Source organism: Pan troglodytes, chromosome 17 (assembly GCF_028858775.2).
Source record: "Pan troglodytes isolate AG18354 chromosome 17, NHGRI_mPanTro3-v2.0_pri, whole genome shotgun sequence".
Taxonomy (NCBI): Eukaryota; Metazoa; Chordata; class Mammalia; order Primates; family Hominidae; genus Pan; species Pan troglodytes.
Window position 1 is genome coordinate 34531217 of NC_072415.2, and position 217885 is coordinate 34749101.

The window sequence follows — 217885 nt, forward strand, 5'->3', positions numbered from 1 at the left end:
ATAAAGAGAGTATGTAGTCAAACTGAGTGTGAGGCTGCTCTTCCCAGTATGGAAGCAAAGGTTTGTTGACTAGGATAAACACAAATCAAAGTTAGGAGAGTTACTGCAGCTAGCAGTGGTGAAATTCTTGCTAATCTTGCTATTCCTATGCACAAAACTGTGGCAATATTTGTGTTGCCATTCACTCTGATGAAAGGCATATGCTTACCACCCAACCAGCCAGCCTTAGCAGCACAAATGAAAAACTGGGAGCTGTTTATGTTGGGTCCACCATTTGCTGTAGAAATGTGCCAGGGCTGAAATAAAGTCTTCATCAGGAAATTTCTGTCCATGCATGAACTTATCCTAGTTCCATGCTGACAGGGATGACATCACTATCCTGCTAAATAAACTCAAGAATAATTCTGAGAAGGCAAGAATCCTAACCATATTCTTTCTGTGCACATGATGGTGTTGGCCTTGGCTGGTATAGATGTGGCATAAACTGGGTAAGGCCCATGAAAAGCCCAAGGAATCTTTTAGTATTATGTTGTTAATAAGTTGAACTTACCGAAAGAATAAAGAATTTTTTAATTGAAATTGAGCGTAGTCTTGGAGACTACCTGAACTTGTAGTTGATGTCACAAATGAGGGTGGTCTTGGAGACCATACCCCCTTCACAGTTGGTGTCAACAGTGGGATTCTCTAGCGTGACCCTGACTCACTGAAACATGATTTGAGAAGAAGAATGAGAGGGCTGAGGCTGAAGAACCTTTGACTCCTGAATGACTACCTGGTCACCTATGGTATGGAACTACAGGTGTGTGGCAATCAGTTATTAGAGGCAAAATTACCAGTGGAATTTAGAGATAGCTCCAGCTTCCAAGGAGTTAGCTCACTGGATACTCAAGAAAATGTAAAATAATAAGAAATACGCTAAATATACAATCCATTGGCTTTGTTATCTATAATTGCTAAACTGAAAATAAAATAGTATTGGGGCAGATCCTGACTCTATACCAAGCTCAGGTCTTGTCAGTCTGAGATATGGCCACATCGTCTCAGGGCTGCTACCAAAGGGAAAAGTTATGCTGGGACAATAATAGGTAGCACCTCTATGACCTCCAGTCATTAAGGACGTGGCCAGTTTGGGGAAAGGCAAAACCAAGGAACTGGTGAAACCAAGGCGTACAATGTAAAAGTTATTTCATTTTGTGCATTGGTATCATCAAATTCCTGAGGAACCTTTACAAAAAGGGATTGTGAGTGAGTAACTTAGGGGATGTATCTTTGGTTTTGATTGCTGCAGAATGAAAGAGCACGTTTGGGTTGATATAAGACCTAGTTCACTATTGAACAATCATGGATGGCTATATGTGATCTAGACACACAGAAGGTTGTTCCTGAGAGGACAGCTAGCCTTGTGGACTGAATAAAAGTCACTATAAAGTTAGTTTATCCTGATAATGGGGGTCTGTCCAACTCCCCCTATACTTGCCAAATGGAAGACTCCAGACGAAGTAGCTAGTATGCCTTGTATGCAAGCCATGTTGGATTGACTTTATGATAATCTGGATATTCATCTACAGAATATGCCCCTTACCCAAGACATGGTAAATGCTGTGATTAAGGTAGTTACCTTTGCATCAGTACCCCATATAACATTATAGCTGCAATATGAAGAATAGTCTGCGAAGCTTCATCACATTTATTGTCTTAGTTTCCTTATGGGTTTTACAGATGCCAAAAAAATTAGAGTTAGTCAGAAGAAAATGGGGAAAGACAAAAAGGAGAGTCAGGAGAGTCAACCTTGCAGGTTGGTAATCTTTAGATGGTTGTTAAGAAATGGGATGAATAAAGCAGATAGTAATGGGTTGAAACAGAGGTCTTAATGTAGCACTACTGGAGGTTGGCTGGACCAATGGGCCCCCCTGCTGGTCCCCCAACATTAAAAGACCCCAAACAAATCTGCTCTGTTTACTCCATCTTGGAGGTTTTTGAAAAGCTGGAAGGGAAAGATGACAATGAGAAACTTGATCTCGAATCACCTGGAGAGATGGTCTGCCACATTAATAAAGATGAAAATTGACAGAGGGGCCAGGATCCTCTGGCTCAATCCCCGACTGAGAACCCAAGGGCAAATGTACATGTGGGTAAAATGACCTGTGGGGTCAAGGGAGAAAAGAATTTTCTAGGGCTTCTTGACATGGGATCCCAATGCTCTAGGATTCCAAAACCTGCTGGTGAAGTCATAATGGAATCTACAGTTAAATGAGAGGATAGGGGGATGCAGTGTTTGATGGGATTAAGGTGAAGATTGGATTAAAATGGAAATGTTTGAATGGATATTATGTAAAGTGGTTACATTTCTTGTCCTTGGACATCCCTTCCAGAGGAGGAAAGTTTGAGTAAGAATAAACCACAAATGGAGAGAACAAGAACTAGCAGTTGGGGATAAAGGAATGAATAAATGGGTTATTGCAATGAGGGAAATCCAATTTTACATTGGTGCCTTAAGAGAGGCTCAGAGGAACAGAATAATATTATCTCTTAGCACAATTATACTAGATACCCACACGGGTGAAGCTATGTATTTGTCACATTCATCTTGCTTCTGGAACCTGACAAGATGGAATAGAAGCCGGCAAACCTGAGTAGCGGTGCCCTGGGAGACATGCTGGTCATACAATATGATGAACTGGAGGAATGGTTAATGAGTGAGTAGAGCTCTAGTAATAAGTCAATACCTCTGACCCTTATTTTTCAGGTTTTATCTACTACAAAGGATATCACTTGGGAAGGAATTTCTTGAAACTGCTCCCAAGAGAGCCATTGGACCATGTGGTAAACAACTCCTAGCTGATGGATTATTGGGTAAAGATAAACCTGGATGATCCCATGCTCAGAAAGTTTCCTGATTATAATGAATAAGATGTAGCAGTGGCATGCCCAATATTCCATAGTATGCTATGCACAAATATACATCACCTTTGTTTTTGTGGATGGCAAGCTATTAAACAGAATAGGAAAGACCAGTGGGTTCCTGATGGGATTAGAGCAGTAGGTACCACGTAGTGATTCTGACTTCCTCTGGGAATAGCCCCACCCTGAGTTGAAGAAGGCTATAGCAGGCCTGGTATACAGAAACTAAATTATGTCTACCTGTATCTTGTATGGTGGACTCAGCATTTTGGGTACAAAATGTGTATTTTAGTTGCACTCAGGCTGTTAGTACCCAATGGCAACAACATGAATGGTAGAACACAGCACTGGCCTATGAGACAGAAACATGCTTTAGGGGAGACATCTTCTAGTTGAGGCTTCATTGGAGGAGCTGAATTTGCTTTTAGTGAGGAGTGGCATTTGGAGAAAAAGACTTATTAACTAGAATGAGCAGATTAAAGGGAATTCCCTTCCAGGAGGAATGCAAGAAATGACAGTCAGCCTGGACAGGTGATGAGGCTTTAGTGAAGTAGGACAGGCCAACTCACAAATAATGCTGGATAATGCTAGGACCCAGTGTTGGGAAAGCCTTGTACTCAGGCACAACAGGGTCTCTTCATTATTTTAATACTGACAGGGACTGAAGTAGCCATGGAACAATAGCCCTCCATTCTAGCTGTTGAGGCCCGCGAGGCACATGTATGGGAATCTTATGGCTCTTCACCTATGGGCGTCCTCTAGGAACACTTGCAATTTATGCTGAAGCAATGAGACTGCCCTTGCTCTAGGATAGATCAAAATAAGACATATCGTAAAGTACAGTTATCAGAGGGAGGAACTGTATGTATGTATCAGAGGGAGGAACAGTATGAACCACGGTCATACTGTGATATGGTATAACATTGGCACTGCTGGTAAGACTCAATTACCTTATGTAAATAGGTCTTATGATAACACTGATATTGATGATCAACTGTATTGGGAGATTTAGTTAGAATTTATGACAGGAGGCATTGGACCACAACAGACAGTCTAACAGTGTAATTTATGATGGAGACTTTGGCTCACGTGGTATCTGCTCTACCACAGGAAAGCCTCCAGAAGGGCTGGAGACTAAAGGTATCATCTCTACCTCTGGAGAGGCTGGAAACTAAAGGTCAGCTATGTGTGCAGTTAGCCATATCTGCAATAAAAACTCTGGACACCAGAGCTCGGGGTAGCTTCCCTGGCTGGTGGTATTCCATGCACAATGTCATATGTTATTTTCAGGAATATTAACACCATCCAGAATGCTATGGGGAGAAGACACAACTGGAAGCTCCATGTGGACAAACCTCCTGGACTCTGCCCCACATATCTCTTCCCTTGGCTGATTTGAATTTGTATCCTTTCACTGTGATAAACCACAACCAGATTATTACAGCTGTCAGCAAGTTCTTCTATTGAATTGTTGAAACTGAGGGTGGTCTTGGGAACCCCTGAACTCTACTGTTGGTGTCAGGAGTGAGGGAAGTCTTGTGGACTAGACTCCCTGACCTCACAGGTGCATTTTCCAACTTTATTTGGACATTCCCCAACAACATCATCCCCTTCTTCAAATATGTTTCTGCTACAAACATTATCCTTTAGATGGTTCCTTTGCTGCCATTATGACTATGGCGTAATCTGTAGTAAAGCACCATTAAGATGTTAATACAGATGTATGTGTGAATTAAAAAGTGATGCTAAATGCATAGTAACCAATTTACTTCACATTAATAATTTAGCTATTTTTATTTGTTTCTAAACAAAAAGCAAAGAGGATCCAGTCCAGAGAGCAGTTGCAACAGTGTGCACAATTTTTATTAAACCAAAATAAAAGTTCTTGGGCTATGGAAGTCACCTAAATTCACTTCTCTTTTCCTATGAACTTTCACTTTTTTTCCTTCCAACTCTAGTTAGAAGCTGACAGCTGACACGCCCTTCCCTCGTGCATTTTATCCTGGGACAAAATGAGAAGACATCCTTCAGTGCCCGTAAGTACTATTCCTTTTAGTAGGAAATCAAACACACCCCCTAACTGGAGTACTATTTATTCTATTCCATCTGTTTCACATAAGAGCAGTAAAGTGATTGGAGGTGAAATGAAAAGAAAGAAAATGGCAAGACATGGTGCACAAATAACTTTCAAAGACTCATAAATTGCACATCTTGAAGATCTTTATGCTTGAGAATACTGGGCATCTGTGATTCACAAAACACTTTACAAACTAATATTCTTGGCCCCCATTTTGTAACTGGCAAAAAAAGGAGGTAGGCAATAATAAGAACATTATTCAGAGTCATGGAGGAAGTCACGAAGAGCGCCAGATAGAGCCAGTTACCCTGGCAACATTCTTCTGTTTTTCCATTCCTGCATGCCTTGGTATTGGGTTTCAGTTGTGGTTCTTTAACTTATAGGCTGATCGTATATTCAGCTTTCACAATATGTCATGGGCATTTTCCTCTGGATTTGGCTGTCTGTCTCCTGATTCTCCTTTCACTAATTTCACTGTGTCAGATGTACCACTTCAGGAAAATATGGTTATATGACAATCTAAACATAGAAAGTAGACAAGACCACCTGGTGATGGTTCAAGTGCAAAAAGATTACTCACTTAAAAAAGAATTCACAAAATTCTTTTAATCATCTCTTCTAGGTCACCACAAGTGATTTAATTTAAAAAATTTACAAACAAGTTTGAGAAACATTTCTATTTCAAAAAGCAATGTCTTCAAACTTGCTGATACCCATTTCTTACTCAATTTTTTTGTGAGATTACAAGAAAAGAACTTAAAATATAAAATGATTATACAATAAATATAAGTATATAATAAGGTAATTTTAAATATACAAAGTCAAAATTGGTATACATTTTTATGCTTATAATCCTTGCAGAAGCTTAGAACAAATAGAAAATTTCAAACTATATACTCCCAAAAAAATATTTCCAAAAATGAAATTCAAAATACAATCTTTACCTTGATGTAGTGGATAATTTTTTTTTTTAAGTGGAAGGAAGTACTCTTTGTAAAAATAACTATGGTGCTGACGGCCATAGCATAGGTATCTGTATCTGGCAAGTATTTACCAGTGAGTGCTGTGTGATGGCTCAGTTTCATTATCATTTTCTCTAGTGGCACTCCTGAACAAACTTCCTTTGCATATCTGTTGGTCTTTGAGTGGCATGAACACATCATATGCTGTTGTGGTTTGGCTGTGTCCCTACCCAAATCTTATCTTGAATTCCCACATGTTGTAGGAGGGACCTGGTGGGAGGTAACTGAATCATGGGGGCAGGTCTTTCCCATGTTGTTCTTGTGATAGTGAATAAGCCTTATGAGATCTGATGGTTTTAAAAAGAGGAGTTCCTCTGCATAAACTCTCTCTGTTTGCCTGTTGCCATCCATGTAAGATGTGACTTGCTCCTCCTTGCCTTCCACCATGATTGTGAGGCCTCCCAAGCCATGTGGAATGTTAAGTCCATTAAACCTCTTTTTCTTCCCAGTCTCAGGTATGTCTTTATCAGCAGCATGAAAACAGACTAACACATATGCTTGCCAAGGACATCTCAATTTTTTTCTCATTAGCTCATCAACAAGAATTTACCAAGAAGAATTCTTCAATGCCAGTGAGATTCTGAAATCTCATAGTTGTACTCAATTATAAATTACTTATTCACATGATCCAGATTTTACATGGGTTAATTTTTTTTAGATAATCATCAGAATGAAAACATGACATTTTAAAAAGCACAAATAAGACTACAAAGATTGTTACATGTTCTCAGGATCCCTGAGTCCAGGTTGAGAAATGCTCTTTTAAAGACACCCAGACAAATGCATTTTGGTTTAACAATACTTGATCTACTAATAGTTCTCATCATGCAGTAATTTAAGTATTTCATTGTATTTTTATAAGAATTAATAAAATGTTATATGTGAAAATATTTTGCAAGTTATAAAGCATTGCAAATGTATGTAGTTAATTTTTTCTACCTCTTTCATTTCTTCCTCGAAGACTATGTAAGACATACCAGTCTTTTGATATATTTCCCTTTTAAAATTTTGTCGCCTTGGTCTTTTTCATTAGAGTATTGATCAGCTGTCATCTAGTACTTCAGAGGCAAACTTCACTGACTATTTACCACACTGACAGATACTGATAAACCCTTCGTGATTTCCTGGCTATTTGGCAAAGTGTTTGAAATAATGATTCAAAAGGGGGCTTCTTGAAAACCTCCTTTTGGAGTCTTAGAGGTTTAACTGATTCCACTGAATCTGATAATTGTGCTGTCTGCAAAGAAATACATGGGAGCAGTACATGGAGCTCAGGTTGTATGTATTGGGAACAGAAACACTTCAATCCTGCTAATTGTATTTAAAGCAGATGGGGAAAGGGAGCCAAACATCAGAGTTTGTTGTGCTGCAGACACTTAATACTCACTGTCCGGATTGCTGGCTTTATTTTCCCATTGTGTAGGGTGGAAACTGATGTTCAGAAAACTTCAATAATTTGACTAAAATCATAGAAGGAGATGGAGCAAGATTTGATCCCTGGTCCTGATTTCCAAGTGAATATCATTTCCCATATGTCTGGCTATGGAAGAGGGAATGAGAATGTAGGAAATGGCAAACCAGGGTCTTGGGCTGAGAAAATGGAGCTTCCCACACATTTACCAAATCATGTGTGGCCTCAAATCCAGTTCTCCAAGACAATTTCCTGCTCCCTACTCCCCTACCTCCCTTAGTTACATCCACGTTCCTCCATCATTGGCACCATCGTTCAGTGTCAGCTTCTTCCTGGAAAACTAGTTTGTCTTAAAAACTTGCTCAAAGACTGTTTTTCCCTCTCTTTCTCTCTTTCTAGGACTGACCTCTCTAACTCAGTAGTTAGACTCTTGAGTCCTTGAAATTGAGCACAGGTATGGGCTACCACAGGAACACCAATACAAATGCTAACATTTCCTGAGCGACTACAGTGGGCCGAGCACTGCATTAACTGCTTTATATGTATTATTTCATTTAATCCTCACCACAACCCTCTGTCGTTCCTACTATTATTGCCATTTTATAGATGAGAAAACGGAGGCACAGAAAGACCCAGCCATTTGTCCATGGTTACACAGCTGAAATAAGGCCATAGTAGACTAAAACCCATTGTCATTCCATCCCCAGGGCTTTGTGTTGTATTTCTGAGCAAACTTGGGTGAATTGTGACTATGGGTTCCTCGGCATGTGCTGCATTCTTCTGTTCTCCTGTCTCTGGTTGCAAAGTTCTGGTCCAGGAATCAAGTGTTCAACTTTCCATGCAGCTCCCATAGTACAGAACAGTTCTGAGCAAACAGCAAGTGTTTAGTGAACAGGGTTGACTTTTACTACATGAAACACTAATGTTCAGTTATGTACTTGTGAAGGCAGAGGGAAGTAGCATATTCCAAATGTCGTGTTGATCCTCAGAGTATATTAAAAGGGAAACCAGACTTTGTCTCAGAGAAACTAAACTAACATTAAATAATATTATGGGCTACATTGTGTTTTCCCTCTCCCTCATATAGATATGTTGAAATTCTAGCCCCCTGCCCCCATACCTCAGAATGTGACTGTATTTGGAGATAGGTCTTTAAAGAGGCAATTAAGGTAAGAGAAGTTCATTAGGCTGTGCCCTAATCCAATATGGCGATGTCCTTATAAGAAGAGATTAAGATACAGACACCCACAGAGGGAAGACCATGTAAAGACACAGAGAAGGTGGCCATCTGCAAGCCAAGGAGGAGAGAGGCCTCATGAGAAACCCACCTTGCCAACACCATGGGGAATAAATTTCTGTTGTTTAAGCTACTTGGTCTGTGGTATTTTGTGATGGCAGCCCTGAAAAACTGGTATAGACACCATTTGGGCAAAAAGATAAGAGCCTGCCTCTTTTTCTTGTGGTAAAGGGAGTTGGTGGGCATAGGGCTGCTGTTTGGGGCATACACACCATGACTCTGCAGGTACTCTTTCTGCTGGGAACCGGCCAGAGAGGAGGATATGAATTGGGATTGGGATCAGTAGAGGATGGAGTTTCTGTGACAGTCTCACACCAATTTGTTAGAGCACACTTACTTGTTCACCCAATAAATACTTACTACCCACCTATTATGTGTCCACCACAGTACTGGACCCTGATGATAAATTGTCCAAAATAAAATTTCCAGATGTTCTTCTCCCCACAGTCTCTGTGGATTTCTTCCTGGCCGGTGCACATTGAGTCTCCTTGTTCACTTTCTCTGGATGAAGCAGTTGTTATCAATCAGCATATTACAGCTTTCCATTCTTTTCCTTTATCTTCTTTTTGTTCTTGGTCTTAAGAATGGATAGCAGTCTAAAGTGCTGAGATATTATTTATGTCTTTGCTTTCAGCCCTGGAAGGAGCTTGATGGAATTATCAATGTTTCTCCTGTTTTCCTCCTAAGAAGGAAGCCAATTTTTATTCTGAGTTTTGAGCCACTAGCCTTAGGGATTTGCTAAGGGCTTTTTGTGCCAGAAGCAAAAGGAGAAGTTGTATATGAAAGTGGTGTGACTTGGAGAGTGAGTTTATCTCTCTGAGCCTCAAATGTTCCCATCTGGAAAATAGGAATAATTATGATGCTATCTCATAGGTTTGTTAGGAGGAAAAAAAAAGGTAATGCTTGGGAAGGTCTACATATATGTGCATATATATGTAATAACCATTCCTCGGGTGTTGCTTTTGGGGTCCATACTGACCATAACTTGTTTGGAAGACCAGGCCAATGACAAGGAAGAAATTGTGGGAAGCATTTAGGTGGATGAAGGAGTGCTTATTAGAGTGGGCAGATTTCTGGAGATTAAGAGACATTTTTTGGGGTGGGGATGGGGATGGGGATGGGGATGGGGGTAGGGGTAGGGTAACGGAGGGAGTTCCACAAGTTGTAGAGAACTGTGCTCTGCTCAAAGCCATGTCCTTGCTTGGGGCAGGAGGACTACAGCCACCAAGTGATGATGGAGCCTTGAGTGGAGTCACAGGATTTGTGTGGTTCATCCTGCGGTCATAGAGGGGATCACAGGAGGACAGCCTTGCGGCTTTAGTACCAGAGCACAGCACCTCTGCATAAGCATGTCTGGGTACTAAAAGGATGATGGGAAAGATGGGAAACTATGCACTGAAGGTCTGGGTCCTTCCCAGATTTTCTATATCCATTTTCAATTCCTGACTCCATTGAAGTACAAGAAAGCCCCAATAATGACCATTGCGGGGGACCTTGCCTGTTCTGAGACACTGGGCTGCAGAGATTTCACTTGATTTAGAGAAATAAAAACATGGTACTTTTTGTACCTAAGCATTGCACCCCAAGTTTATATTGATTGCAAGTATTTATTGGTTTTCGTTGTTGTTTATAAAAAATCTCAAAAAATTCAGTATGTAAAATTTGGAAAGTGGGGGAAAACAAAATAAAAATGAAAATTGCCTGTAAACTCACCACTTGGAAATAACAACTCTCGCTGAATATTTTTTGGGGTTTTACTATGTGTATATGCTACATATATCGTTACATCAGTGAGATTATACTGTGCACAGTCTATCCTATTTTCATTTAACAGTGTTATGAAGACTTTCTCATGTAATATAATACAGTTCTTCATGGAGAACATTTAAATGCTGAATGTTATTCAATTTTAAGGAACAAAATAGATGATTAATCCTTAGATCATTTAACTAAGTAGATTAATCCTTAGATAATTTAATCCTTTATTATTAGAAAGTTGGGTTTCCAGTTTTTTGCTCTGTTAAATAATATTGTTATGATTATCCTCACATAAATTTATGTTCCAGTCTTGTTTTCTGAGGAAGTTTACCTAAAACTTGTTATGTCTCTTATTTATTGTGTGATATTTTATTAGATTTTATTTTTGAGACAGAGTCTCACTCTGTCACCCAGGCTGGATTGCAGTGGTGCAATCTTGGCTCATTGCAAAACTCAGCCTCCTGGGCTCAAGTGATCCTCCCAGCTCAGCCTCCCTAGTAGCAGTGACTACAGGTGCATGCCACCATGCCTGGCTAATTTTTGTATTTTTTGTAGAGACAGGGTTTTACCATGTTATCCAGGCTGGTCTTGAACTCCTGAGCTCAAGCAATCTACCCACAGCCTCCCAAGGTGCTGGTATTACATATGTGAGACACTACTCCTGGCCTCATTTTATTTTTAAAAACCTCTTCCTGTGTTTTCTTAAACCCACACTAAACCCAAAACAATTTCTTCAAACAGCCTTTAGTTCTTCATTACATTTTCTCTCCACCAATTATCCCCAAAGACTCTCATTCTGAGATTGTTGAGAATCGTTTGTACCATTGGCAAGAGTAGGACAACTTACATGCAGTCATTTAAATTAAAGAGTTTCCTTAGCTGCAGCCAAACTGACACTCAAAATTCATCCAAAATCACAGTTATGTTGATTATTTGGTTCTGATATTGCTTTCGTATCTCACCATTCCCTACTTTTGTTGCTATCAGTGGGTCTACTGTTTTGCTCAGAATTGTCTTCAACAATGTTATAAAGGGCGCTGGTAGAGTAGCAAGATGGGTCTTCACCATCTCTTAGTTGGTTGTTGCTTTTCACTTTTTCCTGGAGGGGCAACATGTGTGTACATACGTGTGTCCACAGATAGTGTGTTGTACATATGTGTTTGTGGGCACTGCTAGAAAGGAGATTCCTGTAGTTGTTTTAGTTATGCAGACGCCCAAAATATCTGAAGCAGCACCAGACATTATCTCAAAGCATAATGGATACTCACAACATAACTAGCATATGTGTATGTTCCATCTCAAAATTCTATCCTTGTCTGCCATTTTCTTCTGTGTTAAATTTATGATTCTCCTGAGAGCCACAAATTCAATTAACAATAAGATAGAAAATACAACTCAATGGCATTATGGCCATAACAAAGCGAAGTCTACCTTCGCTGGTTTATGGTAGAAATGCTGGCTTGTCCAGGACAATCTTTCATAGAAGATGGATTTATCCATCCCTGACAGGTTCAGACCACTTCAGACCAAGCCTTGTTTTCCACAGTCAGAGTCAAAAGTGCATTTTCCTCGCTTCTGATGAAAAGTAACAAAGACTTTTGGTTTTAGGGACCAGAATGAGAGTGATTCTCTTTGAAGCTTTCACAAAGCCGAAAAGAATTTCACACCATTTTGAGTGCTGCAGGTGAAGAATTTAACAGCTGGTGGGAGTGCAAATTAGAGCCAATTATAATTTGATTGACCTGCCTTGACAGTAAACCTGTCTTCTCTAATTTAAAATGCCTAGCAGGATCCTCTCTGCCCTGGTAAGGTGGTGATTTCAAAGGAAGAGCAGCTCAAACTAGGAAATCCTTTAACAATGCTATGACAGTAATAAAGATTTATTTATATAGAGCTTTTTTTCTCTTGGACTAAAATTACTACATTCAAACCAAGGAATAGCATGGTGAGTACAGGAATGAAAAAGGACTGGGCTGGGTAGAAATGAGTCGTGGGGATGGTGGCCACAGAAGTAGAAAATGCATGAAAATTTAGGAAAGTTGTGGAGAAAGGGGAAAGTGTTTCAGTTCCCAAATGTAATGCCTGTTGTCATAATATTTGTAAAGAAACCAAATGTAGAATTAAAAAGTGTATTCTCCAAAATTGTTTTAAAATGGCATAAGAAAGCAAGTTTTATTCCTGTGTTTGATTTTAGAAGCTAATTTATCCTGTCGCCTTATTTAACTAGGTCAAAGGAGGCATAGAACTCTAGTTCAAACTCAACCTACTCATTCCCTACTTATTGACAATAGCTAGGGTTTAATTAACTATTTATACTTTATGAGAAAAAAGTTGGTGGATCTGCATTTCCTGCTTTGCCTTGAGTGAAATCTCCAAGTCTTTTCTATTGACCTCTAATTCTGATGCAGGTGATCTGCACACCCCATGCTCCAGGCTCTTGGAAGGTAGTGCTCCTGAAACCGTCCCCAAGAAAATTTTATAAAATAGATTAAGGGAAAAAATAAAATTCAGCTAGGCTTGCAGCTCAATTAGTGGTAATTATTAAGCCAGCTTGCCCTTTGTCTCACTTCCTTGTAGCTGGTTACTACTTACTACTCCAGGAAGACCTCCAGGATAATGTAGCCCTTGTCACAATATTCTTTGTTCTATAGATAAAATCTAAGACATTGTGAGATGATAAGCTTTCTGTTTGAGTTTCTCCTTTAGGTTCTGTATTCCAACAAAACTACCCATGCTAGCTGGTCTGAAGAGCCCAGTAGGAAGCTGACCCATGGAAGAATGCAGTTTCCACATCCTGTTGACTTCATCCCCTTACCATGACCAAACAATGACCCCAATTTTCTAGCTCCTTGCCCTCCATGATCTCCTTAGAGACCCTTGCCCAGAACCCTTTGATGAAATGGATTTGAGGCTTGAGAATCGCTCCTGTTACCTCCTTTGGCAGCCTTGCAATGATTAAACTCTTTCTCTGCTGCAAACCCTGTTGTCTCAGTGTATTAGTCTGCACAGCAGTATATTGCTGCACAGCAGATATAACAACCTGGCAGTCCTATAATACTCCCAGGAGCCAACTGTGTCACCATCAAACAGAGATTCAACAGATCTTCTCTCCAGTCCCACTCCTACAATTTAGGACTTAATTGATCTTGGGCATGTTGTCCTCTTTGAGTCTCAGTTCTTATCATTTGAAAAATGGAAATAATAAAATCTGCTTCATGGGGTATGGTGGTGATAGGTGAGATGCCATATGCAAAATGACTCGGCACAATGTCTGGCCCAGAGTAGCTCCCAGGAAACGGTGAGATTCTGTTTCTTCCTCTGAAAGGACTCCTTCACCTTCACTCCATCGCTAAGGTTGCCTGGCCTTCTTTCTTCTCTCTTCTTTCTCTCAGTGAACCTTCTGCAATGACCTGAGGGGAGACTGAGGGAGGGAAGTTGGGGAGAAGAAGTGCAGGTCTTGCCTCCTTGGTATGGTACTTAGAATGAATTTCACTAATTTCACTAAGTAACAATGTTCTTCCTGCTGATGAGATTTCATAATTCTAATATTTGGGTACACTGTATACGAAACATACTTTTGCAGTTGGCTTAGAAATCTTATCTTTTTATCATATGATTTATATAAAATGAAGTGAGGAAAGAAAGGAAAATGGCTGGCAGGGCATGGTGGTTCATGCCTGGAATCCCAGCCCTTTGGGAGGCTGAGGTGGGCAGATCATGAAGTCGGGAGTTTGAGACCAGCCTGGGAATATGGTGAAACTCCGTCTCTACTAAAAATACAAAAATTAGCTGGGCGTGGTGGTACACACCTGTAGTCCCAGCTACTTGGGAGGCTGAGGCAGAAGAATCGCTGGAACCCGGGAGATGGAGGTTGCAGTGAGCCGAGATCACACCACTGCATTCCAGCCTGGGTGACAGAGCGAGACTGTCTTTAAAAAAAAAAAAAAAAAAAAAAGCAAAAATGGGTGTAACAAAGGCCATGAACTTTACTTCATAGGAAAGGAGATGGACACTTTCATTTTTTGGATACACTATATACAGCCAGAGTTTTACTGCCTTAAATTTTATGACAAGTAAAGTTATCAATAGAAACAGAAGCCTGAATTCCAAACAATCAATTTAATGTACAAACTTCTGGATTTTAGCATGTAACTGTGTGTAACTGCATTCATGTCAATGGCTACAAATCATTGGGAAGCTTCTACATAAGGAGGCAGAATAAAGTGATGGGCTTTGTGACAGCACAACCTCTTTCCTTTTCACATTAATTCTGAATGAGGGTTAGGGTTTCTGGAAGTCTATTCTTTGTATAATGAGAGCTTTCCTCTATTACTATAAATGTGGCTCCTAGGGTCTCTTTCTACTAAAAAAATTACTACTAATAAAGATATATGTAGTGATGATTGTATGCATCCTTGTTCACATCTGTGAAACTGAAGTTTCTTGTGGGTAACACATCTGGCTTTAAAAAAATTACCTATAGGAATATTAAATGGTAAGCAAGGATCTCAGTAACCAGATTCTGGAGTGCAGCCAACCCCCAAGCAATGAAATGATGATTTCTGCAACCAGGCTTGACTGGGCTGGACCTGGGCAGATGACGGAGGGGAGCAGGAGGTGCAGGCAGCTGCTGTCTGGTGAACCGAAACGGGGCATTCACAAGGTGGGCAGACAGATGCCATAATGACCCACTAAAGAATACCCACATGCAGTACAACATAGCTGTGAAACGTGGAGAAACAATGGCAGCAGATGGACAAAAACCTGGCATGCAGCAGGCAGGGAGACGCAGCTCATTTATAGCAAAAAGTCCTGGGTGGTTCAGGGAGGGACAAGAATCCAGACCCATACCAAGCCTGTAAATAGCAACAGGCCCTGTAAGCGGCCTTCATCCTTTTCAAATATTTATTGACTGCTTGCTATGGGTCACATACTTGGCTATGGGTCACATACCTGGCGAGGTGCTGCACGAATGCGGGGATGAAGACAGGCTTATTGAGTTCAAGGAGTTTAGAATCCAATGGACACGCAGCGGGTTTCTGTTTATATGAGACCATTTGGGAATTATGTTGTGGTTCCTGGCATTCCAGGCATTTAACATTCTTCACAATTTGGTTCTTCTTTTTCTAGATCTTGGATGGCATAACTTCAAAACCAAGGGAGATGGAGGAGTTTTAGAGGAGTAGAAGGCTGCAAGCAAGAACTGATGCATTACATCTCCAGCCACCTCACTCTAAGATTGTCCTGTAGCTAAGACTGTTGAATGAGACTGTTGTTCTTCAGTTTGTAGCCACAAAGCACAGGGGCATCTCCCCAAGAATCCACTGCAGGGAGGATGAACAGCCCTTACCTGGATTTTCGCTTTATCTAAAAATATATTTGTAGAAGAAGGAGCTTTCCAGTTTCCAAATACAAAGGGCAATCTCCTCCTCTGTGTGTGCACGTGCAAACAAACACACTTCTACAAGTAAGCATTCTTCTTTATTATCATAGTCATCATCATCACTGGGTTGGCAACTAAAAACAAAACTACAAAACTCTCATGTTAGCAGTTGAGTAACTTTTAATAACCAGATACAAACCATTCTTCATTGTTTACAAGGGGCATTAAAAAGAAAAGGAGGTTGAACTGCAATGTGAAGTGTAGTTAAATATGTAGACATCTTGGATTCTAGAAGAGTTTGTAATGGATTAAAGGGTTAAGCTATGAAATTGTTGCCCTCTGTGATTTTTCCACACTAGAACAGACTGACATGGTTTGAAGCAGCTGGGCTTTAACCTATAGATAGGAGGACAGAGATGATTGCCTATGAAGCAATTATTAAAATAGCTGCATTTTGGCATGTTCTAGTTGAAAAGATTTAGTTTTACCTATATCACCTCATCATCACTAATTTAATCATCCTCAGAAGATGCAAAAATAATGATGTACATTTGACAAGTCTTATACAAAATTATGTTTCATAGCTTTGTGGTCAGAATTAAGCCATGTTCTAAAATACAAATGAATAGTCTACAGCCCACTAATTCCTAACTGTAAGTGTTAAGTCTATATAAAAATAAGAGACAAGCTTGTGATCAGGAATAGCTTCCAATTATGAAAAATTTAAATAAAAATAATAGAATGTGCTTAATTTATTTATCATATACAAAGTAGACATAGGTGACCAAAATGATTCATTATTTTTACGATTTTCATGGGAATAAGTTTGACAATATTAAGTGCTGGAGATAGAATATCAGGTAATCTTATATACTATTCATAGGAATGTACAACCATTTTGGAGAAGAGTTGGAGTTATCCAAAGAAAGCTGAAGATTTTCCTAACTTATAATTTTAAACATTGGCACATGCCCTCAAGTAACAGTTGCATACCTAAGGAGACATGTGTAAGTATTTTTACAGCAGCATTATTTATAATAGCCCAAATTGGAAATAACCTAAAATCATATGTTCTTACAAAGGAGTACTACACAACAGTGAAAGTAAATAAACTATAGCTAAATGTTATCTATCTTGAAGGCATTTATAAGAATAATGATGCTTTCACAAAGTAAATTGCAGAATGTTATATACAATGTGATACAATTCATGTAAGTTACCAAACATGCAACACAATACATAACATTGTCCAAGGATAAGTATAAATGCAGTAAAAGTATAAATAAATGTAGGATAATGATGCTTGCTTGAATATTCTGTATACTCTTTTGCATATCTTTAATATTATTTAATAAATGAATAGACAAATCAGTAATACAAAAAGCAAAGTCCAAGGGTGCCAGATTCGATTCAAGAGGTAGAATAAAACTGCTGGAGGAGAGGTGGAGATTGCAAGACATAAATGGGTTTAGAATTTTTTCCCTGTATTTTCCTCTGTGACAGTAGATATTAAGTTGCTATTTTCTTTAGAAAATAAGTTCAAAGAGGGAGACGATCCCCATTCCATATTTTTTTTTTCCCCAGACAGAGTCTTGTTCTGTTGCCCAGGCTGGAGTGCAGTGGCATGATCTTGGCTCACTGCAACCTCTGCTTCCTGAGTTGAAGCAATTCTCCTGTCTCAGCCTCATGAGTATCTGGGATTACAGGTGCCTGCCACCATGCTCGACTAATTTTTCTATTTTTAGTAGAGAAGGGGGTTTCACCATGTTGGCCAGGCTGGTCTTGAACTCCTGACCTCATGATCCACCCAAAGTGCTGGGATTACAGGCATGAGTCACCGAGCCTGGCCCTATTCCATTTTTTATCTATCACATTTTTTTTTTTTTATTCTGAGAGGGCATAAAGATATGGGGTTATGGAAGCAAGTCTTTCAGAAGGCCCTCCTCTTTGAGGGACATGATTAGTTCAGTATGTCTTAAGCAGATAATTTCTGAGTCAGTGTTATATTAGATTGGAACCAGATATTGATCAAACTGTGGCAGTGCTTAAATGTAAGCGTGAAGAGGTGAGACTGTGTCATAGACATTAGAGTGCTACTAATATATGTATGCATGTAGGGAAACAAGATAAGGATACATAAATTAATAGAGATAGGTACATATTTTTATATACAGCTATACATAAATACATAAGCATATATATCTTACACCTGTAAGTATGTGTCTATTATCTATCTATAATTATTTATGTCTATAATTATCACTACAATTATATATCCTCTTTAGAATTCTCTGACTTATCCAGGATTGGGATGGGGGTGGGGGGTAGAGTGTTGAAGAAAAGTTATAAAAATATTAGCTGGTGGGCCAGGCACGGTGGCTCACTCCTGTAATCTCAGCACTTTGGGAGGCCGAGGCGGGCAGATCACGAGGTCAGGAGATCGAGACCATCCTGGCTAACACAGTGAAATCCCGCCTCTACTAAAATTACAAAAACAAAATTAGCCGGGCGTGGTGGCAGGGGCCTGTAGTCGCAGCTACTGGGGAGGCTGAGGCAAGAGAATGGCGTGAACCCGGGAGGCGGAGGTTGCAGTGAGCCGAGATCGCGCCACTGCACTCCACCCTGGGTGACAGAGTGAGACTCCGTCTCAAAAAAAACAAAAAAATAGCCAGTTTCATTTCTTTTATTATAATATGAGAATGGAAAGTGTCACTTTAAAATGAAATGCCTATATTTAAATGGCATAGCATTAATAATTAATGGTAACTAATAGATTCTGCAAAGACCTTTAAAGATGAGAATGCCATATACTGGGTAATGAGAATGACTATTATTGATAAAAATAGCATTAACTTGTGAACACACAATTGGGAAGGGAGATATACAAAATCAGTTTTTCCTATGTAAAAACAGAGATTGATATTTCTAGCTGTGGAAGGTAAACTCAGAAATTAGCTCAGTATTTCATAATTCTTTTAGAGATGTGACATATACTTCTTAAAATATTTTGTAATTTTTTCCATCTTAAAAAAAGGTGTAGAATAACATATTTATTTGAGGAATTATTTTTGTTTTAATATCATAACATAAAGCCATAACAGGTGTTCAACAAATAATGATTGAAATAGCACATCTCTTCTAAAAATAGCGTCCTTATATTTGATCACACTTTTAAAAAATTCTTCTACCTATTTTTTCATTAATCACTTATAGAGCACCTATTACGTTTTGGGCATCATGCCAAACACCCCAAAGAAAACACACACAGGTAAAGTCCTTGGAGAGTCACAATCTGCGGGAGACAACAGAATGTAAACAGCTGAAATGTGATATGTAGTTTAAGGAGCAAGCTCTGAAAGGGCCATTAGATCAGTCTAGAGCAGAGTTTCTCAACCTTCACACTATTGACATTTTGGGCCAGGTAATTCTTTAGTGGGTGGCTGTCCTGTACATTGTGGGTTTAGTGAAAGTTCTGGCCCCTACCCACTAGCTGCCAGCAGCACTCTCCCGTATCAAAATGTCTCCACCGAAAATGTCTCCAGGTATTGCTGAGTATTTGGAGTGCTGGCGGTCAAAATGGCCTGTAGCTGAAAACGACTTCTCTAGAAAATCTACTTATATTTCAGAAATGAGAAAGATTTCTATAGATTTATTTTAAAATTATCACTATTATTTTAGCCATTTTTTTCATTCAGCCAAAATGCATGTTTTTTCTTTCTTTCTTTTTTTCTTTTTTTTTTTTTGAGACAGAGTCTCACTCTGTTGCCCAGGCTGGAGTATAGTGGTGCAATCTGGGCTCACTGCAACCTCTGCCTCCCGGGTTCAAGTGATTCTTCTGCCTCAGCCTCCCAAGTAGCTAGGACTACAAGCATGCGTCACCACGCCGGCTAATTTTTGTATTTTGAGTAGAGATGGGGTTTCACCATATTGGCCAGGCTGGTCTCGAACTCCTGACCTCAAGTGATCCGCCCGCCTGGGCCTCCCAAAGTGCTTAGCCAACATGCATGTATTGAGGAAGTATGGAAACTAGCATGGTTGGAGAAGATAGAGTGAAAACTTTCTCCTTTTATGGGACATTAAGGATATCAGAGATTCTGTGTGAAACTTGGCTACCTGGATAGTTTCAATATTGTTATGATTAAGAAGTGGGATGATCTAGAAAGAACGTGGCATGGATTACAAATTCCAAGAGGCAGGGATCAAATCTGTTTTTAAGAACTTTTATTGAGGAATGATTTAAATACCATGAAATGCACTCACTGTAAGTGGATAGAAGTTATACAAGTGTAGATAAATTCACACAGTTATGCAGTCATTACCATGATCCAGTTTTAAAACATTTTCATCATCCTGAAAGTTCCTGTGTGGATTTTTGCAGTCTACCCAGTTTCATGCATCCATCAATCTTTTTTTCTGTTATGTAGTTTCCCTTTTCTAGACATTTTATATAAATGAAATTATATAATACATAGCCATTACTCTCTGGCTTCTTTCAAGTAGCACAGGTGTTTTGAGGTCTAGCCATGTTGTTGAATGTTACCAGTAGTTTGTTCCTTTTTATTTATTCCATTGTATGAATACCAGATTTGGTTAATCCTTTCACTAATTGATAGCAGTTTGGATGGTTTTCAGTGTCTAGCTATTATGAATAATGCTAGTATGAACAATCTTCTTGTGGACATATTTTCATTTCTCTTTAGTAGATAACTCAGAATGAAATTGCTCAAGGTGAAATTGCTGAGTCATATGGAAACACTTTGCTAAACTGCTGAACTGTTTTCTAAACAGACCATTACATTTCATTCTCACCAACAATGTGTGCAGTTTCCAGTTTCTCTACTTCCTTGCCAACACTTGGTAGTGTCAGTCTGTTTGATTTTAGCCATTTCAATAATTTCATAGTGGTGTCTTTCTTTTTTTTTATTATACTTTAAGTTTTAGGGTACATGTGCACATTGTGCAGGTTATTTACATATGTATACATGTGCCATGCTGGTGCACTGCACCCACTAACTCGTCATCTAGCATTAGGTATATCTCCCAATGCTATCCCTCCCCCCTCCCCCACCCCACAACAGTCCCCAGAGTGTGATATTCCCCTTCCTGTGCCCATGTGATCTCATTGTTCAATTCCCACCTATGAGTGAGAATATGCAGTGTTTGGTTTTTTGTTCTTGCGATAGTTTACTGAGAATGATGTTTTCCAATTTCATCCATGTCCCTGCAAAGGACATGAACTCATCATTTTTTATGGCTGCATAGTATTCCATGGTGTATATGTGCCACATTTTCTTAATCCAGTCTATCATTGTTGGACTTTGGGTTGGTTCCAAGTCTTTGCTATTGTGAATAATGCTGCAATAAACATACGTGTGCATGTGTCTTTATAGCAGCATGATTTATAGTCCTTTGGGTATATACCCAGTAATGGGATGGCTGGGTTAAATGGTATTTCCAGTTCTAGATCCCTGAGGAATTGCCACACTGACTTCCACAATGGTTGAAGTAGTTTACAGTCCCACCAACAGTGTAAAAGTGTTCCTATTTCTCCACATCCTCTCCAGCACCTGTTGTTTCCTGACTTTTTAATGATTGCCATTCTAACTGGTGTGAGATGGTATCTCATTGTGGTTTTGATTTGCATTTGTCTGATGGCCAGTGATGATGAGCATTTTTTCATGTGTTTTTTGGCTGCATAAATGTCTTCTTTTGAGAAGTGTCTGTTCATGTCCTTCGCCCACTTTTTGATGGGGTTGTTTGTTTTTTTCTTGTAAATTTGTTTGAGTTCATTGTAGATTCTGGATATTAGCCCTTTGTCAGATGAGTAGGTTGCGAAAATTTTCTCCCATTTTGTAGGTTGCCTGTTCACTCTGATGGTAGTTTCTTTTGCTGTGCAGAAGCTCTTTAGTTTAATTACATCCCATTCGTCAATTTTGTTTTTTGTTGCCATTGCTTTTGGTGTTTGAGACACGAAGTCTTTGCCCATGCCTATGTCCTGAATGGTAATGCCTACGTTTTCTTCTAGGGTTTTTATGGTTTTAGGTCTAATGTTTAAGTCTTTAATCCATCTTGAATTGATTTTTGTATAAGGTGTAAGGAAGGGATCCAGTTTCAGCTTTCTACATATGGCTAGCCAGTTTTCCCAGCACCATTTATTAAATAGGGAATCCTTTCCCCATTGCTGGTTTTTCTCAGGTTTGTCAAAGATCAGATAGTTGTAGATATGTGGCGTTATTTCTGAGGGCTCTGTTCTGTTCCATTGATCTATATCTCTGTTTTGGTACCAGTACCATGCTGTTTTGGTTACTGTAGCCTTGTAGTATAGTTTGAAGTCAGGTAGTGTGATGCCTCCAGCTTTGTTCTTTTGGCTTAGGATTGACTTGGCGATGCGGACTCTTTTTTGGTTCCATATGAACTTTAAAGTAGTTTTTTCCAATTCTGTGAAGAAAGTCATTGGTAGCTTGATGGGGATGGCATTGAATCTGTAAATTACCTTGGGCAGTATGGCCATTTTCACGATATTGATTCTTCCTACCCATGAGCATGGAATGTTCTTCCATTTGTTTGTATCCTCTTTTATTTCCTTGAGCAGCGGTTTGTAGTTCTCCTTGAAGAGGTCCTTCACATCCCTTGTAAGTTGGATTCCTAGGTATTTTATTCTCTTTGAAGCAATTGTGAATGGGAGTTCACTCATGATTTGGCTCTCTGTTTGTCTGTTGTTGGTATATAAGAATGCTTGTGATTTTTGTACATTGATTTTGTATCCTGAGACTTTGCTGAAGTTGCTTATCAGCTTAAGGAGATTTTGGGCTGAGACAATGGGGTTTTCTAGATATACAATCATGTCGTCTGCAAACAGGGACAATTTGACTTCCTCTTTTCCTAATTGAATACCCTTTATTTCCTTCTCCTGCCTAATTGCCCTGGCCAGAACTTCCAACACTATGTTGAATAGGAGTGGTGAGAGAGGGCATCCCTGTCTTGCGCCAGTTTTCAAAGGGAATGCTTCCAGTTTTTGCCCATTCAGTATGATATTGTCTGTGGGTTTGTCATAGATAGCTCTTATTATTTTGAAATACGTCCCATCAATACCTAATTTATGGAGAGTTTTTAGCATGAAAAGTTGTTGAATTTTGTCAAAGGCTTTTTCTGCATCTATTGAGATAATCATGTGGTTTTTGTCTTTGGCTCTGTTTATATGCTGGATTACATTTTTTGATTTGCGTATATTGAACCAGCCTTGCATCCCAGGGATGAAGCCCACTTGATCATGGTGGATAAGCTTTTTGATGTGCTGCTGGATTCGTTTTGCCAGTATTTTATTGAGGATTTTTGCATCAATGTTCATCAAGGATATTGGTCTAAAATTCTCTTTTTTGGTTGTGTCTCTGCCCGGCTTTGGTATCAGAATGATGCTGGCCTCATAAAATGAGTTAGGGAGGATTCCCTCTTTTTCTATTGATTGGAATAGTTTCAGAAGGAATGGTACCAGTTCCTCCTTGTACCTCTGGTAGAATTCGGCTGTGAATCCATTTGGTCCTGGACTCTTTTTGGTTGGTAAGCTATTGATTATTGCCACAATTTCAGCTCCTGTTATTGGTCTATTCAGAGATTCAACTTCTTCCTGGTTTGGTCTTGGGAGAGTGTATGTGTCCAGGAATGTATCCATTTCTTCTAGATTTTCTAGTTTATTTGCATAGAGGTGTTTGTAGTATTCTCTGATGGTAGTTTGTATTTCTGTGGGATCGGTGGTGATATCACCTTTATCATTTTTTATTGCATCCATTAGATCCTTCTGTCTTTTTTTCTTTGTTAGTCTTGCTAGCGGTCTATCAATTTTGTTGATCCTTTCAAAAAACCAGCTCCTGCATTCATTAATTTTTTGAAGGGTTGTTTGTGTCTCTATTTCCTTCAGTTCTGCTCTGATCTTAGTTATTTCTTGCCTTCTGCTAGCTTTTGAATGTGTTTGCTCTTGCTTTTCTAGTTCTTTTAATTGTGATGTTAGGGTGTCAATTTTGGATCTTTCCTGCTTTCTCTTGTGGGCATTTAGTGTTATAAATTTCCCTCTACACACTGCTTTGAATGCGTCCCAGAGATTCTGGTATGTTGTGTCTTTGTTCTCATTGGTTTCAAAGAACATCTTTATTTCTGCCTTCATTTCTTTATGTACCCAGTAGTCATTCAGGAGCAGGTTGTTCAGTTTCCATGTAGTTGAGCGGTTTTGAGTGAGATTCTTAATCCTGAGTTCTAGTTTGATTGCACTGTGGTCTGAGAGATAGTTTGTTATAATTTGTTCTTTTACATTTGCTGAGGAGAGCTTTACTTCCAAGTATGTGGTCAATTTTGGAATAGGTGTGGTGTGGTGCTGAAAAAAATGTATATTCTGTTGATTTGGGGTGGAGAGTTCTGTAGCTGTCTATTAGGTCTGCTTGGTGTAGAGCTGAGTTCAATTCCTGGGTATCCTTGTTGACTTTCTGTCTCGTTGATCTGTCTAATGTTGACAGTGGGGTGTTAAAGTCTCCGATTATTAATGTGTGGGAGTCTAAGTCTCTTTGTAGGTCACTCAGGACTTGCTTTATGAATCTTGGTGCTCCTGTATTGGGTGCATATATATTTAGGATAGTTAGCTCTTCTTGTTGAATTGATCCCTTTACCATTATGTAATGGCCTTCTTTGTCTCTTTTGATCTTTGTTGGTTTAAAGTCTGTTTTATCAGAGACTAGGATTGCAACCCCTGCCTTTTTTTGTTTTCCATTTGCTTGGTAGATCTTCCTCCATCCTTTTATTTTGAGCCTATGTGTGTCTCTGCACATGAGATGGGTTTCCTGAATACAGCACACTGATAGGTCTTGACTCTTTATCCAATTTGCCAGTCTGTGTCTTTTAATTGGAGCATTTAGTCCATTTACATTTAAAGTTAATATTGTTATGTGTGAATTTGATCCTGTCATTATGATGTTAGCTGGTTATTTTGCTTGTTAGTTGATGCAGTTTCTTGCTGTCTCGATGGTCTTTACATTTTGGCATGATTTTGCAGCAGCTGGTACCGGTTGTTCCTTTCCATGTTTAATGCTTCCTTCAGGAGCTCTTTTAGGGCAGGCCTGGTGGTGACAAAAATCTCTCAGCATTTGCTTGTCTGTAAAGTATTTTATTTCTCCTTCGTTTATGAAGCTTAGTTTGGCTGGACATGAAATTCTGGGTTGAAAATTCTTGTCTTTAAGAATGTTGAATATTGGCCCCCACTCTCTTCTGGCTTGTAGGGTTTCTGCCGAGAGATCCGCTGTTAGTCTGATGGGCTTCCCTTTGAGGGTAACCCGACCTTTCTCTCTGGCTGCCCTTAACATTTTTTCCTTCATTTCAACTTTGGTGAATCTGACAATTATGTGTCTTGGAGTTGCTCTTCTTGAGGAGTATCTTTGTGGCGTTCTCTGTATTTCCTGAATCTGAACGTTGGCCTGCCTTGCTAGATTGGGGAAGTTCTCCTGGATAATATCCTGCAGAGTGTTTTCCAACTCGGTTCCATTCTCCCCATCACTTTCAGATACACCAATCAGACGTAGATTTGGTCTTTTCACATAGTCCCATATTTCTTGGAGGCTTTGCTCATTTCTTTTTATTCTTTTTTCTCTAAACTTCCCTTCTCACTTCATTTCATTCATTTCATCTTCCATCACTGATACCCTTTCTTCCAGTTGATCGCGTCGGCTCCTGAGGCTTCTGCATTCTTCACATAGTTCTCTTGCCTTGGTTTTCAGCTCCATCAGCTCCTTTAAGCACTTCTCTGTATTGGTTATTCTAGTTATACATTCTTCTAAATTTTTTTCAAAGTTTTCAACTTCTTTGCCTTTGGTTTGAATGTCCTCCCGTAGCTCAGAGTAATTTGATCATCTGAAGCCTTCTTCTCTCAGCTCGTCAAAATCATTCTCCATCCAGCTTTGTTCCGTTGCTGGTGAGGAACTGCGTTCCTTTGGAGGAGGGGAGGCACTCTGCTTTTTAGAGTTTCCAGTTTTTCTGTTCTGTTTTTTCCCCATCTTTGTGGTTTTATCTACTTTTGGTCTTTGATGATGGTGATGTACAGATGGGTTTTTGGTGTGGATGTCCTTTCTGTTTGTTAGTTTTCCTTCTAACAGACAAGACCCTCAGCTGCAGGTCTGTTGGAATACCCTGCCATTTGAGGTGTCAGTGTGACCCTGCTAGGGGGTGCCTCCCAGTTAGGCTGCTCAGGGGTCAGGGACCCACTTGAGGAGGCAGTCTGCCCGTTCTCAGATCTCCAGCTGTGTGCTGGGAGAACCACTGCTCTCTTCAAAGCTGTCAGACAGGGACATTTAAGTCTGCAGAGGTTACTGCTGTCTTTTTGTTTGTCTGTGCCCTGCCCCCAGAGGTGGAGCCTACAGAGGCAGGCAGGCCTCCTTGAGCTGTGGTGGGCTCCACCCAATTCGAGCTTCCCGCTGCTTTGTTTACCTAAGCAAGCCTGGGCAATGGCGGGCGCCCCTCCCCCAGCCTCGCTGCCGCTTTGCAGTTTGATCTCAGACTGCTGTGCTAGCAATCAGCGAGACTCCGTGGGCGTAGGACCCTCTAAGCCAGGTGCCGGATATAATCTCGTGGTGCGCCGTTTTTTAAGCCCGTCAGAAAAGCGCAGTATTCGGGTGGGAGTGACTCGATTTTCCAGGTGCCCTCCGTCACCCCTTTCTTTGACTTGGAAAGGGAACTCCTTGACCCCTTGCACTTCCCAAGTGAGGCAGTGCCTCGCCCTGCTTCGGCTCGCGCACGGTGCGCACACCCACTGACCTGCGCCCACTGTCTGGCACTCCCGAGAGAGATGAACCCGGTACCTCAGATGGAAATGCAGAAATCACCGTCTTCTGCGTCGCTCACGCTGGGAGCTGTAGACCAGAGCTGTTCCTATTCGGCCATCTTGGCTCCCAATCAGTGGTGTCTTTCATTGTAAGTTTGCATTTCCCTAATGACTAATGATTTTGAGCATTTTAAAATGTGCTTTTCTGCCATGTGTATGCCATCTTTGGGGAAGTATCCATTTAAATCTTTTGTGATTTTAAAATGTTGTCTTATTATTGAGTTGTAAGAGTGCTTTATATATTCTGAATAGAAGTCTTTTATGAAATGTATGTTTTGCAAATCTTCTTTCCCAGTCTGTGGCCTCTATTAATTTTCTAATGATGTCTTTTGAAAAGCAAAATTTTTATATTTGATAGAGTATAATTTATCAATTTTTTTCTTTTCTAATGATGCTTTTAATTTCATTAAAAAAAAAAATTGCCTAACCTAAGTGACAAAAATTTTCTCCTAGGAGTTTTATAGTTTAGCTCACTCTTAGTTCAGGCATCCATTTGCATTAATTTTTTTCTATGATGAGAGTTAAGGATCAAGCTTCTTAGTTTACTTTGTATATGAATGTCCAATTGTTCTAGCATACTTTCCGGAAAAGGCTATTCTTTCTCTGTTGAATCGCCTTGGCACTATGTTGAAATCAGTTGACCATATATGTTTTGGTTCATTTCTGAACTCTCTGTTCCATTTTTTATCTATATGACTATTCTTACAACCAGTACTGCATTGTCTTGCTTACTGTATAGCTTTACAGTAGGTTTTGAAATCAGTGAGTACAAATCCTAAGAATTTTTTATTCGTTTTCAAAATTGTTTCAGCTATTTAAGATCCTTTGTATCTCCATATTAATTTTATATCAACTTGTCATCAATTTCTAAAAAAAAAAAAAAATGCTGCTTTTGAAGCAGGGTCTCTCTCTGTCACCCAGGCAGGAGTGCAGTGGCACAATCACAGCTCATTGCAGCCTCGGTCTCCCGGGCTCCAACTACCCTCCTGCCTCCTTTTTTAATTTTTCATAGAGACAAGGTCTCACTATGTTGCCCAGGTTCAAATCCTGAGCTCAAGTGATCCTCCCGCATGGACCTCCCAAAGTGCTGAGATTGCAAGCGTGAGCCACTGTGCTCACACTTCCTGGGATTTTAATAAGAATTGTCTTGAATGGGAAGATCAATTTGGAGAGAATTCCCATCTTAATAATATTGAATCTTTCAACACACGAATGTGGTTTATCTTTCCACTATTTTAGGTCTCCTTTAAGTTTCGCCATTCCTTCAGTAAATTTATTTCTAGGTATTTTATTATTGTTGATGCTTTGTGAATGATTTCTTAATTGAGTTTTTGAATTGATTGGTGCTAATATATAAAAATGCCACTCACTGAATTTTGTATATTGGCCTTGTAATTGTGACATTACTAAATTTGTTTACTTACTCTAGTAGATTTTTTGGTAGATTCCTTAAGCTTTTCTGTATCAAAGATTATGTCTGTGTATAAAGATAGTTTTACATCTTCCTTTACAACATGCATGCCTTTTATTTATTTGTTTTGTTTTGTCCCACAGTGTTAAATAGAAATGGTGAGAGCATGCATTTCTCCCTTGTTCCTGATCTTAGGAGGATAACTTTCAGCCTTTAACCATGAAGGATGATGTTAGTTGCCAAAGTTTTCTGTAGACGTCCTTTATCCAGCTGAGGAAGTTCCCTTCATTCCTAATTTTATGAGAATTTATATAATGAATCAAATCATCAAATAATTGTTTTCTATATCTATTAAGATGATTAATTTTTTTGTTTATTCTATTACTATGGTATTTTATGTTAATTGATTTTAAGATGTTAAAACAACTTTGCAGTTCTGGGATACACTTCATTTGACCATTGAGTATAATCTTTTTCATATGCTTTTAGATTTTATTTGTTAATATTTCTCAAGGATTTAAAAATCTGTGTCCATGAAGGATATTGGGCTATAGCTTTCTTTTATTCTAATTCCTTTGTCTAGCATTAGTATCCAGCTAATAGTTGTTTCATAGAATACAATGGAAAGTATTCTCTCCTTTTCTATTTTCTGAAACAGGCTGCGTAGAATTAGTATTATATCTTTCTTAGATGTTTGAAAGAATTCATCAATGATGCCATCTGTGTGTGAACTTTGTGGAGAGAATTTAAATTACTAATTCAATTTCTTTACTTGGCATAAGTATATTCAAAATTTCTATTTACTCGAGTCAATTTTGATAATTTGTGTCTTTCTAGGAATTTGTCCATTTCATCTAAGTTAACAAATTCGTTGGCATAAAGTTGTTCATTATATTCTTTTATAAGCCTGTTAATTTCTGTAGTGTCTGTAGTCACATTCCCTCTTTTGTTTCCAAATTTGGAAAAATTTTTATCTCTCTTTGTTTCTTGACTGATGTCTAGCTAGCCTACTGTTTCAATTTTGTTGATCATATCAAAGAACCAACTTTTGATTTCATTGACTTTCTTCTATTGCTTTTTTCTATTTTCTAGTTCATGGCATTCTGCTCGGATTTTTATTATTTCCTTCCTAGTATTTTGTGCTTAATTTGCTTTCTTTTTCTAACTTCTCAAGATGAAGACTTGCATTATTGATGTAAGGTATTTCCCCCCTTCTAATAGAAGTATATAAAGCTCAAATTTCTCTCTAAGCAACATTTTAGCTGTGACACATAGATTTTGATATATTGGTTCTCATTTACATTCAGTTTATGATATTTTTGAATTTCCCTTATGATTTGTTATGTGAATCATGAGATATTGAGAAGTATGTTGTTTCATTTTGAAATATTTGGGGATTTCTAAGATTTCTGTCTGCTATTGAGAAGAATGTATATTCTGTTTTTGGGTTGAGGGGGTCTGTATTTGTCAGTTTGATCAAGTTGTTCAAGACTTGTGTATCCTTATAGATTTTCCGTTATGATCTTTCAGTTACTGAGATAGGAGTATTAAAGTCTCTCTATATAATTATTAAATAGTCCATTTCTCCTTTCAATCTGTTTTATGTAATTTTTTGGCCCTAGTGATAAGGTATATGCATATTTATGATTATTATATCTTCTGGTCATGTCAATACTTTTATCATTATGAAATGTCCCTCTTTGTCTCTAGCAATACATCTTTTCTTAAAGTCTGCTTTGTCTGATATTAGCATAGCCACTGTAATTCTCCTACAGTTACTCTATTCATGGAGTATAGTGAATATGTAAATTTAACATGTGAATATGTGAATTTATCATGTGTGAATTTAAGGTGTTTCTCTTGTAGACTGCATATAAATTGAATCTTGTTTGTTATTGTCTGATAATTTCTGCTTTTTGATTGGAGCATTGAGTTGATTAATATTTAATGTAATTATTGACATCATTGAATTATGCCTCCCATTTTGCTATTTTTTCCCTATAAGGTCCATGTCCTTTTTCTTGTTCCTCTATTCCTCTTTGGCTGACTATTTTGTGTTAAATAAATATTTTTTAGTGTGCCATTTTAAATCCTGTGTTTATTTTGTAGTCATAGCTTTTGAAAACTTAAAAATGTGGTTGCTTTAGAGATTACAATATTCAATTTTAATTTATGACAATCTCAGGTTAATACTGGTTTAATTTGAGAAGAGTATAGTAACTAATATAACTCAATTTTCTTGTTCCTTCTAGTATTATTATATATGTTATATCAATGTCAGGTATAAACCAAAAATATGGTGTTGTAATTAATGCCCTAAACAATGTTATGCCTATAAAAAATTAGTATAAGAAAAGAAAAAAACATATATGATCTTCAATCTTTAATATTTACCAATTTACTTGCCATTTCACATTCTCTTTATTTCTTTCTGGAGATTTCAGTTACTCTATTTCCTTTCATCTTGAAGAACTTAAATTTTAGTATGTATTGTAGCAAAGTTCTGCTATAAAGGAATTTTCTCATTTTGTCTACTTGGAACTTTCTTTACTTTAATTTCTTTTTGAACAATGATTTTACTGAATGTAGAATTTCAGGTTGACTTTTTTTTCTTTCAGTGCTTTGAATATGGTATTCCACTGCCCACTGGGTTACATTGTTTCAGATGAAAGTCAGTTGCTTATCCTGTTATTCTTTTGTCCAGGATTAGTCATTTTCTTTTGCTGCGTTAGAGATCTTCTCTTTGTTTTTGTCTTTTGGTAGTTTGACAATGATGTATCTCTATGTGGTTCTCTTTGTGCTTATTTTATCTGATGCTTGTTGAGCTTCTTGGATCTGTAAGTTAATGATTTTCAAGTTTTGGGAGATTTCAGCCATTATTTCTTCAGTGAATTTTCTGGACCTTTCCCTTGTCTTCTGCTGGAACTCCCATCACACATATGTTGAAATGCTTGATGTTATCTGGCAAGCCTTTGAGGATCTGTTTATTTTTCTCCCTTTATTTCTCTCTGTTCTTCAGATTTAACAGTTTCCATTTATCTATCTTCAAGTTTCCTCTTCTTTCTTTTGCCATTTCAACTTTGCAGTTGTTCCTAGCTGGTGATTTTTTTTTCTTTCAGTTATACTCTTAAACTCTAGAATTTCCATTTGGTTCTTTCATATAGCTTCTATTTCTCTGTGTGGACTTCTTACTTCTTGACCAGTTGTTAGCATATTTTTCTTTTATCCTTTGAGCATCATTTTCTCTAACTCTTTTTTGTTTATTGTTTTAGTTTACTTATTTGAACACATCTATAACAGCTGTGTAAAGTCTTGCCTGCTAAGCCTAACATCTAGGATCACTCAGAGTCAGTTTCTAAAAATTGTTTCCTCCCAAATCCTCCAAGTACAGGTCATACTTTCCTGTTTTTTACATGTCTAGTAATTTACATTGTGGAAAACCTCTCCCACACAATATGCAACTGCTGATGCCTTGGCCCATCTGTTTTTTCTATTTCTATTTTTTAACCTGGCTCTCTAGAGGTCACTCCTCTGTCTGTGTAGTTTAATGGTCAACTAATGGCTCAAGCTTCGTTCAAACACCTTGAACCTATTAGACTTCCATCCTGTGCCAATTGAGTTATGTGAGGAACATATGCAAAGTTGCAGCCAGTTCTCACGTCTCCCTTGGTTTATCACATTTCCTAAGGGACCTCTGGATCTCTCCTACACACGGGTAGTTTAGCCATCAGCCAGGGATGTGTGGAGAGCTTATCTCAGCCCTTTCATGATGTTCTAAATTCCAAGATTGCCTTATTAAATTTCTGGCTGGTCAGTCACTCACCTTAAACTGAGAAACAAGACCTAAGTCTAGAAAAGCTGCAGGTTTTTACAGTCTATTCCAAACCAAAGCTGCCATATTTAGGTGTGAATGTAATAGAAGTTTGTTCCTTCCCCTATACCCCAAGGCAAGCCTGCCTTCTTTGGCAGCAAAATCCCTTTCTAATTACAGCCCGCCTAGGTTGGTATGGCCATATTCTTGCCAATTGAACTGAGGAAGGGGAGCATAGGAACAGCCCAGGCAAGAGGCCACAGACTTCCATCATTCTTGCCCAAAAACTCAATCAGTTTTTGTGTATTAGAATAAATTCTGCTTAATTTATTTTTTGGCTTTGGTAGGTTTCTGCATGCCAAAACAAATTTTTTAAAAGACAGTTTTGTCCATTTTATGCTTGTTTTCTCTAAAGGAGGATACCTGACCTCTTCATTATTTCTATTTTCGAGGCAAGGTCTTGCTCTGTCACCTGGGCTGGAATGCAGCAGCATGATCATAGTTCACTACAAACTCAAACTCCTGGGCTCAAGTGATCCCCCACTTCAGCCTCTTGAGTAGCTGAGACTACAGCACACCCACACCTGGCTATTTTTTTGTTATATTTTGTAGAGACAGGGTCTTGCTATGCTGCCCAGACTTGTCTTCAACTCCTGGCTTCAAGCGATTCTCACTCTTTGACCTCCCAAAATACGGGGATTACAGGCATGAGCCACCATGCCTGGCCATTATTTTTATCTTTAAATTTTATAGGTACATAGTAAGTGTATATATTTATGTGGTACTTGAGATATCTTATGTTGCCAATACCAGAAGGTAAAATCTGCTTCTATAATAAATTTGCTAGAAAGTAGTATTTAATAAATATGTGTTGAGCATGATTTGTTGAAAGGCAGACTCTGTGCTGAAAAGCCTTCAGAGCATAATAAACTAAGTATCTCAAGATGCCAGGTTATTCTAGGAACAAAAATAAATGTTTGTCAAGTGAATACATGATCTAAAGCATCAGCCAACTTTTTCTTTGCTTTTATGAGAAATTGAGGAATAATAACCTAGAAACTCTTTTGAAGCTTTTTTTTTTTTTTTTTTTTTTTTTTTTTTTTTTTTTTGATGGAGTCTCGCTCTGTCACCCAGGCTGCAGTGCAGTGGCATGATCTTGGCTCACTGCAACCTCCGCCTCCTGGATTCAAGCAATTCTCCTGCCTCAGCCTCCCCAGTAGCTGGGACTACAGGCACCTGCCACCACGCCCGGCTAATTTTTTGTATTTTTAGTAGAGATGGGGTTTCACTGTGTTTCAATCTCCTGGCCTTGTGATCTGCCTGCCTTGGGCTCCCAAAGTGCTGGGATTACAGGCGTGAGCCACCACGCCTGGCCTGAAGCTTTGTTTTGATAATAAATGTATTGATTTATTTGAGCTATTATATTAGATTCTGCTAAGATAATAAAAATTCCGTACTCTTCTACATCTTAAGAAGCCTTTTGCAGAGGTTCAATATCACTTACTTTTCGTTTACATAAAAAAAGGCAGAGCAATTACAATATAGGTAACCTTTCCCTGTAAAGGTTCTTACCCTCTTCTAGTTCAAATTCTGCATGAGCTTGTTGGAAGTTTTGGTGATATTCACCAAATGTGTCAATAGGATGGTGCTGTGTTTAATTAATAAACGTTTCCATTTAGGGATTAAACAAATTCTAGCTGTGAAGGAAGCCATCTTCATAAAGCCAGGTATTTCTGAATTAGGTTGGTGGATTGGGTTTATTATCTCGCTAAAAGCTTCATTTAATCTGACACTATACATCAGAGGTCTCAGATTGACAGCCTGGATCCAGCCCAAAAACATGTTTTATTTGGCCTGCACAGTGTTCTAACAAACTCTCTTGTTATCATTTAAAAATCAGAGATCTTGTGCAGCAATATAGATTTTCTAATTTGAAGATCTCGCAACACAGCTTTGCTTCCCTGAGGCAACAGTTGGCCATCAGCCCTTTAGAAGGTCCTGGAGCTCTGCTCTCCAGCTCACCTCAGTCCTTGCCTAGCCCCACCTGATTCGCTTTTTAATGACCACCTGGCCCTGTAGACATTTGATTTCAAGATTTTTTGGGACTGTGAATTTCTCTAAGGCCAGGTGGCTACCCGGGGGATAAATTGGTCATCAGTGGAGGATTAAGCTGCATGTATTTATCATAAAAGAACTTGGATCAAATAAGAAGTATTTGAGCCAGGTTAGAGAATAATATTTTGCATCCAGAGTATATATCAGTGAAATCATTTAAAACTGAATTTGGAGAGATTTGGATAAAAAGTATTTGAGCCAGGTTAGGGAATAATTTTTTTCATCCACAGTATATATCAGTGAAATCATTTAAAACTGAATTTGGATAGATAGGAGGAATAAGTTCTAGTGTTCTATGCCAGTGTAGGATGACTATAGTTAACACTAATACATTAAATAGTTTCCAATAGCTAGAAGAAGGATATTGAATGTTCCCAGCACAAAGAAATGATAAATGTTTGAGATAATGGATATGTTAATTACCCTGATCTGATCAATATACATTATATGTATCAAAACACCACTATATACTCCATAAATATGTACAATCATTATGTCAATTAAAACAATTTTAAAAAATTTTTTAAAAATCTAAAAAGCCAAAATGGGGGTAGATGAAGAATAGCATTGCTGTATCTAAAATAATTAAATTGAAATAATATAAATGCAATGTATTTATTCATTTATTGTTCATTGATTCACAAAATATTTACAGATCGAGTGTTTCTGGTTCACCATCATCTCTCTCTAGGACCTGAAGTTCCTCATATATAATAACCATAATATAATAAGTATTCTATATCTAATAAACAAACTCTCCCATATACATTCTGTGGATAAATAAATGAATGAATTGCATCCATATTATTTCATTGCTCTAGAAAATGAGATAACTTGCTGGGCACGGTGGCTCACGTCTGTAATCCCAGCACTTTGGGAGGCCGAGGCGGGCGGATCACGAGGTCAGGAGATCGAGACCATCCTGGCTAACACGGTGAAACCCCGTCTCTACTAAAAATACAAAAAAAAAAAAAAATTAGCCGGGCGTGGTGGCGGGTGCCTGTAGTCCCAGCTACTCGGGAGGCAGAGGCAGGAGAATGGCGTGAACCTGGGAGGTGGAGCTTGCGGTGAGCCAAGATCGCGCCACTGCACTCCAGCCTGGGTGACAGAGTGAGACTCTGTTTCAAAAAAAAAAAAAAAAAAAAAAGAAAAAGAAAATGAGATAACTTACTTCCTCAATTTTCCCCTTCCCAGCAACCCCCAAATTTCTATTTTAATTGATTTAAAATTACTATCTAGTGTATTAGTAAATTTTTTCACACTTCGTTAGTGAAAAAAAAAAAATTTTTTTTAAAACCAACCTGAAATATTAGACTTTTTACCTGTAATTGGGTCTGAACAATCTAGTTCTCATAAAGCAGAAAAAACCGAAACTTGTGGAAGCAAGCAGCTTATTATCATGAAGAAGACTTCAGCCTTCCAGTTTCTGGATGAAACTAGGGGCAGTAATATTAGAAACCCGAGTGGACCCTTTGCCTGAGAAACATGTTCATCTCTTAGTAATTTGGACTAGAGAGCATGCAAAATATGCATCAATATAAAATCAACTAACACAGATTCCAGGGTCACAAGCCCAAATAACAGTAAGATCTGTAAATATCAAGGAAAACGTAGATTTAAAATTTCAGATCAGATTCATTCCTCCACTCACAGCTGATACATATTGTGGTCAGAAGCTGGAAGTAAGCCTATGCTCTAATTAACTCTGCTCTGGGAGGCGAGGCTCTCACGAGAGAGAGGAGAGAGACGGGGGTGGGGGGTGGAGAGGATTAGGAGCACTTCAGAGAAAAGATCTGAGAGAAAAGCCTGGGACTCTGCCACCCAGCTCCCTGGCCCCTGGGAGGAGCCGTGGCAGATATTTGGGATGAGGCAGCATGCTGGTCCCTCAGCAGCATCCTTATCACGTCAGCTGTGGTAAGTGATATTCTTGATACTTGCTGTTTTGCCAGAAGTTAGAATATCGCTTTTCTCTTGAATTGATACATGCTGCTTAGAAGCCACTGGGTTTCTTGGCATGTCTATTTAGAATTACAGATAACCCAGTAAAAATTTTCAAACATCATGTAACATGTATTATCAATCCAGGCACGTGTAGATATTTGGACTCACGGAGACAGAGGAGTGTCATGGAAAAAGCATTGCATCAGGAATCAGGAGGCCTGGGGCCTAATTGAATCTTTGATTGTAATGTGATTTTAGCAAGGGGGCTTAACTGCACGGAGGCACTGTCTTCTCTTCATGGGAGACCATCCCCGATCATTGCTGCTATCTCCATAAATCCCAAAGGGAAATGATACTCAGTCTATTCCAGAGCTGCAAGACTTACAATCTCCCGGTCAGGATTTTTAGGCTCTAATCCATGTAAGAGATCCTGGTCTTTTAGCAGAAATAGAAATGTCCTCAAGTAGGGCACGCTGTTAGAGAATTTTTAAAAATAAATTGGGAAGTCATTGGTAATTTGTAGTAAGAAGAAAGACTTGTTTTATAAATCAAAATGCCAGAGTCTAAAACGAGCAAGAATTCCAATTGCTGACTATGAATATTTGAATACAGCACTACTTTCTAATTGCTTCACTTGCTACAGAGAGAAATAAAACTGTGAGACTGTGAAGTGTATAAAGGATTCTACCGCTCTCCCGGGGCTCGGAGACCCACAGATTGGAGAAAGTAAGTGAGTGTCTTTCTGACCATTGAATTCCTCACTCTCACTGCAAGTTAGAAAGCTCTAAGGACTTTAATGAAACCAGTCTGCACGTCCTAAGAGAGTACTGAAACAGCTGGAGAGACAGCGCCACCTCGTGTCCACCTAAAAAAACTCCCTGGCAATCATCTTTGCGGAAATTGGCCCCAGTAACTTCCATGAAATAGGGCAAAGAAAATAAATCCATCAAAGCCGACTGGATAACAGAGAGAAATGCCAGCTGAAAGCATTTTTGACTGTTGATGACTTCAAAATCCAGGAAACTTAATCCTAGCCTTATGTTTCTTTCTCCGTGCCCAAAAGGCAGCCGAGCTCGTCACTAAACCAGGGGAGGTGAAACAGGTCACTAAGTTTATAATGTAGTTGGTTACTGGCTTTCATTTTTTCTCTGCATCCTGGCAGCAGGATACAGGCAGCTTGTTATAACTTAGAGGGGGCTCCTGGAAAGCCTGCTTGCTGGGTGTATTTCTGTAGGTGTGGGCTCACTGGGAATATTATTACCTCATGGAGTCACGAGTTTAATAGCATTTCTTCCACTTCATTCAGCACAGCACCAAGTTACAGTGACTCTGGCTGCAGCACATTGCAGACACACATTGTTCCCTGCAGCATCACGTCTTCACGGTCCCATGTGGGTCCCAACCGCGCTGCCTGCTCTTGCACACATGCGCCATTCTCACACCTGCAGGCTCTTTGGCGGGGTCTTCTCCACCTCCTACATCCCTAGCTGGTTTGCACCTCTCTCTACCCCTTTTCTCTCCCTTATTCTCCTACCTCCCTCTTCCCGCCGCCTTTCCTTCTACTCTGTCATAATGACTATCATTTGTGGCACCTGCCATCGCTTTGCACATCATTTGCCACTTGAGATATTTCTGCGTCTGTCTCGCAGCTTAGGAGACTGTGGCTCCTGGAGTTGAACACAATCAGGGGAGAGGAGTGCTCTGCTCTCCTCATGCCGCTTGCAGTCTCCTGAAGTCCTTGCCACCGAGGGAGCTTCACTAGCAATTACACTCCTGACCACCCGATGCCCCTCTGGCTCCTCTTAGAAGAGGAGAGGAGTGATTTCATCACCTGGTGAGTTCCTAAGGAGAACAGGGTTTGTGCAGCGCAGTCCCCAATGCCCTGCCCCCTACAGGAGTGAGGCCACCTGCAGACAGCCTGCATCTGGTGCACCTGTTCCTTCTCCCCATCTGTACATTTCACAGGGCCACTCCATCCCTGTGCTGCAGAGGAATGGGTGGGGGAGGCTGTCCAATCTGGAGGCTCAGGGGTGGGGAAGCCCACCCCACAGATAGAAACCATGACCTCCACCATCAACCCTGTCAGTAATGAAGGTATTTTCATTTCCCACCTCTCTTGCTGCAGACCTTTCATGTGTTCTTCACTGGGACACCTTGAACTCTTAACACTTAGGAAAACATTTTTTTTCTAATCCAGAGCAGAAAGTTTGGAAGTTTAAATTCTAACTTCACATGATTCAACACCAAATGAGGTTTTTTTTTTTTCTTTTTTAGTTCAGAACCAATTTGCTGTGATGTAGAGAATGTTCTGGATTGGCGATCAGAAGGTACGGGCTCTACATAGGGCTTGGAGCTTTCCAGCTTTGCAACTTTGAGTGAGAACCTGCTCTAGGCTTCGGTTTCCCCATCATGGCTTCTGTGATTCCAGGATCAAGAGTTGGCCATTTAGAGGTACCAAGAACAGGTGATGCTCACTTTTTAAGTCCTTCATCTACTTGAAATGAGCTACTGCTTGTTTAACTTTTCTCTTTTTGGAAAAGTTAATGCTTTTTCCAGAGACAGCAAATTCGTGGAGCATTTGTCTAGGACTCCCCCCAAATCCCTTCCCCTTCCCCCAGCCTCTATCACAGTTAAGAACAAGCCTCAGGCCTTCTTTATTTGTTGTTATTCACCCCGAGCATGGAGCTGCCAGTATGTTAGATTTTTTTTTTTTGAGCCCAAAATTGGGACACTTGGATTAACAAATTATTTTCTATTTGACTTGTAAATTTGTCCCAAAGTTACCCGCTTTGAATCACATCGAGGTATGCATTTACTACTTTGGCTTTATTGAGAAGAATGACATAATGTGAATTGTGGAGAAACTGTGGAGCTTAAAGTCACCTATAGGAAAGTAGAAGAGGCAGCAGTTCCATGGCCTCTGTTTTGCAAAGACAGGCAAGAATAGGAGGTGAGAAAGGGATGCAGTTTGTCCCCTCCCAACTGCAGCCTCACTCTTCACCTCAACCTCACTCTAGTTTTAAGTTATTTTAGTACCATTTTGAGTTATTATTTCCCTTGAAATAATTACTTGCTTCCTAAGACCTTGATACACTGAACACTACCCATACCAGATACAATCTACATTCTGAGTGGCCAACACCATATTTTCATCCCAAGTTCAAGTCCACCTCTCTTGCCACAGAAAAGAATGGGCTCTGTCCTGGACTTACAGGCAAGGGAAGAATTGGAGTGGAATGTGATTCATGGGATGCATGTTGGTTTTGATGCCATTCTAGAAAATTGACAGATATTGGCTCCTTTGTTCCTCCTTCTTTTTTCTTTGGTGAATTCATTTCTCCTCTCTGGTTAATGCCATCTATATGCTGTTAATTCAAAAACTGGTATCTCCATCCTGGACATGTCCTCCAAGTTGCAGACACACACACACACACACACACACACACACACACACACACACACACACAATATATATATATATATATTTATAAATATATATGCATATGATTATTGCCTCATCAGGAGGAGGAAACATTTGGATGCCTGACAGGAATCGCAAAGTTAGTAATCCCCAAACTAAGCTCCAGATATTTTCCTCCCAGGTCTGCTCTTTCCTAGCCTTCTTCATCTTTCATCTCAAAAAGTGGCTTCTTTCTGGCAGCTTGGGCCAAACCTTGGAGCCGTCTTGGACTGCTCTCTCTCACATCCCATATCTGATCTGTCACCAAATCTGGTCATCTCCACCTTCCAATTATACCCAGGTTTTGATCATTTTCTTTGCTTTCCCTGCTGCTACCTTGGTCTCAGCTGTCCACATCTGTTGCTTGGACATCTACAGTAGCCCCTAGCCAGTCTCCCTTGCTGCCTCCAATCCCTCTCAGCCCAGCAGCTTACATGATCCTGTTAAAACACATCAGATCATAGCACTCTGCTGAAAACCCTTCTGATGGCTGTCTATGTCATTCAGAGTAAAATCTGCTACATTGTACTCTTAGCTGCCTCTATTTCCTCTCTGCTCTCATCTCCTCATTCTGTTTCTGCCGCATTGATCTCTCTGCTTTTCTTTTTGCTAGGCATGCTCTCGCCCCGCATCTGTGCACTGACTGGGTCCTCTGCATGGATGCTCTTTCCTTGGAGTCCATGTCGCTCACGCCCCACCTCCTGCAGCTCTTTGCTCCAATGCGTGGCCCTCCTCTGGCTATTCTAAAATTGCACCCCTCACCACCAATTGTGTCCTTGCCACTATCTCTGCTTTATGCCCTTTGCATTTATTACTGTTTAATATACTCCGTATGCTACTTATTTATACTGTTTTCTCCAGAAGAAGGCAAGCTCTGTTAGGATGGGGTTATTCCCAGCTATGTTCCCAGCAAGTAGATCCAGGTGCTCAGTGAATATTTGTTGAATAATTGAATGAAGATGAGGGACAAATTGCAGATGAGGAGGAGAAAAGGGATGATGTAAGTGTTTCCCCTCATGTGGGCATCTGGAGATTGAGCAGGCAGTCACTCATTTCAGCAACGGCAGGTGGGCTTGTGATGGGGTTGGGAGGAGGAAGGAGACTCACTGGAGTGTCCTGCTCCAATGGGAGTTAACTCAAAACAGGACCATGTTCAGAAATCAGAAGCGATATTACTAGAGGTTTATTTTCTGCTTAGAGTTATTATTTAACTTCATTTGATTGAACAGACATTTACTGAGTAACTGCCTTGCCAGAGTGCTGGAGGCTGAGGGTACAATGGTCTCTGCTCTCATGTAGAGTAAGACTGAGGTGATAAATTCACATATAAATAGATCCTTCAGTATGGAGCAGTGCGTGCAGTGCTGAAGCACTCCATCCAGGGTCTACACTTCCTCCTAGTCTCTTCAGTCACTTTCTCCTTTGAATGTTTACCAGCTTGTGGAGGAGAGTATATCTGGACTGGCAGGGGGGGAAGGGAGAAACTGTGTGCATTTACTCAAGAAGCACCTCATGGATGAGAACCCTCAGGAAAGGTAATCGAGGACAATCATTGCCATATAATACTTTGATGGCCTGACCCCCTGTATTAAGGACTTACTGTTTACTTTGAATACATTTTAGAAATTTTCAGTGCCTAGTAACTCCTCTCTGCAAAGGGAAATTAATAAACCCTTCCTTCCACGAGAGGAGTAGTTTAGGGTGTGACTGGGTGAGCCTGTCTTCACCTTGATTCCTGTGAGTAACCTGCAGCTCACCCCTGCTCTGTCACAGCGTCATTTTGGGGTGTGGTTAGTCGTTTGTCTCTTCTGTCCTCTCTGGGAGACTGAATTCCTTCTTTAGCGGTTGGCTGGGCACACTGTGGACAGGGAAACTTCCTGAGCAAAACCAGAAGTATTTCTATGACTTGGTGTTTGAAACAAAGACAGCGCTTTGTTGAGAATGAAACATCCTCTTTGGGATTGAGTCTGCTTTTCTCAAGGGTTACTTTGAGCTCAAATGCTTAATCATCCTTCCTCCAGGTGCCAGAGATAATTTTTCCAGAAGGACTTTCCAGGCGTTTCTTCCCCACCACCCACAGTCTGGATCAAATGCCTCCTTCATGTGCCTCTAGCACCCCAAATTTCCTTTGTTCCAGCCCATCCAGAGTCAGACCAAACTTTTAGATGGAGCACAGTCCTCAGTACAGATAGAAGTCTGCCCAAGGCTTCTGACATCAGCCGTAAGTTTGGGGGTCTTTGGGGGTACCCTCACTTTAGACCTGCTGGCTACAAATTTAGGGGTCTCCATCCCTCAAGGCCCCCCCAGGCTTGATGATTCACTAGAGAGACTCACAGAAATCCCTGAAAACGCTGTATTTAACCAGGAAGAAGTCTGGGAGGTTTCCAAACTTGAAGCTTCCAGTGTCCTCAGGGATGTGTTACCTTCCCAGCAATGAGTAACAATGCACAGAGAGTATTGCCGAGCAGGGAAGATCTCCCAAGCTCAGCTTCCAGAGTGTTAACTGAGGCTTCTTTACATACACTGATTGATTCGATCATTGGCAGGCAGCTGAACTCAGTCTCCAGGCCTCATCCTTTCCCTGAAGGTCAGGCTGATATCTTAAGACTCATGCACCAACCTTCTAATCATACCGTTGGTCTTTTTGGCGTGGCCAGCCCCAGTCCTGAGTCATCTTGTTAGTGTCAGCTGCAGGTGTTGTCTGAGGGGTGCATCATGAATAACAAACATTCCAATCACTCAGAATCCCAAGGGTTTAGAGGTTATCTCCCCGGATCTGGGGACACAGGCCAGCCAGACTCTTTATTACACACAGTCCCTCCCACACTGTATTAGTGCATTTTTGTCTGTCTCTCTAATTAACCTCTTGAGGGCAGGGAATATGCTACCTTGTTCATCATTGTCTTTGTATTTAATGCAATGTAGATACAAAAAAATTGCCATATGAATGTGAAATAAAAGCAATTATTGGACAGATTTTATTCTGGCATTTATTTCAAACCATTACCATTAGAGAATTGCTCAAATCCTAAGGCAAGTATAGTTAAGGCAATTGTCCTGGTCTGGAATTTCTTTGTGTTTTATTTGGTTCCCTTTAGCCTACTGATTTTCTCCTAGATCTCGAGGTGGTCCACTCCTCACACTGATCCAAGCCACTTCCAGTCAAAATAACTAACTGTTTTCTTATACTGATATCAATATGCAGAGAGACAGTGTGGAGATTAACAGAGCCTCCATCAACTGTATTTACATAGCTCAAGTTCTTAGCTACTGCACAGATCTTTGCAAATGCTGGAACAATCAGTTTCCTTTCTTAAATGCTCACTCTGCAAGAAACTATCTGCTTTATTTGTTTTAATTCTTTTTGCTGCTATGGTGTAGCTAAAGTAATGCTGACATGTGGCAGGGAGGTTTCAACTGCTGTAACTTCCATTGAAATGAAAGCTACTTCCAGGCTTTATTATAGTCACTTTGTAAGGCAAAAAGTTTTCCCCATCTTTATGAGTCAAAGTACCTTTGTTCTGTGATTACCTTTTATGCTGCATTGTTAAATGTCTCCGTGGCTACCCAAAACACCCCTTCTCACTGGCTGTGGTAATCTATGATTCTAGCTTTAACCATTTTGTGCCAATGACTTTGTAGAGTATACACTGAGGATAATGGTAGAAAATGGGGGCAAAGGGGAATTAGACTATGGAGGAGCCATGGAAAGAAAACCATCCCTCTGGCCAGGCGTGGTGGCTGACGCCTGTAATCCTAGCACTTTGGGAGGCCGAGGCAGGTGGATCACAAGGTCAGGAGATTGAGACCATCCTGGCTAACACGGTGAAACCCCATCTCTACTAAAAATACAAAAAGTTAGCTGGGCGTGGTGGCATGCGCCTGTAATCCCAGCTACTCAGGAGGCTGAGGCAGGAGAATCGCTTGAACCCAGGAGGTGGAGGTTGTAGTGAGCCGAGATCACGCCACCGCACTCCAGCCTGGGTGACATGGCGAGACTCTGTCTCAAAAATAAAATAAAATAAATAGAAAACCATCCCTCTGAGGGGCTCTAGCAGGGAAGGAAGAATAGCTGCCAGCCATGAATACAAGGTGACTCTCCTGCTCCAGTAGGGGCTACTGGCATGTTCCCTGATAAGAGTTCCATGATGCCAACTGTGAAGTGGCATTTGCTTGCCAGCTGCAGAGCATGCATTCTTCCTGGACTTTGGCTTGCCCCTGAGTCTAGGAGACATTTGAGGAATGGGTGATGGGAAGAGGCAGGTGCTTTGTTGGGATGAAAGGAAAGCATTTAACCATTGTTGGCCTCATCTCAGGCTCCAATGCAAAGCAGCATCCGCATGAAGAGTTAAGACAGCTTAAGAACAGCTTAAGTATTCCACATTCTTTCCAGAAATTTTAGAAAATAAAGATAAGCAAAAGATGTTCTTATCCTTATATAACACTATAAAATATATGAAAAGGACCTGGGCTCTATCCAAGGTCATCAAATGTTCAAAGTCCAACTCTTGGAGAACCCGTGATGTGAGGGACCACGCTGATCCTTTTCTTCTTTTCACTTCTCTTTCTCTTCCTGTCCCCTTTGATACAGAACAATGCGAATATTGAGACAATGGGTCAGGCTACATGGCTTTTACAGGGCACACGCTGCTGGCTTGTGGTGTGCCACCTGAAGGGATGACAATTCTGTGACAGGCAGGGCTGAGGGGAGCCCAGGTCCCGGGCCAGATCCAACCCCTGGTGGAAACGCGCACTTGCTATTGTGTGTGTGTGTGGAGTAACAGTGACATCCTGTGGCCAGTCTGGTTGATCTAAGTGGCTCCTTTATAGATAAAGAAGACCGTTTTGTCTGCACTGAAAGGTGTGCATGCACTTTAGACAATGCACAAAAGAAAGAGGCAGTGCAGAATCGCCACCGCGAGCCTTCCAGCAGCTCGTTTTCAGCAGCTGTCTCTAACTTAGGTGGGGGAGATTCTTGGGACTGAGATGATGTCTGTTTCTATGCTTGATCAATTTAAATGTTACCATTTGAGTGTGGGGTGAGCCATAATAGTAACTGGGAGAACAGTGTGAGAAAATAGTGATAGGGAAGAGAAGAGCTTCTCTTTGTAAGACAGCCCTGTGGATTAATGCAGAATATAATGTGTTACTTTAAAATGCCTAAGTTGCTTGACATTTAGTATTTTATTTTTACAGTTTTTGGATGAAATAACTTCATTTTGACCTTATTTAAAGCAGAGGAGGGAGGGGTTGGAGAAGAAAACAACTCTGGTCTGAAGTTGTTCTACATGCTTACATAACCTGCAAACTATGTGCTTGGCTGGGCTTATCAGGGGCTGGGGAGTTTTGTGATTCCAAATCTCTAATGTGTAACCTCCCATAGTGTTAAATGGAGGTGAGGTGGAACCCCACTGTCACCTGGCTTGGCCATGATGAATGAGCCCTGTCAGGCCCATTGTCCGTGGGAACGTCCAGCACCGCACCCTCAATCTTCTTGTTTCTATCAAAAAGATGCCATTGCCCCCAAACATGCCTCAACCTGGCTCTTTCCTGGGTGTTCCCAGGGCCGCTGCTTACGGAATAAAGGCAAAGGCAGCTTGGAAGTAAAGAATTCACGCTAGGGAGTTACACAGACCTGGGTTCTAATTCCACCTCACCACTTGCTGGCTCCGAGACCTTGGGCAAATGCATTAACTGCCTGGAGTTCCACATTCATCAACTGCAGGACGGGGTCCATAATAAGTGCTTTTTTTCTTGGGATGTTGTAATGCATTTTAAATATATGCAACAATGCAGGGTCACCAGTGCACCTTGCCTGGGGCCCAGTTGGAACTCACACAGGTGAGCTTCTGCTACTGCTACTGTTGTAGACAGGCTGGTGTCCAGGGCTGAAGGCTAGTTGGGAGGAAGGCTCTCTGTCCCCTCTTCACTGAGATTCAGCAATAAGATCTCTGTGGTTGTTTGTTGAAGCAGGTTTGGGTTGAGGGCATAAAAGGCAGAAGTACATGTGTGTTGTGTTGTGTGTGTGTTTTGTGTGTGAGCTGTGCGTGTGTTGTATGTGTTTTTGTGTGTTGTATATGTGTAGTATGTGTGTTTTGTGTTTTTTGTGTTGTATGTATTTTTTGTGTGTTGTGTGTATGTGTGTATGTTTTTGTGCATTGTGTGTGTTGTGTGTGTGTGTGTGTCATTTGTGTGTTTGTGTGTGTTTTGTGTGTGCTGTGTGTATTGTGTTTTTTGTGTGTTGTGTGTGTTTTGTGTGTTTTTTGTGTTGTGGGTATGTGTGTGTTGTAGGTGTGTTGTGTGTGTGTTGTGTGTGTTGTATGTGTGGTTTGTGTGTGTTTGTGTGTTTTTTGTGTTGTGGGTATGTGTGTTTTTTGTGTTGTATGTTTTTTGTATGTTTGGGCTATGTGTGTGTTGCATGTGTGTTTTTTGTGTGTTGTATGTGTTTTGTGTGTTGTATGTATGTTCGTGTGTGTTGTATGTGCTTGTGTGTGTTGTGTGTTTGCGTGTATTGTATGTGTGTGTTTGTGTGTGTTGTATGTGTGTTTGTGTGTGTTGTATGTGTTTGTGTGTTGTATGTGTGTTGTATATGTGTTTTTGTGTGTGTTGAGTGTGTTTGTGTGTGTTGTGTGTGTTGTGTGTGTTGTGTGTGTGTTGTGTTTGTGTGTGTGTTGTGTGTGTTGTATGTGTGTGTTGTGTGTGTGTGTTGTATGTGTGTTTGTGTGTGTGTGTTGTGTGTGTGCTGTGTGTGTTTATTGGCCCATTCTTGCTGAAGCTCAGCATGAGCATGTTGCCACAGGAGGGTCAGATGTAAGGGCTACCCAGAGGTGATCTATAACACTTCCGATAGGAAAAGAAGAAATAAAACAGGGAAGGAATAGGAGTGAGGTAGCCAGGAAAATGCCAATAAAAGAAGGAAATGTAGGGGATTAGTGGAAATGAGGCTTTCAGCATTGAGAATTCTCCCAGGCCATTTTAAAGTTCTCCAAAATCATGATAACTTAATTCCTGTGTCAATAAGGGTTTCACACACTTTTTGTCTAATGGCAGAAGAAAGGACAAGGCGAAAGATTCCTTCCACAGGGCACAAATTATGCGTTTTGAGTTCTTGAGTGACTTAAGTGAGAGTATTAAAGTGATGGCTTGTGGCTGACCTACTCTCCTTCTAGTTGATCAGCCAACTGTGTGGAAGAAATTGATGATTTCTCAGTCCCCCTTAAGAGCACACGGCCTGTTTCCTAAGCTTCTCCCCTGCTCTTGTCCTCGTCTCCCTCTGTCTTTCTTAGCGGCTCCCAAATTTTGGAATGACTCTTGGCCTACACAGATGGCGTTTACTGACTTTGTCTCAAAACCTTTCTTGCCTTCCAATTCTGTCATAAGTTTCTTTATGCCTTATGGCAGCCGCCCTGTTTTACAAGTTTCTACTTGTGCTTGTGGCAGATGGATTTCCCACACCCTGGCTGGAAAAGACAATGAATGTGTTTGAGGATAGGTTTTTTAGGTGTCAATAATGATAACGGGAAAATGTCACAGTACCTATTGGAGACAGACTATGAAATTACTATACTTGGGATCCCCAGGGAAAAGAAAAAAGAAGAGTTGAAATCCTCAGAGGGTATTTGAGAGGCATCTTGGCTTGAAGACTTGACTGCTGTGACTTGGGAAAGCAGAGAAATAAAGCAAACCAAGTTTTTTACTTGCTTGGCTGGAGGTTTGTTTATCCTGATCATGTGAAGCCTGAGCCAGCAATTCCAATGATTTTAACTGCCCCTCGATGCTTCTCTGCATTTGGGCAGGGGAACTATTAGAATGGGCCAGTTAGCTCCTACTATGATGGGTGCAGGACACAGATTTCTCTTGGGAAACCAAAGCTTGAGGTTCCTGATAATATGAATAACAAAGCTAATTACACTTCAAATTATGTTTGAAAACAAATTAAACTCAGTTTTATACACTAATATTTACACCTTTAACTATTCGGCCCAGAAGAGTAGAGCAGTTCCAGGAAGGGCTTTGTGTAATCAGTTAATGCTCATATAGAAAGCTCCAGGGCAGCCCAGGGATGATGTGGGCACGTTCCAGTTGGCACCTTTCCTCTGTATCCTGCCTCTCGCTCTCTTCTTTCCCTTCTCATTCCCACACTACTACTTCCCAGTTTAATAAAAAGAGAGGGGGCTGAAGAGGCGCTGATGGGCAGGTGGCTCTTATGACGTTCCATCCCCTCCTTCTTGTGTCTTTGTCTCTGCAAAGATGTAGCCGACATTAAAGGGGATCAAGAGAGGGATCCCCTCTCCTGCTGGGCCCAAGTGAGTTGTGTTCTGACTTGTCTTCTGAGTGTCAGCCAGGATGCTTTTGGTTCCAAGGGACAGAAACCTCCATTCCCACTGGGTTAAGCAATAAAACACAATTTTTGGCTCCCGTATTTGCATAGTCTGTAAGTAGGGTATCTTCAGGGTGTCTCCAATGGTCCAAAAGCATAAACCAGGACCCAGTCTCTTTCCTTCTCTCTGTTCCAGCTTTTACATTATCAGCTTCATATTAGGACTGGATCCCTTCACAGTCACAGAATAGGTGCCAATGCCATTGGTGTGGCAATGTAACTCATTATCCATGAAGAGACAGAGAGAGAGAGAGAAAACACAAGTGAGCTCTTTTTTTTTTTGTGGGGGTGGGGGCTGGGGGGTGGGAAGAGATGTCTCAAGACCATGAAAATAAACCCCAGGCATTTCTTTGCTGAATTAATTTAAGTTCTATATCTCAACTAATTGCTAAATTGGATGTCTAGGGAGTGTTGGGTGCTAATTGGCTTATGCCAACAAGACCTAGCCCTGGAGCTGGAGGAGAAAGCAGGTGGGTAGAGAAGGAGAGGTGGCTCAAATAACATGCTGCTACTCAACGTGGAAGAGATGCCCATTACCTGTTCTTATTCCTTCTAAATAAACTCTACTTCATCTTCATGATCCAGTGTGATAACCCATTGATCTGTCATGTACGTAATACTAGGATTGGCAGGTATTGGCTTTATGAAATCAGTAACCTGTATTGTTGGTTATTTGTTTTGTATCCACAGAGGCTCCACAACTGTCTCCATTCAGGGCGGTTGTGTGCCTGGACATCTTTGGTACTGTCTATGCGCAGGGTCTCAGTAACTTAGCAAAGGATCAAAGATAGTGCTTTTCTTCTTCACCTAACTGTGGTAACATTTTCCTGGAACAGAACTGACATCCTAAGCGTGAAGCTTATTGGAATCTGGTAGGATGATAAAGGTATATATGCCACATGTTGGAAGTTTGAGTTAGAGAAATTTATTCTGTTCCGGAGTATCTGCTTGAGATATGGGCCATTGGCAGAGCAAAGCTGCCTCTTTAGACAGTGTGCTTCTCTGGGTTGAATTGGATATTTTATCAGTTCCTTTCTCTCCTTCCCCTTCTGTTACTTTATTTTGTACCAGAAAAGAGAAGGAAATCAATCCACTAGCACATCTGTGTTTAAATAGGTTTGGTTGTGAAACTTACAAGTGTACCAGGGACTGCATCTACTTCCTGCTGGAAAGCACAGAGGATGAGAAGAATTCTAGCACCAAGGCAAAAATAAAATACAGATTATCATTATTAAGTGCTTACATGGTTTACTAATGAAGCAAGTGAGAAGTGTCAGTTTAAATTTCCGCTATCACGTGGCAGTGGTGGTAATGGTTCGTCAAATGATAATGATGTTAACTGCTTGGTTTTCTGATGGAGAGGTGAAAGCCAGCTCTTAACTGCTGCTTTAAGATATTCTAGCATTCTCTAGCAGTGAAAGAGTTTGAAATGGCTATCACTGAATTATGATCATCATTTTAAATTTTCTCCACTAATGAAAATTGAGATGAGAAGCAAGACCTGAGCATGCGCTTTTCCACCTGGAGAGTAAGAAGAGACCTTGGGGAGAGTAGCGGTCACCACAACTGTAGGTTCAAGTCCTCTTCGTGGCAACTTCTAGGAGCTCCAGGCTTGTGATCTAGTGCAGAGCAGGTAATTGGGATTCCTGGAGGCCTGAGGGATGCCAGACTTGCTCACATCTTACAAGTGAAGAATAATTCATTCGCTCCTTCTCCTTAAAGGAGCAGGTTAACTTGGGTCTGGGTCTCTTAGTTCTTGATGTACTGATTTGTTCTTCAAAGGCTTGCATTCCTCCCTCAAGCAACTTAACACTTACAAAATTTCTCTTGCCAAACAACCTCTCTTTGTTTTACCCACGATTTCTGTAGCTATATTAATATATTGACTCACTTGTGCTAACCTGATGCAAGTCTGTTTCCTTAAGGTGAGTTTGCCTATGTCTGCTCTTATATGTGCCCAATCGTTTTTACAGTCGAAATATCAGAAGGCAGTTTTCTAAGATCTTTTTAGGGTGCACCTTATTTTTGACTTTCCTATCTGTCCTTGACCACTGCGCTTTTCCTTTCTGGTTTGCATTGTATCACTTCTTCTTGGCTCCCCTTGAACTCTTCTCGATCAGCTTCACCTCCACAACTCAGTTATTGAGTCAATCAACTGAATGCCTCTCCTTCAGGTGTCTGCTCCAAGCCTTCTCCATATCAGATAGGGCTGATGTCATTTGGGAAATTCCTCCTGTAACAAGCTGTCCCTGGAGAACCCTGGCAGATTAGGGAGAAGCCAAAGCCGCCAGTCTCCTGCAGGTATTTCCCACTTTTTCCTGCATGGCTTGGCATTATTTTCCCCTGTACTCTCACCCCGTACAGTAGTCTCTTTCCCCGACACTGGTCATCCTCCATGGCTACCTCTGTTTTGCAGGTTTGCTTTTCAGGGGCCAGCATTTTGTGTGCCTTTGAGAAAACCACAAAACTTTCCCCTCAGAAGGCTCTCTCTGGGCACCAGCCTGACCATGCTGGTGGTGTTAGGGATGAACGGTACCAGAATATGCCATCTTGAAATGTGCCACTTTGGTATAAGGATTATTTTGAGTTAAAGACAATTGGGAACCCGCAGACCCAGGAGAAGTTCTTTGCCTCCTCCTGTCTAAAAATAAAGATTTTCCCCCACCCCTTTTTTAAAGGAAATTTAGATTTATAAAGAAAATTTCCATGAGTAACAATGTCTCTCTGTGGGGAAGAGTGCTACTCCCAGGACCTCTCTCATCACCTGGGAGATTCTTATCTGCATGACAAGATGACCCTTACTTACCATTCGTTTCCTCCTCTCCCCTTCCCAAAACTTGTTTCCCTGCCCAGAAGCCCCAAATCCCTTTTCTTTGTTCAGCTTATGATGGTATGCCAGCTTCAAACATCTATAAGCTTCAATCAACTGGCCATCTCCTCGAGTCTTATTTCTTTGTGAAATTCCCACGCTTGCTTGCTCATGTACATAATTAAACTGTTTTTCCTCTTGTTAATGTCTTTTATCAGTTTGATTCTTGGAGCCAAGCCATTGAAACTAGGAGATTGGAAGGAAAAAGATTTTTCCTCCCCTACAGTGGCCATGGCAATTCATTCTGAGCTGGCATCCTTGAAAATGTCAATCTTATATGTGTATTATAAATATTTTGTCTCTAGCTGTCTTTCAAAAACTTTATTTCATGTGTATGTGACTGGGACTCCCGTCCTTGAAACTAACCTAGGTTTGCATTAAGACGTCAAGTGTTACTGTCATCTCAAGCCTCCTTCCATGTTATCTCTACCTCAAAAGGGGGTCATATTGAGCATCCCATTGCAGGAGCTCAAGCTTCCATAAAGATTCCATCCTAGATACCACAGTCCTTAAAGGCCAGTAGCTCCCTCTCAGGCTATCAGCCACTTTCTTCTCCATTGTCAAAAAGGTAGTAACAAGACTAATTGCATTTTCCAGGCTTTTCTTTTCTATTTAAGTTGGTGTGTGTCTTTATTCCTGCTTGGTAAAAGGAGTGTTGGGAATGTATCAGGAGGAGATGTGAAATGTAATTCTGCTAAGGCTAGAGAAATCCTGACTGAGTTGTAGCAAGAAAACAGCTTGTTAAACACCAGCTGAGGCAGAAGGTTTCGTCTCATTGGAACTCTACTTATTCAATGCTTGAACAGCTCTTAGAACAGCAGGAACCTGGGAGTGTCTCTGTATACAAAAGGCAAGCATGGTAGATGCTAAACTGGCATTCATTTATTGGAATCCATTTTGGGTACTTTTCCTATTTCTCTCCTGGGAAGACATTGTTGGTGGCATCTTTGAGTTAGATACAGTCATATTGCAGACACTTACATCTCTTGCTTGGAAGAAAGATAGGCCGGATTTGAAAATAAAGGTGATATTCCTGTCATAGCACTAACAAAAGATATTCTCACCAAAAAAGGAGTTTTTTGTTTTTTGTTTTTTTTTTTTTTTTGGTTTTTTAGACTGAGAAAAATGTCACATGTATTTGATCTGCATTTCAAAAGGTGGAATGCAACCACACGTTGCGTATATCAGTCATTGGAAGACTATCGTAGTCAACAAATTAATACAGACCATGTCTCCCTCCTCTACATTTTGTTGTTCTTGTGCACGCTATTGATTGATATACCTCAGGGAGAAGATTCTTCTGACTCAGACACTGAGCAAGTACCTAAAGAAAATATCAGCTTTAACAGGGACTCAAGGAAATAGCAGCAGCAGCGAAAAATCGCTAATCTTTCATTTATAAGACCTACTGAACATCTGGAAAGCATGCGGCTTCTTTAACCCCCGAAGTGCAGGAACAAATGAGCACCAAAGGGCAGCCCATGCTAATATGGTGACATTAATTTGAATACAATGGAGGGCCCTATAACAAACATCTTCAGAGCCATCTGGGTATTCCTTTACACCTTGCACCACTCCTTGGGGGCACTGGAGGTACAGCTTAATGGGAGAAGAAAATCTTTGGAAGTTGAAGAACAGGAAAGACATTCTTTCAAGAGCAGTAGTGAGTTAAAAAAATATAGTAATCAGAATGAAAAAAAATCAAGCAATTCATAGGAAAAATAGTTTTTAAATGATTCATGGGGGTGTTGACTGAAATTAATATTTATGTCTCTCCCTCACCCAGCATTGATAGCATTTTTAGCCAAATGTCAGTGTGTTTGTGAAAGAGTAGGAGAAACAACATGCATCAGGAATGACTAATGTGAAGTTCATACTGAGGGGAGAATATAGGCCTGACATTTAGTTGAAATGGTGCAACTTTTTCTATCACCTTTCCATGGGGCACACCATCTGAAGAGTGTTTAACTCCATTTAAAATATATAAGCATGGAGATTATAATATTTATTCTCTTTTGCTCCTCTCCATGGTCTCATGGGATAATGTAAACATGCTGTGGAGTTGCTTTGTATAGAAGCCTCAGACAAACAACCAATGCAAGAATTCTGTCATGCAGCAGTTGTAGCGGCCACTCCAAGTTTAGAAATAGGGAAATATTTCTAAACATGTCCTTTCCTACCATCCAAAAAGATTTCCCACTACCTCCTTAGAGCAGAGAGTGCACCCTGGCAGCGAGGGCCCAGATCTAGCTCACAGACTAGAATTGTTGGCTCACACAAGGTTTTAAACATTTTTTGCAGTAGTTGCCAACATGGACAAAAATATCCAGACTTTTGATTCCTTTTAAAAACTGGAAAAATATGGCAGTGGTGGTACCCACAATTTGACACAGCAAAAGACAATTGGAGTGGAGATTGGCTGGGACCTGAGGACACGGCATACCATCTCTTGCTGTGACACTCATTTACATTTGTTTGTAGGCATTTGAGTTTATAGGAAGCCACTGAAGATGTTTCTCAAAAACTTTGAGTAGCACACTGTATTAGTCAGGGTCCTCCAGGGAAACAGAACAAATATATATATATATATATATATATACACGCATATATATGCACGTATATATTATATATACACATATATGTGTATATATTATATATATGCATGTATATGCATATATATTATATATACACATAAAATACATGCATATGTACATATTATATGTTATATATATAGGTTCTGTTTAATGTTTTATATATGCATATATGTATATGTATATATGTATATGTATATATGTATATATGTATATGTATATATGTATATGTATATATGTATATATGTATATATGTGTATATGTGTATATATGTGTATATGTGTATATATGTATATATATAAAACATTAAACAGAACCTATATATAACATATAATATATACATATGCATGTCTTTTATATGTGTATATATAATAAATCCTTGTATATAAAAATAAATATGTATTATGAGGAATTAGCTCATGCAATTATGGAAGCTGAGAAATCTAGATCTGGAAGAGCCCATGGTATAGTTCCAACCCAAGTCTGAAGGCCTGATAGTCACAAGAGCCAATGGTCTAAATTCTGTCCATTCTGAAGGCAGAAGATTGATCTCCTAGCTCAATGACAGTTACTTAGAGAAAAAGAATTCTGTTTTTTTTGACAGAGTCTTGCTCTGTTGCAAGGCTGGAGTGTAGTGGTATGATCTCCGCTCACTGCAGCCTCCACCTCCTGGGTTCAAGCAATTCTCCTGCCTCAGCCTCCCAAGTAGCTGGGACTACAGGCGTGCACCACCATGCCCAGCTAATTTTTGTATTTTTAGTAGAAACGTGGTTTCACCATGTTGGCCAGGATGGTCTCAGTCTCTTGACCTCGTGATCTGTCTGCCTTGGCCTCCCAAAGTGCTGGGATTACAGGCGTGAGTCACCGCACCCAGCCAAGGAATTATTTCTTAGCCTTTTATTCTACTCAAGTCTTGAATGGATTTGATGAACCCACCACATTAGGGAGGACAGTCCATTTTACTCAGTCCACTAACTCAAACATTAATCCCATCCAGACACTCTCACAGACACACCCCCATTTAGTCAAATGTCTGGGTATCCCATGACCCAGTCTAGTTGACATAAAATTTAACCATCACATTCACCTAATAACTGCTTAGCTTAAATGAGTGCAGGGCAGGCCTCCTACATGTCTTTTATCTAAAACCCTGACAAGACCACTTGGTTAGGAATGCCTCTCAAGTCACAGGCATCTGGTATGAAGTAAGAAAGCTGGAGAAAAAGTTTCAAACAATAAGGTGGATCCCAGAAAAAGAAAACAACTATTAATTTCTCTGATGGTTTGAATATGTCCCCCAAAGTTCCTGTGTTTGAAATGTAATCCTTATTGCAACAGTGTTGGGAAATGGCACCTTTAAGAGGTGATTAGGTCATGAGGGTTCTACCCTCACAAATGGATTGATGTAATTTTTGTGGGAGTGGGTCCATTATCTCAAGAGTCGGTTTGTTATAAAAGTGAGTTGGCCCTCTCTCGCTCTTTCTCTCTCAAGCCCTCTTGCCATGTGCTACCTTTTGCCATGTTATGAAGGGGCCAGAAGGCCCTAACCAGATGCAGCCCCTCGCACTGGGACTTCCCAGGCTCTAGAACTGTGAGTCAAATAAACTTCTACTGTTTGTATATTACCCAGTCTGTAGCATTCTATTATAGCAGCACAAAACAGACTGAAACAATTTATTTCTCAAAGTTCTCTGTGTACCTTCACTTTTGATATCATAAATAGCTATGAAATAGGTGTGAAAATCTACCTATAACTGTGAAATTCAGATGTCCACACAGTGAGAATGGTTATTTCAGAAGCTTGTAATTCCATACTCAGTGGGATCCTGGGTAACTAATTAACTGGATGTGGGAGGCTTGCCCAGGATCTGGGTGCAGATTCTGAAAGTAGCACCACCCAGAAACTTCCCATGCAAACCCTGGTGAAAGTGCAAGGCTGCCCTTTTGGGACATGTCATTATCCATACTGGCTGATGCCCCTTGGGTGTTGGTGGTTAAGAAGGAGCAAAGCATAGCAGCTGGTACTTAAAGACAGTGAAAATCACAGTCAGAACGTTGTTCCAACATCTTAAAGATGGTGAAAACAATTTTAACTCAAAGGCAAATTTAAGGTCACAGGTAGCATCCCCAGTCTCCACTCACTGTGAATGAGTTGGGAGCAGATGCATCAGTTAAAGTAATTACTTTTCATGAAAAGCTTTAAAAAGAGGTAGCCACATACAACATGCTGTCTACCTCATGAGACATCAGAATGATAATACATTTTACTTTAGTTCTTTTTGTGGACTATTGTTTAAATATAACCATTGACAGTTTCTTTTTCTTCCTTTTGTAAGAAATATTTAAAATGAATGACCACTTGGTGGCTGATTTCCGTCAGTATTATTCTGTCATTTGACACATATCTTAAATCTCTGCCCCACTGGCTTTTGCTCAGTGTTCCTGCCTGCTCAGCCCCCACCTGGGCTGTGGGCATGCCTAGCAGGGCTGAGACAGAACCAGAAAACAGCTTTTCCACTGTCTCTCAATAAGAACTCTCTCTCTAGGGCCCTTGCATACCCCCTGCCCTTCAAAAGGGAAAGCGAACCTGTCCAGTGGGCATGAGTGGTCATGAATTAAGCGGTGCCAAGTGTTCAGCTCTCCACCGGGAGCAAAGTTCTCTGCCTCGTAGCATTCCTGGCCATCTGGGCTGGGAGATGGAGACCACTGTGGCACCAGAATAACCTTGGCCACTTCTTTTGCAACTTCTGCTTCAGGAATTGCCATGCCCAATGGTGTGGCATGTGACACAGGGGGCATGGATGCCATGTGACCTGGAGGGGCACTGTCCTATTCTCTCACCTCTAATGCCCCTCTTTCTCACATACTCACTTAACATTCTCTCTCATAAGCTGAGGGAAGGAGCTCTTTCTTACCAGGATGCGAGCTGGGCTGAGCGTGTATGTGCACACACAGACACACACACACATACATACACTGAAAATGCTTACCATCCTCACAGGAGCAAAAGGGCTCCCCACAATGGCAAGGTCAGGCTCCAACTTGCTGTGACCTGTGGGGAGCAAGGGGCCGTCAGGCTGGGGAGACAGTTTGATGAAGTCTGGAAGAGGAAAGGCTCTGGGGTTTATTCTGCTGAGCCTGGAGGTTTTACTGCATGTGTCTTCAGTTACCAATTTTTGCTTTGTCTTCATAAGCAAATTTCCTCTTTCACTATCTTTGCTGGCACCAGTAGCCACACATAACTAGTGGTTACTCCCAAAGACTCCAAGCATCATGTAACATACTATCTTTATTAGTTACATTGTATTTGATGATCTTTCATGATTTTCCAAGTTGACTAGATCCTTAAGGATTAATGAAACCAAAACGGTGTGTGTAAGGGAATACATGCTTCATCTCTCCTGCTGCCCCCGAGTCCAAGCTACTTAATTTATCACTAGTATGTGCAATAGTCTCCTAACTTGTCTTCCTGCTCTGATTTCATCTCCTTCAATCCATTCTCACATAGCAGCCAAAGTGATCTTTCAAAAATGCAAGTGGTATCTTTTCTTTCAAGTAATTGAACACATATTTATTGAACACCTACTATGTGCCAGGCACGGTTCCAGGTGCTAGGAACATTGTGGTGAATGACAGAGATGAAGATTTACTCTGTCTGCTTATGAGATGGACACTTTAATGGCCCCCACAGGTCAAAGGATAAAGCTACAAGCCTTAAAATGATTGAATACAAGACTATGCCTGATCTGACCTCTGCCTTACTCCCCAGCTTCATTTGGAACCTCTATCCCCAGCTTTTTTGCTTCCACCACAGTGGGGTATGCCAAGATCCTCTCCCTCAGAACCTCTGCACAGGCTGTTGGCTCTTCCCTACCCTGTCACCTACTTCACTGCCACATGCCTTTCGTATCTCAGTTCACTACCCCTTCCTCAGTGATGTCTTATGCAAACATCACTTGTCTGGTCAGTCCACACCCCCCCCCACCCTTGACTAAATGAGGGTCCCTTCTGACATTCTTTCTCTTAGCTCCCTGCCCTTTTATTTCATGACACTTATCATAGGATATGCTCCACGATCCCTATACTATATGATGACTGGTATCTCTGCCTTCACCACCAGACCGTATGCTCTGGCAGGTAAGAATCTGCTGTGTTTTTTATTTTGTTATATCACTTCTTAAGTAGTGTTTGGTAAAAATTGAAGAATGAATTAATGAAGGAATTTCAAAAAGTGAAAAGGACAAATGAACTAAAAATAGCTTTGTGCATATAGCTTAGAAATATTTAGATTTTTACAGAATTCTTTAATTTTTAATGTTTTTTATTTTTGAGAGAATGGCTTATCCAAAATCACACTCCATGACTGTTAGGAATTTAAAAAGGTCTGAGATTTTATCTATTTGCAAGCTACAAGTTAGCCTGTCACAGTTTCATGGATGCTGACAGAAGATAGGAGATTCCTGGGTCAGAGAAAATGGATTCTCATTACTCACAGAACAGCAAGCAGCATGAGCATCAGTGTGTTTGCATAAGTTTCCCTTCCTCTCAAGTCCCATAGAAATGATGGGGATTGCCCCAGATGGATATGCTACAGGAAAGCATTCCAGAGTTTAGGGAACCCAAATCTTTTACAATGGACAATAAGCATGCCTGCCCTTTGCTCCAGGAAAATATAAGCAAATTATCTTTTTTTTTTTCTGAAGGAAAACACTATCTCTATCTGTTTGCTTTATAAATGTCCTTGAAAAGATAGTCCTGGAGAAAGACAATTACTGCATTATTCACGGGATGTGCAGAAGCATTAGCGATATGTCAAGAATTTTCCCCCAACAATATTCACCCCTGATTTTTACACCATCTTGGATTCTGGTGATTTTTCCATGAGTATGCCAAATCTCTGGCCACTCTAATTAATCTGATTGACAGAGACCAGGGCCAAATCTAATCAACTGATTTCATGTAATGTTTAATTATGCCCACTATCAACAGGACAACTCCAAGCAGCAGGATGAGGGCAGCTTGTGGTATTGACCTCAACCATGGCCCCTGTGTCTTGGATCCAACCAGCTGGGCAAATTCCGTAAACCTAAAGGACTTAACTTTAAAAGTCAGGTGACTTTCTCCTTTGGTTTCCGTATTGACCTTTTCACTTGGCTGAGGAATTCATTCAGGTACAGCAGGATGTTTTAGTGATTGCTTAGACTTTGCTTTGACAAGAGAGGAGGAAGTCTAGGCCTGTTCTCTCATCATTAACAGCCCTGGCCAGTGAACTGAGGCTGATTTCAGTGCCTTCAAGACCCAAAGTGGTGTCATTAATCTCTTCAGCTAAGATAAATTTTGTACCACCATTTCTTTCCTTCCTTCCTTCCTTCCTTCCTTCCTCTCTCCTCCCTCCCTTCCTCCCTCCCTTTCTTTTTTCTTTTCTTTCTTTTCTTCCTTCCTTTCTCCCTTCCCTTCCTTTTCCTTCCTTCCTTCGTTACTTTCTTTTCTTTTTTTATTCTCATTCTTTTTTGAGACAGAATCTGATTCTGTTGCCCAGGCTGGAATGCAGTGGCATGATCATGGCTCACTGTATGCTCCAGTGATCCTCCCACCTCAGTATCCCAGGTAGCTGAGACTACAGGCATGCCCCATTATGCCTGGCTAATTTTTTTTTTTTTTTTTTTTTGGTAGAGACAGAATTTTACCATGTTGCCCAGGCTGGTCTTGAACTCCTGGGCTCAAGTGATCTGCCCACCTCAGCCTCCCTAAGGGCTGGGGTTATGGGTGTGAGCCACCACACCTTGCCACTGTACTATTTCTGGTTGGATGACTCCTATAGTAGAAAAAGCTGGCCTCAGTGTGGGCACAAATAACATACCCACCATCTCTCTGGGAATCTCTCCCAAATACCCAAGGGTAGCCTCATTTTGGAGAGCTCTCCACAGTCATATGAGAGCTATGTAATTTACTGGTGATATTTGCTTTAACAGCTGACTTGAAGTTTCTTATGGCCACCCCTGAGGTACCAGATTCCACACAATTTGTCTGAAATTTAACGGACTTCTGTGTCTGTCATTCTCCATCAGATAGCTCTAACAAGTCCAGCAAAACAGCAGGCGGTGGGGCCCAGTTTGTGTACCTTCCCTGCAAAACACCCTCACACCTCAGGATGTTTTTCTCACCACTATTTCCATAGCTGTCACTATTTCCATACCCGGCTTCTATACAACAAGTGTAGTTGCAGGAGTGTTCATGGTTCCCCTAAGAAGGAATCATTGTTTACAATAGATGCCCCTCTGCCTCCTCCTTCAGGTTGGACCTGTGGGAGTTGGAGGGCCCCAGCTGTCCGTGCTGTCAGCTTGGGATTCCATTTGGCTGGTGGACCTTAAGACTCCCAGTTCAGTTCCCATGTCCTTGTTTTTGGCCTGAGGACAGTCAGTCCAACCTGTCCTGTTGGTCCATGTTGCCAGACTGGAGGCGTTCATCTGCTGCATGGGATGACTGAGTGACAGCTGGGAAAAGAGTGATGAGGAAAACATCCAGAGGTGTTGAAAGGGTGTTTTGCAGGGGAGGTGCAGGAACTGGGGCTCTTCTCTGCTGTTTTGTTAGAACCATCTGGTGGAGAATGACAGGCATGGAAGTCAGTTAAATTTAAGGTGCTTGCGTCAGGTTGAGAGAGTGACACCAGGGCATTTTCTTTCAGGATCAAGGGTCCAGGGAAGTTTCCAAAAGACAAGTAGTATTAATCTCCCTCACTGCTCCATCCCTTCTGGATTCTGAGGTGTTCTCTTCTCCAGTGCCAAGGTTGTTATTCTTCTTCCATGGCTGCAAAACTAGTGTGTCCCATTCCAGGAGCTATAATATCACCTTAGAAACATCATCCTATATTCACACCCATGCCTTTCATTCAGAGAGGTCAAACGTGAGAAGGACAAGGGCATTTTTATGAAACTGGCAGAGACCCACCATGTGCCCTACTTTGGCACATGTGGGCCACTGTAGGGGACTCGGTGAGTAGTGTACTCAACCAGGCAGTCATCATCCTTATGCCCTCTTACCATGTCAGTCCAACAAGAGCCCCCAGGTGGCCAAACTAAAATCAAATTTAAGTCCTTCAGGCCCCCTTCTGCCTGTGCAGAAGATCATCCAGAGGGTGATCCAACCAGGCTTACCTAGGGTTGTTTTGGGGGGACTGAAAAAAGCATCATGCCCAGTAATGGTCAGGAAAGATCCAGAATTTTCAAAAGAGACTTATGTAAACCCTCATCCCTTACATCCTAATTATTACCCAGGAGGTGAAAGAGAACATAATCCCTTCCTGGGAACAGCCACATTCAATAGCCAAATTGTCTTAGGAAGGTATATATACTAGAAGAAGGTGATTGAGGTAAAGTCAGAAATATGAAAAAGCCTTTCCCAACTCAAAATAATACCATATACCTGTGGATGGCAGGGAGTGTAGACTGCCTATTCAATACCTTGACCACTAGCCTATAATTGGGTAGCTTTGTGATAAAAAGTTTACCATTATCAGACTACAAATGGTCCAGAAAGCCAAAAACATGATGCATCAACTTCAAGGGTTATGTGTAGCCTTCCTCACTGGGAGATAAAAGGATCAAGGCAGGAGTCACAAATTCTTTTGGCAGAAGTCACAAATCTGGCATGCAGTGGGACCTTCTGCACCAGAAACATAAAGTCCCTTGCTTTGTCCACAGTCCATGATGGTGGCCATGTTGCCGTGTCTGGGAAGATGAGAGATCATGGTGGCAATGGCAGCAATCTGGACATTGTAAACCCCATCAAAAGCTTGATTGCAGGCCCGTCTCATCAGAGCACAGACCCTTACTGTGGGCACCTATAGGAGCGATCCAGATGGTTTGATTAGCAGCCATGATATGTTTCCACATTTCATGACCCCAAAGCAGGGTGTCTTCAATCTGCCAGTCTGTAGTTGTGTAAATGGCAGACTGAATAGCTAAGCCATTGGCCACAGTCCAAGAGTTAGGAAAAATATACTATGGTTCATCAAAGGGAGTATTGGCTGGAGCTATGAGGATGGGTTTGAGTTCTGCCCACCGAGCAGAGCAACCACATCCTGGTTCTGCATAGCTGGCAGGGAGTTGAACAGCTGTTGGACACCATCAGGTTTTAGCTTAGCTGAACCATCAGTGAACCAGGCCCAGGCACTTAGGGGAAACTCTGTGAACCAAGGGCCTCACTGAACCAGTGGCTTTACTTCAGGTGGCAGAATGGGGAATAAAATTTTTCTCAAGGGACAGCTACTACTTTTTTGTATAAAGCCAAGATGCTTCTGGGGCCAGGCTCGCTTCGTACGTTTTTGACAAGAGGGGCTTGTTGGGCTCTTCTTACCTTGTTGGTCATTGAGTTCTAGTTCACTCATGCCAAACAAAGAACTATCAGAGAGTTACGAGGCCTCCTTGCATCAGGTGTTCAGTTTGGATGACAGCCCTACAGCAATCTCATAGCTTCTTTCCAAAATGCTTGTACCTGTTAATCATGTCGGGGAGGCAACAGGTCAAAAACCCCAAGGGGCATCTCTGAGTAGAATCTGCCTCCCTTTGCCAGAGACTCCAATAGGCAAGTTCATCAGTCACAGGGACTCGTGGCTCAAAGTGGCCTCATTAGGGTTGAGGGCTCCCCAAAAATACAACCAATTCTTTACATGTGGCTCTTTCTGACTGGGAGAATCCCCTTTGGAGCTTATGGGATGGGGAAGTACAAATATTTAATGTATGTATTGGTATTAGACATTCAGAGGTAGAAGCAACTACAGCTCCTGCCCAAAGACCCCACTCTCAACATCACCTTAGCTTCTCCCATCTACTGTGAACCTCACTCCAATCCCATCGATTGAATTTGAGTGCTCCCTTCTCCCGTGGGACCATGTGTAATCGTGACCTGGGCAGCTGTACTTAACAGCGTCATAACAGTTTTATTCCTTCTCCTCACCAAAGTTCCCCTGCACACTCATATGCGTGCATATGGTCTTTGATCTTGCTTGGGGACAGAGAGACTGCAGCCTCACCCCTAATCATCTTTTTCCTTAAAGAAGCTGAGGTCAGGACAGCGAGAGAGGGAGGGATCAGGACGTGTAGGGAGAGAGTGACTCTGAGTTAATAAGTAAGGCTTTGCATTTATTTTCATCTGAGAGTGGCCATTTGCTCTGAGCTCAACCAAACAAATTTGTAATGTCTTCAATCCACCTAAAATTCTTTGTCCTCATTGATGGCACCTTACGTTTCAGCTTTAGGGACTCCTGGGCTCAGCAGGGACAGCCATATTGCCTTTTGTCTGGGGTCATGGGCTTGCTACCCCATGATAACATTTCTTATAAAATTTATGTATTTATTTATATATTTATATATATAAATTTCAATAGCTTTTGGGATATAAGTTATTTTTTGGTTATGTGGATGAATTATGTGATGGTGAAGTCTGAGATTTTGGTGCATTCACCACCCAAGTAGTGTGTATTGTACCCGATATGTAGTTTTTTTTTATCCCCCACTCCTTTCCTACCCTGCCCTGCTTCTGTGTCATCAGTATCCGTTATACTACCCCCATGCCTTTGCATACCCATACCTGAGCTCCCAGTTATAAGTGAGAACATGTAGAACATATTTGGTTTTTCATTCCTGAGTCCCATGCTAACATTTCTTCCTCCTCTTTCCTGAGGGAGAGTGAGCAACAACAAATGCACCATTTGGGTGCTTGGTCAACCCTACCTATTTCTGCTCATCTTCTAAACGTTCATCAACATTCATTACTCTCCACTTGCTTACCACTTTAGTGAGTGCATTCTACCAGATCTCAGGGGGTCTTCACATACTCCCAAACATGCCCGGCAGGGTCCTTTTTCCTCTCATCCCCAATACTGTCAAGAGCTGAGGCGAGGTCTGAGATTTTTGCCATATTTCTCCATTTCACAAGTGAGGGACCAGAAAATAGGGCAGGCATGGATATGTTAAGTTGCTTGTCAATGTCACACAGTAATTAAGCTCTGAAGCCAGAATTTGAATCCATGCAGTTGCAAGCTGACATGGCAGCCTATCAGTTTCAAGGATGCTGGCAGAAGACACACAGTCCTGGATCTCACAACATGGCAAGAAGCAAGAGCATCAGCATATTTGTGTCAGTTCCCTTTGCCCCCAAGTCTCCCAGAGATGATAGGGATGGCCCCAGATGGATGCCTCTACATACAGTAGTTTGTATTACAGGAGAAGACTCTGGGATTAAGAAGCCCAAATCTGTCATAATGAACAGTAAAAGCAGGCCTACAGTTTACTCCAGAGGGAGTCCCTGTCTTTTTTCTTCCAAGGCTCTTTGCTTTATAAATGCCCTTCAACAAATAATTCTGAACAAAGGACAGTCAGTGCCCCCATTTGCAAGATGTGCAGCAATGCAAGATACCCAGGGTGAATTATATCCCAATAACAACTAATAATGGGTAATGGAAAGAGCTTGTTGAATTAATGAATGACTGAACAATCTAGACCTGGGTTCCAATCTCAACTCTACTGTTAACATCTTTGTAATCTTGGGAATGACTGAATTTTAGTTTCTTTATATATAAAATGATATATTAATAATAAGCTCTTTTCTGAGAGCTTACTATATGCCAAACACTGATCTAAGTACTTTTCACCTAGAATATTATCTTATTTATGATAACTCAGGAAATAGAAACAAGGATTTTTTCCATTTTATAAATGAGGCACTAGAAAATGGGGCAGACATGGATATGTTAAGTTGCTTGTCCATGTCACTCAGCTAGTAAGTCCTGAAGCCAGGATTTGAATCCATGTAGTTCACTCCAGTTTCAATGGTTTTACGCACTACCCTCCGCTCCCTACATGAGTCCTAATAACAGTATCTGCCTCTTTGGGGTGTTGTATGAGGATTGAAAGAATTGTTATGTGCTTAATAAAGGATGGTATTCTTTCTTTCTCTTTCTTCCTATGGCTGCTTATTAAAACAAACAACCCCTCACTCAATATCTTAGAATCTTCTTTTTTAGAAATGGTGATTATTACTTTACCAAGTAAAAGTGGAAAAATATGTCTCCCCAACAAAAGGGAGAAAGGCTGAACAGTGAGTACGGTGTGGTGATGGGGGGTTAGCATGAAGGAATTAAACCCAGCCCTCTCCAGGTTGAGGAAGAAGAGCCACCCACAATGGTGCCTGGACCCCCAGGTGTCTGTGAAAAGGCTACAGAACAGCAGATGCTGGCTCTGAAATACTTCTTCCTTCATCAACTCCAGATGAACCAACCCACAGAGAGAGCAGCCTGAAAGACTGTCTGAGAAATATTCAGAGAACTAACCATGAGGCCTCTAATTCATAGCAGCCTAGAACAAGCGGCATCTCTCTGTGCTCTTGTCTGGGTGTTGTTCTTGGGGTAATCTGAGCTGCCTGCTATCATCACCATATATAACAGTCCTGGCCTGGGGCTCCACTACAGCTCCAGAAAAGAAAAAAAAAAAAGTCTTGTGGTTTCAAAGGCAACTTGGCCCAAAATGTAACTGTTAAAAGCCTATAAATTTAGTGAATGTATAACAGCTAAATTTGAAACATATTTAATGGAGATATATTTATGTGCCATTAATTCTCTGGGAGGGTAATTTATGCATCCCTGTGTAACGTTGGCATTCAATAGATATTGACGTCACACTGCTTAGAATCATTTCAAACAGACACTTGGGCAAAATGGGTAAAATGACATTTGATGGATTTCATGATTCAATTATTCATTCCCAAGGTATGTATTTTCTTTATAATTACATGCTTTTTAGATAAATATGAAAGATTTTTGGTGTGGATTCAGAAATCTTAAAACTCTCATTGCATTTACTTGGCAATGGCCCCTGCTGGGACAAAGGCACTTTATTATAGATAAGTACTGTTAGCTGGGCTGGAATGAAAACTAGAGAAGAAGAGGCAAGGCACGCGCTTCCCATAGCACTTTCAATTTGCAGGTCCTGAGAAATCCTAAACCCCAACTAGAGAGAATGAATAGAAAACTCTGTTGTACTTGCTACTGCTTAAGAGAGGTAGAATTGTCCAAGCCAGAGGAATTATGTTGAGATTGTGCTCAGAATAGTACTTTGTACCTACCACTGTTACAGCACCTCTTTGTGTCTTGTTTCTTTACCGGCGTAAAACCCCTTCCAGTCAGTGGGCTCCTCGAGGGCCATGACCAGATCTAAGTCATCTTTGCATTCTGGCAACTGGAACAGAAGAGGCTCACAACGCATGCTTCTTCTTTTAGTTCTGGCCACCTTGCTTTTGCCATTCACATGGCTTTTGCAAAAGGTCTGCACAGCTACTTACCTTGTTTTATGCCCCTGGTTCTTTACTTACGTTCTTCTGTCTACCCGCAGTGCCGCATTCCCCATAGGTAGCTCTGTAACTTTTCTACTTGTCTTTAAGAACTCAGCTCAAAAAAAATTGTAGAGGCAGTGACCTGACACAGATGAGAGGGACTGTTGGTGAGGCAGTCTCAAAAATATGGGTTTTTTGGTCGGGTGCAGTCTCACGCCTGTAATCCCAGCACGTTTGGAGGCCAAGGTGGACAGATCACTTGAGGTTAGGAGTTCAAGACCAGCCTGGCCAACATAGTGAAACCCCGTCTCTACTAAAAATACAAAAATTAGCTGGGTGTGGTGGCGTGTGCCTGTAATGCCAGCTACTTTGGAGGCTAAGACAGGAGAATTGCCTGAACTCGGGAGGTGGAGGCTGCAGTGAGCTGAGATCATGCCACTGCACTCCAGCCTGGGCAACAGAAGGAGACCCTGTCTAAAAAAAAAAAAAAACCAAAAAATAAAAAATAAATTAAAAAGGGGGATGTGGGGTGGGGGGCTGTTTTCATGTTTTCTTGTCCAGGGTGTACCTATTTGAGAGGATGGTACTGCAAGCCACCTAGTCTAAGAGAAACTTTTTAGGTCCCTTCAATTCGTTTCCTTCTGTCTTCATTTGCATCCATTTGCATTTGGATGACTTAGTCTCCCATCTATTTTGGTTACAAGTAGAGAAGGTAGTGGGAAGTTTACAATAAACATCAGGCTCATAAGTTGATAGCATGCTATGTATATAAATCTTTCTTTGAACTTGGCTAATGTGCTTTTATACTATATATGAATGTCTTATCTGATCTACTTATCTATCTGTCTATCTCAGGCTCTGCAAGCTTGATTAATGTGAGTGTGCCCCTGAGCCATCCATTTGTTCTCTAGGTATTAACAATGTTTCTGACAATAAAATCCTGGGGCTTGGTGAATTCTTCTGCTCTGTGCTGAATTGTCTGGGTGACCAGCTTGCTGTCTCTATGTGCCAGCCCTTTACATTGCAGTGTGGTGTGCATTTTTCCTAATGGATCTACAACAGTAATCTAATCTAATGAACAGAAAGAAACAGGTTTAACAAAATACATAAAATAGAATAATAGAAAATAAATCAACAAAGAAGGTGCCCGTCTGTTTTCTTTTCTTTTTCTGTGAGTACTTAAAAAATTGAATTGCTAAATGATTGCTATGTGTCACAGGTTGTTAACATGTGTTCACAGATAATTACTAAACCAGCAATCCATTGATAGTGCAAATCTCAAATCAGAATGCCAAGTCCTTTTTTCCAGACTCTTGGAACTCTCACCTGGAATCTCTGAGCAAGTCTGAAATAGGAAAAGAATTAGGACTGTGAAAAGGGAGGGGATTTTGCGAGGCAGTTTTACATGGAGCTGCTGGTGTACTGTGCATCTTATGACCTCCCTCAAAAGGGTGGGTGGGTGCATCTGCCTCCTGACCCTGAGAAAAATGAGGAGACATTGCTGAGACCTAGAGAGCATGGAACTTGTTTCCTGAAGTTGGCTAACCTAAAGGGTGGAGTGCTGGGTAGCAGGAGAGATGGCTGCACCTGGGAGGTCCCAGCATACAGCATTATCTTCCTGACAGCAAGTGCAAAGAGCAGGTGGTACATTGGGATTGGCCACAGCACTTCCCCAATTTGCTGGGCAAAGTTCCTATGTTTTCCATTAGCCTGATGTTTGTACATTTCCCAAAGCCGTTGCAGAGAGAACCTATCTGGGGCTGCTTTTGTTGTTGTTGTCTGTTTGCTTTGTTTTTTTTTCTTTGTAAACTTTTAATCGAGGATAAATATGCATATAAATTCATATATATTCATGTGTATTAGTCTTAGTGAATTAAATTCATATATATGTAAATATGAATTTCATGTTCATATATATGAATTCAATTAGATTCATATACATATAAATATATATACACCTCTACAATGAAGCACATAGGAATTTTAAATTATTAAATATTTAACATCTACTACATATCCACAAGAATGAAAAATTAAAGCAAAAATTAAAAAAACCCAACAAAGTGGTGTAAGTAAGGAAAGAAAAATCAAGAAAAATATTTTAATGGTCTCAAAATCTGTGAATCATTAGAATGCTAGAGGAAGTTCCCAAAATAATTCTCTGAATGAAATATTTTAAAGTGTCACCAAGAGTCTTAATCCTAAGAACTTTGGAGAGACTCTGTCTCTTTAGTTTTCTTTAATATATGGCCTTGAAAGAAATATGCCGGTGCAATAAATGCTGACTAGAACAGGTGGGCTTTGCAGTTATGGTTTGCTATAGAATTAAAGGTAAATTCTAATGAACTGTGCAGAAGTATGACCTCATAACTAGGTAGGTAATGATATGGTCAATGCCAAAACACAGTTCTCAGAGAGAGCTGAAGCTTAAAGTTTGACATTTTATTTCTTTGTTCCATGGGTTTATTTTTTGAATTTCTTAATGACTGTGAGAGGAAGTAAATTAGTATCCTTAAATATCCATTGGCTAAAAGCAATAGCCATTGAAGCTCCACTAATGTGTTCAGTTTGCTTTGAACAATGCAAATAAAAAGCAGAATGTTCTACCCTAAAAAATTATTAAACATTTAAAAATTTAGCATATATAAAATTAACTTTTTAAAAATGTACAGCTGTATGCATGGATATGTACATATTAATGTAGCCACCACTATAATCAGGACACAGAGCAGTTCCACCACCCAAAAAAATTTCCCTCCTGCCACTCAAAATCCTCCTCGACTCCTGACCCCTGGCAACCACTGGTCTTTTCTGCAGCCCTGTAGTTTTGTCTTTTCCAGAATGTCATATAAATGGAATCACACAGCATGCAATCTTTTATGTTTTGCTTCTTTCTCTTAGCATAATGCTTTTGAGATTTATCCATGTTGTGTACATCAAGAATTCATTCCTTTTTATTGCTAGGTAGTGTTCCATTGTGTAGATGTACACAGTTCATTCAGCCACCTGTTGAAGTACGTTCGGATTGTTTCTAGTTTTTGACAATTATTAATAGACTGTACGAGTTTTTGTGTGAACATAAGTTTTCATTTCTCTAGGGTAAATACCTAGGTATGGGATTGCTGGGTTATATGGTAAGTGTATTTTAACTTTATAAGAAACTGACAAATAGTTTTCCAGAGTGGCTGTATTATTTTGCATTCCCACCAGCAATGTATGAGACTCCTGGTTTCTCTATATCCTTACCAGCACTTGGTCCTATCTTTTTGTTTGTTTGTTTTTTATTCTAGTCATTTTAGTAGGTGTGTAACGGTGTCCTTGTGTGGTTTTACTTTGCATTTCTCTATTAACTAATTATGTTGAACAGCATGTCTTTATTTGTCATCTATATATCTTCTCTAGTGAAATGCCTATTTAAATATTTTGCCCATTTGTGTATGTGTAAGTGGTGGTGTTTCTTTTGTGGAGTTTTGAGAGTTCTTTGTATATTCTGAATACAAGTCCTTTGTAAGGTACATGACTTGTAAATATTATCTGTAGCTTGCCTTTTCGTTGTCTTAACAATGTTTTTTACAGAGCAAGCATTTTTGTATTTGATAAAGCCATGTTTGTCTCTTTTTAAAAATAGGTTGTGCTTTTGGTGTCTTATTTAATAAGTTTGCATAGCCCAAGGGTTACTAGGATTTTCTTTTGGAAGTTCTATAGTTTTATATTTTATATTTAGATCTATGATCTAAATTTTTGTTTAAATCGTGAGGTACAGGTCAAGGTTCATTTTCTAACATGTGGATTCCAACTGTTTCAGCATCATTTGATGAAAGCTACTATGCTTTCTTTAATGAATTGTCTTTGCACCTTTGTCTAAAGTCAATCGGCCATATTTGCGTGGATCTATTTCTAGGCTTTCTATTGTTGCCCATTGATTTATGTGTCTAGCTCTTCACCAATACAACACTGTCTTGATGATTGTCACTTTAGAGTAAGTCTTAAAATAGGTTAGTGTGAGTACTCCAACTTTGATCTTCTTTTTCAAAATTATTTTAGCTATTCTAGTCACTTTGCTTTTTTATATAAGTACACGGATCATAGGTGTACAGTTTGCTTAACTTTTGGAAAAGTGAAAATCTCATGTAGTTACATCCAGATCAACACTGTGTATTATCAGCATCCCAAAAGTCTATTTCATACCCTTGGTAAGTTATTACCTCTCCACTGCCCACTACCCACCTTTGCCCATAGAAAACATTAATTCTGACTTCTACACCAAAGATTATATTTGTCTATTTTTGAAATTTATACAAATGGAATCATGCAATATATTCTCTTGGATGTCTGTGAGATAAGACATCTCTGAAATTCATCCTAATTATTACACGTGGCATAGTTTGTTTTTTGCATTGCTGACAATAGTATTAATTTTTAATAATACACCCTAATTCATGTATATATTCTGTTTTAATAAGAAATTTGGGTATTTTTAAGGCCATTAGAAATATTGCTGCTAAATCAAACCACAATGAGATACCATCTCATACCAGTCATAAAGGGTATTATTAAAAAGTAAAAAAATAACAGATGCTGGTAAGGTTGTAGAGAAAAGGGAATGCTTATACACTATTGGCAGAAGTGTAAATTAGTTCAACCATTGTGGAAAGCAGTGTGGCGATTCCTCAAACAGCTACAAACAGAACTACCATTCAACCCAGCAATCCCCTTACTGGGTATGTAACCAAAGGAACATAAATCGTTCTACCGTAAAGACACATGCACGCATATGTTGATTGCAGCACTATTCACAATAGCAAAGGCAAGGAATCAACCTAAATGGCCATCAATGGCAGATTGGATAAAGAAAATGTGGTATATATGCACCATGGAATACTATGCAACCATAAAAAAGAATAAGATCGTGTCCTTTGCAGGAACATGGATGGAGATGGAGGCCATTATCCTTAGCAAACTAACACAGGAACAGAAAACCAATACTGCATCTTCTCACTTATAAATGATGAGAACACAAAGAGGGGAACAGCACACAACTGGGGCCTGTTTGAGGGTGGAGGGTGGAAGGAGGGAGGGATCAGAAGACATAACTATTCAATACTAAGCTTAGCACTTGGGTGATGAAATAATCTGTACAACAAATGCCTGTGACACAAGTTTACCTATATAATAAACCTGCACATGTACCCTTGAACCTAAAATGAAAGTTAAAAAAAGAAATATTGATGCTAGAACGTATTTTTACATATCTTAGTGAATATATGCATACATTTCTGTTGAGTTGCCTAGAAAAGAAATCGCTGGGTTATGGAATCGCTTATGTTTAGCCTTAGTCTATATTGTCCAACAGTTCTGCAAAGTGACAGTCATAAATGTAGTCAGTAAATTTAGTCAAGTTTAGGATCATAAGTTTGTATTAACTTCTCTTTAAATATTTCCAGAATCTGTAGTGATAGCCTCTTTCTTGTTTTTAGTATTAGTCATATGTTTCTCATTCTTTTTTTTCTTGATTAGTCCTTGCTAAGTATTTATTAATTTTAATAGTATTTTCAAAGATTTGTTGCCTTTTTTTCTATTAGATGATTCCTTTCTATTTCAATAATTTTTGTTTTTATTTCTATTTTTCTCCCACCTACCTCCTTCTTTCTCTTGGGTTAATTTGCAGTTTTGCTAACTTGATGTGAATACCTGTGTTAGAGATGGTAAGTTTTTTTTTTCATTTCTAGTTTATGCATTTAAGACTACAAAATTCCCTCTAGCCTGTCTTTACTTGCAATAACATGTTTTCATCTAGGGTCATTTTCCTTGTGCCATTGTTGTTGTTGTCCCTTCTTGTTAAGTGCTCATTTGAAACTGTCTGCTCAGCCTTTATTTTTGAAAGCTATTTTCCTTGTGTACACAATTCTAGGTTGGCAACAATTTTCTTTTAGCTCTTTAAAGACATTTTTGTTCACTGTTTCTATTGAAAACTCAGCCATAGTTATATTGTATCTTTCTGAACATCATGTGTCTGTTTTCTGTCTCTTTATAAGATACTCTTTTTAGTGTTTGTGGGTTAGCTTTATCTGTATTTATTTTGCTCAGAATTTCTAGAATTTCAGTTTACTAATATCTTTTGCTTGTTTTGGAAAATTCTCACAATGTCTCTTCTGTTCAATTATCTCTCTCCTTTATAGACTACAGCTACACTTATGAAAGTTATTTTCATCATGTTTCATATGCCTCTTAAGCTCTTTTTCTGTGTTGTTTATTCTTTCCATTTCTCTGAAAAGTATCAACCTGAATATTTTCTACTGATATACATTCCAGATCACTAATTTTTTCTTCTGCTATATCTAATGTGCTTTTAAATCCAACTGAATTGCCATCCAAGTGAATTTTTAATTTCAGTGTTGTATTATTAAACTCTGCATTTTCTGATGATGTTAATGGATTTCAGTAGTTCGATGAAATTTTCCATCTTTTTGTCTATTTTGATTATGTTATTTATAGTTATTTGAAATTTTATGTCCAATAATTTGAACTTAAATATTTGCTTTTGAGCCTGTTTCTAAAGTCTGTTTTTTTAAACTGTTGTTTTTGGTAATTTGATCTTGTATTCTGGCATGCTTGGCAAATGTGACCAAATGGCAGACATTATAATGCCTGCCAAAAAATTGTAGATGCTATGGATGACATCTGCCTGTAGAGAGGATTTACTTTTCTTCTGACAGGCATATAGACCACAGGAAGATTATCTTGATCTATTGGATTTGGATTTCAGATTCAATATGAGGGTTTGTGAGAACTGGTCTTTTTTAGGTTCATCTTTATTCCTAGAGCCTATCCCTTCAAGGAGCTCAAGTGTGAGCCTGGTATGTTTATTAGAGATTCTCTTTCTTGGCAGGCTATGAACTTCAATTTTTTTCCAGCACCATGAGACTACTGAACTGTCTGCTTAGATTTTTAGCTTCTTAGCAGCTGCTTTTTACTTGTTTTCTTGGCAACTTGCCTCACACATGTGCAGCTAGAAGTTGGAAAATACCTCAAGGAAAAATTGCACATATAATACCCACTTTCCATCTCTGCAGTTAGCTTTTCTTTCAGATCATGAGTCCTCAAGTTGTAGCATCCTTGGTAGCCCTATCCACCAATTTTCAACTCCCCTGCCAATGAGACTGTTAGAAACTCTTGGCTGCTGATCTTTGTTCAGCATCTATGTTCCACAAAGCAAATTGGCAAATGCCCTGAGGGTGGCAAGTAGAAACTAGTGTAGTGTTCACTTCTGTCTGTTTTTCTTCTTTCCAGCATTTTGGTCTTTCAAGATCGAGGGACATTTGGAAGATATAATGGAACTCCCACAGGAAAGAGTTTATGTAGAGTAGATTGCAAGAAAACTCAGGGATGATGGTGAGGATTGAGTGGCAAATAGAGGAAACATTTCTAAAATTACAGAAGTTTCAGCTAGATGAAGCCTGGGAAGGGAGCCTCAGGTAAATTCACAAAAATGCCCATGAGAAAGAAAGAATCAGTTTTGAACATCTGCTTGGCCCAAAGAGTAAAAAACCATCTTAGGGCAGTCCTAATTTACATAAGGGAAGAGTTTTCTTATTCCTTTTTTTCCTCCCCTTTTCCCACACTCCAACCTATACTGAATTAGTAACAACAAATAGATAATGTGAACGAGAGTCAGGGAAAAAAAGAAAAGAAGTATCCAATCCTCCCTTCCCACTAAGATGCCAGCCTGCATTGTGTTTGTGTCAAAAGTAAACACAATATCATGGAATTGCCTATATTCTAAAATAATTCACTAGGTTTTGCCAACCCTGCTTCCAGTGGGTAAACAATTGTATCACTGAAGCTCAGGTTCCAGTTGGCTGTCCGTGGTGGCTGTATGGGGGCCCTTGGAATGCAGTTTGAAAGACAGAATGGTTCTTAAGTCTTAAAGCCCCATCCTGCCTGCAGAGGAACCTTGAAGAACAGAATTGAGCCCAATATGCTGATAGATTCTTTTCTGAATTCTAAACTTTTTCCATTCTTGCCTTTTTAATTCTATCTCATTTCTAAGCATAGAATAAATATAGCACTGAAAAAGGTGTTTGTGTCCCAGTGACAAATATAATCCATGTAATTGTTAAACGGGAAATTCCAGAATCCCCCTGTGGCCTTGCCTTCTATTAGGCAGGAAGAAGCATTCCCCCAAAGACAGACTTGACTAGAGCCTCGTGTCCCCAGAGGGCCTCACTGGAAGTTAGTCTTTGGAAGTTCTAGCATAAACATACTCCCACCCACCTGGCTCATGTACAGGCCATGAACAACTTGGCTTTTCTTCCCAGTAGAGCAATTTCTGTGTGAGTCACTTGTCTCCTTATTTGGGACTTTCTGCCTCAAGGGACCTTGAAGATCCATCCAATACTGTACTGAGAATGCACTCAGCAAACAATGAACAATAGAAAACCTACGAAAAAGACAGTCCCCTCCTCCATGTGGGCCTGGTACTTAGTTCAATGGAAACCAATAACCTAGGCCAAAGTAACACACAGATGCAAACACACAAGGGAATATGTTAGAAGATGAAAGTTTGTCTTTCTGAACAAAGAGACTCATCAATTCGGGTCTAGAAAACACAGTGTCCCAATGCTGGGAAGTCTTGGGCATTCTTCCATAGGAGCAGTCATAATCCCTAGACCCAACCTTCGCTGGAGCTGCTGTTGGAGAGCTGCCTGTTATGTACAGAATGGACACACTGCATAGAGCCAACACTTGAGAAGGCTAAGCAAAAAGACACAAGAGGGCTCATGGTGGTAGATTGGAGCATACAGGCAGTGGCCTTTCCTATAAGCATCCTTGGCTTGGTCCCAATGTCCTTAGTGAAGGTTTCAAAGTTTTGTCCTGATGCATTGGCATATCACAAATTATTTGGCTCTCTGCCTATTTTCAGATCACCATCATGGAGGAACTTCACTGAACAAGAAATATATCCCTTCACAAGCCAAGTACAGTAAATGAGTTTTTATGCTTGTGGAGTATTTTTAATATTGTGGGATAAGAAGGGCCTTTCCTTTTCTATCTTAATTTTCTGACTATGCAAACCATTATTAGTATCTTGGGGCCCCTGGAAATAGCTAAGGTCCCTATTGGTGCTTCCTTGACCATGGACCCACTAACATTTATCTGTCTAAAGTGAAAGGTATCTTTAATGATCCCAGCTGACATTTATTCAGTGCTTCTCACTCAGCTATCCCAAAGAGCTCTACAAGCTGATTTACGGGCTGTCCGCAGAGTGGAAGTGAATGGTAATGACCACAGTGATGATGATGGTGATGGATCACCCAGGCTCTGGTATTTGATATGTCATGTTGTTTCTGGGGCGTTTCCAATTTCCTGAACTTCCCAGTGATTAGAAGCGTAAGAGAGTGCTCCATCCATTTCATCTTGCATTTCTCAGTGGAGATGACTCTGATTGGAGCCTTGGGAGGCCTTAATTCTCGGTCCCCCTTATACAAATTTTAGTAATGAGCAGAGGGCAGACATTTTGCAATGCTACAAAGTTTGTCTGCATCTCTCCTCTTACAGAACATGGAGATGTGCACTCACCTCCTCTTTTGGAATGCCCTCAGCCACCTGAAATTCTCTGGGGCTTTTCTGCTCCATGGGGAAAAGGGAGGAGGCAGAAGCCAGAAGCCAGGATAAACTGTCAGTTTAGAAGGTTTATGGTGACATAATCAGGCACAGTGCTTTCTAATTTTTTTTAAGCCATAGGAAGCCCTGCTCCCTTTTCAAACAAAATCCTTTAGGGCATCAACATGTGAAGCAGATAAAACTGAGCTGTTCCACCCTAATCCTTCACCCTCACCCCACATCATGGTGGCCCCTGGGACCTGGATGGAAAACCTCTGGCTTCCTGGGGTTCTGGGCTGTGATCTGTACATAGGAGACCTGAATTTCTTTCTAGGGCTCCTCACAGACTTTTGAGTAAATTATTGACTATCTATGTGTTCTCTTTGTTCCATCTCTAAAATAGAGACTAAACAGTCTTCATTGAATATTACCATTGAGGCTTTTAAAGGTAGGGTGTAAATATGCCTGAACTGTAGTAATAATAGGGACAATATGATTTCAGGCATAGTTCTGAATGCTGTCCTTTATAACCTAATTTAATTCCTATAACCTCTCTATGGGGCAAGTACTATTAAATATTATTATCTCCATTTTAAATGGTGGAAACTGAGGCACAGAGAGGTTATACAAATTTCCCAAGGTCACTCATCTTGTAAGTGTTGTAGGCATGATTCAATACCAGGCAGCCTGATGCCAAAACCCCTTGATATGAACCCCTGACACTTGGTTTTAAAACTTGTTAGCATATTAGAATTGCTTAAAGAATTTAAAAAATTTCAGAAGACCAAGAAGTACCCTAGGCCAATTAAATTACAGTCTCTGTGTATGGAATATTAGTGACAGCATTTTTAAAAACTTCATTTATGGGTTGTGTTGGGTCCCCCCAAAAAGATATGTTGACACCCTCAACCTTGATACTTAAGAATGTGACCTTATTCCTAAATAGGTCATTGCAAGATGTAACTGCTAAAGTTAAATGAAGTCATATTGGAGTAGAGTGTGCCCTTAATCAATATGACTGGTGTCCTTATAAGCAGATGGCCGTGTGAAGTTGGGGCCTGGTGAGTTGTGATTGGCCTCTGATTAGAGCACAACATAGCCGGAGAAGAGAGTGTACACAAAAGAAAAGAAGTCCAGAATGGTAGGTGAAGGCAATTTTCTTTGGCTTCCAACTTCCCATCTTCTCCTGCTTTCCCCTATTTTTCTAGTCTCCATCTCAATCTTCTTTGCCACGTCATGCATGCCCTTGAAGCATTAGAATTCCTTAAAGCTTCATGGGAGAATGCCATGGGATGATGAAGACAGAGATTGGAGTCATGCATCTGCAAGCCAAGAAATGTACAAGATTGCTGGCAAACCACCAGAAGCTAGGAGCAGACAAGGAAGGATCCTCCCCTAAAGGTTTCAGAGGGAGCCAGGCCTTGCTGACATCTTGATTTCAGACTTCTATCCTCCAGAATGGTGAGACACTGAATTTCTGTTGTTTTAAGCCATCCAGTTAATAGTATGTTGTTATGGAAGCCTAGGAAACTAATACAGCTTCCTGAGTGATTTCAATGTGCAGACAGGTTTGAGAACAACTGCTATATTTCAGTTTCATTCCTTAAGAACCTATGGTGTGGCTGGGGAAAATCCCCTGTTAGATAATTTAGTCTTGATTAGGGCTGGTGCAAGTCATTTGTCATCCTATGCTAGTACTGGCTGTACCACCTTCTAAGGCATGGGCAGTGTTGACCAGGTGTATTTGAGAAGGAAGATAGTTGGCATTAGGGGAGAGTTAGAGAATCACTCCCAATGCTGCTGTTCACAGGGAAAAGTGTAGTGGTGGGAGTGACTATGGGTACAGAGTAAGAGGTGCCTGGCACAGGAGAGTTGAGGATGGACTGGTGCAGAATGAAGGTTTCCTTTACAGCCAGCACAGTATAATACTGCAAAAAAATGGTCACGGGAGATAGAGCACATTCAATAAGGCTACCTGCAATCTAGTGATGCAGGCACAGGTAAAATAGAGCCCTATGAGAGACCATTAAGGTGTTTGGAAGAAGGGATATTCAAATGCCTCACAGAGAAGGTGATGTTTAGGCCCAAGGGTCAGATTTGATCGCTGATATGGGTGAAGGCTGTTCCAGGCACAAGGAACACCTTGAGCAAAGGTGTGGAAGGAGAACGGGCAGAGTTAGGAGGCTGTTGAGTTGTGACTGGTCTCTGGTTAGAGCATAGCATAGCTGGGGAAGGGAGCTTGGGTACAAGAGAAGAAATCTAGAAAGGTAGATTAAGGCAATTTTCTTTTGGGATTTGAATATCATGATGAACGTTTCTTTGAACTTCACTTTGTAAGCAGAATGGAGTCAACAGAGGCTTTTGATCAGGGAAGAAACCCCGCCATTGACTTCAACGATCTTGATGACATTTCACAGGGGCTTTCTCCTGTGTCTGAGGTGGAAGTGTCTCATTTAATTTTTCCAATGACTTTATGAGATAGGTACTATCATTATCCCAATTTAATGTGTTTAGGAACTGAAACTAAGGAAATTTCCGTTACTGCTGAAGTCACATCATTGGTAAATATGGAAACCTGGATTTGAACCCTGGTTATCTGATTCCAGAGTCTGCAGGCTTAACTGACTTATCACTGAGGGTCTCCTTCATTGGTGTCAAAGAAAAATAGCCACACTGGCAGTGTGAGGCAGGTGGGTAGTGGATTGCAGGAGGAGAGGACAAGGATAGGCCAGCTATAATAGAAAGTGACTTTAGAATCATATGAAATATCTCAAAAGAAGGCCAGACAAGATTTAGCAACTGCCTGTATATTGAGAAATCCCCTGATTAAAGATAGTTTACTGGGAGAAAGATGATACCTTTATTGAACTAGAGAATGCAGGAAGAGGTGTGCATTGGGTGGTAGAAGATAAAGGGATGTTTTTGGACATTTTCAAAAACAAGTACTTACAGAATATCCATGTAGATGTTTGGGAAGTACACGGAAATGTAATTTAGACATAGCTATGCTGCAAGAGATGGATCACTGGACCTGATTCTGAGACTTTACGATTAGGATTGTGGAGACAGTGTAAGTGTGGTGCTTAAATCCATAAGCTCTGGAGCTCAACAGTTGGGTGGAATCTGTAACCAACTGTTTATTAGCTGTGTGTCCTTAGACAAGCCTCAGTTTCTTCGTCTGCAGAATGGGGATGCTAACTCAGATTCATATTTCATAGTACTGTGCAGAGGATGAAATGAGAGGAGCCACGTGGAGCACTTGGCACAAGACAAATGCTTAAGAAACAGGCATTGCATTTGTTTTTGCTTCTTGTAACCCAGAAAGATGCCCCTTGGCAATGCACCTCACTCTTCATCTCTTTTCCCTGCCAAGACCTTTCTGTGTCCACGTTAGAACTTAGTTTTCCTTGTTTAATCTTTCAACGTAGCAGCTTCCTTTTTCTTAAAGCTCAGTTTCTCTACTAACCCAGGATAATTTTTTTTTTTTTTTTTTTTTTTTTTTTTTTTACAGAGTCTTGCTCTGTCATGCAGGCTGGAGTGTAGTGGCGCCATCTCGGCTCACTGCAAGCTCTGCCTCTGGGGTTCATGCCATTCTGCCTCAGCCTCCTGAGTAGCTGGGACTACAGGTGCCCGCCACCACACCCAGCTAAATTTTTATATTTTTAGTAGAGATGGGGTTTCACCGTGTTAGCCAGGTTGGTCTTGATCTCCTGACCTTGTGATCTGCCCGCCTTGGCCTCCCAAAATGTTGGGATTACAGGTGTGAGCCACCGTGCCCTGCCAACCCAGGATAATCTTTTAGTGTTTCCTTTTTTCCTTTTTCTAGACTCAGTGTGGATGTGATTTTCTCCAGTGTAGCCACCTTATTTCACGGAGTTATGTGCCTTAGACTGAGGAGGGGACCAGGCAGCCCACGTTGCTCCGTTCCTCCTGTTACTTTTAATGGTACAGCTTATTTGTTTATTTCACAAGTTACCTCTGAGCATTCTTCAGCAGCAATTCAGGAATTTTCTTTGTATGCCTCACAAGCAGTGTCTGGTATATAACATAGACATATGTAGAACAGATATGAATAATAGTTGCTCTTCTTAGGCAGGATCTAGTGGAATCAGATAACAATAAGAAAAGCCTAAGATTGGTTTCCTACTCTTTTAGTACTAGAAGTGTCTATAACAAAGGAGAGAAGTGTGGAGGAAATGAGTTACTATCATCATTTCAATTATGATGCTAAGAGAAAGAAAAAGTTTTCACCCTCGAGAAAATAATGGACATGTTGTGTGGGTAGGGTCATCTGTCCCTGATGGTTTGGGGGCTGTCATTAGAAACCAGTTTGAAAGAATGATTGTGTGGGTCCCTACAATAGCCTCATAACTGAGGTCCTTTCCAGGGTTGCTCCTTCTTTCAGTCCATGCCAACCCCAAGCATTGCCTCAGTTTTGGCCGGGTGCAATGGCTCATGCCTGTAATCCCAGCACTTTGGGAGGCCGAGGCGAGTGGATCACCTGAGGTCAGGAGTTCAAGACCAGCCTGGCCAACATGCCGAAACTTCGCCTCTACTGAAAATACAAAAATTAGCTGGGCATGGTGGTGTGCACCTGTAATCCCAGCTACTCGGGAGGCTGAGGCAGGAGAATTGGTTGAACCCGGGAGGCAGAGGTTGCAGTGAGCCAAGATTGCACCATTGCACTCCAGCCTGGGCAACAAGAGCGAAAAGAAACTCCGTCTCAAAAAACAAACAAACAAACAAAAAACAAAAAAAGCCAAAAAAAAAAAAAAAAAAACCAACAACAAAAACAAAAACTCAACACTTTATCAAGTTACCCTCCAGCTAAAAATAGTTGTATGACTTCCCTGTGCCTAAAGAAGTGAGTACCAAAGTTTTTTGGTAGTCATCAAAGTGCTCTGCCCTCAGCTCCATCTCATCTCTCCACCCTTCTCTTTCTCACACCCCTTCCATCCAGTGCATCAGAGCTTCTTGCTACTCCTCATTCCCACCTCTATGTGTGGCCTTTATCTTTGTGCTATACACAAATATCCTCCGGAGTCAGCATCCATTTGCTGAGTGATCAGCAGTCCTAATAATTCTCTCATGCACTTTGCCTCCTAGATCAGCCCTACCCACCTGCCCTCCTGGCCCCCTTACTTTCCACAGACCCACAGCTTGCCTGCCTCCTACCCTACCCGCATACTCAAGTTAAAACTTGGATTATTTGCAAAAGATCAATAAGCAAACTAATGAAATACACGTAATTGAAAATAGAGTGTGGTCTGCAATGTTAAACAGTGGGTTGAGGGTGAAGGCTGTGGCCTTTGAGCTTTAGCTTTTCATAGCGTCTGGCTCAAGGTGGAATAGACTTTGTGAGAGCTACAATCTTCTAGGGGCCAAGCCTACATGTCTGGTAATGTAAAGGGCTTTAGAGAGGAGGTGTTAAGAATATCCTCATGATCTGAGAAAGTAGGACTCCTTAAACATTTAATGTAGTAACAGGAAGGAGCTTGAGAGAATCTTGTTCAGTAATTATTTGTGATCCTTCTGACTGCCTATCTGAGTCATTCTATCCACCAGTCAACTGGAATTTACCAGATTTCTCTGATCCTGGTTGTGTTGATTTATATAAACTATAGTGAGTTTCTTTTTGGACACAATGCTCCCTGGAATTAATCAAACTTTGGGTTTGTCTACCATAATCAGTTCGATAGTTGCTTTCTGCCCAAGGATGACTCCTTGCCTTCATTAAATCTGAAGGTTTCAGCTTTTGTTAGCACACACCATCTCAATCAATACAGGCAAGTGCAGCTGTCTCCTAAATGAGGATGTTAAGCCAAGGCCCCAATAACCACTGGTTACTAAATGCTTAATGATCTGCTTTGTGTGTCACAGCACCCTCATCACATTCAGTCTAGGGCCTTGAACCTACCTTAAAAAAATACTCTTTTCTAAAATTTACCCTGTTACTTACCATTTTTATTTTCCTTATTTAAGATTTTGTTATAATGCATCAGCACACTGCACTAGGAAACACAAAGTGGGACCCAAAATTTGGCAGAGCTGAGAACCATCAGCTCCACAGCACCTTCTGCCTTCAAGAGGGTAGCATTTCCTTAATATGGTGCCTATTAGTGCTGTTTACCAAATGTTCTCATCTCTCCTCATTCCAAGTATATACATGATATGAGTGTATTTCCTGACTCCCTTTTTGATGGTATCATGTGACTAGGTTTGGCCAATGAGCTGAAAAGATAAGCAACATGTGTCACTTCTTTGCTGGAGCATTAAGGTCAACATGAGACTCTTCCAGGTTCAATTTTCCCTTTGCTATTGTATCAGCCTGGGTTTTTCAGAGAAACATATATATTGTAAGGAATTGGTTCACACAGTTATAGAGGCTGAGAAGTCCTAAGATCTCTGGTTGGCAAGCTGGAGACCCAGGAGAGATGATGATGTATGTTCCAGCCTGAGTCTGAAAGCCTGAGGATGAGGAAAGCCAATGGCATAAGTTGGAGTCTAAGTTGGAGTCTAAGTTGTAGTTTAAGGCCAAGGACAGAAGACTAATGTCCCAGGTTAAAGACAATGAGGGACCAGGCGCAGTGGCTCACACCTGTAATCTCAGCCCTTTGGGAGGCTGAGGTGGGTGGATCACTTAAGATCAGGAGTTTGAGACCAGCCTGGCCAACATACTGAAACCCCATCTCTACTAATAATACCAAAAAAAAAAAAAAAAATAGCTGGGCATGATGGCGGGTGCCTGTAATCCCAGCTACTCAGGAGAATGAGGCAGGAGAATTGCTTGAACCCAGGAGGCAGAGGTTGCAGTGAGCTGAGATTGTGCCATTGTGCTCCAGCCTGGGCAACAAGAGCAAAACTCTGTCTCAAAAAAAAAAAAAAAAAAAGGACAATCAGGCAGAGAGAGGGCAAAGGCTCCCTTACTCAGACTTTTGCTCTTATCTAGGGCTATCTATCTATCTAGGGCTCAGATTAGATGAGGCACACTCATACTGGGGAGGACAGTCTGCTTTACCCAGTCTACTAGCTCAAACATTAATCTCACTTAGAAACATTCTCACAGATACACCCTGAATAATGTTTGACAACGTATCTGGGCATCCAGGCCCAGTCAAGTCGACACATACAATCCATCCCTTGTCAACTTGGCACCCACATGAATCTTCTTAAACCATACTTAATTTCCAAATAAAGACAATAACAAGGCTATAATTCCACCCAACATGATACAACTATCCTGCATACAACTGAAAACACAGTAACCTCTTCCCCAGAAAAAGACGTAAAATCCTTGAGAGATGTTTACCCTTCTCCTTGATATCCCATTCATGAAATAGTATTACATATAATTAACAATACTTAAATGTTATGATATAAAATCAGTACAGCTTATGCTACACGATAAGGGAATAAGGGAGGAAAGAAAACAAAGATTTTTACTCAGTACACATACACACACACACACACATATATATATTTATATATATTCACAACAAAATAAAAAGAAATACTCATGAAAATTACAGTCCTCATTTCTGCAACTGGTTATGTGGTCGTAGCTGCTGCTTGTAACTATCTTCTTCCACTACCCATTCCGTATTCCTTTGCCCTCTGCAAATGCCTCGGTTAGTCATGGTGTTTCATCTGATGGAGCTACCCAAACCTTTATTCCTGAAGGATCTGGGTTGTTGCGTATTCTATTGACCTTAATCCCAGGGCATGGTGATACTAAGAGATGCCTTCAGCGATCTCCTATATTCCAGACATACTCTTATTTACCTCCATTATATAGTAGCTGCCCAACTGACCCATGTTAGTCAGGATCAGTCACACCAGCCACCACAGTCACTTTCTTCTTTGCTTATTGATTCAAAGGCATGCAGAGTTCCAATTGGCCAGTGGCAGTGTGAATTTTCACACTGGAGTCAGTGTTTTGTCTCCTTTTAGAAGTGTTCCTTCCTTTGGAACTAAGACACCTAGGCTAGCAGAGCATTTTACTACTGGGTCACTAAGGTTAATAGTGAGTGGTGCCACTCCCATTTCTGCCCCTTCATTCCTGAACCTGTGAATCCTGGCTTTGGGAGAAACAGCACCATATATTAGATGCTGATTCAGAGCATGCAGCCTTCAGGAGAATCTTTCCCCAACCCTGCATGGTATTGCCACCTAGCTGGTATAACTGAATCTTCAAAAGGCTATTTTACCATTCTATTAAACCAGCTGCTTCAGGATGGTAGAGAATAAGGTAAGGCCATGAATTCCATGACCATGGGCCCTGGGCCCATCACTGCACATTAGTTGCTGTGAAGTGAGTTCTTCAACCAGAAGCTATGATGTATGGAATACAACGATGATAGATAAGGCACTCCATAAGCCTTTTTGGTGGAAGCATTGTGTGCAGGGAAGGAAAACCCATATCCAGAGTCAGTGTCTTTTCCAATAAGAACACATGTAAGCTCTTCCATGATGGAAGTGATGCAGTGATATCAACTGGCCTCCAGGTAGCTGTCTGACCACACCAGGGAACGGTGCTTATATTGTGGACTCAGTATTGGTCTCTGCTGTTGGCAGATTGGACACTCAGCAGTAGCTGTAGCTTGATTGGCCTTAGTGAGTGAAAGTCATGTTTGCTGAGCCCAGGGATAACCTACATCCCTGCCACCATGGCCACTTTGTTCGTGCCTTATTGGGTCATGAATAGGATGGCTGGGAAAATAGACTGACTAGTATCCACAAAATGGGTCATCCTATCCACTTGACTATTAAAATCCTCCTCTGCTGAGGTCACTTTTTGATGAGCATTCACATGAGATACAAATATATTTACATTTTTTGTGCATTCAGAGAGGTCTATCTACATACCTCTTTCCCAGATGCCATTGTCACCAACTTGCAAATCATGTTCCTTTTAAGTCTCTGACCATCCAGTAAAATCATTGGCTATAGCCCATGAATCAGTATATAATTACATGTCTTGCGATTTCTCCTTCCAAGCAAAATATGCAGCCAGGTACATTGCTCAAAGTTCTGCCCACCAGGAGGATTTCTCTTCACCACTGTCCTTCAGGGATATCTTAGGAAGGGGCTATAGTGGTGGAACTGTCCACTTCCAGGTGGGACCTGCATATCATGCAGAGCCATCTGTAAACCAGGCCTAAGCCAAGTCTTCTCTTTCTCCATCAACTGATTCTAGGGAACTCCCCATGAGGGTGTATGTGCAGGCTGGGAGAGAGAAGGCAATGTAGCAGGAGTGGGCACCATGGGCATTTGGACCACATCTTCATGTCACTTACTTGTGCCTTCAGGGCCTGTTCAGGCCTGATTGTGTATATACCACTTCTGTTTGATGGTGGAGTTCTGCTGTGTATGTCCAACTTTATGACTTGGTGGGTTAGATGAAATTCAGTGCATGATGGGTAGCTCAGGTTGCCTAGTAACCTGGTGGCCCATGTTTAAGCATTTAGTTTCTACTAAGGGCCAGTAGTAGATCAAGAACCGTTTCTCAAAAGGAGAGTAGTTATCCACAGAGGATGGCAGTGTTTTGTTCCAAAATCCTGAGGGCCTGAACTACAGTTCACCTATAGGGGCCTGTCTAATGCTCCAAACAGCATCTCCATTTACCACTGGCACCTCAAACACCATTGGATCTGCTGGATCATATGGCTCAAGTGTCTGAGCAGCTTGCACAGCAGCCTGGACCTTTTGCTGAGCCTTCTCTTATTCTTAGCCTCATTCAAAATTGGTAGGTTTTGGGTCATTCAATGAATGGGGTGGAGTAAGATACTCAAAGGAGGAATGTGTTGTCTCAAAACGTCCAAAGAGACCCACTTGGCATTTTGACTTTTTTTTTTTTGGTTGTAGGGGAGGTCAACTGCAACAACTTATCCTTCACTTTAGAAGGGATATCTTGACATACTGCGCACCATTGAACTCATACGAATTGCACTGAGGTGGAAGTCCCCTGAATTTTTGTCATATTTTTTCCCACCATCTGAACATGCAAATGTCTTACCAATAAGTCTAGAGTAGTTGCTACTTTTTGTTCACTAGGTCCAATCAGCATATTGTCATCAATGTAATAGACTGGTGTGACATCTTGTGGAAAGTAAAGGCAATCATGATCCTTGTGAGCTAAATTATGACATAGGGTAGAGTGTTGATATACTCCTGAGATAGGACAAGGTATATTGCTGGCCTTGTCAGCTGAAAGCAAACTGCTACTGGTGGGCCTTATAAACAGGTATGGAGAAGAAGGCATTTGCCAGATCAATGGCTGCATACCAAGTACCAGGGGATGTGTTAATTTGCTCAAGCAATGACACCACATCTGGTGCAGCAGCTGCACTTGAAGTTAACACCTGGTTAAGCTTGCAGTAATCCACTGTCATTCTCCAAGACACATCTGTCTTCAGCATAGGCCAGATAGGTGAGTTGAATGGGGATGTGGTGGGAATCACTACCTGTCTGGGTTCTCCAGAGAAACAGAGCCAATATGATGTCTCTATCTATATAACTACATCTACATCTGTATATCTATATACATGTTTATTACAAGGTATCGGCTCATACAATTACGAGGGCCGATAAATGCCATAATCTGCCATCTGCACACAGGGGACCCAGAAAAGCTGATGGTGTAGTTCCTGTCAGAGTCCAAATGCCTGAAAACCAGAGAGCCAATGGTTTATATTCCAGTTCAAGTCTAAAGGCCTGAGAACTGGGAATGTCAATGGTGAAGTCCTAGTCCAAAGGCAAGAGAATATCCAGGTCTCTGCTCAATCAGTCATGCAGAATGAATTCTCCATTCCTCTGCCTTTTGGTCTACACAGGACCCCAGTGTATTGGCTCCTGCCCACCCACATTGGGAAGGGCAATCAACTTTATTCAGTCTACCAACTCAAATGCTAATCTCTTCTGGAAATGCTCTCACAGACACACCCAGAATAATGTTTAATGAAATATCTGGACACCTCATGTCTCACTCAAGTTGACACATAAAATTAATGATCACATCACCTCTGATCTTTCAAGCCCTTGATGGTGCACTAATCTCTGTAATTCTTCCAGGAATGCAGTGCAGGTTGAGTATCTCAAATCCGAAATCCAAAATGCTCCAAAATCTAAACCTTAAACTGACTTGATGCTCCAAGGAAATGCTCATTGGAGCATTTTAAATTTTAGATTTTCAAATTTGGGATGCTGAACCAGTATGTATAATGCAAATATTCCAAAATTAAAAACAAATCCCAAGTAAAAAACTCTTCTGATCCCAAGCATTTTGCATAAGGGATACTGCATTTGAATTGCATTTGGTTTACTATTTTTCTATGTAGAGGTAGTTCCAGTGGCTTCCACTTGGCATTTCCCATCACAACAGCCCCCACTTTACAAGTCATGGAGTCAGTGTGGGGATTTTGCCACCTGCTGAGTAGATCTGCTCCAATTATGCATTCTGAAACTGAGGAAAGGCCACAGGATTGGTTTAGGGACTCACTGGATCCACTGTGGGATGGATCTGAGCTAAAACTCCATTTATCACCTGACCTCCATAAGCTCCTGTTCTAACTAGAGAGCCACAGTGACATTTTGAATTTTCTGGAATCAGTATCAGTTCAGAAACAGTGTTCAGTAGTCCCTGAAAGGCCTGATTATTTCTTTTATTTTCCCAATGTACAGTTACCCTAGTAAAAGGCAATAGGAATGTCCCCATTCCTACTTACAGAATCCTGCTGGGAGAAAGATTAACAGTACACATTTTTGGTAGTGTACTTGGGTCTTTCCTTGAGGGGATTCAACCTTCCATTTAGTCAAAGGGTTCTGGGTCTATAAACTGGCTCAAGTCTGGTAGTTGATTGGGGGGCTATGACTCTCTTTTTACTGTGATTTGAGTTAGATGTTTGTTCACTTGATCTAAAACTTTTCTGCTTATACAGATCAAGTAAGAATTTAGTGGGCATCTATCTATTTCACATTTAGGAACACTGTCATTAATTAGCTAACACCATAGATCTGAGTAAGTCAGACTATTCTGATTGCTGCTTTGACTCTACTATTACAGTTACCACACCCGCTTTGCCTCTGGCAATTGAGTGCTGCCACTTGGCCTTTGCCACCCCATCCCATTGCATTTAGATTTCCCAACTCTGTCTGCAGTCCATATTATCAGTTTTGACCTACAGAGAAGTGATTGCAGAACTCAACAAGGATGCTATGTTTCCTGTCACAAATTTACTTCTCACAATAGTGGTGAAAGATGTCTTATTGGAGGCCCATCTAACTCCCTGAGCTGCAACATTAAATGCAGAATCTCTGCTTGGTGGACTCTTGTCAATAAATTCAGACTGATCTAATTTAACATTCCTTCCACCATTATCCCACACCTTTAATATCCATTTCCACATATTAACCCAGATTTCTGGTTGTATAAATTAGAAAACTCAAGTAGTTCTGGAGTATAGCACATCTCCTCATGGGTCACAGTTTTTACCTCACCTGCAGGGGCCTTTTGTGACTTGAGTCTATTTATAGGTCAAGAATCAAGGACAGGTAGTAGAGGTGGGTCCTGAGGATAATCAGTATTGTCTTCCATGGCAACTGCGTCAGAGGAGGCCATTATAGTTTCCTTGGGCAATGAGGGGTTACTCCCCTCAGATGAGATTGGAGAAGCCACTATCCCCCTACCAGTGAGGGTGCTCCTACTGGGGATGAGGAGGTCCCTTCCACTGGTGGTGGGAAAGCCTCTTTCACTGGCAAAAAAGACTCATCACAATTTAAGGGCTCAATATCCCCACCTTCATCAGGGTCTTCTCACATGTCCCCATTCCTACTTACAGAACCTCATTCTTTCCTTATCAATGGTCTTACTCTAACAATAGATACCCTGTTAAGATGTGAGTTACATTTGTATTGTGATTCAGCCAGCCACAGGATGAGATTCTGCATTTGATTTTCAGCAATCTCAGCCCTGTGGCTACAGGAGATAAGGGTCTCCTTCAGAGCACACATAGATCTCTTCAGATTATTTATGCTTGAGCTGGAAATTCAAGTCCCTGAACTCATCTTTGTCTTTCACCACTTTGTTCAGCAATATTAGGAGCAATCAGCCTATTTAATAATAATACTAATTAGTTTTCCAAAAATGTTCAAAAGTATCATATACACAGTCACCCAACTCCTTATTCTTATAAATGGTTAATTAGGAGTATCCAATGATGATATTTTGTGTCCCTATTACCTGATCACTCTATGGCCTATCATTGCACTCTTTACTACTTGAAATAGAGTTACTAGTATCTTTAGATCTAATTGAATTAGAGAGCCAATTCCAGAAACTCTATAACAAATTTAGAAAACTCATCCTTAAAACTCTGTTCCTCTAGAATCATTCTTGGTACCTAAATTTGTATTAGTCTGCATTCTCCAGGGAAACAGAAGCATCTTTCTGTCTCTCTCCCTAGCCCTCCCCCCCACACATATAGTGTTTTGTATATAAAATACACATATAACATAAAGTGGTTTATTATAAGGAATTGGCTCATGCAGCTAAAGAGGCTGACAAGTCCCAAGATCTGCTGCTGGCAAGTTGGAGGCCCAGAAAAGCTGATGGTTTAGTTCTGGTCTGAGTCTGAAGGCCTGAGAATCAGGAGAGCTGACAGTGTAAATTCCAGTCTGAGCCAGAGGCCAAAGGTGGCAGAAGACTGACGTTCCAACTCAAAAATAATGAGCCAGCAAGCGCGCAAATGTTCCTTTACTCGGACTTTGTTCTATTCGGGTCTTCAATGGATTTCATGAAGCCCACCCACATTGTGGAGGGCAATCGGCTTTACTCAGTCTACAGATTCAAATGCTAATCTCTTCAGGAAATGCCCTCACAGACACACCCAGAATAATGTTTAACCAGATATCTGGGCACCCTGTGTCCCACTAAGTTACATCACAGGTACTATGGCTGACAATTCTCTAAACTTGGCAGCTCTGTCAGCCTTGGACATAGTGATGATAGCAGAGATTTAGAGCAGAGCCCTAGGCAGGCAGGTAGCATGAACAAGAAATCAACCTCTATTGTTTCCAGCTACTGGTGTTTTCCGGTTTTTGTTACTGTAGCATAACTTAACTTCTCTCAGTGAGATGGGCAGCTTGCAAGGTTAAAAAAACAAAACAAAACAAAACAAAAACTCTTGAAAGGTGTGTAAGGAGCACATTACTAATATATTCTTGCTAATCTGACAACTCCCAAATTTACATTCCTAACTCATACTTCTTATCTGGGCTCACACTTACCTGTCTAACTGCCCTCCTTGACACATCCACTTGGATGTCTCAAAAGATGCTTCAAAATCAGGCCTGGGGTGAACTTGTGAATATTTCCTAAACCTGGATTTTTTCCAGTCTTGTGTCACCTGTAGCACCAGCCTGGTCTCCGTTACTTCAGTCACTGTCATCATAAACTTCTCTCTCATTTCATGGGAAATCTAATGAGACATAATCTTTTCATCACAAAGCCTTGATGATTCTACCTCCAGAACATAACTTGTCTCTCTCCGCCCGCCTCCATCTTCATTGTCAACATTCTAGTCAATGCCACCACTACCCATCATTTAGATTACTACAGTAGCCCCCAGTGTTCTCTCCATCTCTCTTGTGTCTTTTCAACTGACTCTGCATAATAACCAGAAAGATCTTCAAAAAATATGAATAAGATCTTGTTTATACCCTTAATGGCTCCACATTGAAACTTAGAATAAATTTCTTACTGTGGCCTACAAGGTCCTGTGTGATCTGGATTCTCCTATCTCTCCAGCTTCATCTCTTACCTGTCTGGCCCTGACAACACTAACCATCTCTCAGTTGCTAGAACAAATCAAGTCTTTCAGGCATGAGGGGCTTTGCTGTTGCTGTTCCCTGTGGAATTCCCTTCTGTTGGCCTACAAATTGCTTATTCCTTTCTATCTCTTAGTCTCAGCTAAGCAAGATGAATAAGCTCTAGAGATCTGCTGTACAACACTGTACCTATGGTCAGTGACACTGTACTGTATGCTTAAAATTTGTTAAGAGGGTAGATCTCATGTCAGTGTGTTTATTACAATAAAAAGGGTAGGTCTCACTGTTATTTTCCAATTGTTCCTATTCATTTCTTTGAGAGTACTTACCACAACGTGCAAATTCATTTAATTCACTTAATTCATTTTTTATGTGTGCATTGTTATTTTCACTAGAATGAAATCTTCAAGGGGACAAGAGTCTCATCAATCTTGTCATCATGACAATCCTGGTATCCTGTGAAATGAAAATATGTAGAATGTTTTCATAATATGTTTGAATGAATGGATGAATGAATGAATGAATGAATGAATCCTTATTTCACAAATGAAGATAAGACTTAGGAGGCACATGACTTGCCCAAAATACACACTGAGTGGCAAGGCTGGGTCTCCAATCACATTTTCAAACCCTGCCGTCTGTGCTTTGATTCCACATAACATAGACTTTCATGTTGCCACCTGAAAAGCAGAAAAAGGTAATGTTCTTGAAATCCATTTTTTACCAGAATCCTGTGTACGCTTCCCTTTTCCCTCACCACTAAAACGGGTGGCTTTGCAACACCAGCAGCCTGGCTAGTTTATTCATTTTTCATATTATAAAATGTTATTAAACTGCACCACACAGATAAGTACTAGAAAAATTGCCAGGTTATTTTCCTAACATAAAATTAGCCAATTTGCCTGTGTATGGGATTGGAAGGGATGCAAAGCATCCCATTCAAGTGATTAACCTCTTAGTTAATAAAAGCAACAATTTCATGTGTATAAATAATATAATAAAAGAACATTCATATCAAAGTTATGTAGCCCTCCCCTTCCTGTGTTCATCTCCTTAATTGGTAAATAATTCATCAAACTCTGAAATGAATTGTGTTCCCACCCACATTTCTTCATCCAATTATCATGAAATAGGAAAGCAGGCTCTTTCTCCCTTTGGAAGGCATGAGATAATAAAATTGTTCAGGGCTTTCCTGAGCCTGTGCTAGGATAGATATAGAACCCAGCTGGCATGGGCCTTGTCAGGTAACTGAGCAGTGCTTCTTGAGGCTCAGAAGAACTGAGCTTGTCCTTTCAGTTTGACCTCCTGCACCCAAAGTTCATGTATTTGTCTTTCCACTAGAGTGCCCATAAATATTACCTGTTGTGAGTGTGACTTTCAATAGAAGAAAGAGGCTGTGTGAAAGAAGCCAGTTGGCTGAAAATTTTAATATGACTTTTGCATCAAATGTGTTGCACAGATCCATTTTTACAATGCTGATGAGCCACAATTCCTGGACACAGAAATGTCCTTTTATGTTGTAAATTATGTAAGATTATTGCTGAAAGTTTCTTGTGGGAGCTATAATTTTTTCCCCTTTGGACTTCTTCATGTGTGGAAAAAACCCTACATTAGATATAAATTAATATACTCTTGGGCTGATGACCTTTGGTTTTTTGCCTTTTACCTTTAAATTAAGGTAGAATAATGCCCAACATAGTGCAATTTGCCTTTGCAAAACTCTTATATGTATGTCACTATAATTCCCAAGGATGGTCTTGCTAATAAATCCCATTAAAAAATCCCTTTTTTGAATCGTTTTCGTTCCTCTCATGAGTTCTGTTTAGAATTTTATCACTATCATATGCAACAGCGTTAACTTTGTCATAGATAGATCACAGAGGTTGTGTACTGAACTTACAATAGCAGTGTTTATACCTGGGGTTTCTTTATTTTCCCTCCAATGCATTAGAGTTTTATGGAAAAAGATAAAACAGTTACTGCCTCCTTTACCACAGCTTTTTGAATAGCCTCTTCAGTTTGAAGTTTATGGATGCCGAAAAATCATCTTAATTTGCAGATTGTGGAAGCACTGTTTTCTGGGCCTTAGTCTATAGCCAAGCAAAGGGGGAAATGGAAATGTCAGCAGCAGCATTTATGATGGACTCGGTGGGGAAACTTTTCCTTTTGAGTCAAGATGGCGCGAATTACCCAAGTGGGCTGGTGAAATGTTGTGAATGAGATTCAGCCATGAGCTTTCATTCTTCTTCATTGTCAGTTGGTCAATTGCAATATTCAGCTTTACCTTTTGTACAATTTGAAGTTGTAGCCTATATTTTTGCTTAAAAATGATAGCTTGAAGACAAGACATTTTAATTCCTCTCTAAAAATGTCCCCTTCTCTTTTCAAATAAATAAGCTATTCTTCACTCTTGCTTGAGAAACGGTATTGTGAAATTCTGGTTATTTCTGCTACTTACGGCTGCTCTACAGAGACAAAGACATTTCTGTAGAAATGAACAATGGGAAAAGAACTATACCGGAATTAGATTGACTGGACTTGCTCAAGCAACTATGTCTTAATCTTAATTAGCCAGCTTTTGACATCTGGATGCGGGAATTGCCGGCTCTGTCACATGAGGACTTTATAATCAGTGTCCTAGGGGTGGCTATCCTGAGAATTTTTCTCTGTAGAGTAAATTCTTTCTATCAGACACTGTACACAATATCCCAATCCACAGCAGTGAAACTTTGATCAAGGTCAGGACAAATGGACTTGGAGGAATTTCTAGTTGAGAAGGGCAGCTATTTTTTTCTGTGACTGGCAGGAGAGCAGCTTTTCTTTATTTGGGAAGGGCATACTCTAAGAGCAAGGTGCAGATTTGGGGGTGGTCTTCCCATGGCATGCTGAGCACGAAGGCCTGCCTGTCTAGCCAGACTGATCAGCAGAAACAGCTTTCTTCTCCTCAGATCCATCTCCAATCTGATGATTAGCAGCGCTCAGCTAAGGATTAGAGAAGAGACAGTCTGCTGCCAACAAACCCTTTTTCTAAGCAAGATCGTGAAACACACAACACTTGTAACATTGATTTTGGTGGCCCTCTCCCAGACCCCCCAGTATCCCTCCTCCTGCCAGGTCTCCACCTCTCTTGGTTGCTTTTTCTCCTTTTGCCTCATCTTCAAAATCTAGCTAGCCATTGTCCTGGTCCTTTAAAAGTCCTGATCTCACCACCTTGATAGTAGAAAGGGACCAGGGAACTAACATGTACCAACCTTCTATGGTAACCAGCCCTTGTTTAAGAAGATACAGCTGCGCTTGCATTTGAGCCGCAGTTACACATATAAGCCATCTCTATTTTACGGATGAGAATACTGCGTTTCCCAGTTGCCTAACAGCACACAGCAAGTAGAGTCAGAATTGGAATAAAGTGTCTCTGACTTCAAGGACTATGCCCACCTTACCCTTTCTGCTTCATCCCTGCAAGGTTACATAATTTCTTAAACCCAGTTAAAATTCACTTATTCACATATAACATTTTATAGGATGAAGTTTTCAGTCTGAGACAGGTTGACAGGAGAGAGCTTTCTGATCAGACTAACTTCAGACCCAGAAGGCAGGGAGTCCCTCAAATCCTTCCACATGGCAGGCTGCCTCCTCTGTCTTTACTCATAGGTCCAGTTTTGACAGGGACCAGGTCATGACCCAAAAAAATGTGGCTGATTTTGTATAATTTCTGTTTCATTAGGTGACATTTTGCCCTGCTTTCTGTGACTCTGATATTTCATGTAGATTTACACATTTGCCTTCCTAACTCAGGCCCTATTCATCCACTCCAGAAATTACCTGGACTGCCGTGTTCTGACATAGCCTGGTTCTCCACCAGTGGTCTCACCTAGTGCCCTTTGGCTCTGTTGTAAGTATGTGGTTCATTTGCAATCATGTTTCCATTGTCTCACTGTTGTAATGTTCTAAAACTCTGCCCACTCTTTTTTCACAGTTCCTTATTCCTTTTTCTGCCCATTACATTTGTGCTATTGGCTCCATCTTCCTTCTCGCATTCTCCAGTATTGACATATACTTTTTTTTTTTATACCTGATGGATGCAACAGGGTGTTAAGTGGGATTTTTCTTGTGGTCTGAGAGCTAGAACCCAAACCCGAGAACAGGTATGCATTAATTGTCTTCATCTTCTAAAGGGATCTGTATTAGTCTGCTCCAGCTCCTTAACAAAGTACCACAGACTGGGTGGCTTATACAACAGACATTTATTTCCTCTCAGTTATGGAGGCTAGAAGTTCAAGATCAAGATGCCAGCAGGGTTAGTTTTTTGTGTGGCCAATGTCCTTGGCTTGCAGACAGGCACATTCTCACTGTCTTTACGTGGTCTTCCCTCTCTGTGTGTCTATGTCCTTATCACCCCTTCTTATAAGGGCACCAGTCACATAGAATTAGGGCCCACTCAATGGCCTCATTTAACCTTAATTACCTCTGTAAAGGCCCAATCTCCGAATACAGTTACATTCTGAGGTACTGGGGGTTCGGACTTCAACATGTGAATTTTGAGGAGACACCATTCAGTTCATAACAGGATCCAATGGTAAAGGTGTCTGGATAGCTCCTTGGGGCTTCTTAAAAGGTAACCATGCTGGTGGGGCATGGTGGCTCATGCCTGTAATCCCAGCACTTTGGGAGGCCGAGGCAGGTGGATCACCTGAGGTCAGGAGTTCAAGACCGGCCTGGGCAGCATGGTGAAACCCTGTCACTACTAAAAATACAAAAATTGGCTGGATTCAGTGGCACATGCCTGTAATCCCAGCTACTCAGGAGGCTGACGGAGGAGAATCACTTGAGCCTTGGAGGCGGAGGTTGCAGTGAGTCGAGATTGCGCCATTGCACTCCAGCCTGGGTGACAGAATGAGACTCCATCTCAAAAAAAAGAAAGGGACCATGTCTTTTTGTGCTACCTTCACAATCATTCCACCCCACATATATGTAGGAGAAAATCACTGGGTGGGTAAGTGAAGCGGGGACAGGGAGTTGGTCAGCTGGAGTGCAGTATCTGTAGTAAAGAGATTTCCTCTTCCTTTCCTGTGGGGGTGCTGACCTCCTTTGCCTACAAGCCGCATGAGGGAAATACCAAGAGTATTACTGGTAAGGATTGGATGTGCCTATAAGGAGTGGTGACTGTCATCCCAGCCCTGGCTCGGTGCTTGCAGAGTCTGCTCTAGTGCTTTCTGGTGGAGAGGAGTTGGTATGAGGAGAAAGCTCTTGAGAAGGTCAGCTACTGTCTTTGAAGTTTGGAGGTCCCCATGACCTAGTGACCATTGCCCATTTTGGTTTCCCTTTAATCTTCAAAGGCACAAAGCTTGCTGGGATAAATAGTAGAAAGAGACTGGAAGAAGATGGGGATACCTTTCAAATGCCAATTCCCTGAATCCCTTGGAGGGCACAGAGAATCTGCATTGGTCTCAAGAACTCAAAAGAAGAACCATGGGGATTAAAAAGGAGGCACGAATCATAAAACATTCAGGTGATTAACAAGAGTTAGCCCTGCCTCCTTCCAGAGAGAAGGTTTGGGGGCACTGAACAGTGGCAGGGACCAAAGAAAGGTGTGACTGTCCACCCTCTCTGAAGGGGTCCTTCTCAGTATTGGGAACTGTCCCAAGAAAACCATGGACACTATTTACACATGGGGGAGCACTGCACAGAAGATGACCCCAAACCAAGCCAGAGGAAGACCACTCCCAGAAGTCAGCCAATTATATGAGATAATATCTGCTATCTCTTCCATCCTTCTTCCTGACTTCAGCACATGGAATGGGCTAGAGATCTAGATGGAAGAGGAATGTGAGGTGTCCCCAGAACAGACTAGATCCTCCACTCCAACCCTAAGGTTGAGGAGGAAGAGAATTGAGAAGACGATGTAACTGTCCTCTTGGGCTGATGCCTCACTACCTCTTAGTAAGTGGAAAAATTAAATATCAATTTGGAGAAGAGATCACAATGTTGGACTATACTGGGATGAGTATTTAATAGCTGAAAATGCCTGGAAAGCTGTGAGTTTTGCTGGGATATTTGAGGTTGGAAATGGAGATTTGACATCAAGGTGAAGGCAGCAATTTGAGAACAATAAAACCATTGTATCTAAATGCAGTTCAGACCATTCAGTCATAAATTGTATTTGATTGCCGTTGAAAAGCCACAATGAATGTTATTGTTTGGCAAGAATAATTCCGTCGGTCATTCCAAGTCACTGGTTAGATTTTAGGTACAATTGGATTAAAATAGATCATTAGGAAGCACATTTCTCATTATTCAGGATGGATTTAGCTGATTCACAACTTCAGTTGCAAGAGATTAGACTGCAAAATTAGAGATTAGGTTGAAATATATTAGACTGAAAATTTCATTTTTTATTTTAGTTTGCCTTCTCCCAGACAGTGTGTTGACGTGGAAGCTGTCAGGGCTCAGAAGATCTGGGGTCTAATGGCTCCATCCATAACCACCTATATCAAAGCAGTCACATCTTAGGAACTTATGGTATCTTGATTTCTTTCCATTGTTACCCTAATTCAGTAAGCATTCGCAAAGTCTCTTATGAGGATAGCGGCTTTAGAATTAGACCATGTAGGTTAGAATCCAGGGGCTATAATTTACTGGCTGTGTGATCTTGGTCAAGCTACTTATCCTTTCTGAGGCACTGTTTTCTCATCTTTAAATGTGGATGTGGCAATTGAACTGGGCCACAAAGAATCAGTAGAATCTCCTCTGTAAAATGGAGTATTTGAACTATGTGATGTTTAAAACCTCTTCAATTCTAAAAGCCTATTCTATATAACCCCACAGGGAAGAGAATGGATTTCAACAGAATCGTGTGGCTTCAGATGATAAAGAAGTAAGAATTTCCAGGTTAGATATCAGATATAATACTTACAGAGGTTCTGGATTTGTCCTCCTAATTAAAAAAATAAACTAGTGACTTGTCTGATTGTATAATTTTGCTATCATTCTGCTGAAAGTTAGAGATGAAGTGAATCAGTAGTTTTCAAACATGAGTCCAAGAATGGGCAGCATTTGATTCACCTGTGGAGGTTTTTATAGTATTATCAAAATCTGTATTTGTTGATTTCTTATCTACTTTTTTGGGGTCAATTACTGAGTGTTAAAATCTCCAACTCTAACTGTGGATTTGTCTCATTGTTTTTTACTTCTGACACTTTTTGCTTCAAGTATTTTGGAACTTTATTATTAGGTGTATACACATTTAGGATTTTTTTCTTGAATTGAACCCTTTTATCATTATGAAATGTCCCTATTTATCTCTGTCTTGTCTTGAAGTATGCTTTGTCTGATACCTATATAGCCACTCCAGCTTCCTCCTGATTAGTGTTTGCATAATACATTCTTTCTATCCTCTTACTTTTAACCAATATGTATCTTTCTGTTTAAAACTTCATCTCTTTTAAACAGTATGCATTTGGGTCTTTTCATCTAGTCTAATAATCTCTGCCTTTTAATTACAGTGATTAATCCATTTAGATATAATGCAATTATTAATGTAATTAGATTTAAGTTTATCATCTTGCTATTTGTTTTCTATTTGTTCCATCTATTGTTTGCCCCTTTTTTTCCTCTCCTTTTCTGCCTGCTTTTGGATTATTTTCAGTATTGCATTTTATCTCTACTATTGGTTTATAAGCTATAGATATTTGATTTATTTTTAAAATTGTTGTTCTGGATTACAACGTGCATCCCTAATTTATCAGAATCTACCTTGAATTCCCATTATGCCACTTCCAATATACAGAATTAAAAAATGTATACTTCAATTTTCTCCTATTGTAATCATACTTTCTGTTATGTATGTTATTGATCTAGTTTGAATTTGTGTCCCCACCCAAATCTCATGTCAAATTGGAGGAGGGGCCTGGTGGGAGGTGGTTGGATCATGGCGGAAGATTTCCCCCTTGCTGTTCTTGTGAGAGTGAGTGAGTTCTCATGAGATCTGATGGTTTAAAAGTGTGTGGCCCTTCCCCCCTTCCTCTTTCTCTTCTGCTACCATGTGAAGAAAGTCTTTGGTTTCCCTTCACCTTCTGCCATGACTGTAAGTTTCCTGAGGCCTCCCAGACATGCTTCCTGTTAAGCCTGTGGAAATGAGTCAATTAAACCTCTTTTCTTCATAAATTACCCAGTCTCAGGTAGTTCTTTATAGCAGAGTGAAAATGGACTAATACAGTTATAAATTATAAAATACATTGTTAATATTTTTACCTTAAACATCAACTATCTAAATAAGGAAATTTTAAAAACAGGCAAAAATATTTTTGTTGGCTCACATATTTATTATTTTTAGGACTTTTCACTTTTTTACATAGAATTGAGTTCTGATATCATTTCACTTCAGCCTGAAGAAATTCCTTTAATAACTTTTGTAGAGCAAGTCTGTTGTTGATAAATTCTCCCAGCTAATGTTTATCTAAAACTATCTTTTTCTGTCACTTTTGAAAGGTAATTTTAGCTGGATATAGAATTCTAGGTTGATACCTATTTCTCTTTTGGCAGTTAAAAGATGCTATCTCATTGTCTTTTGCCTTGCACTATTTCTGAAGAGAAATCACCTTCCATTCTTATCATTGTTGTCCTGACTGTAATATGTCTTTTGTATCTGGATATTTTTAAGATTTTCTCATTATATTTAATGTTCAGTAATATCACTATAATATGCTTAGGGTTTCCTTTTTACCTACTCTTCTTGGGATCTTTTGAAGCTTCTTGTATCTGTGGGTTGATATCAAATTTGAAATATATTTGGTCATTATTTCTTGTAATACATTTTTTTTCTACCCCAGTGTCTTTCTAATCTGCCTGAATCTCTCTCTCTCCTTTTATTCTGGTACTCCAATTACACACATGTTAGCCCATTTGATATTATTTACTAGGTCACTGAGGCCCTGTTCATTTTCCCTCCAGTATTTTTCTTTTAGTGTTTAAGTTTGGAGAGTTTCTAATCACCTAAGTGTGCTTATCATCTCTTCTGCAGTCTCCAATGTGTTGTCAAGCTTATCCATTGAATTTTTATTTTTGGATATTATACTAATTCTAAAATTTCCATTTGGTTCTTTATAAACAGTTTCTGTTCCTTTCCATAGAGTCCTTATCTGATTACTCATATATCCACCTTTTCCATTAAATTACTGAATATATTTATAATAGCTGTTTTAAAATAATTTTCTGCTAATTCCAGTAATTAACTGTGTTACCTCTGGGTCTATTTATATTGCTGGGATTTCTCTTAGTTATGAATCACACTTTCTTGCTTTTATGCATGTCTAATAATTTTTATTATGTGTTAGACACTGTGGATATTACATCATTGAAAATATGCCCCCCCCCTGCCCATTTCTATAAAGAAAGTTGCATTTTGTACTGTTGGAAAGCTCTTAGTGGTAAAACAGCTTGACCTGTTGAGGCTTGGCTTCAGGCTCTGTTAGAGAGGTCTAGAGTAATCCTACAACTAAGGTCTGGTCTTTTTTGGGTCTTAACAGACCCAAACAGAGTTTTTAGAGCATTCTTTACACTCTGGCTGGTCAGAACTTCAGCATCTCCCAGTCCTGTGCACCTTCAAAATGTCCATTCTGTTCCCAATGCTTTGGTAGCTGTTGTCTGCTAGCTCTCACAGAGTCTAACTTTGTAATTGTGCAAATTAATATTTGATCAATAATTTAAGGAAACCCTTATGCAGATTTCTGAGGGTCCATCTATTTGCAGTTATCTGCTCTCTGGTGTTCACACCACACATTCTAATTGTCTCTGCAAATTTAAATTCTATTTGAACTTAGGAATAAAAGGTACCTTAAATAAAAGGCAACATTGTAATTTAAAGATGAATTATATCTCTATAGTTAGAAAAATTTAGCTGTTATTTCTTTCTCCTTAATAATAATTTTCCTGAAATCTGCAAGTTGGCAATATCTTTCCTAGGAATATCATTATTTTGCAGATGATTTCTAATAATAACTACAATTAAAATCTTAGTATAAGTTAGTCACTGTGTTGACTGCTTTCTGTAGGTTATCTCACTTAATTGATACTCCCCTTGATAAGACCTGTGACTGGCTTGATTTTCCTGTACTAATTTATAAGTGTCCCCAGACAGAAAGCCAAGGTGAACGTGGAACTCGGTTTTTTTGTTTTTCTCATTCTCTGTATGTTGTAAAATACATGAAAACAGTTACTTCATATATTTTTGTCCAGTTTTATAGTTGACTATAGTGGGTAGGTGTGATACTTCTTACTTTGTTACTGCTGTAATCCTGAGGAACTTTTTGAATACGTAGATTTTAACATTCTGCCAAAACTTACTGATTCAGAATCTCCAAAGTGATCCTAGAAAGTGGCTTCTGTGGTTGGGATGTTGGTCTCCTCCAAACCTCATGTTGAAATTTGATCCCCCATGTTGGAGGTGGGGCCTAGTGGGAGGTGTTTGGGTCATGGGGGCAGATCTCTCATGAATAGATTAATGCTCTCCATGTGGGGTAAGTGAGTTTTCACTCTATTCGGTGCCCTCAAGAGCTAGTTGTTAAAAAAAAGCCTGGCATCTCCTCCCTCTCTCTCTTGCTTCCTCTCTTGCCATGTGATCTCAGTACACACCAGCTCCCGTTCCCCTTCCACTGTGGGCGGAAGTAGCCTAAACATCACATGCACATGCCCGATCTTGAACTCTCCAGCCATCAGAATCATGAGCCAAATAAATCTTTTTTCTTTATAAATTACCCAGCCTCAGGTTTTTCTTTATAGCAACACAAAATGGACCAAGACAAGTATTCATCTTTCTTCTGATATGCAGTCAGGATTTGGACTCACTAATGCATCTGACCTTTCCAGGTAACATCAGGCCCTGATTGCTCTGGCCTTAGAGCATCTTGAAGAGCTTCATTTAAGAATTTCTACTGATATATCTTTTACCATATCCCACTGGGAGATCAATTATGCATTAGCTGGGCTTCTCCATTACAAAGAATTCCTCAATTTCCAGACTATTTTCAATCTTTAGAGTTCTTTATTTCTAATAATCTTCCTAAATTAGAATAAACAATTCCTTATATTCTTAGTGTTTATGCCTTCAAAGTTTAGTAGACATTTATTTTGTCCCCTGTCGGTCATCATTTAACTAGATTATACACATTTAATTATTTTAATGTACCCTCATAAATCAACCCTTAAACTCCCCAATCATTCTGGTTGCAAGAGCTTGTCCTTTCTCTGGATGAGGAAGGCCAGAACAGGACATCTTTCTTCTGCCCTGTTTTCCTGAGGAATAGGACTGATATCCCATCTTCCTCAGTCATAGCCTCTGATCTGGAATATTCATTCTATGTATTTGCAGACTTTTCATTACTATCGGTTCTATTTTAATTATATTGTAAATAATTTTCAAGTTCTTAATCTTCCTTCTTTCACTGAATAATAGTATTTAAGGTTTTATTCTTAGTTTAAAAATTTAAAATACTTTCGCATTCCTCAAGTGGAATGAATCCATTAAAAATCCTGTGTGTGTAATTAAACAATCTTAGTGTCCCTAGATTTCTCTGTCATTTCTGGCACCTGGCATTCCTTCCTTGGAGGTTTTCAATTGTGGACTGTAATACTTCCAGAATAATGAGAATTTCGATTCCACAAATCACCCAAAGCCAAACATCAGTTTCTTTGGCCAGTAAAGCATGCCCGGTTCGCTGATGGCTTTCAGAGGGGCTGACAAAAAGCCTTAGATAATGCACTGAGTATGGTACTGTTTAAGGCCATCGCAGTGTGCTGTAATTATTGTGGCAGGCTCCTTCCTGTCTAGAATATCTCCCCGAACAGTCGGTAGTGTGTCTTGGGGTTGACAGGTGGCTAGATTCCCCTCTGTGTTAGTGACTATGTTAGATGTTGCCAGGAGAATTTAAAGCAACATACACAGCATCTTAGCACTTGAATTGTTCTGATTTTCCCCTCAGCTCTGTGCAATATGCATTTCTTAGACACATGCAAGAGAAAAGCCTCCTTTCCCCTTTTTTTCCTGAGAGCCCTCCTCACCAAGGCACATCCTCCAATTTGCTGGCTGCCCCCAGGAGCCATCCTCACTGTGTCCCCCGACATTCCTGTGCCCATGTTTTATGCAAAGATGTGAGCAGCTGGCCACCAAACCCCTGAGAGTCTGGGTCTTTTGTGTTCCAAAGCCTCTTCTCTGCCTTCTTTTCCCTCCCCTCCTGGCTTCCAGGCCATGTGATCTTTCCCTCACCACTCCCCTGTGTCAGTATTCACTGGATATGGTCTGTGTGCTTTACATGCCAGGCAGCAGTGCTGAGGAATGCTGAACTTTCCTAAAACGTGGTTGATAAACACAGGGAGTGGTGTCACAGAATGTCTCATGCTTAATAGGTCCTCTTGGCTGAGGCTTTGTTAAAACCTTCTGAAGAAGTGCCATATTACCAGGCAGAAATCTAAAGAGCCACTCCAGCATAGTGGACGGAATACAGGGGTCGAAAGACAGTGCCTGTCATGAGGCTTAATTCAAATACTGTATATAAAATTCTAAAATTTGACTGCTTAGGTTTTAATCCCAGTTCTATCACTTACTATCTTGTGACCTTGGTCAAGGTCACTTGTCCTCAGATGTTTCATCAGCAAGTAGAACTACTCTGTAATAATAGTTCCCACACCAGGCTTGTGATAAAGATTTAGTGAATTTATATATATATATAAATATATGGTGAATTTATATATATATGTGTGTGTGTGTATATATGTGTATATATATATACACATATATACACACACATTTAAAAAATGTCTAGCATGTCATAGGTGCATAATAAATGCTCAAGAAAAAGTAGTTAAAATAGTAGTAATAATATAATTATTTTTATTGTTAGGCACCTCAACAATTTACCAGCTCCTGTATATAACTTAATGACTTCAGTGGTCTAGGATAGCTCATAAATTTGTAGGCATAGAGAACAAATTAAAGTTCCAGTCCATGTTCTAGGTCTCATTGTGACACAGTTCCTGGTGGGAGGGACCCTTGTGTTGACTGGTCATGCCATTTGACCAAGATGCTGTATTATCTCACTCCCTGAAAACAAAGGCATAGAACTCAAGATTCAGAGTGTGGCTAATATGAAGCATGGAGGTCTTCCTTCTGCCCTGATATAGGGAAATTAAAGCAGGAAGATAGACTTGCTGGTAAGTTTAAATAATCCTGAGTCACAGAGGAAAACATAGCCTCTATATCTGTGCCTAAAGTCATCCAATACCTTCCTGTTTTGAGCAAATTCAGGAAAAATAAAAGGGCCACTCTCAAAGACAGAAATACAGTCTTTTAAAAAAACAAAAGTGGGCCCAGATGTGTGTGTTGCCTCATACCTATAATCTCAGCACTTTGTGGGGGTCGAGGTGGGAGGATCGCCTGAGGCCCGGAGTTCAAGACCAGCCTGGGCAACATAACAAGACCCCATCTCCACAATAAATTTTAAAAAATTAGCCAGGTGTGATGGCATGCACCTATTGTCCCAGCCATTCAGGAGGCTGAGGTGGGGGGATCTTCTGAGCCCAGGAGTTCAAGGATGTAGTGGGCTATGATTGTGCCACTGCACTCCAGCCTGGGTGACAGAGCAAGACTCCATCTCAATTAAAAATAATTTTAATTTTTTTAACTTAAATTTAAAAAAACAAAGTAGGGGTTAATTTACTGCTCATTCAGTAGGAAGTCAGCCTTCTAGAGGTGTTGGACAATGGTAGGAAAGCCTCCAAAATTGAAAGAGGCTGTTGGAAGGGGTTAGGCATGGAGAAATGTTTCTAGAAGCCTGTCTTCCCATACCTTGGACAGCGAAGCCGACTTGTTGTCCAAGCCCTCTTTGCCTTGTGCCCATTTAGGGAACTGTACTCTTTACTGCCATTGGTGCTCATTGCAAGAACTGCTCTCATGAACGAAGAGGCAGGACTGGCTTTGTGCAGGACTCAGGCCTCCAGGGTGGGGCATAGTCAAAGTTAGTGTTCCTCTTTGGAAAGAGGGGTGATGTTCATCAGAATGGAATCTGCCTCAAAGAGAAGTTCATGTGGCTCAGTTCAAGGGCTGGCTGAGAATCGAGCTGCCTCTGATTTCATCTGACCCTGAGAGAGAAGATAGAGATGCACTCCTGTCTCCTATTTATCATTCTCAATGGGAACTGTGTGGGCAGCTTCCATTACGCCAGGCCAAATTTAGACGAATGAAAAGGTCGACTAAGTAATTATTGATTTTATATGTGTGCATAAATTAGAGCATGGAGTCCTTTAGTCACTGCTAAAAATAAGCCTTCTATGGATTGGGTTTGGGAGACAGAGGGCCGATGTAACAAGGATAAAGCAATAGCTCTGGTGGTAAATCTGTACGTTAGATAACTATTTCCTTATGGTTGTCATGATAGTTCAGGATGTAAAAAACATCAGCCAGTGGAGCATGTTGGATATCGGTGAGAGGACTGGACGAGGCAGACCAGAACCGTTCTTTCTCTTTAATCATAAAAATGATATTGGCCATAATCCTTTTAGCAACAAGCTTTTCTCAAGCAGCAGAGACTTATGAATGCTATTCTGAGGAGAACTAGTCAATATATTCATTTTCTTTTAATTATGCAGCTGCAGCAGCAAGTTGTGCATGAGTTTTATGGAGCTTTGCAAATTTGCCGTCGGTTCTGGGAAGTAGAGAATTTATTTGTATACTGTGGAGCAATTTGCTCTGGTTAGAGGAGAGAAACCATACCCTTCCATCTTAAAAATGAAGAGCTGGTATTTGAGTGGGAAATTCCAAGAATCTAATAATCAAATCAGCCAAGGCTGTTAATTAAAATTGATGAGTATTTAGCATTTATGTAACACTCTAGAATCTTGTACTGCTGGAAAATTACCAATTGCCTGAAGTTTGCAACTGTTAACATGCTTATAAGGGGAGAACATTCTGGTGATAAAAGAAGAAAATATTTTGTTATCAAACATGGTACACTTGTGTGAATATGGCTTTACAAGTTTTAGAGATAAGTCTAGCTAAATTTTACAAGTATCTGAACTCTGTTTGGATTTCAGTGGTTCAAAGTCAATTTAGGCATTATATGTGCATCTTAAATTCGAGGTTACAGTAATTCTCTCTTCTTCTTGGTTAGTAGTTCCTGTGATACAGAGAAGCAAAAATGTCTTGTTCAAGCTCAACTTGTTATTCCTTAGAAGTAGCCTCAAGGGGGAGTAGATTGCTACACTCTGCTGATCTAATGGGCCACAGTAGCTCCCAAATTGAAGAAATGAGGATTGGCATGTCAAGGAAGAGGGGTAGCTGAAAGGCGGCGGTGGCCTGTGAATGGAAATTATAACCTCCAGACCCACATGACCCTCAAAAGTAGGTCAGCTCTGCTGTAGGCTCCAGTCCCCATCCTGATCAGCACTAAGTCAGTCTTGCTACTCATCCAGGTGTGACCTTGACCTTGCACTCCAGTTTTCATAAAGGGGCTCGTCCCTTGAGCAGAATATCTGGTCTCTACTTTGTATCCTCATCCTGGTATCTGTGTCCTTGTCCTGCCCCTTGTGGGTAATCTGTCTAATGCCCTAGTCCGTTTAGAATTGTCTTCATTGCCAGTTCTTTACCCAAAATCTAAAGGTCTACAGCCTTCCCTGTCTCTTAACTCCTGCTGGACTAGATATTACTGGCTTCTAGAATCTTCATGTTATCCTTTGAATGGATTGGGATACCCTCTGCTCCCTGGCGTTGGCCATCTCTTCCCTCCCCCTACTTCATGCCAACTAGCAGCCTGGACAGACGTTTATTATCATACACTTTCCAAAGTGCATGTCCAATGTCCAGCAGAATGCCTAGTTCATACTAGGCATTCAACAAATAAATGAATTCATTCAAATAAATAAATTTATTCTCCCTGCCGGCCAGGCCTTCCTTCCAGTATTTTCTGGCAAGGTCCATCATCTCAGAGGTTTCTAGATCTCAGCTCACTCCAGTTTGCCCAGGTTGTCTTGCCCTACCATGAGCTGGGACACAGCACCAAGATATCACACATCTTAGGTAAATTGGTGTCATTGGCAAGATGTGTCCTCAGTTCCTCGTTTTTCTCTCCAGGCTCTTTTTTTTTTTTTGGCCTTCTCTAGTTACATCTTCTCCATTTCCTCCTAGTTCTCCCTCAGAAACTCCAGGATAAATTTTATTTGATGAAATCAATTCATACCAAAGTGCTGATAACTAACAATTTTGGGCAGTTAAGCCAGTAAACTTCAAGGTATAGCCCTGGGTTGTAGTTAGTGAGCCAAGAGGAAGCTCAACCTTGGAATTATAGGAATGTTTTTAGAAACGGGATATTTAGCCTAGAGAAGAAGCATTGTAGGAAGGTCACAGCAGCTATTTTCAAATATATATATCTTTCCAATGTGTGAAAGGCAGAATACATCTATATTGTGCAAACAAGAATGGATGATGATCTGTCCTGAGGGTAGTGAGTGCACTGTTCCTGGAAGTTGAGCCTAGTGCTCCTTCAGACCCAGCCGAGAAAGCCTGGTCCTGGGTGACAGTGTGGGATAGCGACGTGGTGGATGCCTCGTTCTTGATCCTTCTCACCTCATGTAGGAGTATAAACCCAGGCTGAATGGCACCAAAAGCATTTTCCCAGCTGGGTCTTATCCTCACAATTCTGCAGCTAGTTCCCATTTCTCCTGTCCAAGTGGTGTTCCTACATGCTTGCTTCTATGACAGATGGAATGTCGTGAACATTGTGGTTGCCTCTCTTGTCCAGTTATAATAATCCCATTCTCCTGGTCAAAAATTGGTTTAAAAAATTATGTGGCGCAATCCTGGCCAATGCATTTGAGAGAAGTCTTTTAGGTTAGGGATAGTGGTCCTGGGAAGGGTTTCCTTTCTTCCAAGAAAGGAAGACAGGGTCTACCTCATTCCCCCTAGAAGTGGTTGTGTCAGTTTGTAATGCCTGAACTTCAGCAACAATCTTTCCCTGGCCTGATGTAGAAGCCAGAGCCATGGATTCTTCACGATGAGATTCAGGAAGCTTCTTTAACTCCTTTGAAAATCATGAAAGATTTTCAAAGAATCTTTGTGAGAAGAATCAAGTACAACTTCTAATTAGATTGGTTCAAACCATACTGTGTCTGGTCTTGTGTTTTCTAGAAAGATGGTATCATTTTCTTTGTTCTTCCCCGTGGGGGAAACCAGGAAAATATTATAATTTTCATGTTGAAGTTAGTGTACCATAGTTGTAATATGTATCTTCAGTAGCTTTCTTTTAATCAGTACTTAGATTAAAACAAAACTGAGTCTAGTTAATCACCAAATGTAAAGCAGCCCATCATGAAGACATGGCCACACAGAGTGTGCCACACACAGTGGCCATGGCCAGTTGATTTTTCTCCGTGACAGAGATGGAGCTTAAGATAGTTATCCTTTGAATGGATCGGTATACTCTGTGTTTCCTGGGTTGGCCATCTCTTCCCCCAACCCCCACTTTCATGCCAACTAGTCACCCGGACAGACATTTACTATCATGCATTTTCCAAGGTGCATATCCAACATTCTCTTCACTCCCAAATCCTGGGGACAGGAAGAAACTGTTGAACATTTTGAATCACCAAATCAAATGTGACAAAATCTCTGCTAAGGTTTGGCTAAGAATGTAGAATGTGAATTAGAAGATGGATTTGAAAGTACCTTGCAAATTACAATGTGCTGGACACACAGAAGGCATCATTGTTGGGAGTGTTGCTTCCTGGAATAGTAAAAGCAGCCCCGATTTAAGGAAGGCATCTAGAATCATCTGTTTTCTAGCTGACTACTCAGGTAAGTACTTACGGGGCTTCCTCTTTGACAAGAGAATCAGATGGTTTATCTGAATTAGTAAAGGGCTACCGGGAAGGTAGGTGGCTCGGCTCTCACATCAGGAGTGAGTTGAAGTTATTGGCTGCTGCTACATCTTTATACACAGCTCACAATCCCATTGCAGCATGTCACATCTGATATGGGATAATGCAATGTGACTAATGTAATCAGATGTGAAGTGCACTACAGCAACATGTCAAGTTGGAAAATTTGAAAAGAGAAATAGGCTTCTCTCTAAATCATGGTTGGGTTCTTTTTCTCAGCTGGAGGGCTCTGTTTTCAGACAGGAGAGTTTTCTGTGGTGACCTTCTGGCCAAGGGCACATGTCAGGAGGGCCAGCCTTTCCCGAAGGTGGTGACCCTGGGCACATGAACTGGATCATCATGGATTGACCCCCACCTGCCTTTCAAACCAACATACGTCACCTCTTTTCAAAACAAGGCATTCACTCCAGAGGTGTATGCTGCAAAGCTCTGATTGCTCAGAAAATGAAAGGTAGTCTATCAATTTCACAAAGATTTAGGAATTGTATGCCTGGAAACTAATCAGGTTTCAAAGGAGGAATTTTAAGGACCTGAAATGGTTGAGTAAAGGCAATGTCATTCAAGTATGTGTACAGTTTTCCAAAATAATAAGTAATATGGATACATAATTTTTGGTATATTTGTAAAATGATCTGTCAACTTTCTTTATAAGCTTCCTGTACATAGTGGGGTGGGTGATCTTTATGACCCTGTCTCATTGACAAGTATGAGTTACGGGAAAGGACTCTGTGGCTTGGTTTAGTGGAGACATCCAGTCTCTTCTTCCCCAGATGAGGCATAGTGCTTGTGCTCTCTCTCTCTCTCTCTGTTTCTCTCTCTCTCTCCTCATTCCCACCCCTCTCCCTCTTTGAAGCCACATTTACATTTCTAAGATGTATATAAGGGTTAAGGAGCAAAGAGAAGCTCAGAGACAATGGCTCAGTCAATTCTAACAAATACAATGTCTTCATCAGTGGTGTAAAATGGAGCTCCTCTGTGTGAGGCAGGTGCAGGGAGGGTGCCAGGCCCCACCTACCACCCTACCAATCCCAGCTTGCAAACCACTGCCCTAGGGCATAGGATCAGAGACTGCAGAAGTTTCATGGTGAAAGTTCATTTCACTCTCTCATGGCACAGTTGGGAAATGAGCCCAGAGAAGGCTGAAAGTGTCCTAAGCTCACCAGGCTTTGCTGGGAATAGAACTTGGCCATTCCATCCTCCCAGACCAGCGCTGTTTTCACTGTGCTGTGGATACTTAAGCTCTCTCTCACCATCCCTTTTTGTGCAGATCTGCTTTTATAGTGGGCCCAGGAGGCAGCAGGACAAAGCCAATTCCTTCCATGGACTCATCCCTCTCTCCACTCCCTCCCTTATATTTGCATCCTGTCCATCAGAGGGCACAGTTGCCCTGATGAAGGCACAATCAAGATGGGAAACAAGAATTTTGTCAGCCACTTCCATGGACCCCCTATTTTGCTGCACAGTTCCTCTTTCATGCCTCCTACCCTGCTTGCTCTCTCTGTCCGTCAGACTCTGCCTGCCTTCCCCAAGTCCTTTCCTCCATAGAGCTGTACCCTACTCCCATTGCAGTCCTTCCATATCTTAGCCCCTGCCTGCCTTTACCTTGGCCTCCCCTACCCCTCCATTAAATCCTACCTCTCCCGTGTACCATTTTATTGGAGCCTGCCCTTTGCTCAGTGATAGCTGGCTAATATGAGAAACTAATCTGTTTTAATGTTTTAATGTGTTACCACTCGCTAGCCTCTGCTAGCAACTTAATGAGATTTTGAGTTTTGCTTGTCTCATCACAGGTCCTCTATTCAATTATAAACTCGGTGAGGGGGAAGTGCCATTTGCTATTTCTTCCTTAACTCCCATAGCAGCCACAGAGTGCTGGACTCGGAGTACTCTACATTGACGTTGTTGAATGAATTAAAGGAAGGGGGAAGTAGGTGGCTAGACCTGAGTGGAGAGAAGGTAAACAAATACTATGACACAGTTGTTTTTCAGGCAATGCCAGTAAAATAGATTGGCAAGAGAAACTGGCAAGTCCTTCCTAAAAAGAAGTTTCAAAATAACCAGAGAGCATGCATGAACTCAACTCAATCTTCAATAAACTTTGCTTTAACTAAACAGCAGCAACAAAACCAATAATACTATACATTAACTATTTGGCTAAAAACCAGTCCTGAAATCAAAGGTTTCTGGTGTGTGTTCCATCTTTAAGAGTCCAAAGCAAAAATGCAGACAAAATGTATGTGTCATTAAGCCCCATGGGTACTGCAGAAATGCATTACCTGCAGGTTTGGTGAATGTAGTTTCTTGCAAGTTGAAATACAGGGAATGAAGAATCCAGCATGGCACTGCCCAGTAGAACTCTCTGTGCTGGAAATGTTTCTGTCCCTGCCCTGTTCAAGACAGTAGCCACAGGGCACTTGAAATGTAGCTAGCAGGACTGAAAATTTAAATTTTTTCACTTTCGTTTAGTTTTACTTTACAAAGTTAAAAAACAACTTCATATTTAAATAGCCTTACATCATTTAAATAACCTTCTTACTTGAAGTGTTCTCCAAAGATTGGGAATTCTGGGATAATAATAATTATGTGATTTTTAGACAATAATAATTATATTATTTTGAATAATTTTTTCATTACATGACAGAATAATATCTACTATTAAAGATGCGGAATCTCAAGATCCATCCATGAGCTACTGAATCTTCAGTTTAATAAGGTTCCAGGTGATTCCTAAACACCTTAAAGTTTGAGATGTCCTTCTCCAGATCAATGGATCTCATCCCCATTCGAATCACCTGGAGAACTAGAATCACCTGGATGGTTTTAAAACAGTTCTGATGCCTGGTCTCCACCATGGGCCAACTGAATCAGAAATCAGCTTGGCCACCCACTAGTCTGAGGAAGGAATTCTCCTTAGAATTTGTTTAAGAAACTTAAAAAGGTTGGAGTATATATGCAATAAGGAAATGAAAAGGATTGAATGACACTTAAAAATGTAGACAATTTTACATCAAAGAGCCACAAGTATGCATGTTAGTCTCAAATAGTGTACTCAGAAAAGAGGAACACAGCTGTCATATTGAAAATATTCTCTTTACCCATCAAAATCAGAAACACTCTTAAGGCATGATAAGTGGTTAGTTTCTCTTAGCCTAGGAGGCCTGGTCTTGGTTTGGGGAGCATTGGGTTGGAGCTTATGTGATGTTAGTGCCCAGGCAGCCGAGGAATGTTACTAGTTTTAAGAGTCCAGGACTGTTCAGTCAGGGTGAAGTTGAGCACATTGAGCCCAGTAAAAAAGGAAAGGGGGGATTGAGAAGATGACAGATGACTCCAGGGCCCTTGAAGAAATTCATGTGACTCCAGGAGACATGAATTTCCATGGGAACCATGTGCTAGGATATGTGACCCAAAGTGAAGGATCAATTTTTCAGACACCAAAGACACACACAAACAAGTCCTAGCTTCAGGCAGAGAGGAGCAGGAGAGTCCTCATTCATGTTGGTCAGAAGATTTCAGTGGGAAAGGCTGTCTGCAGGCTGTACCTTTTTACTGAGAGGACTTAGATTTGGGAACATCCTCACTGCTTTCCATCCACCATCCAAGCTCAGTGAGCCTAGAACACCATTCAAGGAATGTTCTGGGCCCTTCTCTTGGGCTGTATTTGGGAAGGTAGGAAGTTACTATGGTGGTTGAAAACAATCCTCTTTCTGATCTCTTCCTTTTCTGATAAGGAACACGTTTCATTATGATTTGTGCTGTAAAATAATTACCTTTTTGTGCTGAAGTCAAAATTTTCAAAACAGTATTGTATAAATGAGGATCGAAAATGTAAGTTTCATAATGGACCAGGAATAGGCCTGCAGACCATGGGAAGGGGTTGAATATGCCATGCTGGAAGGGTACCATGGAATAAACCACCTACTTAGATAAGGAAGGTCAAAAGGGGCATTCATCCTGATTGCAACTAAATTCAACAATAAGTTTTTATTAAATAGTTGCAGAGTGCACACACTGTTCAGGTACTGGAGATACAGTGGTGAACAAAGCAGAAAGTCTTATGACCTCTTGTTACTTACCGACTAGTCAGTGGCCCCAGATGTAAAACATGCAGATAAATAAATATATATTATAATGAACACCTACAAATTGAGATAAGGCCTCTAAAAGAGAATTACAAAAAAGAGAACACAGGAGGCTGGTAATTTAAATTTTGGCAGAAAGGATTAGAAAATAAGATGGTGGGTTTCACTTAACAGTCAGAAAGCCTCATACAGATTTGGACCCATCAGAAATAATGACAAACCTAACTATGAATGGTCAATTAAAGATGAGGATTAAAAATACATTTATGCACTAGTTAAGGAAGGGTTGAGAATAAATGCAGTGTCAAACTGAGGGGCCTAACCCACTATGAGCAGAATTCAGTGCTCTTGGTCAAAGATGACAGAGAAGGTTGAAGCTGAGAAAACTCTTCTAAGGTGGGGAGTGAAAGGATTTGTTGGTCAACAGTGAAGCTCAAGTGCAAGCAAAAGCCGCAGGAGCAGATGCAAACACAATGCACCATTGAGGCAAAGCTATCTCTTACATTCTTCCTGCTATGGCTTGGCCAGTCAGCAGCTGGGAGGCTCAAGGTCTACTGGACAACACCCTTTCCCAAGACCTGGAGGATTCTGCCAGAGAATACAACCCTAGAGTCATAAAAGTTTGGTGACACAGGGACTACAGTGTGCATCTATTCCAACACCCCATCTGATTTCACCATGGACCTCAGGATTTCTTTCTTGGTCACCAGATAAACCCACACTGACTGACTGGGCTCTGATTGGAGGTCTCAATTGCTCTGGTCCTTAAAATTCCAGCCCTTAGACTTGACCCACTTATCTCTGACTTATTCTGTTAACTTGAAGCTTACTCGCCGGTATGTGTGAAGGCTGGGTCCAGCCACAGGTTTTAGGATAGTGCCAGGGCCTACCCTTATAGTGACCACATGCCCTCTACATCCCTCCCAAGGCTTATTTCTGTTACAAAATCCTCTGTTTTGGGCAAACAAACCTATTCATAGCTCAGCGGGTACCTCGTGAACATCCTTGGCTCTTCACTTTTGTAACAGGGCCATGGCATCTCTACATTCTTTCAATCGTTTAAGACCCAGCTTAAATTCCAGCTCCTATAAGAAGTATTCCTGACCACCTCCGTTTTCTATATGTTCATGAGTAATACAGTATATCATTGTAAGCACTGTTGGGTATCAGAAACTAGTGTAATTGGCACATTGAATAAGGAAGGCTCATGGAGTATAATAAAAAAGTCATTTACTTTTGCCTCTCACAGACCATGCCAGCTTGTTCACTCCTCTACCCATTTATTTATTTATTAATTCATTCACTAAATAGAAGTTTGTTGAATGTTTACAATGTCCAGGCATTATTCGAAAATCTGGGGTACAGTACTAAACAAAATACAAATGCTTGCACTTGGGGAGCTTATAATCCCGTGGAGAAAAAGAAAAACAAAACAAGATATAAAAGTACAACACTGGCCAGGTGCAGTGGCTCATGCCTGTAATCCAGGCACTTTGGAAGGCCGAGGAGGGTGGATCACCTGAGGTCAGGAGTTCAAGACCAGCCTGGCCAACATGGTGAAACCCTGTCTCTACAAAAACTACAATAATTAGCTGGGCGTGGTGGCACATGCCTGTAATCCCAGCTACTCTGGAGACTGAGGCAGGAGACACTTGAACCCAGGAGGCAGAGGATGCAGTGAACCAAGATTGTGCCACTGCATTCCAGCCTGGGCAACAGAGTGAGACTCTGCCTCAAAAAAAAAAAAGTACAACACTTCGTATGTTAGATAAACATGCTAAGGGTATAAATAATACAGGACAAGGAGACATACAATGTCAGCATTTTTAGGACAAAAAAGCCTCCTCTCCCTGACAGACTGTCTTTGGATTAGAGACCTGAAAACAATGAGCATGGTAGCTAACAGACGCCTGGTGGAGAGGCACCCAGGCAGAAGGGACTGCAGGTGAAGAGGCTTTGAGGTGGGACTTCTGCTACTCCAAGGTGACATAAGCAATCCTCAGGCTTGGTAGTGTTTCAAGCTGGCCTTTGTCTTACAGGGCATTTTTTTGAGTGCTTTTAAGAGTTTCCCCTAGTTCTCTTGATATGGAGAACAAATCCCTTCTAGGTTGCTTATGGCTCTTTCCTTAAGCCCCAGGAATCCCACATCTCACTCTCTCACAGGTGTCACTGCCACCTTCCCGGCAGCCCTCTTGGGCAGTTTCTAATGATCTCATGCTGACAGCATGCTAGCCTGCCAGTCTGTGGCCTTAGATTTTCCAGCCAGCAGTTAGATATCATCCCAATGGATCCCCCTGCTCTTTGGATGGACATATTAAGTTTCTGCAGGGATGCTGGGATCCTGTTAAACAGCAGGAAGAAAAAGTAAAAAGAAGGAAGCACATCTTCCTTTTGGTGAGAAGGCAAAACATTCGACATTCTTTTAATCATCAAAGTGTTTTTTTCAGTCTCTTCAACTTGTTTTTCTCAGCTGAAGTGGGCAATCATCAAAGAGTCACAAAATGGTTTTAAGCTTTCTTTTACAAGTCTTGCTTGGTGATTTCAAACCTCATTTTGTCATGGCATATACATTTGATGGGGAAGATAGCTAGCTAGTGTTATAGTACTTCAGGCTCACTGATCACATCCTTTGGGAATACCCAATACTTCTAGCACACAGTAGGTTCTTGGTAACTACTTAATGAGGAAGATGATGTGCTTTCTGGGTATATATTTGGTGGAGAAGCTCAGCTAAAAATCATGCCATTTAATATTTTAGGACTATGTTTGAAAGTCTGCAAATGGGAGGTGCTGATGAGTACCCAGCTGACTGCTATACAAAGCTTCTCTGATCTGCGGCAGTTACTGTCTCCACCACTCATTTGGTACTTAACACGTACTGCTCTGAGTTGTTATTTTAATTAATATCTAATTACAAAGCAACACGTGAATAGACTATCCATATAAGTATTTAAAATATTACATTTTGGGGACTCAGAAAACAGTGCCCCAAAATGGAAACCTGAGAAACAACCTCAGAAGCAAAAGTGTCTCTGTGACCCTCTCCTGCCCTCCTGACTCTCAGTCTCATTCTCCCCCAAGGCTAGCCGTAGAAACCCCAAGGTGGGTCATGGAAACCAGAACGTCTTTTTCCCAAAGCCGGCCATAAAACCTAAAAATATTACGCTAACTTTCCCTCCACCTGTCTGTGTAAAAACTGGCCATAAAGAAATGATCTGGCCTACCTTGTTTGATTGTAGGTCATAAAACCCCCATTCCAGAGGGAGTCTTGCCCAACACCCAGAAGGAAGGAATGCTTGTTCAGAGAGGCGAAGGAGAATCCAGACACACAGGCCTTGCTGGGTCTCCCGACTCAGTCTATTAATTTAGATCATATCCTTTTTGTTCAATCATATTTCTATATGGCTGTCCATACTTTGTTGAACCCAAGCATAAAAATGGACAATTTCCCCCATATCTTTGGGTCTTCATTTTGAAGGCTTCCATGTACACATTAAATAAATTTATATGCCTTTTCTCCAATTAATCTGTCTTTTGTGAGTTTATTTTTCAACAAATCTTCAGAGGGTTAAGGGAATGCTTTCCACAGGCTCCAACAAACATAGAGTTGAATCCCTTTCCACCACCCTTTAGCAATATATGAAAATTCATTATTTTTATGTACATTTTGTTATTTAATCTTTTAATTCATCTCTAGCTAGTATTCCAGTCCCTCAGGCTCACCAATCATATCCTTTATGAATACCCAATAATTCTAATACATAGTAGGTGCTTGATAACTGCTTGATGAGGAGGGTGATGTGCTTTCTGGGTATGAAATCTTATGACTAAGTAGATTTGGAGTTGAAATCATACCTTAACACAATCATATTCTCCTATATGTGAAGATATAATTTTATACAAAAAGTATAAAACATTTATTATTACTCTATGTCATGTTGACCCTGTTGACTTGCTTCTTAGATAGTTTTCTGCAATTAATTGGCATTGAGACTTCCGTCCTGGTCTGTAGCCTTCAAAGAAAAGTTCAACTTTGAGACTGATTCGAGGGGACATTTTTCTATTTTTGTTTATCTGCTCACATATCTATTCATTACAACATTTTGTTATTTAAACAAATCAATACAAATTTATTTAATGTGTACATGGAATGAGGACCCAAAAATATAGGGCAAATTGTCCTTTTTTATGCTTACGTTCAACAAAGTATGGACAGGACAGCTGTGTAGAAACATGATTGAACAAAAGGTATGATCTAACATTATTCGACTGAGTGGGGAGACCCAGAAAGACCTGTCTGTCTTAAGTTCTGATGTGTAAAGAACTTGGATGTTATCACTTCCATCCTTACAACAAGAAAACACTGTACAAATGGAAAACCAATAACATTTCTTGTACTCATCAAAGAACTGAATGTGTAGGGTATACCTCAACCCTGAAACCTGGAGAGACAGGCATATCCAGAGAGGCACATCTGAGATCTGTGTACCTGGAGTAAAGCTGCTGGAGCTGTAAGCTGTCAGAACACTCAAATGCTCATTCTGATGAATTCCTAGAGGCTGAGTGTGGACTAGCTAGAGAGGGAGAAGCTCCTGGGGATTGCAGTCTTGAGGGGAAGCTCTCACTTTCATGGGCTTTATCTCCAGGGACCCTACCAGGTTCTCACAGCTAAGATCTGGGAAAGATTCCCTCATGGTTCTGGACAAAATACGAGAAGAAAAATTATTATGAAATACACAAAGAGGCAATATAGGGAGATACCATCTCTACAAAAAAAAAAAATAAAAAATTAGCCAGGCACAATGGTGTGTACCTGTGGTTCCAGCTACTTAGGAGGCTGAGGTAGGATGATCACTTGGGCCTGGGAGATCGAGGCTATAGTGAGCTGTGATCATACCATTGTCTTCCAGTCTGGGTGACAGAGTGAGACTCTGTCTCAAAGGAAGAGAGAGAGAGAGACAAAGAGAGAGAGAAGAGAAGAGAAGGAAGGAAGGAAGACACAAAGAGACTTCTCTATAACAAAGGCCTACTCCTTAGGAAAAAAGACTTTACTAGATAGAGCCTTATCCCAGTTGAGGAGGGGCATTCATCCCATTCTAGCACCCTCTAGCCTTCCTGTCTCACCTGAGGAGATGTGGGGGCGACAAAGAACAGTCAACAGAGGTCATGTTTTCAAGGAAATAGACTGTGAACACTGCATCCAGAGAAAGGAATACAGATCAGATGAGAAAAAAGCGATACCGTGGGAGAAACACTTATGAAGGTCACAGCCCCCAAATACAAACCCACTAAAAGATTGAGATTTAATTGGGAGATTATTTAATACTTCCTTTTGGACACTTTACCACCGTATCAGCAGGGCTCCAGCATAGTAACAGTGGATGACAGCTGAAAGAGCTGCAGGACACAGGCTCTCTCTGAGGAAGAGTACTTAGGGAAGCCCAAGGTCAAGAGGAAAGACAAAAATGACACTACAGGAATTTGAATCTCTGGAGCTAACGGCTACTGAGAACATTAAACATAGCCCAACTCCCAGACAGATTAACACAAATCCTCAATGCTAAAGGCCTATTTATCTGGGTTCATTTTACCCAATATAACATGTCCTGCTTTTAACAAAAACCTACAAAGCATGCCAAAACGCAAATGAAAACACAGTTTGAAAAGACAAAGTAATCATCAGAACTAGATTCAGATATGACACAGATGTTAGAATTATCAGGCAGGGAATCTAAATAACTGTGTTAGGGGTTTTAATGGAAAAAGTAAACAATATGTAAGAAAAGATGGGTAATATAAGAAAAGAGATAGAAAGTCTTAGAAAAAATCAAAAGGACGTTTTTGAAATAAAAAAAACCGTAAGAAAATTAAATGCCTTCAATGAGATCACCAGTAGACTCAGCACAGAGTTGATAGAGAATCAGTGGGCTTGAAGATAATGAAATACAACAGAAAAGGGAATTAAAAACAAAAAAAAATGACCATCCAAGAACTGTGGGACAAGTTTAGAAGGTGTAACACACCAAGGGGAAGAAGGAGAGAACAGAGTAGAAAAAATCCTTGAAGTAATAATGGCTGATAACTTTCCAAAGTTATGATAGACATCAAATCATGGATCCAGGAAGCTCAGAGAACACTATCCAGGATTTAAAAAAAAATTCCACACCAAGACCTATCATAATCAAACTGCAGAAAACCAAAGACAAAGAGAAAATCTTGAAAGAAGTAAGAAGTGGGAAAAACACTTTATCTGTAGAAGAAGAAAGATAAGAAATACAATAAGCTTCTCATTAGAAACCATGAATGCAAGAAGAGTGAGGAATGGAACATTTAATGTGTTGAAAGAAACAGACCACCAACCTAGAATTCTATATCCAGCAAAATTATCCTTCAAAAGTGAAGGAGAACTAAAGACCTCAAACAAAAACTGAGAGAATTTATCACCAACAGACCTGCCCTGCAGGAAGTGGTAAAAAAAAAAAAAAAAGTTCTTCAGCAGACAGAAAATAATATAGGTCAGAAGCGGAGTGCTAGAGAAGGAATAAATAAACCACCTGTCCCCAAGTGAATAGAATCACATCTGTCTCAGCATAAGCACATGTCTGATCTGTGAATGATGACTGTGTTTTAAGGAAAGAGTCTATACTCTTGCACTCTTGCAGTATGGTTTAAAAATGTTATACAATAGTTTTGATTTTTTTTTCCAATTCTTGCCAGCAGGAAGTCAAGTTTTGGTTTCTTATAGGCTTGTAAATAGTGAATAGAAAGTTTAGAACTGATACAAAAATATTGAATTTGCAATTTATAAAAGCTATGAATCTTACCTACATCTGCATATGCACATTGTACATGTAAATGTATTCTAGTGACAAGATATGGGATAAGTAAAGGGTTTACATAGTGGAAGGTACAATTTAGAAAAGAAAATGCTTTAGTAAATTCCTCAATTAAAAAAAAGCTTTGTTAAACAATGTTGCCAAATATTATAGTTAAGGACTTTACATAGGAAGTGTTTAAAGAAAATAAAATCTCAGCTAAACATTGGTATATTTTTAACACACAGTTTTTGAGATCCTTCTATGTGTTAGCTGACAGAGATACCAATATGATTAAGCCCTGATGAAGATGAGAAGCTAATTGTATGGAGGTGCCATTTGGTATCTTACACGATAACTGTTAGTATTTCAGTTACAGCTTAATATGCTCCCTGTTGAGTTGCAAAAGCATATTAAATTAGAGGCAGCTTGATGACAGGGACAGACCATGTGTCTAGATAGCTCCACTCTTGGCACAGTGCCTAACACGTAATAGGTGCACAACAAATGTTTGTTAAATGGAAGTTTACAGGGTTGGCAAATTACCACCTGCAGGACAAATCTAGCCTTTGGGATAAATCCGACCTGTGTTCTGTTTTCGTAAGGCTCTCAGGCTGAGAATGTTTTATGCATTTTTAAGGCACTGTATACACACACACACACACACACACACACAAGATTAATGTGACAGACCTTATGTGGCCACAAACCCTAAAGTATTTATTTCGCCCTTTACAGAAAACATTTGCTGACCTCTGCTTGATTGAGGTATTCCTTTTAACTCTTCCTGAACTTTGTCTTGGAGTAAGGTTTCTCCTTGTGTAATTATATGACCCCTTGGCACAGGCTTGCCAAAGTGATCTTCCTCAGCTGCCAGCTACATCCCAGGAATAAATGGTTGGCACACCCAACTTGGGCTGTAGTCCGCTTCACATGACCCTCTGAACTTGCCTGCTTAATCAGCAAACAGGTTGTGCCATTCTCTTTGGTTTCCTGGTAACCCTTTACTACACAATCAAAGGAAAAAAGACCACTTGTGACATCAATGTCCCACATGAGGATTCTGCCCATGTAGAAGAGTTCCCAGATTGCTTTTTCATCTTATCAGTTTTTATCTTTTGTTGTTTCCTTCTTAACAGTGCACATGCCTATTCCCTCCCATCAACTGTTCAATCTTTAGCAACATTTATAGCTCCCTGACCATGGATACAAACTATTTCAACTAGACACTCACCAACTTGTCAGAAAAAGCCTGTAGTTCCTACAATACAGTAGAATTAAAATTTGTTTAAAGAGTTTTGTGAAAAGTAAACAAAAACTAAACCAACACATAAGATTATAGTACATAATTTGATATGTATGTGTTTTAACTAAACTATATGACCTTCCAGGGCAGACATTTTTTTTTCTCTGTTCCCCATTGCTAATTTCAACACATGCTCAATAAAGACTGATTAAATGAGGTGTGTCTGAGGCTCTGTGAGGGCAACCTATTTGTCAATCCAAAACACAAACCAATTAATAAAGATATGCGGTCATTTTGCATCCTCAAACTAGAATTCTGGAACAAAGCTCCTGAATATACAAGTGATGAATATTTAGACTTGAACTTTTCACTGTAGCCAATGGAGGGAAAATCCTTTGCACAGTGGGGTGTAATACTGAATTTTTATGGGTCTCCAGAGCATTGCCGATTCAGGGGATATGCAAGTAACCTCTAACTCTTTTCAGAACTTGCCATTTAGTTCACTTTTATTATTTGTTTTTCTGGGAACCAAAGGTCAAACTTGTTATATTTGCACCGTACCACCTATATGGGAATGACTGAGATCAACAGAGCCCTGGATCGTCATCTTTCCGGCACTTCGCCAAAGCAGCGGGGATGCCAGACCTTCCCTTCCTCGTGGGGACTTTGGAACTTTTGTTGGGTCTCTGTGAGCCTGAGTACACCACTAGCTCTGTTTTTCACTCAGAGTTCTTATTTTTAAGGCCATCTATTAATTTTTGCTCAGACTCTCCCCAAATGCTCTCTTGCTCCACTGCACAAGGTCTTACCGAAGATAAAAGACATAGATGTGTGAAAAAAGGAGGGATCTTGTTTTTCCCCCCGTCTCTCAAGGCCTTATTTATGGGTTTCAGATGGTGGCAGGGATGTTTATATGAACCTTACCCAAACTGCCTGAACCTCCTGGGCCTGCAAATATCAGGCTGCAAATTTCATGAGAGTAGAACTTTTTTCCAGGATGGGGGAGGGGTGGCTAAGATTTCCTGTACTTCCTGTTTTAGAGCTGCTGGAATTGAGACAAAAACTGTATTTCAGGATTTCAGTACCTGGCCCCAGCTGGAATCTGGACATACAGATGTGCACAAAGAAGAAACACATGTGCACACACATTCACACACACACAAATACCTAGAAAGGGGCATGGTATGTGTAGGTACTCACAAAAATTTACTTAAAACACACAGATGGTACTTTCCATTTTGAGTAAAATGGAATCAAATTCCAAAACATTTTCATAAAGGTTTTTCAAAGTTTCAAAACCAAACCAAACAACAATCCGATTTGGGGGAAACGGGTGAGTTCATTACAATTTTATCCAGATTCTCATGAATGTACTAGAGAAAAAAGATGGAGAGAAACAAACAAAGAAACCCAAATCCAACAACTTGTAAATGTAATGTATGAAAGCCAGGAGCAGCGATGGCCTGGTACTGCCAACAATTGTGGGGCTTTGTCCACCTAAATGGTTCTTAAATGAATGAATTTGGGGCGTCCTTTCTGCGACGTGGCAGATACTTCTCACCTGGGCTGAGATGAATCCAGGCAGCAGGATTCTCCTCAGAGGACATGGACACTGCTCTGCTAAATTCCATATACATGTATATGGGGCGAAGGAGAAGGTTAAAAAAGAGTCAGGGTGGAGGCAGATGCAAAACCACAAATTAGGTGATGCGTTGGATTAGCCTTCGAGTCCCTGCCTGGCTGTCAAAGGCTGACTGTAAAGATGTGATGTTGATACCAAGCAGGTTATTGCTTGCAGAGCAGCACCCCCAAACATGTGCATCCTTGAAAGGACTGGCCTATGTGCAGATGTTGAGCCAGCAGGTTATTAACGTGCAGTGCAAACAGGACCGGTCCGTGGAACACAGGGAAGGCGTGCCTGAAAGGGAGAGTCAAAGTTTCCAGTAACCACTTTCAGTTGGCAGAACTCTGATTGGAACCATGTGACAATTTTAGGCGATGTACCATAGGCAGCCAATTTATTACATATGGCAGTATGATTAATGGTATCAAATGCCTTTTTTTGGTAACATCCAAGAACACTCCGCCAGCCAACTGCTTGGAGTCCAAGGCAGGGAAAATCTGTTCCATGAATTTAAAGTCAGGCAGATGAGGTTAAATGAGAGAGGGCCAGAAGCCAAGGCAATGATTACAAAGTAAGTTGTTCAAAAAAGAGCAGAATGTTTTAAATCTGGTCTTGAACAAATCCCATGCAGTCCCCACCTACCCGACCTATTTTTCTCTTTGCCTTTCTCCCCTTGCTTCTTGATGTGAAAACCCTCATAGCTACATTCTTGAGGACATTTCTAAAACCAGGCTGTCTTCCACTTGCCCAGAGACTTTTCCAGGCCCAGGCAAATCTGCACGTGACCACTGTCTGGATCTTTCTTTGGAATCCTATGTCGGGGGTAGCAGCAGAGACCTACAGATGGGGTGGGGCACTTGCTGTGCTAGGTGTCCTAGGGGAGGGCCTCCCAGCTGCATCACACTCTCGTTGATGGTTAGGAGGCCCTTCTGCCCTCTTCTGTCTGTGAGTTGGGTTTCCTTGAACTTCCAACATCATCACAAATGACTAGGAAGAAACTGTGGCACCCATGGGGAGACGTGCAGAGGCAGGGACCTGTGAGGAAGGTTGCTTACCATTTGGGAATTGAAGAATGAGCATACAGAGGAGGGAAGAAGCAGAGAGAGTCTCAGGATGTGACTTGGTCTCCAAAGTGAGCCCACACAACATGCAATAGGTGCTTACTATGTATTTGTTAAATAAATGTGTACTATCACCACATTCTTTGGTGTTTTCTGGTGGACATCTGCCTGTTTTGTCAAAGTTGTGAGTCGTTGCCTTCTGAAAATAATTTTATAAAAAGACAAACACATTTTGACTGAGGGCCCACCAGGCACTAGTAGGTGGGATAATTTATGTATTTGTTAATTTTATTTCAGACTGTTTTCACTTATTTACTAGATAATGTATAATTGATACAATTTATTTTTATTCTTATGGGCTACAGATTGGTAGTGTGTGGTTGTATCTAACAGGGCAAACTGATCACTAACCCTGTGTTTCATGGATTAATTTTTTTCCTTTTTTGTAAAAACTGAATCTGGTCTATTATTTGGGGGTTCATTCTATTACTTGGGGCTCAGTTTTCAAGCCGTCAATTTGGTATGCTCTTTAGACCTTGCGTAAAAGTCCTAGATTACATCTTTGCCAAAGCTTTTTTTCCCTATAAAAAGAGAATTTAATATGAAAATCATGAGTAGTCATGAAATGTATGGAAGTCAGGTGACTCCGATTCAGGCAGGAGAGTAAAGATGTGTTCAAAGTGAAACAAAAGGGTCTTGAAAGTGAGATTGAGCCATAACATGGGGCAACTGGGCAATTGCACCATGACTGCCACCCCTGAGGACGGAGGCGTAGCCTTAAATCAAGATGATGTTGCTTAGCTTGCTCTGTTGGAGGTTTTCAACCCATTCTGACCTACTGTGTATGCAAAGGCTCCGTGACAGATAGGGGTTGACTGTATTCTGGTAACTCCCTCTTTTGAACATCACTGTTCATTCATTGAAAATGATATAAAAACCAAGATTTAATACTGACCCTCCTCCAACTCCCTTCCTCCACCATCTTTAAAATGAAACCCAGACACTTCCTTCCTCCGAAACATAATTATTTCTGCTGAGTGAATCACGCTCACTTTTAAATAAAAATTCACCTTTGCTACGTATGCTTTGAAGGTCAAAATGGAGCAGTCTGCAGAACTGCTAGAATAAACAAATCAGCCTGTTGGTTATAATGGGCCAAGAGTCGATTTTCTTTTTAGTTCTCTCCTGGAGTGTAGCAACACAACATTGTCCCCTTGGATTAGTTTCCCATTGCTGCTATAACAAATTGCCCCAAACTTGGCTCCAAACAACACAAATTTGTTATCTTCCAGTTCTGAAGGTCAAAGGTCTGCAATAGGTTTCACTGGGCTGAGACTATATGTTGGTAGGGCTGTGCTCCCTTCTGGAGGTTCTAATGGGGAATCTATTTCCTTCTTCCTTTTAAAAACTCTTTCCTCCTTGTTTAAAAGCCCTTTGCAGCTTCTAGAGGTTGCCACATACTTTGGTTCATGCCCCTTCCTCCACCTTCAAAGCCAGCAGCATAGCATCTTCAAATCCCTAACTCTGCCTCTGTTGCCACGTCTCCTCTGACTCCCATCCTCATGTTTCTCTATTATAAGGACCTTGTTATTTCATCGGTATGCTCTGATAATCCAGGATAATCTCCTGTCTCAAAATTGGTAATTTAATCCCATCTTCAAAGTCCTTTCTGCTGCATCAGGTAACATATTGACAGGTTCTGGGTATTAGGATAGAGCCACCTTTAGAGGGCCATTATTCTGCCTACCATTATGATGCAGGAAAGAAGAGGAAAAACCCTCAGAAAATCATATGACAAGGTTGTGATGAAAAACAAAGAGGCAGCCAGCAAATCTCTGCTTAGCACTTCTACCAGGAAGCTCTCTCAACCCCCTTGCTTTGTTGCTTTCCTGGCTCACTCTGTGTACTTCATTCATAACTTAACTGAAAGCAGGACTTCGTGGAAATAGAATAATAGTGCTAATTGAGTGCTTATTCTGCGCCAAGCCGTTACTTAGTTCATTCTCACAAGGGGTAGGTGCTATTATTCTCTTAGCTTTACTGATGACAAAATGGAAGCGTAGAGGAGTTAAGTAACTTGCCCAATAAAGCACAATTGGTAAATAACAGAATAAAGCAAGATTTGGATCTGTGTCTGTAGGATTCCACAACCCCCATACTTGACCGCTGCATTTTTCTGCCTTAAGTTTAACGAAGGAAAGGAAAGTAAATGGGGGAGGTTGTCAGGGAATTTGCATTTTTTTTCTTTCTTCATCTTAAGTCAGCCCTTTACAAGTACATAATCTACAGCCCTACCTCATATTCTTGTGTTTGTTGTTAACCACTCACTGCCTGTTACACTATGTCTTTGATTCCCAGTACTATTCGCTAACTGGGTCCCTAGTCTAGGCCTAAATGGGTCGCAGGGATCTATTCTATGTGTCTTCTTGAGCCTAATTCTTATCCACCAGGGTCTTAGAAACTGGAGAGAATCTAGCTGTTCAGTGACTAATAACTGTATACCACCACTGCCTAATTTTCTTTCTTTTTTGAGAAAAATATTGAACCCTGAACATCAACAGGATTTCCAGGATTGCCAAATTAATAAAAGCCTAGTCGTATATGAATTTATATTTTCAGGATGTTGTCTTTGGACCCTAATTATGCTAATGCAGTTGTAATACTAAATTTGAAATCAAAAGAAATTCTAAAATATAAAAGGGAAGCTAAGCTAAAACAGTCCTGCAACAGACTACAATCACCGGTAAAAAACAGTTTTCGGCTAACATCGAGATAGAGAGAATGACTTTTACACACGTTGTTCTGCAATCCAGAGAAATTCTAATCTTTAAAGGATTTTAAATCCAAGAGATATAACTAGGCAGTCATGGGACCCATTCCACTAGCCAAAATTCACCTCTCTAAAGCAGTCACAGCTTATACAGTGTAATAGAATTGACAGATGTCAGACCCTGGTGAGGGAATATAATCATTGCCAAACCTTCCTGAAAGGAACTTTTGCTGCAAGTGTTGGGGACAAGTAATTCAAGATGTAAAATCTGCAGATAGCCCCAAAGTGGCATTGTCTGCCTCAGGCTCCACAGCACTTTCTGGGAATTAAAAAAAAAGAAAAGAAAAGAAAAGAAAGCATTACTTTTGACTAATTATTAAGATAAACATTTATTTCATTAAGAATAATAATAATGCCACCTCTGAAACAAAAGACTCTTACAATCAGAAAACATTGCAAACAAAATCATGGCCTAGAGCAAATTTCTGGTTCTTTAGGTTGCAAATCTTTTTCTGTAGAACCTACAAATTTTCCAGGAACATATATGAAAAATAAAATTTTACATTTGAGGTCCTGATTGGCAAAGTTGATCCATTTATAAAACCCATCTTTTGTGCAGATAAACCCCACAAAAGGATTATAACCTTAGAATGTACTTTTATAAAAATTGCAATTTCCCCCATCTTTATCATTGCTATTGGCTGGAATATTTGGGATAAAAAGATTTGCATTTTCCCCAGGTTTTTTGCTTTTATCTTTCCAGAGTTCCAACAGAGTCATGGTGAGGTAGCTTCCTGTCTTTCTGATTTATCCAAAGATGCCCCTCTTCTATTGGAGCTGTGATTCATTGATTCTTTTCTCTGGGACTGAGGGGGCCAAAGTGAAGTTTTAACGTTCTCTGAAACTTGCTTTTGAATAAGCTCAGAGGAAGAGAAGCAGACTGTGGCTCATTTCATTTTCATTCTTGTATCATTTTCACTATACATCAAATAGGTGTTGAAGCCACTTTTGTAAACGTCAACCCAATGAATATAAATATAAATATAGATATAAATAAATCTATGTAAATATAGATATATATAAATATAGATATTTAATATAAATAAATAATAGGTATATAGATAAATATAGATATAGATATAAAATCGCCAATATTTTGTTTTTTTTTAAGAGATAAGGTCTCACTTTCTCACCTGGGCTGGAGTGCAATCATAGCTCACTGTAGCCTCAACCTCCCGGGCTCAAATGATCCTCCTGCTTCCGCCTCCCAAAGTGCTGAGATGACAGATACATGAGTCACCGTATCTGGCATCCAACAATTTTAAAAGCAGGGATTTGAGCAGGTGAAATTTATAGGCAACATTCGCCTCCCATATTTTCCTTGTACCAGTGGTTCTCAAACTTGAGCATACTTCAGAACGACCTGACAGGCTTTTAAAAATGCAGGTGGCCAAGCCCCACCCTCTGATTCAGGGGGTCTGGGGTGGGACTGGAGAATTTGCTCTTCCAAGTTTCTCCAGGAAGGTGCTGATGCTGCTAGTCTGAAGACCTCACTTGAGAACCACAGCTCCACACCATCAACGGGAATGGAGAGGCTTATTTTAAGAATATTTACTTAGAGATTTTATTATGGGGAGAAAAACATGTGCAGTAAAGAAATTTTCAAGTACATATTATGGGTTAGGAACTGTTTTGTGCACTTTATATACATTACCTCATTCAATTGTCAGTGACCCTTGGGAGTAGGTATTTTTATTACCTCCATTGTACAGATGGAGAAAGTGAGGCTGAGCAGGTTAAAGGACTTGCCTGAGGTGACCCAGCTGGAGGCGGATGGGGATGCAGAGCCTGTTTCTCAGACTCCCAGCTGGTATCCTTAACCTCCTCCCAATATTGCCGCCCAGGTGCTTGTTTAAAAATCTGATGATGTGTTTCTGTAGAAATATAACTCTCATCCCAAATCAGACTCCTCGCTAAAGTTGCATGGTCTAGAAGACTTGCAAACCCAGGGGCAGAAAGGGTGTGTTGTGGCTGGTGCGTGGTTTCCCAGAGTGGGCTCACCATGGAGAAATATTTCCATAACAAAGGCAAGTTGTCCTCCCCGAGAAGAGCGGGCAGGGAGTTGCAAGTGTCTGCCTGTGATGTGATCCACATTTAATGCTTATCTGGGTGAGAGGGAATTTGATTAGAGCAAATACAAAGCCCAATTCAGAGAACAAAACCACTAATTCAAAGGTGGTTTTCCTACGGATGTAAAATACTTCAAGCCTGTTAAAAGGACTGAAGAGAATTCCACCGAGGAGTGCCTTATATTGTGTCTGATTTCTCAGATCCAAGCACCACCAGGCTGTGTGGGTGTCTGCGGGGCATGGGGAGCTGGCATGGCTGGGCCACTAACAGCACTGGCAGGCACTGTCTAGCCTGAAGGGGACACAGTTTCAGGCATGGGGACGAGGGAGGCCGTTTGTCCTACAGACCCCTTTTCCACCCCTGACCTACCCCCTCTGATGAAGCCTCTGTTTGCATCTGGTGGCTTCTCAGCCTAGAAGCATTCGAGCACTGCAGTGCCCTGATATGTTTGTTTTCCTTTCGGCTAATTTTATCAAGGTCTGGGGTCATGATTAGCCAGATCACAAAAGTAAGAGCTCATTAATATGTATCAGCGCCAAACCCTATGATTTCATCTGTTAATTTGATCTTGTTTTTCCTTGTTTATGGCAATTAAATCAGACCTTGATAAATCTGAAAATGAAAAAAAGAAGCCACCAGCAAGCACAGCTATTATGATCACTCATTAGAAAGCCAAGCAGACTCTCTGATAAATCGTGCCAGGGTTTTTAAGGACTAGATGATTACCTGCTTAAACAGCATGGAAGCTACCAGTAAAATGTAGCAAAATGATTAAAGAAAAAAAAAACCACCCCCATTACATCCAAGTGTAACAGATGGACAGTTGTACTTTGGGGAATGTTCCCGGACCATGTCTCCTCCCCTTCAAGCTAGGGAGGGCAGAAGCCACGGGCCCTCCTGGGCACAGAGGAGAGACAGCTTCCCTTCCTCGCTCCCTCCCTGGCCCTCCCCCATATCCTCCTGGTGACTGAGGGAGAATTGCTCAGCTGCCACTAAGGCCTCACTCCAAACTGTGTGATGGTTAAGAAAAGCGCTAAGTACTGGGGAGGTGAATAGGTGGGAGGAGGTGGGCAGAGCTGGGATATGTCGGTAAATGACAAGATGGATGTGACCTTTCCTGTCACAAATGAGGCCGGGTGTCACTATGGTGGAACGCTTGTCATTCTTTTTGGCCCCTCTGTGTCTGAAAGCCTGTCCTCTGTTCGGGGAGCCACCACTGTATAGATTCTCATGGGATGCTGAACTGCCTTCTACAATTGAAGTTGAAAATGCCAACAGCTTGCCTTCCCAGTTTCCCTGCTAGGACATGGACACTGTCCTTTCCAGCATCAGGGTCCTTGAAGAACCCCTTATTTCTGCTTGCAGGACATTAGGATTCCTGGAGCCACTGTGGGTAGCAGCTTTAGGGTCTTGGTGGTAGATTTCCTCTCTGCAAGAGTTCAGTGTTGGGATTTGGGACATAATCCCCCACATGTGGTTCTCCAGGCATCCTAGTGTGCCTGTGAACTAATCAATATTTTAAGAACCAAACTTTGTGCTTAACTTGATCAGCGTTGGTTTCTGTTGCTTACAGTTAAGAACCCTGACATTCAGAAAGGAAGTGAGAGCAGCTTGTGCCCAAGGGGTGAGCTGGTACTTGTGCCAGTGCAGACAGCCAGTGCAGGGGCCAGCTCCTCATCTCCAGAGTGGCACATCCTACCCTATTTCCAAGGGGCTGGGGCAGGTGGGAATGGGGCTCAGACCCCCTTCTCATATGGCCTCAGGCTCAGTCACATTTGAAAGGGGCTCAGCTGAGTGTTTCCAGGGAAAGGTTTTATTTCTAGGAAAGTTTTCTTTTAAATCAGTCTCCTTGTCCCTATATAATCACGCTATTTCTTTAAGCTCCTCCATAGCAATCTGGCCCTATTTGTCTCTGAGGTCTGTGCAGGGATCCGTGTGCAGCCAACTTGGCATCTTGCTGTCTTCTGGTCCCTTCACACCTTGGTATGGCTTGTCCCAGTGCCTGCAGGTCTGTTTGCTTGAAGAGCATCCAGCTCCTCCGATCCCTTTGTCTTTCAGCCTTTCTTCCCATTTTTGGTCCTCCTGCTAGGCCCATGAGCATGTTAAAAATGGATCTCCTAAAGATCATTGTCTGTATTTGCTGACTTCTCTTCTTTCCTTCAATTCAGGGGTCTGACCTTTCTTATGTTTGCTTCTGCAGTCTCTCTCTCTCTCTCTCTCTCTCTCTCTCTCTCCCTCTCTCCCCCCCCTCCCTCCCTCCCTCCCTCCTCCCCCCCTCCCTCCCTCCCTCCCCTCCCTCCCTCCCTCCCTCCCTCTCTTTCTCTCCCTCGATTTTTAGATTCTTGTCTGGTTTCTGGTCATTTGGCTTTTTCTGACTTCCATAGTAGAAAATTTACTGATACCCTCCAAACCCTGATTTGAGAATTTTGGCCTGCTGATTTGTCTTTTCAGTAGGGTATCTAGATAGCCAAAATCCCATCACTGCACAATTCTGACCCAAAGGAGCTTTGTGAGGTTATCAGCGAACTTATCATCCACAATCTTAATTTCCAATTACCTGCGTTTTTCAGACATTTTCCTTACTTACTATTGAAGGTTACTCAGTACCTCACGAAATCCCCTCAGATTATTTTTGGGGGCCCTGAGGAGGTTTCACTCCACATGAACAGTGCCTGTCTACCAGGCGGGCTCCATCAGTTATTTTTCTTATCTACTCTGGCTCCCTTCACTGATATCTGCTGCCAGGAGTTCTGCTTCCTATGAAGGAGCATGGACCTGCCTTGTCGATGACTTCAGTAGCACAGTGGCCCCAACAGGGCCCTGTGGTCGTGGGGCTGTGCTGTGGCTGTCAGGCACTGCCCCACAGGCCCTCTCCATGCCATAGTGTACTGTGGCCTCTCCTACTTTGGAAGGTGGGACACCTCTTTCCCTTTTTGTACAGTGCTTTGCCAGGGTCTTGATGGAGAGGTGTTTTGGTAAAAATACAAATCAACATTTTAGTTTTTGTTTACATTTCTTTCTTTCCTCTAAGTTCTCACCTTTCTCTTCCAATGCTGGAAGATTTACTATCAGAAAGAAAAAAAAAATATCTGTCTGACTCTGTCTTCCATGAAGAAGTCTTTGCAGAAGGCTAGTGGCCTTGTTTCTCAGGCAAGTAAATTTCTGGAGAACTGCCCTGCCAGCCAATCCAACTTGACTGGTCCTGACCAAGTAGAGATGGACAGAGCTCAGTTCAAACAAAAGAGTTTCCCACATCTGTTAGGAGGTCTAGATTTTGGCCATGATACTGCTAAAATTCTTTTTTTGGATTTGGGAAACTCTAGTAACTAACTGATAGGGCTTAGGCTTTGGACTATGTAGGTGCATGCTTTTCAACATGTAAATATCCTGGAGCACTAAGACTACCTCAAGCCTTAGTCCCTCCTGCCTCTTCCTAGCCTCTCTGAAAATCTATGGTCATTTCAGGATAGAAGTCAACCAAGTATTCCATTCTGCCACCTCCCTGACTTCTGTGTCTTGGGACTACCCTCCTACTTTTCATATTTCATTCTGCATTTCTTCTTGTCGCTTTTGTCATACTTGTAACCTAAAAAGGTGACTGTGTGATTCATTATTTAATGCCCATCTTCCTTGGGAGGGCAAGGAGGGGAGGGCTGTGCCTGCTCATTTACTGCTGTATTTTCAGTGTGTAAAGCTTTGCCTGGCATTTGACACTCAATAGGAGCTCAATAAATATTTGCTGAATAATTGCATGAATATCGACAATTCTGTAATTATAATTGTTATGCTGAACTAAAAACTCTTGTTTTGGGGAAAACAGAGTGAACTTGATTCTTTTCCTTTCAGTGGTTCCTTGGGGGTGGAGAGAAGAGATGAGTCTATGGGGATAGTTTCTCTATTACATAAAGTCATCTCAGGCCTACTGTACCTGTCTCTACCCAGGATTATCACCCCCTAAAGAGTTGTAGCGGTTGGTGAGAATAATAACTATAAGGCTATAATCAGGGCTATTCCCAGACAAAATTATGAAGTTAGAGATGTTTATTTTTGAGATGTAAAGCCTCCCAGCAATATTAAACAAGCTCTTAGTATTATCTTCAAAAATTCAGAATCCACAGCAGCCATAGCTCTGGAAAATGGTTTTGTAAAAGCCACCATTACCAGCTACTGGCACATCACAACCAGAGTTATATATTATATGAACACATGGAAGTATGCTCATGAACATGTTTACAAGTAGCAAGGATTTCTCAACCATATTTCTCCAAATCCTTGAAGACTTACTTTCCACTGCGACTGTGTCCTTTCCAGAGTGGAATTGGCCACATCCCTTTTTAGACCATGGTGGGTGGAGGAGAGAGGCATTTATTGCTCACCAGATACTCTTCTGCTCTTCTACATTTCCCAGCCCCCTACAATCAAGTGTGTCTGGAAACATGACTTTCAGAGGCCAGTGGACTGTGCAAAGAAATGATATGCATCGCTTCCTGGCCGAAGCACTGAGGGCCCTCCAGTTCTCTCTCCTGCTGTGACAGCTGAGGAAGCCTTGTGCTAAGACATTGGGGCGTCCATCAGCCTTAGACCCTGAGCAGAGCTGCCTGCTAACCCATGATGGACATACAGCACAGATGAGAAATCAATGTTTGTTTCAATGCGTGTCCACTGGATTTCTATTCAGATGGTTCAACTGAAGAGACGTTAGTGTAGGTTTTACTGACAGGTGCGAGCAGGTTGAGAAACTCAACAAGAGGTTTTAAGACACCCAGAGATGAGAAATGGAGAAGGCCTGACCACCTCTAGGTCTGAAGGAACAAGGAGGAGATAACTGTGTGATTGGAGCCCCAGGGGCAGCTTGAGCCATGGAGGTAAAACCTGGAGAAGAAACACTCATTCTGCTGGAATCGCGGTGTCGAAGGAAGGAGGCAACAGGGAAGAAACACGCAGAGGTGCTTAGCGGTGTGCCTCCTTTAGGAGCCCAACCAGTAGCCATGGGGCACATGGGCTTGGGTGATAGAGTCCATAAGTCTCCGTCTCAAGGGCCACAGTAAAGGGCAGAGAATGGAGCAGGGCAGATGAGGCCAATGGAGGGTGTCTGACACAAAGAGGATAAGGCAGCCCAGCCTGACTCAGACCTGTCCCTCTCACTATGTCTTTGGGCTCGTGGGGCTTCTATTGTCTGCATCACCCCCTTGAGCTGTACATTGCCTCCCACTATGGATTGTCAGCTGCTTGAAAGCCAACATAGTGCTGCATTCTTTTCATATCCCTAGTATCCTGCCCTGCACCTGCAATATCTTGTTACATATCAACTTAGAAATATGCCAGATATCAATGTTGAAGTGCATGGCTAACTTCCTTCTATGAGATGCCATATATATATATATATATATATATATATATATATTTTTTTTTTTTTTTTTTTTTTTTTTTTTGAGACAGGGTCTTGCTCTGTTGCCCAGGCTGGAGTGCAGTGGTGCAATCACAGCTCACTATAACCTTGACCTCCTAGGCTCAAGGGACTCCCACCTAAGCCTCCCAAGTAGCTGGGACTACAGGTGCACACCACCATCCCTGGCTTATTTTTTGATTTTTTGTAGAGATGGAGTCTTAATATGTTGCCTAGGCTGGTCTCAAACTCCCGAGCTCAAGTGAGCCACCCACCTCAGTCTCCCAAAGTGCTGGGATTATAGGCGTGAGTCACAGTGTCTGGCCCTCAAGATGCTATATTAACACCAGGCTATTGTTTTCATGTGCAAAGTGTAAAGACCCAAATTTGGCGAATTAACAGAATCACTTTGAGATTTGTGCCTTAAGTGATTCTGTTGATTTGCCAAGTATTTTAGTTATACAGGCAGCAGAGAATAAAAGCTATTAATCAGGGCATACATTTGTACTTCCTGATTATGGGTTGATACCGGGGAACAATAGGAAGGTAGAGCCCCAGGACTTGGAAATAAGATTGCCCTCTGAGAATTAAAGCAAAACTTTAATGTATAACAGATTAAAGAAGAAATGGACAACATTATCTGAAAGAAACAGTGTCTCCCAGGCCAAGGTGGAACAGGGCCTGCTGAAATTCTTGTGTAACTATTTGTGACTCCAATATTAGCTGGGGCCATGTGGGTTTTTGAGATTTAGCTAAAATTGCCTCAAACGCCCTTTCCCAATTCTTTGGGGATTGCAATGCTTTCCCCAAGATTTCTGTGAATTCCCAGGAGCTTGAATTCTCGTGTCACTCTGCCTCCGAGTTCCTGCCCTTCTGGAGTTCTTGATTCTACTTGTGTCTCCAGACTGGGGCTTCTCTCTTCCCCCTGCTTCCCAGGATTCTAAGAACAACTACACAGGGCCTTTGTGAGTGGCAGACTTTACCCATTTTGAGGTGAAGGAGAAAGTTTTATATCATAGACTTAGAAACATTTAAAGTTGGATTTTATATATTCACTTTCTCAAAGAGACCATAGCTACTCTGTGACTGGCGATTCCTCCCCGACTCACGTTCTTCCAAAGACTCCATCCTTCACTGGCCCCTACTTCCTGTTCTTCTTGAACTCTTCCTCCATTTTATCTTTGCTCTCCTCTGTGCTTCGTTTTTGTTTTGTTCTATTTATTTTTTAAAATTAACTTTTCCAAATGACACACTGCATGAATACAACTCATTTAAAAATACAGAGGTACGTAGATATAAAATACCACTCTTTCCAGCATTAGCTATTGCTCATATTTTTAAATTTTGCCAATCTTATTAGTAGAACATGATATCACCTTGTTGCTTTAATTGGCATTTTCCAGATTACTAGTGAGAGTAATTTTTCCTATATTCTTTATTGGCCCTTTGAGTTCCTTCTGTGAATCATGACTTTATATTCTTTGCCTTCGAGGCTAATCACTTCTGTCTCCACCAGCAAATCCCTTGAGGTGATCACATCAAATTACTGTCGCCGTGTGGGACCTGCCTGGTGACTCACTAGACTTCTCTAAGAGACATTCTCGCCATCTCCTGTCTACCACCTTCAATAACAATCACATCCTTCTGTTAAGGGTCCTTAATTTTGATTGTTGCAAAATAGAATGAATTTTTTAAACCTATCAGTCTTGGGGAGCAGTGTGGCCAATGTAAACCTCGTCAATATGGAGGCAGTTACCTGAAGCTCCAGAACTGACTCAAATTTTGGGTAGAATTAGTGTTCAGTTGGTTCACAATAGTACCTGATTGTTGTATAGGAAGACCATACAATTGGGGTTGCCTAGAATAGTGCTGGTTTAAGCATGCTCCCCTGGGGTTCCGTCCAGATGGGACCCACTTTCACTCTCTTTTGCAAGTGAAAAGGTCACCTTATCCTTTGTATGGCCTTCAGCAAGTTACTTGGTTTAGGATCCTGTTATCACACAAATGATTAATAGACACACATATGCTGTGGCACTATTTTAAAAATGACTAGTCCATGAGTTTTATAAAAGTTGACAATATGGCAGTCTGTAACTAAGGGTTTATGTTAAACACAGACTTACGGAACTAGAGAATTTTTGAGCTGACATGAAACATAACTTAATTCAGTGTTTTACTGAGGTCTCTGAGTCTTTGAAAAGCTCATGGAAATTGTGGACCTTCTTGCAGGAAGATGCACACTCATACCCACACTAAGGTTTCATACATTTCAGGGTGTCCACAAAGGCTCTGAAACTCAGGGGACCCAGATTAATAACTACTCAAATTTGTCATGTAAATGAATACATTGAGATTCAGAGAGGCTAAATGATATGTCAAAAGAAGAAAGGATTAGAAGGAGAAATAGGCATAGGGTCCCATGGTTTCTATTTTGGGCTTCTTTTTCCTGGTCTCCCTCCTATTGTGGGAGTGTCAGTGAGAAGTTAAAGCTATAGAAGAGCTTTCTGCATGGGATGTTATGAAGAATCTGAAATATTCTTTTTGAAAGCAAAGCATGAGTTGACTCTGTTCTCAGTGACTACTTCTCAGATCACTTATGGAGTTCTCATTAACGTTTATGATGCAATACCTACTGGTTAGCAGGTTTTGCTGAATGGATGCTTCAAAAACTCAGGTCCCAACTTGCTTGCTGCCCCAATCTCACATCTATTGCCCCAGTCACCAGAAATGAGAGAAACAAGAAGCCCCTCTAAGAGGGTGTGGGTCCCCAAGCATGGGAAGAAAGGAAAATCTTGAGTTCCTTCAGGGGAAATTCCAGGCACCTAGCTAGCCCTGAGAAGTAAATAAGCAACTTGGTAAGCAAGAAGGTAATAGTAGCCTACAACAGTAGCCAAGGAAGTTAGAGTCAGGAGATGTTTGGCTCCCCTACAGAAACTGAAGAGAACATCTTCACATATGTCCCTGAGTTGTTTCTCGGAAACCCACACCCCCACCAAATGGATCTGTAGACTTCAGATAAGGGGAAACTGAGGCCTGAACTCTGACTGCCATTCTTTGTTCTAAATTTCTTCCTGAAGATTCTGGAGGGAGTCACAGCCACGAGCCAGAGCTAACATTCTTTCCTAACAACCCCAAATTTTTATCTTTTTATTTTTATTTTTGAGACAGAGTCTCACTCTTTCACCCAGGCTGGAGTGCAGTGACACAATCTCGGCTCACTGCAACCTCCACCTTCTGGATTCAAGCAATTCTCCTGCCTCAGCCTCCAGAGTAGCTGGGATTATAGGCGCGCACCACCAAACCTGGCTAATTTTTGTATTTTTAGTAGAGATGGGGTTTTGCCATGTTGGCCAGGCCAGTCTCAAACTCCTCACCTCATGTGATCCACCCACCTTGGCCTCCCAAAGTGCTGGGATTACAGGTGTGAGCCACTGTGCCCTGCCCCAAAATTTTAAACAAAGCTTCTCTTCCTTAACCAATGGCAAATCAGAAAGTCTTTGAATCTACCTATGACTTGTAAGCTCCACTTCAAGATAGCCCACCCTTGTAACCTCCGTGTATTGATTTATGATTTTGCCCCTAATGTCTGCTTTCCTGAAATTTCCCCCTGCCTTTAAAAACCCTTACTTGCAAGTGATCAGAGAGGTCGGGACTTAAGCATTAGCTGCCCAATCTTCTTGCTTGGTGCCTGCAAATAAATGTCTTTCTTTCTCCCACTGCAAACCTTGGTGTGGATGTTTTGGCTTTACTCTGCCAGGACAGCCAACCTGAGTTTGGTTGATAATGGAAACACTTGCTGTTCCTTTCAACGGTGTGTCCTTTCACTCTTGATTTTGCTCACTTTCATTTCCTTTGCCTAACAATCCCTACTCATTCGTGAAGATGTTCTTAATGGTAAATTCACTTTCTCTTGAGAGTCTTCCTAACATTCCTAGCAGGGGTGGTAGCTTTTTCCAGAACAATGTCTAATTTAGGTTTGCCTCCCAGCAACTAGGCCAGTGCTTAGCATATAGAATATCCACCAAATATTTGTCAAATAATATAAATGAATAAATCCTTATAGGGTTTTTTTTAAATCTCAATGTATCAGACAAAATCTAAGTCAGGAGTTGGTATGCTTCTCTTGCTTTTGTAGAGCTTACTTCTTATTGCTTGAGCTTTCTTCATTTTATAGGTCAGTGTAGCATTTTACAGATCCAACAGTCCTTTTTCTTTTTTTTTAGGATTAACTCAGAAAAACTTCACTCATTTGCTTGACCTGCAGTGCCTACAGTCACAATTTTGGAGTGAGTTAAAAAATATTGGTGGATAAATTGCTGTGCTTCCCGGAGGGGAGGGGAAGCATATGAACTCCTTGCCAGGCTTCTATGGCCTGGGGCACCACAAAAGACCTTTTCTTTTTTTCTTTTCCCAGGTATCTATGTCAAAAATAATTTGCCAAGGAGCCAAAATCTTCATCTGTTTATGGCTTCACAGCCGATGAAAAATGCAGGATCATTAGAAGCTAATTACTGCTTTCATGGCAATATTTATCACAAAAGCTAATTTGATCTTCCAGAACCCACTTTGGGGGCTAGCAGAGCCCATTACTAAGAAGTATTATAAAGTTTTTTTTTTTTTTTAGTTATACAACAACTTCACTAACAAACCCAAACCAAGTGGGGGAGACAACAGACTGGCATGGCCTGACATCTCAATGGTTTCCAACTGGCCCAAGTAATTTCTAAAATAGTTTGTTTAAAAAGCATTCCTCTCCACTTAGAGGAAGATGTTTCAAAGATTCATATATGGAAAATTCAATTGAGTATGCCTTTTTGTGTATCCTGAAGAATTGATTATTTTTAAATGCAGTTAAATAGCTTACATAAAAGACATAAAGATACATTGAAAGAGGATCCTGAGTCCTAAATTTCCAGCTCTCCGAACTATTTGCTGATCTCTATGTTTTCCTGCTATTGCTTTTGCCTTCTTTGCATATATTGTTGCCTTCTGAATGTGAAGCTATTTGGATTTGTATTTCATTCACTTGTTCATTCAACGAATAGATGCTGGGGAGACAAAGGAATGTATTTCATGGTTTATACTTTAGTTTTGGAGATATGAGGCATGAGAAAAATGATAAATTAAAATGCAGAAGATATCACGGGACTAGCATATAAGTTCAGAGAGGGAGAGATCAGTGTTGTATAAGGAAAAAAGCATGGGATTTGAAGGCAGAAAGCCTGGGTTTGAGGTTTGACTCCACCTTTACCCTGAACCTCAATGTCTTCATCTGTAAAATGGGATAATAAAATCTACTCTAATGATCTCAGGCTATTCACTCTCATGAATTCTCAGGCTGTGAGGATTCTAAGGGATCTGAGAGAAATTTATGAAGCAGAAAACTTGCTTCATTATCATAATCTTCTCCTCATCTTCTTATCACCTCTTAAACTCACTGGTTTGATCTAGAAGAAGTCAGGGAAGGCTTCTTGAAGGAGATGAAAGTGATTGAGTGAAAGGTGGCAAACTAAAGGCCATACAGCGTTAGGACCTTACAGATGTTATCAGGAAAAAGTGCATTATAGCATTTCATGTTTTTCTGGAAGAAAAATCTGTGGCTACTAGTTGTAATTATTCACCTTGTCATTGGTTTTGGCAATAATTCAACTTTACAGGATCTCATACTTCCTATCTTTGCAGGAAGATTTCCTTTTTACATATCTGTGAGTGCAATTGATGAAATTGGCAAAGAGAGGTCCTTGGTGAGACTGCTGCAAATCTACTTTCCTAAAGAAAGGCCCAGCTGGGCATGCCTAGATTTTTCTTATATAATCCCTTATGATGCTCCTGGGTCTCTGTCTGTCTTTCAACTTTGCTTTTGTTTTGCTGCATCTGCTGATACCAGAGAGGGGCTACATAGAACAAGCACTAGATAAGAAAGGAGGATGAACCTAGGTCCTGGTTCTGGATCAGCCACTAACCACCTGTGTGTTCTTGGGCAGATCATCTGAACTCTCTGAGTCTGCTCTTAATAAATGGGCGTGAGATTATCAAATTTCTAAGCTCCCTTCTAGGTCCAAACTCTATGAGTTTTTGTTAAGAATCATTATTTGGGTTAAAAGACATCCTAGGAGAGTTTATTTTAACAAAAATATTGAGGTTGCTATACCTTTCCTCAGACATTAAGGGGCTTTGGATGTTCACAGGTAAAACCTTAGAGGTCAGGATCTGTGTCTTACTATCTTAAACCTCCTATCGTGCCCAGCAAGGTGCCCTGCACTTAGCAAACATTATGTCTATTGATGGCTGGATGAAAGAACAACTTTCCCTCCAAAAGGAGGTAGCTTTTCTACAAAGAGAAACGTTTATATCTCACTTTGGAGAGGCTGGTCATTGTGGCCAGCTCTTATATTAGACAGCAGCTTTAAATACAATGTGTAGTGACTGTAACCCAGCCTGGGACATTAAATTCCTTGACAGCAGGGACCACACTTTATTCATTTTGACATACCCCACAGTGCCTAGCATGGGGCTTTGTAAATGGTAGGTTCTCAATTAATCTCTATTCAATTGACTTCAGTCGACTCTATAAAAGCCATTTGTTTTCATCCAATCACTCTCTCCATTTATTCAGTCAGTCTTGAAAATGTGGAAAAAACAAAAAAAGTTCTCCATTTCTGTTTCCCTTGTCAAAGTACATTGGTAGCATTTAGGTTTCCAATAATAGTTAATCTTGTACAGACACTCTGTCCTTTTTAAAACCATTTCTCTTTCTATACTCCCCTGATCACAGGGGAAAAGAGGGGCAAAGAAAATCCTCCTTCTAAACCATCCCCTGAGAGCCACTGCAAGTTCAGATTGTCATGAAAATGAGCGAGAATGGAACACAGAGGAGGGAGGGGATTTCTATTCCATTTGTTCTCTTATTCCTGTTGTAACTGTAGGGACCAAACCATCTACACTGATTAGTTTTAGGATCTAAGTCCCCACACTGCCTGATGAGGGTGGTCCTCTTGATGAAATCCAAAGAGGCCTCCCATGAAATATGCAATTCTCACAGTGCCTTAAAGACTGTGTTTTGAGTGTTTGCTTCAAAACACAGTGGCATGCCAAAGATGGATAGAAGGCAATTGACAGAGATGAACAAAAATTCAATATCTTTCCCCTCAAAAAATCACATACTAATGTCCCTCCTCCTCCACCCCAACCTGGTTCCTTCCTGTAAACCTCATATTGGTGAAGTGCCACACCATTTGCCACGTCGTCAATGCCAGAAGGCTAGAAGTTACCCCCCACTCCTCGCTGTCAAACCCCATATGCAATCAGTTGTTGACTACAGGAGACTCCATCTCAGAAATACTGCGCAAAACTCTTCCTGCTTTCCCAAGGCTTTTGCAATCTAGCTCCAGCCTACCTTTTCCCTTGGGAAAAGTAGCCTTCCTTCCGAACGCCTGGTTCTTGAGCTGTGGGTTTGCAGCCATGCCTTTTCATGACTTTTGCCTTTGTGCACATTCTCTTTCTGCAAGGCGTTCTTGCCTTGAAGAGCTCATCCTATTGTTTTCTCAAGACTCACTTCTAGTGTGAAGTTTTTCCAGCCTATCTCATCCTTCAGCCTCTCACAGCCTCCAAGCCCCCTTCACACCCCCAATGCATCATCATTCTGTCACAGTGCTCATCACGTTACAATACAATTCTTTGTGAATGGCTCTCTGTTTCCTACATCAATGGAAGCTCCTAGATACAGAGTCTATGGCTCCACATCTCTATCCTCAAGGACTCAACAGGGGTCTGGTACATAGAAGATAATCAATAAATCAATCAATGCTTGGTAAGTAAATGATTTGGGGATAGGTGAGAGTGGGGGATAGGAATGAACAGAAATTAAAGTAGAGAAACTACGGCTAGAGCACAGAAGGTGTTGTTTCCTCTTCAACAAACTGTATATAATTTTTTAAAGTAAGAAAAAAAAGGTAATGTTTGCCTAGGATTAGCTTAGAAAATGAAAAGGGAGTTAGAAGTGCAATATTTTTTGGAGAAGGCATACGCTCCAGACCTGCTCACAGAGCACCTAATGCTGGGAAAGAACACAGAGGCAAAACTTCTTTCTTATTTCCCTTGCAAATGCTTGTTTTTCTTTCTTTTTCCATAATCCTTTACCATTTGGAGGACACTCGTTAATCTGCAAAGCAAGCCCCCTTTCCAGGCCATTAGTGCCAGGACGATGTGAAATAGAAGCCAGCCTGGGCCATTAGTGCTATGGTCATTTAAAACACCAACCCGTTCAGGTTATTAGCGAGCCAGGGCAATTTGAGTGAACAACCTGTCCAGGCAATTAATGCCAAGGTAATTTAAAGTGCCACACCATTCACAGTCCTGTGAATTAGCAAGGAGTCTTCCATTTTACAAATGGAGCTTACGGCTCCTTGGGCACATCCGGGGGCTTTCTCAGGGTCAGGGAAAAACCCGACCACTGAACAGCTCTCACATACTGTCCTTGTGGTTGGTCCTCTTGCCTTCAGACAGGCAAGACCTTTCTGGACCTCAGACCTATGGGTGGATGTTAAACCACAAATCTTGGAGGCTGGCTTCTGTGCCCAGTGGCATCCTGTACAAAGTGTTGGGCCACCGTGAGTTCCTTCCCCACAGCATCGGAGCACATATTGTAATGCAGATTGTACGCCCCCTCGAGAGTCGGAGCACCATTCACCAGCTTCTGCAGTGACCCCAGAGAGTGCCAGTGTGTGCCAGCTGCCTGGGTATCACATAGACCAGCCACACTCTTGGCACGCAGGAGGGGGTTGGGTGCCATCTCCCATTTTCTGCAAAATCCAGCCTAGAAGCACAGATGAGCTCTGTGTTCCAGGGTGTTCCTGAAGAGATTAGTGTTGTTGTCTGTCACACACATCATGATTGAATCTGGGGAAGTTTGAGGAAGGCGCAGGGGAAGGCCAGCTGGCTCAAGTGGACCCCTTCTGCCTGTCTGCCTGCCTGCCTCTGAGGGAGATTTTCAGGTGGCTTATCAGAGCTGGCTCGCAGAAACACGGCCCTTCCAGGTCGGCTGCGGAATGTGGGGTCAGGAACCATAAACTGCAGTGTGAGATGAGGGCTGTCAGCTTAGCGGAAGGCAGAAAGCATCAATCATTTTTATGAGGTGCTTTGACCTTGCAGGATAGCCAAAACAACTTCGCAGACCCTAAAACATTCTTAAGTTACTTACGATTATTCTAATAATTATTCAGTCCGTACGAAGCTCTTTTGCTGAAATTCGTCCTGTATTGTCTCTTATTAGTTACTGTGATTAATCATTCCCATTCAGCAGTGGAGTTTAATCCATTCATTTAAAAACCTTTGTTAAACACATGTTCAGGCAACGCACTAGGAACTCTGCAGTGGAGTTAAATAGGAAAGGCCTCTGCCTCCAGGAGTTTACAATCTTATTAGATTTCTCTATCAAATCCTTTGTGGCACTAGTCATAAGTACAGATAAATTCCACAGATTTCAGAAGAAAGGTGGCCAAAAAAAGACATCAGAATTCGGGGAAAGAATGACAATAATTTAAATCAGGGGATTAAAATAGAGAAGGACTACAAAACAATTCTGTGATGGCTTGAAATATGATCTAAAGCAAATTGAATTTTTTCAGGATCTATTGAACACCCAGATCCTGGAGTCTGATCCGCAGCTGCAGCTACTCCAGGGTGTTTCGTGGCAGGGAGGAGGCAAGCTGAATTCCCAGACACAGAGAACTTTCAATGGGGAAACTGAAAAATACCAGCAATAAGTTTGGTTTTAACTGATGTTTTCTATCTATTAGAGAGAGGCTTACTAAGTGTTCACATGTAGATAAATCCTTCGGACTATTTGCTCATAAACAATAAGGATTTTGTTCAACCAGTTCATTATGAAGACAAATGAGGCCATGAAAACTTTGTTTTCTCAATGTCCTTCCTACCTACTCTTTTCTATTTGCTAAAATCCTTCAAGGTCAAGATCAAATGCTGTCCCCTCCTTGAAAGTTTCTTAAATCTTCTTCTAGGAACCCACATTACTTTGTAATTTTATTATGGCAGAGATTTTTTTTCATTTTTGTTTTTTGAGATGGAGTTTTGCTCTTGTTGTCCAGGCTGGAGTGCAATGGAGTGATCTCGGCTCACTGCAACCTCCACCTCCTGTGTTCAAGCAATTCTCCTGCCTCAGCCTCTGGAGTAGCTGGGATTACAGGTGCCTACCAGCATGCATGGCTAATTTTTTGTATATTTAGTAGAGATGGGGTTTCACCATATTGGCCAGGCTGGTCTCAAACTCCTGATCTCAGGTGATCCACCCATATGGCAGTGATTTCTTTTTGACTGGTGGAAACCAAACAGATTAAAATGTTTCTTACTGTTTTATCCAAAAATTCCAACATTTTCAAGCATCCACATTTCCAGACTGCCTCTTTCAGCCAGAAATATAACAAAACTTTATCAAAATATGTCTTGATTTTTTATTTAGAGTCTGTGATCTATGATTATAGTTATTTACAAATATGTTTCCACTTTTAATAATAACTTTCATATGGGCCATGATAGGTATTTCTCATCTTTTATTATCTGAAAGTATGCCTAGCACTGTGCTTCACACATACCAGTTATTAAGAAAGGTTCTGTAATATTGAATTGAATCTGCTTTCTATAACTTGTATATTAAATGCATGAGATTCAATAGGATACAAACAGGAAATGGCTTTATTTTTCCTCAACTATCACTTCCATCTTTGGGCAAATATCCTTTCTCTGCACCTGTGTAATGTCTTCAAAGTCACTTTCACTTATACAAAAACTCCCATTTTGATAGTTAAGATTCACATTCAGTTATTAAAAAGTCCAGTATAGTCATATTTAAAATTTCCATCTCACATCCAATTAAAAATTTCTCCCTTCTCCTTTGCTCAAGCCTAATGCATGGTTGGGGGACCTGCAATGGGTCTTTGGGATTTCAGCCTAAGTTCTGTGAAAATCCATAATCCAAATGGAGAGAAAAGAGATACCTTGGGCACATAAGGTAATGTGCTTGGGTCTACTTGCTTTATGTGAACAAAAACCAAGATTAAGGTCTAGTTTAAACTACCTTTAACTGTTGAATTTTTCATGGGTTTATAATGTGCTGATGACTACAGCAACTTTTACAACTTTAACCACCCAGGCACCAAATCCAAATATTATTGCAGCACGGAATAGAAGTATCCTTTGCAGGGAAGAGGCTAATAAAACTTTTGCTTTGCATTCTGAATATAGAATTAGCATCTGACAATCCCCTTGGAATTATAACTCTTGCATTGTTACGCGCTAAATAGCTACACTTGTCTTGTTAATAAAATCATAGTAATTGAGTAGCATTTTCATTAAGACAGGAGTGTGGTTCATTTTGAAGATAGATAAAAAAACAACCTGGAGATTCCATCGAAACTGCTGCTTCATTCAGATTGCACAGAACCCATATTAATGGGAAATTGTTCTGAACAAACATACCAGAAAGTCATCTGCCATTGCCCCCTCTGGGGTCAGCACTGTATGAATCCCTGTCTTGGGGGGTTATCAGGTGTTCTTCAGTTTCTGGGCTGCCTCATTAGCTGGCAAAGTAGCTGCACATATGTATTTTAGAGACCCACTTAGCATCCCTTGAGTACATAGAACTGCCCCAGATCTGACAGTATCCTAGAGCAGAAGTAGACACAGACAGGGCTTCACTGAAGATGTTCCCCCAGCCACACTGAATAATTTAAGAAACTCCACACATGCACACTGAGCAAATCACAGTTAATAACAGATCCCCCGTGATCTCATAGAGCCTGATGTAGAATCCAGAGTCAAGGTTTGGTATGGATTCTTCCCCTCCAAGGATGAGCAGGGTGAGCTAACTTTTTAGATACAGCCATAGATAGGTGTCTCCGAGGACCCCCTCACAGACTGCTTGACCTCTGTGTGCATTCTCGGCACACCTGCACCTAGTAACAAGATCAGTCTTGTTACTAGTTTATGTGGTTGTGTGGCAGGCTTTGGATGGAGATGATGGAGCATCTTGGCAAGTTTTACACATCCGAACAACAGGTCCTCCCTGACCGTGAAGTGTGGAGAAGGCTGAGGGATAAGTAGCACCTTAAAGTCTAAGTAATAGCCTTTATATGTATTTGCACAGCCCCTCACCTTCAAATAAAACTAGGCAAATATAAAAGGAAATTAGGTTGCTAGCCAGTTTATATCTCAATGAAGACTAACATACCATTCCAGGACTCTAAGACTATGCTTCCTTGAGCCATAGATATCATCAGGGTATTTGGCAGCATCGATGGGGCTAGATACCCAGCCCAACACAAAGCTACAGCGGAAATTTCACACAGATGCAAGTTATAGTTCCTATTCCCTAGAACCTCAAAATGTGTCCATTCTTTTGCTATTTCCTTGGCAAATATTTGTTTACTATCAAACTAGGTGCTGAAGAGACGAAGAAAGATTAATTGACTAATGTTGTTTTCATAGTGTGATGGAAAGAGCTTTGGAGTCAGTCAGCCATGCATTTTAATTGTGATGCTGCACTCACCATCTTTGTGGTCTTTGGTAAGTTAGTCACCCTCTCCGAGTGTCAGCAGCCTCAGCTATATTAAAGAGTTGAGGTCCACCTTTTGAATTTGGTGAGGGTTAGATGAGCCCCTGCCTATGAAATACCTAGCTTGGTGCCTGGCACATAGTAGGTGTGTTGTAGGTCCTATTCCCCAGGAAACAGACTCTCAGATTCTGAGACTGGTATGCAGATGAGTGCTGGGGAGTGCTTTCAGAAGGAGTCCTTGGAGGGAGGCAGGACTGGGCTGAAGGAGAAGCTGACTAGGAACAGAGAGCTGAGCCTTTTCCTTGGGAGCTGCAGAGCTCAGCAACTGGCCCATTAGAGATATCCTGAGGCAAGGGGACCTTTGTCCTTTGTCCCCTTGCACTGGCTTCCTGCCTTCAGGGAGGAAGCATAACCTTGCGTGAGGCAGCTTCTGTCAATGGGAGGCAATCCCTGGTGTAGGCAGACAATATCCCCTGTCTGCCCAAAGGCAGAGCACCACAGATCCTGGCAGAGCACCACCGTACTCAAAGTACTCAATGACCATGAGCTGTCTTCTGCAAAATTCTAGATGGCTAGAGCTCAGTGGAGCAGATGAGGCATGAGCAGGAACACTGCTGAATATCAAGTGTGTGTGTCTTAGAGGAAGCACAGGCACAATGTTACGAAATTCAGAGAGGGCTTTTAGCTGGGGTCACTCAGAGAAGGCTTGAGAGATACGCATTTGAATCAGTGTAAGAAAAACAGTGTAAGAAAAGTATTTCGTTCTTGTGATAGTTTACTGAGAATGATGATTTCCAATTTCATCCATGTCCCTACAAAGGACATGAACTCATCATTTTTTATGGCTGCATAGTATTCCATGGTGTATATGTGCCACATTTTCTTAATCCAGTCTATCATTGTTGGACATTTGGGTTGGTTCCAAGTCTTTGCCATTGTGAATAGTGCCGCAGTAAACATACGTGTGCATGGAAATCATCATTCTTAGTAAACTATCGCAAGAACAAAAAACCAAACACCACATATTCTCACTCATAGGTGGGAATTGAACAATGAGAACACATGGACACAGGAAGGGGAACATCACACTCCGGGGACTGTTGTGGGGTGGGGGGAGGGGGGGAGGGATAGCATTGGGAGATATACCTAATGCTAGATGATGAGTTAGTGGGTGCAGCGCAGCTGAATGTCACATGTATGCATATGTAACTAACCTGCACATTGTGCACATGTACCCTAAAACTTAAAGTATAATAATAATAATAATAATAATAATAATAAAAAGAAAGCATTCATTGTGTGGGACATAGACAAGAGTGCTGAGCAATGTCAGTGGAAAGGGAGACTAGGAAGAGCTGGAGAAGTTGGGGAAAGTTTTGTGGTGGAGTGTCTCTGTGTTGACTCATCAGTATCCTTCCCTGTGCTTATTAACAACTAAGGTCTTGGGATCCACTGGGACCTACTGTGTCTGAATTGGGAATATGCATTTTATAACCCACCTGGTCAATTCTGATGCATGCTGAAAGTTTGGAAACCCTGATTAGCAGCTTTAACTCATCTTAGTCTTACTCATTCTTTAGAACTCAGGCCAAGTGCTGTCTCATTAACTTGTTGAGCACTTGTGACAGTCAAGCTGCTGTACTCAGCCATAGCGAAATACCAGATTCTCTGTCATCAGGGGCTCACGATCTAATGAGAAGGCAGGAATGTAAACAAATCATATGGGATAAAGATGGGCAAGTATTATTCTGTGGGAGGATGACTTTGGAGCTATGTAGATCTGAGTAGTAATTCACGAGTTTCCTAGCTCTGTGGTTTGGATAAAATCCAGAACAAAAGTGGGGGATTAACTTTGGATAATAGAAGAAACTCCAATTCCTCTTGGATGGAGTGAAAGAAATATTTCTAAATCCTCTTAGCCTCATCTTTAAGTACTAAAACATAAAGACATGCAAACTTGGTTTTTTTGTTTGTTTGTTTGTTTTGAGATGGAGTCTTGCTGTGTCGCCCAGGCTAGAGTGCAGTGGCACAATCTTGGCTCACTGCAACCTCCGCCTCCCAGGTTCAAGCTATTCTCCTGCCTCAGCCTCCCAAGTAGCTGGGATTACAGGCGCCTGCCACTGCACCCGGCTAATTTTTTTGTGTTTTTAGTAGAGACGGGGTTTCACCATGTTGGCTGGACTGGTCTCGAACTCCTGACCTCGTGATCCACCCGCCTCCGCCTCCCAAAGTGCTGGGATTACAGGCGTGAGCCACCACACCCGGCCAAGACATGCAAACTTTTTAAGATTAAATTGCATTCCCAAGAGCCCCTTCCTTTTATCCAAGAAGGCATTTAGCCCCCAATTATTCTTCCAGTTATTCTGTAGTACCGACAGTCTACGTGGTGCTCATCATGTTCTTCCTGTTCTGTTCCCCTTGAGGAGGTCCAGGGCTTGTGAGACCACTCAAGGAAGGCTCACCACTACCACTGTGGTCATCCCTGGTGCTTCTAGAGCTGCGGACCTCAGCTTGCCAGAGAGAAGCCAGGCAGGTCCATGGAGAGGAAGAGAGAAGGTGGCCAGCTCCTGTTCTTAGGTCACACTCTGTCCCATGGGCCCAAGTCAATTATCATGTCCAGAGTCTTAGAGTCTCCTGTGGACAGTTTCTGGTATTTAGTTATGCCTCAAATCCGAAAGACTCTCAAGATCATAAAAATCTGTCAATTTCCAGCTCTCATATATCTAAAGCATGGGGGCATAAACTCAGTCCAAAAGTCAGGAAGGGAATAGAGACTGGATAATTCCTCATTGTCCTCTCCTCCCCTCAGCTGAAATGCATTTCCAGAAGCAACAGTCCACCTTGATATCACAATTTTCCTGGTTCCCCTGCTTCTTGCAGCAACAGTGTCTTGGGACATCTCGTTCTTTTAGCAGAATCTCTTTGCCTTACTTTTTCACTGCTAAAATGTCCATCAAAGCACTTGTCCATAAACCATATGGATGGTCTGCAGAATGACAGAATCAGGGGCCACTGATTCCAACTTGGGGCAATCAAGGAGGCTTCAGGGAGGCAGTGCCCTCGATCTGGGAATAGCAGGCCAGGCAGTGAGGAGGTGGAGAGGCAGCTCAGGATAGGCTCTGGAGTCTGAGAGCCCTGAGTTCAAATCCTGTGCTGCCTCTTTTTTCAGCCACATGAGCTTGGGCCAGTTTCATGGTCATCTCTTTCCAGTTGGAGTCCATGGCACCCCCCTCCAGTGAACCAGAAAGCTACTCAAACTTTAAAAAATGCTCTGGTTATTTATAGTATTCTAGGGCCAATTTTGATCTCAAGGTTCCTGTCCTTCCCCTCCCTTTAGCTGTCAAGGGAGAAACTCCTTATGGTCTAGCAAGTTGGAGTGAAGTGCCAAGATCATGGCCATAGGAGAAGGTGTAGTCTCACCCACCATGGGTAGCTTTGAGGATTACAACCTTTTAATTTGTTACAGAAGTAAGAGTAGGGGCAGATGAAGAAAAGTTTGTAAGGTTATAGGGAAATTTATACCCCTTCCCTATAATATAATCATCATAAAAGCTAATATTTACCGAGTACTTATTATGAGAAAGGTATAGTATTAAGTGTGGGTTAAATGAAATAATGGATTACCTTACTAACCCTACATCAATGTTAAGAGATCGGTATTATCGGCCAGGCGCGGTGGCTCACACCTGTAATCCCAGCACGTTGGGAGGCCAAGGCGGGCGGATCACGAGGTCAGGAGTTGGAGACCATCCTGGTTAACACGGTGAAACCTCGTCTCTACTAAAAATACAAAAAATTAGCGGGGTGCAGTGGTGGGCGCCTGTAGTCCCAGCTACTCGGGAGGCTGAGGCGGGAGAATGGTGTGAACCCAGGAGGCAGAGCTTGCAGTGAGCCAAGATCGCGCCACTGCACTCCAGCCTGGGGGACAGAGAGAGACTCCATTTCAAAAAAAAAAAAAAAAAAAAAGAGATATGTATTATCCTATTAATTTCCCCTAATGAAATGTAAATTCCATGAATGCAGGGACCTTGTTTAGCTTGTCTCCCGTTATATTCCTAGGACTAAGATGAGTACTTGGCACATAAATACCTACTATGGTCTAAATGTCTGTGTCTCCCCAAATTCACATGGTGAACTTCTATGAGTACAAAAATATGGTTAGAATGAATAAGATCTAGTATTTGGTAGCACAACAGGATGACTACAGTCAACAATAATTTATTGTACATTTACAAATAACTAAATGAATATAATTGGAATGTTCATAACACAAAGAAATGATAAATGAGTGAGGTGATGGATACACCATTTATTTTGATGTGGTAAAAATCTCATTTACCCCATAAATATATATACCTACTATGTACCTACAAAAATGAAAAATTAAAAAAAAGAAAGAAATCCTAACCTCCAAGGTGGTAGTATTAGGAGGTGGGGCCTTGAGTAGTGATTAGGTCAGGAAGGTGGAGCCCTCATTAATGAAATTAATGTACTTATAAAATAGGTCCAAGGGAGCTCATTTGCTCCTCCTACCGTGTGAGGACACAGCAAGTAGGTGCCATCTGTGAACCAGAAAGCAAGCCCTCACCAGACGCCAACTTTGCTAGCATCTTGATCTTGGATTTCCTAACCTCTAGAGCTGTGGGAAATACATTTCAGTTGTTTGCAAGCCACTCAGTCTATGGTATTTTGTTATAGCAACCCAAATAGACTATGACAATACCCAAATGGTATTTGCTAACTGGATAAATGATCACCTTTTTCTTATAGATGAAGACCCTAATGTTATAGAACTTAGGTGACTTGACCCTAAGCAGCCTGACTCAGCGTCTGCTGCTCTGAGCCACTCACTAGACCACTCCACATGTTGGTGAGCTTCAAGGGGGAGTAGAAGGCTGGAAAATCTGTGGTAAAGTTTCAGAATGGCTGGTACAAAGAGTACAAGAAGAGGGTGGCCTGAGAGAGACAAAAAGATCGCCTCGCATTTGAAAGCCCTCCAGACATCGACATCTCTGTCAATTCGCAGTTGTGAGACAGGAGTTTATTCATAATTCTGCTGGTTAACCCTTAGAAGAGGAAGCCATGTGTATGTGTGTGTGTGTGTGTGTGCCTATGTGTGTATGTATGTAGGTGTATGTGTGTATGTGTATATCTGTGTGTGTCTGTATTTGTGTGTGTATGCATGTACGTGTGTGTATGTGTGTATGCATGTCTGTATGTGTATATGTGTCTGTGTATGTCTATGTGTATATGTGTGTTTGTATATGTGTGTATGTGTGTGTGTATATGTGCATACGCGTGTGTGTGTGTGTCTGTGTGTGTTTGTGGCTGTGTGTGTGTGTGTTTGGGATGAGGTGGGGGGAGGTGAAGGGAAAGCAGTGGACAGAGGCATTGCATTGATTGTTAGGTTAACAGAGCACCAGGCAACAAGCTTCCTAACAGAGCACTCTGTAAACAAAAATATAAAGTTGGTTATGTGCGGTCTAAGCTCACACAGGTAATCAATGGAAGAGCCAGGATTAAATATGCATCCAAAGACCCCCAGCCAGGGAGGAGATAGCTTTCTTCTTATTTACTCAAGCAGACATTCCGTTACCCAGTCAGACTTGACAACAGATTGCTTTTTACAGGGAGTACCTACCTCATAGGACCAGTGTTCCAAATGGTAAAATACACCCAGTGAATGGAGAGGTGTGTAGCAAGGATACCCTCTCCCTTCACAGGCAGATAGCTTTGTATCTACACTTAGCATCAGCAGGCTTCACTCCACCCTGCCAAGCTTGCTGAGGGCAGGGATGGGTTTTATTGCTCTTCGTTCTCCCTCCACACCAGAATAATTCCTGGTGTTCTATAGGTGCTCAGGAAAACACACATTTCATTAACCTGAATTAGTCCCTGAAGCCAGCTGTGCAGAATCCATATCTGTGGAAGCCCTGTGGCTGAGCACCCCATCTCTTCGCTCCCCTTCTCCCTGTGCATGGGCCTGGGTAAGAACCACAGCATTTCAGAGACATGAGGCATGGCCCTGTCTGAGAACTCCTACACTGCCCAGCACAATCCGTAGTAAAACACTGACCTGCAGAATAACTTTCCACTTCCTGCATATCCCATCTTGAGACATTCCTTCCGAAGCTTTAGCTGAAGATTTCGTAACCGCCCTCCAGAGCAGTGGTTCTTTATTCTTTCGTCTCTCTCACACCCCCACCTTCTTTCTTGACTTTGATCTTCTCCTCGCTCACCTTATATTCCTTTAATGCATCTATCTCTGGCCTTCTTCCTCATTTCCCTGAGGCAGTTGTAGTAAAGTGACATGAGTGCTCTACTCGGGGTCAGGAGGCTTCGGCTTTGCTCTGCCTCTTTCTTGTGCCTGCGCCAGGAAGTTGTTCAGCTTCTTGAAGCCTTGTTTTCTTCTCCCACTAAATGAGATGATCCATGTAGGTATTCAATGATACTTTCATTAGCTATGGAGTTGTTGGGAGATTAAATAGGACAGTGTTTGTGAAGCCTTGCAGATACAAAGCTCAAAGTACACATTAGGCATTATTATGACTTTCTATCTTTATTTTTTCTTCCGTGTTGTTTTCTCAAAGATCATTCTTAAGGATACTGGAACGATATACAAAGAAAGGACAGGACAGAAATTAGAATGTTCACCAGGGGAAATGCTTAGATTCTTAGAGACAAACTCAGCTCATTGGAGGGCTGAGCCTGAGTGAGGCTCCTTCAGAAACTGGATGAAGCGATGCACATCTATTTATGCAGCATTTCTTTATACATTTATGAGCTTCCGAGTATAAATGTATATGTATTATGAACTTGACTCACATATTAAACTATTTAATATGAGAATATTTAATAATCTTGTGAGATGAGGAAGAGATATGAGAAAGGGAGGGAAAAGAGAGAAAGAAAGTGAGTCAGGAGAAATGAAAGAGGGTCATGGATGGTTGGTGCCCAAGCACAAGAGGGAAAGGGAGAGAGAAAAGAGATGGGAGGGAGAGCCCCGGGCTCGGGGAGCAGCAGTGGCAGGATTGTCAGCCAGCTACTGAGAGAGAAGATCCTGGAGCTGGTAAGAAGCTGACTGAATATGTGTTGGACATGGCATGTGGCCTTTTATGAAACAGATTGGATATTTAGAAAGTGAAGCTTTCAAAGTCTGTCTTTCTGGCCTTTGAGGTTCCTTTAGTTTCTGTCATTAAGGAGTCTCCTCTTGAGATGTAGCATACATATTTTTCCCCAACAAGGCCCTAGTTGAAGTGAAAGTAGATTGCCTTGAGGGGAAAGCACACTAGTTCAGTTCTTGCACTGCTATAAAGAAATAACCAAGATTGGGTAATTTATAAAGAACAGAGGTTTAATTGGCTCACAGTTCTGCAGATTGTACAGGAGGCATAGTGGCTTCTGCTGCTGGGGAGGCCTCAGGAAACTTACAACCATGGCGAAAGGCCAAGCAGAAGCAGGCACGTTTTACGTGGTTGGAGCAGGAGAAAGCAGGGAAGGTGCCGCCACACACTTTTAAACAACCAGATCTCACAAGAACTCACTATCACAACAGCACCAAGAGGGATGGTGTTAAACCATGAAGAACCACCCCCATGATCCAATCACTTCCCATCAGGCCCCACCTCCAACAGTGGGGATTATAGTTAGACATGAGGTTTGGTGGGGACACAGATCCAAACCACATCATCCATGATTACTTATTACTGTTGTTTTAGGATAGCTCCCTTTCAAACAGGGGAGCAACACAGCTGGTGTTTAGGAGCTCAGACCCTGGAGTGTAGACTTCCTGTGAGTTCAAGGCCAGGATCCATCATCACAAGTTGCCAGACTTGGGTGGTTCACTCCACTTCTCAGGGTCTCATTTCCTCCATATGTAAAGTCTCAAGTTTATGCCTCTCTGACTTCACTTTTTTTTTTTTTTTTTTTTTGAGACAAAGTCTCACTCTGTCACCCAGGCTGGAGTGCAGTGGCACAATCTTGGCTCACTACAACCTCCGCCTCCCAGGTTCAAGTGATTATCCTGCCTCAGCCTCCCAGCTGGGACTACAGGCACGTGCCACCATGCCTGGCTAATTTTTGTATTTTTTTTAGTAGAGATGGGATTTCACCATATTGCCCAGGCTGGTCTCGAACTCCTGACCTTGTGATCTGCCCGCTTCGGCCTCCCAAAGTGCTGAGATTACAGGCGTGAGCCACCACACCCAGCCTCTTTTTTTTTTTTTTTTTTTTTTTGAGACAGAGTCTCACTCTGTCTCCCAGGCTGGAATGCAGTGGTATGAGCTCGACTCACGGCAAACTCTGCCTCTGGGATTCAAGCGATTCTTCTGCCTCAGCCTCCTGAGTAGCTGGGATTACAGAGGCATACGACCATGCCCAGCTAATTTTTGTATTTTCAGTAGAGACAGGGTTTCACCATGTTGGCCAGGCTGGTCTTGAACTCCTGTCCTCAAGTGATCCACACCCCTCGGCTTCCCAAAGTGCTGGGATTACAGGCATGAGCCACCCTGCCCGGCCCTCTCTGGTTTCATTTTCATAGTTGCCTGCCTCATTCTGCCAGTGCTCACAGGGCAGGAGATGACCATCCATTCTGGCTTCCCCATCAATGGTAAGAATGACGGCTTCAATGCTGTCTCATTTACCATGTTGAAACCTCAAGGAGAAACGCTTTTGACTTAAGGATTGAGAAAACCCGAAATGTCTTTAGCTATTAGGATGTTATTGATGACTCATTTGTAATATCTCTGGAGTCTGATTGAAAAGGATTTATTAAGCTATGTTGCATAATATAGTAGGATTCTACATTTAATAAGTATGTGCTCTCACTCTGTGTGTATATATATATATATATATATATATTTCTATCTATCTATTCAACTGTCATCAATCTATTCATCCATCTCTTGTAATCTATTGTAATCTCATACTTATTTGTACGTTGTTGAATTAATGTCTATTTCACTTACCAGATGGGATACTTCAAGACTACAGGAGCCACATCTGTCTCATTCACTCTAAGTCAGCTCTGTTTGCAACAAGGCCAGGTGTAGTAGGTGCTCATAACACTGTGCTGAATGAATGAGTGATCCATGTAACCCTCTTACCCAGTCCCAGTCATTCTTCATTCCTTCATTCCTTGCTTACTCTTTCTTGTACTGCAATGGCTTTTTAATTTTTGATTTTTTAATTGAGATATGATTCACATGCCATAAAATCCACTCATTTAAAGTGCACAATTCCGTGGCTTTTAGTATATGCACCCAGTGGTACAACCATCACCACTACCTGTTTCCAGAACATTACCGTCTCCCCAGAAGAAACCTCATACCCATTAGCAGTCATTCACCATTTTCCCTTCCCCCTGCCCATCACAGTCAGCAATCTACTTTCTGTCTCTATGGATTTTCCTATTTTGGGTATTTCAAACAAATTGAATCATTCAATTTGTGGTATTTTGTGCCTGGATCTTTTACATAGCATAATGTTTTCAAAGTTTATCCATGTTGTAGCAAGTATCAGTACTTCATTCCCTTTTACGGCCAGATATGTTCCATTTTATGGATATACCACATTTTGTTTATCCATTCAACAGTGGATGGACATTTGGGTAGCTTCCCCTCTTAGGCTATTATGTATAATGCTTCTATGAACGTCCCTCTACAGGTTTTTGGGTGGACATGTTTTCAATTTTCTTGGGTATATCTCTAAGACTGCAATTGCTAGCTCATTGTTTTATTTAATTTTTGTAGGTGTCTCCCTAGATCTTACTTTTGGTTCACTATTTCCCCTTTTTGTTGTCCTTTGGTTAGAACAGAAGAGGCAGGAATCTCAGCCATCAGCTGATTGCACCTTGCCGTGTATGTGGGCTAGCTGACTGTAGTGGGAACATGGACTCACTGAATTATGGGAGTTCCCTGCAGTAGGCAGCCCTCCATTGCAACCAGAGCTATACCTGAGTATTGGGAACCACACAGACAGGGCTAGTCATTTTATTCCCTACCACTTAACTGTTACCTCATTTATTCCCAGCAAGTCCCTAATGAATAGTCTTAAAGATGGTTTAGCACGCCATGGCTCCTTAATGGCACATCTTAGTCACAACCCCATGGACCAGCCTGACTCCACAGGACAGGGATGAAGAAGTTCCCTTTTGCATTGCAAAGGAGTGATCTGGAATCTTGAAACTTCTTTCTCAGCAGAGCAATAGTGGAGGAAATCAGCGGTGGGTTTGTCTGGGTGTGCTGACCATCAGAATACTTCTTGGCTGTCAGCAAGTCCAAAGTTGTGCTAGGGAATGATAATGTCTGATGCCCAGATAAAAGGTTCCAATCAATGAGAGGAAACTTGTCTATGCAATGGAAAACCTTTCACTGTGTCTGACAGAAGCAGGAGAGCAAAGTCATAAAAAAAAAAAGAACAAAAATTTGTTTGCCAATTCCCTGAAAGGCCCCTTTTAAGTATCAAGATTCCCAGAGCTGGGGGGGTGGAGATCTCAGATGTCATCCAATAGGTTATTAATGTTTCAAGGATTGCAGAATCATAAAAGTTAAATATGGAGAGTAGCTATTAAGCCTTCTAATCTCTCCACTGCCAATACCCACCTTTTCCTCCTTCCTCTCCAGGTAGGCTGTCAGATCTGGTTTAAAACAATGCCCATGACAGGGCTTCCTCTTTTGCTGCAATTGTCTCTGGTGAGATTTGACAGGAAGTTGGCCAGAATGATTTCCTACATCAAGGACATGAGAGGCAGAAGTGAGAGGCTTTCTTGTGTGAAGCTCTGTAGCAAGGCAGCGCCTCCTGGGGAAGGAGAAGCTGGAATCCATAGCCTCAAAGACATTAGAGGCAGGCAGTTAAGTGAAGTGTCTGAGTGTGGAGTTGGTCCTACCCTTGCTTGGTCATACGGGGTAGGTGCCTACCTTCATGGTTTGATTTGAGATATGCCTAGGGGCTCTCTTCCTCCTCTCAGCTTGTGCATGACTATCAAAACCCACCAGTAGCAATTCTTTCCTCTGGGTTAAGACATGATTTCTTATTAAACTGAAAATACTCCTGGGAAAAAGAATACGTTAAACCCGATAATCACTCACCTCAAGATATATTTAAGCATCAGATCCTTTTCAAACAGCAGTTTCTGAAGACAAATTTTGATGAGACTGGGGTGGGAGCAGGGTGGAAATGTGGAGAGGAAAATTGACGTTACAGTAGAAGCGCATTCTCTGGCAAGCTTGCGTCTCCGGGCGGCAGAAGGTACTTGTTGGAAAGGAAGCTCAAACCACATAAAGGGCAAGTCCACACTCACCTTTGGCATCATATTGACTCTAACCAGTTCCTTGGTCAGTTATCCATCCCCACACATCATGCCCACTACTGCCAGCTAGTCCAGCATGCACCCTGAGGTGAGTGAGCACTAAGGCTGCCTCTCTATGCATCCTTCTTTCCTAACCCAGCTGCCCTCTGCCTGGCCAGAACAGTGCACAGACATCAAAACAACTCTGCACCTCCATTTCACTTGGAGGTCTGAGTGAATTTCCAACCTGCTTCATGCCGCTGATAGTATAGCAGGAATCTGGGTCTGCAGACAGAAGTTGCAGCTAGCCTCTTTATCCAAATATGTGGCAGGCAGAATAATTATCTCCCCCACTCCCAAGACATTCTGGTTCTCATCCCCAAAACTGGGGAGTAGTTACTTTACATGGCAAAAGGGACTTTGCAGATGTCATTAAGTTAAGGACTTTGAGATGAGGAAAGTGACCTAGATTTTTTAGGTGGACCCAATGTAATCACAAGGATTCTTAAAGACAGAAAAATTGGCCCAGCTGTGGCCAGAAAGAGACATGGATGGAGGCTGTGGTAGGAGGAATGCTTGAGCCCAGGAGTTCGAGTCTAGCCTGGGCAAGATAGTGAGACCCTGTCTCTACAACAAACAAACAAACCAACAGTTCAAATAAATAAGTACATTTAATTAAATAAAAAAGAAAGAGACATGATGATGGAAAAGGGATCAGGGAAAATCAATGCTGCTGGCTTTGGAGTTGGAAGAAGGGGACCATAAGCTGCGGAATGCAGAAAAAAGAAGGAAAAGGATTCTCCCCAAAGCTTCCAGAATCACAGCCCTGCTGACACCTGGATTTTAGGCCAATAAGACCTGTATTGGATTTCTGACCTACAGAACTGCAAGATAATAAATCTGTGTTGTTTTAAGCCACTAAGTTTGTGGTAGTTTGTTCCAGCAGCAAAAGAAAACAAAATGCCATTAGGAAGATTGAGATGAGTTCATCCCTCTGTCTCCCTCATCCCCATCCACCTGGGTCAGTTCCAAAATAAAGGCTGCCCTGCCATGTCCCCTCCTATACATTCATGCCCATTTAGCTTTCCTCTTCCTCACCCAACTTATCCACCAAAACTTTCTGCTCTGCCCTTTGAGACCCCCTTCAATGGTGATAGATACTGAGTACTGAGCATTTATTTTTATATACTATCTTATGTACTCTTCATGCATTATAAAACACTTCAGTTCGACGTGTATGGAAACGAAGGCTTAGAGAGGCAAAGAACCTTGCCCAAGGCCACTCAGCAGGGAGTGCCAGAGGTGAGGTTCAAATCCAGATCCGCCTCTGTGTTCTTGGCCTCTATTCCAATGCTTCCCATGGGCCATGCCATGGGTTAATAGCTCCACGGGGTACGGATGTGCGTTAGGAGGAAAAAGGACTCTGTGGCCTGGGGTCCAGGCCTAACTTTCTATTTTCTCATTGCTGCTGCTGAGAACACTGCTTACAAGGAGCCTGGACCTTTGGGGGATCCCCTCAGTCTCTCTAACCCTGTCTTCTACTGCTCCCTTGCTCTCTTATCCTGGCATGGCTGTACCTGCAAATGCTTCACATCTGGGTAAATCCAACAATCTGCCTTTGCCATTGTTTTAGAAATTTTTGGGTTGGAGGTAACAGAAACCTCCTTCAGTCAACCTAAGAGAATTTTAGAAAAAAAATCTCAGGCTCCTATTTGTGGTCTCTTCTCCACTCGGCCACCTGCCATCCTCTTGGGGCTTTTGAGTTTGTGCCGTGGATCCATCTGGGCCTTGCTTCATAATTCTCTCCATTGGCACCTTTGTTATCCACCCACATGGAGAACAATTCACCTAAGACAGATCCGTTCTGAAACATCAAGCTCCAGCATCCAGCCCTCTTCCCAGCTTCCTTTCTCCTTCCAGCTTCCTCCTTCCTGTATTCCCTCAACATCTGTTCTTCCCTAAAACCTTCAAGCCCTTGGTCCTCCCTTCCTCTCATGTCTATTAGGCCCATCTTGGCTTTTCTAGATGCACATTAGAATCATCTCTCTCACCCCAAACTGCTAAACACAGATGTTCGGAGGCTGGGGAGCAGGCAGTAGTATTGAAACCTCCCCAGTGATCTTGATGCACAGTCACGATTGAGAACACTGCTTACAAGGAGCCTGGACCTTTGGGGGATCCCCTCAGTCTCTCTAGCCCTCTCTTCTACTCCCTTGCTCTCTTCTCCTGGCATGGCTGTACCTGCAAATGCTTCACATCTGGGTAAATCCAACAATCTGCCTTTGCCATTGTTTTAATTAGAAATTTTTGGGTTGTAAGTAACAGAAACCACCTTCAGTCAACCTAAGAGAATTTTAGAAAAAAAAAAATCATAAAAAAGCTGCAGGGATGCAGCTAGGGTTCTGAGTGGCCTAGAAATAGGGGCTGGAGTACTACAGGAAGTCTAGGAAATTATCTGTATCATCATCTCCATTTCTCTTTGTGCTTCTGCCCCTGTCTCTTTTCTTGCTGCATTCTTTTTTCTTTTTATCCTCGTGGTAAGAATGGCTTCCACCAGTAATTTCTGAATTTACAGTTTCAGAGAAGGTAGACTGAGATGGAAGCTTTTAGATCCAGTTTTAAATTCCTGAGGGAAGGGTTCTGATATACCAAGATGGGATCAGTTTCATGCTGCAGGATCAGTCAATTGTGGCACAGTCATGGCTGCTATACCTACATGAACAGAAGGGATAGTGATCGCTGCAGTACTTGGAAAATTGGAGGATGGGAGGGAGAACTGTACAGCCAAAACAACAGCAGGGATACTGAATATCATAGAGGAAATTCACCCAAATACAAGGGGTGGTGCCATTGCAAAGTTTCTTTTACAGTGTCATCTGGGTCCTTGACAGACTTCAACAATCCTTTCATTCATTTATAGTCAGTAATTTCTCAGTCACCTAAGCTGATTCCAAACCTTCCCCAAATCTTCCCACTACCTTCTACTTTATAGAAAACTTGGAAACCACAGGGCACAAAGTCCAACTCTCAGTTATTTCTCTCTGAGAAACCAATCTATGCTCACACCTCCGGTCTCATAGCTTTTCTCCTGTGCCTTCCTGTTCTATCACTCTGTCCCTCTATGATATGTCTTCACCTGCTTTTCCTACAGGTTCTTGCCCCTTCACCGGTAACTACAACCATGGTGCACCCTCTCCCACATATCTCCCTATGGCCCTAACTCGCTCTTACTTGCTTCACAGGCTGACTTCTGCCTTCAGATGTGAATTTCCTAATTAATCCTTAGTACACTCCTTGTGGCTTCTGCCTGTTCTGCCCCTCCTAGCACAAATGACCTCGTAATTGCACAACACAATGGGTTATTTTCAGACTTTGTCTTAATGTGCGCTCTGCTGCATTTGGCATGATCTTCTAAACATGTCTCAAATACTTTCTTTTCTTTCTGTCCCTGTGGCCATGTCAGGCCCTCTTCAAATCTCCCCTGAACTGCTGCAACAGTATTCTTCATGACTTCCTACTTTAGTCTTACCCATCTCTAGTGGCCTTTAGTGGCCTTTCCACCTTTAGTTTTAGTCACTTATTGCTATTAAAGTTATTTTTCTTAAAAAAAGAAAGTCTGATCACACCACTTTCCCACTTTCAATACTCTTATCATTCTCTGTAGCCCACCAGATGGGTTCAAAATCCTTAACGTGGAATACAAACCATTTATGACCTGAACCCCTCCTACCTGTCCAGTCTCATCTCTCCCCTCCCTTCTGTCTCCTGTGCCTACTCGAACTTAGCTGCTTGTAGCGCCCTCCACATGCCACACTCCTGCACGTCCTATTCCTCCCACCACTCTGCCCTGCCGTTTTCCTATGTCTTTCCTTCTCAGCTGAACGCCCTGCCTTGTTGAAGCCTTTCCTGACTGCTCCAGGCAGAGTTCCTTGTTCTCCTGTTTTTGATCCCTATGTCCCTGTATGTTTCTCAATTGTAGGGCTTCTCACGCTGCATATTTATGATTTCTTTACACGTCAGCTTTTCCCACAAGATCATAGGCTCCTCTAGTGCAAAGAAGGGGGTTTAGCCACTCTTAGGCAATAAATATGTAATAAACAAATGAATAAATGGGGAAGGGGTATCCATGGAGACTGGGTTGGAAAGTGAGGCAACACTCATTGACATAGGAGACTGAGCCAAAAACATGCGGACAGTCTCTACCTTCTCGATTCTATCCCCTGATTGACATTTAGCCTGTTTGCTTGCTGTTGTTGCATATACCTGAATACCTGATTCAGGTAAACAGCATGTCCTTCTATTCACATCTGCTTCCTTTGATAGCTTCTATCAAGGTATCGCTCAGCTTCTTCTGACTTCTACCTCTTTACTTTTCTCCTTAAAATCCAATTTTGAAAAGCAAGTTGAGGAGTTCAGCCACTGAAAGATCTTCATTGATTTATTTTTCCCTTCCTTATTTATTAATGGGACCACTTTCTCCTTTATATTTCTTTTTTCTCTCTGATGTATTTGTAAAAGCTCCGCTCCCACCTCTTAACCTGATGCATTAGATTAGCCCAGCCTTTGGGTTTCCTTCTCTCATCTTTTCCTTTCCATCCATTCTGACTCTAGTTGAGATACTTTTATGTCTTCTTCCCTAAATCCCTGTGTCCAGAAAAATTTTCAGCTCATATGAAACCGTCATGTGGATCCTGGAAGTAATCAAACTGCTGACTTCCTCATCCCTGCATTTTGCTCTTTCATAAATGACCTCGAGTCTTGATTAGCATGTGGTTTAGAGTGCAGTCTTGGAGCCTGTCTGCTGGGGTTCAGATCTCACTTCTACCACTTACTGACTGTGTGGCCTTGCTGAAATTACTGAAGCTCAAATTGCTTGTGCCTTAGTTTCCTCTTCTGCAAAAATGGGCTTAATAATATCTACCTCCTGAGGTTGTGTTGAGGATTAAGTTTTTTGAAAGCTATAACATATTGAGAAGAGTGCCTGGCCCAGAGTAGCCTTCTGTGGGTATTAATTCTTTCTACTGTTTCACCTTCACCTCCTCCCTCACCTTCCTTCTACTGTATAGAGTGTGCTCTCTGGTTGGTTGGCATGAAGCATTCAGGAATTGACTCCTCTGGTTAGAACACATGTTTCTTGATACTATCTGTATGTAATGACCAGAGGATGAACACAGACACAAACAAAAGCCAGGCCCTGTTTACAAACCCTGGGGATTATAACAAAAGCAAAATGAAAATGACCTTTTATCAAGTGCTTACAGGGTTAGGCACTATGATAAGTGCCTTACATAGTTTATTTTATATGATTTCTTTCTTACAGCAACTCTTTAAGGTAGAAATCATATCTTCATATTTTATAGAGGTGGGAGTTGAACTGTTGTAAGGTTAAAGTTCTTGTCCGACGTCACACAGTAGCAAGTAGCAAAACTGGAATTGGAACCCAGGTTGGCCTGGCTGTAAAGACCCCACCCTTCATCACATGGCTAGACTCTGTCCCAAATAAGAGTGTTGTGATTGTTATTCCATGATCTGGTATAAAGTAATTTCAAGAAGGAAGTAGAGGCTGGGCATGGTGGCTCATGCTTGTAATCCCAGCACTTTGGGAGGCTGAGTGGGCAGATCACGAGGTCAGAAGATGGAGACCATCCTGGCTAACGTGGTGAAACCCTGTCTCTACTAAAAATATAAAAAATTAGCCAGGCATGGTGGTGCGCGCCTGTAGTCCCAGCTACTCGGGAGGCTGAGGCAGGAGAATGGCGTGAACCTGGGAGGCGGAGCTTGCAGTGAGCTGAGATCGTGCCACTGCACTCCAGCCTGGGTGACAGAGTGAGACTCCGTCTCAAAAACACAAACAAACAAACAAAAACAAAACAAAGAAGGAACTAGAGCCAGCATACCATTGTTCTATTGTAAGTGAGAGGTGAGGTGGGCTTGGATGAATGGGTGGCGGTAGAATGGAGGTAAACCAGTGAATCTGGGAGTAAGTACTTCGTCTCCCACTGCCCCCGGGTTGGGGGAGGGATTGGGATGCAGCAGAAACCACCCAGCACAGGGCCCTGACATTTTACAGTTGCTCAGGGAATGTCAGTGGGGTGAACACAGGAATGCACTAAAAGTAGCTGGGGTGGGGCATTGGCAGCTCTTGGGGCTGGGCTCACCTTGGGAGGGGGGCGGGGTACTGTGGGTGCAGGAGGCCCCAGAGGGAGTCAGCGCTCTGCTTCAGGGCATGTGCAGGACACCACAGTGGTGGGGCTCATCAGGAGCAGAAGTGCTGGGTAAAGGAGAGAAGGTCCAGGGACCTGCAGAGGCCACCTGCTGTCGCCAGCTGCTTGGGGAGGGTTGGGTTTATGAGGAGGAGTCAAGCGAGGCCACACCCTCCACTTCCATCATTGGTGACAGTGATGGCAGGTGGGGGAGGGGCAGCTTTATGATTCTCACATTGGCTCCAGAAGCTTTGGGTGAATGCTGAGGGGCAGGTGGCTAACCTGGGCCAAACTACCTGCAAAAGCATGTCTGATTCTGCCTAGAATTTAGAATGACTAATTTGAGATGGCCAGGTCACCCAGTGGAGCCTTGTTGTTAAGAGGGTGACTCTGGGAGCTCTTCCCAAATCCAAATGCCTTGTGGTGACCACCGACACTGTGGGGCTCTGGCCTCTACCCCACGCCTCTCCTGGCTGCACCTCCCTGAGGGCCTTTCTTCCGTCCCTCCGATGAGTCTGTGCCCTTGCTATTCCATCTGCCTACAACTGTCATCTCTGCCTTCAGGACGGACAGACTCCTTTGTCTAATTCTAATCTCAACTCCAATATCGCCTCCCAGGTTGGCTTTTCTCAGCACCTCATTAACACAGAGCCCTACCCCCATCAGTCTTTCTCACACCAGCCTGTTTTATTTTATTTCTAGCATTTGTTGTCATCTCGGAGTATTTGGTTTGTTTGTTTACTTGCTTAATCTGCCTTCTCCATGAGTTTAAGCTCTATGGGAGCAAAAGCTTTGTCTGCTTTGTTCATTGTTCCTACATTAAGTTCTTAGAGAAGCACCCAGCCCATAGTAGGTACTCAATAATTATCTTCGCAACAAATGAACGAATGAATCTGAGCATCACCCCTAATGCACCAAACTCAGTTTAATGTGAACAAACTCAGTCTCTGTTGTGTTAAGGGTTTACCTGGATTCTGGTTCAGAATTCTAGAAGGCAGTTTTATAAATATAAAACAATAGAATTTAGTTGAACGTGATGTCAGGAAGAGAGGTGAATTTTCATGAGATCACAGAAGGGAGAGAATAACCCACATGATTACAAAAGACTGCAAAATAATTTGGTGTAAATTGAAAAAGGCATGCTACTGAGCAGAATTTTAATAAATATTATGTCTGCTTATTTCTCTACTTAACAAAGAGAAAAGCCACCTTGATGCTTGTTTGGTGTTCAGCACTTAAAAAGTTCAACACTGAAAATCAGCGAGAGAAATGTATTCCTGCCTATTCATTTGGAAATGCTCCTGTGGAGAATTTCCTCTTCACGGTTTTACTGCTTAGAACACATTTTAGTTCTTTCCTGAAGCAGCTTTACTTTCTCTTTTCTTATTTTAAGGAAACATAATCAACTGTGCTGCTTCTCAAATGCCTCAATCGAGTAGCCATGACCAGAAAGACCCATTCATCCTTACAGTTTCAGCTTTGCCCTGCTTCAGAGCAAGTTCCTTACTTATTTCTGTTACTTGGACTCCTGGTCTTTTGGGGGGTTCCATTTATTCTCTTGCTTCCAGGATATCTAAGTCCTGTCTACCCTTGAAATTGAACGCACCCAAATAGCTCTTTGTCTAACAGTCAGAATCAACACCCCTTCTCAAATTCCCAAATTAACTTCAGAAATTCCCCTTCTCACTTAGTCTCTGGGAAGTATGATCTGGGGTCCCTTCTCACTCCTTTTCCCTCAGGAGCGTGTTATGAACAGTGTCGAAGGCCTCCCGCTTTTTGTGGGGCTGGAAGGCTCCTAAGGCCCTCCTAATTTTCCTTGGGCCTATTGCTATTCCTTTTATGTCACTCCATGCCCGCTAGCATCTGCCCTTCTCATTCACAGCCTGGGCCTGAGCCTCTGCACTTGGGCTGGTCGATGAGAATTATTGTTGTGCCTAAGCTGTTCTGTTTCTGTACCACTTTCCTTAGCCTGTCCACTCAAAGGAGCAGATCTACCATTAATGGGGATGCTGGCCCTAAGATTTCTTGGCAGGATCTGCCCTGCCTCGCATGCATGTGCCAGTGATCCCCCGACCTGTGGTTTCAACCTCCCCAGTCCCTCATTTATGCAGGAACAGTCAAAGCCAGGTATACACTTCATGCTTATAACTTCTGAAATGCTTTACTTTTAAAACTATTAATACTTAAGAACAACAAGACTTGCAAAAATTCCTTTAAAATAGGCTACTTCTTGGCCGGGCACGGTGGCTCACACCTGTAATCCCAGAAGTTTGGGAGGCTGAGGCGGGTGGATCACGAGGTCAGGAGTTCAAGACCAGTCTGGCCAAGATGGTGAAACCCCGTCTCTACTAAAAATGCAAAAATCAGCTGGGCACAGTGGCAGGCACCTGTAATCCCAGCTACTCGGGAGGCTGAGGCAGGAGAATCGCTTGAACCTGGGGGGCAGAAGTTGCAGTAAGCCAAGATCGTGCCACTGCACTCCAGCCTGGGTGACAGAGTGAGACTCTGTTTAAAAAAAAAAAAAAAAAAGGCTCCTTCTCATTCTCAATATCTAGGACAGGTTTAGATAGTTTATTTCGTTTAAAAAATATGTATTGAAAATCTAGTGCATCCAGGCACCGAGCTAGATGCTGAGGAGTGCAAATAAATGGGAAACCTACAGTTCTTTAAAGCTGAAACTTGAACATTGAGTAGGGGCTAGGGAAGCAAAAGGAGTGGAGGTATGGGGATAGTGCACCAGGTAGAGAAAACAGCATGGAAAAGATTGGAAGAGAGCTGGGTGTGGTGGCTCATGCCTGTAATCCCAGCACTTTGGGAGACCAAGGCAGGTGGATCACCTTGGTCTCAGAAGTTCGAGACCAGCCTGGCCAACATGGTGAAACCCTGTCTCTACTAAAAATACAAAAAATTAGCCAGGCATGGTGGTGGGCAGCTGTAATCCCAGCTACTCAGGAGACTGGGGCAGGAGAATTGCTTGAATCCAGGAGGCAGAGGTTGTAGTGAGCTGAGATCGTGCCACTGCCCTCCAGCCTGGGCAACAAGAGTGAAACTCAATCTCAAAATAAAATAAAATACAAGATTTGAAGAGGAGCAAGATTATTTTAATGGTGAAACTTAATGAGGGCCAGGGCTCTTGAGCAAAATGAATCAGTGAGTGAGAATGGTAGAGATGATATGAGGTTAAAGAAATGGTCAAGACAACTTTGTAGAGCATGTTTGAAATTTGTAACAGACAAAGTTATTGATGCTACTTAAGCAGGGAGTGATGTGATTGTACTTGCAATTTTAAAAAGACCTTTCTGGAGAATGGGTTAGAAAGAGTAGAGTGTGGAATCAGTAACAGCAGTTAGAAAGCAATCAAAGGTGTTTTAGGGTGCAGGGGAGGTAGAAAAGATGAGGAAAAGTGGATCCGTTTAAGAGATAGTTTGGAGATAACCAGAAGTAACCATGAAGCTTCAGCGTTGCATAAGATGGGTGGAGGGAGAGATAGTGGTGTCAGAATAAGCCTTAGATTTCTTCCTTGAGTGCTTGCTATAGAGAGAGGTCTTTTTTTTATATGGTTAAGATTTAAGGAGGAACAGATTTGGAAGCTGGAGAGCAAATGCTAAATTTGAGACAGGTTGAGTTTAAGATGTCTTAAATACAATGGGAAAATGTCATGTTAATGGTTTGCTATTTAGATCTGGGGAGGAAATAAAAATCTGGGGACATTGGCATAATGATGGCATTTAAAAATCATGAGAGTTGGTGAGATTGTTTACAAGGAGAGAGAAAAAGGCTCCCAGTATCTAGTTTGTCTTGATCTACACGATGTTAAATAACTGGTCAATTTTATCAGTAAATAAACAATTTCATTTTGGCTTGAATTATCTGTTTAACTAAATTGACCTGTTCATCTGGTAACACTAGGAACTTCTGATATAGACATGGCAGCATAAATTAACATTTCCCCATTCCTTTTTTGGAACTGGTCTCCTATAACAATACAGAGAAAGAAAATTAGTTTAACTGTCTCTTTTTTATGTTGTTATTGTTGTTGTTGTAAAACTAGAAGACAGAGGCAGTATTTGGACTCCAAAATACATAAAAGAGCTGCTGAAAGTGACTCAGATATAGCAGAAGCCAAGTGGAAGAAAGAGAAGAGAAACACGGAGAATACAGAGAAGGTCTCGAGATATCAGGTCTCAGAAAGTACCAGAAAGAAAACACTTCTTGATACCAAGGGGCTCCTTCTCAGTAGTATACATTTACATGTTTTCACTTGGGATCTTATTTGGTTCAGAGAAGCAGAGGAGGTGGGACCCTACAAAGAATGACACAGACGTGTCATACCGGCAGGAAGCCGCCATATCTATGGCAGTCGAGAAGAAAGGCCTTTGGGTTCTAAAACCTGCCAACTGGAGGATGGCCCTGACTTCTCTCTCACCTACAGGAAACTCCTGGATAGAGTTGGTCCAGCAAATCTAGCTCATTCAATAATGAGCAATCAAAATACATTAGTACAACATTGATATAGAGACTATTAAAGATACAGGAGAAACAAGTAGCAGTAGAAAAAAAGATCCATCTAAAACCTGTTCCTATAGAATTCATAAAAATTTTGAGTAAACGTTTTGCTCTGAATTAAAAAAAAAGAGAAATAATTGCCTTTATGAATAAAAACCCCAAAGGAAGCATGTGAGAAATCAGAGAAGCTAGGGTAACACAACAGAAGGAGACGATGTGTGAGCTGGCAGGAAAGAAATAGAGAAACACCCTCGAAACTGTCACGGAAAAAAAGGGCAAAATTGTAAAGAGCATAAAGAATTGACAGCACTGAAAATATAGTAAAGAACATAGAACATAGAAGGGAGGAACACTAACAAAATAAATGCAAACAAAATGAGAGTCTAAAAGGAGTAAAGAGAAAAAAAAAAAAAGATAGCGGTGGAAGACAGAAGGGGGCAATCCAAAATTCACAGGGGCAGAGTCTCCAAAGACAAAAACCCAAACAATGAAACTTTGAAAATGAAAAACATACTTAAAATGGCAGAACCAAGATTGCTATATTAATCAATATAAATGAGCTTAACTCTCCTACTTAAAAAAAAAAAATCCAGCTTAATTTCAAAAGGAACACCTGATTGTGGACAAGAGATAATCCTAAAACAAAGTGACTGAAAAAAGGTTGGAAATAGACAAATAGGCACAAATACACCAGCAAATGACAGCAATAAGAAAGCAGAGGTTGAGATCTTAATATCAGCCTAGGCAGAATGCAGGGGAAAAAGCATTAATGGAATCAAAAAAGGAATTTGAAGATACTAATGTGTGCAGTAATGTGTAATGAAGATACCACACTGATGAAATCTGCACACTGACTAGCGTAGTCTCAGTATTCATCAAGCAGAAATAACAGAAAATAAAGAAGAAAAGATGGAAACACACTAAAAATAGGAGACTTTAAAATTTTTTAATTGGACAAATTAAGAAGAACAGCCAACTAAAGTTAGCACTGAAACTTAAAAAACAAAAATCTTCCATTAGAAATTTAAAAATTTGCTCCTTAACAATTCTTGAGTCAACAAGGAAATGAAAACCCAAGTTAGAAAACAGTGATAATTAAGGAATTACCTATCAGCATCTAAGGGACACAGCAAAGCAGTGTTCAGAAAAAGACATAAATACATTAATCAAAAAGAAAGAGTGAACATAAATGAATTCAGGAGTGGTATCTGTAAGCTCCATCAACACGTACTCTCAGCCTCCTGTCCAGGTAGAATGATGTCAAATTCAGCCTAAGTATTTAAGTGAAAGCCAGTTTTACTCTCCCACAGACACTAAGTACATAGGTACATGTTTCTCATTTTGAAATATCGGATAGCCTCTCTTTTGCCACTTTTTGGAGAAATGGGCTTATCAGGCTTGCAGAAAGAATTCACTAAACAGTTCTCTCCTCCTCTCTCCCCCAGATGAACATGAAATGAAGAGGTAAAGGGATGTATGGGTATGAAAAATGATGGTATACTCAAAACAGGACAATTGTGGAAGGAGTATTTCTGTTCACACAGGTGTGGGTGAGGGCAGTGATTGTCAACCTTGGCTGACTTTAGAATTATCTAGAGAGCTTTTAGAAACTATCAATGACCCTAGTCTTTCCTTTTGTAGCATTTTATAGCAATTTATGATTATTTGATCAATGTCTGTTTTTCTGAAGACTGTATGTTTTGTGGGAACAAGAACCGCATCCATTTGGACCAACCCTTCCTGCCCTATCCTGGGTCTAGTTCAGTGCCTGCTCAGTCACTTGGGAATTTTTAATTGCATTGGTCTTAGGCAAAGGCCTGTAATTGGGATTTTAAAGAACTCCCCTGCGGTTCTACTAAGCAGTAGGGTTGGGACTACTGGTGTCAGGGATCCTATAGTAACGTGGAGATGAGTACAGTCACCTGGGGCGAGGAGTAGCCTGGCCGTGACTACTCCCCCAAAGGGATCAGCAGAGGGAATGGTTATGGGAACCTGAAGTATAGACCAGGCCACCTTGAGGGGAGCAGTAACATTTGATCAAGGAACCAAACCAAGAAACAGACGTACAGGGAGAGAGCCCAACCTCGTTCTCCTCTCTCCTAGGATTCTGTTCCCCATTAGCTGAAGCCAGCTGGAAGCCTGAGGGGACAGAAGCACCAATGCTGTTGGCACCATCAGTTTTGGTGGAGTTACATGTGGCATTCACTTCACATTGGCCAAGTAGCAAATCCTGGCTCTACCGTTTACTGGCCATGTAACCTTAGACAAATCATTTGGACAATTTCCTCATCTGCAAAATAGGGGTAATAATTCCTTCAGAGGGTCGCTGTGAGGCTATGATGAGATAAGATATGCAGGAGGAAAGATGTCTGGTTTAAGATCTTAGCTAAAAATGAATCACCCTGTATTTTGGCAAAAAAAAAAAAAAAGGGTAACTTTCAGGGTGAATGTTACCTGAATAAATTCTCCTTTCCCTCACTAGAATTAATTCACTTTTGGGCAATGGTTCTCAGACTGTTTGGAAAGGCAGCAGGCTTAGCAGTTAAGGGCTCCAGGCCCAAAGTCGGAGTTAGAATTTGAGCTCTGCCACTGACTAGTGATGTAACCTTGGGGATTTAACTTAACCTCAGTTTCAGCATCTGTAAAATGGGGATGGAAATAGAATCTTCCTCATAAGGGATTTGAGGATTAATTAACATCATGCATGTACAGGGCTTACCATACTACCCGGCATTTCATAAGCACACAATAAATTTTAACTACTCTTATTAAGTTTTGGAGAACAACGGAGCCTGATGAGCTACATTTTGTGCTTCAAAATTAATAAATACAGTCAGATTCATAAATAGAACATTCTCAATTTTGTTTTTCCCTTCAGTATATTTAAAATCTTTAGTGATAACTAGTTTGTTGTCAAATGTGTGGGGAAAGAGAGGATGCTGCTTATTCCAGTGGTTTTAGCTTCCCACAGACTGAACTTGAAGAGTATTTTCTGGGTGAGCCATATGGAGAGTTTTAACTTTACTGAGAGAGTCATAGTGCCGAGAATTTCCTGAGTGCTTCTTGTGTGTATCTCACAACTACCCTATGAGGCTGAGGTTCCAAATCCATATTTAAAATCTCTAAGGTTGTCCATATATTATCCATCTTTTAATAAATTATTCAAAATAAATAAGTAATAAGTTAATATGATAGAATAAAATCTCAGTATTTTGTTGTGTTCTATAATCTCCCCCATCTTTCATTTGGTCACTTGAATGAACACACTGAGGGTTATTATTTGATTATTTCCCATGCCGTACTGTTAAATCGCCCATTATGGCAATAGGGCCTGGAGTTTTGCTATTATATATTTTTACTTAGCAAAGGGCTACACACACATACACACGTATGCACGCACACACGCATGCACAGGTATACACTTCCTAAAGTTAATATTAAATGACCGGAAAGTTTTCAGAGTACATGAATAAGTGTACTGTTCTTCCTACCAGTCCTATCTTGCTTCTAGCACAGTGAAATTTGGCCTGCTATCTGCTTAGCACAAGGCTCAGCAAATCCTTGTTGAACAAAAGGAAATTATGTTGAATTCTCCAACATCCTTGCAATTGCCCAACAGTTAAATCTATCCCGGTTTCTCTTCTTTCTTTCTTTAGGGTTCTCCTAACCAGTTTAGCGTTGCTGACCTATGTTTCCCTGTTCTGACCACTTCCTCTCTCAGCTCATTGATAAAGATTTTTCCATAGGAGGCCAACCCGGGTATGCCTAACTATTATGACCAAGGAAAGGGTCTAGTCTCCTTTGTTTATGAGCTGTCTGAGCCTACCAGGGAGGTCATGACTTTAAAAATATTTTCCCTACTCTGAATGGTGGGTGGAATCAATCTAGGCTTTTGGCACAGAGGCCTAGAGGAGTCTTTGAAGCCGACTTTGCCTGCGGTAAAGAAGCCTGTCTCTTGCTTTCCTATTCCCAGTCTGTTGAGCGTCTTCTGATGGGGCCACTGTTGTGTGGGGAGGGGAAGAAGCCTCCCTGATTCGAGGAGAAACTGGAGTGTTCGCACCACCCTGATGAGGGATACAAATATATTTGCCCCTGGTGAGCTGTTTGTAATTAATGCGTGCTTTGTGGTTTTAATCTTTCTTTAATCTGTAAAGCTATAAAAATTTACAGCTCAATTTTAGAATCAAGAAAAAAGCTAAATTGCACAGCTCAGTCCTTAAAGTTAACCATTTCACAAGATCACAATTGCAAGGAGAGTGTCCGCAGAGGCTCTTCCCGTGCTGTTCCATTATCTTTTCTCAGTGGTCTTGTTTTGTCCCTTATCCAGAAGTCACTGGAAACAGGAGAACCATCTCTCTACCTGTTTCTGTCTCACAAACACACACAGTGCCCCAAAGAAAATAAACAATACAGTACATGGTCTATAAAGCAAAGGGAAGAAAAGAACATCTTAGGTAAATACCAGACTACTTATTTTATGATTTTTAAATGTCATTTTTGCTCCAATATTGACTTTTTTTTACGGAGGATGAATTATAGATCCTGCAGCACTGGGAGAGACCAGGGTTTCCTTTCTTCGACACAGCTGGTCAAGTTAAGAATTGAAGTCGTGGTAATTAGTTACGAGTTTCTTAGTATGGAAGTCCAGACTGCTGAGAGAACCCTGCGAGGTGACCCCTCCGGGGAAGACAATACACCCGGGAAAGGACCGGAATGGGCAACGAAGAAGCACAAAACAACATCCCAATCTTGTTGCTACAAACAGATGTTGCCGCGGGCGCTCGCTTGCAAGAACGAAATACAATACAATCCCTCATTTGTCTGACCAGGTTTCTCTCTCCAAGAATTGGTTTCGAGGCAAATTATTTCAGGGTTGCACAGGCTGGTAAAAGGCAGTGGAATTGGAAGCTATCGTCCTTGGCGACCTCAAGTCTCAGAAATGATGCTGTGAAAGTGAAAGGGGTTGAACAGGGGTCAGGGGGAGACTTGGAGCCAGAAACCAGGTCACAAGGAAGGAGGGGGCGGCCAGACTTCCAAGAAGAGGTTTTGAGAAACTAGCTAGAGGGAGCGGGTGTGAATTAAGATTCCTGGAAGGAGGTCATGGGAGGCTAAGGGGGAAAGAAAGAGAAAACTAAGTTAGTATCAACCCTGCCCTTCCCGAGATTTTGATTGTTCTCTCAGTGCCTATACAGACAGAGAAATGCAGGCTTAAAGAAATGGAGATTGCATTAGGGAAATTCAATTTGCCAAGACAAAAAGAAGTTCATTCAGATGAAAAGGGGTTAGGATTTGGTGAGGGGAAAGCCCTTTTGTTTTGTTTAGAAGAGTTTGTTTTTTTGTTTTTGTTTTTGTTTTTTAATAAAGTGTATATTAACTTGCCCTATTTTCCAACTTGCTTGTGAAGGCAAGTGAGTCAACTGTATTCTTATATGTTTTGCCAAAAAACATTATTATTCTATTAGAAGTTAAAGGCAAACACTACTACAAACCTGTAATTACTTAAATCTTGAATTTATTGCTCTCCATCTATTTTCCTTAATCTAACTGCTTCTATAACAATAAGCCATTATTGTTGTTGTTGTTGTTTTAGAGATAGTGTCTCGCTCTGTCACCCAGGCTGGAGTGCAGTGGCACTAACATACCTCACTGTAACCTTGAACTCTGGGGCTCAAGGGATCCTCTGGCCTCAGCCTCCCAAGTAGCTGGGACTACAGGCATGTGCCACCACACCTGGAGAAAAGTTTTTAATTTTTTTAAATTAATTTTTTAGCTTTTTGTAGGAAGGAGGTCTTGCTATGTTGCCCAGGCTGGTCTTGAATTACTGGCCTCAAGCGATCCTCCCGCCTCGACCTCCGAGAACACTGGGATTAAAAGCATGAGCATAAGAAGCCATTTTGAGGGCAAGCAATACTACTGAGAATAGATATTTGTTGAAAACCAATTGTATGCCTAGCACTGCATTTGTAACAATAATACTAACCAGTGCCTATATAGCACATCTATCTATCTATCTATCTATCTATCTATCTATCTATCTATCTATCCATCCATCTATCTACCTATCATCATATATCTATGCTAGGTGCCAGGCTTATTTTATGAGGTCTACATGTAATATTAACCCCATGACAACCCTATAATATAGGTACTATTTTTACCTGCTCTTTACAGATGAGAAAACCATGGCTCAGTGAAGTTAATGACTTGCCCCAAAATTATGTAGCTAGTGAGTGACAGAACCAGTGTTTCGGTCAGACTGCTGGGTTTCAGAGTCTGGGCTGCCAACCATGACACTCATTTCTTTTCATGGTAATTTCATGCCTTTCAAAGTAGGTAGTGTTATCATCATTCCCAGATAAAGAGATTGAGATTCAGAGATTAAATAATTTAACCAAGATTGCCTAGTAAGTGGGAAAGCCAGAATTCAAATCCAAGCCTATTGGAATCCCATCTTGGAGGGAGAGCAGTAGCTGAAATGCTTTAGACCTGTGTGTTTTAAACTTTAACGTACACAGAGATTGCCTGGGGGATCTTGTTAAATGCAGGTTATGATTCCATAGGTCTAGAGTGGGGCCTAATATTCTGCATTTCCAACAAGCTACCAGTTGATATTGATGTTGCTGTACCATAGGACAACAATTTGCAAAGTAAGGCTTTAAGAGCTAGGAGCCATAAAACAGAAGGTGTTTCTAAGCTGTTCCCCCATCCTTGCTCTGGTGAACATGGAGGTGGCAAATTTAGCTTGGGATTCTGCAGTTTAAAATAAACTCACTATTTTCTTTCCTTAATCATCATATACTGCCATTGAGATTCGGGGAGTTTCTTTCATAAGTGTAACCACTTATACTCTTTTTGATTTTAAAAAAAACCATGTCATTATTAGATTCATCCTAAATGTCACCACTTTCTTCATAAAATATCTCTTTAAATTTCTTTTACATACATGCATTCCCTTTCGATTTGCATTTATGTCCTTTTGTTCTGATCTACCTAATAAACTCAAACTGATCATCAACCAAAAATTTATGACATGTTGAATTTAATACTTCATTCAGATTGTTTCCTAATCACCTACTTTTAGAACTAAATCTGGAATCCAATTTTGTCCATTTCTCTTCAAGCAGAAGATCCTTCATTTGGTTAGTTATCTTGAGTTTCCTGTGGAATTTGTACCCTCCAACTTATGTCTGTCTTTCTTTTCTCTGTAAACACCATAACTAGATTCTGAACCTGAAATCTATATGTCAACTGTGGCCTACCCAACCCCCTAGAAGGCAATAGAACAATATCTTGGAATTTATGATTTATGCCAAGCCCCCTTGTCAGCCTCACTTCTACTGCCAACTGAGCTGAAAATTGAAATTCTGGTTCAGTCTGTAGAGTCAGACTCTGTTCTTCTGTTGTGTTAACTAATTCATTGCTAACCTTAGCTGCAGTGTTGTGCTTACTCAAGAGCATCTCATATTAAAGACTTTAAATGTCATTTACAATCTCTTTATTCCTTTCCCTCATTGATCAAACTTATCCAGAGCAACAATTATTTCCTTCTGGGTGCTAATTTTTTCCTCCATTTCATGGCACTTTCAAACAAAGCTTGCAGGCACACTGCAATCCTTCATTAACTGAAAACATGCAAAGTGCACAAGCCCTTCCAATGGAAAGTGCAATGCAAAAGCCAAATGAGGTAAATTGCATTACTTGACCGGCCCTGGGACAGTTTAAAGAGTGTTACATATTAATACGCTGCCAAGTCTCAAGATGATGGGAAGATTCTCATCAGAACCCAAGGCAGTTATTGAAGAGGAGACCACCCCTGCTGCACACAAATGCAGTCTTGCTGATAATCACTGATGGACTTATGATGAAAAATAATAAAAAATATTGTTCAATGGGGGAAAAAATGATAGAAGAGGTCAACCAGGGTCACCATGGCTAGGCATCCCCTCAACTAATTTCTAATTAATACATTCATGATCTTTGTTTATAGCCACTCATTTCATTTTATCATCATGCCTAGTATATGTGTAACTGTTTGTATTTGAAATTATTACCCTTGCTATATTGTGTACCTTACTATATTCTGTCACCTAGAAATTCTGTCTCACCATAATTTATTTCTCTGGCCGTAATATGTTTGAATTACAGTTATCCTAGGGAGTTTCTTTTGGTTATGCCTACAGAGGTGGAGCAGCAGTACGGGAAGACAATTGCAGACAAAAGTCACAGCTTTTAAAAATCCATCCACGGTATTAAGAAAGGAGTTCCTGGCCAGGCGCTGTGGCTCACGCCTGTAATCCCAGCACTTTGGGAGGCCGAGGCGGGCAGATCACGAGGTCAGGAGATGGAGACCATCTTGGCTAACACGGTGAAACCCCGTCTCTACTAAAAATACAAACAATTAGCCGGGCGTGGTGGCAGGCGCCTGTAGTCTCAGCTATTCGGGAGGCTGAGGCAGGAGAATGGCATGAACCCGGGAGACGAAGCTTGCAGTGAGCCGAGATTGCACCACTGCACTCCAGCCTGGGTGACAAAAGGAGACCCTGTCTCAAAAAAAAAAAAAAAAAAATGTTCCTGGAATAATTTTGAGTCACTCTGTGCCTCGTCCCTGACTCCTGCCTTCCATAGCTGTAATGTCTTCAGTTCCTGACCCAGCTTTTCCCTGGAGTTTGGAATTCTGATTGCCCTTGGAACAGTTTTTTTTTTTTTTTGAGATGGAGTCTCACTCTGTCGCCAGGCTGGAGTGCAGTGGCGCGATCTCAGCTCACTGCAACCTCCGCCTCCTGGGTCCAAGTGATTCTGCCTCAGTCTTCCAAGTAGCTGGGACTACAGGCATGTGCCACCACACCCGGCTAATTTTTGTATTTTTAGTACAGATGAGGTTTCACCGTGTTGGCCAGAATGGTCTCAATCTCATGACCTCGTGATCCGCCTGCCTCGATCTCCGAAAGTGCTGGGATTACAGGCCTAAGCCACAGCGCCTGGCCATCCTTGGAACAGTTTTGCCCCTTATTGGGAACTCCCAAAACTAATTGCTCAGCTCACTGCCCAAGCGGCTGACTTTTCTGGATTGCAGAGCACACATGATCGTGTGGCCCTCACAATTGAATGTTCATGTCCCTGGACTTTGGCTCTGTCCAGGCTCCGTGATCACACTGGGTGCAACAATTTGGTTATTTTAAAAATGGAAAGTACCCCCAAAACTTTAAGGTTAGGTTGACTTCTACAATATCAATTCATCTTCATTTAGGAAATGTCTGCTAAGTTGTCTTACCATGTTAAGACTAATCTTGAACCAGACGTGGGGGCTCACGCCTTAATCCCAGCACTTTGGGAGGCAGAGGGGGGCAGATGTCTTGAGCTCAGGAGTTTGAGACCATCCTGGCCATCACGGTGAAATTCCGTCACTACAAAAATACAAAAATTAGCCGAGTGTGGTGGGACGTCCCTGGAGTCCCAGCTACTCTGGAGGCTGAGGTGGGAGGATCGCTTGAACTAGGGAGGCAGAGGTTGCAGTGAGCCAAAATTGCACCACTGCACTCCAGCCTGGGTGACAGAGTGAGACCCTATCCCCCCAACCAAAAAAAGACTAATCTTGTTTGGGTGCATCTTGCCTGCTGGAGTTGTCAGAGTGACCACCAGCATTGCCCTCAGCCCTCTGAATGACTGATTCACACCACCGTTCTGCTCTTCTGCATATGCAAACCTCAGGAAGGAGTCCCAACGTGGGGAACTAAAGACGCATTAAATGCCTTCATGGGGTCAGGGAAGAGTGGCCAAGGTTAATGTGCTCAGGTCCCTGCTCTCTTTTCACGCCTCTTCTCTATTGTGCTGCAAGCATCATGTCTGCAGGAATGTGTTGTGACCAGAATACACAATACAGATCCCACAGCATGTGACTGACAGTGTTATTTAGTCAGTGGTCCAAAAAGAACCCTAGCCAACATCTCTAGAGCCCAGGAAAGCCATGAGATCCTGGAGGCAATTATTACAATCAGTGTGTTCCTCCCTCCTGTAGATGACAGTAAAAATGGTATTTAGAAAACACCTTGGCTATTGCTTCTGAATTGAGAAAGCCCCTCTACAGATATCTCAAAGGGGCTGTGAACTCTGCCCCAAATATCCCTCTGCCCCTCTCACCAGAACCTGTTAAGTTCTCCATGTCTCCAAGTTCAGCAGTGACAGGAGAGTGATGCATCCCTATTGTCACCTTTTGACTGATTCTTTTGTCTACAGAAGGCCTTCTATGAGCTGGGATAGTTTGCAAGATGCTGTTTTCTTCACCAAGATGGGTGATGATGGTTAAACTCACACATGGACTTCCAGGCAATGTTCCTCACTGGGGAGACATATAGGCAAACACATTAATGTATATATTTAATTGGGTTATAATCTATTGACCATAGATACTAAGGCACTGAGCAAGCAATTAACAAAACAGCTTTGACTAAATATAGTTAGCACTAAATATAGTTGGTTAATTGGTATTTAATATGCTTATTAAATGTCAATTAAGTATCTTTAGCAATGAATTGGTACCTAATTAACTTACTATAGCTATCCTGTTACTTGACATTTGAACAGCTAAATATTCTTTACAAGTTTAATGTTTTAATAAGAAACAAATTATCTATGTATTGCTCATGAATTTTTCAGTTAGTTTAATGGGATTTAAATGTATCTCCCAACTTGGATTCATGCTTTTCTTATAATCAACGTATAGTTTACATTTCAGATTTCTTTTAAACTTGGAGGGCTGATTATGTGAGAGAAAAAAGCTATAGAAGTAGCTTATAAGAAGTGTTCTAATGTTGTTTCTACCACCGGACAATCTGTGTTTATCTTAGACATATTATTTCACCGCTTCAGAGGCTCAATTTCCTCATCTGCTATGTGGCATTAAGAATAAATGTTGGAATTGTTGAAAACCCAAATTCTATAAAACACATGCAAGCACTTAAATAAGCAAGATATCTTCTTAAAAATAATGATGAAAAATTCTTAGGAAGCTTTAGTGTGTAATCATTATAATAACTAAATCTTCATGTACAAAACCTTAAGATAATTTATTATTGGAATAGAAATCCAATGGCATCATTTTCTGAGTTGTCCCGAAATAATATAAACTTGCTTTTATTAAATCCCCGGTTGGGAGGGGCATCTGAGCTGTGAGGTGCCTGGGTTGCTCTTCCAAACACACATGCCTTTCTCTTTATCTCGTCATCTCTTTATTGGCTCTTACTCACGATCCCGTTTACTTTATTAGTTTGAGAGTGTAGCAAACTGTTGGTCTTTTAGCCAGAAATTGTTGGCCTGTGACTGTGGCTCTATCATCTCAGATATGTTATATTTAAAAATTTTTATTTGCTTAGTTTATGGTCTTAACTGACCTCTGTGTTAATTCCTCTATTTACTTGTACTCAATGGCTTCTTGATGATTCATCATCTTAGCAGCTTTTCTCAGGGCTGTTGGTAGCATGCAGCAATGAAAGCATTTTGTCTGCATTTACGTTCACTTGTTTACATCTTCTTCACTACATAAACAAGGGCTCTTTTATTAAACCCTTGCAATAATTTTAGTGCCAATTATCCTATCTTGGCTCACTACACCAGAGTCTTCACACTCATCAAACATTTGCTTTACTTAAGCTATAACTATGATAAATTAAAAAAAAGAAGTACTTGGTGTCTCTCCCTCAGCCTTTGTTGTTGGGTCTTTCCTAAATGATTTCATGGCTTGTACTTATTCTATTTTTCAAAGTCTTTATGGTTTCAAACTATGGCCATTATTACTGACTAATTTATAGAGGTTGCAGTCAGCCTTGTCGTAGCGGCTTAACCCAGTTTTGTTTCCAGGGGCAATATACATTGTTGAAGTTAATTGTTCCCTAACCACTTTTTCCATATGGCAGAGTGAGTCTCTCTGTAATAGCTTTGGAATGATTTATCCAACGTGTGTCATTATGCCTTGGATATTGCTTGGGAAGTCTCTTGAATCTTTGTTGGGCCATAACGTATTTCCAAGTGGATATGTTGAAACTGCTACCTTAAACCCACCAATTGCCTTAATTTTGTTGCCTGCATTAAGATCAGTTTGTAATATTTTCTCCACAAGTGAATTAAATGTTATTATCCTTATTATCATTATTGATGCTATCATTGTACAGGTGCAAAAATATTTCTATTTCCACTGTTTCTGAATCTTCCTCTATGGATCTACAGTTAGTGATTAGTACTATATTAATCATTCATTAACATATTTGGAGTTCCCTATTCATGCTGGAAACTAGTACAGGCTTTCAGTAAAGTTAGAAGCGACAGAGGATTGTGTGCTACCTCAATAGGCTTAGACAGTGTAGTACAGTGTTTAAAACCAGGCTCAAAAGAGAGAGATACAGTCTCTCACCTCCACTGCACTAGTGGTGGGAACCTGGAAAAGTGTCTCCTAGCTGTGATTTCTGCCTCTACATAGGAGAGAAAAAAATAGTACTTACTATATAGGGCTGGTAAGGATTATAGGGGGTGGTGTGCTTAAGGTATCAAGTATGACACCTTGCAAATGACAAGCTCTCAATAAAAGGTCAACTATTATTGACCAACATTAAACAATATTAAGTGTGATTTAAGCAGACAGAAGAACAAGAAGACACTTTAAAAAATATCTATGGCTTTATTAACATCCAAGGAAAAAGATAATAAATGACAGTGAGGCCAGATGCTGGGTGCATAGATCATGAAAACATTAGCCACCAAAGCACCTGGCTGCTTCACTGACACTTCCTTAGTCAACTGCAGAAGAGCAAAAAGAAAAAAAAATAATTTATTTTCCTATCTCTGTATAATGAACTCTCTTGGCTGCATTGTTTGAAACAGTGAAGAAGTTTTGATATTTGCAGCATACTTCATGGTTTGAAAATGTTGATATATATGTATTCTAACTTGAGTATGTCAGGCCAGTAGAACAAAGACATTCCAATTTCCATGTCAAGGTGATAACTGGATTATTTAGGTGTCAAAAGTACAAAATGTGTATTAAACCTCTCTCTGCCTTGGTGTAATGATATTCTGTATGGGAGACGTATACACAATAGTCCTGTACAAGTCAAACAAATAAGCGTGATCTGCACCAGGGCAATGGAGTAGGACAAGCGCTTATGAATCAGACACTTAACATTCAAAGAGAGACGGGCTCACTAAAGCTGACTGCTAAGATGGAGTCTTTAAAATGTGCTTAACTGCATGTGTCAGTTCATTCACGAAGGTTTTTACATTAAAAAAGAGAGCTACTTTATGAAACCAGCTATCAAGTAGAATCTACACCACTTCATCACGTTTCACTCTGAGTTTATAGCAGAAAAACACACACACACATAGAGACACACACACACATGCATGCCCACACAATCCATCCTGGGAGTAACATTAAAGCAATTCAGTCACTGAGTGTTGAGCATCTGTTGTGGCCAGGCAGGCACTGTGCTAGGCTCTGGGGAGCCACAGATGAAGAAGACAAGGAGCTTGTGATCTAACAATGGAAACAGAGGCTTATGTTTATTTCTTCCCACAGTGATCCATGCAATACCAAACAAAGGGCTTTGGGAACACAGAGGACGTAGTAAGAAATTCTGCTAGGTGGTGGGTGAGGGATACAAAGAGAGAGGGGAACATATTGGTAAAGAATGTATACAATTCTATCTTTTAAAACTTAATGCTATTTATATTTCTAAATCTATGAAATTTCAAAACCAATACCTGTGGAATTGAAACCTTCAGTATAGTCTGCCACATGTGCCAGCATATCTGTCATAATGCCACCAAAAGTGATTATAGGTTACAGTGAAGATTGAAATAAGATAGAACCGCATTGAAAAGTCATTTTGACAAAACTCTACTTCTCTCTTCATATTGGTTGGTTGTTCAATCAAAATGAGCAGTTATTTTGGTGTTAAACGAAGAAAGATATTTGCAACTGAGAAAATTACCTGGTATCACATGCTTGTTATAATATTAACTAACTTCTCACCACCTCTCAGAAAATTTAATTAGCATTGACATGAATTGACAAGCTCTCGCCCTAAATCTGCTTCCATTAAAAAATAATTACATTTATTAGTGTTATTGAACACATAGTTTATCCAATACAATCCTTCTGACTTCCTGAAGCTTGTCGGGTACCTGAGCTACTGCAATGGCATGCCTACTCAGCTATCCGTTTCCAAATGTTTCCCATTGTAACCATTCACCACACTGCCTTTGGGGTATGCTTTCCTTCCAAAAGACGGATCCATTCATATCACCTCCTTGCTTCAGAACCTTCTGTGATTCCTGATGTCTAATAGAATAAAGCCTAGATGTGTTATCCTGGCATTCAAGACAATTCATGTTTTGATATCAACCTAACTTTCCTGTCTCAAGTTCTGCCAATCTCAGTGATGCACTCCTGTCACCACTAACTACTTACTGTCCTTTGAGCCCTTTACTGTTCTTGCCCCTCTAGCCACCCATGCTTGTTAACTTGCTTCTTTATGCGAAAGCCCTCTTGTCTCATTTTCTGCTGCTATGTGACCTTACACTTTAAGACCCAGATAAATTGTTACATTTGGGACATTTTTTCTGACCCTCCCTCTCAAAAGTTAATTGGATATGACCTTAACATGGTGCACATATTTCTGTCGAAGCTCATGTACATATCTCTCTCGAAGCAGGTATTCCTTCTTTGTGTTGCAGTTATGCATTTGTGGACATCTCTCTCTCTCCTTAATTAGAATCACCTTATACATCTCAAGAATAGGGACAATGTTATTCATTTTTATATACTCAGGGCCTATCAGGTTCCTCAGGTTTTCTTCTATAAATAAACAGTATATAGTCCAGCATCATTATCCTTACATCACAAAAGAGGGATCCGTGCTCAGAGAGGTTAGCGAACTTGGCTGAGGTCATACAAGTCCTGAACCCTTGGTCACACTTCACAGTGTCAACTGTTCACCATCATGTCTACAGATTTAAGGTTTTCTAGGAGTGCTCCTTTATCATCTGATTGACTTTTTTTCACATAGTACACAATTGTAGGCATTTTGTTAGTTCGTTAGGGCCACCATAACAAAGCACCATAGACAGGATGACTTAATTAAAAGGTATTTATTTCCTCACAGTTCTGGAGGCTGGAAGTCCAAGATCAAAGTGTCAGAAGGGTAGTTTTTTTTTCCTGAGGCCTCTCTCCTTGGCTTGTAGATGTAGATGGTCATTTTCTCCCTGTTTCCCCACATGGTCTTCCTCTTGTGTGTGTCTATGTCCTAATCTCTCCTTTTTATAAGGACACCAGTCACACTGTATTTAGGTCTACCTTAACAACTTCATTTTAACTTAATTATCTCCTTAAAGACTCTGTCTCCAAATACAGTCACATTCTGAGGTACTGGAGATTCAAACTTCAACAGATAAATTTTGGGGGCACGCAATTCAGCCCATAACAGATACCTCATTTATGCCAGGCATCACGGTAAATGCTAAACTGAGCAATCTTTGAGGCTGACCCTACCGATGTTCATAAAGTTGGTAACAAATCACGTACTATCATTTTCATTGACCCTTAAGCATTTATGGTAGGGGAGGAGGCACAATAGAAACTGCAGATACAGTTTTCTTGGAAATTAATTAACTGGAAAAATGATTTTTTCATCTCATTTTCCCTTTGACACTGTCAGAATCTCCAACCACCCTGGAGTCCTTTGCTCCAGAGAGACGTCAGAGAAGGTGCCCTGTTCTAATTGTCAGAAACCCTGTATTAGAATGTCTTGACTGACAACGCCACAAGTATGCTTACCACCTCAGTATTTATGATTTTCCTTGTAATTCTTGCTCTGACTGCAAATGGTTAATATTGTAAAATCACCAAAGTAAGGGAAACTGCTAAAATTTACAGAGCAAATTAGGAGTGCAGCATGAATTGGAAATCTCTTCCCCTAAGTGCCTGAGTTCTTTCCTTAATGCTGTGAATCATGGAATAAAGGACTTTAGGTAAAAGGCTGGAAAGTTTTCTCTTCCTATAGTCAAAGGGGCCAAGATTTCTCATGCCTTCTGAAGGCAACATATCCTGTAAATGATGACAATACTGGTCACAGCCTTAATGCCCACATAAAAGAGCAATTGTGAGACAGTCACCTTCCTCCAGTCGTCTCTTCAAGTCCCTTGCGTGTCTCGATCACTTTTAAATCACCACACTCTTTCTTCTCTGCGGCAACGGTGAACCCAGAAGGCCCAAACATCTAAAACATCTTCTCCCCAGGGCTTCTTCTAACTCAATAAGAAAGTTTAAAACTCCTGACAAAGTCTCCTGTCTTTTTCTCCCTTCATGTTCCCTCCAGCGTCTTCCGTTTCTATTTCCCTCTGTGATGTGAAGTATTACAGATTCAGAAATACAATGTTTTGTGAATACTGGAGAACTCAAAGACCAAAGAGGCAATGAGCAAACACACAACACACTATCTGAGACAATAAAGCACTAGACAAGGTTTAGAGGTGTGACCTTGCACAGCTGGGTTCAGGGTGCAAAAATCAGGCATAGGAAAATTTTACCAGGGGGGTCCAGGCATAAATAAGTGTCTTAGTCTATTTTGTGCTGATATTACAGAATACCTGAGAGTGGGTAATGTATAATGAACAGAGATTTATTTAGCTCATGGTTCTGGTGGCTGGAAAGTCCTAGATTGAGGGATTGCATCTGGAGGGGGCCTTCTTGATGCATCATAACATGGTGGAAAGCATCACATGGGCAAGAGAGAGGGGTCCAAACTTGCTTTTATAATACACCTACTCTTACAATAAGGAAGGCAGAGCCCTCAAGACCAAATTCCGTTTTAAAAGTTTTACCTTGCAACATTGTTGCATTGAGGATTAAGTTTCCAGCACAGAACTTTGAGGAGCACATACAAACCATAGCAATAAGTAAGACCTATAGTGTTTTAGAAATGTCCAGCCAATACCTGCATGCTTTATGACTGTCTTCATAGCTTTCTTTTCCTTGGATTTTTTCATATACTTACAACTTATATGGAAACCTTCTGTTGCTTAATAAATGTCTCTACTTTATAAAACACTGTATTTCTGAGCCAGCTTTGCCATTTTTAGTTGTTTCGAGAAGTCCTTGACTATCCTTTCCTTTATTCTGCTTTCTCTATTAGTGAGACTACATTTCTTCCCTTCTTGTGGGAATGTCATAATTAGTTACTGGGCCTTCTAGTATCAGGTTAAGAGAAGATAGGGGGAGGGGATAAAAATAGAGTTGGTAAACCCAGTGAGGGCTACTGGCAGGAGACTAACCTTCACAGAGTGAGATATATGTGTTTGCTTGTGGATTTTACTATTGAGTTGGTGCAAAAGTAATCAATGGTTTTTGCCATTGAAAGTAATGGCAGAAACCACAATTTTTTTGCACCAACCTAATATTTTGAAAAGTAATCTGGGACTACCAATACGAAACAAGTTTTGTATGAAGGAAACCAAACCCAGTGTTCAGAATCCTCCTAATTTCTTTCTCTCCCTTCTTTTCTTGCGTACGAAGCTTTCCACCTCCCTCCACTCAGCTTGAGAAATGTCTAAAGTGGGAATAACTGGAAAGGACCACCTGTGGGAATTTAAAGGACCCAAGAGAAGGCTTAAGCCTTGTCTACTGCCATGTAGGTCAGAGGCAGGAGCAGCTTCAGGAAAGGGCATGGGGAGAAGGGGGCAACAGGAGAAACAAAGGGACTGTCTTTGTTGTGCTTTCCTGCCTGGAACGTGTCCACATAGGTATTTCCAGAGAGCCTGGGCCCAGGGCTCCTGCCTGGTACAAAGCGATAGGCTGGCTTGACCAGAGGGAGAACCGCCCACATTTTTACATTTCCTTCCCTGCTCTTCCTCTCCTATCTGGTATGATATAAATGGAAATCTTGAGTCATAAACTTCTTGTGTCTTCTCTGTAGTTCTGATCCCAGCTGGCTGCAAACCAGATGTTTCATCTTAAATAGGTAGTTTTTACCTCTCAGGGCTCCAGTTTCCTCATTTGTGAAATTGAGCTAACAATACTTACTTTGCAGGTTTGTCGTGAGGATTAAATTGAAAAGCCACAGGAAAGAACCTAAAAGCTTGTCTGGTATGCAGTAGGCACTCACTGTGTGTCTATTGTTGAGGGCAGAGATGGTTTTCCTCTCAATCCCTCCAGGCCACAGCATGTCAGACAGTTCCCTGTACAAAGCAGGTGCTGGACAAATGTTAAATAAAGTAGGTCATAAAGCTGTGCCTTTGAGGAACCATGGAGCTCCACATGTGGGTTTCTCTGTTCCCTGATGCTCTCTCTGCCCGACCCCACACACACCCTTCCCTCAGGCCACTGGGGAACAACAACTTTGAACTTAGCTGTGGTTTCATTACTCTATGTTTCTTCTATGCAGCTATGCTGAAAGGCACATTTCCTTCTTTACTCAGTTCCACACACACCCTTTTAAATTCAGCTTGAATGTCCCTTCTTCTGGGAAGCTTTCCCTGACTCCTGCCACCCATTCAGGGTGTCCCTTTTCTGTGCTGCCACAGCACAAATGACACTCCACTGTCCTGGTCAAGGGAATTGTCTTTTTGCCCCATCGGCCCAAGGGCACTCCTTGTGCTCTGCTGAATGAACGTCCCCAGGGCTAGAGCCAGGGCCGAAAACAGAGAGAGAACCTTAAAAAGGACCTTTCGTGACCAAATGCAGGGCCAAACGAATGAACGTGACAATGTGGCTCTTTAATAGTGATGGAGTTTGAGTCATAAGCTGAATCACATTTCAGCAGATTGGGCCATCAACACAGCCCAGTGGCCCTGGAGGACAAGAAGTCTGTGGCCACAGGAAGGTGGAGAAGTTTCTGAAAATGCATTCCTCTTCTCCTCACAAACACACACTATGCCAGAGTTATGCAGAAAAAGGAAATGTTCAACATGTTGCAAATGGAAGAAACTAGAGGAAACGATGTTCTCCATTCCACCCAATACTACCTCCCTTAGTACTATTTGCGGGAATAATGGATGTGGCACTGTCAGAGCCAGATGGATGCGTCCCTAAAGGACGTGCAAGCTTGGCTGTGAGTCCGCAAATCCCTCACTGTTGAGAACTACCCAGGGCATACCTTGCTTTCAGGAATCACTGCAAATGGAATGTTATGGACTATTACGATAATCAATTAATAATCAATTAGTTTAGTAATCTTCTCTTGTAGAAAACCTGCTTAAACCATGATGAATCATGCAAACTCACTCAGGGCTGAAAGATGATAGAGTGGAGGAAAAAGTAGCTTTGCAGTTTACACACACACACACACACACACACACACACACACACACAAAGAAAGAAGGAAAGAAAAAAAAAAACTTAGAAAACAAATCCCCAAGCTTGACTGTCTCTGGAAAATGAATTCCACAGGCACTGACTCCAAGATGTTTTATCGAATGTGCTTTAGACTTGTAGGTGATGCATTGTCCCTCAGAGTCATTAAAAGAAACCCAGATAGCTGTAACGCAGCTTAGCTTCCAAGAAGTGCAGACTGTCCACACTTGTACTTCCACACAATATATGGTTATTGTTAGATGTGAACATCCCCACATGCTGCCTGGATGGGGGTCTCTTTGTCTTTTATTCAGATGTGGGATAAGGATGCTTTCAGCACAGCAAGATGACAGCCATGTCTCCCCACTCAGAGCAGCCCCACAGTCCAAGCACAAGACAGAAACGAAAAGTTCCTTTGTTTGTAAGGCAATGCCCATCTTTTGTCATTCAGGCCCCCAAAGCTAAGGTATGTGCGGATCATTTTAGAATAATTTCAGTACTTTCTAAAAGACACAATCTCTACTAATTTTTTGGTCAGGAATGATGTTAGGAAAGCTTTATAATCTATTGTTGTGGGCAGTATACACTGAAGGCATTTAGGGCTGTGCTAAGAAAAAAATAACGTGGGTTTGTATTTCATTGGAAACAGAATGGTCATTATCCAGAATCCAGATGACGGCTCCCTTTGTGACACTGCTTTGGGTGGGGGGGGGGGGGTGTCCAACAAAAACCCTGCCCTTTCTACAAAAGACACTGGCCGAGAAATCCTCAAGGGAATGCTACGCTGACTTCTCAGACTTTGGGGACGCAGCCTCAGGCATTTTGTGTTCAGGATGCTGAACCTCAGAGCAGGATCTCACTTCATTTTTTTGGCAGAGAGGGCAGGGAATGTTGATGACTGAAGATTTGCCCGAACGGAAGCCAACAGGGTGGCAAAGTTTACTGATCCCACTGCAACCCTGGCCCCCAGGGAGTGCCTGATTACATCTTAATGTTTTTCTAATGTATCTCAGCATCACAGCAGTAGATATTTCTTTGCAGAGAAACCGTGCAAGACGTTGTACATCCTGGGCGGGGAGGGTAATTCCTGTCCCCTGGAACCTCAGCTTCTTCTAGAACATCTAAAGAGGAAGCCAATATTTTAAGACTCAGAGATACTTTTGAGTAGAACATTTTTATTTTCCATGCTTCCCTTTTCTTCTAACTGACCTGTCTATCCTCTGTGGTGTGTGGGCGTGGGTGATTGTGTACTAAAATGATGGTGTGAGTGGTCTTTTCCATTCCTGTTATGAACAATTGTGGAGTAAATAATTTTCACCTCCTGCTCCCAAGAATTGTGTTTTCTCATTTGCAACATGCTGATTAAAATGGTTGAACTGAATACATTTTTATATAAATGCACATTTTAAGGATTTATTTTAAGCCTGAGATTATCATTATTTTCTTTCATCACTCATTTCTGGTGACACTTAAACCAACAACTCTATGGAAGGGACCAGCAGATGTCACTGTAGTTCTGTTCATTCATCTCTTCTCTTGACGGGATTCAAGTTCTATCCTTTTGGGCACAGCCGATCACGTTTCTTATTTAATCAAAGCATAATGCATCATAACATTTGTAATTTTGTGTTGTTGTTGTTCGTTCATTGTGTGTGGAATCGGATACATATCTTTGCAAACAGAGATACAAACTATAAAGTAGCCCAGATACCCCCAATGAGGTGTAGATATCAAAGGCCCTGCTGAGGAGCCATGATAAGGCGTAGGGACAAAAGAGCAGTGAGGGGCATGTGCACAGTGAACCCCATTCCGATGGACAGCCTCAGGACTGAAGAAGGACACATTCTGTCCATTCTTATGAAGGGCTTTCAGGGAGAGGCAGCTGGGTGCCAATGCTGGGTACAAGGGAAGATCTCATGTCCAGGGATGGCGGAGACCTGCTCATTAGCAGGGAGGAGAACAAGAATTGGAAACCTGGTGATTCTTAAGGGATGAAGTTTCTGGGGTCCAGTGTTCTCTTCTCTGAATTTAAAAAATCACTGCAGAGTCGTGTGTAAAGAAAGATTCATGTGTTAATTTCGAGTCTTGGTTCAGTGGAAGGTATGGTATAGTGTCTGGGAAAGTTGGTGTTTGAGGAAGAGAGGCTGAACACAAAATGAAGAAAGCAAGACTATCTGCTTGACTTTGCCTCCCACATAACAGAAAGAAAGTCAATGTTGAGTTAAAAAATCAGAAAGGGCTTTGTTTGGAAAGTAATCACATCTCTTCTGCTAAAGAGAAAACATTTTTCGGCCCTTACTTTTAGTAACTTTATGTATAACAGGTGAAGAACATGGATGAACCATGATATGTTACTTATTCACAGAGGCTGGCCTTATGCCAAGATCACTTAGGAATAAGTCAATGGAATCCTAGAGCCTGTGACAGGAGCTGTGCTAATGGGATGAGCCCTCTTAACAGAAGTCATCATACCCCCCTACTGCCAAATCATTCAGCTCCCCCATTAGCAAAAGCTGGGCTTTTATGAACTGATGTCCTTTCTAGATGGACACATTTGATGGAAGGTGTGTGTCTTGGATGAAGTCTTCCTGCTCACCCCATCAATCAGTATCTCCCACACATATATGCAGTTGCTGAGGAAGGGGTTGAATTATCCAATAATATAGCCAGTCCTAGTTCTACCTTACATGTTGCTATTTTGATTTAATTTTTATCTAAGAAGTTTAAGCCAAAGTCATCTTTTGAAAACCAGATTCTCTGCTAGGCATTTTTCTTTCCCTTCCTCCCCTCCTCCTCCATCTTTGTAGTACTAGCCTGCAAAATGACTTCCAATGAATGATTACTCATGCCTTTGTGTCATCTCCTTCTACACTGCATCAGACTTGGTCTGTATTACCAATGAAATATGGTGGAAATGATGGTGTAAATTTCTAAAGCTAGATCATAAAGGACATCATAGCTTCCACTTTTCTTCCTCTCGGTTCACTCATTCTGGGGGAAGTCAGCTGCCATGACATAAAGACACCCCAGCAGCATATGGAGAGGTCCATGTGAGAGGAACTGACGCCTCCTGCCAACAGCTGTCACCAACTTTTCAGCCATGTGAATGAGCCATCTTGAAAGTGGTCCTTCAGCCCCAGTCAAGCCTTCAGATGACCATAGTTCCATCTGACATCTTGACTGCAACTTCATGAGAGACTCTGAGCTAAAACCATCCAGTTGAGCTGTTCCCAAGTCCCTGACCCCCTGAAACTGTGAGAGATTATAAAGATGTTTTTCTTGTTTTAGAGATCCAGGACTACGGTGAAGTAAGCCAGGTACCTAGGGTACAAATTTAAGGAATCAATCACTCTCAAGGTGATGAACATGCAGGGTCACTAGCCTCACCTGTGTTTTAAGTCATTAAGTAATTTGTACTAAGCTATAGATAAGTGATACAGTCGGTCTTCTTCTCCTCTTCCTCTTCCTTCTTCTTCTTTCTTTGCCCCTTTGTTGTATTGCATTCATCTAGGCTCATTCTGACCTCCTAGAGTTTTGTCAATTATTTCTCTTCAGGCTTCCTGCTACCAGAAGCTGTGTTGTAACTAACCTCCTAGAGATACCTCATTTGATTTAGGGTCCAATAGTGTAGTCCTTTATGTTAACCAATTAATTTAGAAAACAAAAGAGCCACAACCATCATGCAGTCTCTACATTTCTAGTATTGATACATACTAATGGCATCTTTATCAGGTGTTATCATATCAAGAAGATATTAATGCCTCTCTGCTACCACAAGTCGTGATAGTAGAGAACATTTTTCATGATGTGAAACAATGGGTTTGTGGTTTAGAACACAGCCTGGAGTCACTGGGGGGATGAAGTAATAGCTAAAGTTAATGTAGGTCAATAAGAACCAGAGGCTTTTCAGTAAAGACAGGGTGGCCAAAGACAAAGACTTTCATGAGAGGATCAAGGACAAACATCTAATTCAAAACCATAGAGCAGCTAATGTCAAATGCTTGCTCAAACTTTAGTTGAGCAGAGATTGATAGATCCTACTGCAAGACTAACATTTTCTGATCACTTCCAGAATGTGTCTACATACTCAATGACAACAAAATACACATTTTCAGCCCACTTTTTTTTTTCTGATTCCAAAAGATTCATGTGACTATAGAGCTGTAAATGAAAGCGGGCCATTTATTTTATTCTTTTGCCTTTTGGCAAGTTTGAAGTTCTTTCTATGCTTTTGTTAAAGATCATACTTCCAGCAAATCCAATGCAGTTCGGGAGCCCTTCTAGGTTCACCTACACTACCAAGGTGGTAAGGAATCATCAACATCTTATTCAGTTGAATGATTACTCACACAATGTACCCTGGAAAAGTGTTTTTAACAAAGATATGCTCAGATGTGCTGAGAGGTGATGAAAATAAAATGAAGGGGACCAGCGTGCTCTTATTCCCCTTGAAAGATTTAGTACCACTGGTGTATTATTAAATCTGAAGACAAAGCAAACTCCTAGCAAACACTGAAAGGAACCAGTATTTAAGTATAATAATAAGTAATAATAATAGTAACAAGAAGAAGGAGAACAAGGTGAGTAAAGAACAATAGCACCAGCCACATCTATTGAGCATCAACCATCCAGGCACTGTCTTGTGTGCTTTGTATGGCTTTACCTATATAATGGTCACAACAACCCAGTGAAAGACCCCACTGCTACGTACCCTGAGAGAGCACACTGAGACACACACAGAAATAAGGTAATCAGAGATCAGACCTGCCAATAAGAGGTAGATTCAGGAAGGACTGTGATGTTTGAGGCTACCAATGAGACAGTTATTTTCTTTAGATGTTTTGTTATTTTCTCTTGATACTATTGTTGAAGTTCTTGAATATAATCCCTTCTAAAGTGATGCCTTACTCAGCACTACTCAATGACTGGCAGCAGCCATAACCATAAAGGCCAGAGTTGGGGAATTACAGAAGAACCCTTGATCAGGATGGGCAGAAGAAAGACAGCCCACCACAAAGATTCATTGACAATAGCCTCAAGCAACATGCAACAGATAGCTTAGAGAACTTGATAATTAGCAGTGACAAAAAGATTGATTTGTCATCAGAGACTGATTTGTGAGGAAAGGACACAGTCAATGTTCTTTTTGACACCCATAGCTAAAGCCACCAGTCAAAGAGAGTCTTTGAATATGACAAAGAACTTGGGGAAAAGGTCATCCTTTTAGTTTCTTCATGTATTTTAATAACAAATTCAGCATCAGCACCCCCACCACTAGAGTGTAAGCTCTTTGAAAGGCTGAATCATTTGATCTTCAGCACCAAACATAATATCTAGCACCCAATAGCCATTTAAATATATTGGCTTGATATTTGAGTGGGAAAAATAATAATATACTCACAGCCAATGAACCACAACTAACCCAAGATGGCCTATGGCCTCTAGGCTTTGGCACCAGAAAGGCCTCGGTTGAAATCTAGACTCTGCCACTTCCTGGATGTGCAACTGGAGAAATGACTGAACCATTCTAGACCTCAATTTTCTTACTTATTAAAAAAGGGGGTAATTGCAGTATATATTTCATGGACATATTTTGAAGGTGCAATTATGAAGAAATGATTGAGAACATGGACTTTGGAACAGACTGCATGGAATTGAATTCTTGCTCTGTCTCTTAATCAGACATATATAGGCCCAGGTAAATTATTTAACATTGCCATGGCTCAGTTTCCTTCTCTGTAAAACAGTGAAAATTATAATACCTACCTCATGGTTGTTGTGTTTGTTTTGGAGAAGCAATACCTCATGGGGTTTTTGCAAGGAGTAAGTTAATGAATACAAAATGCATAGAAATATGTCTGGCACATAGTAAGTTCTATGTAAGTGTTCACTATGATAGTTAAGTCACAGGATGCTTTTAAAGCTCATGGCAAAGTGCCCTGCACGCTGTAAATGCTCAATAAATTGTTGTAACTGCATATTTTACTCATAATAATTAACATTAGCTGAAAGGAGGGGGTTGTCTAATGTGAAACGTGAATGAATTGCAAATTGCTAAACTGTTGCAACTTTAATAAAACTATTATCTATTTCCTGGCAGTGACACTGTAAATTAAACTATTCGCTCATCAAGTGGCTGTTTCCTGGGATTTTTCAAGTTTCTTTTAACATCCACCATTTCTTCTGGCTAATGTCACATGTTGACTTGTTAGAGATGATCATTTTAGTGATGATCAGTGTTGAACCTTAGACTCAGCACAAATACCCTCTATATTTTATGGGTCATATCTCTGAGACTTTAGCAATACTTATCTGGGGGACTCTTCCTTAAAGGCATACATTCTTATTTTATTGTGCCCATTTTTCTCAAAAGCAATTTTGGACTGCAAAGCCAATGCATGCAGAGGTATTGCAGAATTAGAGTGGTATGGCACATTTGGACCCTGCAGAGAAGCCTGTAGGACCAGAACTTTGTCTCTTCTTTTATAGGAAGAAGCAGTTTACCAGGTTCTTATTCTTATTCTCAATGGACCAGCTGGGCCAGGGCTGGTTTTCAATGCAGACTCTCTCTTTTGCTCTTGCTGTGTATCGGAAGGATTCCCCGCTGGTTGCTTGTCAGGTGCAGGCTCTTGGCAACCTGGAGCCAAGCTCAGTGGAAGCGCATGTTTCCAGCTACGGCATCGCCATTGACAGGAAGGGCTGGCATGTATCACTTTTCAGCATCCAACCAGGTGATTGCTTCCCCAAAGGTGGGAACAGGTGCTTCTCCAATCTCTCCACTGTGCCTTGTTTCCTCCAGTCAGGCTGTTTGGTGGGCTGCCCTTTAGTAAAATCCACTTAGGTGGCAACTGGCCGGCATTTTATTTCACCTATGAGAGCTGGTCTTTGCATTGTAGAATATGTCACCAATCATGCCACTTTCTTGGAATAAACAAACATTTCACTTAAACTAGCCCATGTTATAGAAAGTCCATCATCATTAGAGGATTTTTTGTAAAAAAAAGGAATCGTGCTCAAAAATGCAATTTCTTTGGGGAGGGGAAGTATTTTAAAAGTCATTGCCAGCCATGGAGAACTTAATGTGAATTAACTATCAGGGTTAAGAGTGTGGGCTCTGGAGCCAGACCATCAAGATGTGGCCCTTCCTACCTATGTATTTGTTGAAGAAATGCCCAAGGGGACACCTGCTTCAGGAAGAACAGTGGGCTCTTGTTCAGCTTCCATTATTCTGCAGATACTCAGAAGCCAAATTTCCCCAGGATCATAAAACAGCACTGCCTTCATCCTGACTGTAGTCTGTACTGACTTCTTGAATGAGGGGTCATCGAACAAGAGGGACGCACATGGGCCTTGCTCAAGGGGTAGTCAGAATGGTTTACTTGATAAGCTCACCCTCTAGAAATCCAAACAGGGAGAGGCTAAGATCCTTAGCCCATAAGAGTTTTAGGAGAGAGAATGTGAGCGTTAACATTCTCTCCTTAAACAGGAGACTTTCATAATGGCCCCACAGGGTGACTGTTTGATTTGCCTGTTTGTTTCTGCTGGGTGGTTTGGAGAAGAGCTTTTCAAATGTAGGGGCCTTGTGCTGGTTTTTAGGGTTTGTAAGGCAGAGGGCTCCTGGGAAGACTGTGTTCCACTCTGCCATCCAGCTCGCGTGGAGGATAGCCCCAGGGACAGAGCATGGAGGCAACAGTCAAGCAAAGAGGAAGGTTGGTGTAGAGACAGGAGAAGGCTTAAGTTCCACAGCAAGAAAGGTGAGTTCAAGCTGGACCCCATAGCATAGGTTGGCACCCTGATTGTCACTTGCTTCTTCCTTTAGCTCCATGTTAGCGTTCAGTTTGCCTAAGGATCAATCATTCTTAGCTGCCCAAGAGAGGAACTCATTGTTTCTTCAAGGAAATTCAGTAGACATAAAGAATATATATCTCTATGCACATACACATATGCACACATATATACACACATACATATATATATGAATACACATATTTATTTATAAAAAATACATGTCATTGACAGAAGCCCTTTTATTTCCCAGGAAAATTGTATTTTAAAAGATTATTAGGTAATAAGAAGCCAGACTCATGGGTCTGGCTCTAGCTTGAGACATTTCAGGCATTAAAGCCTTAAGGAGGAACTATTTTATTTGCAGAGAAATTGCAAAAGAAGAGGGAAAAATATGAGTCTGTTTGGATGAATCCATTCTCTACAAGATAAAACGCAGACCAATACAAAGCTGTTGTGTTGAGCTGATCCCCTCTGCCAATTGATGTACATTGTTGTGGCCTTCCTAAGACCCTTCAAACAGCACCACAGAGGCTGCTGTCTCTTTTACCTGAAAGGCCAGCCTTGTGTGCAGCCAGCTGACCATGAAAAACTAAACATCCTTGACAGACAGTAAATTCCATTAAGGCAGGAACTATACCCATCCTTGAGCATAAATTCCAAATGTTTAGTTCAGAGCTCTGTGCCTCATGGTCACTTAATAAATATTTGCTGAGTTGTTGACATACTACTAGGAAGAGATGTGTCCATGAAAATAAGCATGCACAGCATTTATCTATGTAACCTTGGGCCCATTCATGAGCTTTTTGGATTACTGTTTCCTCATCTGTAAATAATGTGGTGCTTAACATTTATTAGGTTCCAAACCTGTGCCAGGCATTGAGCTAAGCATTTTATAGTCATGATCTCATTGAATCCTTAAAACATACCTATAGAGTATAAACTATTATTATTTTACAGATGAGAAGACTCCAGCGTAAAGAAACTCCAGGTCATTGAGTGGGTAATTAGCAGAGTGATGAGATGAAGACAGGAGTCTGGCTCATGAGTTCATGATTTACCTGATACACTGCAACAGGGATAACAAGGCCTCCTGTAACTAATTTTTTTATGTACCCAGTCAACATATTTCTGGGAAGTGCCTTCTTGGCTCCAGGGTTCCCCAGAGGCGTGAGGTGAATTCAGCAAGAGAAGGAGGGCAAAGGTTCTTGGGTTAGGAATGCTCTTGGCTGCAAGTAACAGAACATCTAACTGACTATGCCTAGCGGGCAGTAGGCTTTCCAGAAATGGTGGTCCTGCTGCTGCATCTTTGGGCATTAACCACCCTGAGAATCTTTGGCTGTCAGAACTGCACTTTCTTAGGCCTTTTCAGGGGCGGCAGCAATAGTGGTGAAAAGCAAGAAGTATGAGTCTCCTAGCTTTGAATCCTTGCGGAATCCACCAAGGCTGACCAGGTAAAGTCTTTTCTTCCCTCCCACCCTCATGAGAAATGCCTCCCTGTGGGTAGAAAACACAGACATCCTCTGAATGGTGAAATCAGAGGAGCCCTGGCTCTTCTAATAATAACTTTTCATTTCCTGAAATGCCTGCAGCCCATTTCTGTGAAACCAGGCCAGGAGTAACTAACTAGAAGAGCAATGGTTTGAGATTTTTTAAATTACTATTGGTGAAACCTCCTGATAGTTCCCTTCATTATTTAAAATTAATTTTTTTCAGGTTACCATGCAAAATAGGGACTGTGGTGATTGAATATTTGGCTGCTTGTAAGGACCTGTGTTTTTCACTATTGCCTCTATTGTGTTCTATTGGGCTATATTCTGAAAGGAGGTTAAAATATCTCTGCTAGCCACCCCTTATACCCCATTTTTATGGCCAGTGATAATGTTCTCATTGAAGCCTCCATCACCCCATGGGCATCACAATAGCCTCCCACCTTATCTCTCCCCCTTTAATCTATTCTGCTCCCTACCACCGAATTAGTCTTTCTAAAATGCTGCTTTCCTTATGTCATTGCTTTGCTTATAAAACTTTGTGGCTCCTCTCTTCTTGATGAATAAACCCTAGACTGTTCAGCCAGGCATTCTGATCCTCCACTCTCAGTCCCTTCTTTCCCCCTCATTCCCCAGTGAGAGCTCATTCCTCCCACTAAGCAGATCCTCTGCCCTGAATACACCGTGCGTAGTTCTATTTTTGCTCCTCTGCACATCTCTTCACTTGGAGTTCTCTTCTCTTCCTCTCCCGCTCTCCTATTCAACCTATGGTTGAAAACTCTCTTCAACAGTGTAGAACTGTAGACTACTCTGGCCAGTCTTGATCTTCTTCAGCAATCTCTCTTTCTTACTCACAGATATTCTATAGTCCTTCTTGTCCTGGGACATTTTCATGGCCAGTGATGATTTAACATATGCTGGATGAACTTATTACTTGTATCTCCTGGACTACACTATATAATTTTCCCTGTTTCTTGTCCCCAGATTAATTGATGATGCTTGTCATAGTATTGTGAGTAACTACAGAGATAGTTTTTGAGTTAGACACACGATGGCAGACATTATTAATTGCCTATTCAGTCCCCTTCCTTACTGATGGAGTCTGACTTTATTCAGTGTAGCAGCATGCCCCACCTGGGTGGTTTAATCTCAAGCAAAAGCTAATTGCAATACTCATAAGTATTTCCTAGCTTCTTTTGCAGCTAGGAGTGGCCACACAATGTTGTAATGGTAAGTATGCTAAAGGTCTCTGGGAAGGGCTTTGTTTCCTGATAAAGGGCACAGTGTTTGAGGAGAATGTTATTGATGCTGAATATTTCACTCTACCTGCTTTGATTGTGATTTGGATGTTTGGGGCCTATGCTAATCATTTTGCAACTATGAGGCAATGAGCCTGAGAATGAAAATTCAACACACTGCTCATGGTAAACAGAGAAACAGGAAAAACCTAGGTGCTCAGTGTCTTTGTTGAACCACTATGTCAACATGCAACCACCTCTCAATTTCCTGCATGTGAGATAATTAAGTGTCTTTAATACTTAAGCCATTGTTAGATAGATATTCTGTTACTTGCAGCTGAAAGCATTCCTAACTTGTACAACCAACTTAATATTTCTAGAGCCTTGAACAATGCATGAACATTATAAATCTAATCAAATGCTTTGAACCCATACAGGAGAAGATACTGTGATATTTTATAAAAAGTAATCTTCAAGAAATTAACATCATATGCATATACATCTAGGTATACTCTATCGACAATGTAAATAAGCCTTTTCAATGACAATCTTAAAAATATTAAATCATAACCATAAGAATCTATTAGGTAATAGGTTAGCTGAGCAAGGGGAAACAAACAGTGTAGTAGAATGAATGCATTTAAAAAATTTTTGAACTCACTTTTTTAAACACCAAATTCTTAGCTCTAAAAAAACTCACTAATACTTACACATTAATTTATTTTACTATTTGTTAGGGAAACCAGCATTCCCTTGGTCTCATGTTTTTTCAGAGGGCTTCTGCCAAAATAACACTTCTGGCCTTTCTTTATGCCCTTAATCATTTACTTTCATGGAAAGAGTAAGTTACCTGATAGATATGTTTGGAAAAAAAATTCTGGGCATACTCCATCCACCATATCTCTTGGCCTCTCTGTTTCTGGTGGGGCAATTTGATCTCTGGATATGAACATCTCTGCCAATCCACACAGTAAAAAGTTTCATGAATCTTGATCTCCTCCTCCATAGGTGAGGCCAGCAGTTTGAATGGACAAGTTCAAATCCAAGGGGATGTATTAGGAAACCCAGTTGTGGCCATTAGTCAAGCATTACTCTCTGATTTAGCTTTATTAGTAATTAAGTTGATATTTTGATCTCCATCAATCTCTCTCCTGTGTCGAATTCGCAACTGTTTCCAAACATAGGAAGGGAAAAGAAATTTTTTATTAATTGGTGACCTGGAATGCCAACTTAGAGCCACAAGTGTTGTATTCTTCTAGGATGTTTCTTACTTATCAGAGAAGTCTATCTTCTCATTTTGGAATAATAATATTACTTTATCTGATTAGTCATTTGTGTATTCATTTATTCAATGATTATTTATTGAGTATTTATATACTACAAACATGCTGAATATATAGTGGTCAGCACAAACAGATAAGCATAAGAATACTACTATACTATTATATATATTCTACTATATATACATACACACGTATACACATATGTACGAATATACATACGTATATACATATATATATACACAATTAGACTATACTGAGTGCCACTAAAGAGTGACACAAAGGACACATTTCATGAAAACAGATAATAAAGAGATTTTATTTAATTAGGAAAATCAACAAAGGCTTCTCTGAGGAAGTAATAATCAATTAAGCAGGGATCTGAGGAATGACTTGTTATTAACTAGTTGAAGGGGGCAGGAAATACTATTCTAGCCCCATGTAAAAGCCCTGTGATGGAAAGGAGTATGGCAAGAACAATGGAATTAAAGGAGTCCACAGTGGATTGAGAAGGAGATAAAGCGATACTGGAGATGAGGTTGGAGAGATAGGTAGGGGTCAAATCATGCAGAACCGTGAAGGCCACATTAAGTAAGAAGTTTGGATTTTTCTTAAGAGCAAGGTGAAAGCTGTCAGCTTGGCAGGAGGTCAGGCAGATGAGGTGGTTTGGACTAGGGTGGTAGTGATAAAGTCAGAGAAGGAGCCACCTTGGATAAATATTTAGAAGATAAATTTCTTCTCAATATTTAGAACAACTCAGTCATAGGCAGGATGGGATGCACAGGAAGTGTCAAGGGTGACATCTAGGTTTCTAGCTTGTACGTCTAGATAGATGGGGGCCGTTTACTGAGAGAAGAACTCTTTGGAGAATACCGTATTTGGGAGGAAAGATGATGAGTTTGGTTTTGGACCTGTTGAGTCTGATATCAGGCTTTTAGACACAGAAGAAAAGATCCAGTAGGTAGTTCAATTTATGGGTCTTGAGAGGAAAAAGGTGATCTGGGCTGGATAAGTTATGTATACACGGTCAGTGAATAAGTTACGTACACATGGCGATTAAAACAGTACATTTGGATGAACTTATCTGGAAAAGTTTACAGAAACTAGAGTCAAAGACCAAGACCTACAAAATTCCAGCATTTAATGATGAGACAGTGAAGAATCTGCCTGAAAAGGAGAATAACAACTAGAAATGACAGAGATAAGAAGAAAATCAGTAGAATACCACATAAACCAGGGGGGAATGCTTAAGGAAGGGTGATGTGCTTAACTGTGGAACATCGCCAAGACAGGGAAGAAGTGAGCTGAAAAATGTCCATGGAATTCAGTCACTGAGACCTTAACAAGAGCCATTTTCCTAAAGATGTGGGACAGACCTCTGGCTGGAGACAGCTGGGTACTGAGTGGTACTCGAAGGACACAGTAAGCTTAAGAAAATTCTTCTAGAAACTTTTCTGTGAAGGGAAGGAAGACAGAGGCAGGGCTGAAGTTGGCAAGTATTTTAAAATGTGACTTAAGATGATTTAACAAGTTCAATGGGAAAGGTTTGCTTGAGAAAGAGAGTCTGCATATATGAAAGTAAAAGAATCATTGATAGTGTAAGGTTTCTATGAAGATGCGAGGGGATGAAGGGTAAAGTGCAGGACAAAGAATTGACTTTAGGTAAGAGGATGAACAGCTCCTCTATCATAAAAAGAGAGAAGCAAAGCTTACTTGTAGATTTGTAGATCAGAAGCCAGTGCATTCTTATTGGATGGCCTCTGCTCTCTGTGAAGTGGGTGAGGTCATATGCCGAAAGTGAAGGGTGAGCAGGGAGTGGGGATGAGAGAGCATAGAGATGACTTGTACAGTAATAGAAAGTAAGAGATTGAGTTGACCAAATCATGTGTATGGATTGTTGGACAGGACTGATGGCCCATTTGAGTTGGGTGATCTTGAACTTAGGGTGAAATAGTAATAATTCCTCGAACAATTAAGCATAGCTTTTTTTGTTTGTTTTGTTTTGTTTGAGACGGAGTCTCATTCTGTCGCCAGGCTGGAGTGCAGTGGTGTGATCTGGGCTCACACACACTGTAACCTCCACCTCCCGGGTTCAAGTGATTCTCCAGCCTCAGTCTCCTGAATAGCTGGGACTGCAGGCATGCGTCACCACACCCAGCTAATTTTTGTATTTTTTGTAGACACATGATTTCACTATGTTGGCCAGGCTAGTCTCAAACTCCTGACCTCAAGTGATCCTCCCGCCTCAGCCTCCCAAAATGCTGGGATTACAGGCATGAGTCACTGCTCCCAGACAAGCATAGCTACTTTTTAAATGTATGTCTAAAAACTCTATTGCCTACGGGTTTGTTTATATTGCCTTTAAGATAAAATCTTGGTTGTTGGTCAAGTCTTGTCTCCTCATATGCCTAGTATTTTTGGTTGTGTGTCCAGTTGTTTTTTATTTTAACAATGGACATTTATTATCTCACAGTTTCTGTTAGGAGCAGAGTTGAGGTGCAGTTTAGCTGGATGGTTCTTGTTAGGCTCTCCCTTGGGCTTGGACTTGGGTATCAGCCCGAGTTTCACCACCTGAAGGCTTGACTGAAGCTGCAGGAGTTAGTTCACTCCTCTGGCCATTGGTAGAAGGCCAAGGCCTCAGTTTCTCAGTACATGGATCATGGATTCTCCATAGGGCTTGCAATTTCTCTGACATGCAGCTGACTTCCCCAGTACGCGTGATGTAACAGAGCAAGAGAGAAGTGAGCGCTCAGTTACTTTTGATTAAGTGTTTGCCATTGCTACTGGCAGGTGCTGGATTGAGGGGCTAGCAAGTCCCAGGAATTGAGAGATAAGAAACTTTGGTCCCTGTGAGGGCTCCTATATTTCCAGTTCACTTTTCCTTCTTGGGTGTGGTCTTGGGGTCCCAACTAATATCCTGGGGTGTTTTCCAGGATGCCTCCTTCTCGACAGAGCTTGAACCCCTATTTCAGATTCCCCAGAGCCTCAAGACTATCAAAATCCCTGCCCAGCTTCTCAGGGTCTCAGCTGTGCCTTCAGAATTTCAGGTGCCTGCTGATCTCAAATCTTAGGGTCATCACAATCCACTCAAGGGTTTGTTAAAGCATAGCTTGCTGGGCCTCGCCCAGAGGTTCTGATTCAGTAGATCTGGGGTGGAACCTGAGGCTCTGCATTTCTAACAAGTTCCCAGGTGCTGCTGCCTGCTTCATGTCCACTTTCTGAGAACTACTGTCCCGGGGAAAAAGCAGTCTTAAGTGGGCTTCCCTCCTCTCTGGGATCTTGGCAGTGTGATTTCTCACTGCCTTGGTGACTTTCTAATGTCCTCAACCCAGTGTTTCTTTTTATATATTATCGTGTGGTCAGAGAGGCTTGATTTGAACCACCTACTTTGCTGTTCCCAGAAGAAAAACTTCCAAACTAATAATGATAGCTAATACTTAGTGAGAAGGTATTCCATGTCAGACTGTGGCTGGCGTGGCTGGCATGGCTGTTGAGTTGCATAACTCCAGGGGGCATTATTCACACTATGTTCATTTATTTATTTATTTTTGAGACGAGGTCTCACTCCAACACCCAGGCTGGAGCACAGTGGTGTGATCATGGCTCACTGCAGCCTCAATCTCTTGGCCTCCAGCGATCTATCCTCTTACCTCTAGCCTCCTGAGTAGCTGGTACTACAGGCACAGGCCACCACACTGGCTAATTTTTTTATTTTTATTTTATTTTTGTAGAGATGGGGTTTCGTAATGTTGCTCAAACTCCTGGGCTCAATTGATCCGCCTGCTTTGGCCTCCCAAAGTACTGGGATTACAGGCGTGAGCCACCCTGCCCAGTCAACTTTGTGTGTGGTGTGAATGTCTGTGCAGCTGCCTGGAGTTGTGTGGAGCAGTAGCCCTGTGGAGCTGGGCACTGTGTAGTGATCTTTATATGTGTTGTCTCATTCACTCTTACAAAATTCCTATTGATATGATTGTCCTTTTTTATAGATGAGGAAATAGAAACAATGCATAACTTTCCTAAGGTCACAGGGTTTGTACATGACAGCACTTAGAGGTAAACCAGGTTTGTCTCATTACTAGGACTCTCTTTCTTGATTTGTGGAAACAAAGTTTGCATTAAGCCTTTGACCTTCCCACATTCCCTATCTGTAAAATGGGCACAATAGTATTTATTCTCAACCTCATAGTCTGGGTAGAATGACTTAACAAAGCAGTGGACTTAAACTCTTGAGAGTTTTTTGGGATAAGATAATTAGCTTGCATTATCACAGTTCTGTTCAGGAAAGTGGTTTTCTTACGAAGGTATAAACACCCCCAGTTGTTAAGCTAGCAAATGAAGACAATCAATGGAGCAGAGCTAAGGCCAAGGCAGGTGTTTCAAATAGCACTGCAGAGTGACAGTAAGTGGCATCCACCTTTCCGATGGTACCATGCTTTAAAAAGCGACAGCTTCATCCATTGAGTCGTGTAAGACCAAGTTTCTCCTCTACTAGTTTTTCTCTTTCCCTTAAGGAAATCAGGTGTTCATGTCTTCTTTCATTTTCTCTCTTCCCTCAGTGACTAACTACAAAAGTGTCAATTTAAAAAGTAAGGATTTTGAGGGCTTCTAGACCCTTTAGGCATTAATATTGCAACCTAAAACTGTTTACCTAGAGATCATAGGTTCAAGTCCAGGCTGGGTCAGTAGTGACTGAAAGTCTAATGACTGGTCGTCTGTTGGCTGTTTTATGGTTTATGTGAAATGAAGCGATGGTCTCAGCTCACTGGCCAGTCCACATCAGAACAGGCATTGCCAGACATTGGTTGGCATTTTCAGCACAGAGGCCAAGAATTCAACTGGAAGCTTTATCCCTGAGGTTGCCTTCTATAGAATATAGGCATGGGGCAAGGGAGGAAGGTCACAGTCAATTGGGAAAGAAGAGAGCCATTGTCTTATCTTTCTACCTTCTTGACAGAAAAGAAGATACCTCTTTTCAGACCCATGAAAAAAGTTGACTTCCTGATTTGTCATTCACTTTTGCAATTTCACTCAGCAGAAGAGAGAACATGATTTCCAGCAGTAAATGATGCAGGCAGTGTCATGCAGAGGAAACCACTGTTGTTTTCTGGGCTAAAGAGAGCCAGACTGGAGAACAGACAGGAAAGGGAGCAGGACAGAGGAGAATGGGCATGATTATATGTAAAGATAGAGGCCTCTGTTTCTTCTTCGTACACGTAAGCAATCATGTGAGCCTGGAAGACCCAGAGAAGCAAGTGGTAGAATGGCCTGTGCTTTCTCTTTTGCCTATTTCCCTCCCAGCTTGTTCCATGCTCCCTGCAGAAAGGCAGGTTCTCAGACCCATTTCTCTTGTTATCTCTCATGGGGTCAGTGTCAAGGACAGATATGAACACTGTCAATGCCCCAACTACTACCCACCACTGAGGTGTGTCTAGGCATCTCTGGATCTAGGCATTTCCCGACTTGTTTTGACTCAGGAAACAGACAAAATCATTTTATTTTTTCCCTAAAAGGGGGAAGTTGAATTTTAAGAATTTTTTTTTCAGTTGCTTCATTGTCCTTATTACTAAAGTCTTTGCCTGAATCCAAGGGCCTTCCCTGACTTTTGTCTGAGGCTTGAATCTTTATGACACTGTCAGTAGAATGGAATATGGTGAGATGCAAATTGCAGTGGATCAAGATGTGAATGAAGTTGAGAAGGCTGAAGCAAAGAGTATGGACTCTTCTTTCCCGAAATCTGGTGGTGGTGAAAGAGACAGATAGAGCCTGGGCAGGTAGTTTGCAGGGAACTTTGTTAGAATGAAGAAGGAATTTTGCATGCATCTGTAGTCTGAGAAGATGAAGATCTTCTCAGATGAAGAAGGTGAAGAGAGGGAGAAGGAAAATGCACAGGGAGAAAGGGGGCAATAATTTCTAGACAAATGCCAGAGAAGGAACAAAAGGAAAGGAGGAACGGTATAGAAGAAGGAGATGGTCCTGAAGAAGAGACGATGAGGAGGGAAGAAAGGGTTCTGTTATGGATGCATTTCAGGCATGGAGTGGCAAGTCACTGGGCTCTTCATCAATAATGAGCTCTATTTTGTTTGCGAGGTGGAAGGCAAGGCTCTTCATTGAGAGGTGGCTGGGAGCCTGAGGAATGTGCTAAAGATTTGTGGGAAAAGGGAAAGGAAGCCACAAGGGAACAGAAGTGAAGGGCTGCTGGCAGGGCTGGGCTCAGATGGATTTACATCCTCTATCTGTATATTAGTGTTATCTTTAAAAGTCGTCTGCCATATCCTGGCTTTCAGTCATGCAGAGGATCACTGCTTTATATTACACAAGGAGGCTTGGCGTGAGGAGAAAAAACAGACTGCAAAATGTCACCCAATCTATACATGGAATGGGGAGAAAACCACAACAAATGGGGCTGTCAAAAAAGTTTTCAAAGAACTTTACAAAAAAACCCCTTTTCTTTTATTTAAGTCAAAACAGCAAGGAAAATAATATTCTGGTGTTCAAGCTCTATTCTCTCTGTTGGGGGTGACGCTTGAAGAAAAAGAAAAGTGTATTCTGCGGTTAGTGATATTTTAATTGGTCACAATATGAAGTAAAAGTTCAAAACTAAATACTAGAAATATGTCCCCTCTGGAACATTCAATTAAAATCTGTGGGGGGAAAAAGCCTCAAAATGACAGCCAGAGAATAACAACAATAACAAAAGTTATTGTAAACCAAGACTTCAAGCAGCCAGATGACACTGAGTTGAGTCAAGCATGTGTGTGTGTGTTTGGAGGTTTATCTCGGCCACTCCTAGGTGAAGGTTCAGCCCCAGACTCAGCTTACCCCCCTTGCAAGGGCGTTTTGCTCTGAGCAATATTGTGATATGGGCAGGATGCACCTGGGGCCTCTGCAGTCCCACCTTTCCACACTGCAGTTCTTGCTTCCAATCCTTGTGAATAGCCAGTGTCCTGAGGACCTGACTCATAAAGGGTTTGAAATGCCTCCACACTGAGGCGAAAATAACTGAGGATAGAAAAGACCTCGGAGTATTAACGTTTTAATAGGGCAGGTCTTAGGCAAAATAAATGTTACTGACCTCTGCAATTGCATCACATGGATAGGAGCCTACTCTTCTTATTCACAAAAGCCATCTTGAGACTATCCCATGTTCCTGCCGGCAAGAAGCCTAAGTGAGATAGCTCATGAAATTATCTGGGTCCTGGAAGGAGACTTAGAAATTTTAACTCATGTGGTGGTGTGCGCCGGTAATCCCAGTTCCTCGGGAGGCCGAGGCAGGAGAATAGCTTGAACCTGGGAGGCAGAGGCTGCTCTCAGCCGAGATCATGACACTGCACTCCAGCCTGGGCAACAGAGAGAGACTGTCTCAAAAGAAAAAAGAAAAAAAAAAAAAGAAAGAAAGCGAAGAAAAAGAAATTTTAATTTACTGTATTGATTAAGATAATGTCAAAATCATCATAACAAAAACTAAGAGTTACTATAGACAAAATGTTCTTTGAGCTCTTTAGCATTCCATTTGGAAATTTAACATGTCATTTGACAACTTTGTTTTTTGTGGGGTTCTTTTTACCTCAAAGGAGAAAATTCATGTCTTACAGGCAGGGCACACATGTGTGTACATGCATGCACATCTGTGCCTATAGGTTTGGCAAAATCTTTCTGTAGCAAACATACCACAAGAAGTCTCTGTGCAGAGTCAGTCCCTGTCACTTATTAGCCCTCCCAGCCACCCAGGGAAGTAGACATTATTATCCCACATTACAGAAAAGGGAGCCAAGGCATAGAATGCTGAGTGACGGCCATGCTCACACAGTACGCAGGTGGCGATGCTGGGATTTGAACCTATGAGTGTAACATGGGTACAGTGTCTGGGCTCCCACCACTCTGCAAACTGGCTTTGAGAACTTGAGATGAATTCTCAAACTTGGACTTGAACATAGACTTCACAGAGACAGTCATTTTTCTTTTTAACTAGGCGTTGAGGGATGAGTTTTTAAATTTGGGACGGGGTGGGTGGGGTTTGGTTAGTTTTCCACATGCATAAACAGGCATGGTAGGTTTGGGGAAATGCAGTAACTTGCAGGGTGGGTGGTTTAGGATGGACCTGGGGGTGGTGTAAGCATACACCCGGTTAGCCCATGACAATCAGGTTTTCATTTGTAGGTCTAGCATAATAATGGCACCCCCTTTTTCTCTTTGAAGAGCCTGGGTCTGGCTGGTGTTACACGGTCCCTTCAACTATGGAGGCCTGCTCATGCAGGCCCCTGAATGACATGCTACGGAGTCTGGATTTGATTCTTTGGGTGGGGGGATGAAACATGTTTGATGACTCAAATTGCTTGGAAAAAGAAAGGAGTGCAGGAAGGAGACCTGTCCTTATAGGATCAAAGGACTTACTTTGTAGGATTGCTATGAAAATGAAATGAAATGAAATGGGTTTAGAACATGTAGTAAAATGCTCAAGAACTATTAGGTCCTCCTCTCTTTCCTTTTTTTTCTCCTTATTCCTTTTTCTCCTTGGGCTCTTCCTTCCCCCCTTCTCCTCCTCCTCTTTTTTTTTTGAACCATAACCACTCTCTCTGCAGCTCTTATTCCCTGATGTCTCTGTCTGTGTAAGCAAAACCTGGGGAGCTTGTAGGGGGGCAGGCACAAGGGAGGGATAGTAGATTCGCCCTCAGAAACAGAATTCACGGAGCACCCAAGGTAGCCTGGAGGTGGGGAGGCAGCCCATGTCCCTAGACCCTGTTTCTAGCATTTTTGAAGCTCAGCAGACCCAGCTGAAGGCTGTTACATTGTATGATTATTCAACCTCAACCTGGCAGTAGGAAGGGAAAAATGCCCAACAACTGAAAGTCCACATTTTAATTCTTCCAGCTGGGATTCTGGTTAGGGTCATTTTACCAATATAAACAGCACAAAGCCTGGAGTGTAATATTAATATCTAATAGACTGAGCATCACACATCAGCATCACATATCAAACACAGTGTGTTTTTGAAGCTGATATCAAATAATATTTCTGCTCTTCATTATGTTCCCTTTGTTCTAGGGCAGTAGAAAAGAAACGAGTGAGGCGTCCCTGGTCACATTACTTTGGGAGTTGGTAACAGCAGGCCAAACAGTGAGCCAGAGAAGGGCTGGGGAAATTATCATTCATAAAGCACTGTCAGTGTACCAAGGATATGGTACACACTAAGTTCATCCTTCCAACAGTCTTATGGGTAGGGATTATTATGCCCATTTTACAGATGAGGAAACTGTGCCAAGAGATTAAATAGTTAATGGCCGTACAAAGAGTGAGTGCTGGAGCTGGGATTTAACTACAAATGCTTCATAAGAACAGCCATATTTTTGCAAGTACCAACACCCAAATGTCACACAAAGAACATCCATAGGTAATTTCATAGTGATGGATGAGCCTGATGTTGGAACTGTTTATGGCTTATTGTAAGTGAGTAGGAGGGACATAGTCACCATGGACTCAAAATGCAGAGAGAGGAGTAGTGAAACCTAAAATGAGTGGCAAGGGTTGAAAACCTGGAGGGAGTAAGATACTAAGTAAAATACATAGGCAAACAATGTAGTATGATAGCCACTGGTAAGTGCTACTGTCAGAGGCGTTGGAACCAGAGCAACTCCATCTTGAATAGGGGCTGTGTAAAATGAGGCTGAGACCCACTGGTCCGCATTCCCAGGAGGTTAGCATTGTTAGTCACAAGATGTTTACAGTCAAGGGAACAGGTTAATAATGTTTACTGAACAGATGCAGGTCATAACAGACCCAGGAAATGTCCGGATGCTTGAATATCTAAAGAACAAAAGAGTTCTTAGTTTAACTTTCACTTTAAAGATAATAATATAGATTATTGCAGAAGACAGTAGTTACACAAATCTTAACAATCCTTTATCACGAGCCCTTGTAGTAAAGCACATCTTCCCCATGATTATTTTTGCCTTGCCAGCTTATGTATAAACAGGCATTGCACCTAAGGTGGGCATGCTTCTCCTCTTGCTTTTGGGAATGCCTTGCTGTGCCTATGGAGTAGCCATTCTTTTGGTTCTTTACTTCTCTAATAAACTTGCTTTTACTTTACTCTGTGGCCTCACCCTGAATTTCTTGTGTGAGATCTAAGAACCTTCTTTTGGGGTCTGGATCAGGACCCCTTTCTGGTAACACTATGGAAAAAAAAAAGAGGAAAAAAGATGGAGAGTTTTGGAGAAAACTTGGTTTTATTTGAAATTAATTAATTGTGTCAATATTAAGTGAATTTCTCTGTTCTTCCAAACTGTAAGCTCTATGAGGCCGTGGTTGTGTTTATTTTGTTCACCAGCTACTTTCAGTGTCTCTAGCAGGGTTTGGCATGTAGTAGGTTTTCACTTCGTATTTATTAAATGAACAAATGAATGTGCACAGGAATTCTGGTGTATAGATGACTTCAGAAGTGGATGCCCCTCCTCTCGTCATTCCGCCATGTTTGGAACTCAGCCTCCCTTTGAATTTGGCTCAGCTTCTCCTCTTCCCACTTGTTTAGTTCTCTAGTCAGTTTACTCCCCCACTCTGTGCCATGATTGTTTTAATCCTTCTCTGCCAGCCATTCTTCTCCTCACTCTCCTCTTAGCAAACAAACACACCCTACTCACACCAAATAAATACAATTGTCCTTTCACTTCTCAGAGAAAACACATGGAATTGGAAAAGAATTCCTCCAGGTTTCTGACAGTACATCTACAAAACTACGTACTCCATTGCCATCTCAACTCCTTGCCTCCTGCTATGTCAAAAGAGTCCTTTCTTGAGTTCATGTCCTTTGCAGGGACATGGATGAAGCTGGAAACCATCATTCTCAGCAAAATAACACAAGAAAAGAAAACCAAACACCGCATGTTCTCAATCATAAGTGGGAGTTGAACAATGAGAACACATGGACACAGGGAGGGGAACATCACACACTGAGGCCTGTCAGAGGGTGGGGGGCTAGGGGAGGGATAACATTAGGAGAAATACCTAATGTAGATGACAGTTGATGGGTGCAGCAAACCACCATGGCACGTGTATACCTATGTAACAAACCTGCACATTCTGCACATGTATCCCAGAACTTAAAGTATAATAAATTTTAAAAAAAGATACATTAAAAAAAAGAGAATCCTTTCTGTCTGGATCAGTTCCCCACTGTGCTATGTATTAGTCCATTTGCATTGCTATAAAGAAACACCCCAGACTGGGTAATTTATAAAGAAAAGAAGTTAAATTGGCTCACAGTTCTGCAGGGTATACAGGAAGTGTGATGCTTCTGGTGAGGGCCTCAGGAAGCTTATAATCATGGCTGAAGTCAAACGGGGATCAGGCATCACATGGCAAGAGCTGGAGCAAGAGAGCAAGGGGGAGAGGTTCCAAACTTTTTTTTTTTTTTTTTTTTTGAGACAGAGTCTCACTCTATCACCCAGGCTGGAGTGCAGTGGCGTGATCTTGGCTCACTGCAACCTCCACTTCCTGGGTTCAAGCGATTCTCCTGCCTCAGCCTCCTGAGTAGCTGGGACTACAGGCACACACCACCACGCCCGACCAATTTTTTGTATTTTTAGTAGAGATGGGGTTTCACCATGTTAGCCAGGATGGTCTCGATCTCCTGACCTTGTGATCCACCCGCTTCAGCCTCCCAAAGTGCTAGGATTAGAGGTGTGAGCCACCGCACCCGGCCCAGACTTTTAAACAACCAGATCTCACATGAACTAGCTGAGCAAGAACTCACTTATCACCAAAGGGATGGAGCTGAACCATTTGTGAGGGATCTTCCCCCATGATCCAACCACCTTCTACCAGGCCCCACCCCCAATATTGGAAATCACGTTTCAACATGAGCTTTCGAAGAGAAAAACATCCAAACCACATCATTCATCTCCTCTTACCTCTGAGAAACCTTAGATTAGCACTTCTTATGTTTTTCAACCTCCTTTCTTTCCAGGACTTTTCCTAAACACAAGTTCAGACTTCTCTCATCTTTAAAAATCTCCCCCTTTCATCTCTCTCTCTCCTTCTTTCCCAGAAGGCATCTATATGTGTAAACTGTCTCCATTCCTCCTCCCGCATCTCCCAATCAATATTTGAACACCCAACCCAGTCTGACTTTGCAAAGTCAAAGTCACCAGTCACTTGGATTCTACTAAATCCAATGGGTGCCACTGGGCAGCATCCAGTGTTTTTGACCATTCCTTCCTTCTGGAAAAACATTCCTTCCTTAAGGTTGGTCTCCTGACCCTTCCAACTTCTCTGGTTACTTCTCAGTCTCTTTGGCCAGTTCTTCCTTCCCTTTGGGAATTTTAAAAATTCTTCAATCTTCTTGACCCAGTTCCAAGATGACCGAATGGGAACAGCTCTAGTCTACAGCTCCCAGTGTGAGTGACCCAGAAGACGGGTGATTTCTGCATGACCAACTGAGGTACCAGGTTCATCTCACTGGAGCTTGTTGGACAGTGGGTGCAGCCCATGGAGTGTGAGCTAAAGCAGGGGAGGGCATCACCTCACCTGGGAAGGGCAAGGGGTCAGGGAATTCCCTTTCCTAGAAAAAGGAAGTCATGACAGACAGTACCTGGAAAATCAGGACACTCCCACCCTAATACTGCACTTTTCCAACGGTCTTAGCAAATGGCATACCAGGAGATTATATCCCACGCCTGGCTCAGAGGGTCCCACGCCCATGAAGCCTCGCTCACTGCTAGCACAGCAATCTGAGATCCAACTGCAAAGCAGCAGCAAGGCTGGGGGAGGGGTGTCCACCATTGCTGAGGCTTGAGTAGGTAAACAAAGTGGCGGGAAGCTTAAACTGGGTGAAGCCCACTGCAGCTCAAGGAGGCCTGCCTGCCTCTGTAGACTCCACCTCTGGGGGCAGGGCATAGCAGAACAAAAGGCAGCAGAAACTTCTGCAGACTTAAACGTCCCTGTCTGACAGCTTTGAAGAGAGTAGTGGTTCTCCCAGCATGGAGTTTGAGATCTGAGAATGGGCAGACTGCCTCTTCAAGTGGGTCCCTGACCGCCAGGTAGCCTAACTGGGAGACACCTCCAATAGGGGCTGACTGACACCTCATACAGCCAGATGCCCCTCTGAGACGAAGCTTCCAGAGGAAGGATCAGGAAGCAACATTTGATGTTCTGCAATATTTGTTGTTCTGCAGCCTCCACTGGTGATACCCAGGCAAACAGGGTCTGGAGTGGACCTCCAGCAAACTCCAACAGACCTGCAGTTGAGGGTCCTGACTATTAGAAGGAAAACTAACAAACAGAAAGGACATCCACCAAAACCCCATCTGTACGTCACCATCATCAAAGACCAAAGGTAGATAAAACCATAAAGATGGGGAGAAACCAGAGCAGAAAAGCTGAAAATTCTAAAAAACAGAGTCCCTTTTCTCCTCCAAAGGAATGCAGCTCCTCGCCAGCAACAGAACAAAGCTAGATGGAGAATGACTTTGACCAGTTGACAGAAGTAGGCTTCAGACAATCGGTAATAACAAACTTCTCTGAGCTAAAGGAGGATGTTCAAACCCATCGCAAAGAAGCTAAAAACCTTGTAAAAAGATTAAATGAATGGCTAACTAGAATAAACAGCGTAGAGAAGACCTGATGGAGATGAAAACCGTGGTGCGAGAACTACGTGACGCAGGCACAAGCTTCAATAGCTGATTCGATCAAGTGGAAGAAAGGGTATCAGTGACTGAAGATCAAATGAATGAAATGAAATGAGAAGAGAAGTTTAGAGAAAAAAGAGTAAAAAGAAATGAACAAATCCTCCAAGAAATATGGGGCTATGTGAAAAGACCAAATCTACGTCTGATTGGTGTACCTGAAAATGACGAGGAGAATGGAACCAAGTTGGAAAACACTCTTCAGAATATTATTCAGGAGAACTTCCCCTAGCTAGCAAGGGAGGCCAACATTCAAATTCAGGAAATACAGAGAATGCCACAAAGATACTCCTTGAGAAGAGCAACTCCAAGACACACAATTATCAGATTCACCAAAGTTGAAATGAAGGAAAAAATGTTAAGGGCAGACAGAGAGAAAGGTTGGGTTACCCACAAAGGGAAGCCCATCAGACTAACAGCAGATCTCTTGGCAGAAACTCTACAAGCCAGAAGAGAGTGGGGGCCAATATTCGACATTCTTAAAGAAAAGAATTTTCAACCCAGAATTTCATATCCAGCCAAACCAAGCTTCATAAGTGAAGGAGAAATAAAATCATTTACAGACAAGCAAATGCTGAGAGATTTTGTCACCACCAGGCCTGCCTTACAAGAGCTCCTGAAGGAAGCACTAAACATGGAAAGGAACAACCAGTACCAGCCACTGCAAAAACATGCCAAATTGTAAAGACCATCAATGCTAGGAAGAAACTGCATCAACTAACGAGCAAAATAACCAGCTAACATCATAATGACAGGATCAAATTCACACATAACAATATTAACCTTAAATGTAAATGGGCTAAATGCTCCAATTAAAAGACACAGACTGGCAAATTGGATAAAGAGTCAACACCCATTAGTGTGCTGTATTTAGGAGACCCATCTCACATGCAGAGACACACATAGGCTCAAAATAAAGGGATGGAGGAAGATCTACCAAGCAAATGGAAAACAACAAAAAAGCAGGGGTTGCAATGCTAGTCTCTGATAAAACAGACTTTAAACCAACAAAGATCAAAAGAGACAAAGAAGGCCATTACATAATGGTAAAAGGATCAATTCAACAAGAAGAGCTAACTATCCTAAATATATACGCACCCAATACAGGAGCACCCAGATTCATAAAGCAAGTTCTACAAAGAGACTTAGACTCCTACACAATAACAATGGGAGACTTTAACACCCCACTGTCAACATTAGACAAATCAATGAGACAGAAAGTTAACAAGGATATCCAGGAATTGAACTCAGCTCTGCACCAAGCAGACCTAATAGACATCTACAGAACTTTCCACCCCAAATCAACAGAATATACATTCTTCTCAGCACCACATCCCGCTTGTTCCAAAATTGACCACATAGTTGGAAGTAAAGCACTCCTTAGCAAATGTAAAAGAACAGAAATTATAACAAACTGTCTCTCAGACCATAGTGCAATCAAATTAGAACTCAGGATTAAGAAACTCACTCAAAACCGCTCAACTACATGGAAACTTAACAATCTGCTCCTGAATGACTACTGGGTACATAAAGAAATGAAGGCAGAAATAAAGATGTTCTTTGAAACCAATGAGAAAAAAGACACAACATACCAGAATCTCTGGGACACATTTAAAGCAATGTATAGTGGGAAATTTATGGCACTAAATGCCCACAAGAGAAAGCAGCAAAGGTCTAAAATTGACACCCTAACATCACAATTAACAGAACTAGAGAAGCAAGAGCAAACACATTCAAAAGCTAGCAGAAGGCAAGAAACAACTAAGATCAGAGCAGAACTGAAGGAGATAGAGACACAAAAAACCCTTCAAAAAATCAATGAATCCAGGAGCTGGTTTTTTGAAAAGATCAACAAAATTGATAGACCACTAGCAAGACTAATAAAGAAGAAAAGAGAGAAGAATCAAATAGACACAATAAAAAATGATAAAGGTGATATCACCACTGATCCCACAGAAATACAAACTACTGTTTGTATTATTTGGTACTGGTACGCAAATAAACTAGAAAATCTAGAAGAAATGGATAAATTCCTGGACACATACACCCTCCCAATACTAAACCAGGAAGAAGTTGAATCCCTGAATAGACCAATAACAGGCTCTGAATTCGAGGCAATAATTAATAGCCTACCAACCAAAAAAAGTCCAGGACCAGATGGATTCACAGCTGAATTCTACCAGAGGTACAAGGAGGAGCTGTTACCATTCCTTCTGAAACTATTCCAATCAACAGAAAAAGAGGGTATCCTTCCTGACTCATTTCATGAGGCCAGCATCATCTTGATACCAAAGCCTGGCAGAGACAAAACAAAAAAAGAGAATTTTAGACCAATATCCCTGATGAACATTGGTGCAAAAATTCTCAATAAAATACTGGCAAACCAAATCCAGAAGCACATCAAAAAGCTTATCCACCACGGTCAAGTTGGCTTCATCCCTGGGCTGCAAGGCTGGTTGAACATACACAAATCCATAAATGTAATCCATTATATAAACAGAACCAAAGACAAAAACCACATGATTATCTCAATAGATGCAGAAAAGGCCTTCAACAAAATTCAACAGCTCTTCATGCTAAAAACTCTCAATAAACTAGGTATTGATGGGACATATCTCACTCACAGCCAATATCATACTGACTGGGCAAAAACTGGAAGCATTCCCTTTGAAAATTGGCATGAGACGGGTATGCCCTCTCTCACCACTCCTATTCAACATAGTGTTGGAAGTTCTGGCCAGGGCAATCAGGCAGGAGAAAGAAATAAAGGGTATTCAGTTAGGAAAAGAGGAAGTCAAATTGTCCCTGTTTGCAGATGACATGATTGTATATTTAGAAACCCCCATCATCTCAGCCCAAAATCTCCTTAAGTTGATAAGCAACTTCAGCAAAGTCTCAGGATACAAAGTCAATGTACAAAAATCACAAGCATTCCTATACACCAATAACAGACAAATAGAGAGCCAAATCATGAGTGAACTCCCATTCACAATTGCTTCAAAGAGAATAAAATACCTAGGAATCCAACTTACAAGGGATGTGAAGGACCTCTTCAAGGAGAACTACAAACCACTGATCAATGAAATAAAAGAGGACACAAACAAATGGAAGAACATTCCATGCTCATGGATAGGAAGAATCAATGTTGTGAAAATGGCCATATTGCCCAAGGTAATTTATAGATTCAATGCCATCCCCATCAAGCTACCAATGACTTTCTTCACAGAATTGGAAAAAACTACTTTAAAGTTCATATGGAACCAAAAAAGAGCCAGCATTGCCAAGACAATCCTAAGCCAAAAGAACAAAGCTGGAGGCATCATGCTACCTGACTTCAAACTATACTACAAGACTACAGTAACCAAAACAGCATGGTACTGGTACTAAAACAGAGATACAGACCAATGGAACAGAATAGAACCCTCGGAAATAATACCACACATCTACAACCATCTGATCTTGGACAAACCTGACAAAAACAAGAAATGGGGAAAGGATTCCCTATTTATCAAATGGTGCTGAGAAAACTGGTTAGCCATATGTAGAAAGCTGAAACTGGATCCCTTCCTTACACCTTATACAAAACTTAATTCAAGATGGATTAGAGACTTAAATGTTAGACCTAAAACCATAAAAACCCTAGAAGAAAACCTAGGCAATACCATTCAGGACATAGGCGTGGGCAAGGACTTCATGACTAAAACACTAAAAACAATGGCAAGATAAGCTGAAATTGACAAATGGGATCTAATTAAACTAAAGAGCTTCTGCACAGCGAAAGAAACTACCATCAGAGTGAACAGGCAACCTACAGAATGGGAGAAAATTTTTGCAATCTACCCATCTGACAAAGGGCTAATATCCAGAATCTACAAAGAACTTAAACAAATTTACGAGAAAAAAATCAAACAACCCCATCGAAAAGTGAGCAAAGGATATGAACAGACACTTCTCAAAAGAAGACATTTAAGCAACCAAGAGACACATGAAAAAATGCTCATCATCACTGGCCATCAAAGAAATGCAAATCAAAACCACAATGAGATACCATCTCATACCAGTTAGAATGGTGATCATTAAAAAGTCAGGAAACAACAGGTGCTGGAGAGGCTGTGGAGAAATAGGAGTGCTTTTACACTGTTGGTGGGACTGTAAACTAGTTCAACCATTGTGGAAGACAGTGTGGTGATTCCTCAAGGATCTAGAACTAGAAATACCATTTGACCCAGCCATCCCATTACTGGGCATATGCCCAAAGGATTATAAATAATGCTGCTATAAAGACACATGCACATGTATGTTTATTGTGGCACTATTCACAATAGCAAAGACTTTGAACCAACCCAAATGTCCATCAATGATAGACTGGATTAAGAAAATGTGGCACATATACACCATGTAGCCATAAAAAAGGATGAGTTCATGTCCTTTGTAGGGACATAGATGAAGCTGGAAACCACCATTCTGAGCAAACTGTTGCAAGGACAGAACACCAAACACCACATGTTCTCACTCATAGGTGGGAATTGAACAATGAGAACACTTGTACACAGGGTGGGGAACATCACACACTGGGGCCTGTCATGGGGTAGGGGGAGGAGGGAGGGATAGCATTAGGAGACATACCTAATGTAAATGACAAGTTAATGGGTGCAGCACACCAACATGGCACATGTACACATATTTAACAAACCTGCACATTGTGCACATGTACCCTAGAACTTAAAGTATAATAAAAAAATCCTTCAATCTACCTACTTCTCTCCACCTGTACTGCTGCAATTTCAATCCAAAGCATCAACTTCTTCCATCTTGACTAGTTCAATATGCTTCTGAAAATCCTAGGCAAGACCACTCTTCAGAGGCATGCTACACACTGCCAGGATTATTTCTCTATGTGAACTCCTTTAATGAGTTGCCAGTATACTTAGATTAAAAATGAATAGCAGCAATGGTCCTAGTCATGACCTGGCAGGCTCTGCATGTTCTCTATGGCCTCCCTCTTCAGTTTCATCTCAAACGTCTCTATCAGCTACTTTCTGCTCTGGACTATACTGGCTTTCTCTTAGTCCCTCAAATAATCACATTTCTTTCAGCATCAAGGCCTTTGTGTAAACTTGTCTCTTCGAATGTTCCTGTCCCCTCTCTTGCTAAACTCCTGTTTATCCTTCAGGAACAAACATCCTTGAGAAGTTCCCCAGAACCTCTCAAGACTGTATTGAGTCTTTCTGTTCCAGGCTCCCATGGCACCTGGTCATAATAGTTATTACAATGGTCTATTTGTGTAGTGTTGGTTTAATCTCTCTTCTGCTAGTTTGTAAGTCCACAAGGACTATTTTAAGTCTCATTGTTTCACCTCTATGCTCCCAGCATCAAGAACAGTGCCTAGGCCAAGTAGAAACAATGAAGGAGAGAATAAACTAACTTCAATTTTCAAAACCATTATCTCCA

General features: G+C 41.2%; 1 long non-coding RNA gene across 2 annotated transcripts; it reads left to right on the forward strand.

The window, feature by feature from the left end:
• Window positions 1-634: 634 nt before the first annotated feature.
• Window positions 635-110945, forward strand: LOC104003108 (uncharacterized). 2 transcript variants are annotated; one of them, XR_010152060.1, is made up of 9 exons: window positions 635-799; window positions 2747-2823; window positions 4192-4465; window positions 4860-4937; window positions 15597-15933; window positions 16733-16856; window positions 36626-36708; window positions 38257-38446; window positions 110596-110945. It is a non-coding gene; the product is annotated as an uncharacterized LOC104003108 (long non-coding RNA). The 2 variants fall into 2 exon arrangements; XR_010152059.1 differs by lacking the exon at window positions 36626-36708 and adding an exon at window positions 76421-76673 and having other exon boundaries at window positions 642-799; window positions 2747-2853.
• Window positions 110946-217885: the final 106940 nt, after the last annotated feature.